At 33.8% G+C, this 235,663-nt stretch overlaps 3 protein-coding genes and 1 pseudogene across 5 annotated transcripts; 2 read left to right on the top strand and 2 right to left on the bottom strand.

Annotated features, from left to right (window-relative positions):
* Positions 1 to 24,385: 24,385 nt before the first annotated feature.
* LOC149772895 (tyrosyl-DNA phosphodiesterase 2-like) lies at positions 24,386 to 94,380 on the top strand. The gene is made up of 8 exons (XM_089947137.1): positions 24,386 to 24,412; positions 27,539 to 27,664; positions 28,565 to 28,618; positions 29,919 to 30,044; positions 82,947 to 83,066; positions 86,413 to 86,638; positions 89,420 to 89,590; positions 93,113 to 94,380. Exons 2-8 carry the CDS (start codon positions 27,567 to 27,569, stop codon positions 93,446 to 93,448), a joined length of 1,131 nt encoding a protein of 376 aa, XP_089803263.1. The 5' UTR covers positions 24,386 to 24,412; positions 27,539 to 27,566; the 3' UTR covers positions 93,449 to 94,380.
* LOC149772896 (tyrosyl-DNA phosphodiesterase 2-like) lies at positions 31,823 to 41,438 on the top strand (annotated as a pseudogene). The gene is made up of 4 exons (XR_016417544.1): positions 31,823 to 31,899; positions 34,946 to 35,099; positions 38,269 to 38,438; positions 40,971 to 41,438. The product of XR_016417544.1 is annotated as a tyrosyl-DNA phosphodiesterase 2-like (transcript).
* A 5,402-nt stretch (positions 94,381 to 99,782) lies between the features above and the next one.
* LOC149772894 (KICSTOR subunit 2-like) lies at positions 99,783 to 203,792 on the bottom strand. Of its 2 annotated transcripts, XM_089947135.1 has the most exons (12): positions 203,646 to 203,792; positions 187,364 to 187,487; positions 186,299 to 186,442; positions 181,133 to 181,314; positions 169,597 to 169,734; positions 164,953 to 165,091; positions 161,734 to 161,754; positions 150,168 to 150,260; positions 116,002 to 116,096; positions 112,944 to 113,109; positions 101,389 to 101,487; positions 99,783 to 100,036 (listed from the first exon to the last, which is right to left on the bottom strand). In XM_089947135.1, the coding sequence occupies exons 2-12, from the start codon at positions 187,478 to 187,480 to the stop codon at positions 99,845 to 99,847; spliced, it is 1,386 nt and encodes a 461-aa protein (XP_089803261.1). In that variant the 5' UTR covers positions 187,481 to 187,487; positions 203,646 to 203,792; the 3' UTR covers positions 99,783 to 99,844. The 2 variants fall into 2 exon arrangements, with proteins under 2 accessions (XP_089803261.1, XP_089803262.1); XM_089947136.1 differs by lacking the exon at positions 161,734 to 161,754.
* Positions 203,793 to 218,905: 15,113 nt separating this feature from the next.
* Positions 218,906 to 222,330, bottom strand: LOC149772893 (uncharacterized). The gene is made up of 2 exons (XM_089947141.1): positions 221,486 to 222,330; positions 218,906 to 220,700 (listed from the first exon to the last, which is right to left on the bottom strand). The coding sequence occupies exons 1-2, from the start codon at positions 222,165 to 222,167 to the stop codon at positions 220,375 to 220,377; spliced, it is 1,008 nt and encodes a 335-aa protein (XP_089803267.1). The 5' UTR covers positions 222,168 to 222,330; the 3' UTR covers positions 218,906 to 220,374.
* Positions 222,331 to 235,663: the final 13,333 nt, after the last annotated feature.

Here is a 235,663-nt window from a genome sequence, read left to right as displayed (position 1 = left end):
ATATCAATCTCTCAACCAAATATTGAGGGCCCAGCGTGGCCGAGTGGTCTAAAGCGCTCACCGTTACGGGTCACGGCCATCTCACCTCTGTCTGCGTGGGTTCGAGTATAGGACTCGGCCAATGTGGGTATGTGAGAAGGCTTGCCAGTAGCTTCACGTGGGTCGGTGGTTCTTCCCAGGGTTTTTCCGGGTTCTTTCTCCACCATTAATACTGGTCGCCATTCATAGCCTATCGTGTGCTGAAAAATTGCGTTAAACCCCACAACAACAACAACAACCAAATATTGTATCAATAATATGATGTCGTTATCGAGAGTCATGTAAATTTATTGTTATAAATCCGTGTGGAGCTGATTGTGGTTTTGAAAAGACGTTTTTGAAAGTAATAATGATCATATCCCCACCGCACCACGTCTGATGAATATTTTACAGAGTATGTGAATCAACTCCATTAAACACAACTAAAATATTGCAGTTATCTCTAATCACTTTAGGTATTTGTGTATATAGCTGAGTAACATAAATCGCGTCTGTGTTTTTGTGTCTGACTCGAGAAAATATTCATGCTGGATTTTATTGTTTTTCCAGTATTACGTCGTCGTATATTACTAAATTATTAATAAATCCATCAAGGTAATCTACAGATGGTGCTTCATCAATATCGGTAATAAAATTAACAATATCATCACCCTCTTCCGTCAACAATTTTGCGTTTTCATTAAAATCTTTAAGTACATCGTGACATCTCTGATCATCCACTAATGGAGATACTAAATACAACTTATCCCATTTGAGCCATCTCATTATCAAATTAAATCGTATTTGTGTTCTACCTGATCCGAATGGACCTATTATTATCATTCTGATGGAATTCGGTATGTTTTTCTGGTTCTTCTTTTCGTGTCGCTGATAAATCGATGACATAGATGTTAAACAAATATTATAAATAATACGGATTTATATTTTATTCGGTGTATAGCATCCAACCCCACAAAGAGATTAACATCAATAATTACAAAAAATAAATGCTCTTCACTTACAGGAAATGTGTACAATGTCGTACAGGTAAATGTAAATTTGTTTCTAATAATAAAATTAGTGGTGATATCACTACGTCATTAAAAAAAATTACGAGGAACTTCATGGGTTAAATATCCAAGAGAAAAACATCTTCCAGGATAGTACTAGTGTGGTCTTGACGAGCGAGATCTACCAAAACCTGGAGAATATTCAATAAATGCTATTGATCAAGCATGCAACGCTCATGTTGTAGCTTATAAAGTTAAAGATCTTCAACAACGACATATAGCAGATGTGAAGTTGATTCACTAGTTAAATTCAATATAAAAAATTAATCTTTTAGAGAATCATTAGCTAAAGGACTGGTAAGATCTGCGACGGAAGGTAAATTATTATTCGCAGCCAGTAATTAATCAACCGAATGTTATAAAATAATGGAATCGATTTAATATAGCCCAAGAGTATATTGGAAAGGTAGTGCAGCGATTAGTAAGCTCGCTGATGCAGCAAATACTACACGTTCTGTTGTTGCAAAATGGTTAGCACGACAGACAATATGGCAAATTTAACTTCAATATGCGAAGGAAATAATTCAGAAAGATACGAGATCGGCAAGTGTGATAGCTGCATTAAATAACGAAATTGCTCGAACAATTGCCATGCATCCCGTTAATGCGATTACAAAAACAAATACCAATACAACGACATGAATATTTAAACCAGTATTAGGTAATGTGACTGTCGGTATTTATATGAACCCGGTGAACTTGAAGGCGGTAAAAAAGAGCGACTGATCCTATTTGGAGTATTACGACACATAAAGTTTCTAGCGTGGTAAGATCTACTGGTAGACTTGCAATCTACATATTAAAGTCGCGTTTATTTTTTGGGTCACATTGTTTATAACTAACCAAATGTTTTCTTAATATATCATTGTGAATAACATCGCTATTACCATCAGTTTCTGTAAAGTCTATGACAATTCTCCGCAGCTGAGATATTTTTCTGACTCGAGACACTGCGAGCTAAACTATATTTGACCATTCGACATGATCTTCGACGATCCACACATTTGTATCAGAGATGATTAATCCTTGTGATGAATGAATTGTCATTGCGTATCCTAGCATCCATGGAGTTTTGTATATAGTTAACGCGCCCTCAACAACATCGACAGGAACTAAAACAATATCATTTAATACAAGATTTCGTTTTTCTCACGATCCTGGTTTATCAACAACGATATTCTGTAGTCGCGTATCTGCTGGTCGATAGAATAATGGTACGGGTAGATTTGAATATTTTTCTATATGCAACATAAATAATTGTTGTTGAAGTGTAATACGAACTATCTTTCTACTTGCAACTATCAAATCATTTGATCTCCATAAATTCCAAAATGTATCAATACGAGTTTCTGAAATTATTGCACGCATTATTTCACACTGAATTTTTTTTTGTTGTTGTAGTCTGATGAATTTCTTAGACTCTCTTAATTCTCGATCAAGCGCTGTATGATAATCAGTTATTTCTTCATAATAAACTACAAAATATTGCTCAGCCATTTATGTGGAGACAATCCAACAAAGGGCGGTGGTTGACCATGATCGTCACACCTTATTACGGCAGTATTTTTGTCAATAACCAATCAAAAAATATTTTTAACCTTTCTAATGAAACAGTAAATATTTCAACCAAAACAATAATCCTTGGAATAGATTTCTCTCCCATTCCTTCAGGAGCACATTTATTTTCCTTCCATCGAAAGAATTTATGATAAGCGCAGGATTTTATATTTCTTTCTCTCATTTCTCTTGCAAGTCTGTGTGTAGGTGTTAATATAACTATTTCTGAACAACTGTTCTAAATAATTCAATCACATGAGTTGTTTTACCACCACTTACAGGCCCACTGAGATAAATGGTTTTATGTCTAGCCACAGGATCAAATACAGATGGTGCTGATGACAATTTTGATATTTGATTTTTGTGGTAAAAAATATCCTTAATTTCAGCTTTGGCGGATTCAGAATAATTAAGAATATTTTCTTGTTTTCTTCTCCATTCACCCCATGATGCATATGTTCCGATATGGAGTTGTTCTAGCAATCCTGTATTTTTTATTGACATTAAAAGAATCCGTAGCTATTCTGACAGCAAAGATCAGAAACTCTAATTATCATCGATAATAGATTTATGGAAACGTATGCGAGCATTGAAGATCTTAAATGAGTAAACTGCGGTAACTCACCATCAATATAACTCACAATTGTACCTAATTTAGTTCCGCTTGATCAGTTAGCATAACTTCGACTTATAAACATATTTCTATTCATTGTATCAGAAATTATAAAATCGAGTTCTTTATAGTTTATAGTTCTGCATCATCTATAATCAGTCATGTACAATGACGTTTATGATCATATGATCCTCTTTGAGTGAATTTACCGATTATATCTCTGCCAAGATCTTTTGCGATTTTAAAATCAAAATCAATTATGTCAGGATTTTTGTCATCAGAATATTTATTTTGTTCTGGTAACCAAACTTCTTTCTGCGGACGATATGGTATAATTGCTTAACTTACTATTAACAATACTATTATTTTTACATGTAGCATATCACTGATAATCAAAGTTTTATTGTTTGTTCCTGCTAATACAATAAACTTTACTCTGAAAATATATCTTCGATTGTCGAGATAATTAATAATCGTTGCCGCTCGTTTGTCGTTCATTGTATCACTGATAACATCGTCGACACCGTCGGTGTTGCATATGATTTTAAACGTCAACCACACATTAAATATACCATCTTTGCTGAATTCTTTCTTGGCGTCATGAATATTATCAATCAAACCTTTATTCATTGGGCCAACAAGAGCTCGCATCGGCAAGTCGGGGGATATTCTGTCAAGATTAAAATTATCTTTAGAAGGCTTAATCTTAATCTCTGTTAATTTGTTCATATTATAATTAAGATAAATATATATTTAAATTGATAATATATATATTATCCCTAGTCATGAAACTTGTATGGTGTTTATTATCCAACATAAAATGTCATAATACAACAGTTATTTTATCACTCCGCGATTTCTATTCTTTAAGGGAGATAACTCTGTCAATCTAAAGCTCTCTCCGGTAGAGTAATTCAGTTGTTACCTTGATTGTTGCTACGTTATTGATCACAATAAGAGAATAACTCTGCAGCATATCTTTCTCCGGCAGATCTTAGTATTTTTTTTTTTTATAAAAATCTTGATTAATTATTAATTATCTAAGTGATAATTAATATCATTGGAGTAACTTAATTTTATAATAGTTCAAATTAGTCGAAGGGTATTTGTAACTTCTAAGTTATCGTCAAAATCAAGGCAGAAAACAGGTCATACGCGCCGTTAAATGTACAATACAGTTCAGTTTACATCTTTCTTTTATGCACAAATATATGTATTTAAATCTGACCTTGTAAAAGGCTAAAATATATACACTATTCGATTATTTTAATACGATGTGTTCTTGAAAAATGGAGAATAAATCCAAGCCACGATTATTTGTATGAAAATACGACGTAGGTAACTTAATAATAATTTCTGAAACACATCAGTTAGATTGGAACGTAGAGCGATGCTAGAGCGTTAAATTATCATACTCGAGGGTCGGCGATCAAATCTCGTGTCGAAGTGGCGATATTTCGCAATGTTCACATTAAAAAATGGAATTGGATCAAGTTCACATGACCTTGGTGCACTCTTTAGAACTGTACGTACTAAATAAATGCATAGAGACATGTTCAAACACTGCTAATGGTTGCCGCTGAAATACTGTGTCACAATTATATGGTGACAAGTAGTCAATTGAAATTGTGTCAAGCTTATCTCTAACGGTTTGATGAAGAGATTCCATATTTACTGTAAAGTATTTGTGACCGGATATTGGAACAGGAGACAGTGGGAATTGCATAACATATTGGATATTGGATCCTTGGAGCTATTTTCCCACGTACAAATACTGCGGTTTGATAGGCCTAACGTTCTGTCACTTGAGATGGTGGGTTACGTCACGGGCTTATTTGGACCAATTAGAATCACATAAAGTGACATGTTAACGTGTGGTAGTATCAAAATTATGAAACTGCACACGCTGTATGTAAAGTGACTATGTGATAAATATGTATTAAGAATGCAGATATAGTTGGAAGAGCAAAGACAGATATATGCGTGTATAAAAATAAATAAATGGGTTTATAGAGATGTTTGGGAAATAGCGACATATTTAAGAGAAATACATGTAATATTATACATGTGTAACTGACCGATCAGAATCCTCGGTGCATAAGTTATAGTTCCACTGGTAATATCTACAGGTGTCTGCCTCTTTGGTACAACTCTGTGTTAAGATCTCACAGTAGTCGTTTGTATATATTAAAGTTATTGATAGTACACGGCGTCTCATCTTATATTTTACCGCAATAACACAACAATAGATTTTTGGGAAATTCCTTAAACATAAAATTAAAACAGCAAATAACAGAACTTTGTTAACTTAATCATGTTGTAAAATGTCAACTGTTTTCCTTTTCTCTCGTCAATTAATATACAAGGCAACGTGAGGTACAAGACGAGGCTAGGGCTATTATTAAAAATTTTCCAGACGAAAATATTCACCTAAACGGTTCATGTCTGGTCAGTGTATAAAGTCAAGAGCAGTGAATGAAGCCCCTTTAGAAGGAGGGTTATAACGTAGACGAAAATAAATTCGTGTAACTTTTTGGAAGGATTAATATTTGACGATAACCATTTCTCGATATATACTAAATAGTGTTCATACTTGCTTTTACATATGTTCCAAGTTTGACATTTCTTAGCACAAAGCTCCCTCACTTACAACCCTACTGTCGACATAAGCGGTGCATGTGTGTTTAGGGTTATCTAGGCTATCTCGCTTATAACATTATTATTGGGAGAAAGCGGTGCACTTATCGTTGTGATAGCCTAGACTTTCTGACTGGTGACATTGATATTGAGAGATAGCGGTGTATGTATATATGACTATGGTCACTTAGCAACCCTGGTTTTTAACGGTGTTATTTAGACACAATGTTGTATATACGAGTGTGGTAACAGTGTTATTGAGAGTATATATCATTGTGGTAACATAGTCTCCTGAAACACTGTTGTCAAGAGAAATAGGTAGTTGTATGATTGTTGTAGCCTAGTATCTAACATAAGGTGTGCTTGTGGCAACATTCCCTTGTATCATGCACTAAAAGTAGCATATAGTAATCGTTTTCGTAAGGGAAATACGTATACAATGTGTGGTAAACGTTCTAGACATAAAATCAAATGCATAAATTATGATACCAATTATAAAACTGAGGAGATCTTACTGTGTCTTTTCTTTCAAGGGGTGAATTGTAGTGATATGACCTTTATGGAGAGCTGTGCTTTGTGCAGTTCATATTTATATAACGGCAACATGAATACTTGCACGTGCTGCGGCAAATACGTTATTTCTTTTCATTAATTAATATATTGAATTATCATTTCATCCTTCTGAAAATAATTTTGCACTTAGTGCAGCCTCGTTATCTTGTGGCATAACAGCCCGCAATCGTTTGAATTCTTAAAGAAAATGTCCAAATTATTTTTGCCCAGTTGTGCTTGATCCGCAACTATAGTATTCTTCTTATATTGGTTTATATCTCGCAATAAATGAAATAGATATTTTTTTTTCTTTCACATTGTGTTTTAGATGTGACAGACTTTGTAATTTTTTTGAAATGCGAGAATTCTTAAGCAGACAATTGTTGATGCATAATAATGGCATTGGGTCCCATTTCTGTAACCTGCTCTGTACTTGTTCTTTTAATGGTCCAATAATCGCCACGAATGCATCCTGCTGTACACATTTTCACAGACAAATGCACTTATTTCATAACGTAAATATGTTTGTCATATCCAGTTGGTTACATACCAATAGCATCATCAATGGATATAGTCAGACGTATTGTGGCTTCTGTTTGGAGAGACTTTTGTTTTGATATGTTAGGTCCATAATGTCATTGTGCATCTTAAAACAGTTAAAAAAAGCAACACAAGTTTACAATAGTATTACTGTAATATGAGTATAAAAAAAACTACAATTCACATTGTATCACTATAATACATAAGCTTTTAATAATAGAAGTTAATAGGAGTAATTAATTAAGTAAATATTCTCCATCCATTACATTGGTTTGTAACAAAGATTAACGTCATGTCCAGAAGTAGCATGTCAGCAAAATAAATTAATTATTGATAACAGTTACAAAACGACTATGTTACATTGTGATTTATATGATGAAAGAAACTGACTTCAAAATGACAAATCTTAGACAGGAAAACTGACTAATGAATGACAACTAAATCAAGTGGTAGCTTAGGTCTCTACAGCTTATAACATTTTGTCCAGATGTACTGAAGGAAGGTAGTTCACAGTAATATTTGTAGCAAATTGTAATATGGCTGTTCAAATGTATAAAGGTGTACACACAAAACAAGCAATAAGTAATATGTTCCACATGTGTTGTGTCAGGTATCCATCCAGGTGTTAGTAGAAATAGCAGTGCGCTTAAATTCCCCATTCTGATGGGACCAGTACATATTTTATAGCCATAATTCATTACACTTCAATATCAATAACCATAAAAGGTGACACTGTAAAGGAAAACTGAAGCTTTACCTTAATGTATAGTGTTGCTGATCTCTTGCGTGAAGTCTTGGGTCATGTCAGTTTCTTACTATGAACTAATCCTGGTGACTAAGGTGATCCATTGGAAATGTTTTATTGAGACCCTGGTATTACAGCCTCACTACTGAAGAGCTTCCAATTAATACAACTCTGTTTTAGTTCATCCTATTGATCTTTAAGATGTAGGTAAATATAAATAAAATGTGCTAGGTATAGAGATTTCAAAATAATATTCAGGGTTTAAGCACAGGAAAGCAAACCATTAAAGTTGACGTAGTGACACTCAGACACGTGAAGCAATGGGCATGCATTAAGTGACTATTCATCCAAACACTATATGAAGCATGCAATAAGTGGCTATTCATCCAAACACTATATGAAGCATGCATTAAGTGGCTATTCATCCAAACACTCTATGAAGCAGGCATTACGTGGCTATTCAACCAAACACTATATGAAGCATGCAATAAGTGGCTATTCATCCAAACACTATATGAAGCAGGCATTACGTGGCTATTCATCCAAATACTATATGAAGCATGCAATAAGAGGCTATTCATCCAAACACTATATGAAGCATGCATTACGTGGCTATTCATCGAAACACTATATGAGGTTTCTAGAAGAATCTGTTCAGCCATTTACAGGCTAAATAACTAGTACGGATGATGACGTGTGATCATTAATGCACACATTGTACATACATACAAAAGTTACAAGATGGCCGCTATCGCTTAACCGGCTTGATGCACCTGTTCCGTTTTTTTTTTGTGCCATTTTTATGATATTTGTACTTGTTGCCTGTCTTCGTCTACGATTTTGTATTCATTATGTATTGGCTGTTCAGTTCGTATGTGTTTCTTCATCTCCTTGTTTTCGAAAGGAGAAAAATTAGACTTTTTCTCAGCTCTCTTGCTCAACTGCTACAACTTCCATTTGAACAAACCGCCATCACGTGATACTCGCAAGTTAACCCGTTTATGCTATTATTGATACTCATTAATTGCTTTAAACGATCACTCCTTGGCTCTCCACACTACATTGTGCTCTAGACTAAACGAACTGGGACTACATTCATCATTACCTAATGTAAACAGCAGCGAAAGAAAGAAACGTTGTTTCAAAGCTGGCCGGCGTAGAAAAAGAAGAAGAATTCCAGTTATCTCCCTTATGCCCTTTCCGGCTCGACAATTTAAAAATTCGACCGTTAATTTAGATAACCTAATTCAAATCCCTATTAATTCGTCAACCTTCGTATCAACTATCCATGAGATACCTCTGCGTATTGCATATTCATTGCCCAATCAGTAGGACCACCGGAAAAATGCACATAAATAGTTAATTTTATCAACGACCAGAATATTGACGTCTTTTCCTGACCGAAACATGGCTAAAAACATCAGGCTATGATCCCAAGTGTGCGGATCTAACACCCACTGGTAACTCCATCATGTCGTTCCCATGTAACTCTTGCGGAGGTGGAATTGCTGTCATCACAAAGAATTCCATGATCAAACGTCTTAACCACACCACAACATTCAGTTTCGTCCACACATCGTTTGAACTAGTCCAAACCAAACTCACACTGGAGCAAAGGTCAGTCCATTTTTTCTGCCTATACCGCCCTCCTCCTAGTAGAAAAAACAAGCTGACTGAATCTCTCTTTTTGGAGAAGTTGCCGAATTTCCTGGAATATGGAAATTCTATAGGTGGCAACCTGATTATTCTTGGAGATTTCAACTTTCACTTTGACTGTCCCTGAAACCCAAACACATCCAAACTCATAGATTGCATTAATGTTTTCAACCTCAAACAGTCAGTTAACCAACCCACCCATAAACATGGTCACATTTTAGACTGGATTTTTAATAGACCTGATGATAGGCCTGATGATAACGTTCTATGGTCCTCCCTGGTATCCCATGAACTTGCATCTGATCACCTCTGCATTATATGCCATCTTGACGTATCAGTTCCTAACACTCCACCTTTATCTTCTACTAAGAGAAACATCTGTATGATAAATAGAACCAAACTAATGCATGACATCCAAGAAAACCTACCAACTTCCTTACCTCCCACAGCAGAACAACTCGATAACTGCCTGCGTTCATTGCTCGACAAGCATGCCCCAGCTACCAAGTGCAGAGTATTAATTCAAAAGTGTTCTCCATGGTATAGCAGTGTTAGGGACCAGCTTCGCACTGCTAAAGGAGACCATCGTAAAGCTGAAAGTCTTTGACTTTCGACCAGACTCACTATTCAAAAGATCTAGCTGCAAAAAGCTCTTCGAGATTACTAACAAGCTAATGTCAAGGAACAAATATACACAACTTCCAACTACCTTCTCTCCAGTCGACCTTCCGGACATGTTTGCAAATTTCTTCTGTGACAAAGTACAAACCATTAGAGATAAGTTTGACACCAAAATTTTAATTGACTCGTCGTTACCATACATTTGGGATACAGAATTTGAGCGGCAACCATTAGTAGCATTTGAACCTGTCTCCATGGATTTCGTACTTACAATCCTGATGAAGAGTGCATCAAAGTCATGTGAACTTGATCCAATTCCAACATCACTGCTGCTTGAGTGCTTAGATCCTGTATTGCCTTCACTAACTGATGTTATTAATACCTATCTCTCTCTCTCTCATCCGGGAAACTGTCACTATAAAGCCTCTGCTGAAGAAACCAACACTAGACCATAACGATTTAAAGAACTACCGCTAACTACTATCTAAATTCAAACAGTCTTTTTAGCAATGTACAATCTGTATATCGCCCTTGCCACAGTACTGAAACTAATCTTCTAAAAGTAGTTACTGACATTCTCTTTGCTTTGGATAGCGGAAAGATTACAGTCCTCACCCTCCTTGATTTGTCTGCAACATTTGACACAATAGACCATGATATATTACTTCACTGTCTACAGCATGTATTTGGCATTCATGATACAGCCTTACTGTGGTTCGAGTTCCGCCTGGTCAACATGACACAAATTGTATCTGCAAATGAAATACACTCCAACCCAGTTGATCTATGTTGTGGTGTTCCACAGGGGTCTGTTCTTGGTCTTGTTCTCTTCATTATATACACTCATCCGCTCTCAAGTGTCATAGATCATCATCCAGTGTCTCACCAACTGTACGTTGATGTCACCCAAATATACAAATCTACCCAACCAACTCAAGTTTATGCTACCGTCCAAGGTGTAGAGATGTGCATTTCTGATGTGAAATCATGGATGACATGTAAAAAGCTGCAGATGAATGATGATAAAACTGATGCCATTCTGATTACAACACAACGACTTTCTCATTCACATCCTTTACCTCAAACAATAAATATCAGCAACACCAACATTAAATTCACACAATCAGTACAAAATCTAATTGTTACTCTGGACACTACTTGCACATTGCACCAACATGTCATGAACATATGCAAAGGCTGCATATCTTGAGCTGAGACACATCAGGTACATTCACAAATATCTTTCAGTTGATGCCACTAAAACACTTGTGTGTTCTTTAGTACTTTCAAGACTGGACTATTGTAACTCAGTTTTATCTGGTTCATCTCAATACCTACTCCAAAAACTTCAAAAAGTTCAAAACACAACTCCTCTGATCATACTTAGAGTACCACGATCAGAACAAATCTCCCGTTGCTCTGTACCCTACACTGGCTATCCATTTGATCCAGAATCAAAAACAAAATTTGTTCTCTGTGCTACGTTTCACTGTCAGACTCTAGTCCAACATACCTATCCGACCTCACCCATGTGTACACACCAGCAAGATACTTACGCTCCACTTCTGACAATCGTATACTCATTATTCCCACTATGAAAACAAAGTCATATGGACAGCGTTCTTTTGCATACCAGGGCCCAGCAACGTGGAATGAGTTGCCCACTGAACTTAGACACAAAGACACAGTGATCACATTCAAGAGTGCTCTCAAAACTCACTTATTTCGACTGCAGGAACACACTTAAAGACCTAATAATGTTTCCTACCTTAAATATTCTCAGCATTTGTTTTTCTTCTTCGATGTTTTCTAATTTCATGGTGTTTGTGTTTGTAATCATATCATTATATATTTTTTTATTATCTTATAGGTGTTGTCTAATGTTGTAAAGCGCTTAGAGCTTCTAAGAATTAGGCACTATACAAAGTCCTCTTTATTATTATTATTATTATTATTATACCAGGAGACATGAAAGTTAAGTGACAATGTACTAAATTAAAAAACGGGAAGTAATCTAATTCAAGATGGAAATAACATTTTGAATATCTCAGCCAATAATGCGCCTGAGCGATAAACAATGGATACAAATTAATAGAGACTACTAAATGATAAATTCTGAAAGTTGTAAACAAGAGTGGACCTTCGCGTATGTTTGGCATATCCTAGTTACTTACTGATATCAACTGTGCACATATGATTCATATGATCTGTTTGAATATTTCTAGTGCACTTTGGTTAACAATTATTAAATCAAATGATTCATTGGAATGCGACATCAGCTGATGGTACAGTACCACACTCTATCAAGGTACGCAATTAAGTATGTTACTATACATAAGCAAATTCATGAGAGAGATAATATTTTGAAATGCATACAGCTAGATACATGCCTAACAGATCGGCTATAAGTACAATGGATGATATATGATCTACTGAATGTAAACTTGTGATTGTAAAATTTATAAAATATGTGGCCTTTGTTGATATGGGTATTTAAGCATGTAAAAATTTATTCTGTTTGAACATTTCTGATGTAATGTTTGGAGTGCCCGTCAAAAATTCATGTTAGCAATTGTTATGTGTATATTTTTTATTTGTTTTATTTTTATGATTCTATTATGATTTTATTGTGTATTATATTTTATAATTCTAAGCCATGGGCTTATTTTGTATGACCTTAATCTATGTCGTATGATACCTGTAGAGTATGCTGCCCGGTGGGGAAACAGATTCCTGACGCAATAATAGAATTGGGGCTTGGTGCTTTATAGTCAATTTTGTGTGCTCATTTACAACAACAACCAATGTTAACCAATTTAGTCCAATACCTAGGTTCTCAGTAATACAGCTGCATTATCACACTGAAGTTCTGTACCGTATGCCTTCGCTGATGTTTGATGATTAGAGCAGAAAGAGACCCATTGATGACAAAGGTCAAACGACAAAGTCGTCATGTGCGACAAATTGAATAAAAACAGTATCTGCAAGATAAGTAGAGTCAGTGTGCAACAAAAACATGACGACAGCTTGTAAATGGTCTGCATTTTAGGCATGTAGGCAGCTATACATGCTGGAGTCTACAAGTGGAAGAAATGAACTGGAGTCTACAAACTCGCTAGAGGTTGAAATTAGACTATGTACTGGAGATGAAACCAACCGTAACAGCACAATCTTTACTCTCATAGGTGGTTATAGAACTGCGTTATGTATTGTCTTCGTTTGATTGATAGATCCTTCACTGATTCTTGAACATCAATGTCGAAAACATTGGCTTTTGCAACGGAGAATCAAATAAATTACAGAGCCATGCTATATGAAGATTTAGCACAATGTAATTGATGCACTCATTTTAAGTTAGTATTGGTTTACCATTAACAATGATGTAGCTATCAAGCTAATCTTTATAAGTTCATTCAGTTAAGAATTACCCACTCTATATAAACCTGAGTTTTACTGACAATATTATTACTCTATAATTATTAAAAACAAGCGGCTTTACATCCTCTCATTCAACAAACAGGAGTGAAGGTATGTCAGTGATCAGAGATACCGTTTATTGTGAACATTATGAAGTATTTATTGTAATCACTGGAATTGGTTGTTAAAGTTATTGTATAATATTACATTATTATTAAACCGTTGTATAGTTGTTAATACATATTGCAAAAGAGCAATGCATGCAGTCTCGATGAGGCATTAAAGTATTGCTGGATGTCTGGAGATTCCTTTTGAAATACCAACAATATAGACAAGCACAATGGTAAACGTTGCAGAAAATCATCTTTTTGTCTGTGTGGTTCCTGAAAAAATAGATGAAATGACTACAAGTTTAAGTGATACAGTCTGCGATCTAATGTAGAAGTATTAATACTCCGCTCTAGCAGCACAGCAATTCAGGCTTGTCAAACAAGGTGGAAGCGTTATAGTTTGACAGTGTTGTTCCTCTCGTCCTTCTGTCCACAGCGGTTGCAATTGAATCAGATATAACTCGAGGTATATACTTTGCATTGGCATTGTTCACAAGTTCTCAAGCCGGCAATTTTCAGGCATTGAGTAAAACTAGATTGGAAACTAAGTTGAGCACTGAAGCAATTTTTGTCGAATTGAAGTATCGCTGGATACAGAGTCACGAGGGCCGTGCGTGTTCCAAGGATACATAAGTAAGGCTGAGAAATGTAAAGTAATGGCCTATTATGGGGATAGTAAACGTTTCTGAGAATAGGGACCACTATGTATACGCCAGAGTTCAGGGCATTGTCAAGACCTGCGGTACTGCAGACTTAGATTCTGATTCTTTTTATCCAGTTCGATCCCAGTGCCTCTTCGCTAGTACTTGTGATATAACATCTGCATCGCAAGAGTGACACCGTCGTTTATAGGAGGCCAGAATGATGTCTTTATGTCTCTCGTTGGATCTGAGATTCGTTCCTTCAATACATTGGGAAATGATGAAAGAAATTTATGTTCAATAAACTAACCAACAATATTGGGAAAAAATCTCTATTATGTCCTTTTCTTGAAACAATAATGTAATAATAATGTAACAATAATGTAAAGAATCCCGCCAATCTCTCTATCGTAATGTCATGCTGTATTTTTAAAATTATCTCCATGCTTGAATTAAAAATTAAATTTATGCGTAACAAATGTATTTCTGCTTTTTATCTGCTTTATTCTTCTGCTACTTTGGTTGTTAATTACCCTTCCTCTGCTTTAGTCTATGCATCTTATGAACTCTGGTGTGGTTATGCAAGACCATTATTCACACTTGCAAAAGAAGAAACCATACTTTAGTTTTCAAGTCATGTGTCGCCTTTTGCTTTAGAGTGGTCTTAAAATCTATTCACGCTCATACATCATCATTGATATATGCACTAATAAGCGATATAAGTCATTCCGGATATTCTTTGAAGAAACTGAATACATCCAAGCATACAAGAAGATGAATTACATTGAAACGTGTGTGAAAGAGTTTGGATAAATAGTTGTATATATAGCACAGTTTTAAACATTCACTTGAAAATATCTTAAAAGAAGCATATCCTTTCATATCATTTCACAGAATAATGATTGTATAACAACATGCCGAATATTATATAGATATTTATATGGGTTATCTCTTCTTCTTTCTCTCTAGCAGCTTGCTAACTTACTTACGTAAATGTGTTATTATCTCGCTCTCTCTAGTCAAGAAAATATATACAACAGTATTTGGTCTGAATGTGCATCAGTCATGAAGAACATAATACAGTGTGAAACATTGGGAACACTAAATCAAATTGACTTGATTGAGTTTTATTCTGTCCACTTGAAAGTGTAATCAGAGAAAAGTTATGTCATCTTTGAGATTACATTCTGCCTTGTAAGCCCATTGACATCACACTCTCAAAACTGGGAAAAGCAGGAAACCAGTGATCAACTTCGGCTCAAAGCTAAATGAAACGCACTAACAAACGTTAGTCACGTGATATTTGCTATATAGAACCACATATTGGATAATGGAGTGTCAGATGAGCTACAAGAAGGATACTAACTGGCAAGATAAGTTCAAATATATTGCTGTGCGATACATTTCAGAAGCGATGGAACATTAAGCTCAAACTGTCCGAAAAGATCCGATTCATAACTGATGCAGCATTTTATCCTCCTTAAATGGACTGGCAGACATCGAGCCAAAGACAGTCTAAGAATCCATCTATGTTCCTCACAAATTTCTAACACTTACTCGCACATACACACAAGCGCGCTATTCCCCTCACCAATTACGATTACTAATAGGTTTTATACAATTTCGTTTAACGAACCTCTATCACCTTTTCCATGACACTGTCACAAACTAAATAATCGATCTATGGCAAAGAAGCTAGAAGGACAAGTGGAAGGATCTCTTCTCTTAAAGTTGGACTGCCTATAATTGTTACCAGCCCTACTTCTTAGCACTGAACGCAGTTTGAATTCCACAACATGTGCCAATTCCTTATATACGCACCAGAGCACCAGATTCAGTTAAAATACGAGCTTACACTAGACTACTTGCATCCACTAGAATTTGAGCATGAAACAAGCCACGTAGAAGAAATACATGAAAACACGATGGAAATGATATTTCGGTCAGTGCCAAATTGTGGAAAGAGGTGGTAGTAATTGCCATTTTAAATTTATCACGTATTCAGAAACACAAGCAGAGACTCTTTCACCGGTGCTAATATAGAGTGCCTACGAGATCCGTCAAATCACTTTACGGAAGAGCCGTTGGCCTGCTCACACTTAACACTGAGAAACATTTGGTCACGCCCTTCAATGCCATAGGTCTACGTTTAGTCAATTTACACATATTATCAAACTGTTATGTCTGTAACTTCTTTTATAAATATGGGGTACCAATGTATACTTTTATGAGTATGGTACTGACTAGACTCCAGCCACAATTAATTTTTGTATAGAGTTTGTACATTTGTTTCTTAGTACTGAACTTTTCACTGTGTCCAAATTCTAATCATCAAATGTTAATCTAAATTACCTCCAAAGCTTGACACGTGGTGAAGTTGTTGTCATTGGTTTTCTGGGATTTGTTGAAAGGCTGGACTCTAAATAAAGCAATTCACAGATTTCACGTGCACATCAGGACCAAAGCCTCATTACTCGCTATGCACTGTTGCCGAAATACACACAGGCAACCACACCATAATGTTGATATTTTAAAGAATAACCACCTTCAAATGTTTACTTTGATAACGCTGTAGTTGCTTGTGAAACTCAGAAACTCGCTTGAGGGTCAACAGTACAAACAAGTTCTGCAATTAAAGACTTAGATATTGCGTCTACTCTCATTGGTTAATCGATGGAGACTCTACCATCGACCTTAGAGGACCAAACAAACATAAATTCATCGCTGTCCTATGATGCATCCGTTTCACATTTGTATTGGAGATTGTTACCGTCAAGGATCCACGTGCACTACAACAAATCTCAGACAGTAGTATCCAGTTAGTAGTAATTGCTGACAAAAACTGCAATGCAAAGTTTCCCGATGGTCTGCTGTCCAGTTAAACAACAACTAATACAGTGCTAGAAATGACACAAATCACGCCCAATCCAGCAAGTGCCATATATTACTCCAAATCCAACACACAGCATACCCGATACAGTATGCCAGAAAGTCTTATGAAAAGGCCGTGGAATGATTTTTTCTTTCTTAGAGCTGTGCGACCATTGCAAACAAAAAAGGAACATAGTTTGGAGCAGTGAAATATCATAAGTGATAAGTGAAGATGTAATAGTTGAGAAATGAAGGGTACCTGAACAAAGAGAGAGAGAAAAAAAAATAGCGCGGAAAGATGCAAAAGAAACCGAAGAAATCACTTCGCCCAAAAATATGACGACTACTTAATAAAGAATATTGATTCAAAGATTTTGCGATTGTTACATTTATTCTTTGCGACAGTCTATATAACAGTTCAATGTCATATGAAGTTTCATAGCTTTCTTATTTTACGTGCTTAGGCTTGATTAAACAGTAACACAAGAAAGAGTGAAAAACAACAAGCTTTGAAAAATATAGTAATTTATTTCACTGGAAAATTACTCTAAAAATGGAAACAAATGAAAATTTACGGTTTTAAGAATCTAATCCAAAAATAATCAAAGAATACTCTACGAATAAAATTTTAGAAGTCCTAATATTCAAATGTTATAATGTATGCAAGTTCGAGTCCCGACGAAGAATCCAAGATGGAAGACGGTGACATAGGCTGTATACTGTTCAACATTGCTGTCTACGGTTCCTTGCAGATGCACAATAAATAATTCTCCGGTTTCGGAAATCAAATTTTTTTTAAAAAAGAAATGTCTTAGTTAAAGAGTTTTATATGAGAACACATATTTCCAGGAAAAAAAAAATGAATCTATCGAAATAATTCCAAATTGACACAACAAAAGAACACATTGACGTCAAGTGTTAATAGCCCAGACTGAGATCTCTCTCTTAACATCAATATTAATACTAAGTAATGCGCAATTTTAGAAATGCCTAATTGCGAAATAGAGCATCACGTGATAATGTTTACAGATAACAAAAACACGTAGCCTCTGTATGTCCTTGATAAGAACCAATCATTTTACTCCGAGAATAAAAGTTGAATCCTTGACCCTCAAACAACGAAAGGAACTAAGTCAAACATAGAAACTGTACTTATATTATTAGGTATTCATGGAAAGATTCAGGTCAAACTGAATTTCTGGAAAATATCAAATTCCTTGTAAACAAAATTACATTACATTGACATGTAAAGAAAAAAAAAGATTCAAAATCCCACAAATAATCAAACCAAATCAAACACAAATTAAATAAAAAATATATTCAGCTGGCTCTTGACTCTTTAATCCGCAATTTCATTTTAATTAGGGAAATAAAGAATAAGCTCTGTGACTTTTTGAGTGTAGTAGTTACAAGAGAACATAACCACGCATAATTGTTTACTTTTGTTTGAATTTCACACAAAAGGAGCACATTACAATCAACTCAAAAACACGTTATACCAACATGATATGAAGTATTTGGTAAGATAATAGTAATCGCCTTTCTTTATCTATCTCAGTCGGAAGAGTGTCAGGCTCTTAATCCAGGCTAGGCCAGGTAAATTACCTTGGTGTATCTATGCTTTAATCTCTTTGCCTCTCCACGATTTGACCTTCATATTCTATTGTAAACTACCATGGTGTAGCTATGCTTTACTCTCATTGCCTCTCCACGATTTGACCATCGTATTATATTGTACCATAAACATCAAACTCTCTCTCTCTCATTAAATATAAAATAAAAGAGAGAGACTTTAGTAAGGATTCATATATCCCATAAATGTGTTTCTGCTTTTTTCACGATCGTTATCGCCTTCATTGTTGTCACCATTCTTACAATCATCATCATCATCATCATCATCATCAAGACTATGATTGTTCCTGTTATAATTAGTTGCAGTAATGATACGAAAATTGTTGCACATCATCAATACTGCCCCTTACTTGTCCGAAGTTACCCTAGATCGGTTTTCCTACCACTGTCCGAATTTACAGATTTTGTATATAGTATTGAAATTTACACTGAAACAATTGCTCATTAGAATGACGTAAATCCAATTGAAAATTGCAAAATTCACCGTCACTTAGACGCTTAGTATGCATCACATCAACATTGAGCGCCTGTAAATGGAATTACATCACAATTAATACTTCCAGTTCAGTACCCACGAATGTAGTTCTAGTCTATTTTTAGAACATTTTTTCCTCTCTCATTTTGGTGGTGATAGAAGAGTTTTATTTATGCATTTTTGGTAGGGATTTAAAGGTAACTGTTTATTCTTGATAATATGAGCTCAGGGTGTTGTTGTCTGTATGTATTTTGGCGACAGTGCACAGTGAGTAATAAGGCCTTGGTGATGATCCGGAAGTGAAATTCGTGTTCTGGTTACATGCTGTTATGTTGACAGTCATTAATCTAAAAAAAGAGCAGGTCAACCTTTGACAAGAACTTCACCGTGAAGTCATCTTTGAAGGTATTTTAGATTAACATATGATTTGCATTGATTGTCACACAGTGGAAAGGTCAGTACTGAGAAACAAATGTAGAGAACATATAGTAAAATTAATTGTGTACTATGTCCAAATGCTTGTGTGTTGTGTTTTGAACACATACGAGAGCGTCTGAAATAACCCGGATTTCCCGTATAATCAATACCGAAATCCTTCCATTATGCTTAACTTGCCACGTATTCAGATCTTGATGGTAAGCCAGGCTAATGGTGAAGAGACTTGAATATGTCTCTCGAGTACATGGACACGCCAAGTGTGTCTGAATGTAAAGCAAAGTGCCTCAAGTTTGCTGAAATCACTGACACCGACTCAACCCTAGCTATGTTCTATCTACAAGATGCAGACTGGGACTTATATGTACATCTATCTTTGTGCCACGTAATCTTCGCCTGATAAGTTGTGATCGAAAAAGTCACTATATTATCTTTTGATATTAATAAGTAATCGAATATCATAAATGTAAACGTTTGTTATCAATTTTTATTATAGATAAATATAATTACATATATTAGATTTAATTTGTATTTGATTTAAGTTGTATTTGATTCGATTTGATTGTTTGTGGGTTTGGGAATCTTTTTATTTTCTTTACATGTCATTATAATGTAATTATGTAATTTTGTTTTAGAAGGAATTTTATATTTTCCAGAAAATTCAGTTTGACCTGAATGTTTCTATAAATACTAAATAATAGAAACAATTGTTTCTATATTTGGCTTAGTTTCTCGCCTTGATTGAGGGTCACGTAAACAATTTGTTCTAGGAGTAAAATGATTGGTTCTTTCTAAGCAGTAGCTAAATCCATATGGTAAGGTTAGAACAATAAACAAAGCATGCATCACTCAACTGGATTAACTTTATTATTTGTGCATTAAAAGCAGCGTTTAACGTTCTCTATTAAGTTTACAGTGATTCTCGGCCGCTACTGTTGTTGTGTCTTAGGCTGGTACTTTCAACTAACTTCTATTCAATATACAATAAAATCAAAATATGACGGATAACGTGCTTGACACCGAATACATTGTTAAAGCTAGTAGAGACTATCAAAACATTTAGTACCACTTAACATGGCATCTGAAAGGTTTGTACTTCCTTCGTCAGTAGTAAATGACTGCCGGTTTAAAAGATGAACGTCTTGATTTCTACCCAAACATTAGCATCTGAACGAAATTGTCACGAGGGCGGGAAAGTTATAGTCCGTCTTTTGCGTTACGTAGAGGTTTCACCTACTCAGCGGTTTGTAACATGAAAGATTGTTTTATTAAATCATAACTGATCTTACAAATTACGCAAATCTTTATTATTTCTCATTCATGAATTTATAATTTATAACCGAGCGTCTCCAACACTCATATTTTTCGCAATTAAAAATGAAAACTTAACTGTCAAAGCCGCTATATTTGCGTTTCTTCAGAAAACATGAATGATGCAGTTTATCATCGGTACATTCCAATCAATTCCTTTGATTTCTTTGACTTTTTATGTTAAAGCCAGTAGCATAGAAGTTACACTGCTAATGTGTTCAGTTCCAAGAGCCAATCGAACGATGGGGATGATATATCGAAGCAATGTTTGACTGAAAAATTTAGTGATATCATGATCATGGCTGACAAAACCTTATTGTTAATAAAATGTATTACGTTTCCTGATGGAACAAACTGGATTATACAGCGAGATGGAGGAGCTATATAATATATACTCTCTGGAATATTTGACGTATAGCATGTTATTATTCACGGGTTAAATCCCACTAGTGTCTTTAGACGTATTGCTAATAGATCCGGATATAACGTCATTATCAAGTACGCACGCGTCCAATAACAAAAGGGTTGCTGATTATAATTGTTATACAGTTGTCTACTTAGTAAAGCGGATACAATTATAGGAAAATCCTGAAACTGACCTATTACGATTTAGTTGATTCTTTATAAGGTCGTATCTTAATGATAAATCATCGAGAACTGTTTCGGTTGTACGCTCATTTAATACCAATAAGTGTAAAAGAATATATATACTTGGGAGAAATATTTTCGAATAACGCGTTATTAACCATCTTCGGCTCTAGTATTTAAGATTTGTTATTATGCATAAATGATGTATTGAGGAGGCTGCCGACTTTGATGACGTTGTTTGGGACAACAGGTCTTAACCTTAATAGTTGTTGTTGTTGTGGGGTTTAACGCCATTTTTCAGCACACGATAGGCTATACATTGCGGCCAATATTAATGGTGGAGGAAGAACCCGGGAAAACCACGGAAAGAACCACCGACCCTCGAGAAGCTACTGGCAAGCTTTCTCACATACCCACATTGGCCGAATCCGAGACTCGAACCTATGCAGACAGAGGTGAGATGGCAGTGATCCGTAACGGAGAGCGCTTTAGACTACTCGGCCACTCGCGGCCCCAACCTTAATAGTAATTTCGTTCCACGTGTTGACGAATATCTGCTTCACAAATATGGTATTAAAATACACTCATATGCACTGAAAGCTAATCATGTTGTGGGTCAGATAGAAATCAACAACTGGGACAACCCTGATGAACCCCTACCAACACTAAGCCAGCTTGGAATCATTGCATTAGCTCAATCATTGACTGCATAGCCTGGCATGAAAACACTCAGCCAGCTTGGAATCATTGCATTAGCTCAATCAATGACTGCATAGCCCAGCATGAAACACTAAGCCAGCTTGGAGTCATTGCATTAGCTCAATCATTGACTGCATAGCCCAGCATGAAAACACTAAGCCAGCTTGGAATCATTCCATTAGCTCAATCATTGACTCCATAGCCCAGCATGAAAACACTAAGCCAGCTTGGAATCATTGCATTAGCTCAATCATTGACTCCATAGCCCAGCATGAAAACACTAAGCCAGCTTGGAATCATTCCATTAGCTCAATCATTGACTCCATAGCCCAGCATGAAAACACTCAGCCAGCTTGGAAATATTGCATTAGCTCACTCATTGACTCCATAACCCAGCATGAAAACACTAAGCCAGCTTGGAATCATTGCATTAGCTCGATCGTTGACTGCATAGCCTGGCATGAAAACACTAAGCCAGCATGGAGTCATTGCATTAGCTCAATCATTGACTGCACAGCGTGGAATGATAACACTAAGCCAGCTTGGAATTATTGCATTAGCTCAATCATTGACTCCATAGCCCAGCATGAAAACACTAAGCCAGCTTGGAATCATTGCATTAGCTCAGTCATTGACTGCATAGCGTGGAATGAAAACACTAAGCCAGCTTGGAATTATTGCATTAGCTCAATCATTGACTCCATAGCCCAGCATGAAAACACTAAGCCAGCTTGGAATTATTGCATTAGCTCAATCATTAACTCGATAGCCCAACATGAAAACACTAAGACAGCTTGGAATCACTGCATTAGCTCAATCATTGACTGCATAGCCTGGCATGAAAACACTAAGCCAGCTTGGAGTCATTGCATTAGCTCAATAATTGACTGCATAGCCTGGAATGAAAACATACAGCCAGCTTGGAGTCATTGCATTAGCTCAATCATTGACTCCATAGCCCAGTATGAAAAGACTAAGCCAGCTTGGAATTATTGCATTAGCTCAATCATTGACTGCATAGCGTGGAATGAAAACATTAAGCCAGCTTGGAATTATTGCATTAGCTCAATCATTGACTCCATAGCCCAGCATGAAAACACTAAGCCAGCTTGGAGTCATTGCATTAGCTCAATCATTGACTGCATAGCCTGGAATGAAAACATACAGCCAGCTTGGAGTCATTGCATTAGCTCAATCATTGACTCCATAGCCTGGCATAAAAACACTAAGCCAGCTTGGAATTATTGCATTAGCTCAATCATTGACTCCATAGCCCAGCATGAAAAGACTAAGCCAGCTTGGAATTATTGCATTAGCTCAATCATTGACTGCATAGCGTGGAATGAAAACATTAAGCCAGCCTGGAATTATTGCATTAGCTCAATCATTGACTCCATAGCCCAGCATGAAAACACTAAGACAGCTTGGAGTCATTGCATTAGCTCAATCATTGACTCCATAGCCCAACATGAAAACACTAAGACAGCTTGGAATCATTGCATTAGCTCAATCATTGACTGCATAGCCTTGCATGAAAACACTAAGCCAGCTTGGAGTCATTGCATTAGCTCAATCATTGACTGCATAGCCTGGAATGAAAACACTCAGCCAGCTTGGAATTATCAAATTAGCTCAATCATTGACTGCATAGTCTGGCATGAAAACACTAAGCCAGCTTGGAATTATTGCATTAGCTCAATCATTGACTCCATAGCCCAGCATGAAAACACTAAGCCAGCTTGGAGTCATTGCATTAGCGGTTTTGTTGGTTTCTGACAAGGTCAAATATTTGTTTTACCCCCACATGACTATCCTTATGCACGAGCACGTGTTGGTACTTTCAATTATGGGATTGGCGGGTGATGTCAGGAGAAACTCATGATTGGGTTCGAAGACTTTGATCTAGAGTAGAACCAAATACAAATCTGCTTCTGTCATACAAATGGTGGTTGCCAGGGTCTTTCTGGGTAATCTTTCAACCAGATATACCGGCTGCCACGCATAGAATATACTGTGATGAAAGATGGCTTTCCAACTAATAAAATCTAAACTATTAAATACAAAGACATAAACATTTTATGGCTCTTAAAATAGCCAACCCACGTGGTGATGAAACAGTCGTAAAAGGGACATCTGATAGAATACCAAGCAGTGTTTGATTTTGTACATGAATGCAAATAACGTTTGCGAATGTAAATATAGAAACAGACAAGACTGCACAAAGGTGACACATGTTGAAAGTATTACTTTCATTTTAGTATTTGTTTGGTTTTGGTACTTCATTTTACAACATAGTAGACAACATTGCAACATAGTAGCCAACACAGCAACACTAGTAGATGATAAAGGATAATCCTATGGTAGAGTTTCAACTGACACTCTTTTGGACAATATTCTGGCATGCTAACCACAAAGTCACCAGGTCTTGTGCCTCCATTAGTCACTTCATGTTATATTCATGAGTCCCATATTGTATGTACATCTCCTAAACGTTGTGAACCTGGGTGATATGCAGGAGGTCTGGTGAATCAGTCCTATTCTACACTCAACTCCAACACTTTGCTCCACTTGTTACACCAGGCCTATTCTATGCACATTTCCAAAATGTTGATACCCTGAGTGATATGCAGGAAGCCTGGTACGTCAGGCTTATTCTACACTCATCTTCAAATTCTGCTATTTTTGGGTGGTGACATGAGACTCGGTGCATCAGACCTATTCTACATTCATTCCAAAAATCAGTCATCTTGGGGTATTAATTTGTTGCTGGTTATTTCAAATTCAGCATGGCTACATAAAATATCATATTCAATCTTTGAATATAATATTTTCAACTTGCCAAATATCGAGACAAATCATGTTTTATTTCAAAAGAAGCTTTTCAGTGGGACATTTAGATACATATGTAACCAATACTGGTGTTACCGAAATTTCCAGCATACGTGGATGAGTCGAGTATTAACCCATATCTGTCTTAATTTGCAAACATTTAAAACATCTTTTCAGACTGGTTCATGACATTTTATGTAAAATGAGATTACAAAAAAATGATATTTCTATATCATGGCCATCTTGCTATAATACATACTTTCACGTATAATAATGCCACTTACTTATAAGTATCTATGTTGTTCCGTAGGCAATAAGACCCAGATCTGACGTTAACTGGTATACAATATTAGATCCGAGTATAGAATAAGATTTTAAGTCCATTTTGTGATTATAGCTTTACTGGTTGATTTTTGTTGCGACCATGCGATATATGTATCAAACTATTGGGCACCTTGGAGAGAGAAAATAATTAGCATGAAACATAAAGTTACACAGGGGTCAATGTCTGCCAGAAGCAACATATTATGATTCATTGGATATATATGTTTAGAAAGGGTTTTTAACATTTTCAAAGTACCGGGTGACCCCACTATAACACGGTCCATTATAACGCAAATTCACATCTAACACGATCGTAGCCTGGCTCCCAAAATTTCATATACATGTATTTTTCTCGTACACAAACAAAATTCTTTCTTAAAAGTACGAACAATAACATGTGATTTGGGGGAAGGGCACACGCATATGAATTCTAATACAAGATGATGGCGGCGTGGCTCCTAAACATTCATATATATGTATTTTTCACATCCACGAAAAAAATTCAGAGGCACTGTAAAAAGAAGCTGAACACTTGTCGTAAGTGCAAGGAAATCGATTTTTGCTAAATAAACAAACTATTTGTTCACATTGACAAACCATCGTAACACTGAATTGTTATATCATAATCCGCGTATGCTGACATCTGCTTCTGCTAACATCTGGCCTGAGTAATGTGTGCTAAGATGTCGCTGTATTTTTGGTTGACATTTCTGGTAGCTGAGGTCAACCAGACGGATCACTATGCCATATTGAGTTTTTCTGACGACAAAGTGTTGCACTATCAGTCGCTCTGTTGTAATTAATATATTAACTTAGACTGACTTTTGCATGTGGATTGTAAGAGATATTATCTTCTTTTTACATATAGAATTAAATCCTTCAGAACACTCACATTTTGTTAGCAATCCCTGTCAGAACAGAACTCGTGTTCATCCATCTTCCGTTGACATTTATTAAATTTCTTACGCATGCTTGGAAGACAGAATAACAACACTGCCAGAAATGTTTTTAAAAAAGTTGCAGAGGTCTATTTGTTGGTCTAATAGTCATTCAACAAGGACTATCTGCACTTGATCATCCTTAGAAGGCATGAACATTAAATCAAAAAATCAACCTAACGATGTTTTACACCTCTTTTCTTAAAATGTTCCCAGAAAAAAATAGTTTGGCTAAAACTTTAAAAAAAAGACTATCTGTGTGTTATGTAAAGAAAACCGACTATCTTTGAAGTACCTATCGTTCTGTATATATACGAAGCTAATAAAACTAAAAGTCAGTTTCAATTAATGCTATTCAATTATTTGATGCCTCCGCTTAAAGACAGCAGCATTTGCTTGTTCCTTCAAAGCTTCGTTTAACGGTGAATTCAATAACATGTGCGTCCTTCATCAAAGAAAGCTGACTACAATGTTCAATAGAAAGCAAAACACTTTTATCAAATTGAGTCAGCACCAAACGTAAATAAAATCAGTGGAATCTAATGGATTGTTGCATTTTCTAAAGTAACTGGAACATGTTTATTGAACCGTGAAAGTTTCCCTTTTGCAGGAAAAGATTTTTTGCATACAATCGCTGACAATGGCGGAATAAAAACCAAAATCAAATTTCCAATCCTTTGAAAGCATACAAATATGTGCATGTAAATAACTATAGCCTTGATTCGTAGTGAACTGGTAGTGACAAACGGATATAGATTAAATGAAGACTACGAATTTTTACTTATGTGCTGTCGAACGGGATGTGACTGATAAATACATTTCATGTATATTCGAATTTATGGATTTTGATGTACTGGTACAGTACGTAATGTATTATGGACTGTACTACAAAATGTTAGTTGTCCATTTGAAAGTGTCGTTCAGTTTGTCTTCATTTAATCAAAAATATGTATTTTGTGTCCACACTTTTACCCAACCCACCCTTCCTGCGCCATTATTTAGGTATACGCATCATGCATCATTGAATTTAGCATATTTAGCTTGGGTGGTTCGGTCTATTACACATTCTATGGAGCCCAACTACCGTGTTATAGCTTGGGTGGTTTGGTCTATAACACGGTCACGTTCTATGGAGCTCAACCACCGTGTTATAGCTGGGTTACACTGTATTTTCATATTAGAAGCTGTTTCATTTTCTTTAAGCTATGCCAATGTCATGTTCTAATTGTCTTACTGGAAGCTGCTTCATTTTCTTTAAGCTTTTCCAATGTTGAAGAACCAGAGTTCATGGCTGACACACAACCAGTAAAATCCAGGAATGCTGAAAGCCATGATGTAAATGATAAATCAGAAAGAATTAAAGTGATCTATGAGAGAACTAACAAGTAAGTTAAAAGTGGCAAATAGGTGCAAGCAATGAGTTTTTAACACAGCTGATAACTTGGATGTAGTCATTTGGTGCAAATGAAGAAAAAAAAGTGTGACACAACTGATGTATTGATTGTATTATTTGGGTGCAAATAATAATTAGTATGTAACACAACAAGTTGAAATTGGCAAATGTGTGCAAATAGTGAGTGTGTGACACACCTGAGATGTAGGTGGTTGTAAATGACGGCGACCAAAAAGAGCCTGTGAAACAACTTATAAGTTCATTGTGATAGATGGGTGCAAATAATATGTAGTGTGTGACACAGCTATCAAGATTTGTTTGGTATATGGGTCGACATAATGAATATGTGACGATACTGACAAATATGTTGAATATGATAAATGTGTGCAAATAATGAGTGTATGACACAGTAGTTGATAATAAACGTGATTGAGGTCAATGGGTGCAAACAATTAGGTGTGTGTGATGCAGTTGACAAGTCAGTTGAATGTGGTAAATGCGATGAAAACATAATAAGCATTCTGTCACACCACTGACAAGGATTTTGATTTTGGTCAAGCTGAGTGCCAGCACTGCTGCAAAGGATGTTGATTGTGGTAAAAAAGTGCAAATGATAAGGATGAATAAAATAAGACGATGAGAATGAATTTTTTATGATGACTTAGAAAGAGGAGAACAGTTTTTTTATTATTTAAAGAAGTAAGGTAACTAATATAATTTCGTACGTATATCGGCATTGAAGTAGGGAAATCACATAAAAAAATAATGTTTTCTGGATAAAAGAACAAGTTGTACAGGGCTGTAGTTTCGGCAACTAATTTGTGATGATATATACTTAACCAATGCAAACGGTCTGGTATTATAGTTACCTGCTGTTTATCTGTATTTGCAGGCAGGCACAGATGGGTGGGTATCGGTCACTGGATTTGCAGAAAGACAAAGATCGGTGGGTTTCATTCTGTTTGTCTGGATTTGCAGGCAGGTAAAGATGGGTGGGTATTGGTCTCCGGATTTGCAGACAGGCACAGATGGGTGGGTATCGGGTTGTTTGTCTGGATTTACAGACATGAACAGATGGGTTGGTATCAGTCTTTTTATCTCAATTTGCAACCAGGCACATATCGGGTGTATCGGTCTGTTCTTGTTTCATTTACACCAACTTGAAATAAGGTAAATAAAGTTTAATTAAATATATTATGTCCTTCCTAAGCAGAAAATGAAGACCTTAAATTTTTTGGCTTTGTATATTTAGCCCTTGCTTTTAATTTGCGTATCATAATTTAATTCAAGCAAAAATATTTCCGTTATTCCTATGGTATGTCTGTAACTTTTGCAAATGAAAGATCCCGATAAAATCCTTATGAAAACTTCCATTTGGTTGACATTTCAGAAAGAAATTTACTAATGCATTCAGCACATGTCAAGCAATACTGACTCTCCATTAAAGGGTCAGTAGCTCAAAGGTTAAGGTCACTGTTACTTTCTTTGTGGTCAGATTTCATTGATGTATATACACATCATTGGTGTTTGTTGCATGGTTTCTCAATGCCTTAGGAAATTATTTTCGCAGCATAAATGTTGATGTCACTATTACAAAGAGTTAATTTTGCCTTTATATTTTATATCAGCGAAATAAACCAATTCTGAGGAAATGTACTTTCATGAAATTTAAAATATAAAAAAATTCCAGACACATATAAAATTATGTTTAGTCATTTGGTTGAAGGTCAAAGTCACTTTAATAAACATTGAGTTTCCTCTAGCATTTATTACAATCTAAAATTTGAGTTCTGGTGAACAGACGTTGATGAAATGTTGTAAACATATTCCATATAACGTCATAATCCTAAGAAGATAAACTGAATTTAAAGAGCGAAGGTATTAAATGTAGATCATACTTAAGTTTTTATATGCATTATGGGTTGTACTATAAAATGCATGCTGTCCATATAAAAATGTATTTCAGTCTAGTTTGTCTTCATTTAATCAAACGCATGTATTTTATGTCCGCTTTTATTTCCCAACCCACCCCAACCCCCATCATTATTTAGGTATATGCATCATTTACTTCAGCTAACTGGCTTGGTTGGCTCGGTCTATAACACGGTAATGTTCTATGGAGCCCAACCAACGTGTTCTAGTTGGGTTACACTGTATTTTCATATTAGAAGCTGTTTCATTTTCTTTAAGCTATGCCAATGTCATGTTCAAATTGTCTTACTGGAAGCTGCTTCATTTTCTTTAAGCTGTTCCAGTGCTGAAGAACCAGGGTTCATGGATAACACACAACCAGTAAAATCCAGGAATGCTGAAAGCCATGATGTAAATGATAAATCAGAAAGAATAAAAGAGGTCTGTGAGACAGCTAACAAGTAAGTTAAAACGTGGCAAATATGTGCAATTAATGATTCTTTAACACAGCTGAAAAGTTGGTTCTAGTTAATAGGTGCAAATTAAAGACTCTGTGACATAACTGACAGGTTGGCTGTGTTAAATGCGTGCAAATTATAATTATTATGTAATACAACAAGTTGAAAGAGGTAAATATGTGCAAATAATGAGTTTGTGATACAACTGAGACGTACGTGGTTGCACATGAGGGCGAACAATAAAGATTCTGGGATACAACTGATAAGACCATTATGATAAATGGGTGCTAATAATATGGAGTGTGTGATATGGAAAACAATGAATTTGGTAAATGGGCCGATGTAATGAATGCGTGACATTACTGACAAAGATGTTGAATATGATAAATGTGTGCAAATAATGTTCATGACACTGCAGCTGATAATGAAGTTGATTGAGGTCGATGGGTGTAAACAAAAAGGTGTTTGTGATGCATTTGAAAAGTAAGTTGAATGTGGTAAATGTGTACCAAAAAATAATAAGCACTCTGTCACACAATTGACAAGGGTTTTGATTTTGGTCAAACTGGGTGCAAGCACTGCTGCAAAGGAAGTTAACTGTGGTCAACAAGTACAAATAATAAGGACGAATACAATAAGATGATGAGAATGAATTTTGTATGGTGACTTAGGAAGAGAACAGTTTTTTTAGTGTTTAAAGAAGCAAGGTAACTAATATAATTTCGTATGTATAGTGGCATTGAAATAGGGAAAGTCCATAAAAGATCATGTTTTCTAGATAAAACACAAGTTCTACAGGGTTGTATGTTTGACAACTAATTTGTGATGGCATATACCTAACCAGTGAAAATGGTCTGGTATTATAGTTACCTGCAGTTTATCTGGATTTGCAGACAAGCGAGGATGGGTGGTTGTCGGTCTCTGGATTTGCATACAGGCACAGATGGGTGGGTATTGGTCTATTTGTCTAAGTTTGCAGGCAGGGACAGATGGGTAAGCATCAGTCTATTTGTCTGGATTTGAAGGTAGCCACAGATGGGTGGGTATTGGTTTCCAGATTTGCAGGCAGGCACAGATGTGTGGGTATCGGTCTGTTTGTCTGAATTTGCAGACAGGAACAGATGGGGTGGTATCAGTCTGTTTCTCTCGAGTTGCAAGCAGGCACATATGAGTGTGTAATGGTCTGTTTGTCTGGATTTGCAGACAGGCACAGATGGGGAGGACATCGGTCTGTTCTGACCTGAAATAGATTTTAATTAAACTCGTTATGTTCTTCTTAAGCAAAAAATGAAGTCTTTAAAATTTTGGCTTTGTATCTTGCATATCATTGGTGTTTGTTGCATGGTTTCCCAATGCCATAGGAAATTATTTTTGCAGCATAAATGTTGATATCTCTATTAAAAAAGTTAATTTTGCCTGTACATTTTATATCAGCAGATTAATCTTATTCTGAGGAAACATACGTCAGTGAAATTTAACATTTGTTTTTCTCAGCCACAGATAAAATTGTTTATGTCATTTGGTTGAAGATCAAGGTCACTTTAATAAACATAGATTTTCTTCTTACATTTCATTACTAAACCAAACTGGTGAACACAGACGTTGATGAAATGTTGTAAACATATTCCTTATAACTTCAGAATCCTAAGAAGATAGAGTTTGGAATTAGTCTCTTAAGTTTTTTACATGCCAATTGTAAACATGATTTCATCCTTGAATCATCTTACATTTGTTGCAGCTTTCATATCTCTGTAGATCTAGAACCCTACAGAATTCGCATAATGTCATGGAATATCGATGGCCTGGACATTGATGATATAGAAGTAAGAGTTCATGGTGTCTGTGACACGATTGAAAGGTAAGTAGAATAACTAGGTTAAAATTAAAATTATTGAGTTAGAAATAAATGCATGGAATGGATATGATCGATACTATGTATCACCACTGATACTGCAGTACAACATGACAAATAACACAATAAAGAGTTCTGTGTGATAAATTCTACAATATATATGTCTATATTATACATAGCAAAACTCAGAGGTAAATACATACCACAATACAGGCTCTAAGATAAACATAAAAAATAGAGCTCAGTATGATACGTCTCAGGATACCTTTTATTTGCTAACTTGTGTGTGAAAATTGAATTAGCTTGTTCCTTATTCAACAGTTTAATTTTGCTACATGCTTTGCTTGTTCTTAGAACTTGAATATGGAAAATGAATTATTTTATTAGAACTGTCTGCAGTTGCAATTTTACAATTAAACCAGTCTGCATATGTTTTCAGTTTATCATTCTACAAGTCGACTGAATATTTCATGTATATTTACAAATTCGGGATCAATTTCTTCTTCAAATATGTTACCCGATCATAATGCCTTACGAGAACTACTATCACCTCGCTAATCTGTCCGTCCCAGGCTAAAATAGTGTACCTAAGAAACTAAACGTTATCTGTCCGCATGTAATCTTTTATAAGAATTGATAGGATAGCGTCCACATCATTAGTACTAATAGCAATGTTTCAGTACCTTTCTGTATAGATTGCCACATGCATGGAGCCATTCTTGAAGCTACTTTTCATGCAGTCTAGCATAGATAGTCCTCTGTCTGAGGTCATAAAGCATCATATGAGCATGCTTTCGACTGTATCTATTATCCGTTTGTTTTTCTTACAGATTTAGATTATGGAAAAGTAAAGTGTATTGTACGTCAACAGCGGAAGCAGGGAATAACATTGTATATGTCGAGCTTGCCCTGGTTGATAATTAGGAATATATGTTCCATATACACTGCTTGGACCAAATATCAATAGGCTGAAGTATTGCGGGCACTTAAACATAGTATTAAGATGCATAAATTGAGGGATAAATGCAGTGAAAAATGCTATGACATACTGATGTCACTGCAGTGAATAATTTAACCTTCAGAAGCGTGTCACATTCCAAAAGATCTATCAGTCAGGAAGCGATGTATATATCCATGTTGTCCCAGTCAACGTCGGTGACAGAGTAGGATCCTTTTCTCACCATCTCAGCATGGCCAACAAAATTTGGGTGGCTCAATAGGCCTGATGGGTTCAATAGCCAATCGTCTTTATTGGCTAAGTTCGAGTGATGGTGCAATTAAAGCAAGCCTACTCAGTTCTTTTCTGCCACAGATGCAGTACAACTCAGTTTTGAGGTTCAAATATCACATAACCCATTCCAGCACAAAGAAATGAACAACATTACACAAAATAAAATACAATGCACTGTCATGACTGGACCCTGCCAGATATTTAAGATTGCAATAGGTCTTCGCCACAGTGAATCATGCCATTTATACTAAACGACGGGTTTGTCGACTTTTACCTATCCACACCATAATGCGCTCTTATGGATCAATATTCCTAGCGTAGTGCCTCATATCGCTCAATGTACCCAGTACCCAATTTAGTGACGCATTGCACATGGGATATGGATTAGCTGCATTCTCATCTTTGCCACTCAAAGGAAACAGCTACTTAGGTATCCATTGTAACTATTTCAGTCACGATGTGCTGATAATATTGTGACCCATCCCTATAGACAAGTTTTCTCCAGCTTCATCTCAGAATTCACATCTGACATTGACATCACGCTATTCATCTAGAGATGACTATGCATGCTCAAAAGCCCTATATTCCATACAAGAACTCACTATGGCAACATAAGACTGCATTTCAAGCAACAATCAAGGAAGTATTTCGTTTATTTCCACTGGAGGTGCGTCCACTACTCCTTCTTCAACAATCTGGCCTAACATTCTGGCATCAGTTTATTTAATGATAATGAAGAATGAAATAGTTTGGGCGAGTTGCCAATCTTTTGTGGTAACTTAAACGGATAATTACAGGACCCTGGTATCAACAGATTCTTCTAGTCCCCGCAACATCTTAAATACTTTGTAGTTAAGCGTCAATAAGACGCATGCTCCAGTTGTTAATTTTGCATGTATTCCATACTAATAGACATATTATACAACCTTGCCTATGGAAAAACTCTACTCAGTAAGCATGGACTAGACGTTGTTAATTGATAAATAATAAATGGCGCAGATTATTGTGGCAATAAGTTCTGTGTTGAAATGGATGTTGATGTTAGTCTTCCAACAGCCAGACATTTTATCATCTCCCCCCCCCCCCAAGAGTTCCACATGACATAAGCGGGAGACTGCTTCTTGAATAGCGCGAGTCCTAAACAGAGCTGCTCACAACACCCTCCATGCTTTTCAACACAATGCATCAACATGAAAGAGAGGATATTTAACAAAACAATAATCTATGATCTATCTGGCAAACTTTTATCTAAATACGTGCACAGGCTTTGTCTCTTTAAATTGAATCTATCATGGAGATTAACCTGGTTAAAATACACCATTTGAATTGCCCTCGAGGGCTTCGTTGGTTGTATGTATGCTTTTGCCTTACATGTATCAGAAGGCATTAAATGAATTGCAGGAAATAAGATATCGCCACAATTCTTTCAGAAATCATATATATATGGGTCGGTGGTTCTCCCTGGGAATTTCCCGGTTTTTCCTCCATCATTAATACTGGCCGCCATGTAGAACATATCGTGTGCTGAAAAATGTCGTTAAACCCAAGAACAACAGTAACAGACATCACTATAATTTTTCTGGAATTTGAGCAATTACCAATAGATATCAATAGATCAGCACAACTCTTCAGGCAATCTTACATTGATAATGATAAATCAATATATAGATAATACTTTTCCTGACATCTTGCATGCATTAGCAGGTATTTAGATAAATATTGATACTTATTTGGACAGTTCAAAATACAAAGGCTTCCAAGAAATTTTAACATGACCAGAATTACATTTATCGTAAGAAATTCTTTAATCAATTGTTTCAGAGAGAAACCACATGTGGTTTTGCTGCAGGAGGTTGTTATAAAGGCCCAAGAAATACTAGAAGAGAAATGTTCTTCATATGACCTTATCCCAGCGGGATATAAGGGATACTATACTGCAATCCTTCTACGATGGGACGTTACAACTCTTGAAGGTGTGAAATTATGCCATTCTACACCAGCAGAATGGGCAGAAACTTGATTTATGTGAAGGTTTGTTCCTGATTTAATCATTTGCAATTATAAACGTCCACACATTTGCCAAAAACAGTTTGCGTCTGTTACGTCATCTTAGTACTGTCTTTATTCCGCATTAGAGGGGCCTGCTTCTTGATAACGTCATTCAACACTATACTGATACTCAAGGAGCCATGCCTGTGTAAGCTGAGTAGTGAGACCAACAAATACTGAGTATATGAATGAAGAACAATATGCAACTAGAACAACAGGATTCATGTATATGCTTGTCATATTCGAATGACCATGGTATTTGGCTCTGCTTTGTAGAGGCGGTTGTTGAATTACATAGAATGTACTGTAAGGCCCTTTTTGGTCCTTAAGGGTACTACATATTTTTGTACATAGGAACTGATAGTGTTATGTAAGAAAAGATCAAAAGCTTGGGGTTGGGACGATGGAAGAGGGGTTATATCATCAACATAAAATCGAGAACAATTTGACAATGTTTAATGAATTGTGAAAATAAATAAATAATAAATAAGAGCTATAGTTACTGTGTACAACCAGATTAGGTAATTCTAATATGACAAACTGGAAGGGGGGGGGGCGGTCAGGTGTGGTGGGAGACAACTGTTACAATCTATTTTTGTTGGAATAAATATATTATTCTTGTTTGTTCGATATTGTAAAACGTGCTATTTATAAAGTTCCAAAATGTACTAACTTGACACTTTGCTGTTTCTTTTTGCCACTTTGGATTTTGGCGCCGACTGTACTCGTCAGTTGTCTGACCAACAATGACAGCGTTCCCCTATTTATAACCTTCCCCCAGACACCACATGACACAATCCAACCAATCGATGCATGCACGGCAACCCATGCAACCAATCAGTGTCTTGTATGGTGTGCTGTTTATTGCATTGTAAACAATACAGTTTTGCATGGTATACCATGTCAACATTACAAGTACATAATTACATAACAAGAAGTATTTCAATACTGTATGACTTCTCTATGAAATGAATAAGAACATTTTATGAGATCAAGTTTATGTGAAATTACACTTTATGATGATAACTTAAGTCTTGAATAATTGAATCGATTCATGTAGACGCGGGTTCTGCACTTGATGCAGACGACTGGTACTGTCACATCAAAACATGAAATGCATACATCAGTACAACTGTATTGCAATGAGGTTATCACTAAAACATGCAAATTACCTTCTTACATTACCCTACTATCATTAGAGAGAATAATTGCGAATGCGAAAGTATAGAATCTCTAAATACGAAACACTCATGCTAATCCAAAATGGCGGACATCGTGATACAAGGATATACATGGACTTTTCTAGTCATGATTTTGCAGGTATTTTACATAGATTACAACTAGCAATAGCATAAGAGCATACTATTTGTATCAGATAAGCTAAACAGTACACTCTGAAAACTTTATGACTGACTTTCAAAGACGTTTTACCGAAAGAACCTCTACCTCGAAAATAGGTTACACATGTTAAGATCGGTTGCCAGGATTGGCTGCTAGTTTGACAGTCGATAGACATTAGAGATAAATATAATTGCTATGCTTTGTAAGTGAACATTCTAATTCATATTCACCATATTTATAGAAACAAACTTAATAGAAGCAAGACTGAAAATATTATCCAAGTCATTGTGACTCTAGCCATGGTCATTACAGTACCACCAAACCCACGTTATATATGGGACCATGTTATATTGATCTGCTTTGTAGTGAGGGATTGATGAATTACTTAGAATATATCACAAAGTCCATGTTATAAAAGGGACCATGTTATTCTCATCTGCTTTGCTGGGAAAGGTCGATGATTTTCTGAGAACATATCACAAAACCCATGTTATGTAAGGGACCATGTTATATTGATCTGCTTTGCAGCGACGGATCGCTGATTTACTTACAATTTATCACAAAACCCATGCTATGTCTGGGACCTTGTCTTATACTGAGGTTGCCCAATGACATCCAACTAGTGGAACATTTACATATTATTCTGTGCAATGCCTCTTGATTGAAGGGAATCTGGGGATATGTTATTAATGCCATGCTTTGAATTCATATGGTACAAGGACAGACACATGCAGCCAATCATCAAGGGTCCATTACAATGAATTCGTCTAGACCACAAAGACATATACTTCAATCTCAATTTTAATAATGCTCTTTCAAAGTCAAAGGTCATTCCTCTATTTAATAATGTCATATTTAGTTAACAAACTTATGCACTCAAGACAATGATGTACAATGCTTATGTTTCAAATTGATACATTTTGACGTTTCTCAAGAATTTAATGTAAGACATTTCTCTAATCTTTGGCAGTAATTGTATTTTTTAAGAAAGTGAGATTTATCTCATTCTTTGAATTTTTTAAAAACAATTTTTTTTTACATATAATTAAGCCATTGTTCCCAAGATGCAAAAAGGTTGGCTAAACACAATGTTGTTCTATATTTGTTTTCCACTGTCTTTATATCATTTTTTATTATATTTTCGTTGCAAATTTAAAGCTGTAGGACTCACGGTACTAATTCAGTTGTCATGGTAGACTTATGCGATTACCATGATATTAACAATTCAATAACTTTAAATTTCTGAGTGCTCATAATCAAATGTATATTTATCATTATCGATGATACCTGGATAAAAGCTTCTGTGTAGAGAAAAGGATAAGAGACTTGGTATGTTCTGTACCTACATGTGTTTGAAACATGCCTTCAATTCAGCACCAAAGAGTCAGGTGCTAATGTCAGTAATGAGCGTTCTAAAGTCAAGGCCGTCAAACGACTGACATTTCATCCTTAAAACAATGTCTCCATTTCTTTAGTTACCACTAAGATAATTTCTCAAAAGAATCTTTTTCCTTGAAAATAATTTATATTATTAACCAATCCTGGCCAGCCAAACCCATATATACTCTATTTTATGTTCATCTAATTTCAGACTGGTTGCCATTTTTTCATACACATAGTACCGTGTGGCTTGTAATTCCAGTACAGCGAATTAAAAAATAAAAAGATAAAATTTGAAGAACTTTGAACATATGCTTAAAGTTTTGAAAAGAAACCATGACACTCTTTTCTGAGATAATATTTCTTTTTCACAGTGCACAGTTAAAGGTATCAAGTTGACATTCTGACCTCCCATTTGGAGAGCATGAGAGAAAGTACAGAGGAGAGAAAGAAGCAGCTGAAGTTTGCATTTGACCATGTCAAGCTGGCAGATATAGATAGAACTGTGATATTTGGCGGGGATTTGAACCTTAGAGACTATGAGGTAAACAAGCTACATACAAACAAGTCATATAGCAGACTAAAAACTCCCCATGCCAGATGTCTAGAACTTTTATTCCTCTATATTAATACTTTAATAGCTTTGACCTTAATTCGTTATCATTTTGCAGAAACAGGTATCTGACAAAGTCAAGGTCAGCCCCAGTAGTATGCAAACCCACCCAATTCTCTCTGGAAGACCAATAGCCATATAATTACCCATCATGTCACGGTAATATTAATTCATACTATGGGGGATAATTATAAAATGAATTGAACTACAGAGGTCAAAAACGTTATATTGCCCGGCAAGAAATAAAAAAAGAGTTATATACATAAAACCACTGAAATGGAAACTACACTTACTTATATAGTGATGTCAGATTGTCACCGTATGTTTATGTTGTTCAGCTAGATTGACAATAAACGGGCTATTGAGCATTAATTCTACCTAATAAAAAGAAATAAAGCGAACGACAGAAAGATACGGACAGATCATGTAACTCTCCCGTAGTAGATTGTCAGCGAATACACACACTGGCCTTAGCAAATCATGTGTTTTTCGGTCTCTGGAAGAATGCCTTACCGGTTGGACTAACCTCACGGTCTGACGCTCTGGGTCTCCCTCTAATACAGTCGGGTTTTAAACTGACCTTTTGGTAGACACCTTTAGGTAAGCCAGCTGAGCGCTCTCAAGCAAGGCATGTCAGGGAAAAATGAAAGTTAATGGTTCATTTAAACTACTTTCATTTTGTCTAGACCCACTTCTTTGAAAGGTTACGGTTTCAAGAGGTTGGCTAATATGGGGGTCAATAATAGATGAAGATCTACTCTCAGGGCAGTCTTCGTGGAGTCTTTCATATGGTCGAACAATGTCCTTCCCGACCCAGTTGGGTCGTCTCTGTGGTATAACATGCCTGTCAGTATCAGAATCAGAAATTAGAGATTTAGAGCTCGACTCTGAAGGGATAACTTTTTTGTACACTCAATGCTTTGTGAACCGATTTCGCTCGCAAGATAGTCAAAGATAAAAAGCATATTAAAATGTAATGTGTGTACATATTTGTGACCTGCGACCCTTCTTATCGTGTTCACTTTAATATCTAAATTGGGGATTGATAACACCTGGTATACATCCTTAGTCCACTTGTTGGCTTATTTGTTTCCCCGTTGTCCAACATTGCGCACTAGGACTCGGTCTGCTACTTCAGGCTTAGACTCTTGGACCTTCTTCTCGTACTGGACCTTGGTTTTAGCATGGTTGTTGCTCAGCTCCCTCACCGCGGCTGTGTAAGCGACTCAGAGGAGGTCCTTCAGATTTTACTCCTACGTGTGCCTCTCTGCAACAGCCTTGCAACACTCTGATGTAGTACCCAGACAGGCGTCAACCGAAAACTGGAGGTGCCACCCAAACATAAGAAAATGGAGTGGACCTCCAGTAAAATCATTCTTAGTAGCATTATATACATGAACAATTGGAGCAACGTACGACTTCCAATCTTGTTTTTGCTCTTCCGCCAATGTCCCTAGCATTTTTAAGTGCTTTCCTTTGACGTATTCTCAAGCACCATTTCCCTGTGGGTGAAATGGAGTTCCCTAATTTGTATAGCTCCATTAAAACATTATCCTCAAAATTACGTCCTGGATCACTGTGAAGCCTTTCCGGGAAACTGATATCGACGATAGTGCTCACAAAGGGCTTTAGTCGTAGTCTGAGTCGTTTGGTTGAGACATGGAACGGCCTGAGTATACTTGTTGACATTATCAGGCATATACATTGATTACCCAATTAGACTGCAAACCACTGCATAAATGTTAAAATATTTTGTTCACATTTAAACTTTTGCGACTTTGCCTTTTTGATAAAAAAAACAAGTGTCTTTAAGTAAAACCCTCTTCAGGTCGAGAAATGAAATTGGAAAGGTTATAAGTTGGGAAATGTTGAACTTCAATAACGCAATACAATTGGCACAGAGCTATTCTTATTCACTCTGCATGTTTCCCTATAAATGAATAAATAGCCAAGTTTTACCTAGTCAAGAAAAGACGATGAGAGGCTTTTTTGAACTATTAAGTTAATCAATCTCAGGGTTACTTCGGGTTTTTCTTCACCTTAAAGTATCCCTGACATTTTGTAGGATGTTCCTGAATGCAATACATGTTATAAATCTGTAGGATGTACCTACATGAAGGAAGTTTATAGGATTTACCTGAAGGCAAGACACGTTTTAATTTTGTATGAGGTACTTGAAGACAATACAAATTATAATTCTGAAGGATGTATTGACTTGCATTAATTTTATAAGATGTACCTGAGGGCTATACCTGTAATAATTTTATAGGATGTACCTGAAGGCAATACCTGTAATAATTTTATAAGATGTACCTGAAGGCAATACCTGTAATAATTTTATAGGATGTACCTGAAGGCAATACATGTAATAACTGTGTACGATATACCTGAAGACAATATCTGCTATTTAAAAAATAAAAGAAGGCAACACAGATTTGTTAACTAAATTGTTAAATTTTATAGCTCAGTCAAATTGGCGGTCTCCCAGAAGATGTTGATGATATATGGGAAGTAACAGGAGAGCGACCAGAGACCATGCATACATGGGATGTACAGCGCAATGACAATCTCGAGTGGAGTATTAGATATAAACCTAGATGTCGATTTGACAGGCTGTATATCCGCCACAGCAAACCTAAGGCGATTGTGAAACCAGAGCGATTCGAGCTGGTTGGTCTAGAGAGACTGCGATCTTGTCACAAATTTCCAAGTGATCACTGGGGATTGCTAAGTCATTTTAATGTGCCATCTAGAATGGTGCAGACCAATGCGAAAGTCAATTTAGTTCAGGATATTTAGAAATGGGTATTAAAGGTCAGTATGGAGCATAATATTCACACTTGTTGAAATACGATGCTAATATTCATTTTTAAGTTGGGTAGATTGGTTTTACATGTCACCAGTGTAATATAGTGAACAGTGTATGTACATTTCTGATTAAAGAGCAATTAAGGTGTGATTATTTGCCAAGTACACTCCTTCCATCCATATTCCCATGCATTAAAATGTCTTAAGAAACTATTATAAGTATATATGTATGTGGCCCAATGCTAAACAGAGCTTCATTAGGTCAAATGTTTCAGTTGTTCATTGATTTTCCTTACCTCAGTTTTGAATACATCAGACACTTTATTTCGAATGCATATGTTTTAGTACAAATAATTTCTCATTTGTGTAAAAAATAATTTGAAGACTAAGAAAATTACATTTTCAGCAAGCAACACTATGTATTAAAATGCCGAGATAGTTATAGAATTTGTAAGCCAGTAGCTGACATGGGCAATAGAAAATCAGTACAAATAAGTTACTTCTCTCTCTCTCTCTCTCTCTCTCTCTCTCTCTCTCTCTCTCTCTCTCTATCTATCTATCTATCTATATATATATATATATATATATATATATATATATATATATATATATATATATATATATATATATATATATATATATTCGGTTTGGGAATATTATAATATTTAATGCAAGTTCAGTGGAAACTCTAAAATATATCGCTTCTATGAAAACATTAAAGCCTCGTATTTTGTTTAGTTAGTTATTGAATCTGGAAACAATCCATGCCTCTTAGAAGCTTGAATTTGATGAACTGTGATACGTATTAACATAATCACTGTAACTCTTAACTTTACAATATTACACTATCTACGTTATATAAAAATGAGCTTTCTTTTAGCAGCATTGACTAGTATTGCAAGTTGTTAAGTGTGTAATAACTGTAAAATCATAGCATTAGTGCACTGTTTCAAGTCTTTTATTTTAATCTCAAATATTTTTTCTTTTTGTATTTGGCAGCATGTCCCCAATATATGTGTGTAATAAAAATGGCTACATTGAAGTTATCATACTTGCTTGCGTTTGAAATAACCAATATGCTAAACATTTCAAATTTTAACCAATCCATTGTACAAGTCACTTTATGTCACCATTCAACACCTGTCACTCATGCAAATCACTTTATATCACCATTTCAACATCTGTCATTTGTACAAATCGCTTTATATCACCATTTCAACACCTGTCACTTATACAAGTCACTTTAAATCACAATTTGAACACATGTCACTTGCGCAAGTTTCATTTATATCCCCATTTCAATACCTGTCAATTGTACAAGTCACTTTACATGACCATTTCAACATTTGTAACTTGTACAAGTCACTGTATGTCAACATTTCAACGCCTTTTAGTGTAAAAAGTAATATGAAACAGAGAAAAACGACAGCAATATGTCGTTATTGTTACATACACATATAAGTTACATGATTCGGCTGTTAGGGTGACAAATGAAATTTTTGAATCATACCTAGATACGTATCTGACAAGCATCATTGCTCCAATAATGAAATAGATCTAGGCCAGCATGTTTCCTGTCAAATTTTATGACATGATCTTTCTGGTCAAAATTTGATGACTAGCATGCCAAGATGATGCTACATGAAATGTGGTCTGATTTTGTTGACCACAATGCCAAGATAATCAGTTTTAAATATGGACCAAATTCGTTGACCACCATACCATGATGCTTTGTGACAAATTTTGTATACTGATGACCGCCGTGCCAAATGCTTTATGTCAAATAATTTCAAAATTTTTTCACCACCATGCCAAGATGAATTGTGTCAAGTATGGTCTAATTTTGGTGAGCACCATGCTATGATGCTTTGTATCACATTTTTTATCTACATTTGTTGGCCACCATGCCACAATGCTTTGTGTCAAATTTGGTCCATTTTTGGGGACGAGCATACCAAGATGCTTTGTATCAAAGTCGGTCAATTATTCTTGACCGACATGCCAAAATCATTGGGTCAAACATGGTCTAATTTTGTTGACCACCATCCCATGATGCTTTGTGTCTAATCTTGTCTATATGTGTTGACCACCATGCAAAAGTGCTTTGTGTCTCATTTGTTCTAATGTTGTTGACCACTAGGCAAAGAAGCGTTGGGTCAACGTGGTCTAATTTTGTTGACCATGCCAAGATGATGTCTGTGCAAAGATGGTTTGAGTCAAATTTATTTCAATTTTGTTCACTAGCATGCCAAGAAGCACTGTGTTAAATATGGTATAATTTGTTGACAACCATGCCAAGATGGTTTATGACAAATTTGGTTTAATTTTGGTGACTAGCATGCCAATAGGCTTTGTTTTAAATTTGGTAAACTTTCTTGACCACCATAACAAGAAGCTATGTGTGAAATTTCGTCTAATTTTTTAACACCATGCGAAGATGCTTTGTGTCAAATTTGGTCTAATTTTCTTGACCACCTTGCCATTGGGTCAAATATGGTCTAATATAGTTGACCGACATGCCATTAGGGTTTGTTACATATTTTGTCTAAATGTTTTGAACACCATGCCAGAATACTTTGTGTCAAATTTGGTTTAAATTTGTTGACTAGAATGTCAAGATGAATTGTGACAAATCTGGTCTAATTTTGTTGACTGGCATTACGAACAGTATTGTATCAAATTTGGTCTAAGCTTGTTTTACCACCATGCGAATATAATTTATGTCAAATTTGATCTAGTTTGGTCGAGTTGCATTCCAAGTTCCTTTGTGTCAGAGCATGATCTAATTTAGTTGACGATCTTGTTCAGAAACTTTGCGACAAACATGGTCAAGTTTGTTGACCACCATGCCAAGAAGCTTTGTGTCGAATTTGGTCTAATTATGTTGACCACCATGCCAAGATGATTTGTGTTAAGTATGGTTTAATTTTGTTTACCACAAAGCCGAGATGCTTTGTTTCAAATTTGGTCTAGTTTTGTTGAAGAATATTCCACAGATGATTTGGTCTAACATGGTCTATTTTTGTTAAACACCATGCCGATATGCTTTGGGTCAAACTTGGTCTAATTTGATTGATATTTATGCCATGGTGAATTGTATCAAATTTGGTAAAACTTTGTTGACCATGTCGTTAAACATCCTTGGGTTAAACATGGTCCAATGACAAGATTCTCTGTGTGAAATTTTGTCTTATTATGTTGATCACCATTCCAAGATGCTTTATGTCAAATAATGTCTAATTTTGTTGGTCACGATGCGATGATGCTATGTGTCAAATTTACATATTGCTGACCACCGTGCCAAAATGATTTATGTCAAATTTGGTCTAATTTTGTTGACACGAATCCAAAATGTGTTCTGTCAAACCTGGTCCTATTTTGTTAACCACGAATAAAAGATGATTTCTGTCAAATTTGGTCCAATTGTGTTGACCACCATGCCAAGATGCTTTGTGTCACATTATGGTCTAATTTTGCTGACCACATTGATAAGTTGATTTGTGTCAAACATGGTATAATTTAGTAGACCACCATGCCAAGAAGCTTTGTGTGCAATTTGTTCTAATTTTGTGACCACCATGCCAAAATGCTTTTGGTCAAATATGGTCAAATTTTGTTGACCATCATGCCAATATGCTTCGCGTCAAATATGGCCTAATTTTGTTGATGACAATGCCAAGATGGTTTTTGACAAACATGGTCTGATTTTGTTCACCACAATGACATGATGCTTCGTGTCAAATTTGAAATTCTTTTTTGACCAGCATGCCAAAATGTTTTTGGTTAATATAGTCTATTTTGTTGACCACCATGCCAAGATGATATGTGTCAAATATGGTTCACATTTATCGACTACCAGCCCCCGATGCTTTGTGTTAAATTTGGACTAATTTTGTTCACATGCCAAAATGCTTTGTGTTAATATGGTCTATTTTATTCCCACCTTGCTAAGATGATATGTGTCCGATATGGTCTAATTTTATTTCCACCTTGCTAAGATGCTTTGTGTCATATTTGGTCTAAATACATTGACAACCATGCCAACATCCTCTGTGTGGAATTTGGTCCAACCTTGTTGACCAACATGCGAACATGCTTTGTTTCGAATTAGGAGTAATTAGTTTGGCTACCATGCAGAGATTCTTTGGGTCAAATATGGTCTAACCTTGTTGACCATAATGCCAAGATGGTTTGAGTTAAACATGGTCGAATTTGCAGACAACCATGCCAAGTGGATTTCGGTCAAACATTGTCTACTGTTGTTGGCCACAATGTCATGATGCTTTGTGTCAAATCTTGTCTAAAGTAGTTTGGTCTAGTTTTGCTGACTCTCGTGCCAAGATGCTTTTTTATTTAATTTAATCTCATCTAATTTTGTTGATCACCATGCTAATATGATTTATATCAATCATGGTCTAATGTTGTTGTCCACTTTGCCATGATGCTTTGGGTCAAATATGGTCTAACTTTGTTGAACACTATGCTAAGATAGTTTGGTTTAAATATGGTCTAATTTTGTAAACCATCATGCCAAGACGCTTTTGTCAAACATGGTCTAACTTTGTTGGCCACCATACCATGATGCTTTGTGACAAATGGATGACTTCCATCCCAAGATGAGTTGTGTCAGATATGGTCCAATTTCGTTGACTACCATGCCAAGTTGTTTTGTGTCACATGTGGTCTAATTTGTTGACCACCATGCCAAGATACTTTTGGTCAAGCTTGGTCCAGTTTTGTTTTGTGTCAAATTGTATCCAATGTTTTGGACCACTATGGCAAGAGGCTTTGATTGAAACTAGTTCTAATTATGTTGAGCGCCATGCAGAGATGTTGTGAGTCAAGCATGGTCTATATTTGATGACCACCATGACTAGAAGTTTTGGGTCAAACATGATATAATGTTGTGACCACCATGGCAAGATCCTTTTTGTCAAATATGGTCTACTTTTAATGATCATCATACCGAGATGCTCTGGGTCAAACAGGTTCTGATTTAGGTGACCACCATGCCATAGTTCATTGTGTCAAATATGGTCTAGTTTTGTTTACCACCATGCCATTACTCTTTGAGTGAAATATAGTCTAATTTTATTGACCACCAAGCCAATAAGGTTTGGGTTTAACATGGTCTAATTTTGTTAACGACCATGTGAAAATGATTTGCGTAAAATATGGACTTATTTTGTTGACCACCATTCAAAGATGCCTTGGGTCACAATATGGTATAATTTTGTTGTCTATTATGCCAGGATGTTTTGGGGCAATTTATGGTATAATGTTGTTGACACCTTCTTAAGATGTTTTCTGCTAAATATTGTCTAGGATTGTTGACCACCATGCCACGAGGCTTTGTGTTAAATTATGCCCGGAAAAAGTTTAGGTTCAAAATTGGTCCAATTTTGGCATGTTGGCAATAAGATTAGACCATACCTTGAAGCATAGCATTCTGTCATGGTGGTCAACAAAATTAGAACAAATTTGACACATAGCATCAGGGCGTGGCAGCCAACAAAAGTAGACCCTTTTTGACCGAAAACCACTTGGCATGGTGGTCTGCAAAATTAGACCATGTTTAGCTCAAAGCATCTTCGCATGGTGGTCAAACTAACTAGTCCTAATTGGACACAAAGTATGTTTGCATGTTGGTAAAAAAACTTGGACCAAATTTGTCACATATGACCTTGACATGGTGGTCAACAAAATGAGACCATATTTGACACAAAGCATCTGAAGATGTTCAACAAAATGAGAATATACTTTGACACAAAGCATCTTGGCATGCTAGACGATAAAATTAGACCATATTTTGAAGCAGAGCATTCTGTCAAGGCGGTCAACAAAATCAGACCATATTTGAGCCAAACCTTCCAGACATATTGACCAATAACATAATATCAAGTTGGACACCAAGAATCTTGGCGTGCTAGTCAACAAAGTTGGAACCATTTTGGAATGGTGATCAACATTTACGGACAAAATTTGACTCAATGCATTATGGAAAAAATAGATGTTTGACCTAAAGCAATATGGCATGGTGGTCTGCAAAATTAGATCACATGAACCCGAGGCATTTTGGCATGGTGGTCAACACATTTGGACGCATTTTGAACGAAAGAATCTTGGCATGGTGATCATGAAAATTATACCATATTTGCTACAAAGCCTCATGGCATGGTAGTCAACAAAATTAGACGATATTGGGGAGAAAACATCTTAAGAAGGTGGTCAACAAAATTGTACTATACATTGCCACAATCATCGTGGCATGCTAGACAACAAAACTATAACATATTTTGACCCAAGTCTTGTTTGCATGGTAGTCAACAAAATTTATCCATGTTAGACCCAAAGCATCTTCGCACGCTGGTGTACAAAATTAAATCAAATTTGACAGAAAGCGTTTAGACATAGTCGTCAACACAATTCCACCATGTCAAATCGAAAACCTGTTGGCATAGTGGACAGCAAAATTCGACCATGTGTGACTCAAAACATCTTGGTATGGTGGTCAAAAAAGTAGACCAAATTTATCACATAGAATCTTGGCATGGTGGTCACCAAATTTAGACCATGTTTGACCTAAATCATCTTGGCATCGTGGTCAACAATGCTGGACAACATTTGAACAACATCACCTCCGAATGGTGCTCAATGAAATTAGAACTAAATTGACACAAAGCATCTTGCCCTGGTGGCCAACAAAACTGGATAAAATTTGAAACAAAGCATCTTAGCATGGTGGTCGACAAAACTAGACTAACTTTAACACAAACCATCTTGGCATTGTGTTTAACGAAACGAGATGAAAATTTGACACACCGCAACTAAACAATGTGGTCAACAAAATTAAACGATACTTTGACACAAAATATCTTGGGATGCTAGTTGACAAAATTGGACCATACTGGCAATGTGGTCAACAAAATGAGTCCAAAGTTGACACCAATCGTCTTGACATTGTTGTCATTAACGTTTGCAAAAATTAGACAGAAAGTATCATGGGATGGTGGCTAGCAAAATGAAATCATGTTTGACAAAGGCATCTTGGCATGGTGGTCAAGAAAGTTAAACTATATTTGACCCAAAGCATCTTGGCATGGTGGTCAATAAAATTAGACCATATTTGACACACTTCATCTGGACAAGATGGTCAGTAAAATTAGACTATACTTTGACACAAAGTATCTTCGCATTCTAGGCAATACAATTATACCATAGTTTGAACCAGACCTTTCTGGCATGGTAGTCAACAAAATTAGACCATGTTTGACCCAAAGCATTCTGGTATGGCGGTCAACAAAATTGGACACAATGCATCTTGGCATGGTAGTCTACACAAATGTGACACAAGGCATAATGGAATGGTGGTCACTATGTTTAGACAAAATTTGACACAAAGTATCATGGTATGGTGGCCAATAAATGTAAACCATGTTTGACCTAAAGCCACTTGGCATGGTGGTTGGCAAACTTAGACAATGTTTGACCCAACGCATATTTACACGGTGGTCATATTACGTAGTCTTAATGTGAGACAAAGCATGTTGGCGAATTGGTCAATTTGGACCAAATATGACACTAAGGTTCTTAGCATGGTAGTCAAACAATCTAGACCATATCTGACACACATGATCTTAAAAGGTGGACGAAAAATAGACCATACCTGACAAATAGTAACACGGCATCAAAGTCATCAAAATTAGACCATATGTTGACCCAGATCATTATGACTTGGTGGTCAATAAAATTAGAGGAAATTTGTCGCAAAGCATCTTTGCATGGTGGTCAAGAAAATGGACCATATTCACCCAAATCATTTTGGCATGCTGATCAAGAAAGTAAAAAAAATTTAACACAAATATTCCTTGCATTCTGGTCAACAAATTTGGACCAAATTTGACACAAAGCATATTGGCATGGTGGTCAACAAAATTAGACAATGTTTGACCCAAAGGATCCCGGCATGGTCGTCAACAACATTAATCTAATTTTGGACACAAAGCATCTTGGCATGCAATTCAACAAAATTGGACCACATTTGACACAAAGCATATTGCACTGGTCGTCAACAATTTTAGACAAAATTTGAGACTAAGCATCATGGCGTGGTGGCTAGAAAAAGAAAGCCCTGTTTGACCCAATGCAACTTGCATGGTGTCTATAAAAATTAGACCATGTTTGACCCAAAGCATCATGGCATGGTGGTCAATAAAGTTAGACCATATTCGAATCAAATCATCTTTGCCTGGTGGTAAAAAAATTAGTCCTCATTTAACACAAAGCATTTAGACAATGTTTGACACATATCATCTTGACTAGGAAAAAAACTAAATTCGACAATATTTGACACATATCATCTTGGCATGCAATCAAACAAATACGACCATATTTTGACACAAAGCATATTGGCTTGGTGGTCAACAAAATTAGACGTAATTTGAGGCAAAGCATCTTAGAATCGTGGTCAACGGAAAAGACCATAGTTACCCAACGTATCCTTGCACGCGTGTACAAAATTGGAGTAAAGTTGACAGAAAGCATATTGTCATGGTGGTCAACAAAATTAGACAATGATTGACCCAAAGCCTCTTTGCATGGTCGTCAGCAAAGGTAGATATAATTTGATACGAAGCGTCTTGGCATGGTGGTCAACAACATTAGACCAATTTTGAACCAAAGACTCTTGGCATGGTGGTCAAGAAAATTAGACATAATTTGACACAAAGCCTCATTGCATGGTGGTCAACATAATTAGACCATGTTTGGAGGAGAGCATCTTAAGAAGCTGGTCAACAAAATTATACCATAAATTGCCACAAAGCATCTTGGCATGCTAGATAACAAAGGTAGACCATATTTTGATCCAAGGCATCTTAGCATGGTGGTCAACAAAATTAGACCATCTTTGACCCAAATTATCTTCGAATGGTCAACAAAATTTTACCACGTTAAAGCCAGTGTTACTTGGCATGGTAGTCAATAAAATTAGACAATATTTTACACAAAAAATTATAGCATTGTGGTGAACAAATTTAAAAAATATTTGACCCAAAGCATTTTGGCATAGGCGTCAACAAAGATAGACCAAATTTGAAACAAAGGACCTTGGCATGGTGGACAACAAAATTTTACCATATTTGACCCTAAGCAATGAGGCATGGTGGTCATCACATTTTGACCATTTCTGACCAAATCTTCTCGGCATGGTCCAACAAAAATAGACCATATTTGACCCAAAGCATCTGGACATGGCGTTTAACACAATTAGAAGTAATTTGACACCAAGCATTATGCCATGGTGGTTAACAAAGTTAAACAATATTTGACTCAAAGCTTCTTAGCAAGGTGGCCAAAATAATTAGTCTTTATTTGACACAAAGTAGGTTTACATGTTGGTCAGCAAAATTGGACCAAATCTGACACAAAGGATCCTGACCTGCTGGTCAACAAATTTAGTCACAAAGCATCATGGTATGGTGGAAAACAAAATTACACATTGTTTGACCAAAAACATCTTGGCATGGTGCTCAACAAAATTAGACCATGTTGGACCAAAACCATCTTGGCAATATGATTAACAAAATTAACCAAATTTGCCGCAAAAACTCTGGGCATCCTGGTCAACAAAATAAGGCCATATTTGACCCAAAGCATCTTGGCATGATGGCCAACAAAATAAGACTATATTTAACCCAAAGCACCTTGGCATAATGGTCAACAAAATGAGACCATATTTGACCAAAAGCATCTTGGCATGGTAGTCAACAAAAATTACAAAAAAATTCACACAAAGATTCTTTGTATATTGGTCTACTAAATTATAACATGTTTGACACAAAACATCTTAACACGTTGGTCAAGGCCCTACTTTGACACAAAGCGCCATGGCATCGTGGTCAATAAAACTGAACCAAACTTGACTTAAAGCCTCTGACAGAAGGCAGCCTGGATTCGCTGTCAACATAAAAAGACCAAATTTGACACAAATCATCATTCCATGTTGCCAACAAAATTAGACCTTATTTGATATAAAACATCCTGGCATGGTGGTCAACAACATTAGAACATGTTTGACCCAAAGCTGTTTAAGGCGATGGTCAACAAAGATTTACCAAATTTGATTCAAAGCATCATGACATGGCGGTCAACAATATTAGTGATGTTTGATCCAATGCATCCTGGCATCGCATTCAAGAAACATAGACCACGTTTGACTCAAAGTATCATGGCATAATAGTTTTGAAAATTGGACCACGTTTGACATAAAGCATCTTGGCATGATCTTCAGCAAATTTAGACCATGTTTGACCAAAAACATTGTGGCATTGTGGTCATCAAAATTAGACAACATTTAACACAAAGCCTCTTGGCATGCTAGTCAACAAAATTGGAAAAAAATGGACACAAATGATGTGGGCATGGTGGTCAACAATTTTAAAAACAATTGTGACAGAAAGCATCATGGTATGGTTGCCAACAAAATTAGACCATGTTTGACAATAGCATCATGGCATAATGGTCTGAACAATTAGATCATATTTGACCCAATGTATCTTGGCATGGTGGTCAAAATAATTAGTCCTAATTTGACGCGTATCATTTGTGTCAACATTGGTCCAATTTTGTTGAACACCATTCCAATATGCTTAGTGTCAAATTTGGGCAAACTTTATTGACAGCATGCCAAGATGCTTTGTGTCCAATTTGGTCTAATTTTGTTGACCCTCGTGCCAGAATGCTCTGCTTCAAAATATGGTCTAATTGTATTGCCTAGCATGCCAAGAAGCTTTGTTTCTAAGTATGGTCTAATGTTGTTGACCATCTTGTTCAGATGCTTTGTGCCAAATATGGTCTTATTTTGTTGACCACCATGCCAAGATGCTTTGGGTCAAATTTGGTCTAACTTTGTTGACCACCATTCCAAGACGCTTTGTCAAACATAGCCATTATACTTTCTGTCAAATGTTTCAAATATTGTTGACCACCATGCCAAGATGATTTACGTCAAATTTGTTCCAATTTTGTTGAACACCATTCCAGGATGCATTGGGTCAAACATGGTCCAATTTTATTGACCACCATACCAAGATGATATGTGTCAAATATGTTCTGGTTCAAAATATGGTATGATGTTGTTGAGTAGCTTGTCAAAATGATTTGTGTCAAAGTATGGTGTACTTTTGTTGACCATACTGTTCAGATGCTTTGTGTCAAGTATGGTCTCTTTTGTTGACCACAACGCCAAGAAGGCTTGTTTCAAATTTAGTCTAATTGTGTCAACCACCAATCCAATATAATCCAATTGTGTTGACCACCATGGCAAGATGCTTTGTGTCAGATAAGTTCTACTTTTGTTGGACACCATGCCGAGGTGCTTTGGGTCCATTAAGGACAATGTAACAAGATAACCGGGTGGCATTTCGGTTTAACAACAGAACACTTTTCATGGTGATACAAATACTATGTTTAATAACGAAATACTTGAATGAGCAATTAATTATGACTTATTTGTGCGTGTATATAATGCAAATATCGGATCAATTAACATCAAACGCACGAAGGTAGTAATGAAAATACGAATAAATGGCTGTACACAGTACAAGCACAAGAGGTGAATAATTCACAATTTGGCAACGAAAGAATGATTTATTTTTACTCAAATAATAAAGAAGTGAAGTATTTTACTCATATAGTAAAATGTATTCACTCAAATAATGAAATTATGTAAACAAAACGGGACGTATATACCAATTATATTTACAATCCCTTAAACACATTGGCTTTTACAAACACCAAGAGGTAGCCCACGGCTAAAAGATTATATGTATGGAATTACACTCCACCACCAGCACACTCGGCTACCAGTCACACTGGCCAATCAAGCCGTCGGCATTCCAGGTTGGTCAATCAAGCAGTCAGTACCCACCAGTCTAAGTCAGCACCTCCCGATCACCTGCTACTCGACCAGCAACACTGTTTAATCAGCTCTACGGCTGCAATGGTTCAGCTTCATAGCTGCTATTGTCGACTTCTAGGATGGACTCCGATCATTCCGATAACTGTTCACTCTGGTCAGCTCTACCGCTGATCACTCTGGTCACTCGGTTCAGCTAAAAATACATCTAACACCTCGCACTATGCATGACACGGGCATGAACGGTAAAACGTAATGACGTTTTATACGATAAATTATAGAGATTAAAATTATCGGCACAATAATTATGAAAAAACAAACATGTTCAGAAGTAAATCTAACCGTGCCATACAAGGATCCTACGGTACTAAAGGTTTCTTAAAAATGCAGCTTTATATTGCTAATATAAACCCCTTGCTAAGTCAGAAACTAGAATAGAAAATATTTGCATTGTACTATGTAAACCGAAGCTACATAGCAAACGTACAAAAATGAACATGGTAGTACTATAGTTACAAAGTATACACAATAAATTAATAAGTCACATAACTCAACAGCTGAAGATGTGCAAGTCCTTAAAGTATACCACTCACTGGCAAGACGTTCCGTAATGTGAAGATTTAATGTTCCGGTAAGGCATTTATACACAGACGAAGTCGTCATACATTGTCTGTGCGCTGGAAGCATTCAGTGTTTCCCACTGACAGCACTTCGCACGTGTGGCATAGGAAATATTGTACAATATACATAAATCATCCTCGACTATCTTTGTATACACAAAATACGAAACCCGAGTACATGCAAGTAATAAAAAAATGGATTTATACAATTCCGTAACAGTCTATTTTTGTTGACCACCATGCCAAGTGGGTTTGGGTCAAACATGGTCTGATTTTGTTGACCACCATGTCATAATGCTTGGTGTCAAATATGGTCTAATTTTGTTGACCACCATCCCAAGAAGCGTTGAGGTTAATATGTTTTAATCTTTTGACAACCATGCAGGAAGCTTTGGGTTTGACATGGTCTGATCGTGTTGACGACCATGCCAATATGCTTGCTTTCAAATTTGGCTTAAGTTTGTTGACAACCATGAAAAGATACTTTGGGACAAACATGGTCATATTTTGTTGACCACAATGCAAATATGACTTGGGTCAAAATATGGTATAATTTTGTTGTCTAGCATGCCTATGTGATCTGTGGCAATGTATGGTATAATTTAATTTTGTTGACCATCTTCTTAAGTGCGTTCTGCCAAATATGGTCAAATTTTGTTTATCACCATGCCATGAGGCTTTGTTTCAAATATGGTATAATTTTCATGACCACCATGCCAAGATTCTTTGGGTACAAATTGGTCCAATTGTGTTGACCACCATGCCAAGCTTCCATGTTGTCTTTTTATGGTGTAACTACGATTCCAGTTTCCGCTCAGAAACGCTTTCTTCACTCTCATAACTTATGGAATTTTGTTCCGAGGATCTTTTGCTTTTTTGCATATTTTAAGTTCTGTGTTTTGATGCAGTATGAGAACAATTACAAATTAGACATTATTCACGCGACCTACAGTCATGGGCATTGGGTGTTGAATGTTGGTTTACGGGCTCAATATATGTGCCTTTTCGTAAACGTTTACATGTGTAGAGAATCTTGTGAATTATGCGTGATTGCAAAGCTCTTAGTTTGATTCTATATCTGATTTATTGATAGGAAAACCAGGTCGATGTGTGTTGCAGGCTTATTGAAAAAATAACACTGATATCAAGACCAGGTTGAGGTTGTTGCAGGCTTATTGAGAGAAAAACACGGATAGGAAGACTAGGTCGAGGTGTTGTAGGATTATTGAGAAAAGAACACTGATATCAAGACCAGGTAGAGGTGGTTGCAGGCTTATTGTTAAAATAACACTGATAGGAATACCAGGTCGAGATGTTGCAGGCTTATTGAGAAAATAACGCCGACAGAAAGAACAGGTAGAGGTGTTGCAAGCTTATCGAGAAAATAACATTGACAGGAACACCAGGTCGAGATGTTGCAGGCTTATTAAGAAAATAACACTGACATGAAGACCAGGTCGAGGTGTTACAGGCGTATTGAGAAACTAGCACTGTTAGAAAGACCAGGTCGAGGTGTTGCAGGATTATTGAGAAAAGAACACTGATATCAAGAACAGGTAGAGGTGTTGCAGGTTTATTGTTAAAATAACACTGATAGGAACACCAGGTTGAGGTGTTGCAGTGTTATTGAGAAAATAATACTGACAAAAAGAACAGGTAGAGGTGTTGCAAGCTTATCGAGAAAATAACACTGACAGGAACACCAGGTCGAGATGTTGCAGGCGTATTGAGGAAATAACACTGACATGAAGACCAGGTCGAGGCGTTACAGGCGTATTGAGAAACTGACACTGATAGAAAGACCAGGTCTAGGTTTTGCAGGCTTACTGAGAAAATAGCAATGAAGGGCGAGAAATGTGCTTCTTAAGTTGATTGTAAATTAATTGGTTTCGAAGATTGTATCCTGGGTCTTCGACCTTATTCTAGTCTATATGCTTCTTGACAATACCGATAAATTTGAAACGTTTTAAAATACATTGACAAGTTTTTGCTATAGTTGATGAGATAATGTATAGCTTAGGCAGCAATAATGCTGATTCGAATTCAAGATCTGTATTTGCCAATGAGTAATTTATGACAACTGTAAATTTGTAATATATTAGTAAGACTAGTTTAGTGGAGACTATAATACTTGTACTTCTTCTATTAGCGATGCACGCTGTAGTAAATCTATGACACATAACTAGTGACATCGATGTGTGGATAAGAGTGCCAGCCTTGGTTTTACTGCTTCTGGTTACATGCATCTTTTGTTACAATTTAGGACTGAGAATCTTCAGCAAACTGAAGATATCAATACCGAGGGAAAAGGTCATAAAACTATTAGTTGGCCGTCTGCGTATGTGCAAACATGTAATAGGAACATCAGCACCTGTTGTTGTTATGTAGACGTTTAATTTTAAAATGGCCAAAGCAAACCTGTATTCATCCTCGCTCTGGTGTAAATGCATGCGGTAGTGTTGTTACAATTATATGGTTTTAAACTATGCGACATAACAGAGAGACATAGAGCAAGTTTTGTAAAATTCAAAAAATAATTTATTTCCCTTAAACTAATAGTAAATATTAAAGGAAATAACTTTACTGAATCGTGAATTAAAACCAGAATAGGTTTAAATATTCTATTACAACTTGTCAAAGAAAGAGTACTCCAAATGAATTCCTGTAGTCTTGAAGGAATTCCAGTCTTGAATTGTTGATGGGCCAAAATGCTGGAAATGTGTTGACGTGCTAACAGTTTTGATGTATCATAGCGATATGATCAGAAACTGTTTGTGAATGAATTGACCATAATCCTAAAGTAATAATTTAGTTAGAAATCAATAATGAGCTTTTTGCAAATCCAAACAATATTATAAATAAAATAAATTATCTAAATGATTATTTAAGATAGCACGTAGATTGTTTTCCTAATGCTAAGATAAAGACTGAGTAACTGAGGTACAACATGTTATACACAAAGCTAAGACAAAATTGTAGAATCAGGATTAAGGTCATTTTCCCCTCTTTGATAAAGAATTTGCTTTTAGAAAATACTAATTTAAAAAACAAAGTAGACCTTGAACTCAACATCTCAACATATGTTTAACCCACGTGACTTTTTAAAGTGTATACGCGTCCATAAAGAAATGCATTACTGATTTTTGTAGTGTATACGCTTCCATAAATAAATGCATATACTCTCCACTAAATAATATTTGTCATCATGAGAACTCAGAGCCACTTTCTTCATCTGATGTCTTGCATATCGTGACTGTTGAATGAGATGAAAAAATGTATCTATTTTGTCAATATTTGAATAGACAATTTCGATACATTTCCAATTTCATATTTTATTTGATCACATTTTTGTTTATTGCTTTGCAAAAGTTTCTTTTCAATGTTATGAGTCAGGAACGCATACAAGCACGTCACTGACGATCAAAACTGACAAGTAATTGTTCAAGAACTGTAAAGGCAAATAGAAAAGGGATGTGTTTATATACAGTACAGTGGATTTTGAAAAAAAAGTGGGGGTGGGTATCGGGGAGTGGTGAGCTATTTAGTTCATTCTCGAATAAACCATCAATTATTTGTTTGATTGAATGATGCCATACTTGTTGTCCTTTTGGTGATGACAATTGGTGTAGCCTTTGACGTATAGCATCATAGTTATTGAACATGATTCAATCCATGGCCTTTAGAATTTAATGATGACTTTTTGCTGCTCCACTTCATGGCTTTATTGTTAAAAAACGAAAAGAAGACTAAACTATATACATATATTTATATGTCATGCATGGATAAATTACGCAATTCTGGACTTCATAACCCCAAGACGATACTTCAACAAGGAAAGGATGTACTAAAGTGTAGGAATGTATGTTTTGTGATTTGATTCAGATTTTTAACGTAGCTTAAATAATTTTCCAGTCATCTCTACGATGTCTGCAGTGTGGCGGTTCAAAGTGATGTCTAGCACTGGGACATAATGCCACAGACATGTAACATGATGTCACGCCCAGTCATATTATCCTGACACCAGGCCGACCAGTCCTAACACTAACCTCTTAATGCTGAGCGCCTAGCAAGGCAGCTGTAAGTACCTTTTTTAGAAGTCTTTGGTAGGACTCGGCCAGGGTTCGAACCTAAAACCTTCGTTGGAATGGATGTACTAAAGTGTATATATGTTTAAAAAATTACACTAAATTCTTATCGTGGTGTAATGTAGCTGCCTCTACTTTTTTTGGACAATATTACTTACGCCTTAGGCTGGGACCAGAAGCAATGAATTAAATTTAATCGGTTAATATTATCAAGTTAAAGCTAACATGTCAGTATTGCACTGATAATAAAAAATAATTACAGTTCATTGACTGGAATTACTGTTATAATTATTAATTTGATTGTCATTCTCATTTAAAGTATTTCTAATAATAACTACCTTACGATAAAATAATATATTTCCTAGGGATATGTAACTATGTACGCTATAACTACTTCCATCCACCAGTCGTCGTTGACATTTTACTCCAATTTATACCGTTCGGAACATGTAATTCTGGCAAAGCGTCACTTCTCAGGCACACGAGGAGGTCAAGTTGTGCCGACGAGTTATTCAGCCGCCAGTGATACAGAGATGGGGGTTATAATGCAATATAATTATCATATTTTGCTGGTTACCACTCACACATGATCAGAAAAATAAACATTTTCGCAGCATCTCTTGTCCGTCAAACATCAAAGCCTTTTAAATCTAAAGCACTATCGCTAGGCATACGTTAAAAAGTAAATTAGTACCCATGAACTTTTACAACACTAAAAATATTATGAATGCAATCAAAATGAAGAATACAATATTTCATATTCAAACATGCATACCTGTATAAAAGAAAGCCAGAATTTACAATGAACAAGAAATGAAGTGGTCATGTGATATAGCGTCGATCATCATGGATGCTGACAAAACTGTGTCAGGTGATAGAGAAATCAATCTTACTATTGAAGTGGTAACGTGAATGGGAGATTAATTGTGATAAAATATTACTGAACAAAAAACATTCATATGAAGTAAGATTCTATGACTTTCACCAATAAACACCAAACAGAACGGAAAGTGCTATCCCTGGATTATACTGGAGAATGCTTCATAATAGCAGGCAGAATTAATATTTAATGCCAATAATAGTAACTGTATTTTTTGTGATATATATATATATATATATATATATATATATATATATATATATATATATATATATATATATATATATATATATTGTTATTAGTAATATATCGGTTGTAGTTGCCACTAATAGTAGTATCAGTTGTGTTGGCGTTAGTAGTAGTATTATTTGGAGTAGTAAAACGACGGCAAATAATGTGACTTGTCGATAAAATAGCAAGAACACGCGAAAATAGGCAGATTTGTTTTTCCCGTTGTTGGATGAGGAGTACACTCTGGTGTATGATGTTGTTTGCATCGTTCATCTGTACCTCACGTGACTCGTGTAGAGCGAACGATCTTGAAATGCTGATCAATCAAACCTCTGCCTGGGTAAAATCTCCATCTATTTGTAAGCTGCTTGTAAGGATTTTGGCACAGAGTTTCATTAATAATAATATCAATATCCACGGAAAAGCAAAAGTAAAAATAAAAGGAAACAAAACTTTAAGAAGAAAAAGTGCTCTCAAACCCTAGACGTTTATTCCTTGCATCCCCACCAAGTCTCTTCACAGCCTGATTTATTTTCCAGCCCGAGATTGCATTGTAAATGCTATCATGTCTCAGTCGTGCTAGAGAGTAACCAGCCGTTGTGAGGGCCTGGAAACGATAAGGGTGCAAGAGATAGTTTTTATGCACACATTTAATGCCGCTTATACCTGCCTAATATAAAAGGTCATAACAAGGTCAAATACACGAGTGTGGTCAAAAAGGTCCATAATTTTGGATAAATATAAACAAGCGAAACATATGAATATCATTCACTTGACCTGATAAATAAATGGAAGTTTATATAATAAAATGTTATGCACCACAGCTCAAACATTATAAATGCTTTGTTCACGTCCGATGATCACTTTTGACAGCATATGATACTTACTGACAGTGGAAACGTAAGAACTTTCCATTGGTGATAATTTTGAAAAACAGCGTGTACTTAGTAGCATGCTGCGATTTAAAAATAGTTGTCAGCCACGCAGGTTTGAGTTATTATACTTGCCTTACAATCACATATCTACGTCTGTGGGTGGCTAGCTCTGCTTCGTAGCCGACTATTGGTACTTCACTGGCTACACGCTGTAAAGAGACAGAAGTTCCAATAATAAATCAAGATCGAAACACCTGATTTACAAACATATCAATATATTTTATTATTAAACAGTATCAGTTCAAATGCCACATCATATCCTTCAGTTAAGAAATTGGCCACTACCGATTTACGAAACTGTCCCCTGACACCTAAATAAAGGTAACATTTTAGCACTGTGTGAAACCCCAAAATGGCACGAGATATACATCTGCGCCTTGCTACGTATATACGTAAAGAATACGTAACAAACTGTTGTATAGTTTTATATTATACTTCATTCATCCCCGAAACCCTATGGTTCGAAAATGAACATACTTACCCACGTTATATTAGACAGCATATATAGAAAATAAAATGATCTAATTTTAGAAATCCTATTTGTATTAAAGCAAGAATGATCTCTTTTATTTCTCGGTAATGAACACGTTTTGCAGTGCCAGTGTTCATAGCTGTGCTGAAAACTCACATGTGTTAAAGAAGTTTGTCTAAGTTCCATCTTTAACGGAAGAAAGTCATTGTCCTGAAATAAACTAAAAAAAATTCAAAACTGCCTTTCGTGTCTTGTTTCATTTCTATGTCTTACGCACACTACAATGTAAAAATATGAGATTCAAAGAATAATCTGACAAAGCCACCTAGAATCTACATTCCTAGTTAATAAATATATACAGTTTCATCCCTTTTTCTCCTCCTATAACCCCGCCTGTCTTTGTCTTAATCATTTTAATTTTCTTCTTTTTTTATCAACTTGACCACTGTTTGTTTATTCCTCAGCGTTTTTCTTCTCTTTTTCTTCTGTCTCTGTTCTTGTTTTTGTCGCTACGATACCAAGTCCTCCGATTTATAAATATTTTCATCATCTTTGTCGTTGAAGCATTTTTTTCTCATTATTATTATTATTATTATTATTATTATATATGGATTTTTTCTTATCGCCGTCATTCATGACGAAAACATAATGAGAAATGTTTAAATGTATCAGCAACTGGCTCTTTGAACTGAAGCGACAGGGCGATTTATATTGTATTGTTCAATTTATTTCTTTAATGTGCATCATGTATCTGCTATGAACGAAATATCTGCATATCATTTAACAAAGTGTCACAGAATAAAGTATCCGATAAGTATTTAAAAAAAAATAGGTCAATGTGCTGTAAACAAGCAAAACATTTTTTTTTCACACTTACATTAACGTTTCTTGAGAAATCATCAACCTTATATTGCATGAATCAAATCCAACTATTTACTATTTTTTTCCAGTTCGGGTTTAGACATATGCATTGGTACCAATGAGCAAATATATTTTGCGGTTAACCCACGGAAATCATAAAATCGTGTGCGTTTATCCGGTTGCTACATTTTTTACGAAACACAGCTACTGGACAGGCTATCAAGACAAATCTGCTAAATGAAAAATTGAGTGCACTCTAAGGCAATATCTAACGTCATTCTCTGCATCACATATGGAGTTCCTGACCTACCGTGCGTCGAAGCCTGTCTCTTGTACCGTGCATCGGAGTCTGTCTCTTTTCTTTACTGTGTATCGGAGTCTGTCTCTTTTACTAGATGCTGCCCATGCCTTATCTCTTTTGCTTCAGGCAGTGTACTAATATAATCAGTTTTAATGACCTATTTTGTCCGTCACCTATATGGAAAGTTTAGTAACGAAACACATCTATCCAGATGAACAGAAAAACCCCACTGCCCGAGCAATTTAGCGCTCGGATACCACGTCGCTGAACTGTTGGTAGTTGAAGGCAATTCAAGGGAGGCCTTCCGATGGCATAATAGTAAGACTGATTCATTCACTTTGTGCATGTACATTTTCTAATATGTGTTTGTGCCTTCAACATTGTAACGGTAATTTCGCAATTATGATGCATGTATAAAACCATCATGTAATGAGTCATGCTGCAAGCTAACAATCACCGCGTATCCCCAGATGATAAGTTTCGCCTCGATTTTTTCCGACCTAGAACATTATTAATATAAGAAATTCCAACAAAATGAAGAATAAATGTCAACCTTTCCACCCAAGTACTCTCTCCACACCTCTCGCTTTCTTTCCCTATCTCAGAACTATGCCATCTGCACTCCAGCCATCCACATACCCACTCCCTCCCGCGCCCTCTCTCTGTCTGTCTTCGTGTCTGTCTGTTTTCTCTCTCTCACCCTCAAATCCACGATGTCAACAATATAAATCTTCAGTAAATAAATTTACGCTATCATTTAAAGCGGCAATTTCTTACGTTGCGATAAATGCATCACAATGAAAAATCCTTTAAGTATTTTATAAATGTATAACAAAGTCATTAAAAGTGGGGTATCAACTGAAATGCCAGAAGAGATAACATGTAAATCAGCTATGATTTTCATTGCACTGTTCGTTACACACGAATAAACAAGCAAATATCTATCGATCTGTACATACGTTGACGCAGTCACACTTGACTATTAAGCAACGTGTTGTGCGTGGTCAAAGAAAAAGTAAAGATGGAAGTGATAGGACAGTCAGAAGAATAATGATAGGAAAGGCAGAAATAAGTAAAAGATTGTCAGTGTACGTTTACGTCCCTTCATGCTCAGACCAATCCGGCTACCCTAGCAGTGATGAGCTATGGAACCTCAACCGGCATAGCCCTGAAAATCACTAAGACTTACTTTCAGCAGACTAGTTCATTAGAATGTGATTTTGGAAAGTTCCTGCTTGTGAGATACCAAATCAGGAGCTGCTGCAATTATTGATGGTAATTTGTTCCAAGTGTCCATTGTACATGTGAAGAAGCTGAACTTGAAACAATTTGTCGATGCTGACTTTAATTGGAACTTTTTACTGTGTTTTGCCCTAGTTTGGCTATATGCCAGGGTCAGGTATTTGTCCACTGGTATGTCCACTAGGTTGTTCGCAATCTTGTACAGCATGGTCAGCTGGGCCTTGGCTCGCCTGGATTCAAGCGATTCCAACTGGAGATGGTTCAACATTGCACTGACACTGCTAGTGTTACGATATTTATTTTGTGGTGAATCTAGCAGCTCTCCTCTGAACCATCTCTATTTTATTTATTAGATCTGTTTTGTTTGGGTTCCACACAGTCGACCAATACTGAAGACCCGGTCGAACCAGAGTGAAAAATGCTGCATGTTTTACTTCTTCATTGTTGATTTTGAGGTAGCGGCGCAGGAAGCTAAGGTTACTGTTCCGTTTTTTCACTGTCTTGTCAGTGTACCTTTCCAAGAGAAGACTCTAGACAATTAAACCCCGAGATATTTTATTGCCTGCTCATTGGCTAAGTTGTGCCCCTTAAAAATATGTGATAGCTGAGAAATGAGGGGTACTTAAATAAAGGGAGAAAAGATAGCGTGAAAAGATGCAAAAGAAATCGAAGAAATCACTTCGTCCAAAAATACGACGATTGCATTATAAAGAAAATTGATTCAAAGATTTTGCGATTGTTGCATTTATTCTTTGCGAAGTCTATATACAACATTTAAATAAGTCATATGTAGTTTTGTAACTTCAGCTGGCTTTGGACTCTTTAATCCGTAATTTCAACTGTATTAAGGAAATTTAATTTTAAAAAATCCTGTTGATTTTAGTTTATCTGTGACTTTTTGAGTTTTGTAGTTACAAGAAAAGATAACCACTCATAATTACTTACTTTTTCTTTAATTTGACACAAAACTAATACCTAACAATCAGTTCATACACACATAATACCAACAAGATATGAACTATTAGGTAAGATAATGGTAACCGCCTCTCTTTCTTTCTCTCTCAGTCGGAAGAGTGTCAGACTCTTAATCCAAGGGTTGTATTTTCGATAACCACCTAGGTAAACTACTTTGGTTTATCTATGTGCAATGGGCTTTACTCTCATTGCCTCTCCACGATTTGACCTTCAGATTATATTGTACCATAAACACCAAACTCTCTCTCTCTCTCTCTCTCTCATTAAATATTGTTTAAATGAGAGAGATTTTAGTGAGGATTTATGTATCCCATAACTGTTCTTCTGCTTTTTCACAGTTAGTCGCTATCAACTTCACTATTGTCATCACTGGTACAATCGTAATCATCATCATCATCATCATCATCAAGACTATGATTGTTCCTGTTATGTTACTTGCAGTAATGGTAAGAAAATTGTTGCACATCATCGATACTGCCCCTCACATGTCCGAAGTTACCCTGTATCAGTTTTCCAACGGCTGTCCGAATTTACAGGTTGTGTATATAGTATTGAAGTTTACACTGAAACAATTGATCATTAGGATGACGGAAATCCAACTGAAAAATTGCAAAAAATCACCCTCACTTAGACGCTTATTATACATCACTTCATCATTGAGCGCCTGTAATTCTATTTATGAGCGTTCTTTTTTTTTGAACACATACGAGAGTGTCCGAAATAACAGATGTTGATGGTAAGCCAGACTAATGGTGAGGAAACTTGACTATGTTTCCCGAGTACATGGACCCGCCAAGTGTTTCTGAATGTATAGCAAGGTGCCTGAAGTTTGCTGAAATCACTGACACCGACTCAGCCCTAGCTATGTTCTATCTACAAGATGCAGACTGGGACCTACATGTACATCTAACTTTGTACCACGTAATCTTCGTCTGATAAGTTGTATTCGATAGAGTCGATATATTATCTTGTGATATTAATAAGTAATCGTATACATGTAAACGTTTGATATCACATTTTACTATTATACATTGTCGTCGTGCGGTGCGGGTGATACGTGCGCCATTTCACAGAGCTTGCAGTATTTTCTAGAGAGCTTGGGGGTGGGGCGCGAAAGTCGTTCTGTCTGTCTGTCTGTCTATCTCTCTTTCTTTCTGTCTGACACATAACCAAGAACATACATACACATTTGCACAATTCTGAAAAATGGAATTTATGGTGTTGTAACAGGCCGTATTTATTTCTACTCCTCTTTATGTAGAATTTTACCATACAGTCGCTTAGTATGCAATACTGTCGCGGTATTTGATGTTATGAGCACATGTTAAAACCGTTTTGTTATTGTTCCATGGTTACAAAGTCGTGGTTATGACCTTAAGCACATCTATTCAGGTACAAAATCTCCGATAACCAACTCGAAGCGCGTAAATGTAAACAAAACTACAAGTAGTGACTTAAATAGATTACAGTACCACGTGGAACAACTTTATCATCGTAGTATTTACCTATCATAGGTACACGATAGTAGCATGTGTTTAGCATAATACACATTAATTGAACTTTGAGTATTTTAAAGGATGTCAGCGCTTTTACTTAGTAAAGATTTCCAGTCAAAGTATTTCGTTAAAACAAAAACCCCAATGTCATGATGTAATAAAACACACTTATGTGAATTAATCTGAAATACCTGAATATCAAACAGTATAGCATTCGAGATTAAATAAATCCAGCGTTTCCCAGCAATAGCTAATTTCATTTGGTAAGGTTCGAGCAATAAACAAAGCATGCATCAATCAGTTGGATTAACTTTATTATTTGTTCATTAAAAGCAGCGTTTAAAGTTCTCTACTAAGTTTACAGTGATTATCGGCCGCCTTTGTTGTTGTGTCATAGGCTGGTACTTTCAACTAACTTCTATTCAACATACAAAAAAATACAAAAATAATCAAAATATGACGGATAACGTGATTGACACCGATTACATTGTTAAAACTAGTACAGACTATGAAAACATATTTAGTATCACTTAACATGGCGTCTATAGGTTTGGTCTTCGTCAGTAGTAAATGAATCCGGTTTGAAAGATATGTCTTGATTTCTACTCAAACATTAACATCTGAACGAAATTGTCAAAAGCAAAGGCATGTCATAGTACGCACTTAGTGTTACGTAGAGGTTTCACCTGCTCTGCATTTTGTAACATAAAGGATTTTTAAAATTAAAAATCATCATGCATGTTACAAATTGCACAAATGTTTATTATTTTTCATTCATTAATTTATCGTTTAAAACCTGAGCATCTCGAACACTGTCATCATTTTTGCATCAAAATCAAAAATTAACTATCACAGCCGCTATATTTGCATGCGCGAGTTTATGTCTTCAGAAAACAGGAATGATGCAGTTTATAATCTTCGGTAAATACCAATCAATTAATTTAATTTCTGTAACGTTCTGTGCTACATCCAGTAGCATACAAGTTACACTGCTAATTTGTTATATATATATATATATATATATATATATATATATATATATATATATATATATATATATGTGTGTGTGTGTGTGTGTGTGTGTGTGTGTGTGTGTTTTGATCAACTGTCAGTTAAAAAAGGCAGTTTCAACCCAAGCCAACGACTTTATTGGGTATTGGCACAGACTTATCACTAGACAGCATAATACATTCATCTGAAGTATTTGCAGCAAACTTCAAGTCTTAACGCAAATATTGCCCGGATGGTTCACATGGAGACACTATATTTTTCATTGTTTTGGACAATTCTGCCTGCTGCAAGCCAGAAGAATTTAAGGCAGAACATAGTTTTATGATGGACTGGACCAAGATCAAGGTATAAAGAGCAACACGTCTATTTGATGGTACCTTAAACAAACCTCTATCTATAAACTGATCAAAACTACCTAAAACAGCTTTAATCATGCCATACCAGAATCAAGCGTTGTACGCATCTATGGTTTAGAGAAGACTTCAACCCGGCAGATAATGACTGGAAAAATAAGCGTCCACTGACAAAATCAGCACAACAACGACCAATTCATATGCCTTGTCACTATAATAAAGAACGAATTCCTGTAACAGATGTTGATGTACCGACACGGATCGCATGAGCATTCATCAAACCAACTTGCTCTGTTCGTCACAAATTGCAAGACATTAATCAACAAATGCGATTTCATGCCAGGAATTTGTGGTCATGAATCAGTTTTCGTAGGGTTCAACCTACGAAAATTGAATGTCAAGTAATCTTTCATTCATTTTTCCAATACAGGACGGCAGACAAGAACCAGACACACGATGAAATGAAAACTTCACAAGAGTCAATCTTACGTGAGACGACGATCCTTTCCTTCAAAGATTAATGCAGTTTCTTTTAGAAAAAAGATACAATTGAAGTGGACAAATTCATACTCTCAATTACCAACTCTGGAAACCTGACCATCAAGCCTTGGATAGCCAGGTCCGTTAAAACCCTAGACAGAAGACGGAACAAATTGTTCGCACGACAGGAAACAACAGGGAAGGTCAATATAGGCACTTTTACCGAGAAGCAAAGTCAAGAGCACAACGCTTAGAATTGTGGCCTACTACTGATATATCGAAATCCGAATAGTAATTGGAAACACTGATCAAGAGCCCAAACGTATCAAGCAGAAAAAAGATCTTGAAGTTAAAGATCATACGGAGAGACCAATTTGGTGTTCCCCTACCCCTACCTCCACAGTTCCGCCTTCACCTCAAAGCATTGTGGAAACTACATTCTGAATCATTATACAATGACAAAGAAAACATGCCGATCGGCATTAAATATATTTCGCACGTAATGACAACAGTGCATCTGATGCATGGCCCACAGGGATAACCCATATACTTCTAGGCCATATATTCAGGCTACTATATAAACAGTGCATACAGCTTATTACGAAAGCTTGACCCACAGAAGGTTACTGGAACAAACATGACTCCAGCAATTATCTTGGAAAATCTGCCAGACAACATTGTTTGTTCCATATTATCAGAATCAGATCTGCCTACTCATATGATCTTACTCTAAGTCTTACATTAAAGGTTCTTAAAATAAGGACATACGAATTAAAGACACACTTAAGGAGATACGATTGTTTGCAGTAACATCCGGATACTATCTTGCACGCGTTTGATTCAGATCCCGTTTTCATAGATTTTGTGGGTCAGGGACATATTATTTTAGAGGGACAAAGGACAATAGATGTAAAACAAATACACTGATAATGTGGAAATAAAAACGAGATAATATGTTTTGCTTCGACACCATTATCACATTAAGCCTGTTGTCGGTGCACTTTACTACTATTACGTTATCGCAATACAAGCTTTATTGTGTGCTGAAGTAACTTTTATTAGCAAGATTTGCACCATGGAATATTCCGTACCGGATGATGCTCTCATTTAACTTTCATGTATGCTCATTATATACCAATATTTAGTATAAGAAAATCCGATGTTTTTTAAATTACTTTGCAAAGAAATATATAATTAACTCAATACTAAATTGTGTATTTAGGCAAAATTAATCTCTTTCGCTCTTTCTCCTTTTAGAAAGTCAGTGGACACTGGCACGATCATTTACTGCGCTTGAGAAGATATTGAAGAAGGACCTGGATGACATAACGGACGTCTTTAATAAATGGCTTTATAGCCAAGCACAACAAAGACAGTCTCCAGCGTCTTACACCGTAACAATGCAAATGTGAACCGCGAGCTTTGCATCCTCCTCAGTGGGCAGCAAGTAAAACACAACCCGACACCAACATACCTTGGTGTGATTCTGGACAGATCACTGACATTATACAACCAGCTGAAGAAAACTTAAGCAAAAGATAGTACTCGAAACAACCTACTCCACAAACTGTCTGCTTCAACCTGAGGCTTTAGTGCTCAAGCACTCAAGACATCAGCACTGGTCCTCTGCTAGTCGACATTCAAGTATTGCGCTCCTGTCTAGGCTCGATCATGCCAGACCAAGTTAATTTATGTCAAGCTCAACATAACAATACGCATAATCCCTGGAACACTACGTCCTAGCCGTTTACCATGGCTGTCAGTACTCAGCAACATTCCTCCTCCACATCTGCGTCGCCAGGAAGCTGCCACAAAAAGTGTTGGCTAAGGTCTGTGCCAGTGAGAAACTTCCACTTAGCATGGCATCACCTCACATCCAGCAGTCTTCTTGTGTTCCGTGTTTAGGCTAGAATAAGCAGTAACACGGAAACAGTGAAAACAGCAAGCTTTTTAAAATTTAGTAAATAATTTATTTTCCTGGAACATTCTGTAAAAATGAAAAAAGAAGAAGAACTTACGGTTTCCAAAATCAAATCCAAAAATAATCTAAGAATAATCCACGAATTAAATTGCAAAAGTCCTAGTAATAAATGTTGTAATAATTTCAAGTTCGAATCCTGATGGAAAATCCAAGATGGATGACGGTGACGTATGCTGTAGTCAGTACTGTGCTTATCTACAGAGATACAAATAATGGCACTCCGGTGTTGGAAATACAAAATAATAGTGTAAGTAATGTCGTTCCAAAATCTGTGTAAGCACTCTTCAAAATATTTTCAGAGAATAAAGAATTAATCCTTTTAAATTCCAAATGATCTAAAGATAATTAACTCAAAATCTGGCAACAACAAAGAAAACAACTTGATACCAAGTGTAAAAGCCCAAAACTGAGAACTCTCTCTCAAAAACAAAGGTTATATTGTATCATAAGGCGCCGTTTCGAAATTTCCCCAAGTTACGAAATCAGAAGGGGGTCACGTGATCATGTTTATATCACGTACACAGACTATGACCTTGATTAAACCAATAATTTTCTCTAAGAAAGAGAAAAAGTTCTCTACATCTTAAATGTAATCCCATCATGACATTGGAATTAACCAATTATTTTCAAATAAAATATAATTTTGTTTACTAATTTTGAATCAAGGTCAGAATTAATTCAACACCTGGTGTTTATGAAACGAATGATTCAGGTCAACAAATTTTTTGAAAAAATATCATCTCCAATGAATAAATTTACATTACAGTAGCATGTAAGATTTTTTTAAAAACTGACAAACAAATAAATTTAATTAAAATAGGTATATATTAAATCAGATATACGTAACACTTGACTTAGAGACATCCAATCTGGTTACGTTCGTTGTCAGAGGATGTGAGAGCTATTTCTGCATATAGTGTCGAGTGGTCTTCAACATATGTTGTAAACGACTCCCTTGTAGCTGAACCATCTGTCTGCCCTCCTGGCTTCAACCTTCCACGTCGTCTGTGGATCACGTTGAACCACTTCCCGACCTGACAGGGTCGTTGTGCAGTCCGATGGGGCCAGGTCACTGACTCCTCTTGTTACTGTGGAGCTCTACAGACCATGTCACACATTCAGAACAACTTTCCGCTGCATGTTTCATTTCTATATACATTATTTCAAGATAGATATGCACTGCCATCTTCGAGTTTTGATCACCTTTCGTGATTTTGATCATTGCATGCGCCAGCATAGCACGGATGAATATCCACTAATAATGTGTTGCAGGCGTACTTTTCATTTCTCTTTTTCTGACTAAAACGTGCAGTCATAATCAAGATTTGGAGGACAAGTAACCCGAAGGCCCTCTCTCAATAAGCACCAATGCAGGTTGAAAGTGACTCTCAGGAGTTGGAGGAGAAAGTCGCAAGAGGGACATTGTGTTGTTTTTATTTCAATGTGCAAAATCTATAGCTTAGGACTTATAATGATTTGCTTTCATTTCATTGTCTGAAAACCACTTTCTCATATTTGTGCTTTCTGTTCAAATATTTCTTTCATAATATTAAAGTCATAAGTCCAAGAATTACTTTATAAATTTAAAACAACAATTATTACTCTACTTAAAATCATTGAAAGCATTCATATTACTACTGTATGTTTGCATTAATATACACAATACAAACGTACAAACTAAACCAAAGAAGCCCGCCCCATTTTTGCGTCAAGGTCAAAATTAGGGAAAGGAAGAGTACCCTAGGAACAGGGCTGTTCCAATAAAGCAGGACATACCAACAGGTCCTGTTGCCAAGTTTTACATATTTTGCACAGTGCAAAATATATACATAATTAATATCCTCCATATGCTACACACTGGTATTGGTATGTGAGAAGGCTTGCAAGTTGCTTCTTGTGTGTAGGTGGAGTAGTATACTAATAGCGGTTTTGTATTTTTCTTACCCTTCTTAAAATGTCTTGTATCCTCCCCATTGACTTTGTTATCACTTCACACGCGCTTGCCTACGCGTCATAGTTGCCATGTGCCTATGCCACAGGATAGTCATGTTGGGTAGAAGGCTATAACCTAGCTCATTAGCCAACAAAATCGCTATTCGCGTGCCAGTCGGTCATCTGACCACTGGCAGCACCCACGATTATTTCTCATTATTATAGTCCACTTATTATTGTCCACGTCTCTGGGATTGTACATCAGTGTGACAAATACATACGTGAGTACGGTGCGGGCCCAACGCACATACGGCACAGGTATGGCACGAGTGCATACACATACAGCATAAACGCTCGCATGGTAAACAAATCTACCGCTATTATTGGAATTGTTTTACAGGCACAACCATTGCACATAGTGTAACCTCAAATACAAATACGGACACCAGTTCAAAAGAGAGACAAAATGCTCGAATACGTAAGAAAATATATACGTGAAGATGTACGCGAATATTCACAATTTGCCTCAATGCCCTCATGGTCAACAAATCGGCCACAATTATTTGAATTGTATTATAGACGCAACCTTTGCACAGGAGTCTAGCCATCAATTATCAGTGGCCATCTTGTTAAATAACATCAGCAGTCTGCATGGCAGACCGAGCGATATTTAAATACATAATAGAGGTTTTCTGTTGTGTTATGTGTTCTTGGAGCGGGACCAATCGCGAATAATTAAGTATTAAATCCTATGCCCCGCAAGCTGTTGAATTGTCAAAGGTAAAATAGTGATTTCTTGATATAACCAAGCCATTTATTATTCAGCTGTTTCTGTTATTATTTCAAATATATATATATATATATATATATATATATATATATATATATATATATATATATATATATATATATATATGAGCCAGTCTAATTAATAACTGTTAATGCGAATATTACTTAAATTATTGCTGGCAGAAGGGCAATCTATATAATTATTCCAAGATTATATATGCGTTATATTACACAAGACCTTCTATGGGTATAGATTCAATTAGCCATGGAATAGGTCTTCATAATGGTGTCGTTATACGGGTAAAAGAAACTCTAGTCAGACCACCTATTGCGAAGGAAATATCTGCACCTCCACAAAAATATACTTTCACAAGCAAAATTGTCCAGAACCACACCACCTACACCCACATTGGAAAAACAATTTCCCGCACCCAGTAGAAATGGAAATATGTATCAGTTACACATGAAAAACGTCTATATGTACGGCAGCAACAATAACTGACTAAACACTTAAGAGTACATAAAAAGACAGCTAGCGGAACAAAGACATCAGTATACCTAATGCCTATTGATTTTTATGATGTTCAACTGCCGACGACGCCATTTTGATGTGGACCTAACCATGTTTGCTAACAATACGGATTTGACTGCTTTTTCCAGCCGGGTTGTTGTTGACTTCAACATGGATGAGCTTGTGATTTTTGTAGACCGAACTGGAAAAATTAAAGATATAGAGTGGACATTCAGGACATTTATTTTAATCTGCGAGGCGTATTTGCGAACAACCTGACAAAATCAACGAAATCTGGGGAATCAGAGGCTCCGTTATGTCGATTGCGATTATCAAAGATAACCTCGACACATACATTGTATCGAAAGCTTAAACGTGCCGCGATGAAATGCGTGGAGACACTATTATGAATGGAAACCGAATTCAACTGATGCAAGAACCAATCATGATGGTGATGCTGCATCGAAGCAATATGTGACTATGAAAATTAGTGATATTAAGGTCATGGCTGACAAAACCAGATTGTTAATAAAATGTATTACGTTTTCTTACGGAACAAATTAGAGCATACAGCGAGGAGGAGTTATATAACCTATAACCTCTGGAATATTTGACGTATCACATTCACAGGTTTCATCCCAGTTTAGACTTTTTGCTGATACATCCGGATATTATGTCATTATCAAGTACGCACGCGTCCAGTAATAAAATGGCTACTACTTAAAATTGTTATATAATTGTCTAGTTAGTAAAACAGACACAATTATAGGAAAATCCTAAAGCTGAAACTGGCATATTAGAATATAGTTGATTCTTTATATAAAGTCAGCTCCTAATGATAAATCATCGAAAATTGTTTCGGTTGTACGCTCTTTTAATACCAATACGTTTAAAAGAATATATGTACTTGTGAGAAATACTTTCGAATAAAGCGTTATTAACAATCTTTGGCTCTTGTGTTAAAGATTTGTTATTACGTATACCACAATACATTGATAAGGTTGCCGTCTTTGATGACGTTATGTTGGACCGGCTGACAGCAGGTGTTCCCATTAATAACAATTTCGTTACACTTGTTGGCAAATATCTGCTTTAAAAATATGGTATTAAAATACACTGATATGCACTGAAAATTAATTATGTTGTGGGTCAAATAGAAATCAACAACTGGGACATCCCTGATGAACCACTACCAACACTAAGCCAGCTTGTAATCACTGCATTAGCTCAATCATTGACTGCATTGCCTGGCTTGGAATCATCAAATTATCTCAATCATTGACTGCATAGCCTGGCATGAAAACACTCAGCCAGCTTGGAATCATTGCATTAGCTCAATCATTGACTGCATAACCTGGCATGAAAACACTCAGGATTTGTTTCTCCAACGATGGCTTATTATTCACCGACAAATCCCACACGGTGGCATTTGAAGTTGTAAATGTAAACCCAACACTGATCCACCTTTGCAAAGGAAGATCTTGACTATCATTCAACAATGACTCACCTGTTCAGCAGTTCTTGGGTTAAGACGAACCCAGTCATATTAGACGCAAATAAATGATATCGCACAATGCACAACTACCAGATTTAACATGTTTTCTATGTTTGCGTGGCAGTTGTACAACTAACAATTGTTAACTGGTTAGCAGTGCGTGTGTTATTAAGTCTTATCAAGACCAGCCTGTCCAGCAAATATACTTCGTGATTACATTGTTAATAGAAAAACTATGATAGACCCATGCTATTACCGATATGAGAAAATAATCGAATCGGAACAACAACTGCGAGATAAATTCACCGAGAGAACCGGGTTACTAAATATAAATGTATGTGTGTGGTTTACAGAATCGCCGTTGTAACCACCATTGGTCTGGGTGTGTTGGGGATAATAATAATAAATAGGACTTTGTATAGCGCCTAATCTTTAGAAGCTCTAAGCCTTTTACAACATTAGGCAACACCTATAAAAAACATATTATGATATGATTACACAAACAACCACAATGAAATTAGAAAATATTTATAACCATGCTGAGAATATTTAAGGTAGGAAACATTATTAGGTCTTTAAGTTTGTTCTTGCAGTCGAAATAAGTGAGTTTTGAGAGCACTCTTGAGTGGGATCACTGTGTCTTTGTGTCTAAGTTCAGTGGGCAATTCATTCCACGTTGCTGGGCCCTGGTGTGCAAAAGAACGCTGTCCATGTGACTTTCTTTTCATAATGGGAACAATGAGTGTACGATTGTCAAAAGAGGAGCGTAAGTATCTTGCTGGTGTGTACACATGGGTGAGGTCGGATAGGTATGTTGGACTACAGTCCGACAGTGAAATGTAGCACAGAGAACAAATTTTGTGTTTGATTCTGGATCGAATGGATAACCAGTGTAGGGTACAGAGGAGCGGGCAGGTGTGCTCTGATCGTTGTACTCTAAGTATGATCCGAACAGCTGTGTTTTGAACTTTTTGAAGTTTCTGGAGCAGATATTGAGATGAACCAGACACAATTGAGTTACAATAGTCCAGTCTTGAATGTACTAATGAACATAAGTGTTTTAGTGGTATCAACTGAAAGATATTTGCGAATGGAGCTGATGCGTCTCAGCTCAAGATACGCAGCCTTGCATACGTCCATGACATGTTATTGCAATGTGAGATTACTGTCCAGAGTAACACCTAGGTTTCGTACTGATTATGTGATTTAATGTTGGTGTTGTTGATATTTATTGTTTGAGGTAAAGGATGTGAATGAGAAAGTCTTTGTGTTGTGATCAGAATGGCCACAATTTTATCATCATTCATCTGCAGCTTGTTACATGTCATCCATGAGTTCACATCAGAAATGCACATCTCTACACCTTGGATGGTAGCATCAACTTCAGTTGGGTGGCTAGATTTGTATATTTGGGTGTCATCAGCGTACAATTAGTGAGACACTGGATGATGATCTATGACACTTCAAAGAACAGACCCCTGTGGAACACCACAACATAGATCAACTGGGCTGGATTGTATTCCATTCGCAGATACAATTTGTGTCCTGTTGACCAAGTAGGACTTGAACCACAGTAAGGCTGTATCATGAATGCCAAATACATGCTGGAGACGGTGAAGAAATATATCATGGTTTGTTGTGTCAGATGTTGCAGACAAATCAAGAAGGGTGAGGAATGTAATCTTTCCGCTATCCAAAGCAGAGAGAATGTCATTAACTACTTTTAGAAGAGTAGTTTCAGTACTGTGGCAAGGGCGATATGCAGATTGTACATTGCTAAAAAGACTGTTTGAATTTAGATGCGATACAAGCTGGGATAGAACAACTTTTTCTAAGATTTTTTTATATGAATGGGAGATTAGAAACTGGGCGGTAGTTCTTTAAATCGTTATGTTCTAGAGTTGGTTTCTTCAGCAGAGACTTTACAATGGCAGTTTTGAAAAATGATGGGAATTCCCCGGATGAGAGAGAGGTATTAATAGCATCAGTTAGTGAAGACAATACTGGATCTAAGCACTCAGACAGTAGTGATGTTGGAATTGGATCAGGTTCGCATGACTTTGGTACACTATTCATCAATATTTTACGTACGAAATCCATAGAGACAGGCTCAAATGCTGTTAATGGTTGCCGCTCAAATTATGTATCGCAACTGTATGGTGACTAGTCCATTGAAATTGTGGTGTCAGGTTTATCTCTAATGGTTTGTACTTTGTCACGGAAGAAATCTGCAAACATGTCCGGAAGGTCGACCGGAGAAAAGGTAGTTGAAAGTGTTGTAGATTTGATCCTTGACATTAGCTTGTTAGTAATCTCGAAGAGCTCTTTGCAGCTGCAACTTTCCATGATCTTATTAGTATAGTGGGCTGATTTCGCTGCATGGACTGTATTTGTGACATTCTTCTTAGTGGCTTCATATATTTGCTTATGAATAGTAAGTCTGGTGGAAAGCCAAAGCCTCTTAGCTTTACGGCGGATCACGACTACATTAATTATTACAGGCACACTAAATGGAGTTGTTGTTAGAGCCATATTAATATAGTAACTCGTGCGAGTAACAACTTTTGTAGACAAATCCGATCACAATTGCTTTCTTGAATACGTTTCTCATGGTGGTACAATGCAGTCTCAATTCACTTACCAAGCTGTACTCGATGGATATTGAGGATAAAAAAATTATCATGGATGAGTTGGCAGAAATTGAACTGCTAGCTACTCCAAGCACAGGTGCAGAACAGGAGCATGAACGACTCGATTTACAGGTGGTGAAAACTGAGTAATATTTTTCATGTTTGCCAGTGCACTTATGGTTTCCAATTTCGAACCATAATCTTCACTCATATGCTTTTAAAATCGAGCGATTGATAGTAGAATCATAATGACGTTTTTTTTTTTTTTCTGACAAGGTTAAATAATTTGTTTTTACCCCACAGTACCTTCCTCTTGCATCAGCACATGTTGGTACCTTCTATTATGGGCGTGGCATGTGATGTCAGGAGAAACTCATGATTGGGTTTAAAGACTTTGATCTTGAGCTGAACCAAACACAAAACTGCTTATGTCATACAAATGGTGGTTTCCAGGGTCCTTCTGCTTCATTATCCCACCAGATATTCTAGCTGCCATGAATAGAATATATTGTGATAAAAGATGGCTTTCAAAAACGAACAAAATCAAAACTATTAAATTCAAAGACATACACATTTTATGGCTCCTCAAATAGCCATTCCATGTGGTGATAAAACTATCGTTAGAGGGACGTCTGATAAAATACCAAGCAGTTTTTGATTTTGTACATGACTGCAAATAACTTGCGTGATTGTAAATACATTTTAAGTTCTTTCCTAATTGAAATTAATCTGGCTGACACTATTACATGAATATTAGTTGACAAAATATAGACTTCGCAAGACTAGTATTATTTAATATTCATCCTAACCAAAACCTTTGCTGCCTTTAAAAACTGCAATTGATGCCCTGTGTGCTGTTATGGAAATAGAAAGGCTAAATTTATTTCATACGGTAGTTTCATTGAGCTAAGCGAAAATATATACATATTTGCCAGACTTTCTTTCTGATTTATTTTACTAATGTGAATTGTTATCAAACTTAATTTCGACCTACATATTAATATATGTACTTTATTTTAGAGATCACTGTATGCATTTAGCCTAGAAAGACGGAACAAGCCTTTCTTTCCATTGGTTCCAAAGTCAAAGGTAGCTGGAAACTGCAGCTCAGATGGAATTATAGAAACTGACAAGACTGCACAAAGGTAACACGTGTTGCAACTATTACTGTCATTTTAGTATTTGCTTGGTTTTGGTACTTCATTTTACAGCAACATAGCAACCAACATTGCAGCACAGTAGCCAACACAGCAACAATAGTATCTGATAAAGTCTAATCCGGTGGTATAATTTCAACTCGGACCCTTTTGGTCGAGATTTTTGCATGCTAACCACAAAGTCACCAGGTCTTGTGCCTCCATTAGTCACTTTATGTTACATGCAGAAACCATGGTACACTAGGCCTATTATATGCATATCTCCAAAACGTTGAGACCCTGGGAGATATACAGGAGGCCTGATACATCAGGCTTATTCTACACTCATCTTCAAATTTTGCTATCATTGGGTGATGGCATGAGACCATGTGCATCATGCCAACTCTGCATTCATAACAAAACTCAGCAGCCTTGGGGTATTAATTTTTTTTAATGGTTATTTCAAATTCAGCACGGCTATAGCAAATATGATTGGCAATCTTTGAAACTAATACTTTCAACTTACCCAATATCTAGACGATTATTTTCTTTTGTTTCTATAGAAGCTTTATAGTGGGGCAATTTTATACATATATGCCCAATATAGGTATCACCAAAGACTCCAGAATACGTGGATGAGAAAAGTATTGATCCAAATCTGCTATTATGGGCAAACACTTAAAACATCTTTTCAGACTGGTTCATGTCATTTTATATAAAATGAGGTTACAAAAAAAATGAAATTTCTATATCATTTTCATCTTGTTATGATACAAACATTCATGTATTTTGATACCATTTACTTATAAGGATCTATGTTGTTCCTTAGGCAATAAGGCCCAGATCTGATAGTACACTGATATACAATATTAGATCCGGGTATAGAATTACATTTTGTGATTATAACTTTCCTGGTTGATTTTTGTTGCGACCATTATCAAACTATTGGGTACCTTGGAGAGAGAAAATAATTAGCATGAAACATAAAGTTACACATAGGTCGTTTTTCATCTTAAAAGTACGAAAAATAATGCGTAAAACGTTTATTCAGGGATCGCGCTGTGCTTCGCCAGTATTGCAAATTATTGCGATTGTTTTTCTTTACTGGCAAGAAAATATATAATCTAGCCATTATTATTTTGCAACATTGTTGGCTGTTTGAACTTGTATATCCAATCTTGGATTTTGGAGTGAAAAAGTTCAGAGACACTGTGAATGGATGCTGCAAGCTTGTAAAATGCAATGAAAGCAATCCATTGTTGTTACATAAACAAATTCTTTGTTCATATTAACAAACCATCTTAACAGTGCATTGTTACACCATAATCCGCTTATGCTGATATCTGGCCCGAGTAATGTATGCCAAAAGATATCTGCATTTTGTGTTGACATTTCTGGTGTTAGAGGTCAACCAGATGGAGCACATAATGGATTTTTCGAACGAAACAGTGTTGCACTATCAGCTGCTCTGTTGTAGTCAATATTAACTTAGATTGACTGTTGCATGTGGAAGGTAAGTAAAATTCCTCTTCTTTTCACACAGAATTAAGTCCTTCAGAACACTCACATTTTCTTTAGTAATCCCTATCAAAACATAACTCCATTCATCGTTTGTTGACCTTTATTAAATTTATGATGATGCGTGGAAGGCAAATAACTCCACTAGCAGAAATTTTCATCCTTCGAAGGCATGAACATTAAATGGTACAATGGACCTAATGATGGCTTATACCACTTTGTTCTTAAAATGTTCCCAGACAAAATAGATTTGCTGAAACTTGAAAAGAAAACCAACTATCTTTGTGTTATATATAGAAAACCGACTATCTTTGAAGTACCGATCGTTCTGTATATGTACTAAGCAAATGAAACTAAAATTCATTATCAATCAATGCCACACAGTTATTTGATGCCGCCATGTAAAGAAACCGGCATTTATTTGTTCCTCCAAAGGTGTCCTTTTATGGTGACTTCAATAATACATGCTTCCTTCTTCATTAGAAAGCCAAAAACTTTCATCAAAGGGAGTTAGCACTAAACATAAATAAAAGAGCCGTGAAAGTTTCCCTTTTGCAGGAAAAAAGTTTACGCTTACAATCGCTATCAACAACAGAATAAAAACCGAAAACAAATTTCCAATCTTTTGAAACCATAGCAATCTGCACATGTAAACTAACTATAGACTTGTGCAACTGACAACAATATCAAAGTGAATTGGTAGTAACAACTGGATATAGATCAGATGAGGACTATGATATTTTTACGTTTGTTGTCGAACGTGATGTGACTGATCCATACATTTTATAATATGTGATTTATACTCGAATTCAAGGATTTTTTATGTACGTGTACCGTACTTAATGTAGTATGGGTTGTACTATAAAAATGTAAGTTGTCCATATAAAAGAGTATTTCAGACTAGTTTGTCTTCATTTAATCAAACGCATGTATTTTGTGTCTGCTTTTATTCCCACCCCACCCCAACCCCCACCATTATTTAGGTACCGGTATATGCATCATTTACTTCAGCTAACTGGCTTGGTTGTTTCAGTCTATAACACGGTCACGTTCTATGGAGCCCAACCACCGTGTTATAGCTTGGTTGGTTAGGTCTATAGCACAGTCACATTCTATGGAGCACAACCACCATGTAATAGCTTGGTTGGTACGGTCTTTAACATAGTCACATTCTGTGGAGCCCAACCACTGTATTATAACTTGGTTGGTTTGCTCTATAACAAGGTCACGTTCTATGGAGTCCAACCACTGGGTTATAGCTGGGTTACACTGTACTTTCATATTAGAAGCTGTTTCATTTTCTTTAAGCTATGCCAATGTCATGTTCTAATTGTCATACTGGAAGCTGCTTCATTTTCTTAAAGCTGTTCCAATGCTGAAGAACCAGGATTCATGGATGACACACAGCCAGTAAAATCCAGGAATGCTGAAAGCCATAATGTAAATGATAAAACAGAAAGCATTAGAGAGGTCTGTGAGACAACTAACAAGTAAGTTAAATGTGGGGAAAAAGGTGCATTTAATGAGTCTTTAACACAGCTGATAAGTTGGTTCTAGTCAATAGGTGCAAATAAAAGAGTCTGCGACATAACTGACAGGTTGATTGTGCTAAATGGGTGCAAATAATACTTAGTCTGTAATACAACAAGTTGAAAGTGGTAAATATGTGCAAATAATGAGTGTGTGACACAACTGAGACATATGTGAGACACATTTTACTTGTTAGTTGTCTCATATGTGGTTGCAAATGATGGCAAACAATAAAGATTCTGTGACACAATTAATAAGTTCATTGTGATAGATGGGTGCAAATAATATGTAGTGTGTAACACAGCTAACAAGATGATTTTGGTAAATGGGCCGATATAATGAATGCGTGACACTACTGGCAAATATGTTGAATATGATAAACGTGTGCAATTAATGAGTGTATGACACAGCAGCTGATAATGAACTTGATTGAGGTCAATGGGTGCAAACAATAAGGTGTGTGCGATGCATTTGAAAAGTAAGTTGAATGTGGTAAATGCATGCCAAAAATAATAAGCGTTCTATCACACGATTGACAAGGATTTCGATTTTGGTCAAACTAGGTGCAAGCACTGCTGCAAAGGATGTTGACTGTGGTCAACAAGTGCAAATAATAAGGATGAATTAAACAAGATGATGAGAATGAATGTTGTATGATGACTTAGGAAGAGGAGAACAGTTTGTTTCAGTGTTTAAAGGTGGAATGAAAATAACTAATATAATTTTGTATGTATAGCGGCACTGAAATAGGGAAATCCGATAAAAAAAGTAATGTTTTCTAGAAAAAACACAAGTTCTACAGGGCTGTTGTTGTTGTTGGGTTTAACACCATTTTTCAGCACACAATAGGCTATACATGGCGGCCAGTATTAATGGTGGAGGAAGAACCTGGGAAAACCCCGGAAAGAACCACCTACCCACGAGAAGCTACTGGCAAGCTTTCTCACATACCCACATTGGCTGAATCTGAGACTCTAACCCGTGCAGACAGAGGTGAGATGGCAGTGATCCATAACGGAGAGCACTTTAGACCAATCGGCCACTCTACAGGTCTGTATGTTTGACAACTAATGTGTGATGGTATATACCTAACCAGTGAAAATGGTCTGGTATTATAGTTACCTGCTGTTTATCTGGATTTGCAGACAAGCAAGGATGGGTGGTTATTGGTCTCTGGATTTGCAGACAGGCACAGATGGGTGGGTATTGGTCTGTTTGTCTAAATTTGAGATGGGTTCAGTCTGTTTATCTTGATTTGCAAGCAGGCACAGACAGGTGGGTATCAGTCTGTTTGTCTGGATTTGAAGGTAGGCACAGATGGGTGGGCATCAGTCTGTTTGTCTGAATTTGCAGGCAGGCACAGATGGGTGGGTATAGGTTTGTTTTTCTGGATTTACAGGCAGGAACAGATGGGTTGGTATTAGTCTGTTTGTCTCGATTTGCAAGTAGGCACAGATGGGGGGGGGGGCATCAGTCTGTTCTGACCTTAAATAGATTTTAATTAAAGTTAGTATGTTCTTATTAAGCAGAAAATCAAGTCTTTAAAATTTTAGCTTTATATCATGCTTTTAATTTGCATATCATAATTTAATTCAGGCAGAAAGATTTCAGTTATTCCTATGGTATGTCTGTAACTTTTGCCAAAGAAAGAACTCTATAAAATCCTTATGAAAAATTCAGTTTGGTTGACGTTTCAGAATGAGATTTACTAATGCATTCAGCACATGTCAAGCAATACTGACTCTCCATTAAAGGGTCAGTAACTCAAAGGTTAAGGTCACTGTAACTTTCTTTGTGGTCAGATTTCATTGATGTATATACATATCATTGATGTTTGTTGCATGGTTTCTCAATGCCCTAAGAAGTTATTTTTGAAACATAAATGTTGATGTCACTATTACAAAGAGTTAAATTTGCCTTTATATTTTATATCAGTTAAATAAACCGATTCTGAGGAAACGTACTTTAATGAAATTTAAAGATTTTTGTTTTTCTCAGCCACAGAGAAAATTATATTTGTCATTTGGTTGAAAGTCAAAGTCGCTTTAATAAACATTGATTTTCCTCTTGCATTTAATTACCAAACTATAACTTGAGCTCTGGTGAACAGACATTGATGAAATATTGTAAACATACTCCTTATAACTTCAGAATCCTAAGAAGATAGAGTTTGGAATTAGTCGATTAAGTTTTTTACATGCCAATTGTAAACATGATTTCATCCTATGAATCATCTTACATTTGTTGCAGCTTTCATATCCCTATAGATCTAGAACCCTACAGAATTCGCATAATGTCATGGAATATCGATGGCCTGGACATTGATGATATAGAAGTAAGAGTTCATGGTGTCTGTGACATAATCAAAAAGTAAGTTGAATAACTAGGTTTAAATTAGAATCAATAAGTTAGAATCAAATGCATTCAATGGATATGATGGATACTACATATCACACATGACACATAGCACAATAAAGAGTTCAGTATGTATGATACATTCCACAATACGAAGGTCAATACCTCATTGGTAAATATGATACATACCACAATACAGAGGTTAGTATGCTATATACCAGGCTATTCAGGCTACTTTGTATAAGCTGACTTGTGTGTGAAAATTGTAATTAGCTTGTTCCTCACTCAACAGTTTAATTTTATTACATGCTTTCCTTGTTCTTAGCACTTGAATATGGAAAATGAATTCTGTTGTCAGAACTGTCTGCAGTTACAACTTTTACAGTTAAACCAGTCTGTATATTTTTTCAGTTCATCATTCTTCAAGTAGATTGAATATTTCAAATTTGGGATCAGTTTCTTCTTCAAATAAAGTTACCCTATCATAATACCTTATGAGAACTACTACCACCTCGTTAATCTGTCCCTCCTAGGCTAAAATAGTTTAGCTAAGAAACTAAATGTTATCTATCCACATGTAACCTTTTATTAGGATTGATAGGATAGCATCCACTTCATAAGTACCAATAGCAATATTTCAGTACCTTTCTGTATAGATTGCCACATGGAGCCATTCTTGAAGGTACTTTTCATGCAGTCTAGCATAGCAAGTCCTCTATGTAAGTTCATAAAGCAGGATATGTGCCTGCCTTCAACTGTATGTATTGTCCATTATTTTTTCTTACAGATTTAGACCATGGGAAGGATAAAGTGTAAGGTACGTAAACAGTGGAAGCAGGGAATAATACTGTACATGTCCAGCTTGCCCTGGTTGTATTGTGGGCACTTAAAATTAGTACTGAGAAGCACACCTTGAGGGACAAAATGCAGTTATTATACATACTGATGTCACTGCGGTGGATGATTTACTCTTCAAAAGGATATCAGATTCCAAAAGACTCATCAATTATGAAGCGATCCAAGTATCCAATTTATCCCGGTCAGTGAGGGTGACAGCACTGGATCCCCCCTCAGCACCTCAACATGACCAACAAAATTTATGGTGATTCAATAGGCCTCATCCACGTGGACTCAATAGCTAATCATCTTTATTGGCTATGTTTGACTGAGAGTGATTAAAGCAATCCTACTCAGTTCTTTTCTGCCACAGAAACAGTACAGACCAGTTTTGTGGCTCAAATATCCCCTAACCCATTCCAGCACAAAGAAATGAAAAACATTGCACAAAATAAAATGCAATGTACTGTGAGTCATGACTGGATTCTGCCAGTCATTTAAGATTGCAATACTTGTCGCCACAGTGAATCATACCATTTACACTAAAAAAAGGGTTTGTCCAATTTTTCCTATCCATATCTTGAGGCACTCTTATGGATCAATAGCCCTAGTGTAGAGCTACAAATCACTCAATGCACCCAGTTTAGTGCCGCAGTGCACATGGGATATGGATTTGCTACATTTTCATCTCTTTGCCACTTAAAGGAAACAGCTGCCTAGGGATCCATTGTAACTATTTCAGTCAGGATGTATGCTAACATTGTGGCCCATCCCTATAGACATGTCTTCTCCAGCTTCATCTCAGAATTCACATCTGACATTGACATCATGCTATTCATCTAGAGATGCTCAAAAGCTCTATATAGCATACAAGAGCTCACTATGGCAACATAAGGCTCTGCATTCCAAGCAACAATCAAGGAAGTCTTTAGTTTGCTTCCACTGTAGGTTTGTCCCACTCCTCCTTCGTCAGCAGTCTGGTATAACATTCTGGCATCAGATAATTTACTGAGAACAAAGAATGAACCAGTCTGGGTGAGTTGCCAATCTTTTGGGGTTACTTAAAATTGACAATTACGTGACCGTGGTGTTGACAGATTCTTCTAGTCCCAGCAACATCTTCCATAATTTTTTGCAGGACAACAATATGACTCATGATCCAGTTGTTTTATTTACTCCTGGACCAGTTGTTTTATTTACATGTATGCCCTACTAATAGACATACATTGCAGCCTTGCAGATGGCAAAACCCTACTCAGTATGCATAGACTGGAAATTGTTTAATGGTACACAACAGCTGGTGCAGAATGTTGTGGCAATAGGTTCTGTGTTGGACTTGGTGTTGACAGTAGTCTTCCAACAGGCATACATTTTATCATCTCCCACCAGGAGTTTCACAGGAACTAAGTGGGAGACTGTTTCTTGAATTGCACTATTCCTAAACAGAGCTGCTCACAACATGATCTCCTTCACACTGCATCACCAGCTCTATATTCCATGCAAGAGCTCACTATGGCAACAGAAGACCCTGCATTCCAAGCAACAATCAAGGAAGTCTTTCACTTGTTTCCACTGGAGGTTTGTCCCACTCCTCCTTCTTCAACAGTCTGGTCTAACATTCTGGCATCAGTTTATTTACTGATAAGGAAGAATTAACCAGTTTTGGTGAGTTGCCAATCTTTTGGGGTAACATAAACAGTCAATTACAGGACAATGATGTTGACGGATTCTTCTAGTCCCAGCAACATCTTCCTTACTTTGTAGTTAAACGTCAGTAAGACCCATGATCCAGTTGTTGTTTTTACATGTATTCAATACTAATAGACATATTATACAACCCTGCCTATGGCAAAACTCTACTCACTATGCATGGACTAGACGTTGTTAATTGATAAACAATAAATGCTGCAGAATATTGTTGAAATGGATGTTGATGGTAGTCTTCGAACAGCCATCTCCCCCCAAGAGTTCCACACAACATAAGTAGGAGACTGTTTCTTGAATAGCGCAAATCCTAAACAGAGCTGCTCACAACGCCCTCCATGATTTTCAACACATTGCATTATGATGAAAAAGATGATATATGACAAATAAATAATTTAAGATCTATCTGGCAAAATTGTATCTAAACACATGCAAAGGCGTTGTCTCTCTAAATGGAATCTATCATGGAGACTAACCTGGTTAAAATACACCATTTGAATTGCCCTTGAGGGCATCATTGGTTGTATGCTTTTGCCTTATATGCACCAGAAGACATTAAGACATTAGTATAATTCTTCTGGAATTTGCGCAAGCACCAGTAGATATCAAGAGATCAGCACAACTCTTCTGGCAATCTTACATTAGTCAGCAGAAATCAAGGCATAGGTAATACTTTTCTGGACATCTTGCATGCATTAGCAGATATTTAGATAAATATTAATGCTGTTTTGGACAGTTCAAAATACACAGGTTTCCAAGCAATATTTACATGACCAGAATTGCTTTTATATTAAGACATTCTTTTAATCAATTGTTTCAGAGAGAAACCACATGTGGTTTTGCTGCAGGAGGTTGTTATGGAGGCCCAGGAGATAATAGAAGAGAAATGCCCTTCATATGTCCTTATCCCAGCTGGAGATGTCCCACCTGGAGATGAGGACTACTATACTGCAATCCTTCTACGATGGGATGTTACAAGTCTTGAAAGTGTGAAAGTTATACCATTCAGCAACAGTGGAATGGACAGAAACTTGCTTTATGTGAAGGTTTGTTCCTGATTTAGTCATTTGCAATCAGAAATGTCCACACATTCCCAAAATAGTTTTGTTGAATTACCTAGAATGTATCACCAAACCCACGTTATGTATGGGACCGTGTTAGATTGATCTGTGCTTTGTAGTGAAGGATCGATGAATTACTTGGAATGAATCACAGAATCCATGCTATAAAAGGGACCATGTTATTCTGATCCACTTTGATGGAAGGGATCGATGATTTACTGAGAATGTATCACAAAAGGACTATGTTATATCAGAGACCATGTTATATTGGTCCGCTTTGCAGTGAAGGATCACTGATTTACTTATAATGTATCACAAAACCCATACTATGTCTGGTACCTTGTCTTATAATGAGGTTGCCCAATTACATCTAATTAGTGGAACATTTACATATTATTCCGTACAATGACTCTTGGTTGAAGGAAATCTGGGGGTATGTAATTAATACCATCTTTTAATTCATACGACACAAGGTGTAACAGGATAGACCTGAATGGATGCTCAGATCAAATGGCAACACAACACATTGTGATGAAAGATGGAAGTTTATGATATGAATTAATAAAAATATATACACTACAAATACAGTGATTCTTACATGCTCTAAACATTCTCATTCAGTTACTTTATCCAAACATTCACAAATAGGAAAAAAAAATATAAATGATTCATATAGTCAAATGTATGATGGTAAGATTCGTATAATCTCAGGTAATGATTATAAGATTAAAAAAACCTATGCAATCTCATGGAATGAAAGTGAGATTCAAATAATCTCATCGAATGAAAATAAGATTCAAATGATCTCACGGAATGTGAAAATAAGATTCAAATGATCTCATGGAATGTGAAAATAAGATTCAAATAACCTCATGGAATGAAAATATGATTCAAATGATCTCATGGAATGTGAAAATAAGATTCAAATGATCTCACGGAATGTGAAAATAAGACAAATGATCTCATGGAATGTGAAAATAAGATTCAAATGATCTCACGGAATGTGAAAATAAGATTCAAATAACCTCATGGAATGAAAATAAGATTCAAATGATCTCACGGAATGTGAAAATAAGATTCAAATAACCTCATGGAATGAAAATAAGATTCAAATAATCTCAAAATGACCCAATTATACTCAACTGAAACAACAATTAATTGAAACAAACATATGACTTGATCATTTGTACAGCCGTATGATTCAAAAATATTTGTAAAAACTTGCAAATGTGTCCACTGACAAACCACAATGTTCTTCCGATATCTTGGGTTGACCCACACTTGTATCGGCTGCACACACCCTTCATGGATCCACTGTGCACACAAGTTTACAAATTAGCGGTTTCATCTTCGTATGGCCTTGGTGGTTACATAATTTTAATATCCATATAGATACAAAGACGGCCAGACAGACAGCCTGATATACCTACACACACAAATGCACTGATATCAGACAGTTCTCCTAAACTGGGTTGGCCCACTTGCATTGGCCATGCCCACCCTTCATGGATCCACCATGCACACAGACATACATATAGACATAGGTACAGACAGCTACCAGCAGGTACACACCGCTACAATAAAACTAAACTGGTCATAATAAAAGGTACAGAATTAAATCTATAGATACATGCTACTAAATTAAACCCCTAATAGCAATTTGTAACAATTCAAAACTTCACATTTCGAATCTGCAAAGTAGTAGTAAAGGCATCATTTCATGATACGACATTAAAAATGAATATGCTTCACAGATCAAATAAACTACAAATGTAACACTTACCCCTATGGCTGGAGAACAAAAATGGAGAACGTTCACTCCTTGTCAAGATCCAAAGACCAGTGTGTCAGTTAGAAAACAAACTTGCCTTAGATCTACAGGAGAGTGAGTATTGGTAAGGGTAGAACACCCTTGCATACCATGCTTTTAGTGTCTCTCGCTGCAAGCAATCTACACCAAGATACAGGCTAGCTCAGTTGCTTACCTAGAAAAACAATTATCCACCCTTCTTAACGTTGTATGCAGGTTCGACGAAAATGATCAAATCGTTCTAAGGCGAACCCAAGTTATTTCAAGTGTTATTCTGTGATGCAAGGACAGACAGATGCAGCCATTCATCAAGAGTCCATAACAAAGAGTTTAGACCATAAAGGCAGATACAGCAATCTCAATTTTAATAATGCACTGTCCAAGTCCAAGCTCAAAGGTCATTTCTATATTTAATGCTGTCATATTAAGTTAATCAAATTATGCACTCAAGACAATGATGTACAATGCTTATGTTTCAAATTAGTTTTGTGAACTATACAGATTTCACTTAGGCTAATAAATTTGACATTTCTCAAGAATTTAATGTAAGCCATTTCTCTAAGCTATGACAGTAACTGCATTTTTTTAAGGGGAGATTCATCTCATTCTTTGAATTTTTTGAAAACATTTGCTTGCTATTTTGGTTCTGGTTTTCTAAAATTCCATCTATAAAACAATGTCTCTATTTTTTTAAGCTACAACCAGGATAAGCTCTCAAAATGATTCTTTTTCCTAAAAAAAAAAACATATTATTAACCAATCCTGGGCAGCCAAACCTATATATACTCTATTTTATGTTCACTCAATTCCAGACTGGTTGCCATTTTTCCATACATTTCCTGTAATACCTGTACAACTAATTTAAAAAATGATGTAATTTGAAGAACTCTGATCATATGTTTGAAGATTTGAAAAGAAGCCATGACACTGTATTCTGAAATATTTCTTTTTCCCAGTGCACAGTCAAAGGTATCAAGTTTGACATTCTGACCTCCCATTTGGAGAGCACAAAACACACTACAGAGAAGAGAAAGAAGCAGCTGAAGCTTGCATTTGAACATGTCAAGCTGGCAGATATAGACAGAACTGTGATATTTGGCGGGGATTTGAACCTTAGAGATTATGAGGTAAACAAACATCACAGAAACAAGTCATATTGCAGACTGTAAAATCCTCCCCTTGCTAGATGTCTAGAACTTTTATTCCTCTATATTAATACTTTAATAGTTTTGAACTTAATGCATTATCGTTCTGCAGAAACCGGTATGCAGATTAAGTCAAGGTCCTTCATTTGTGTGAACAGTTCTTGTTCTCTTACTGTTTTGTTCATTACCCCTCTGCAAAAAAAAGTATGGTGAGTTTATTTGTTCTAAGAAGCTCCATATCAAAGTTGTGCAAACACCACTTGACACAGATGAATACATTTTGCTGGTATATTTATATTCATATGTATGTGAGTCCGGTGTTGCATAAAAGGAAGCAAATACAACACTTACAGTTTGTGGGGTTTATTATCCATCAGGAAAACGTATGAGATGAAAGAAAACCTATAACGATTACTTAAATATACAATACTAAAACAGAATAGAACAGAACAAATGCAGAAATATACAATTCTACAAATGATGCAAATACAATACACAACAATACACAACCTGCATGCCGTTATCTCAGTATATCAACATAACACATAAATAATACCTACCAGATAAGCAGACCCTAAATATTAAAATGTTACAATTCTCTCAAATTGTAATCGGCACCACATGCCTATATAAAATAACGAGGATGTTTGTCCCACACGTATAATGAAAGAGAATGATTACTTAAATATACAATACTAAAACAGAACAGAACAGAACAAATGCTTAAATATACAGGGCTACAAATGAGGCAAATGCTATACAAAATGATATACAATCTGCACGGCAGTATTTCAATTTACCAACATGATAACACATAAATGATCACCTACCAGACAAGCAGACCCTAAATATTCAAATGTTACAATTCTCTCAAATTGTAATCACCACCATAGACCTATACAAAATGAGAAAGATGATTGTCCCACACCGATAAAGCAAGTGCCTTGGGCTTTTATTAGGTGCTTGACATTATTGTCCCCTTCATGCACTGATCTAACGCTCACTCACTTGTGTACTCACTCAGAACAAACACGCACCTGGATCACATACTCTCTCCCTCAGAAATAAATAAAAACATTAATCAATACATGATAGGTATTCATAAATGAAATCTAGATTTAAAAACAACCAATTAAAAAAACTGTCCTCTGAAACTTCATCCTTTCATTTAAAAATGAACACCTTAGAAGAATGGTTTTCTATTGCTACGTATTCCCCTTTTCTACCGTAGTGGTACTAACCTGACTGTCCTTGTAGGTCAGTGGGATTCAAACCCAACCAATTCTCCCCGGAAGACCACTACCCCCATATTTATCCATCATTCCATAGTAATATTATTTCCTACCATGGATCATAATTAAAAAAATAAATGGAGCTTAGAAAGTTAAATTGCCCAGCAAAAATAAAAAATTATATAGTCACATAAAATCACTGATATTGAAACTCATGTTACTACAGTTACTTATATAATGATGTCAAGTTGTCAGCTTATATTTATATTTTGGGTTAGATTGACAATAAATGGGCTATTCAGCATCACTCCTGCCTACGAAAAAGAAATAAAGAGAATACCTGAAAGATACAGATAGATCACAGTAACTCATGCATAGTAAATCATCTGTAAATACACCCACTGGCCTAGCTGGTCAGGTGTTTTCCGGTCGCTGGAAGAACTCCTTACCAGTTGGACTAACCTCATGGATTGACGCTCTGGATCTCCCTTTAATACGGTCGGGTTTCAAACTGACCTTTCAGTAGACACCTTTAGGTAACCAAGCTGAGTGCTCTCATGCAGGGCATGTCAGGGAAAAATGAAAAATGAGTTCATGGTTCATTTAAACTACTTTAGACCAACTATTTTGAAAGCTTATGCTTTCAAGAGGTTGGCTTGTATGGCGGTCAATAATAGATGAAGATCTATTCTCAGGGGCAGTCTGTGAGGAGTGTTCATGGGGTCAAACAATCTCCTTCCTGGCACAATGGGGTTATCTGAGTGGTATAACATACCTGTCAGTATCTGAATCAGAACTTGGAGATTCAAAGCTTGACTGTGAAGGGATAACTTTTTTGTACACGCAAGCAAGACAGTCAAGGGTCTAAAGCACATTAAAATGTAATGTGTCTACAGATTTGTGACCTGTGACCCTTCTTATCATGTACACTTGCATATATAAATTAGGGATTGATATCACCTGATATATGTCCTTGGTCCACTTGTCAGCTGATTTTTGTTTTCTTTTGAGTCCAACATTGCGCACTAAGACTTGGTCTCCTACTTCAAGTTTGGACTCTCAGCCGTCTTATCGTTCTGGACCTTGCTCTTAGCACGGCTATTGCTCAACTCTCTCACCGTGGCTGTGTAAACGACTCAGAGGCAGTCCTTCAGTTTTTCCACATATGTGAGAGGCTCTGCAGCAGCTTTGCCACAATGTGGTGTAGTACCCAGATAGGCATCAACTGAAAACCAGGAGTGCCACCCAAACATAAGAAAATGGGGCGAGAATCCGGTGGAATCAATCTTAGTAGCATTATATGCATGGATAATTGGAGCAATGTACGACTTCCAATCTTTTTTTACTCTTCCTCCAATGTCCCTAGCATTTTTAAAAGCGTTCCATTGAAGTATTCACAAGCACCATTTCCCTGTGGGTGAAATGGGGAGGAGCAAGACTTCTATATGTTCACTAATTTTCAAAACTCCTTTATAACCGTCCGTCATCACCATGAAGCTCTCTGGGAAACTGATATCTAAGAAAGTGCTTATATAGGGGTTTAGTTTGAGCTGTTTGGTTGCGGCATGGAACGGCCTGAGCATACCTGGTGAAATGATCAGTTATATACACATAGATTACCCACTTAGATTGTAGACCACTGCAGAAATGTTTAAATATTTTGTACACATTTAAACTTTTGGGATTTTACCTTTGTGATAAAAAATCAAATGTGTCATTAAGTAAAACCCTCTTGTGGTAGACAAATGAAATTGGTAATGTTATAAGTTAAGGAATGTTGAACTTCACTGATTGGTAATGCAATACAATTGGCACAGAGCTATTCTTAGTCAATCTGTATATGTTTGCCCCAGAAATGAGTAAATAGCCAAGTTTTACCTAGTCAAGAAAAGATGACGAGAGGCTTTCTTGAGCTCTGAAGTTAATCAATCTCAGGCTTATTTAGGGCTGTTCTTCAGTGTAAATTATCCCTGAAATTTTGTAGGATGTATCTGAAAGCAATACATGTTATAATTCTGTAGGATGTACCTACATGTAGTAATTTTATAGGACGTAGTTGAAGGCTATATATCTTATAATTATACAGGATGTACCTGAGGGAAATACCTGTAATAATTTTGTAGTACCTGAGGGAAATACCTGTAATAATTTTGTAGTACCTGAAGGAAATACATGTAATAATTTTGTAGGATATACCTGAAGGCAATACATGCTATTTAAAAAATAAAAGTCTGCAAGAAATATTTGTTTACTAAATTGTTAATTTTTATAGCTCAGTCAAATTGGCGGTCTCCCAGAAGATGTTGATGACATATGGGAAGTAACAGGAATGAGATCAGAGACTAAGTTTACCTGGGATGTACAGCGCAATGACAATCTCGAGTGGAGTTCTAGATATAAACCTAGATGTCGATTTGACAGGCTGTATATCCGCCACAGCAAACCTAAGGCGATTGTGAAACCAGAGCGATTCGAGCTGGTTGGTCTAGAGAGACTGCAATCTTGTCACAAATTTCTAAGTGATCACTGGGGATTGCTAAGTCATTTTAATGTGCCATCGAGAATGGTGCAGGCCAATGCGAAAGTGAATTTAGTTCAGGACATTTAGAAATGGGTATTAAAGGTCAGTATGGAGCATAATATTCACACTTGTTGAAATACGATGCTAATATTCACTTTTAAGTTGGGTAGATTTGCTTTACATGTCACCAGTGTAATATAGTGCACAGTGTATGCACATGGCTGATTAAAGAGCAATTAAGGTGTTTTTATTTGCCAAGTACATGCCTGCCATCCATATTCCCATACATTAAAATGTCTTAAGAAACTATTGTAATTACATCTGTATGTGGCCCAGTGCTAAACAGATCTTCATTAGGTCAAAATGAGAATGTTGTTAGAGTTGTTCTTTGATTTTACTCACTCAAATTTTGTACATTTCATAAATCAGACACTTCACTTCGAATGCATATGTTTTAGTACAAATAATTTATCATTGGGGTAACAAATAATTACAAGACAAAGAAAAGAAAATTTTCAGTGAGCAACAATATGTACTAAAATGCCAAGATAGTTCTTGGATTTGTAAGATAGTAGTTGGCATGAGCAACATGTAAAGCAGTACAAAAAGTTACTTCTCTCTCTCTCTATGTATGTATGTATGTATGTATGTATGTATGTGCGGTTGTGTAAATGTTTTAATTTTTAATGCAAGTTCAGTGGTAATTCTAAAACTAAGAAAATATGAAAGCATTATAATTTTTTTCAATTAGTTTTTGAATCTGCAATCAATCCATGTGTCTTAGAAGTTTGAATTTGATGAACTGTGATACGTATTAGCATAATCACTGTCACTGGTTACTTTATAATATTACACTAAGTTATATAAAAATGAGCTTTCTTTTAGCAGCATGGACTAGTATTGCAAGTTGTTAAGTGTTTCAAGTCTTATATTTTAATCTCAAATATGTTTTCTTCTTGTATTTGGCAGCATGTCCCCAATATATGTGTGTAATAAAAATGGCTACATTGAAGTTATCATACGTGTTTGCGTTTGAAATAAGATAGAACCAATATGCTAAGCATTTCAAATTTTAACCAATCCATTGTACAAGTCACTTTATGTCACCTTTTCAACATCTGTCACTCATACAAATCACTTTATATCACCATTTCAACATCTGTTATTTGTACAAATCACTTTATATCACCATTTCAACACCTGTCACTCATACAAATCACTTTATATCACCATTTCAACACCTGTCATTTGTACAAATCACTTTATATCACCATTTCAACACCTGTCAATTGTACAAGTCACTTTATATCATAATTTCAACAGTTGTCACTTGTACAAGTCACTTTATATCACCATTTAAACATGTCACTTGTACAACTCGCTTTATATCACCATTTCAACACCAGTCACTTGTACAAGTCACTTTATATTACCATTTCAACACCAGTCACTTTTACAAGTCACTGTATATCACCATTTTTTCAACACCAATCACTTGTACAAGTCACTTTATATCACCATTTCAACAATTGTTACTTGTACAAGTCACTTTACATCACCATTTCAACACCTGTTGTACAAGTCACTTTATGTCAGTTTCAACACCTGTCACTTGTACAAGTCAGTTTATGTCACCATGTCAACATCTTTAGTGTGTTAAAGTTTACTATCAAAAGAGAGAAAAGGTATTTTACCACATTTGACAGAAATAATCAAGGCTTTACAAATGATGGCAATCTATCTTCAAAATATTGTCACTGTTACAAAAGCATACAAGTCACATGACTTGGCTGTTAGGCAAACACCAACCAAATGAACTTTCTTTTTATACCTAGATACATATTTGATGACAGACAAGCAAAATTTCTCCAATGCTGAAAGGCATTTAGGCCATCAAGTTTGTTGTCAAATGTTATACCATGATCTTTTTGGTCAAATTTGGTACAATTTTATTGACACCATGCCAAGATGTTTTGTGTCAAATTTTGTCTATTGTTGACCACCATGCCAAGATGCTTTGGGTCAAATTTTGTCTATTGTTGACCATGCCAAAATGGTTTGGGTCAAATTTGGTCTAATTTTGTTGACCACCATGCCAAGATGCTTTGTGTCAAATTTGGTCCATTTGTGTTGGCCACCATGCCAAGATGATTTGGGTCAAATTTGGTCCAGTTTTTTTTACCACCATGCCATGAAGCTTTGGGTCAAATTTGGTCTAATTTTGTTGACCACCATGCCAAGATGCTTTGGGTCAAATATGGTCCAGTTATGTTGGCCACCATGCCAAGATGCTTTGGGTCAAATTTGGTCCAATTTATTTTTACCACCATGCCATGATGCTTTGGGTCAAATTTGGTCTAATTTTGTTGAACACCATGCCAAGATGCTTTGGGTCAAATTTGGTGTAATTTTGTTGAGCACCATGTCATGATGCTTTGGGTCAAACATGGTCTAATTTTGTCGACCACCGTGCCAAAATGCTTTGTGTCAAATTTGATCTAATTTTTTTGACCACCATGCCAAGATGCTTTGTGTCAAATTTGGTACAGTTGTGTTGGCCACCATGCCAAGATGCTTTGGGTCAAATTTGGTCCAATTTTACTGACCACCATGCCATGATGCTTTGGGTCAAATTTTGGTCTAATTTTGTTGGCCACCATGCCATGATGCTTTGGGTCAAATTTGATCCAATGTTGTTGACCACCATGCCAAGATGCTTTGGGTCAAATGTGGTCTAATTTTGTTGACCACCATGCCAAGATGCTTTGGGTCAAATTTGGTGCAATTTTTTTGAGCACCATGCCATGATGCTTATGGTCAAACATGTCTAATTTTGTTGACCACCATGCCAAGATGCTTTGGGTCAAACGTGGTCTAATTTTGTTGACCACTATGCCAAAATGCTTTGTGTCAAATCTGGTCCAATTTTGTTGAGCACCATGCCATGATGCTTTGGGTCAAACATGGTCTCATTTTGTTGACCATGTTGCCAAGATGCTTTGGGTCAAACATGGTCTAATTTTGTTGACCACTATGCCAAGATGCTTTGTGTCAAATTTGGTTTTATTTTTTGACCATATTCTTTGATATCTTTTGAATGATTTTCTATTTTAAGCAATGACACTCTTATTTAATGGTGAATTGGAAATTACTTTAAATACCCATATAGCTTTCTGTTAAATTTGGTAACATTTTCTTGAGGTTTATGAGAAAACCTCATTAACAGTTTATTTCTAAATGATCAGCATCATTTATAAAAACCTGATAGTTCTTCATGGTACTATGATGCAACCAGTCTACATGATGTAACCATTCTGTATGATGCAACCAGTCTACATGATGTAACCGTTCTACATGATGCAACCAGCCTACATGATGTAACCGTTCTACATGATGCAACCAGTCTACATGATGTAACTGTTCTAAATGATGCAACCATTCTACATGATCAGTCTGATCTCCTGAGTGCTTGCATTAACAATACAAATTCATAAAGGGTAAGCACTCAAATATTCAAACAGCTGTTGTAAACTGTAAAATTCCAGTAACAATACATTTAACTCGTGATCAGTTCAATCATGACATGTTTTCTATGATCAAGTGAGTTTTTTCCCCTGACTTTGATCTTAATATATGCAAACTTAAAGGGGTTGTCCTGGTCAGAAACAAAATTAAGTTTTTCTATCAACTTTGTCTTGATTTCCAAGTAGTGTGGGAATCTTGCAATATACACAAATGCTTAAGTTCATTAAAATATCTCTTTTGAAATGTAAAAGTTATATCCTTACATGGCTAGGGACCACACAATTAAATTTTCCCTTGTTATAACCTAGACCTTGATGTGGTAAATATGGCTGTGGCATTCAACACACTGTGTATACATGATATGTAACTGAATCAAGTTCAATTAAAATTCCTCAAGTGGTTGATGAATACTCTAGACAAAGAAACTAGTCACATAATTAAACTCTTCAGTGATTTTAAAGCAGGGCATGGTATAGTATGTGACATAATGCTATACATATATAACGGTCCAAAGTTTCAATCCAATATCTTAAGCAGTTCCAAAGTTATATCTGGATAAAGAGTTTAGTCACATAATTACATTTTCCCTTATCATGACTGTGACCTTGAGGGATAGTGCCTGGTTGTGGCCTATTCATAAAATATGCTTGGGCAATGTTTCATGGAAATCACTCCAGATATTACGAAGTTATATCCTGGGAAAGCAAATCGTTATGGACAGATAAATGGATGAACAAATTCACAGACGGGCAATGCCATAGGCAATAACTGGCCAGAAATTTTCTACAAAGATGCTAGCACACTTGTTAAAGTCATCATTACTCTCCAATGGTTGCAGTTTTTCAACATAGTTGTATGTATTGCCTTCCAACACCACGCCAACATGCACAGAGAACATAGTCCTAACATTTAATGGCATGCATAAACTGTTCAGACCTAAATGCTTGGGTTTCCATTCTTCAGTTAATTTTCTCAAAAGACAAACTTTCAATCTTTGCCCAAAAGAATTTTTGTTTTAGATTGCTAATTTTAATCTTGACCGTTGGGTTTTAATCATGTTATCTATTAATGCCATGAAATTGTTAGCTCATGATTCTGCTAAGAACTTATGAGTATTTGGTTACAGTACATCTCCTCTAACATATCCTCTGATCTTTTCTTGACATTGCTTTGAGAAACATAAACACTGTTTTAGCAAATTTCTGAAGAACAAAACACAATTTTTCTGTTAGGATATTTTTTAACCACTAAAATTTGTAATGGGTATTTTGAATTAATGTCTGCTTCTATACGAGATGCATCATCAGGAAGGTCAAAAAACAGCACTTACTAAAAACAGACATCTTTAAAGTACAATACAAGTTATCCTTTAGTGCATACAGATAAAATCAGCTATACAGAATGAATCATATCCATGCAATGTATATGGATAAAATAAGGCCTACAGAAAGGTTCATATCCATGCATCCAAATACAATCAGGACTACGGAATGATTCATATCCATGCAGTGTATACAGATACAATCAGGACTACATAATGAATCGTATCCAGGCAGTGTATACAGAAAAAATCTATGCAATGAATCTGAAACAGTATTTCACTATATAATATAAAAACTCAGTTTACTCAGCTAGTTACTCACGTTTTATTTGGTACTGTAGCTGTATTTACACGTTTTACTTGGTATTGTAGCTGTATATACACGTTTTACCTGGTACTGTAGTTGTATATACACGTTTTACCTGGTACTGTAGCTGTATATACACATTTTACCTGATACTGTAGCTGTATATACATGTTTTACCTGTTACTGTAGCTGTATATACAAGTTTTACCTGATACTGAAGCTGTATATACAACATTTTACCTGGTACTGTAGCTGTATATACAGGTTTTACCTGGTACTGTAGCTGTATATACACATTTGACTTGGTAGTGAAGCTGTATATACCATGTTTTACCTGGTACTGTAGCTGTATATACATGGTTTACCTGGTACTGTAGCTGTATATACAGGTTTTACCTGGTACTGTAGATGTATATACACATTTGACTTGGTAGTGAAGCTGTATATACCACGTTTTACCTGGTAATGTAGCTGTATATAAACGTTTTACCTGGTACTATAGCTGTATGTTTGTGTATACCTGGTACTATAGCTGTATATACATGTTTTACCTGGTACTGTAGCTGTATATACCCATTTTACCTGGTACTGTAGCTGTACATACACATTTTACCTGGTAATGTAGCTGTACATACACATTTTACCTGGTACTGTAGCTGTATATGCACATTTTACTTGGTACTGTAGCTGTATGTTCGTGTATACCTGGTACTATAGCTGTATATACATGTTTTACCTGGTACTGTAGCTGTATATACATGTTTTACCTGGTAATGTAGCTGTACATACACATTTCATCTGGTACTGTAGCTGTATATATACATTTTACCTGGTACTGTAGCTGCATATACATGTTTTACCTGGTACTGTAGCTGTATGTTTGTGTATACCTGGTACTGTAGCTGTATATGCACATTTTACTGGGTACTGTAACTGTATATAAACATTTAACCTCATACTGTAGATGTATATACACGTCTTACCTGGTACAGTAGCTGTATATACATGTATACCTGGTACAGTAGATGTATATTCATGTATACCTGTTACTGTAGCTGTATATACATGTATACCTGGTACAGTAGCTGTATGTACATGTTTAGACAAATTGTAGACTATGCCAGTTAGGGATAAATTTGTCCCATCTCTTTGCTTTTATACGAATTCAACAAAACTCCTTATTTTTAATTATGTATACATTTTGGAGTTACTACTAAGTAATTAATGGTTGATAGTCATACTGAGGAAAATAATGGATTATCGGAAGAGAGAGTTTTTAAAATTTATTTTTATTTCTTATACAAGCAAACACTCTCTGGAAAACTCATGGCTACCGTCTTGACATAGCCCCTCGTGCCCCAGGTTTGAATGAAGAGAACAATTTAACTCCACGAATCTGACTGCTAAGTTCCAACATGAAATTATTCACATACGACTCCTTTTCTGCCTTTTTAGTCTCAAATATCACAATCAAGGTGATTCTGCTATCCACTTTTGTTAAGTAATAGGTGCTTCCTTTACCCTGCAAAAGACAAGACCAGTATTAACAGCACATTATATGCTGGACCCATGTATAATAATCCTCTGTATAGGTACTACTTGAAGGTATGATTGACCCTGGTGATTACTGGCCAATGAATCTCAATGACCTCAGCCTTTGGTCAAGGTTGGCAGTCAAAAAATGTGCTATGACAATGTGGTGGCAAATAATGTTATTGTGTAGAAACAGTACTAGTGACCTTGAAATCAACTGGGATTGTCCTTACTCCATAGACAAAGTTTGGTATCTGTAGCAGAAGAAAAACTCAAACTATTGTTCAGAAAACAATTTTCTTCTTTCGGTTACAGTACCCTTGAACTCTGACCTTTTAAAGCCTGAATTTGTCAGGGTTATCTTTTACCACAAGTGGAAGCCATCATCACAGTATGGTAACTGAACATGGTGAAGAACTCAAGTTATTTTGCAGAAACAAATTAATATACAGGGACAGACAACCTCAGGACATAATACATGGCATTAATAAACTCTACAATTCAGAATGAACTTGCCTCTGGGGGTTTTGATCTTGCACAAAAAGAAGACAAACAATATCAAATCTAAAGTAAAAACAGATAATATGGTAAAATTAAATAATATATGATGTTTTAAGGAAATCACAGTATAATTATTTTACAAATTTAGAACTTTTATTTTTGTACCTAAATGAAAATGCCAATAATTAAAGTTATTTAAAAGGATTTATGCAAACAGTACATCTACACAGATATATATATATATATATATATATATATATATATATATATGAAGAAAAAATGTACAGTTACAATGCAGATATAGTCAGAAGAGCATAGACAGATATATACATGTATAAAAATTAATTCATGGAGAGAAGAATGACCTGATTCACAAGAGACAGGTGTTTAGGTAGAAACATCACACACTGAAAAATTAGATCTGTGTTAACTTAAATTTAATCATGTTGCAAATTATCATAACTGTTTCTTGATCTGTTTTCACCTGGTCTCTTTAACTGATATGTAAGTATTAGTGAAGTACATGACAAAGCTGTGACTTTTATCAATAGTGTCTAGATGGGGAATATTTACAGCTATACTTAGACTGCAAAAATCTATTAAAAAAGATCAGAATGATTGTATAAAATACATCAATAACATGTAAAATTATAAAGTATAATAAATAACATTTCTAATTTGCAATGAAGAGAATTTGTAGTTCTATACGGACTGAAAATGTTACACTATCCTTGGAAATAACAGACAGTTGACTACTCAAATGAATCGTTTTTGCAGTGCACGGTCCTAAGTTTGAAAAATGATACATGATTACTGTTTTTAAATAAACTGAATTCTAACCTTATCATATATGTAATGCACTTTTTCTTGGACAAGAAATTCTGTATTCCTGTCATTGATCATCATGACAACAGTAGGCCAGTGGCTGACAGGATGTTCCTGTAAAGAAGAGGATTCTCATGGTAATGAGGATGCAAGAAGCTACTGTGTCCATATATGAATGTCTCCCTTATATGTGACTTGAATTTGTCCCATGTATCAGACTCACATATATGAACATGTCCAATGTATCTGACTCACATAAATGAATGTGCCAAATGTATCTGACTCAGATACATATGTCTGATGTATCTGACTCACATAAATGAATGTGCCCAATGTATCATATACATTAACGTGTTCCATGTATCTGACCCACCTACAATGAACATATTCCATGCATCCAACTCACATACATGAACATGTCCCATGTATCTTTCAGATGAATGTGTCCAATTTATTTGACTAACATGAATGTGTCCCATGTATCAGACTCAGATGAATGTGTCCCATGTATTTGACTAACATGAATGTGTCCCATGTATCAGACTCAGATGAATGTGTCCCATGTATTTGACAAACATGAATGTGTCCAATGTATCAGACTCAGATGAATGTGTCCCATGTATTTGACTAACATAAATGTGTCCCATGTATCTTACTCAGATGAATGTATCCCATGTATTTGACTAACATAAATGTGTCCCATGTATCTTACTCAGATGAATGTGTCCCATGTATTTGACTAACATAAATGTGTCCCATGTATCAGACTCAGATGAATGTGTCCCATGTATTTGACAAACATGAATGTGTCCAATGTATCAGACTCAGATGAATGTGTCCCATGTATTTGACTAACATAAATGTGTCCCATGTATCTTACTCAGATGAATGTGTCCCATGTATTTGACTAACATAAATGTGTCCCATATATCTTACTTAAATACATGTGTGCTGTGAATCTGAGATGCACATTAATGTCTGCCATGAATCTAACTTGCATACATGTGTCCCATGTATATGATCTGCATACAGTTAAACACCAAATTTTAACAGTGATAAAATTATCACCACCAGAAATCTGATACTCATGCAGGTAGAAACAATTCTTGTGTGAATACTGAAATATATTTGTGAAAATGTTCTGCTGTTCTCTGCAAATAAATCATTTAATAAAGAAATGACATATAAGTAAACTGATCTTAGCTTGCTTCAATGAATAAATATTATTAAACAATTTCTTATTTAAATCAATATAGTGAGAGAAAAAATCTAAATTATTCATGATTTCATCTTATTAATACAAACATTAACTTTTCAGAATGGTACGTACAGGATAACAACATTTTGGAGTAGATATTTAGGAAATATTTCAACAATGAAGTGAAAACATTATATTACATGGTTCCCATGCTTTTCTAAAGATAAACTTCCAGGTCATTTCCTGGGGTTTTCCAGGAGGAAATTACTTTTTTCAAGGTTCACATATAACCATTACTGAATGGAATTAAAGAACATTTTAGATTATAAAACATGCATTTTCTAAACCTAAAAATGTTTCTCTTTCAAGGCTTTCCAAAAACATCAAAGTCAGAAAAGATGATCATGTACAAAACCACAAAATGTATCACATGAAACAAGTTTGATTATATTCCTATAAATTGGCATGTAAAGTCATTTCAGTGTACAGAATAAAAATTCTAACATTATTTTGCTGCATTATGTTGCTAAGAGTGGACAACATAATGAACATAAATTATGCTTTGTTTCCTTTCAAGCCTTTAATTCTAAAGAATAGCAATATATATGTATCTCATAGAAAGTAGCATTTTCTATTACAGTATATAAAAAAATATATAAAAAATGCAAATAATTAGAATCTTGACTTGTAATGAAAGGAGTTAAATGCTGAATTTATCTGTGCCAATAAAATTTCAAACAAGACTTTTCAAACAACCTAAACTCCTAAAGACAATCTGGTCAAATATCCATCATTTAAAAAAATTTCAAAAGGGTTGATTTAAATTTTGACAAAAGACTTTCAAAATTATATACTGTTGTATAAACAAGGACTGAATTGTCTATAAAATCAACTTTTCTTGTAATTCGTTAAACCAGTCCCCAAAACTGTATTGATACAGGGGCTCATTTCTTAACATATACCAACAAGTCGGCCAATTCTGCACATCGCGTAATTCTGCGCAATGATACGTCATTTCTGTAAACATTGGATCACGTGTTATTTTGGGTCAAAAATCCATTTTGTATCAAGAAAGAACAATTGCAATTTAATTAAGAAAAGTGATATTCATAAAGTGTACAAAAATATCTGGCATTTCAACTCGAAAAGCATATAAAATGTGATTTCTAAATGTCAACATGAAGACCCCACTCCATGACCCTCTTGAACCGGCAAGCCAGAAAATCCAATTTACTATGCATCTTTTAGAATCATGCAAATAAATACATTATATAAAAGATCCAAATGTATACCTTAAAACAATACTGCATTTTAATCCAAGATTCCATTTTTGCAAGAAGTTGTCCCACACATACAAAATCGTCTGCTACCCAAAATGTCAACATTCTGCTAGAATATAAATTCTCAAGAAATTCACCAGCGTATAGTCTGTTTCTGAATTCTTAAGTAATTTTTCCCCATCAGCAAGATGTTGTAAACACAATACATCCTATTCAATGTTGTTTCTCTTCCACATAAAAGAATATGTTTTAAAAATAAAATGTTGAACTTTACTAACATTTTTACAAGATCGGTTTTGTTTGCTTAAAATATCTTGCCATTTATTGGCAATATTACATTCCATTTTGTAAAACTAGCTATACATCAGACCAAATTACTCAACTGAAATGCTGACAGAAACAGTCCAAAGTAATGCATTTCATTTCTATTGCCTGATTAATAAATATTACATCTTTCCAACGCTGTGCGCAGAATAGGCCAACATATCGCAGGTCAGGAAAATATGGAGGTGGTATCCAATGTGTCCAAAATTAATATTATTTTGAACAGAATATTCTGGTGACAAATGCCTCTTTCAAATGGCAAGCATTGCTGTATTTTATTTTCGTCAGTCAGTCAAATTCGGTATGCGTTTTGCTTCAATATTGGAGACAGAAACTTTAAGTGCACAGAAATGACAGACAGCATTGTAATACAAGGAATGACCATTTCTCATTTCAGCTTTAAGATGCAACAATTTTGACTAAAAACTTGGCTTAAAACGAAAAGCAGTATTTTCTAATCTGAGTTTCCTTCGAATATTCCCACTCCATTTTTCATAGTTGAACATTTAGGTTGGTGTGTGGGGTCATTGCAACTGCATATAACAAATTTGGAATTTGCCATCACTGTGCAGTAGCAACATATGGTAGTCGATTACCCACAGGCCTAGAAAATTTAAACTTATGTTATATCGACTCATACCTGCATGAAATCAATAGGAAAATGATTTATTTTTTCAGAAATGGCAAGTATTATAAACATTATGTCTTTAATCTGCTGACAGACTAGGCAAAAATATGGCAGAGATGAAACCTAACCCTGTACTCACCATTTGCATTACTAGTCACATGACTTCACAAATCTCAAACAACGACATCGGAAGTCCATTAGTCACGTGATATCAACAACAAACTCCTTTTTAATGCTGTTGTACAGAAATTCAATTATATTAAATGAAAGTCAGATACTTTTTGTAAAAACAGCAATCTGGCCCATCTGATTCATCAAGCTGAGAGCACAGGTCAACGTGGTGGTCACGGGATACTAAACTCCGTAACTTGTTCTTGGAATATATAAATATGGAGAATTTTGTGTTCTTTAATTTTGTATTTTTTTACTACAACCAGCATATGACTTTCATTTAATATTTTTTAATTTTTTTCTCTACAACATTTGAAAATGTGGGATCTTAGATTTGTGTACTCATGCGACTGACAATGCAGATCACAAGTGCCAGGTAAAATTTCATCAAAGCCATAGTTTTGTCTCGTCTTTCAGCAGATTAAAGATGTAATGATTTTAATACTCATAATTTCTGAGAAAACAGGTAATTTTCATATTGATTCATGCATGTATCACTCAATCTAACAATGTTTAAGTTTGCTTTGCCATAAGGTGAGCGGCTATGCTTTGCCACGATCATGGGGACCTCTTGTGATGCTAGACTGGTTTTCATACCTTCTATGTAACGAGGGATACAGATATCGAGCTATCCACTGATCAGCTGGATTGACTTAGCATATATGTTTACTGCATGCACACAAATGATCCATAATTCACTCTCCAAATATTCTGGTTAGAACTCAATAAATTTAACTCATAATCAGTTTAGTTACAACTCAATTGCATGATTGTTTTTGGTGTCAAGTGGAGACAGAAAATTCTTGGGTTTTTCGTGACTTTCATCAATAGTTGCAAAATTCAAGGATTTTTCATGGACGGGAAAAAAATTATCAGTTCTCGTAACTTTTTCCCGATTTCCCGGTAGCGTGAGAACCCTGATATTAACAACAATAGCAAAACCATGAATGATAATACAAACTGTTTCCAACTGACCAATGAAACATTTCCTTATAACCACCCAAAAAATTTAAATTGTCTTTTCATTATATATCTTTCATGGCAAACTCTTTCAAACTGCATGGATTTGGTTCTCCATTCTGTTTTAATGCACTTAACAGCTGCATTACTACAATTACACGGAAGACTGAAGTTCCAACAATTTACAGCAATTTGAAAATGACATCATTTTTATTTAAGTTCAGATTGTACATATAATGCTTCAAATTTTGTATTTTATAAAATTCATTATATTTTTTAAGCTATAATGGATGTAATTTTATTTATGTTATCACATGTCTAGCTGGATGATACCGAACATATTGTCAGGGTACATATGATATATATACCAACATGAGAGAATGATACAGCAAATGTTGTCAGGGTAGGTATGCTGTATATACCAACATGAGAGAATGATACAGTAAATGTTTTCAGGGTACATATGCTATATATACCAACATGAGAGAATGATACAGTAAATGTTGTCAGGGTACATATGCTATATATACCAACATGAAAGAATGATACAGTAAATGTTGTCAGGGTAGGTATGCTATATATACCAACGTAAGAGAATGATACAGTAAATGTTGTCAGGGTACATATGCTATATATACCAACATGAGAGAATGATACAGTAAATGTTGTCAGGGTAGGTATGCTGTATATACCAACATGAGAGAATGATACAGTAAATGTTGTCAGGGTACATATGCTATATATACCAACATGAGAGAATGATACAGTAAATGTTGTCAGGGTAGGTATGCTATATATACCAGAATGTTGTTGTTGTTGTTCTTATAGGGTTTAACGCCATTTTTCAGCACACGATAGGCTATACATGGCGGCCAGTATTAATGGTGGAGGAAAAACCCGGGAAAACCCTGGAAAGAACCACCGACCCACGAGAAGCTACTGGCAAGCTTTCTCACATACCCACATTGGCTGAATCCGAAACTCGAACCCACGCAGACAGAGGTGAGATGGCAGTGATCCGTAATGGAGAGCGCTTTAGACCACTCGACCACTCGGGGCTCCTATACCAGAATGAGAGAATTATACAGTAAATGTTGTCAGGGTAGGTATGCTATATATACCAACATGAGAGAATGATACATTAACCCGTACAGAAATTTATCATGGATTCTTTATGGAATACTCATGGAATCCGTATGGAAGGGATATGGACTGAAAAACTTACGGAATCAGACAATTTATTCCATATCAATTCCATAAGTACTTCACTGCAAGTTAAGATTCCATATGGAATAAAGTTGCAACTTTAATCCATAAGCACTTTTTTCCCTATGGACAGCAGGCTCATGTATTATAGCATCATGGAAAACACTCTCTGAAGAATTAACAACCTAAACTATCATGTATATGTAGATGATGTGAAAGGATGAATATATACTCATATAAATTTGTCAGTTCTCTTTAATTTATTTCCACAGATGCTTAAAAACAAAGACATGACCAAAAATGTAGAGAAAATGTAAACATGATCAGAAAATTAATATCAGTAGTACAAGAATAGATGAATCTTTGGACTTAGAAAATTTGGTGCAAGGTGGATTTTGGGCTTGATCTGATGTTTATTCTAAAAAGTAATTTTGTTGGCTTCCTATTAAAATATGCTCTACAAAAACCATACCCTAATGAAAATGTGACTTAAATTTCAGCAAAATCAATGAATATTTCTTGACATTCACTCAAATGTCCTTTTTCCCTAAAATTATGGTATTTTAGGGGATTTTACCATAATTTCTGAAAATATCAGTGAAATTTTGTGATTGAAATTCATGACTCTGCCAACATTTCTGAAAATATCATTGGGAATTGATGATTGAAATTTCCCTGAGAGTTTGTCAAAAAGTCTAAAAATATAGTGATATTTTGTGATTGTAATATCACTGATATTTTAGTAAAATAATATCGATATAATAAAATTTAATTTTGTTTCTTGTACAATCTGAATGATTTTCAGCAGCATTTATATTCCCCGTTTCTGATAGCTGTAAAAGTATTGTTTATTTTGAGCACAATAACTTCTTTCCACATCTTTCTGTATTATATTTCTTTATCAAATTTTGTTATCATTGTTGTTGTATTTTTTTAAACTTAAACTGGATTTAACTGCCCTCAAACTAGTTTTCGTGTTTTCTGTTTTGAATCAGAATTTCACTTTTCTCCTGACCTGAATGTGATTTTCCTCGATACGGACCCTTTTTTTAATATCATCTCCGAAATGTTTTTTACAAAATAATGCTCTATCCGGTCATATTCCGCAACAGACTTTCTAATAAGTACTTGTTCCGTTTATTATTTAAAGGATGATCATTGTAAGAGCTTTCTGATTGGTCAAAATTTGTAACTGACCAATGAATCGTTGCCATTGCATAACGGAAACTGATGGGAATGCTAAACATGGCGATTCGAGCAGGATACGAGTGTGAATAACCATCTGAAAAATGTGCGGCAATGAGAATAGCTTGAATGCAAAGTCATTGGGAGAGTAATTGGTTAGTCTGTATGAAAACTGAATGCTAGGACTAGAATTTTGCTTTTTGTGCCATAAACAGCTCTACAGTAGCGGCTAACGTGCTAAACAGTACAAGGAATTGAACCAGGATGAGGAGGACAACATATAGATCACTGATGGGAATTCTTGAGAAATACCCATGTCTATCAAAGATCGTCATATCTTTACAGAATTTTCTTGGCCCACATGTAGAATCATCATTCAATATCGTGAGGCATTATTGTGACCACAACAGCATCATAGTTTCTACATTAATCAAAAATCAAGTTGCAGTACAAGTGACATGGCAGGCTTTTAGCATTTCTTCTTTTCATGTCTCAAATGGATGCTTTTCTGTAATTCTGCATTATTTTCACAGTTGAATTTTTCAATGCAGATTAATATTTTATATATGTTTGTGTGTTCATAGATGACTGTGCATATATTCCAGGCTTGATACTTTGATTTTTAAAATCACTTAATTATTTATTGTCAAGCCAGATTATTCATATCATGTTGTATATATTGTATATATGTTGTACATCACATATAGAAGGCCTCAAGGTAGATTAGTTCTTTAACGAATTGAATTACCTTCTCTAAGTAAAGTCCTTATTTTTATTATTATTATTATTATTTTTTTTATTATTATTATTTTTATTTTTATTATAATTAACTCCCATATCTCTTGCCTTGGATGTCATTTAAATACAAAATCAGTATAATTGTTTTCATGCACACTTAAATATCACCTTAGTTCATAAAGTCCTGTTTAAATTATATCCATTATTTCTTTGAAACCTTCTGAAATGTCTGAAACACTACTGAAACTTCAGTAAAATACTAAATAATGATAAAAATTTTGGTGAAATCTTACAAGTTTTATTCAAATTTTGTTTGAAACCTGACAAATATTTTAAAGACATTTTAGTGAGACCTCACCATAATTTCAATGAAAATTTTTGGTCAAAATATTTGTGAAATCTCACCAAACTTTAAAGTGAAATGAAAAATACTTAAGTGATGCCATCATGGATTAGATTTTGTATGCAAGAAAGAAAATGAAGACAAGAAAAACCTAAATCTTATTTGATGTCTGTCAAAATAAAATTTATGATCCATTTTAAAAATTACTGTGAATATTTATCATTGATTCCTAATAATGTCTAAAAATCATTAGGCAGTTTAATAGAAATCTGAAGTATATTTTTTATGGTTTAGGCAGAAAGCACTTAAAAAACCCGTCTGAAATCCGCCTTGACATTTGCATTATTGGATGGGGTTTCTGCAGGTATTTCCATCTAATTAGGCAGAAGTAAAGATTCTGCCTAGTAACAGACAGAGTAATTTGCATATTTCGAGCTATATTCCACCCTGAATCTGCCTAAAAGTGACAATAGGGGGAATCTAGGCTAAATAAGCGGAAGAAGCAGATTCTGCCTAGTAGATGGAATAAGCAAATTCCACCTAGTAGGCGGAATAAACATTACTCCTAATAACAGATGGAGTAGTTTGCATATTTCAGGCCATATTCCACCCTGAATCCACCTAAAATTTATAATAAGAGGAATCTAGGCTTTAGGTGAAATCTGCTTTAAAATTCCACCTGGAATCTGGTTAAAGTCAGGGCACAAGTTTTCATACAGGAAAGCACTTTAAAAAAACCATCTGAAATCCGCCGCGACATTTTCATTATTGGATGGGGTTTCTGCAGGTATTTCCATCTAATCAGGCAGAAGTAAAGATTCCGCCTAGTAACAGACAGAGTAATTTGCATATTTCGAGCTATATTCAACCCTGAATCCGAACTGAATCAGCCTAAAAGTGATAATAAGGGGAATCTAGGCTAAATAAGCGGAATAAACAGATTCTGCCTAGTAGACGGAATAAATACCACCTAGTAGGCAGAATAAACATTCCTCATAATAACAGACAGAGTAATTTGCATATTTCGGGTCATATTCCACCCTGAATCTGCCCTGAATCCACCTAAAACTAATAATAAGTGGAATCTAAGCTTTAGGTGAAATCTGCTTTAAAATTCCACCTGGAATTTGGTTAAAGTCAGGGCGGAAGTTTTCATACAGGTGGTCAATCCTGGATTCTGCCAGATCATTTATAAATAACCAGGTTCAAGAGAACAGACTCATAACCATGGTCAATCCCTAGTATTAAAGATCATTTATAAATAACCTGGTTCAAGAGAACAGAATCATAACCATGGTCAATCCTAGAGTATGAAAGATCATTTATAAATAACCTGGTTCAAGAGAACAGACTCATAACCATGGTCAATCCTAGAGTATGACAGATCATTTATAAATAACCTGGTTCAAGAGAACAGACTCATAACCATGGTCAATCCTAGAGTATGACAGATCATTTATAAATAACCTGGTTCAAGAGAACAGACTCATAACCATGGTCAATCCTAGAGCATGAAAGATCATTTATAAATAGCCTGGTTCTACAGAACAGATTTGTGTTCATGGTCTATCCTAGAGTCTGACAGATCATTTATAAATAACCTGGTTCTATAGAATATATTCACAACCATGGTCAATCCTAGTCTTACAGGTCATTTACAAAAAGCCTGGTTATATAGAATAGATTCACAACCATGGTCAATCCCAGAGTATGACTGGTCATTTACAAATAACCTGGTTATATAGAATAGATATGCAAGACAGATCATTTATAAATAACCTGGTTCTATAGAATAGATTCACAATCATGGTCAATCCCTGAGTCTGACTGGTCATTTACAATTAAACTGGTTTTATAGAATACACTCGTAACCATGGTTATGTTTATGTCCTATTAATACTACATCTATGATGATAATACCACGATGAGACAGTCTGGTAATTAAACCGTTTATTTTCTTATGAACCAGTGAAATGTATATTTCATTAAAAGTGATATCGTATGATTTTCATTACCCCTTGAACATACGTATGTTTGGTTTTGTATTTATTGTCTATGAAAATATGTTTTAAATCTGTCATTTAAGTCTCTTGGAATTTACAATAATCACCATTTTGGAACCTCTTGATGTAGATAGCATTTATAACCTAACATCACTGAAAACATAAAGTTCACTTGTTTCAAGGCAAGAGTAGATGTGAGGGTGGTTCCATATCAGGAAATGTTTATGCTTTATCACTGCCTGTCCATGCTTTTAAACCAATGTGCATGATTTTGTGAATGGCCCAGTTTAACTGCTACATTAGTACATGTAATGCAGTTGGGGGAATTAATTTCTGACTAATACAGCTAATGCAGCTAGGGTGATTCATTTCAGACAGCTTAAACCTTGTACATGTAATTCTAACATTGTTGCCTGTAATTACTGAGGGCAAATCAATTGCATATACTGGCAGAATCAGTCAATCATCTCATATGACTCAGTGTTGTCAGCCCATACACAGGCCAAATCAGTAAAGCTTACAGTGACATGCAAGCACAGGAAATAAATAAATAAAAGTGAAAACTTCAAATGTGACCTAATTCCTGACAATAAATGATAGTTTTATTGAAATAAGATGCAATTAAGTCATTACTGTGATGGATAATATTTGCTATTAACCATTCAAATTGAGAATTATGATGGTGCCTGTCAGTTTATCATTCAACAAGAGAAACGACTGAGATGCAAGATAAGAAAAGTCAATGAGTTATTCAATGGAGCACAAACTAACATCTAATAAGTACTTGGGAAGGTAAGTATCTGCAAGGACTTTCTTAGACAATGATAACATATTTCTTCATTTGGTGCAGGTCCGATTTATTGTCATGGAAGGACTCCTAACACATTATGATCAGATAAATGTATCTAGCAGAGAAACTATATTGGAATTTAATATAATATTAACATCTCTGATGAAAAGAAGAGTCCCTTATGGGACTGTTGCTGAAATGAAGATTTGCTTTTATTTTCTTTTTTTTTTTGTTATAGGGTTTAACGCCATTTTTCAGCACAAGATAGGCTATACATGGTGGCCAGTATTAATGATGGAGGAAGAACCCGGGCAAACCCCGTAAAGAACCACCGACCCATGAGTAGCTACCAGCAAGCTTTCTCACATATCCACAATGGCCAAGCACAAGACTCAAACCTACGCAGACAGAGGTGAGATGGCAGTGATCCATGACGGAGAGCGCTTTAGACCACTTGCCACTCGGGGCCCCTCAAATGAAGATTTGCAATGGAAATACAAATATTATCATCTCAAGACATAAATGGGCATTATTATAGAATATTATATCATATTATATCATAGTATAGCATATTATATCATATTATAGCATATCTTGCATCACTTAATACATAATGTTGGACAGACTTCATCAGATATTATTTACAACAACAAAAAAACATTGATATAAGACAGAGACATGGACATAAAGGGTCAACTAAGGTATTAAACCAAAGCAATAAGGAACAAAGAAAAAGACTTATACCCCAGGATATGAGAAAATGGCTGGGTAACTGTCAAGCCCTGTGGGACTGTTTGGTTGTCGGCCTGGGTGAAGATAGCCTGGCTTGGTATAACCCTCCTCTATCCCATGTGTACACAAAACCAGGGAAATATTTGAAGCATCTGTCTTCTTCTGGAATGAGATGATCCTGAAATGGACATATAAGCCTACATTAATATCATTTAAAGATTTTATATATATATATATATATGCAGGCGGTAAGATACATGCTTCATCGGCACAGTTACCATCTTAAATTAATGCATATTAAATGAGAAATACACCTGTAGTGGAACAAATTACTCTTTAAATGTGCCATTTAATTTCATTCTTAACAATGCATGACACAATTAATTGTCGTAGATATATCTGTATACTTGTATGCATGATATATGTTCTTTTGGTTTAGAATGTTTTTATTGTATAATTATATGTTAAATTAGAGGTATGGACTTTGTAGACTGAAATAAAGGATTCTTATCTTATCTTATATAGAGTGTGACCCCGCTATAACATGGTATTTGGGAACCCGACCGTGTTATAGACCGAACCGTGTTATAAGCAACCAGGTCAGTTAGCTGAAGAAAATGATGCATGTACCCCTAAAAAATGTTGGGGGATTAGGGAATAAATGCGGGCGGTAAAATACATGCTTCATCGGCACAGTTACCATCTTAACTCGATGCATATTAAATGAGAGATACACCTGTAGTAGAAACAGAAGGCATACATTTTATTTTATTTAGAGAACCATGCATTGGGACACATACATGTATACTGTTTATATGTACATGTCTAATGTATATCATGAATCGAGTACATGAAGGGTGCATGCATTATTGAAGTCACCACTAAAGGACAGCTTTGAAGAACCAAAGAAATGCCTATTTCTCATTGTGGTGGCAACATCAAATAATTATACTGCATGATTGAGACTGATTTTTGTTTCCATTTGCTAAGTACATTTTCATAACAATCTGTGCTTCAAAATTTCGGCAAACTATTTTATCTGGGTACATTTTTAAGAAGGAATAGGCTGTCATCTGGTCTATTCTAGTTACTGTTCCTCTCTGCCTAGTGAATAGACCAACAAGTAAGATGGTTTGCTATTTTGTTTTTTGTGTGTCTTTTTTTACATTAATTTTGTGGTAGCAGAGTGATGCTGTCTTCCATACATGCATGCATCAGAAATTTAACAAAGGGTAAACAGAAGATAGAAATGCGGGTGTTTTGGTCTGATGACAAGGATTATTAAAGAAAATGTGAGTGTTCTGAATGACTTAATCCTGAGTGAAAAGAAGAGGAATTTTACTTACCATCCACATACAAATGTCAGTCTATGTAAATATATTAATTACTAGCAAGCGGCCGAATATGTGACAAAAGATAGATTATGTGATAATGCCTCGTCCGTTGACCTCCATTATGAGAAACGTCAACAACAAAAAAGCAGATATCTCACAACATACAGTAGTCATGCTAGATGTCAAGATACACGGATTATGACATAACAATGCACTGTTTAGATAGTTTGTCAATATGGACAAAGAATTTGTTTATGTAACAACAGATAAATTTCAGTGCATTTTATATTAAGTTTGCGGCTTCCTTTCATGGGGTCTGCAAATTTCTCCGCTCCAAACCAATGGTTGTATATACAAATTTAAACAGCCACCAAAGTTTACAACATTGGCGAAGCCCTACGCGATCCAAGAATAAACTTTTTACACGTTATTTTTCGTAGTTTTAAGAAGAAAAACTATTTTTTCCTGTACATGACAAATACATACAAAATTTCAGACGCCATGCCATGGTCGTCTTGTATTATTCATAAGCAATCTCTTCCTCAAAATGATAATAAACTTTTTACATTTTTTTCGGTACTTATAAGAAAGATTTTGTTGTTTCGTGTACAAGAAAAATGAGAATACATGTATATGAAATTTCGGGAGCCACACCACAATCGTGTTATATTTAAATTCATGTTATAACAGAGCTTGCTATAGCAGGGTCACATTGCATATATATATATATATATATATATATATATATATATATATATATATATATATATATCTGTGTGTGTGTGTGTGTGTGTGGTTTTTTTCTTCCACCCAATCACTCCATCACAAAGTTGTGACTCCTTGGTCATAAACTCAAAAATTCAAAACTGTTTAGATACCCACCATACATATGTATACACTTAATGGGTGTGGCAAACACTCAATTCAGACATTCAACTGTCTTTAGTTCCAGAACTTATTCCTGTACACAGGGTCTCAGCCCCTAGCTCATTACCTACAAAATTTACTTTTAAGATTACCACTCTAAAACCAAACATTTTAGGGGATGGCAATAAGTATTTAAACTGACTCTGGTCCCAGGACGTATCCCTATGCCACACCTCCCCAGGACATAATCCCCATGGTCAAAATTTTAAAATTATTAACAGAACCAATATATAACCACATCTATACAAACTGGGCCTGAAAAGACAAATATATGCATCAAATGACATTGAACAAATCTGGGGCCCATCCTTGAAAAGTAGCCTCAGCATCTTAACTTGGCAACTTTTAATACTCCCACCCAATTACTAGAGATATGCTTACTTGACATGAAAAGACAAATTTACATATTTTGCGGTTAAACTGACCCCTAAATATGTCCTTACTCCACACGATTTGGGGTAGTATATGAGAACAAATGAAGAAGCACATAGATATGTGTTTTAAATTCGCAGGTTATGTCTCATGTTACCTACAGAGAATATATTCAGAGAATGCAACATCATATTAAGCTAGTTACTTGTTACAGTAATAAAATTGGGCAGAGGTTTAGACACATACTTGTTGTAAATTTTGGTTGAATAACGAAAAAGACATTAAGAAAAAGATCTCTAATCATCTTGTTCAAATTCATAATTAATGCTACATGTCTTTTGAGAAAAAAGGTAGAGAAATGTAGCTTTTCTGAAGATATTTTCAATGACGTAATAATAATCAGTTGTACATAAAACACTGTAAATTGCATAAAGCACCTGGTCACAAAGTCCTCTGTTGATTTGGCTGTTAAAGCCTTCATTTCATTTGGTACAGTCTGCTTGGCAAGGACATCATAAAAATACAAGGTGAACTGAAAGGGAAAATGAAAATTATGGACATTTTGAATAGAAACTGTTGCATAAAATGATCAATTTCTGTACTAACTGAGTCCTTTACAGTCAAGTACTCATGACTACTATGACCCACCAAGTCAGACTGAGTTGACAATGCCACCTCTGACTTTTATCCCATAGCTGGGATGATGTTAGTTAGGAAGCAGTTTTGTTCCTATGCTACGCTGGAGGTGACTGCCTTTCTTGAGGGCAAAATGTAAATGAGATCATGGAACATTTCACCTTTATCGGAATTGGGGCTACCTCCTCCTCAAAGAGTATAGGATGGGGTTAGCTATTTGTAGTGCTGAGGTTTTAAGGAGGAATACTGACTGCCTGCACCAGTGGTGAGATGTTTTGCTAGTCATCCAACTCTTATATTTCCGTATAGTTTGTTTGATATGAGACCAATGTGCAGATTTAATACCACAGAGTTAGATGGAAATTCACATTTACAATTTATGCATCAGGAAAGCAGAATAGTCTCCAATGTTAGATACTGGAGGTAGGTGATCCAATTTTAGATACTGGAGGTAGGTGATCCAATGTTAGATACAGGAGGTAGGTGATCCAATGTTAGATAAAGGAGGTAAGTGATCCAATGTTAGATACAGGAGGTAGGTGATCCAATGTTAGATACTGGAGGTAGGTGATCCAATGTTAGATACAGGAGGTAGGTGATCCAATGTTAGATAAAGGAGGTAGGTGATCCAATGTTAGATACAGGAGGTAGGTGATCCAATGTTAGATACAGGAGGTAGGTGATCCAATGTTAGATACAGGAGGTAGGTGATCCAATGTTAGATACTGGAGGTACTGTGATCCAATGTTAGATACTGGAGGTAGGTGATCCAATGTTAGATACAGGAGGTAGGTGATCCAATGTTAGATACAGGAGGTAGGTGATCCATGCTGTTTCTCCCTCGATGTTAGCTATCAGGATTAGCCGACATTTAAGATTTCCTCACTTCTGCAAAGTTTTGTGAACTGAAGGAGTGTGGGGAAAGGATTGTTTAGGAAATAAAGCAACAATCTAATTCAGGAAAATGGTATCATCTACCACCATGTTGGCCAATTCTGATCGTCAGGTAATTCTGCGCAATGATACGTCATTTCTGTAAACATTGGCTCACGTTATTTTGGGTCAAAAATCCATTTTGTATCAAGAAAGAATGATCACAATTTAATGAAGAAAATTGATATTCATAGAGTGTACAAAAATATCCAGCATATGAAAATGTGATTTCTAAATATCAACATGAAGTCCCACTCCATGACCTTCTTGAACTGGTAACCCAGAAAATCCTATTTACAATGCATCTTTTAAAATCATACAAATAAATACATTATATAAAAGATGGAAATGTATACCATAAAACAATACTGCATTTTAATCCAAGATTCCATTTTTGCAAGAAGTTGTCCCACACGTACAAAATCGTCTGCTACCCAAAATGTCAACATACTGCTAGAATATAAATTCTCAAGAAATTCACCAGCGTATAGTCTGTTTCTGAATTCTTAAGTAATTTTTCCCCATCAAACACATTACATCCTAATCATTGTTGTTTCTCTTCGACATAATAGATTATTTTATTATTATTTTTTTATAAAAGGATGAGCTTTACTACATTTTTTACAAGATCGGTTTTGTTTGCTTAATATATCTTGCCATTTGTTGGGATTGTTACATTGAATTTTGTAAAACTAGCTACAAACCTGACCTGATCACTCGACTGAAATGTTGACAGAAACAGTCCAAAGTAATGTCTTTCATTTCTATTGCCTGATTAATAAACATTGCATCTTTTCAATGCTGTGTGCAGAATAGGTCAAGATATTGTGAGTCAGGAAAACATAGGAGTTATATCCCCTGTGTAAAAAATTAATTTTATTTTGAACAGAATATTCTGGTAGCAATTGCATCTTTTCAAATGGTAAGCATTGCTGTATTTTGTTTTCATCAATCGGTCAAATTCGGTATGCGTTTTGCTTCAATATTGCAGATGGAAACCTTAAGTGCTCAGAAATGCCCAAAAGCATTGTATACACAAGTTTGGATCTTTGATCACTGGTAGGCAACATTCTGACCATCAAAGGTGGTGGGGGACAAGATTTATGGATAGGTCTGGTGAATTGATGGCATATAGTGAAAGGGTATTGTAGAGTAGGTCAAGGAGGTGAAAATGTTCCGATGCTAAGAAATGACTCTAAAAATGGAGGAGGGACATCACCAAAATGATTTCCACATAAATATTAAGGGAAGACAAACCATAAAACCAAAGTGGGTTTTCAATCTCATGCCCAGATGAATAAAGAGCTGGGATTTAATGTAATGACAAGGAATCTAAGATGAAATAAGAGTGAAATAATGTTTTCTGCAAAGTTGCTGTTGTTATTGTTGTGGGCTTAATGCCATTTTTCTGCACATGACAGGCTATAGCTGGCGGCCAGTATAACTGGTGGAGGAAGAACCTGGAAAAAAACAGGAAAGAACCACCAACTCATGGGAAGCTTGCCAGTGCAAGCTTTCTCACATACCCATATAGGCTGAGCCCAAGACTCATGCCAACATGGACATAGGTGAGGTGGCAGTCATCAGTAACGGCAAGCACTTTAGATTGCTTGGTAATTCTGAGAAACTTCTGCTGCAAAGAAGTGCTTACGCTGTGCATTAGGCCTTTAAAGTCTCCCTCCAAAGAGTTATGGGGAAGGACCTTGAGATACCAGTATGTTGATCTCTTGCTTGCTTTAAATGGCACTTCAAACACTGGATTATGCATCGTACACTCTATCAGCAATGATATGGCAAATCAATATACATGCTGAAAATGGAAGCTCAAAATTGTTGGCTGAGGGAGCTACAAGCTTGAAAAGCATCAAGTATGAACTTGTGTGTGTGTGTGCCTATGAAGGAACGCGACTGTTCCTTCCATGTGGATAGTATATATTCTAGTGAGTCATAGGCAGGGTTTTTCCAACTTCATTGTGAAGGGTGAAAGACTTCTTCCAAGGGTAGTAAAATAATTGGTAACATAGACATAGCATTTTTACTGAAAGAAGGGTGCTGGGAAGATAAGTTGCATCAAAACTAAAATGTTACTTCCCTATATTATGTGTTGAGTCACTGCTGGCATGACTTTTGTCATTTTGGTATCCTGTTATCAGATCATAAAGTAGGTATCTGGAGACAGCGACTGTGATCTGAGGATGGCTGTGTCATTTAGCAGTGCAGATGTGTACACATGTGCATCTCCTATGTAAGCTACAGAATAACTATCATGGACATAACATTTGAAAATGTTGAGCCATACATCAAAACTTCAAAACTGATATGTCTTTTTAGGAACTGAATTTGGACCTCAAAATAGGTCAAATTTTTGGGTAAACTTCAGTTTCAGTTTTGAGAAATTGTTTAAAACTTTTATAATTTTTGTATTTGTGACCTTATTCGATAGCTGGTTATCATGCATTCTCTATGTCAGGATGCTTTCTTTAAAAAAAATTAAAATTCAGTTCACTGGTTTTCAAAAAATTGTTTCAAGTTTCTCTAACTTTTTGTAAAATTTCATCAAATTAAGTCATTAAAAGGTGTTTATTCTTTAGCAACAACTGCCATATTTGAAGGCTGATTAGTATTATATAATTTTTATAAATATGAAAGGCGGTCATGCCATGATACTTTCAAGTTTAGTCAAATTTTATTTAATGGGTTTTGGAAATGTATTCAGTTAAAAGTTTCTCAATTTTTAGAGACAGTGGCTCACTTATTTGTTGCAATGGTGGTTACATTTGAAGGCAGATGAACATTATTTGCACAAATTTGAAAGGTTTTCAATCCAGGATGCTTTATGTCCAATCTGATAGAGGCTGTGTAAAGGATTTTAACTACTTTTAGTGACAAAATGTGACACATCTGGCAGATCAGCATCATTTTTATAAAAATTCTTGCCAGGATATTCCGTGCCAAGTTTTCTGACATTGGACCAGTAAGAAGAAGATAATAAAGGGACTGCTGAAAGATGCATGACAGATGACTCATGATGCACAAAGTATGACTGATAACCAACCAAATACCAGCAAGAATCAAGATGGAAATGTGAAATTGCCATCCATTTAGTGACCAAATACCAGCAAGAATCAGGATGGAAATGTGAAATTGCCATCCATTTAGAGTATTAAATACCAGCAAGAATCAAGATGGAAAATGGTGAAAAATAATCCATTTCATGGCCAAAACATCAGCAAAAATTAAGATGGAAACTGGTGAAAACATCATCTATTTAGTAACCAAAACACCAGTAATAATCAAGACTGAACATGTAATAAGTTAATATTACAAAGTGTGAGAAACATAAGTATATTAACAAACAACAAAAGATAGAACCTTGTTTATCACATACTCAGCGCACTTTAGATAACATGTACAGTTTAATATTTCTGATATGACAACATGTTCACATATCACTTTAGGTGATACAGTTGTGCCGCATATTAAAGGAGACCAGAAACCAATGCAATTATAGAATAATAATAAAAGTACTATAGCAGAAAACCTTATTCTGAAGTATCATCTGCAACCGTAATGTCAATATTTAAATATTGGCCTATCTTCTAAGAGCTGAATTTCCGTGACCTCGTATGCAAAATTTCCGCACCTATTCAGTTACTTTCGGGATGTGACGTCATAGTAGCGACTCCAGCAGCCCAAGTGGGAGTTGCCAGAGTAAAAGACAATACCGTTTTGCGTTGCTTACAGTGTAATAGAACATTAAGAAAAGCCTGTGGACATATTTTTTTTTCTTTTCCGAAAGATAAAGGCATCATGAAAGAATGGGTACATTATTACAAACGAGTCGATTTCAAAGCAACACCATACAGCACTATGTGCTCGTTACATTTCTCAAAGGAATGTTACAAGAGGGATCATGAAAAAATAGCAGCTCAAAGATAAGCAAATGCTAGGCCTAGACTAAAAGTTGGCGCTGTTCCAGACATACCTTTGGACATTTTAAATCCTGGGAAAAGAGTTAAATGTGTGAGTTACGAAAACAGGCAGAAGGATGAGTAAGTGACCACAAAATGCAACAATCAATCCACATATCTTTTATCTAAAACAGCAGTGCTAAAAACAAATCTCATAGCCCGACACCCTGGGCCCCTTGTGGTTTTAGTTCCGGCCCATCCTGTATTCAAAGTGAGGTACCCGTCAGGCTTGTCGAAACAAAAATTGTTTGCCTGAGGAAACTTTGATCGCGCTGGTGAAATGAGTAAATGTATTTTCAAGATGTTGACATACATGCCTTAACACGGCACAATCTAAATCAAATCACCACTGTCCTAGGTGAAATTTAGATTTGATTTTAATCAAATGGAAGCTTTGCTAAAAATAAGATTCTAAACCTGTTGTGTTTCTAGAAAACACAATTTTCAGTAATCTTATAAAAATTAATTTAAAAAAAAAAATGCATTGTATACGTGTAGTATGCATAAACGGTAATCTGTATTAATTGGAACTGATATAAAACTATTCCTTGGGCAGTTTAAAAAGCAGCGATTAAAAAAAAAAGAGGTCAGAGTTTCACATTAACTGTCTGACAATAGAACGGGGTGGCTATTGCCCCCCCCGCCCCATTGCCCCAATGTGCGACGCCCATTTGACGTGCCTTTTCTCGCTGTGATACGCCTTATTGTTCCCCCATGACAAGCCCCTTTTGCACATTCTGGTCAGTTCTGGCTAAATTGCAAAATAGCTAAAGTTTTGATTTAAGTACGCAAACAATAAAGACGGTGTGACTAATGAACATAATCCTTATCCTTGCATTGATCTTGTAAAAAGGACTGCCCTTCGGACATACTTCAAAGAAACCATGTTCGACAGTGTGTGTATGTGTAAGCACCAGCAATTGATTGCCAAACAAACGATGCCGATTTTATTGTTACTTACGATGCTATGGACTTCATTTTAACAGTTCAAATCTGCAGTGACAAGATACCGTACATGTGGCAACTGTTTATCTCAAGTTTTATGCCCTGCCTTATTTCCTTAGGTTTAAGTCTTAATCCATGTAACACTGTTTGCTGAATAAAATATTTATTCAGAATAAGTTCTTTAGGGCCACATATACTACATGGTATATTTTGTTTTATTCCTTGTAATTTAATCATGATAATTAAACTTTTCATATACGGTAGAGGAATGTCCGGTGTTAACTGGCCGAGTTTCTTTGGCGGAAATGGAGATACGATTTTGTTTGCAGAGAAAATTTCAACGTGATCATTCATTCAAGCTAATTGATAACAATTTTATTCTTTTAATTATTTTTTTTTTACTACAGTACTGTTGTAGTTGTTTAAAAAATCTGAAACTTACTTGAATAATGTTTAATCTTCATGTTCTATTTACTGAAGAAGAAAAAAAGAAGAAAAAAAACTGTTGTATGATATTAATTATTTCGTCCAGTGCCGGGTTTAGACGTGTGTGCGTGTGATTTGAATTTTTAACGTAGCTTTAACAATTTTTCAGTCATATCGCTACGATGTCAGCAGTGTGACAGTTTAGACTGTGGGTTGCATACGTTATATTTAAAAATGGTTTGGGGTTTTTTTCTTCTGACAATGAAAATTGACAGATATAATGTAATAATCGGGACTTCGCTGCGCAAAATTGAGAGATATTACGAGATCGGGATGTAGATGAGGAAATACCCCCAAAATCGGGAGGTTTTTCTCCTGGCTTGAGAGTTGACAGGTATGAACTGTCCGGGCTTGTGGAATTTCATTCAGGACTTTAATTTATTTAAGTCACCAGCCCGGGGCCTGTGCCTAACAAATTTCTTTTAGCACTTACCAGTATAATACATAAACTATTACATCAGACTACAGATTCAACTTTTGAATGTGCAACCCAAATGTGGTCTCCTGTCTGCCTCGCTCGCCAATCTTTATGTTTGTATTCGAGGACTGGCTAGTATAGCGTCATGGTACCACATGATCTGTTGTCTCATCAAAACTCGGAAAAACTCGGTAATTTACGGAATCGTGGTATCTTCCACGCAATATAATCACTACCCGCTTACGATGTTTAATATATAAACGTTGCAGTCAAATTAAAATCTGTAGAGAATTACATACGTGAAAGGAAAATTTTGATTTCTAGTCTCCTTTAAGCCTGTGAAATTCTTGTGCAGTATTCTCTTTACTGATTGGCTGTGTGAATGGCTGTGTGATCGTGGAATTTTCCTAACCCCACCTTCTGGAACTATTACTATCAACATTCTGGTGGCCATTTTTTAATCGACTGCCCAATGGGAATTGGGGAAACAAATTGTCACACGAGTCTGAATATGGCCAATTTCCATCACAGGGTCTCATTTACACCTTATATATCAAACATATCATGCACTGAATAATTAAGTATAGACATAAAACAGGAACAATTACAACAAATAAAACAATGGGTATTTTGAATTGACAGTAGACATGGGAAGGAGGGGAGCACTATACCTGTAACATAAAATCCACCCTATATACAAACATTGTTTAAATGCTAACTTATAACAGTAAATAAATTCACCTCTGTTCACAGAAGAATGTGGACATAAACCAGTCTCCCAAATGGCAGAAATTTATCCAAAAACAGCATTTTTATTTGGTAAAATCGCTCAAATGTGCTAAAGTTTCTTATTATGTGGTGCAATTCCAGCTCTCAATAAAATTTGTCTATGTCTACTGTAGTCTACTGTTCCAAATCAAATCATGCAAATATCCAGTCAGAAATATATTACAGTAAATCTGGAATAATTTCTGCATCCAGTAATCATCCCTTGACATGAATAACCCACAACTGGACTATTTAGTAGTGAAACTGCCACACTTTATTTGTGAAAATGAATCATCTACCCTAACCCGAATCTAACTATGGGACATCTATGTGACTATGTTGAAAAAGAATGTTGTCTGTTACAAATGTCCTATTTATTCATAAGGACAGTTGCTCATTTATTTACAATGTGTACAAAAATCTACTTTTAAATGTTAATAGCTATAGAACTGAATCTGGGACTATTTTTTATTCATAACAAACGAAAGGTGCAGCATCTGAGATGGAATGAATGAAACTATTTATTCTTTTCTCTAAACTATTTCTATTAATATCAAAACTATATGAGAAACAGAATCTCAAATGGGTAGTGATTTCATATCAAATTGATTAAAACTCTTTAAATAATGTCCAGATCTGGCTTGCCAAGGTTTGTAAAAGCTGGACATTATTCAAATGGAATCAAACACTAAATATTAAATCATTAATATTCAAATGGTATCTTACATTGAAAAACAAATCATTATTATTCAACTGGTATCATACATTGAATATTAAATCATCATTATTCAACTGGTATCACACATTGAATATTAAATCATTATTATTCAACTGGCATCATACATTGAATATTAAATCATCATTATTCAACTGGTATCATACATTGAATATTAAATCATTATTACACAACTGGTATTATACATTGAATATTAAATCATTATTATTCAACTTGTATCATACATTGAATATTAAATTATTATTACTCAACTGGTATCACACATTGAATATTAAATCATTATTATTCAACTGGTGTCATACATTGAATATTAAATCATTATTATTCAACTGGTATCACACATTGAATATTAAATCATTATTATTCAACTGCTATCACACACTGAATATTAAATCATTATTATTCAACTGGCATTATACATTGAATATTAAATCATTATTATTCAACTGGTATCATACATTGAATATTAAATCATTATTATTCAACTGGTATCACACATTGAATATTAAATCATTATTATTCAACTGGTATCATACATTGAATATTAAATCATTATTATTCAACTGGTATCATACATTGAATATTAAATCATTATTATTCAACTGGTATCACACATTGAATATTAAATCATTATTATTCAACTGGCATTATACATTGAATATTAAATCATTATTACTCAACTGGTATCATACATTGAATATTAAATCATTATTATTCAACTAGTATCACACATTGAATATTAAATCATTATTATTCAACTGGTATCACACATTGAATATTAAATCATTATTATTCAACTGGTATCATACATTGAATATTAAATCATTATTATTCAACTGGTATAACACATTGAATATTAAATCATTATTATTCAAATGGTATCACACATTGAATATTAAATCATTATTATTCAACTGGCATTATACATTGAATATTAAATCATTATTACTCAACTGGTATTATACATTGAATATTAAATCATTATTACTCAACTGGTATCATACATTGAATATTAAATCATTATTATTCAACTGGTATCATACATTGAATATTAAATCATTATTACTCAACTGGTATCATACATTGAATATTAAATCATTATTACTCAACTGGTATCATACATTGAATATTAAATCATTATTATTCAACTGGTATCACACATTGAATATTAAATCATTATTATTCAACTGGTATCATACATTGAATATTAAATCATTATTATTCAACTGGTATCACACATTGAATATTAAATCATTATTATTCAAATGGTATCACACATTGAATATTAAATCATTATTACTCAACTGGTATCATACATTGAATATTAAATCATTATTATTCAAATGGTATCATACATTGAATATTAAATCATTATTATTCAACTGGTATTATACATTGAATATTAAATCATTATTACTCAACTGGTATCATACATTGAATATTAAATCATTATTATTCAAATGGTATCACACATTGAATATAAAATCATTATTATTCAACTGGTATCACACATTGAATATTAAATCATTATTATTCAACTGGTATCATACATTGAATATTAAATCATTATTATTCAAATGGTATCATACATTGAATATTAAATCATCATTATTCAACTGGTATCACACATTGAATATTAAATCATTATTACTCAACTGGTATCATACATTGAATATTAAAACATTATTATTCAACTGGTATCATACATTGAATATTAAATCATTATTATTGAAGTGGTATCATACATTGAATATTAAATCATTATTATTCAACTGGTATCATACATTGAATATAAAATCATTATTATTGAAGTGGTATCATACATTGAATATTAAATCATTATTATTCAACTGGTATCATACATTGAATATTAAATCATTATTACTCAACTGGTATCACACATTGAATATTAAATCATTATTATTCAACTGGTATCACACATTGAATATTAAATCATTATTACTCAACTGGTATCATACATTGAATATTAAATCATCATTATTCAACTGGTATCATACATTGAATATTAAATCATTATTACTCAACTGGTATTATACATTGAATATTAAATCATTATTATTCAACTTGTATCATACATTGAATATTAAATCATTATTACTCAACTGGTATCACACATTGAATATTAAATCATTATTATTCAACTGGTATCATACATTGAATATTAAATCATTATTATTCAACTGGTATCACACATTGAATATTAAATCATTATTATTCAACTGCTATCACACATTGAATATTAAATCATTATTATTCAACTGGTATCACACATTGAATATTAAATCATTATTATTCAACTGCCATTATACATTGAATATTAAATAATTATTACTCAACTGGTATCATACATTGAATATTAAATCATTATTATTCAACTGGTATCACACATTGAATATTAAATCATTATTATTCAACTGGTATCACACATTGAATATTAAATCATTATTATTCAACTGGTATCATACATTGAATATTAAATCATTATTATTCAACTGGTATCACACATTGAATATTAAATCATTATTATTCAAATGGTATCACACATTGAATATTAAATCATTATTATTCAACTGGCATTATACATTGAATATTAAATCATTATTACTCAACTGGTATTATACATTGAATATTAAATCATTATTACTCAACTGGTATCATACATTGAATATTAAATCATTATTATTCAACTGGTATCATACATTGAATATTAAATCATTATTACTCAACTGGTATCATACACTGAATATTAAATCATTATTACTCAACTGGTATCATACATTGAATATTAAATCATTATTATTCAACTGGTATCATACATTGAATATTAAATCATTATTATTCAACTGGTATCACACATTGAATATTAAATCATTATTATTCAAATGGTATCACACATTGAATATTAAATCATTATTACTCAACTGGTATCATACATTGAATATTAAATCATTATTATTCAAATGGTATCATACATTGAATATTAAATCATTATTATTCAACTGGTATTATACATTGAATATTAAATCATTATTACTCAACTGGTATCATACATTGAATATTAAATCATTATTATTCAAATGGTATCACACATTGAATATAAAATCATTATTATTCAACTGGTATCATACATTGAATATTAAATCATTATTATTCAAATGGTATCATACATTGAATATTAAATCATCATTATTCAACTGGTATCACACATTGAATATTAAATCATTATTACTCAACTGGTATCATACATTGAATATTAAATCATTATTATTCAACTGGTATCATACATTGAATATTAAATCATTATTATTGAAGTGGTATCATACATTGAATATTAAATCATTATTATTCAACTGGTATCATACATTAAATATAAAATCATTATTATTGAAGTGGTATCATACATTGAATATTAAATCATTATTATTCAACTGGTATCATACATTGAATATTAAATCATTATTACTCAACTGGTATCACACATTGAATATTAAATCATTATTATTCAACTGGTATCACACATTGAATATTAAATCATTATTACTCAACTGGTATCATACATTGAATATTAAATCATCATTATTCAACTGGTATCACACATTGAATATTAAATCATTATTATTCAACTGGTATCATACATTGAATATTAAATCATCATTATTCAACTGGTATCATACATTGAATATTAAATCATTATTACTCAACTGGTATTATACATTGAATATTAAATCATTATTATTCAACTTGTATCATACATTGAATATTAAATCATTATTACTCAACTGGTATCACACATTGAATATTAAATCATTATTATTCAACTGGTATCATACATTGAATATTAAATCATTATTATTCAACTGCTATCACACATTGAATATTAAATCATTATTATTCAACTGGTATCACACATTGAATATTAAATCATTATTATTCAACTGGCATTACACATTGAATATTAAATCATTATTACTCAACTGGTATCATACATTGAATATTAAATCATTATTATTCAACTGGTATCACACATTGAATATTAAATCATTATTATTCAACTGGTATCACACATTGAATATTAAATCATTATTATTCAACTGGTATCATACATTGAATATTAAATCATTATTATTCAACTGGTATCACACATTGAATATTAAATCATTATTATTCAAATGGTATCACACATTGAATATTAAATCATTATTATTCAACTGGCATTATACATTGAATATTAAATCAATATTACTCAACTGGTATTATACATTGAATATTAAATCATTATTACTCAACTGGTATCATACATTGAATATTAAATCATTATTATTCAACTGGTATCATACATTGAATATTAAATCATTATTACTCAACTGGTATCATACATTGAATATTAAATCATTATTACTCAACTGGTATCATACATTGAATATTAAATCATTATTATTCAACTGGTATCACACATTGAATATTAAATCATTATTATTCAACTGGTATCATACATTGAATATTAAATCATTATTATTCAACTGGTATCACACATTGAATATTAAATCATTATTATTCAAATGGTATCACACATTGAATATTAAATCATTATTACTCAACTGGTATCATACATTGAATATTAAATCATTATTATTCAAATGGTATCATACATTGAATATTAAATCATTATTATTCAACTGGTATTATACATTGAATATTAAATCATTATTACTCAACTGGTATCATACATTGAATATTAAATCATTATTATTCAAATGGTATCACACATTGAATATAAAATCATTATTATTCAACTGGTATCACACATTGAATATTAAATCATTATTATTCAACTGGTATCATACATTGAATATTAAATCATTATTATTCAAATGGTATCATACATTGAATATTAAATCATCATTATTCAACTGGTATAACACATTGAATATTAAATCATTATTACTCAACTGGTATCATACATTGAATATTAAATCATTATTATTCAACTGGTATCATACATTGAATATTAAATCATTATTATTGAAGTGGTATCATACATTGAATATTAAATCATTATTATTCAACTGGTATCATACATTGAATATAAAATCATTATTATTGAAGTGGTATCATACATTGAATATTAAATCATTATTATTCAACTGGTATCATACATTGAATATTAAATCATTATTACTCAACTGGTATCACACATTGAATATTAAATCATTATTATTCAACTGGTATCACACATTGAATATTAAATCATTATTACTCAACTGGTATCATACATTGAATATTAAATCATCATTATTCAACTGGTATCATACATTGAATATTAAATCATTATTACTCAACTGGTATTATACATTGAATATTAAATCATTATTATTCAACTTGTATCATACATTGAATATTAAATCATTATTACTCAACTGGTATCACACATTGAATATTAAATCATTATTATTCAACTGGTATCATACATTGAATATTAAATCATTATTATTCAACTGCTATCACACATTGAATATTAAATCATTATTATTCAACTGCTATCACACATTGAATATTAAATCATTATTATTCAACTGGTATCACACATTGAATATTAAATCATTATTATTCAACTGGCATTATACATTGAATATTAAATCATTATTACTCAACTGGTATCATACATTGAATATTAAATCATTATTATTCAACTGGTATCACACATTGAATATTAAATCATTATTATTCAACTGGTATCACACATTGAACATTAAATCATTATTATTCAACTGGTATCATACATTGAATATTAAATCATTATTATTCAACTGGTATCACACATTGAATATTAAATCATTATTATTCAAATGGTATCACACATTGAATATTAAATCATTATTATTCAACTGGCATTATACATTGAATATTAAATCATTATTACTCAACTGGTATTATACATTGAATATTAAATCATTATTACTCAACTGGTATCATACATTGAATATTAAATCATTATTATTCAACTGGTATCATACATTGAATATTAAATCATTATTACTCAACTGGTATCATACACTGAATATTAAGTCATTATTACTCAACTGGTATCATACATTGAATATTAAATCATTATTATTCAACTGGTATCACACATTGAATATTAAATCATTATTATTCAACTGGTATCATACCTTGAATATTAAATCATTATTATTCAACTGGTATCACACATTGAATATTAAATCATTATTATTCAAATGGTATCACACATTGAATATTAAATCATTATTACTCAACTGGTATCATACATTGAATATTAAATCATTATTATTCAAATGGTATCATACATTGAATATTAAATCATTATTATTCAACTGGTATTATACATTGAATATTAAATCATTATTACTCAACTGGTATCATACATTGAATATTAAATCATTATTATTCAAATGGTATCACACATTGAATATAAAATCATTATTATTCAACTGGTATCATACATTGAATATTAAATCATTATTATTCAAATGGTATCATACATTGAATATTTAATCATCATTATTCAACTGGTATCACACATTGAATATTAAATCATTATTACTCAACTGGTATCATACATTGAATATTAAATCATTATTATTCAACTGGTATCATACATTGAATATTAAATCATTATTATTGAAGTGGTATCATACATTGAATATTAAATCATTATTATTCAACTGGTATCATACATTGAATATAAAATCATTATTATTGAAGTGGTATCATACATTGAATATTAAATCATTATTATTCAACTGGTATCATACATTGAATATTAAATCATTATTACTCAACTGGTATCACACATTGAATATTAAATCATTATTATTCAACTGGTATCACACATTGAATATTAAATCATTATTACTCAACTGGTATCATACATTGAATATTAAATCATCATTATTCAACTGGCATCACACATTGAATATTAAATCATTATTATTCAACTGGTATCATACATTGAATATTAAATCATCATTATTCAACTGGTATCATACATTGAATATTAAATCATTATTACTCAACTGGTATTATACATTGAATATTAAATCATTATTATTCAACTTGTATCATACATTGAATATTAAATCATTATTACTCAACTGGTATCACACATTGAATATTAAATCATTATTATTCAACTGGTATCATACATTGAATATTAAATCATTATTATTCAACTGGTATCACACATTGAATATTAAATCATTATTATTCAACTGCTATCACACATTGAATATTAAATCATTATTATTCAACTGGTATCACACATTGAATATTAAATCATTATTATTCAACTGGCATTATACATTGAATATTAAATCATTATTACTCAACTGGTATCATACATTGAATATTAAATCATTATTATTCAACTGGTATCACACATTGAATATTAAATCATTATTATTCAACTGGTATCACACATTGAATATTAAATCATTATTATTCAACTGGTATCATACATTGAATATTAAATCATTATTATTCAACTGGTATCACACACTGAATATTAAATCATTATTATTCAAATGGTATCACACATTGAATATTAAATCATTATTATTCAACTGGCATTATACATTGAATATTAAATCATTATTACTCAACTGGTATTATACATTGAATATTAAATCATTATTACTCAACTGGTATCATACATTGAATATTAAATCATTATTATTCAACTGGTATCATACATTGAATATTAAATCATTATTACTCAACTGGTATCATACATTGAATATTAAATCATTATTACTCAACTGGTATCATACATTGAATATTAAATCATTATTATTCAACTGGTATCACACATTGAATATTAAATCATTATTATTGAAGTGGTATCATACATTGAATATTAAATCATTATTATTCAACTGGTATCACACATTGAATATTAAATCATTATTATTCAAATGGTATCACACATTGAATATTAAATCATTATTACTCAACTGGTATCATACATTGAATATTAAATCATTATTATTCAACTGGTATTATACATTGAACATTAAATCATTATTACTCAACTGGTATCATACATTGAATATTAAATCATTATTATTCAAATGGTATCACACATTGAATATAAAATCATTATTATTCAACTGGTATCATACATTGAATATTAAATCATTATTATTCAAATGGTATCATACATTGAATATGAAATCATCATTATTCAACTGGTATCACACATTGAATATTAAATCATTATTACTCAACTGGTATCATACATTGAATATTAAATCATTATTATTCAACTGGTATCATACATTGAATATTAAATCATTATTATTGAAGTGGTATCATACATTGAATATTAAATCATTATTATTCAACTGGTATCATACATTGAATATAAAATCATTATTATTGAAGTGGTATCATACATTGAATATTAAATCATTATTATTCAACTGGTATCATACATTGAATATTAAATCATTATTACTCAACTGGTATCACACATTGAATATTAAATCATTATTATTCAACTGGTATCACACATTGAATATTAAATCATTATTACTCAACTGGTATCACACATTGAATATTAAATCATTATTATTCAACTGGTATCACACATTGAATATTAAATCATTATTATTCAAATGGTATCACACATTGAATATTAAATCATTATTATTCAACTGGTATCATACATTGAATATTAAATCATTATTATTCAACTGGTATCACACATTCAATATTAAATCATTATTATTCAACTGGTATCACACATTGAATATTAAATCATTATTATTCAACTGCTATCATACATTGAATATTAAATCATTATTATTCAAATGGTATCACACATTGAATATTAAATCATTATTATTCAACTGGTATCATACATTGAATATTAAATCATTATTATTCAACTGGTATCACACATTCAATATTAAATCATTATTACTCAACTGGTATCACACATTGAATATTAAATCATTATTATTGAAGTGGTATCATACATTGAATATTAAATCATTATTATTCAACTGGTATCATACATTGAATATAAAATCATTATTATTCAACTGCTATCACACATTGAATATTAAATCATTATTATTCAACTGGCATTATACATTGAATATTAAATCATTATTATTCAAATGGTATCATACATTGAATATTAAATCATTATTATTGCAGTGGTATCATACATTGAATATAAAATCATTATTATTCAACTGGTATCATACATTGAATATTAAATCATTATTATTCAACTGGTATCATACATTGAATATTAAATCATTATTATTCAACTGGTATCATACATTGAATATTAAATCATTATTATTCAAATGGTATCATACATTGAATATTAAATCATTATTATTGCAGTGGTATCATACATTGAATATAAAATCATTATTATTCAACTGGTATCATACATTGAATATTAAATCATTATTATTCAACTGGTATCATACATTGAATATTAAATCATCATTATTCAACTGGTATCACACATTGAATATTAAATCATTATTATTCAACTGGTATCATACACTGAATATAAAATCATTATTATTGAAGTGGCATCATACATTGAATATTAAATCATTTTTATTCAACTGGTATCATACATTGAATATAAAATCATTATTATTCAACTGGTATCATACATTGAACATTAAATCATTATTATTCAAATGGTATCATACATTGAATATAAAATCATTATTATTCAACTGGTATCATACACTGAATATTAAATCATTATTATTCAACTGGTATCATACACTGAATATTAAATCATTATTATTCAACTGGTATCATACATTGAATATTAAATCATTATTATTCAAATGGTATCATACATTGAATATAAAATAATTATTATTCAACTGGTATCATACATTGAATATTAAATCATTATTACTCAACTGGTATCATACATTGAATATTAAATCATTATTACTCAACTGGTATCATACATTGAATATTAAATCATTATTATTCAACTGGTATCACACATTGAATATTAAATCATTATTATTCAACTGGTATCATACATTGAATATTAAATCATTATTATTCAAATGGTATCACACATTGAATATTAAATCATTATTATTCAAATGGTATCACACATTGAATATTAAATCATTATTACTCAACTGGTATCATACATTGAATATTAAATCATTATTATTCAAATGGTATCATACATTGAATATTAAATCATTATTATTCAACTGGTATTATACATTGAATATTAAATCATTATTACTCAACTGGTATCATACATTGAATATTAAATCATTATTATTCAAATGGTATCACACATTGAATAAAAAATCATTATTATTCAACTGGTATCATACATTGAATATTAAATCATTATTATTCAAATGGTATCATACATTGAATATTAAATCATCATTATTCAACTGGTATCACACATTGAATATTAAATCATTATTACTCAACTGGTATCATACATTGAATATTAAATCATTATTATTCAACTGGTATCATACATTGAATATTAAATCATTATTATTGAAGTGGTATCATACATTGAATATTAAATCATTATTATTCAACTGGTATCATACATTGAATATAAAATCATTATTATTGAAGTGGTATCATACATTGAATATTAAATCATTATTATTCAACTGGTATCATACATTGAATATTAAATCATTATTACTCAACTGGTATCACACATTGAATATTAAATCATTATTATTCAACTGGTATCACACATTGAATATTAAATCATTATTACTCAACTGGTATCACACATTGAATATTAAATCATTATTATTCAACTGGTATCACACATTGAATATTAAATCATTATTATTCAAATGGTATCACACATTGAATATTAAATCATTATTATTCAACTGGTATCATACATTGAATATTAAATCATTATTATTCAACTGGTATCATACATTGAATATTAAATCATTATTATTCAACTGGTATCACACATTCAATATTAAATCATTATTATTCAACTGGTATCACACATTGAAAAATAAATCATTATTATTCAACTGGTATCATACATTGAATATTAAATCATTATTATTCAACTGGTATCACACATTGAATATTAAATCATTATTATTCAAATGGTATCACACATTGAATATTAAATCATTATTATTCAACTGGTATCATACATTGAATATTAAATCATTATTATTCAACTGGTATCATACATTGAATATTAAATCATCATTATTCAACTGATATCACACATTCAATATTAAATCATTATTACTCAACTGGTATCACACATTGAATATTAAATCATTATTATTGAAGTGGTATCATACATTGAATATTAAATCATTATTATTCAACTGGTATCATACATTGAATATTAAATCATTATTACTCAACTGGTATCACACATTGAATATCAAATCATTATTATTCAACTGGTATCATACATTGAATATTAAATCATTATTATTCAACTGGTATCATACATTGAATATTAAATCATTATTACTCAACTGGTATCATACATTGAATATTAAATCATTATTATTCAACTGGTATCACACATTGAATATTAAATCATTATTATTCAACTGCTATCACACATTGAATATTAAATCATTATTATTCAACTGGCATTATACATTGAATATTAAATCATTATTATTCAAATGGTATCATACATTGAATATTAAATCATTATTATTGCAGTGGTATCATACATTGAATATAAAATCATTATTACTCAACTGGTATCATACATTGAATATTAAATCATTATTATTCAACTGCTATCACACATTGAATATTAAATCATTATTATTCAACTGGCATTATACATTGAATATTAAATCATTATTATTCAAATGGTATCATACATTGAATATTAAATCATTATTATTGCAGTGGTATCATACATTGAATATAAAATCATTATTACTCAACTGGTATCATACATTGAATATTAAATCATTATTATTCAACTGGTATCATACATTGAATATTAAATCATTATTATTGAAGTGGTATCATACATTGAATATTAAATCATTATTATTCAACTCGTATCATACATTGAATATAAAATCATTATTATTGAAGCGGTATCATACATTGAATATTAAATCATTATTATTCAACTGGTATCATACATTGAATATTAAATCATTATTACTCAACTGGTATCACACATTGAATATTAAATCATTATTATTCAACTGGTATCACACATTGAATATTAAATCATTATTACTCAACTGGTATCATACATTGAATATTAAATCATCATTATTCAACTGGTATCACACATTGAATATTAAATCATTATTATTCAACTGGTATCATACATTGAATATTAAATCATCATTATTCAACTGGTATCATACATTGAATATTAAATCATTATTACTCAACTGGTATTATACATTGAATATTAAATCATTATTATTCAACTTGTATCATACATTGAATATTAAATCATTATTACTCAACTGGTATCACACATTGAATATTAAATCATTATTATTCAACTTGTATCATACATTGAATATTAAATCATTATTACTCAACTGGTATCATACATTGAATATTAAATCATTATTATTCAACTGGTATCACACATTGAATATTAAATCATTATTATTCAACTGGTATCATACATTGAATATTAAATCATTATTATTCAACTGGTATCACACATTGAATATTAAATCATTATTATTCAAATGGTATCACACATTGAATATTAAATCATTATTACTCAACTGGTATCATACATTGAATATTAAATCATTATTATTCAAATGGTATCATACATTGAATATTAAATCATTATTATTCAACTGGTATTATACATTGAATATTAAATCATTATTACTCAACTGGTATCATACATTGAATATTAAATCATTATTATTCAAATGGTATCACACATTGAATATAAAATCATTATTATTCAACTGGTATCATACATTGAATATTAAATCATTATTATTCAAATGGTATCATACATTGAATATTAAATCATCATTATTCAACTGGTATCACACATTGAATATTAAATCATTATTACTCAACTGGTATCATACATTGAATATTAAATCATTATTATTCAACTGGTATCATACATTGAATATTAAATCATTATTATTGAAGTGGTATCATACATTGAATATTAAATCATTATTATTCAACTGGTATCATACATTGAATATAAAATCATTATTATTGAAGTGGTATCACACATTGAATATTAAATCATTATTATTCAACTGGTATCACACATTGAATATTAAATCATTATTACTCAACTGGTATCATACATTGAATATTAAATCATCATTATTCAACTGGTATCATACATTGAATATTAAATCATTATTACTCAACTGGTATTATACATTGAATATTAAATCATTATTATTCAACTTGTATCATACATTGAATATTAAATCATTATTACTCAACTGGTATCACACATTGAATATTAAATCATTATTATTCAACTGGTATCATACATTGAATATTAAATCATTATTATTCAACTGCTATCACACATTGAATATTAAATCATTATTATTCAACTGCTATCACACATTGAATATTAAATCATTATTATTCAACTGGTATCACACATTGAATATTAAATCATTATTATTCAACTGGCATTATACATTGAATATTAAATCATTATTACTCAACTGGTATCATACATTGAATATTAAATCATTATTATTCAACTGGTATCACACATTGAATATTAAATCATTATTATTCAACTGGTATCACACATTGAACATTAAATCATTATTATTCAACTGGTATCATACATTGAATATTAAATCATTATTATTCAACTGGTATCACACATTGAATATTAAATCATTATTATTCAAATGGTATCACACATTGAATATTAAATCATTATTATTCAACTGGCATTATACATTGAATATTAAATCATTATTACTCAACTGGTATTATACATTGAATATTAAATCATTATTACTCAACTGGTATCATACATTGAATATTAAATCATTATTATTCAACTGGTATCATACATTGAATATTAAATCATTATTACTCAACTGGTATCATACACTGAATATTAAGTCATTATTACTCAACTGGTATCATACATTGAATATTAAATCATTATTATTCAACTGGTATCACACATTGAATATTAAATCATTATTATTCAACTGGTATCATACCTTGAATATTAAATCATTATTATTCAACTGGTATCACACATTGAATATTAAATCATTATTATTCAAATGGTATCACACATTGAATATTAAATCATTATTACTCAACTGGTATCATACATTGAATATTAAATCATTATTATTCAAATGGTATCATACATTGAATATTAAATCATTATTATTCAACTGGTATTATACATTGAATATTAAATCATTATTACTCAACTGGTATCATACATTGAATATTAAATCATTATTATTCAAATGGTATCACACATTGAATATAAAATCATTATTATTCAACTGGTATCATACATTGAATATTAAATCATTATTATTCAAATGGTATCATACATTGAATATTTAATCATCATTATTCAACTGGTATCACACATTGAATATTAAATCATTATTACTCAACTGGTATCATACATTGAATATTAAATCATTATTATTCAACTGGTATCATACATTGAATATTAAATCATTATTATTGAAGTGGTATCATACATTGAATATTAAATCATTATTATTCAACTGGTATCATACATTGAATATAAAATCATTATTATTGAAGTGGTATCATACATTGAATATTAAATCATTATTATTCAACTGGTATCATACATTGAATATTAAATCATTATTACTCAACTGGTATCACACATTGAATATTAAATCATTATTATTCAACTGGTATCACACATTGAATATTAAATCATTATTACTCAACTGGTATCATACATTGAATATTAAATCATCATTATTCAACTGGTATCACACATTGAATATTAAATCATTATTATTCAACTGGTATCATACATTGAATATTAAATCATCATTATTCAACTGGTATCATACATTGAATATTAAATCATTATTACTCAACTGGTATTATACATTGAATATTAAATCATTATTATTCAACTTGTATCATACATTGAATATTAAATCATTATTACTCAACTGGTATCACACATTGAATATTAAATCATTATTATTCAACTGGTATCATACATTGAATATTAAATCATTATTATTCAACTGGTATCACACATTGAATATTAAATCATTATTATTCAACTGCTATAACACATTGAATATTAAATCATTATTATTCAACTGGTATCACACATTGAATATTAAATCATTATTATTCAACTGGCATTATACATTGAATATTAAATCATTATTACTCAACTGGTATCATACATTGAATATGAAATCATTATTATTCAACTGGTATCACACATTGAATATTAAATCATTATTATTCAACTGGTATCACACATTGAATATTAAATCATTATTATTCAACTGGTATCATACATTGAATATTAAATCATTATTATTCAACTGGTATCACACACTGAATATTAAATCATTATTATTCAAATGGTATCACACATTGAATATTAAATCATTATTATTCAACTGGCATTATACATTGAATATTAAATCATTATTACTCAACTGGTATTATACATTGAATATTAAATCATTATTACTCAACTGGTATCATACATTGAATATTAAATCATTATTATTCAACTGGTATCATACATTGAATATTAAATCATTATTACTCAACTGGTATCATACATTGAATATTAAATCATTATTACTCAACTGGTATCATACATTGAATATTAAATCATTATTATTCAACTGGTATCACACATTGAATATTAAATCATTATTATTGAAGTGGTATCATACATTGAATATTAAATCATTATTATTCAACTGGTATCACACATTGAATATTAAATCATTATTATTCAAATGGTATCACACATTGAATATTAAATCATTTTTACTCAACTGGTATCATACATTGAATATTAAATCATTATTATTCAACTGGTATTATACATTGAACATTAAATCATTATTACTCAACTGGTATCATACATTGAATATTAAATCATTATTATTCAAATGGTATCACACATTGAATATAAAATCATTATTATTCAACTGGTATCATACATTGAATATTAAATCATTATTATTCAAATGGTATCATACATTGAATATGAAATCATCATTATTCAACTGGTATCACACATTGAATATTAAATCATTATTACTCAACTGGTATCATACATTGAATATTAAATCATTATTATTCAACTGGTATCATACATTGAATATTAAATCATTATTATTGAAGTGGTATCATACATTGAATATTAAATCATTATTATTCAACTGGTATCATACATTGAATATAAAATCATTATGATTGAAGTGGTATCATACATTGAATATTAAATCATTATTATTCAACTGGTATCATACATTGAATATTAAATCATTATTACTCAACTGGTATCACACATTGAATATTAAATCATTATTATTCAACTGGTATCACACATTGAATATTAAATCATTATTACTCAACTGGTATCACACATTGAATATTAAATCATTATTATTCAACTGGTATCACACATTGAATATTAAATCATTATTATTCAAATGGTATCACACATTGAATATTAAATCATTATTATTCAACTGGTATCATACATTGAATATTAAATCATTATTATTCAACTGGTATCACACATTCAATATTAAATCATTATTATTCAACTGGTATCACACATTGAATATTAAATCATTATTATTCAACTGCTATCATACATTGAATATTAAATCATTATTATTCAAATGGTATCACACATTGAATATTAAATCATTATTATTCAACTGGTATCATACATTGAATATTAAATCATTATTATTCAACTGGTATCACACATTCAATATTAAATCATTATTACTCAACTGGTATCACACATTGAATATTAAATCATTATTATTGAAGTGGTATCATACATTGAATATTAAATCATTATTATTCAACTGGTATCATACATTGAATATAAAATCATTATTATTCAACTGCTATCACACATTGAATATTAAATCATTATTATTCAACTGGCATTATACATTGAATATTAAATCATTATTATTCAAATGGTATCATACATTGAATATTAAATCATTATTATTGCAGTGGTATCATACATTGAATATAAAATCATTATTATTCAACTGGTATCATACATTGAATATTAAATCATTATTATTCAACTTGTATCATACATTGAATATTAAATCATTATTATTCAACTGGTATCATACATTGAATATTAAATCATTATTATTCAAATGGTATCATACATTGAATATTAAATCATTATTATTGCAGTGGTATCATACATTGAATATAAAATCATTATTATTCAACTGGTATCATACATTGAATATTAAATCATTATTATTCAACTGGTATCATACATTGAATATTAAATCATCATTATTCAACTGGTATCACACATTGAATATTAAATCATTATTATTCAACTGGTATCATACACTGAATATAAAATCATTATTATTGAAGTGGCATCATACATTGAATATTAAATCATTTTTATTCAACTGGTATCATACATTGAATATAAAATCATTATTATTCAACTGGTATCATACATTGAACATTAAATCATTATTATTCAAATGGTATCATACATTGAATATAAAATCATTATTATTCAACTGGTATCATACACTGAATATTAAATCATTATTATTCAACTGGTATCATACACTGAATATTAAATCATTATTATTCAACTGGTATCATACATTGAATATTAAATCATTATTATTCAAATGGTATCATACATTGAATATAAAATAATTATTATTCAACTGGTATCATACATTGAATATTAAATCATTATTACTCAACTGGTATCATACATTGAATATTAAATCATTATTACTCAACTGGTATCATACATTGAATATTAAATCATTATTATTCAACTGGTATCACACATTGAATATTAAATCATTATTATTCAAATGGTATCATACATTGAATATTAAATCATTATTATTCAAATGGTATCACACATTGAATATTAAATCATTATTATTCAAATGGTATCACACATTGAATATTAAATCATTATTACTCAACTGGTATCATACATTGAATATTAAATCATTATTATTCAAATGGTATCATACATTGAATATTAAATCATTATTATTCAACTGGTATTATACATTGAATATTAAATCATTATTACTCAACTGGTATCATACATTGAATATTAAATCATTATTATTCAAATGGTATCACACATTGAATATAAAATCATTATTATTCAACTGGTATCATACATTGAATATTAAATCATTATTATTCAAATGGTATCATACATTGAATATTAAATCATCATTATTCAACTGGTATCACACATTGAATATTAAATCATTATTACTCAACTGGTATCATACATTGAATATTAAATCATTATTATTCAACTGGTATCATACATTGAATATTAAATCATTATTATTGAAGTGGTATCATACATTGAATATTAAATCATTATTATTCAACTGGTATCATACATTGAATATAAAATCATTATTATTGAAGTGGTATCATACATTGAATATTAAATCATTATTATTCAACTGGTATCATACATTGAATATTAAATCATTATTACTCAACTGGTATCACACATTGAATATTAAATCATTATTATTCAACTGGTATCACACATTGAATATTAAATCATTATTACTCAACTGGTATCACACATTGAATATTAAATCATTATTATTCAACTGGTATCACACATTGAATATTAAATCATTATTATTCAAATGGTATCACACATTGAATATTAAATCATTATTATTCAACTGGTATCATACATTGAATATTAAATCATTATTATTCAACTGGTATCATACATTGAATATTAAATCATTATTATTCAACTGGTATCACACATTCAATATTAAATCATTATTATTCAACTGGTATCACACATTGAAAAATAAATCATTATTATTCAACTGGTATCATACATTGAATATTAAATCATTATTATTCAACTGGTATCACACATTGAATATTAAATCATTATTATTCAAATGGTATCACACATTGAATATTAAATCATTATTATTCAACTGGTATCATACATTGAATATTAAATCATTATTATTCAACTGGTATCATACATTGAATATTAAATCATCATTATTCAACTGATATCACACATTCAATATTAAATCATTATTACTCAACTGGTATCACACATTGAATATTAAATCATTATTATTGAAGTGGTATCATACATTGAATATTAAATCATTATTATTCAACTGGTATCATACATTGAATATTAAATCATTATTATTCAACTGGTATCACACATTGAATATTAAATCATTATTATTCAACTGCTATCACACATTGAATATTAAATCATTATTATTCAACTGGCATTATACATTGAATATTAAATCATTATTATTCAAATGGTATCATACATTGAATATTAAATCATTATTATTGCAGTGGTATCATACATTGAATATAAAATCATTATTACTCAACTGGTATCATACATTGAATATTAAATCATTATTATTCAACTGGTATCATACATTGAATATTAAATCATTATTATTGAAGTGGTATCATACATTGAATATTAAATCATTATTATTCAACTGGTATCATACATTGAATATAAAATCATTATTATTGAAGCGGTATCATACATTGAATATTAAATCATTATTATTCAACTGGTATCATACATTGAATATTAAATCATTATTACTCAACTGGCATCACACATTGAATATTAAATCATTATTATTCAACTGGTATCACACATTGAATATTAAATCATTATTACTCAACTGGTATCATACATTGAATATTAAATCATCATTATTCAACTGGTATCACACATTGAATATTAAATCATTATTATTCAACTGGTATCATACATTGAATATTAAATCATCATTATTCAACTGGTATCATACATTGAATATTAAATCATTATTACTCAACTGGTATTATACATTGAATATTAAATCATTATTATTCAACTTGTATCATACATTGAATATTAAATCATTATTACTCAACTGGTATCACACATTGAATATTAAATCATTATTATTCAACTGGTATCATACACTGAATATTAAATCATTATTATTCAACTGGTATCACACATTGAATATTAAATCATTATTATTCAACTGCTATCACACATTGAATATTAAATCATTATTATTCAACTGGTATCACACATTGAATATTAAATCATTATTATTCAACTGGTATCATACATTGAATATTAAATCATTATTATTCAACTGGTATCACACATTGAATATTAAATCATTATTATTCAAATGGTATCACACATTGAATATTAAATCATTATTATTCAACTGGCATTATACATTGAATATTAAATCATTATTACTCAACTGGTATTATACATTGAATATTAAATCATTATTACTCAACTGGTATCATACATTGAATATTAAATCATTATTATTCAACTGGTATCATACATTGAATATTAAATCATTATTACTCAACTGGTATCATACATTGAATATTAAATCATTATTACTCAACTGGTATCATACATTGAATATTAAATCATTATTATTCAACTGGTATCACACATTGAATATTAAATCATTATTATTCAACTGGTATCATACATTGAATATTAAATCATTATTATTCAACTGGTATCACACATTGAATATTAAATCATTATTATTCAAATGGTATCACACATTGAATATTAAATCATTATTACTCAACTGGTATCATACATTGAATATTAAATCATTATTATTCAAATGGTATCATACATTGAATATTAAATCATTATTATTCAACTGGTATTATACATTGAATATTAAATCATTATTACTCAACTGGTATCATACATTGAATATTAAATCATTATTATTCAAATGGTATCACACATTGAATATAAAATCATTATTATTCAACTGGTATCATACATTGAATATTAAATCATTATTATTCAAATGGTATCATACATTGAATATTAAATCATCATTATTCAACTGGTATCACACATTGAATATTAAATCATTATTACTCAACTGGTATCATACATTGAATATTAAATCATTATTATTCAACTGGTATCATACATTGAATATTAAATCATTATTATTGAAGTGGTATCATCCATTGAATATTAAATCATTATTATTCAACTGGTATCATACATTGAATATAAAATCATTATTATTGAAGTGGTATCATACATTGAATATTAAATCATTATTATTCAACTGGTATCATACATTGAATATTAAATCATTATTACTCAACTGGTATCACACATTGAATATTAAATCATTATTATTCAACTGGTATCACACGTTGAATATTAAATCATTATTACTCAACTGGTATCACACATTGAATATTAAATCATTATTATTCAACTGGTATCACACATTGAATATTAAATCATTATTATTCAAATGGTATCACACATTGAATATTAAATCATTATTATTCAACTGGCATCATACATTGAATATTAAATCATTATTATTCAACTGGTATCACACATTCAATATTAAATCATTATTATTCAACTGGTATCACACATTGAATATTAAATCATTATTATTCAACTGGTATCATACATTGAATATTAAATCATTATTATTCAACTGGTATCACACATTGAATATTAAATCATTATTATTCAAATGGTATCACACATTGAATATTAAATCATTATTATTCAACTGGTATCATACATTGAATATTAAATCATTATTATTCAACTGGTATCATACATTGAATATTAAATCATTATTATTCAACTGGTATCACACATTCAATATTAAATCATTATTACTCAACTGGTATCACACATTGAATATTAAATCATTATTATTGAAGTGGTATCATACATTGAATATTAAATCATTATTATTCAACTGGTATCATACATTGAATATAAAATCATTATTATTCAACTGCTATCACACATTGAATATTAAATCATTATTATTCAACTGGCATTATACATTGAATATTAAATCATTATTATTCAAATGGTATCATACATTGAATATTAAATCATTATTATTGCAGTGGTATCATACATTGAATATAAAATCATTATTATTCAACTGGTATCATACATTGAATATTAAATCATTATTATTCAACTGGTATCATACATTGAATATTAAATCATTATTATTCAACTGGTATCATACATTGAATATTAAATCATTATTATTCAAATGGTATCATACATTGAATATTAAATCATTATTATTGCAGTGGTATCATACATTGAATATAAAATCATTATTATTCAACTGGTATCATACATTGAATATTAAATCATCATTATTCAACTGGTATCATACATTGAATATTAAATCATCATTATTCAACTGGTATCACACATTGAATATTAAATCATTATTATTCAACTGGTATCATACACTGAATATAAAATCATTATTATTGAAGTGGCATCATACATTGAATATTAAATCATTTTTATTCAACTGGTATCATACATTGAATATAAAATCATTATTATTCAACTGGTATCATACATTGAACATTAAATCATTATTATTCAAATGGTATCATACATTGAATATAAAATCATTATTATTCAACTGGTATCATACACTGAATATTAAATCATTATTATTCAACTGGTATCATACACTGAATATTAAATCATTATTATTCAACTGGTATCATACACTGAATATTAAATCATTATTATTCAACTGGTATCATACATTGAATATTAAATCATTATTATTCAAATGGTATCATACATTGAATATAAAATAATTATTATTCAACTGGTATCATACATTGAATATTAAATCATTATTACTCAACTGGTATCATACATTGAATATTAAATCATTATTACTCAACTGGTATCATACATTGAATATTAAATCATTATTATTCAACTGGTATCACACATTGAATATTAAATCATTATTATTCAACTGGTATCATACATTGAATATTAAATCATTATTATTCAACTGGTATCACACATTGAATATTAAATCATTATTATTCAAATGGTATCACACATTGAATATTAAATCATTATTACTCAACTGGTATCATACATTGAATATTAAATCATTATTATTCAAATGGTATCATACATTGAATATTAAATCATTATTATTCAACTGGTATTATACATTGAATATTAAATCATTATTACTCAACTGGTATCATACATTGAATATTAAATCATTATTATTCAAATGGTATCACACATTGAATATAAAATCATTATTATTCAACTGGTATCATACATTGAATATTAAATCATTATTATTGAAATGGTATCATACATTGAATATTAAATCATCATTATTCAACTGGTATCACACATTGAATATTAAATCATTATTACTCAACTGGTATCATACATTGAATATTAAATCATTATTATTCAACTGGTATCATACATTGAATATTAAATCATTATTATTGAAGTGGTATCATACATTGAATATTAAATCATTATTATTCAACTGGTATCATACATTGAATATAAAATCATTATTATTGAAGTGGTATCATACATTGAATATTAAATCATTATTATTCAACTGGTATCATACATTGAATATTAAATCATTATTACTCAACTGGTATCACACATTGAATATTAAATCATTATTATTCAACTGGTATCACACATTGAATATTAAATCATTATTACTCAACTGGTATCACACATTGAATATTAAATCATTATTATTCAACTGGTATCATACATTGAATATTAAATCATTATTATTCAACTGGTATCATACATTGAATATTAAATCATTATTATTCAACTGGTATCATACATTCAATATTAAATCATTATTATTCAACTGGTATCACACATTGAATATTAAATCATTATTATTCAACTGGTATCATACATTGAATATTAAATCATTATTATTCAACTGGTATCACACATTGAATATTAAATCATTATTATTCAAATGGTATCACACATTGAATATTAAATCATTATTATTCAACTGGTATCATACATTGAATATTAAATCATTATTATTCAACTGGTATCACACATTCAATATTAAATCATTATTATTCAACTGGTATCACACATTCAATATTAAATCATTATTACTCAACTGGTATCACACATTGAATATTAAATCATTATTATTGAAGTGGTATCATACATTGAATATTAAATCATTATTATTCAACTGGTATCATACATTGAATATTAAATCATTATTATTCAACTGGTATCACACATTGAATATTAAATCATTATTATTCAACTGCTATCACACATTGAATATTAAATCATTATTATTCAACTGGCATTATACATTGAATATTAAATCATTATTATTCAAATGGTATCATACATTGAATATTAAATCATTATTATTGCAGTGGTATCATACATTGAATATAAAATCATTATTATTCAACTGGTATCATACATTGAATATTAAATCATTATTATTCAACTGGTATCATACATTGAATATTAAATCATTATTATTCAACTGGTATCATACATTGAATATTAAATCATTATTATTCAAATGGTATCATACATTGAATATTAAATCATTATTATTGCAGTGGTATCATACATTGAATATAAAATCATTATTATTCAACTGGTATCATACATTGAATATTAAATCATTATTATTCAACTGGTATCATACATTGAATATTAAATCATCATTATTCAACTGGTATCACACATTGAATATTAAATCATTATTATTCAACTGGTATCATACACTGAATATAAAATCATTATTATTGAAGTGGCATCATACATTGAATATTAAATCATTTTTATTCAACTGGTATCATACATTGAATATAAAATCATTATTATTCAACTGGTATCATACATTGAACATTAAATCATTATTATTCAAATGGTATCATACATTGAATATAAAATCATTATTATTCAACTGGTATCATACACTGAATATTAAATCATTATTATTCAACTGGTATCATACACTGAATATTAAGTCATTATTATTCAACTGGTATCATACATTGAATATTAAATCATTATTATTCAAATGGTATCATACATTGAATATAAAATAATTATTATTCAACTGGTATCACACATTGAATATTAAATCATTATTATTTAACTGGTATCATACATTGAATATTAAATCATTATTATTCAACTGGTATCATAGACTGAATATTAAATCATTATTATTCAACTGGTATCATACATTGAATATTAAATCATTATTATTTAACTGGTATCATACACTGAATATTAAATCATTACCCATTAGAAATCCTCTATTAAAGCAAATCTGTTTATCGACATCTGAGCAGATTTGATACAATCCATTCTATTCATCCAGACAGATTCTGTTTGTCTCTTGATCATGCTGATAAATCAGGTTTTGCACTGCCTGGTGAAATGCCAAATATAAATTTAAGGAATATAAAATTTTTGTGGTCTTAAAAACAACTTACCTTTGATACTAAAAGACATTTAAATTTCAGTAACCACTGGTAAAGTGCTGGCCATATCACTGTCTTAGAGCCCCCAAATGCCGACTTCTTAGACTGGAAAGAAATTACAATTTCATAATTGTACACACTAAGCAATGGACTGTTTTAACCTCAAGACCATAAATATATCATGTACAGAATGTCAAAAATGGGAAAAAATATATTACAAAATAATGGGGATCTGCATCTACCTATGTGAAAAGGATTTTCTTTAAACCCTGTATTAGCACTTAGTCAAGAATTATGTTGAGAAATTGGACATTTTATATTATCATACATAGTACTTTAGGTTCAATAAAACTGCAAACAACACAGACTTTGATCTACTATTGTATAATGCACCAGTACATCAGGATCTGTTGTTTTTTCCTACTGATTGCAACTAACAAATTGCATACAAACAGATCTGTCTGTGCAATATTTGATGGCAGATCTGGGTCTGTAAAGTTTGCAGTCAGACTTATATATGGTAAATATAAATAGAAAAACAACACAACTAGCCCTAATTATCATCCTAAAAACATTTTTTAAAGGATCCATTTAGACTCTAGTCATGACCAAAAATTTCAGCTAACAGTATGGTATCATGTATTTTCAATGTTGGCAAAAAACAATGCAGTTTACAGAAATACTTTTATAACAGCATACAATACCGTTTGGAATAAATCTATATCATAGTTATCTGAAAGATATAATATATAGCATAGTTGTCTGAAGATATAATATGTATTATAGCTATCTGGAAGAAGATGTCATATCTAACATAGCTGTCTTGAAAAAAATGTGATATGAAGCAAAGCTGTCTCGAAGATGTGATATGTAACATAGTTGTCTGGAAGAAGATGGGATATGTAACATAGTTGTCTGGAAGAAGATGAGATATATAACATAGTTGTCTGGAAGAAGATTTGATGTTTAACATAGTTGTATGTAAAAAGATGTGATACGTAACACAGTCTAGAAGATGTGATCTGTAATATAGGTGCCTGGAAGAAGATGTGATATGTAGGATAGCAGTCTGGAAAAAGATATAATATGTAACACAGAAGTCTGGAAGAAGATGTGACATGTAGCATAGTTGTCTAAAGATGTGATATGTAGCATAGTTGTCTGGAAGAAGATGTGATAAGTAACATAGTTGTCTGGAATATGTGATGTGTTGCATAGCTGTCAAAAAGAAGATGTGGTTGTTGTTGTTTTAGGGTTTAACGCCATTTTTCAGCACAAGATAGGCTATACATGGCGGCCAGTATAACTGGTGGAGGAAGAACCCTGGAAAACCCCAGGAAGAACCACCGACCCACGAGAAGCTACTGGCAGGCTTTCTCACGTACCAACGTTAGCCGAGGCTGAGACTCGAACTCACGCAGACAGAGGTGAGATGGCAGTGATCCATAACGGAGAGCGCTTTAGACCACTCGGCCACTCGGGGCCCCTAAAAAGAAGATGTGATATGTTGCATAGTTGTCTAAAGATGTGATATGTAACATAGCTGTCTGGTAGAAGATGTTATATGTAGCATAGTTGTCTGAAGATGTGATATGTAACATAGTTGTCTGGAAAAAGATGTAATATGTAGCATAGTTATCTGGAAGAAGATGTGATGTGTAGCATAGGTGTCTGGAAGAAGATGTGATATGTAACACCTGTCTGGAAGAAGATGTGACATGTAGCATATTTGTCTAAAGATGTGATATGTAGTATAGGTGTCTGGAAGAAGATGTGATAAGTAACATAGTTGTCTGGAAAAAGATGTGATATGTAGCATATTTATCTGGAAGATGTGATGTGTAGCATATGTGTCTGGAAGATGTGATATATAACACAGCAGTCTGGAAGATATGTAACATAGTTGCCTGGAAGATGTGATATGTAGCATTGTTTTCTGAAAACATGTAACATAACTGTCTGGAAGATAATGTGATATGTAACATAGTTGTGTGGAAGAAGATTTGATGTGTTGCATAGCTGTCTGGAAAAAGATGTGATGTTTAGCATAGGTGTCTAGAAGATGTGATATGTAGCATAGCTGTCTGGAAGAAGATGTGATATGTAACATAGTTGTCTGGAAGAAGATGTGATATGTAGCATAGTTGTCTGAAGATGTGATATGTAACATAGCTGTCTTGAAGAAGATGTGATATGTAACATATCTGTCTGGAAAAAGGTGTAATATGTAACATAGCTGTCTGGAAGAAGATGCAATATAAAGCATGGTTGTCTGGAAGATGTAATCTAAAGCATGTTTGTCTGGAAGAAGATGTGACATGTAACACAGTTGTTTGGAACAAGATTTAATCTATATCATGGTTGTCTGGAAGAAGATGTGATATGCAGCATAGGTGTCTGGAAGATGCGATAAGTAATATAGTTGTCTGGAAGAAATGATTTGTAACATAGTTGTCTGGAAAAGGTGATATGTAACATAGCTGTCTGGAATAAGATTTGATGTATAGCATGGGTGTCTGAAAGAAGATGTGGTATGTTACATAGTTGTTCAGAAGAAGATTTGTATGTATTGCATAGGTGTCTGGAAAGATGATGTGATATTTAGCATAGCTGTCTGGAAGAAGATTTGATATGTAACATAGCAGTCTGGAAGAGGATGTGATATGCAACATAGCTGTCTGGATGAAGATGTGATATGTAACACAGTTGTCTGGAAGATGTGATATGTATCATAGCTGTCTGGAAGAGAATGTGATATGTAACATAGCTGTCTGGAAGAAGATGCAATATGTAACAGTTTTCTGGAAGTAGCTGTGATGTGCAACATAGCGGTCTAGAAGAAGATGCAAACTAAAGCATGGTTGTCTGGAAGATGTAATTTATAGCATGGTTGTCTGGAAGAAGATGTGATAATGTAACATGGTTGTCTGGAAGAAGATGCAATATATAGCATGGTTGTCTGGAAGAAGGTGCAATCAATAGTTTACCATAATCTGATATTCTATATGATACTGCTACTAATTTACCATAATCTGCAATTCTATATGATACTGCTACTGATTTACCATAATCTGATATTCTATATGATAATGCTAATGATTCACCATAATCTGCTATTCTATATGATAATGCTACTGATTTACCATAATCTGCAATTCTATATGATAATGCCACTGATTCACCATAATCTGATATTCTATATGATAATGCCACTGATTTACCACAATCTGCAATTCTATATGATAATGTTACTAATTTACCATAATCTGCAATTCTATATGATAATGCTACTGGTTTACCATAATCTGCTATTCTATATGATAATGCTACTAATTTGCCATAATCTGCTATTCTATATGATAATGCTACTAATTTACCATGATCTGCTGCATTTGTGTCATTCTGATGATTCGCATGACTGGTATTGATTACCGGATGAAACAGCATGGAATACAACAACTAAAAAAGTTGGATTGTCTTTGTAGATCTCATGCAAAGCAATAGTAAAATAGGTGCAACACATGAGATGCCCATGATTCTAGAAACTGGGAAACATTAATAATGTTACAATCATTATTAAATTTTGACAGAACAATTCATATTGAAAATGATTTATTGGAAATCATAACTAATATACAAGTTTCTATCCTAATTAACCCAAGTTTCTATCCATTTATGAGGCTTGGTCACTCATATACAGCATAGGTGAATGAACAGGTTATTCACAGGATCTGTATGTGTGTGTGTGTATATAATAATAATATGAACTTAAGAAATGATATTATGTACAAATGGTAATGATGAAAGACAAAGACCATGGGTATAGAATATATGAAATTCATTCCAACATTTGAAATTGTCCAATATAGCTGAAGGTCATATCCCTTGTCCAATATAGCTGAAGGCTATATTACCAGTCCAATATAGCTGAAGGCTGTATCCCAAGTCCAATATAGCTGAAGGCTGTATTACCAGTCCAATATAGATGAAGGCTGTATCACCAGTCCAATATAGCTGAAGGCTCTATCCCCAGTCGAATATAGCTGAAGGCTATATCCGCAGTAAAAAATATAGTTGAATGCCATATCCCCAGTCCACTATGCCTGAAGGCTGTATTACCAGTCCAATATAGCTGAAGACCATATCACCAGTCCAATATAGCTGAAGGCTACATCCCCAGTCCAATATATATGAAGGCTGTATTACCAGTTCAATATAGCTGAAGGCTGTATCACCCATCCAATATAGTTGAAGGCCATAACACCAGTCCAATATAGCTGAAGGCCATAACACCAGTCCAATATAGCAGAAGGCCATAACACCAGTCCAATATAGCTGAAGGCCATAACACCAGTCCAATATAGCAGAAGGCCATAACACCAGTCCAATATAGCTGAAGGCCATAACACCAGTCCAATATAGCTGAAGGCCATAACACCAGTCCAATATAGCAGAAGGCCATAACACCAGTCCAATATAGCTGAAGGCCATAACACCAGTCCAATATAGCTGAAGGCCATAACACCAGTCCAATATAGCAGAAGGCCATAACACCAGTCCAATATAGCAGAAGGCCATAACACCAGTCCAATATAGCTGAAGGCCATAACACCAGTCCAATATAGCTGAAGGCCATAACACCAGTCCAATATAGCTGAAGGCCATAACACCAGTCCAATATAGCTGAAGGCCATAACACCAGTCCAATATAGCTGAAGGCCATATCACAATTAATGTAATGGTTGCTCATATATAAATTATAATGTTTACTGAGTTCAATACACACATTGATGCAAAATAAATGGATCACATGTCAAAACTGTGCCACCACAGTAAAATATACTTTTAGGAAACTGATTTAGATTAAAATCCACAATGGCATGTTGAAATAATGCTTAAATTGCAATGCATATAGGTCATCTTCATGATTAAAGCAATATAAAAAAATAGAAAATGGTAAAAAGAATGATTGGGAAAATTAACAGAAATTAAAATGGCAGATAGATGTAACAACCCAAGCCTTGAGTATTCAGAACAATTAAGAAAAATCAAGTTGTAAATAATACCAGCAACTCATTTCCTGGAAAAAAGTATTGCACTTTCAGTCAGTGAAGAAAAGTGTCAACCTTTGCATAAGTTGGTTGATATCAATCTGCGTATGAACACAGGCGAAATTCATGCACCTTTCACATATACATAACTTGGAAGTATATTAGGGGTGGAGCCTAACACCCAAATGCTTACTTCTGTTGTTAATGGAAATGTATTCTGATAATTAAATATTCTGTGAATACATAAAAACAATTCCTGCCAGTTTGCACAATGTACAGTGGGTGTTTCTGACTCTACTTAATAACACTGATTGATGTAATATGGTAACTGGCTATGGAATTGACTTTTTCATGCTGACTTTGTATACAATGTGAAAAATACAGTAACTATGTTCACAATATTTACTAAAAATAACAAGTGTACACAATGCATAAAATACAGTACCCATGCACACAATGTAAAATATCCTAAATATGTAACTGTGTACAGAGTGTACTGTGTACAATACTGTAACTTTGTCCAGCATACTGTATAAAATATGGTAACTTTGTACTGAGTGTATTGCAAAAAAACATGTAAAGAGTGTACAGTTGTTATTGTTGTTGTTGTAGGGTTTAATGCCATTTTTCAGCACACGATTGGCTATACATGGTGGCCATTATTAATGGTGGAGGAAGAACCCGGGAAGACCCCGGAAAGAACCACCAACCCACAAGAAGCTACTGGCATGCTTTCTCACATGCCCATATTGGCTGAATCTGAGACTCGAACCCACGCAGATAGAGGTGAGATGGCAGTGATCCATAACGGAGAGTGCGTTTCACCATTCAGGGCCCCAAACTGTGTACAGAGTGTATTGTGTAAAATATTGCAACTTTGTCTAGCGTACTGTATAAAATATGGTAACTTAGTACTGAGTATATTGCATAAAACATGGAAACTTTGTACAGAGTGCATTGTGTAAAATATTACAACTTTGTCTAGCATACTGTATAAAAAATGGTAACTGTGTACTGAGTGTATTGCATAAAACGTAAACTGTGCACAGAGTGTATTGTGTAAAATATTACAACTCTGTCTAGCATACTGTATAAAACATGGAAACTTTGTACTGAGTGTATTGCATAAAACATGGAAACTTTGTACTGAGTGTATTGTGTAAAATATTACAACTCTGTCCTGCACACTGTATAAAACATGGAAACTTTGTACTGAGTGTATTGCATAAAACATGGTCACTCTGTACTGAGTATATTGCATAAAACATGGAAACTTTGTACAAAGTGTATTGTGTAAAATATTACAACTCTGTCTAGCGTACTGTATAAAATATGGTAACTTTGTACTGAATGTATTGCATAAAACATGGAAACTTTGTACTGAGTGTATTGTGTAAAATATTACAATTCTGTCCTGCACACTGTATAAAACATGGAAACTTTGTACTGAGTGTATTGCATAAAACATGGAAACTTTGTACTGAGTATATTGCATAAAACATGGAAACATTGTACAAAGCGTATTGTGTAAAATATTACAACTCTGTCTAGCGTACTGTATAAAATATGGTAACTTTGTACTGAATGTATTGCATAAAACATGGTAACTTTGTACTGAATGTATTGCATAAAACATGGTAACTTTGTACTGAGTGTATTGTGTACAATATTACAACTTTGTCTAGTGTACTGTATAAAATATGGAAACTTTGTACTGAATGTATTGCATAAAACATGGTAACTTTGTACAAAGTGTATTGTGTAAAATATTACAACTCTGTCTAGCATACTGTATAAAATATGGTAACTTTGTACGGAGTGTATTGTGTAAAATATTACAACTTTGTCTAGTATACTGTATAAAATATGGTAACTTTGTACTGAATGTATTGCATAAAACATGGAAACTTTGTACAGTGTATTGTGTAAAATATTACAACTCTGTCTAGCATACTGTATAAAATATAGTAACTTTGTACTGAGTGTATTGTGTAAAATATTACAACTCTGTCTAGTGTACTGTATAAAATATGGAAACTTTGTACTGAATGTATTGCATAAAACATGGAAACTTTGTACTGAGTGTATTGTGTAAAATATTACAACTCTGTCTAGTGTACTGTATAAAATATGGTAACTTTGTACTGAATGTATTGCATAAAACATGGAAACTTTGTACTGAGTGTATTGTGTAAAATATTACAACTTTGTCTAGCATACTGTATAAAACATGGAAACTTTCTTCAGAGTGCACTGTGTAAAATATTACAACTCTGTCTAGCATAGAATAAAACATGGAAACTGAACAGAATGTATTGTGTAAAATATTACAACTCTGTCTAGCGTACTGTATAAAATATGGTAACTTTGTACTGAATGTATTGCATAAAACATGGAAACCTTGTACAGAGTGTATTGTGTAAAATATTACAACTCTGTCTAGTGTACTGTATAAAATATGGTAACTTTGTACTGAATGTATTGCATAAAACATGGAAACCTTGTACAGAATGTATTGTGTAAAATATTGCAACTTTGTCCAGCATACTGTATAAAATATGGTAACTTTGTACTGAGTGTATTGTGTAAAATATTACAACTTTGTCTAGCATACTGTATAAAATATGGTAACTTTGTACCGAATGTATTGCATAAAACATGGAAACTTTGTACAGAGTGTATTGTGTAAAAAATTACAACTCTGTCTAGCATACTGTATAAAATATGGTAACTTTGTACTGAATGTATTGTTTAAAATATGGTAACTTTGTTCATAAAGTATTGCATAAAATATTGAACTTTGTATGGAGTGTACAATGCTAAATATGGAAACTGTACTGAGTGTATTTGTGTACAAATTTGGTAATTCTGCACACAATTTACATGTCAAAAGGTGCATGAATGAAGAAACATGAAAAATACTTATCACGTTACACAACAAGCAGAATTAACATGAAAAGAATAAATTCAACAAATATTGTGGATTAGTCTGTTCATTTTTTTCACTTGTGTTTCATGCAGTGAATGAAATAGCTTCAAAGGAAAAATAACCAAACACAAAAAATGAATAGATAATACATGCATTTAATCAATGTGAGTACTAATGCAAACAAAATAAACACAAGTTGTTTTTTTCTTGCAAGGAAGATCTAGTATTGGCACATACATTGAATAAAATGAGAAAAAAAATCAAGCTTCAGTCAATAGGAATACCAGACAAAATGGGGCCCCGAGTGGCCAAGTGGTCTAAAGCACTCACCGTTCTGGATCACTGCCATCTCACCTCTGTCAGTGTGGGTTCAAGTCCAAGGCCGTGCTAGCATGGGTACGTGGGAAAGTCTGCCAGTAGCTTCTTGTGGGTCGATGGTTCTTCCCTGGGTTTTCCAGGGTTCTTCCTCTGCCAGTTATACTGTCCACCATGTATAGCCTATCTTGTGCTGAAAAATGATGTTAAACCCTAGAACAACAACAACCAGACAGAATACCAAAGAATAAACATCAATACTGGACAGTCAAAATGAATGCCAGACAGTCAACAGGATTACCAGACAGTTAATAGGAATACCAGATAGTGAATAAGAATAACAGTCAATAGGAATACCAGACAGTCAATAGGAATAATGGACAATCAATAACAATACTGGACAGTCAATATAAATACTGGACAGTCAATAGGATTACTGGACAATCAACAGAAATACCAGACAGCCAATAGGAATACCAGACAGTCAACAGGAATACCAGACAGCCAATAGGAATACCAGACAGTCAACACAAATACCAGACAGTCAACAGTCAACAGGAATACCAGACAGTCAATGGTAATACCAGACAGTCAACATGAATACTGGACAGTGAATAAGAATATCAGACAGTCAACAGGAATACCAGATAGCCAATAGGAATACCAGACAGTCAACAGGAATACCAGACAGCCAATAGGAATACCAGACAGTCAACATGAATACCAGACAGTCAACAGGAATACCAAACAGTCAACATGAATATCAGACAGCCAATAGGAATACCAGGCAGTCAACAGGAATACCAGATAGTCAACAGGAATATCAGACAGCCAATAGGAATACCAGACAGTCAATGGTAATACCAGTCAACATGAATACTAGACAGTGAATAAGAATATCAGAAAGTCAAAGGAATACCAGACACTTAATAGGAATACTGGACAGTCAATAAAAATACCAGACAGTCAGTAGGAATACTAGACAGTCAATAGGAATACCAGACAATAGGAATACTGGTGAGTGAATAGGAATACTGGACCAGTCAGTAGGAATACTGGGCAGTCAATAGGAAGTCCAGACAATAGGAATACTGGAGAGTGAATAGGAATACTGGACAGTCAATAAGAATACTGGACAGTCAATAGGCATTTTAAAAATCAACTGCATCTGGTACAAATGACAATGGCATTGTGGTATGGGACCAACTAATAACTGACTGTAATTGTCAATTAAGTGCAATACTGTACCTTTTTTTTAAAAAATCATCACAACACGGTGTAATATCTGCATGATACATTAATTATCTGACTTTTTTCCTGCTTGTTGTTGTTGTTCTAGCGTTTAACGCCATTTTTTAGCACAAGATAGGCTATACATGGCGGCCAGTATAACTGGTGGAGGAGGAACCCTGGAAAACCCAGGGAAGAACCACCGACCCACGAGAAGCTACTGGCAGGCTTTCCCATGTACCCACACTAGCCGAGCATTGGACTCGAAACCCACGCAGACAGAGGTAAGATGGCAGTGATCTGTAACTGTGAGCGATTTAGACCACTCGGACACTCGGGGCACCTCCTTCCTGCTACTAATACCTATCTGGTGTAAATTATATAGTTGTTATATGATTTCTTTCCTGACACTAACATGATTCTGGTGTAAATGATATCTAAATTATCTGACTTCTTTCCTGCCACTAATATGTTAACTGATAAATTAATCACCTGTCTGCTGTCTTGTCAGAAATACTTAAATGATGGAACTGGTATAAATCATTTGTTCTACTCATTGCTCCTAGCAAATTTCATAGGCCCATATCTTCCAGTGAATTATGCAGATCTGTGCAAACTTCATAGGCCCATATCTTCCAGTGAATTATGCAGATCTGTGCAAATTTCATAGGCCCATATCTTCCATTGAATTATGCAGCTCTCTGCAAATTTCATAGGCCCATATCTTCCACTGAATTATGCAGATCTGTGCAAACTTCATAGGCCCATATCTTCCAGTGAATTATGCAGATCTGTGCAAATTTCATAGGCCCATATCTTCCACTGAATTATGCAGATCTGTGCAAATTTCATAGGCCCATATCTTCCACTGAATTATGCAGCTCTGTGCAAATTTCATAGGCTCATATCTTCTACTGATATATGCAGATCTGTACAAACTTCACAGGCCCATATCTTTCACTGAATTATGCAGATCTGTGCAAACTTCATAGGCCCATATCTTCCAGTGAATTATGCAGATGTGTGAAGTTTGGTAGAAATGATCAGTGGAATAAACAATACAGACCCTGATCTGCTGGCTCATCATATCATGGCATATCATGTTCTGTGTTGTTTTGTTTCTTTGATGATATACTGATTTTAATCTAGGTACATTATAATTATATTTTATACATGAACCATGGGATGTATTCATTCAAATTATGCAGGCTCATGTATCAAGTACCTAAGTATGATTGTGTATGAAGACAACAATATACAAATTAACATTTCAAGAACACAACATTTTATTTTATTAGAATATGTTTATACATAAGTAAAATATAGTCTGGTCTCATTAATCCAACTTTGTTTATGATGCTGTTTCTCAAACAATGCCAGAAACCTGAACAAATACTGTAAACTGGTTTATGAAGTCATTTCTCAGACATGATGCCAGATATGTAAACAAATGATGTAAACTTTGTTTATGAATTTATTTTTCAAATATGAAGCCAGAAATGTGAATAAATGCTGAAATTCATGTTATACCCACCCCCCATTGAACCTAATGGTTATGATAATTATGTTACACTAACTATGGGTTTTAACAAGGGAATCTGAGATGAATAACTTATACAGACAGAACTATCCTTTAATTTGCTGCAAATTAAAAATTATATGTTGAAACCTGATGTATAGCTATCCCATTCATGTTATTAAATCCCCATGCCACTGAATGGACTTTGTCACTTAAAAATTGTTCAAGGTGTCCATCTAATGGCAATCATTCAAGCCATATTAATGAGACTAAACATTGCATAGACAACATCAATACAGTACATGCATCATGATACTGTTGAAAGCCGTGTCTTTTACAGATTTTTGGATGCATTCATTTTCCATGATAAGCCATTACTTGATAAAAACATCTCACATTGTTACACAATTTCACCAGATCTTTTATGGAACAAATTTTTTTCTCCAATGAATGCCAAATCCTAGATAAAAAGGAAAATAAATGCTGCCCCTCCCCTGGCTTATCAGTGAAGAAAATAAACATTGTTGCACTTACCAAATCATCAGCTTCTGACAGCTAAGCCCAATCATTAGCAAATTTAATAATATTATTAATATACAAAGATTATATCTAAGTTCTTACTACAAGAAATAAACATTGTGTGAATCAGGAAAATGGCAAGATTCCTGTACAGATAACGAAGTTATACATTTAGTAAGCAGTGCTGAATGAATCAAAAAAGATCTGAATTTACACTGTTGCATATTTCATCTCCATCAGTTGTGTTATTAGATACCATTCCAATAAAGGGGTACACTAATGTATATTTCACCTCAAAGATTAGTGTTATTAGATACCATTCCAATAAAGGGGTACACTAATGTATATTTAGCATCAAGCATTTCTGTTATTAGATATCATTCCAAAAAAGTGGTACACTAATATATATTTAGCCTCAAGCATTTGTGTTATTAGATACCATTCCAATAAAGGGGTACAATAATGTATATTTAGCCTCAAGCATTTGTGTTATTAGATACCATTCCAATAAAGGGGTACACTAATGTATATTTAGCTTCAAATGTTTGTGTTATTAGATATCATTCCAGTAAAGGGGTACAATAATGTATATTAAGTCTCAAGCATTTGTCTAATTAGATATTCAAAAAAAAGGGGTACACTAATGTATATTTAGCTTAAAGCATTTGTGTTATTAGATATCATTCCAAAAAAGTGGTACACTAATATATATTTAGCCTCAAGCATTTGTGTTATTAGATACCATTCCAATAAAAGGGTACAATAATGTATATTTAGCCTCAAGGATTAGTGTTATTAGATATCATTCCAATAAAGGGGTACAATAATGTATATTTAGTTTCTAGCATTTGTGTTACTTGATATCATTCCAAAAAAGTGGTACACTAATGTATATTTAGCCTCAAGCATTTGTGCTACTTGATATCATTCCAAAAAAGGGGTATACTAATGTATATTTAGCCTCAAGCATTTGTGTTATTAGATATCATTCCAATAAAAGGGTACAATAATGTATATTTAGCCTCAAGGATTAGTGTTATTAGATATCATTCCAATAAAGGGGTACAATAATGTATATTTAGTTTCTAGCATTTGTGTTACTTGATATCATTCCAAAAAAGTGGTACACTAATGTATATTTAGCCTCAAGCATTTGTGTTACTTGATATCATTCCAAAAAAGGGGTATACTAATGTATATTTAGCCTCAAGCATTTGTGTTATTAGATATCATTCCAATAAAGGGGTACATTAATGTATATTTAGCCTCAAGCATTTGTGTTACTAGATATCATTCCAATAAAAGGGTACAATAATGTATATTTAGCATCAAGGATTAGTGTTATTAGATATCATTCCAATAAAAGGGTACAATAACATATATTTAGCCTCAAGCATTTGTGTTATTAGATATCATTCCAATAAAGGGGTACACTAATGTATATTTGGCATCAAGCATTTGTGTTATTAGATATCATTCCAATAAAGGGGTACACTAATGTATATTTAGCCTCAAGCATTTGTGTTACTAGATATCATTCCAATAAAAGGGTACAATAATGTATATTTAGCATCAAGGATTAGTGTTATTAGATATCATTCCAATAAAAGGGTACAATAACATATATTTAGCCTCAAGCATTTGTGTTATTAGATATCATTCCAATAAAGGGGTACACTAATGTATATTTAGTTTCTAGCATTTGTGTTACTTGATATCATTCTAAAAAAGTGGTACACTAATGTATATTTTGCCTCAAGGATTAGTGTTATTAGATATCATTCCAATAAAGGGGTACAATAATGTATATTTAGTTTCTAGCATTTGTGTTACTTGATATCATTCAAAAAAAGTGGTACACTAATGTATATTTAGCCTCAAGCATTTGTGTTACTTGATATCATTCCAAAAAAGTGGTACACTAATGTATATTTAGCCTCAAGCATTTGTGTTATTAGATATCATTCCAATAAAGGGGTTCACTAATGTATATTTAGCCTCAAGCATTTGTGTTACTTGATATCATTTCAATACAGAAGCACCATATTTATTAAATGGCAGACCCTATGATTTTGTGATAAGCCCAATGTCCATTTCACATTTGGAAAACTTTAACAAAGATATCTTTATATGATAATAACACTACCCTTACTTTTAAAAATTATCAGGCTGGCCACTTTGTCATTTAAACAAGCATTAACTTACAAACAGCATTAATTATTATAAAATGAAGAAAGAAAAAAACAGGTCACTATAGCATGTGTGTAACCTATATTTTCCTGGGTTGTTTAGAATAATGCAAGAAACACTATGACCAAGTTCCATGAACACAGCATATTTACAACTGAAATCTGCAGAAGACAAATTATTTGAACAAGAGTTAACCTTGAAACAACATTAATTACTGTAAGATGAGAAGTGCAGGTCATTGCAACCTATATTCCCTTTGAGTGTGTGACCTATATTCCCTTATAGTGGCTTAGAATAATGCAAGAAATACAATCACAAGTCCCATAAACATACAATTCCTACAATCGGAAATTTGCCTGGAAAACAACACATTTACATTTAGGTTAAGCTTTAATAACATATTCATCTGTAAACAAAAGGTAGGTCACACTGACCAGTTTTTGACTGAGGTGATTCTGTATAGTGCAAGGAGTCCATATTAAGTTCTATTAATAACTAATGCATAAATCTGGCAGCAGTGGTATATACAAGTTTTGCAATATTATTCTGCATACAAAACTGTCACTACCAGGTAATATAGCATAAATACTCTTTTGAGGAAAACAGGTAAGCTAAAAATATATGACTATAATTCATAAGCATAATTTACATGTACATACTTACACTAACACCATGTAAGTATTTATAAGTTAAGTTTTTAAGAGGCCTGATTCAAACATGCTTGTAAATGTTTTGATAGTGGAATGCTAAAAACTTTCACTATAAATAAATGCAGCAAAAAACAATTTAAAGAGGCAAATTCTATTAAATAATTTTGATAATTATATCAGTCTTAAAAATGATGTCAGCAAATAGTAGTATGATGTATGTATGAGATACCTGTTTGAGGCATACAATTATTGTTATTCTGTACAGAATATTATTAGGTAAGACAATGGGAATAGGTTGCATATTACCTTATAACACATTCTACATGCTTGAGTTAATGAAATATAATTTCTTTTAATTTACAAAGAAGCAAATAGGTAAGACAAATGCACTTACCTCCCTTGCTTGAGCACTAGCACCCCAGCTAATTAGCTTTGTATGGGCTTGGTGAAGTTGTATTAATGAAGGAAAAAACTGCCATACTGACATCTGGATCTGGGCTGACAGAAGGTGACTTATAACTTCACACTCCAAACTGAAAATAACATCATGAATATTTATGGTCTGGACAACCTTTAACCAGGACTGGACAATTACCACATCTAGTAAATTGGCATGCTGGAACCTGGCATCAAGCCCCAGACTGCAACAGTGCTAAACTTAAACAATACAACTGTGTTATCCTGGATTCCCTAAATGAAATTTACCAAATTTTTTAAAACAGTTACAAAGTAAATATATAATGATTATGGTTTGATGACACAATGACAATGAAACTTACACACCTGACATCTAGGACTCAACTGGAAGCAGATCTTTGATCACATAACATTTAAAAATTAATTGTTTACAAATTGACAATATTAACATTTTCACTGTACTAACATGTCCTAAAACAAATTAAAAAGAAAAAAAAAAACAAATATACAAAAATGGCAAGAAAAAAAAACTTTTAAACAGATTACTTGTTGGATGTCAGAGTTTTATTCAGTGCTTTGGGCTATTTAATTGTGGCTCTATTTAACTCAATTTAGCTGCCAGGTCCTTTGTTTTGCACTCCATGAATACACTGAAAACAACTTATTACCAATTTCATTTCTAACTTAAACTTGGAAGACATTATGATGTTATCTTCAAAACCGAAAAAGATAAGCAATTTCCTCGTGCAAAGAAAATCTCATCTAGAACAAATCTGGGAATGAGGATGAATGCCAATGAAATCTATCACACTGTACTTCCTGCATGTGCAAAAGTCTGCTGTGGCCACAGGTACTTGTATTTATTTGTGAACACGAAAAACTATTCACAACACCCAGTCCTATTCTATATTTTTTAAAAAATTTACAAAAGGTGATAAACCTCAGCTGTTTCAAATCTGTTCACTTTGCTGATTCTGTGATAATTTTATTTATCTATTCCATCAGCACCTTCATTCACTGGTTAAATATCTCTGCACAGAAAGAGAAATTCCAAAATTACCATGATTATATATTAAGGAGGACTTACCCCTTGTCAACAAAAGAAGGGGAGAGAAGAAAAGAATGAGGGGGATGAGGAAACATCATAGTTCAATAGTTACCTAACAATTCAATACTCCACCTTTTAGAGTTCTACTGAAATCAAACCAAAATCTTTAAAAGATGTCACCTCTAGTTGTATAAGTGTTAAATCTGTTAATTATTTCAGAGCATACTCTGTTCCTTATCTGTGTATGAATATTTTTCTGTGCTTCCTTCTGAAAAGGCATATGCACAGCTAGCTCTGTCAGCTTGGAGATGTTGGCAAACTGATCTTTGTGGGTTTTATATAGAATTTTCCAGAGCTCACATATATTATCTTTTGGATAAATCTGCTCTAAAATAGAATTTTTCATTAATACAAACTTACTTACTGACTACCATGCCAGATTTCTTATCTGTTCCATAATGCTGTATTAGGGTTTTCAATCCATCAATGCCACAGCCTGCTTGTGCAGATAGAGGTATTCAAAATAAATATCTTTACTTCTTAATTTCATTTTATTCATCCTTATTTATTCAATTTATCTTAACACTGATATGGATATATGGTTATGTAGCATATGATTCATAGAGCTAAACTGATTGATACAAAAATTAAAATTGCACTCTACTTTAAAATTGTCTGTATTTTACTTTGGCTCAGTATTCTGCCCTTTCTACATTTAATTTCGAAATACCACTGGAAAGGAGACTAACAATCATTCCCTCTATTTTAGTCCATCTATCATGTACATCTGACTCATATTTAACACCATTTTAGGCTCAAAATCAATCAAAGGTATCTGTATTAACAATTTCGCAGATCCAATATTCCAATTTCCATCATAACGTTAAAAACTATTGTCCTCATCACTATCACCATTTGGCGAAAGGAAACATAATGAACCAAGCTGGGAATCAGACATTTTGGGTTTTCTAGGTGGCCCATATTTTATACACGCATTTGTAAAACTTCCTTCATGGAGGGCTCACACTATGCCTAATGCTTAGTCTAGGGCAATATGTGCCTATCAAATTTAGTTTAACAACCATTTTTGTCATGCTTGAAGACCTTAGATGTGTAAACATAATAAAAAGGATATACTGTGTCAAGTGCATTTTCACACGCAGAACTTTCAACAAATTTGTGGGAGTTCTCACGCAACACTGTTCTCCAATTTTGCATGATTCATGCAAAAACACACCCTGACAACATCTCTGTTTAAGTACTCTATATATCAATGACTTTAGAGTGAAGTTTCTTTGGTGCTTTGCTAGTACTTCCTGTCTGTCACACAGGGTATAAGCTTCACTGACTGCTGATTGGTAGTTATTATTTAACCTCGACCGGAACAAGCAACGACCAATAAGATTTGATTGTAACATATTTCACTGTGTAACACACCGGTAGTGTAGCTTTCAAATCAACCAAAGTAGACAAGATGAAATTCAACGTAGAAACTTTTAGTACAATTGGTTATTAAATGATGAATAAAGTACTTCATTATATTCATGATACATGTAGAACATGTTTGGAATGTATCCTTTATGCTGTACATACTGCTGGCATAAGAAAATTAGCATGGAATGGGGGTGGGGAAGACTGTGAACCTTGTGACTTTGTTCAGATTACCGAGTATTCTATTAGCCTGTTTTCTTTCTACTAATAAAAATGAGTACCTAGGACCATAACTGCTGTTTCTGATGAATTATATATTTAAATAATAAGGCGGTGAACTAATAATAATTGATCATAACTGATGAAAACTAGAAAAAATTATATATGCTAAGTATCGTTTTGCATCAATTCTCCTCCTGTATTGATGTGTGTATCGTTCCAGCAAAAGTACCGATGCATCATCATATCAATGAATCGTTTCACCCCTACAGAATACACCACCATACTCAACTAGATCTTTCAGTAAGGAGTACTTACAGAATATCCCACCCCACTCTAAATAGATCTGTCAGTAAAGAATACTTACAGAATATCCCACCCCACTCTAACTAGATCTGTCCATAGTGAGCACTTACAGAATATTGCACACAACTCTAACTAGATCTGTCCATAGTGAACACTTACAGAATATCCCACAAAATTCCTAACTAGACCTGTTCATAGTGAGCACTTACAGAATATCCCACCCCACTATAACTAGATCTGTTCATAGTGAGCACTTACAGAATATCCCACACAACTCTAACTAGATCTGTCCATAGTGAGCACTTACAGAATATCCCACACAGCTCTAACTAGATCTGTCCATAGAGAGCACTTACAGAATATCATGCACAACTCTACTTAACTACTCAGTAAAAATCATTTAGACCGTTATTCACTACTCAGTAAAAATCATTTGGACCCTCATGAACTACACACTAAAAATCATTTGGACCTTCATGAACTACTCAGTAAAAATCATTTGGATCCTCATTAACTACTCAGTAAAATTCATTTAGACCCTTATTCATTACGCAGTAAAAATCATTTGGACCATCATTACTCAGTAAAAGTCATTTGGACCCTTATTAACTACTCAGTAAAAATCATTTGGACCCTTATTCATTACTCAGTAAAGAATCATTTGGACCATCATTACTCAGTAAAAGTCATTGGACCCTTATTAACTACTCAGTAAAAATCATTTGGACCCTCATGAACTACACAGTAAAAATCATTTGGACCATCATTAACTACTCAGTAAAAATCATTTGGACCCTCATGAACTACTCAGTAAAAATCATTTGGACCCTTATTCATTACTCAGGAAAAATCTTTTGGACCCTCATTAACTACTCAGTAAAAATCATTTGGACCCTTATTAACTACTCAGTAAAAATCATTTGGACCCTCATTAACTACTCAGTAAAAATCATTTGGACCCTCATGAACTCTTTGTTTATGATCCAGGATGGATTAGACACTGTAATATTATGTGAAGAGATTCAATATAAAAATAATGTGCTCCCTGAAATATTTGTTGTTACTGGAATGCACTGATGAGAGAAAGGAATAAAACCATTGTAATCATATGAATTAGAAGATCATTACTGGATATACTGAGATGTGTGAATTTTACCTAAGCACTCAAAGAGTTAATAAAAATTCTTTCAATTAGTGATCATGTAAAATGTAGACAATAATAAATAGCAAATCTTGATGATTGTATTCTGTAATTCAAATTTATATTATATCATTGATTCATAAAATAATTTATAAGCAAAAAGACTTAGAAAAGTAATCAGTGTAGAGTTTGGCAGTGAGACCATAAATTACAGTTTTACAGTTACATAATTTCAGTTTTGGTTCACATATTTTTAGACAAAACATGTACTGCAACCCTTGTACGGTATTTCCTTCTGTCAATGCCAATCCCAAACATGACATTAACATCTAAATGTGAACAGGCAGATAAACAGACAGATAGATAATGTGATCATGTTTATATCACCTTTAGAAATATTCATCACATTAAAGCAAAACATTAACAATACAAATACGTATAATTAAAAATATAATAATTAAAAAACAGAATCATACCTGAAGCAGTTTTTCAGACTACCCAGCAATGGATGATGGAAATTCTTGCTATGTGTCTGTGTAATGTCTGTTATCACTGCCACCAGATCATCATAATTCAGGTTCTTATTTGTTCCCATGGTGCTCATTTGTTCATAGCTAGAGAAAGGTCAAGGTCGTCTATGATAATAACCACTAATTTTACTGTATCATCAATATTATACAGTACTTACTTTTACAATGTTTACATGCAGCTAAAATCAATATTATACAGTACTCACTTTTACTAGGTTTACATGTAGCTAAATCATTATTATAAAGTACAAACTTTTACAAGGTTTACATGTAGCTAAAATCAATGTAATACAGTAATCACTTTTACAAGGTTTACATGTAGCTAAAATCAATGTAATACAGTAATCACTTTTACAAGGTTTACATGTAGCTAAAATCAATGTAATACAGTAATCACTTTTACAAGGTTTACATGTAGCTAAAATCAATATTATACAGTACTCACTTTTACTAGGTTTACATGTAGCTAAATCATTATTATAAAGTACAAACTTTTACAAGGTTTACATGTAGCTAAAATCAATGTAATACAGTAATCACTTTTACAAGGTTTACATGTAGCTAGAATCATTATACAGTAGTCACTTTTATTATATGCTCATTTTTTTCTGTTAATTTTAAATTATCAGAATCATTCAATATTTTACTATTTTGCACACCTTCATATTGCACCCACGCGCTGGACACATGTGCCCAATAGTGTATTAGGAACTACTTTGTAAACAAATCATGTACATCCGCATAGTAGGCACAGTATGTTTTGGTTGATTAAATTTGTTTCTGAATGAACTAAAGCAGACGTTTTGTGGACTGCAACATACAAACTGCTTTGCTACATTCCACATTAACTTTCTGATACAAATGTTTCTGATTTTGTGATAGACACCAGATTTCATAAAATTGCTTGGTACCTACCAAAAACATGCAAGCTATAAAGGAATAAACTGTCTCCTTTAGTTGGTAATAAGAATAGCAAAAAAATATATTTACAGTTTTGCATCAATAATTTCCTCAAAATGTACTTTCTTAGTTCTGCAAATCCTAATTACATGAGCCATGTCAAGAGTTCTCAAGTTTGATTACACATTTAGAAATTGTACTGTAATTATAGGTTACTGCATTTGTATGGGAAAATATGAACAAGATTTTTGGATGGAATACTGCACGACCTCAAAATGAAATAAACATTAAATTCACCAGCGTCTTTTTGATAATTGCAATTGAAACGCTTCATATTTTTCCCACATTATGATTTAAAATAGTCAAAGACAGAACAAATACACCTGCAGATGTAAACACGCTTCTCCCACGTTGCTTCAATCCGATGTATTTCATGTACAATTTGCACAGATGAATCCAGTCTAAATCACGAACTTTCATAGAATCGAAACAAAATACCAAAATCTATTCATTCCAGAACAAATCGAAAAGTTGTTGCAATGCACATTCATTCACAATATGACTGCAAATTTCAATTTTAACTAGACATGCCATTTTCTTTCGAAAGTTATACTGAGCACGCGACTAAGTTCAAATTTATCTGGGTGGAGTAATGTGTGCATTAATAATGTTGTTGTTGTGTAGTGATGAATATGTGCTTATGTATTTAGTTTGGAATACGGCATATATTCATTTACGTTGTTTCTTGTAGTGTATTTTGTTTATATAATTAAGCCTTAGGTACAATAAGAAAATGAGCATATAATAAAAAGGTTACTGCATTTGTATGGGAAAATATGAATTCGTTTTGTCGGATTGATATACTGCACTCCCAAGGTCGTGCAGTATTCCATCCAAAAACCTCATTCATATTTTCCCATACAAATGCAGTAACCTATAATTACAAGGTTTACATGCAGCTAAAATCAATATTATACAGTATTCACTTTTACTAGGTTTATATGTAGCTAAAATCATTATTATACAGTACTCACTTCTACAAGGTTTACATGTAGCCAAAATTAATATTATACAGAAATCACTTTTACTTGGTTTACAAGTATCTATAATCAATAATATACAGTACTCGCTTTTACATGGCTTGCATGTAGCTATAACCAATATTATACTGCAATCACTTTTACAAGGTTTACATGTAGCTAAAATTAATATTATACAGTACTCATTTTACTAGGTTAACATGTAGCTATTATAATCAATATTACACAGTACTCACTTTCACAAGTAAGTATACTCAATATTTGATTGGATTTACTTTTCATTATGTTTATCTTTAGCTATGATCAATGTTTGATTGCCTTCACTTGTATTAGGTTACAGGTCGAAATGGCCGATTTTGGTCTGTACAGACTGCAGTTAGTATGGACTTTTATTTATGGTAAGCATCTTTCATCAAAAAATAAGGTTACACTTTTTGATCTCCTCTGAAAATTTAATCAATTCTTGAATAACTTCAATCTTTACAATCTTTCCAGCAATCTATTTTTAGAAAAACATTGATACGGTATGGCTAGTTTTGGCAAAATAAGAACTAATAAAGTGGAAAAAATCAGAGATATTTAATAAATAAAAAATATAAAATCTATTTAAATTACTGTGTGTGCATGTTTGACTTGGATTTTTAACATAGCTTTAACTATTTTTCAGTAATATCATTATGATGTCTGCAGTATGGCATTTAACAGAGATGTCTAGCACTGGGGCATCATGCTGCAGACATGTAGCATGATGTCCCACCCAGTCACATTATCATGACATCAGGCTGACTAGCCTGAACACTAACACTTTAATACTGAGCAACAGCGAGGCAGATGTTGTAGCATTTTGTATAAGTCTTCAGTACGTAAATTACTGCAAAAATAAACCCTTAACTTAACTTTCCTTCATAAAAATAAAAAAAGCATGTTCTTACCACTCATTATATCTGTCTCTTTAGATTTCCTCTATTTTCTTAAACACCCTTATTTCCCTGTGCCCAAGACACTGATACAAAATGACTGAGGGGCAAAAAAAAACCTCCAAACATACAGTTAGCAAAACAACAATTTTATCAAGGTTGAAATAAACTGAAGAAAAAAAAAGTGGGATAGAACAAACAATCTGGAATAATTTGGAAAATAGGTACAAAATGGAGAAAAAACTAAGGTCAAGGGAAATACTGCATTTAAATTCTAAAGGTTGTAAATATCAAACCATTCATGAGTGAGAGGACTTGAAATGTTTAGGTAATACTATATTAAACATAATAAACGGTAGGAGATATAGGCAATCAACAAGAAAAAGCAATATATTTATATAGCATACATGTCAATTAATTGAAATATGTTTACAACTAAAGCTTTGCCCCCATGATCTATTTGTGCAAATCATCCTGAATAGCTAAAGGTTTACTTTCATCATCACTATGGATCAATCAAATTGCAGCAGATTCATCTGAGGACTGTCCTGAGGTATCATATCACCCAATTCTACAATGTGTTTCCTAACAGTCCCTGGTCATCTGAGGACTGTCCTCAGGTATCATAGCACTCAATTCTGCAATGTGTTTCCTAACAGTCCCCGGTCATCTGAGGACTGTCCTGAGGTATCATATCACCCAATTTTACAATGTGTTTCCTAACAGTCCCTGGTCATTTGAGGACTGTCCTCAGGTATCATAGCACTCAATTCTGCAATGTGTTTCCTAACAGTCCCCGGTCATCTGAGGACTGTCCTGAGGTATCATATCACCCAATTCTACAATGTGTTTCCTAACAGTCCCTGGTCATCTGAGGACTGTCCTCAGGTATCATAGCACTCAATTCTGCAATGTGTTTCCTAACAGTCCCCGGTCATCTGAGGACTGTCCTGAGGTATCATATCACCCAATTCTACAATGTGTTTCCTAACAGTCCCCGGTCATCTGAGGACTGTCCTCAGGTATCATAGCACTCAATTCTGCAATGTGTTTCCTAACAGTGCCCGGTCATCTGAGGACTGTCATCAGGTATCATATCACCCAATTCTACAATGTGTTTCCTAACAGTCCCCAAGAACATTCTGTTATTACCCAATTTTAAAATGTGTTTTGTAAAAGCTCCTGAGAACATTATGTTATCAACTAACTTTACAGTGTGGTTCCCAACAGAATTTGAGAACATTCTGTTATAAATGTTGCACTGGGATTACCTATTATTTGACACAACTTCAACTGCTCCTTTTCTTAGCCTTACATGAATAAAACACTCTCTATTATCAATTTGTTATATTTCTGTGCAGCTTTGTTAGCAATGAGTGACTGAGTGAGCAATCAATAACAGTGCATGAAGTGCATGATGGAGTGCTAATACTGTTTCCCTGCTAAACTAACCAAAGCTTCTTGCATTCCTCCTCTTGGCTTTGGACAGACAACACATCAGGTCATTCCACTCTTACATATGAAGAACGTTTGTCTTTCATGTGAGTGAAAGCAGGCAATAGTCATGATTCAAAAGAATTATAACAATTCTACACTTTGGTTTATTCTGTACCATTCCTGTCCATAAAAAAACACATCCAGCAGCAAGTGTTGTAGTTAATCATTTATCCCTAAACATAAGAACCAGCTCACAGGCATTTAAATATATGGTACATCTCTTTACTCCATAACTCACCTGGATTTATAAAAAAAAATATTTAGCAAGAAGGAAAGCACGTTTTACAATTTATAAAATTCAAGCTGCAGCTCCCTCTGTTTTGATACTATGGTCTCTCCTATTTTATGCTACAGGACAGAACTGTTCAGATATCAACATTCAAACCAGATTGAAAATGTCCCTAATAGATTTTGTACAAATTGTTTAGCTTTAATGCAGAATATGTTTTAGGCCTTTTGACAAGGCAAATTTGAATGATATCATCTCTGTATTCAACAGCTTACAAAATGTATTAAGTACTGGATACAAATTTATTAAGAACTGGAAAAAACTTACACTGTATAGTATTATGTTACAAAATATATTAAGTACTGGATAAAACTGATACTGTATAATATTATGTTACAAAATGTATTAAGTACTGGATAAAAGTGACACTGTATAATATTATGTAACAAAATATAGTAAGTACTGGACAAAACTGACCCTTAAGTACTGGATAAAACTGACATTGTATAATATTATGTTACAAAATGAATTAAGTACTGGATAAAACTGACCCTGTTTAATATTACAAAACAAAATGTAGTAAGTACTGGATAAAACTGACCCTGTATAATATTATGTTACAAAATGTATTAAGTACTGGATAAAAGTGGCACTGTATAATATTATGTAATAAAATGTAGTAAGTACTTGAAAAAACTGACCCTTAAGTACTGGATAAAACTGACACTGTATAATATTATGAAACAAAATGTAGTAAGTCCTGGAAAAACTGACCCTGTATAATATTATGTAACAAAATGTAGTAAGTCCTGGATATAACTGACCCTGTATAATATTATACAGTCAAACCCACTTATCTCGACCTCGGTTATCTCGACAACCCGCTTATGTCGAGCGTTTTGGTCCGGTCCCGAAAAAATTCTTCTTTGTTATGCTATTTTTTACCCGCTTATCTCGACCTCTGTTAAGTCGATAACCCGGTTATGTCGGGCATAAGTTTCGGTCCGAAGTAACATGTGGACCCGCTTAATTCGACGAAATGCAACTTTTTAACGTCAATCTCACAGAAATTGTACAAGAAATAGTCAGCAAAAGCGATCGATTTGTAGAAAATATGAAGTAATATCAGTCTGCTTTTGTTTACTCCGGTGCTGATCTGTAACGAACGATTCAAAAGCACTTACGTTTTCATACATATGCTCGGCACCGTCGACACTTGCCACAAACAATTTCATTTTTTTAATGCATTCAGCCATTTCACTGTAGCTTGGGATAGTGATAGGCTGATCATCATCATCATCATCTTGCTTGCATGATTGTATCTACTTCGTTGTCACCGATTGGATTATTTCCTCATCAGTAAGTTCACCATAGGCATTGGCATCATCATCCACGTGAACATAATTAGAAAATTCATCCCGAGCAATGCCTATGGAGTCCGCAATCTCATCAGCCATCGCTTCAAGACCTATTTCTGATTGAGGCTCTTTAATTTCTTGTGCAATTAAACACTGCTGGTGAAATTCTTCATCAGAAATTTCCGGAAAAATACAATGGAACCAGCAGTTTTGAATGGTTTTCGGCGATACACTGTTCCAAGCTGCACGGGCATACATGATGGCGTCTAGCAGAGTTGGTTTATAGGATCGCTTTTCCTCATTTGCACTCACAGTCAATGTACATGTACATGTACATGTATTTTCAAAAACATTTATTGATCTTTATCTGCGAGATACTGTCATATATTAACCTGGATATAATACAATCTTGGTTATTTTGCACCTAACACCGCGTTATGCGTGAATGGCGGGTGCCTGAAAGCAATCGGTGGATGTTTCTCTCTCACTCTCTCGTTTGTGATTTTCTTTGATCCATTTTTCAATCTGATAACATATTCAAACCTCTGAGTACAACCAAACATGATTTGTTTTTCAATATTCACATCAATTATAAAAATGCGTCGTGTGTTATCTGACATAAGTGATGCACACTACAGTAATGGATGCATACGCTACATGTGATATAAGGAGTTCATAGATATATTTTTTTTTTAATAAATTACTTATGATGATAAAAAAGGAATAAATGATAACAACACCAGGTTAGTTCATTTCATTTTATTATCAATTAAGCGTTTTGTTTATTTTATTGTAACATGCAGTGGGAGGGGATTCCAGTAAACACCAGCAAGAGACAGGAGTAATGCTCAAGGACATTTTTAAAATTACCGGTTTTTATGAACCCGGATATCTCGGGACCCGGTTATGTCGACGATTTTTTTACACCCCCGACGTAATCGAGATAACCGGGTTTGACTGTATAACAAAATGTATTAAGTACTGGATAAAAGTGACGGTGTATAATATTATGCAACAAAATGTAGTAAGTCCTGGATAAAACTGACCCTGTATAATATTATGTTGCTATAATATGAATGAAATAAATAAAGCTAACTGAGTTGATTCAATTTCAGAACTCAGAGATTTATTATATGGATATGGCTTTGACCCCACAAGATACAGGTTAAAAAAAAACTTTTTTCGACCATTAACCCTTAACTGCGCATCAGTCAGGAGCTTTAACTTCTTGATTTGCGCAGGATTTCCATTAATTCAGTAATGTAGCATCCTTTTGAGTTTACTTCTTGTGCAATATTAATTTTCTTAATAGTGATACATTTTTGTGGACACTGGGTGGGAATTAAGTATACTTTATTTCAGCATGCATGGGAAGATATGACTGGTTGGCACGGCAACCAAATCCAGCCTATTTTTAGTATTCTTTTATACTAAGCTTTCAACTTTCTTGCTGAATCAGTCAGGGTTTGAATATTTTCAATTTATATTTTTCTAGGATGTACTAACACTGGTCTTAAACATTTCAAATATACAGGAGTATTTGGTGTAGCATTTAATTTGCTGATTTTATAATAAATAGCTTGGTTATTATAGCAACATTAAACAAGTGTACTGACAATATATCAATCTTAAGAGACAATTTTATACCAAATCTCCCTAATAGCAATGCATGTATTCAACTGCAGGAAGCTAGAAATAAAACAGATGAATGAAAAACAATTCATAAAATGTTGAAGGTAAAAGTTCTAATATCATTCATATGCATATTTATTAATATTCACACATACATATTATACTGCATTCTTTTGATCCAGACACAATGACCACCTTTGATCAAGACACAAGGAATATACCACAATGACCACCTTTAATCCAGACACAAGGAATATACCACAATGACCACTTTTCATCCAGACACAAGGAATATACCACAATGACCACATTTGATCCAGACACAAGGAATATACCACAATGACCAGTTTTGATCGAGACACAAGGAATATACCACAATGACCACTTTTGATCCAGCCAAAATATATCACAATGACCACTTTTCATACAAAGAATATGCCATGATGACCACTTTTGATCCAGACACAAGGAATATACCATAATGACCACTTTTGACCCAGACACATTGAATATACCACAATGACCACTTTTGATCCAGACACAAGCAATATACCACAATGAACACTTTTGATCCAGGCACAAGGAATATACCACATTGACCACTTTAGATGAACTAAGCTCTTGTATACTAAGACAAGAATTTATCAAGAAAAACTGAGATCAGGAGTTACAAGATTTTCCTGCTGAAGCAAACTTTGAGCAAGTGGGAATTACTGTATATAATCATGGATTCATGTTGCATCATGGAAGCAAATAGAATTTTTGATGAATGCCTTAAGATTAGGTACAAATAAACAAACTTACATTTATTAAACAGTCCTCAAAATTCAAATGTGTTCCTCTTAAAGCAGTACAAGCCAAGTTTTAAACTCAGACCAACAATACTATTGATTAACAGAGCATCATCATGTATTAATTGGCAGATATCAAAGTATTATGAATTCAAAGACTGAAATAAAAAGTAAGTTTTGGGTATAAACAAACTTGGCAAAAGTACATTACTTTTTGGCAATGAGAATTAACATCGAATTAAGTATTATTAATATTCTACCAGATGCAAAGAATATATTAGAAAACCGAATCCGTAGTTTGGCAGCACATAGTCTTTATATTTGTGTTTTGGAGAACATAATGGAAAATAAGTGTGCACTCTTTTAACTTTGGGGTAATAATAAGCCCCAAAAACACACAGTTGTCTAAATAAAGAAAAATGAACTTGAGCTTGACATGCATCAGTTTCTAAAATAAATATTTGCATTTCAAGCGTGGATATGAAATTCAATATACCTGGTGTGTGTGTGTGTGCATGTATATATATATATATATATATATATATATATATATATATATATATATATATATATATATTGTAGTGGAACTATATGTCTCTGAGATCTTGACAGCCAAAAAGGTGTGGAATATATTTTACTAATATAATACTAATATTAAATGTATTCATTTTGTAATTATACCACTAACCAAACTGGAAGTCTTTAAACAAGTATTTAATTAAATCTGTAATATTGTCCCTAAAAATTATATTTCACAGAAAAACAGGCTTGGTAAAAAGTAAGGTAAATTCACTGAAGTAAAGCTTGAATAAATAGGACATAATAAGGATACCTGTATTTTAAAATAACCATCAACATTAATTTTTTAAAATGAAGCCAAATAAAGAGTGGATAAATTACTGTATTTGACTAAACTATTTAAATGGTTATCATGTATGATGTGCCTTTTGGCATCTGTAACAGAGAGAAAATCATTTAATACTTTCATCTCTTACCTTTCACTAAAATTTAGATTTACTGAACAAATTAAGTTATGCCTGCTGCAAAACTGATATCTCTTGATTGCACGAACAAGTCCAGTGTCTATTTCAATTCTCAGGCTTGCCTAATTGGATTGTTTACAATTACTTGTATGTATTATATTCTGTATTATGTATTTTATTATATTGTATGTACTGTATTTGTAAATTTAAAACCAGACACATCTGTTAAAGACACGAAACTGAAACTTAAGTGATGTCTCGTATATACCTCACTATCTTTTTTATATCCTTGTAATTTGATCATTGTTGTTCTTGAGTATGTTATTTAAAAACCAATATGAAATTAATTTATCCCTTCTCTGTATATCGTTTCAATCAATAATTTTATGATGTTACCTTAGTTGTATAATTTTATGAATTTTCTATGCAAATCTTAAGTTTTAATGCAATAAACAATCACTGGTAACTAGTAGACTCCATCAGAATTTGCCATCCCATGTGACTAATGGTTTTCCTTGTTTCTAAAAACAGATGAATAGTCAAGGACTTAATTTGTATATTTTTTGTGCCAATTAGCATTTCAATTGGTGAGTAAATGCTATTTAAATATAGAAATACCATATGTCTGATACACTAGTGACTCTTGGTCGTATCATTTTGCTGAAATGACGGATATGAGCGTAAGACGTGAACGCCAAGCAGTAAGTTATTTTTAGCGTTTAGCCTTGTTCCAATGTTTGAAGATTGCTCTAATATTCCTCTTTTTGGTTATCCTAAATAACACTTATCTGGACTAGCTAAAAGAATGGCATATTCTTGTGTAAATTATCAACATTTTTTGAAGTGTTCAATTCAAAATTTCAAATGTGATACATTGCAGCCACAGGATGTAGATCACGATTACAAATGGTGGTCATGCTGTTATGTACAACTGTTGAGTGTAGCTTTAACTGAACAGCTGCTTTAATCATGCAAATAAACTAGTGATTTGGTTTATAATTATTTTCTAGATTCATTCTTTCAGCCATATTAGTGATATTTATGCATACACAAACTTAGTTTTGGTAGTCTTGGATATCTTAATAGACTCGGTCATGAAAGGCGTCAAAAGGCCTCATTATACAATAAGGGGGTTGGCATCAAAAGGCATCATCATGCAATAAAGGGTTAAGCAATCCTGACAATGAAACTTCTTATAAGAATGGAATTCAGACTCAGCGTACAGTACAAATGTTTATCATTACAGTCATTTTAAATCTCAGCTAAATGTTGAATATTAACTAATTTCAGGTCTCCTAATAAAGTTCAAGCAAGCTTGTCTTAGATGTACTGGCCATAATTTAATAGCTGAAAGTGGAAGACATTTTTAACATACTAGTGTATGCACATATCGGAACATGATGCCTTGTAAACAGAAGATGAATAACACATGGTCTGTTGGGATTAAAGATTAGAACATATGCCATCATTCTGACAATCCTGTTATTTAAAAGTTTCCAATACTCTGGAACTTTCCTCTGGAATAGTATTCCAGTTGAGATTCTAAATGCCCACTCTATTTCTTTCTTACAAACCTAATATATCCAGTGGCTTCAGAGATGCAGCTAAAATAAATAAATTCCTTTGTATGAGGGCCTTAAGGTAGATTAGTTCTTAGCGAATTGTGTTACCCTCTTTAATAAAGGTCATTATTATTATTATTATTATTATTATAATCCTACTTTACAGAAGAAAACTAGTACTGACTTCTGCAGATTAAAATGGTCAATAGTACAGAAAATTTATATTATGACATGAATAAGATCATGGAAAGCAGAGTGAATTTTTCTGAAACTGTGTAATATCTTTTACTTATCTAGAAAATGTACGTTATGTCATAAAAATATGGATTTTTTTTCTCAGTTTCCAATTTTGTTATTGACAAATTATTGTAAATTAATCACTTGGTCTATATATAGTATTGAGGCAATTCAAAACGCTGCATAAATTCTTCAGAACAAGTACAAGGAAAAGTGATCCTACCAACTCTACTTACCTTCAGCCTGTGTGTGGAAAATAATTGGTGCAAGATTCAGCAATGGAAGCAAGAGTTTTTCATTTACAATATAATACATTTAAATTATGTCAATGGATACAAGTCCATAGTTTTCTGTCTTGCTGTGAGAAATTGGCACACTTGTCCACATAGGTGAGACAGAAGTTTCTCAAACTCAACAGTTGGTCCTGGGAGTCGTATTCCCACCAGTTCCTGTTGTCTCACACCCTCCTCCACTTTGTGAAACTCCTGGACTAGAACCTGATAAGCCTGTCGTAAGCTCTGAAAGGAGATATAATAACTTGTTTTGATTCATGGAGTTTTCAAGGCAACCCTTGATATACTTATTAAAAGCAAATGGTGAACATCTTTGACCAATGATTCTTTATTTTAGCTGTCATGTCTTGTTTCAAAATGTCCTGATTCTCAAAACGTCTTTGCACAAAATGACCAAATGTACAAATTGCATGACAATTTTAAATTAAATCATTTATCCATGCTGATGAGTTCAATTTCTGATTTGAGTTTAATGTAACAGTAACCAAAATTTAACACATAAAAGAAATGACTTGCCACTGTGACAGCAAATAACCTAACTTTTTACGGGATATTCCAACACTCCAACCCACCTCAATACTCCACACCCAAAATCCAGACACTGACCCAGGAGAAAAATGTAAAATCCATTATATCATTACATGATGCATTCCCTACTGTGACTACATAACTGAAGTTTGCTTGGAAAAATATCTGAGTGGCATCCCCTTATGTAATTCACACATAAACAAGGCATATGAAAGATCAAGTGCCTATCACTTTTCCTGGTACTGGCAATCCCTATTAGGGGCCCTGAGTGGCCAAGTGGTCTAAAGCGCTCTCCGTCACGGATCACTGCCATCTCACCTCTGTCTGCATGGTTTCGAAAATGTGGATATGTGAGAAAGCTTGCCAGTAGCTTCTCGTGGGTCAGTGGTTCTTTCCGGGGTTTGCCCAGGTTCTTACTCCACCATTAATACTGGCCGCCATGTACAGCCTATCTTGTGCTGAAAAATGGCGTTAAACCCAACATAACAACAACAACAACAAAGCAATCCCTGTTTGATCAATTTCATGGTAGTATGAATGGAAAGCATGTAAATGTGTGTGCTTCTGACTCTGATAGTAAGAACTGTATCTTGAAATCTCTTTGGAACTATGACATTCATTTAAATTCTTGTATTATTAGTAGATGGAAGAAATTACTCTTTAAATGTGCCACTTAATTTTATTCTTAACAATGCTGGCCACAGTCCATTGTTGTAGATGTGTCTTTATACTTGTATATATGATATATATGATCTTTCATGTTTATAATATTTTTACTTCCTATCTATATTTTAATTTAGATGTATGGACTATGTAGTCTGAAATAAAGAATTTTTATCTTATCTTATCTATCTAAACATGCAAGAGAGAGAGAGATTGCTGATTAGACTATTCATACTGATTAGTACTGGGGGCCCTGAGTGGTTTTGTTAATTGTTCGTAGACATATTAAAAGTTAAGCACTTTGTTACTAATATGAAACGAGGGGACTCTGAGTGGCAGATTGGTCTAAAGCGCTCTCCGTTATGGATCACTGCCATCTCACCTCTGTCTGCACTGGTTTGAGTCTCGGATTCAGCCAGTGTGGGTATGTGAGAAAGCTGGCCAGTAGCTTCTCGTGGGTTGGTGGTTCTTTCCAGGGTTTTCCCGGGTTCTAACACTAATACCTTTAACACTAACACTAATACCTTTAACACTAATCTATACCTTTAACACTAACACTAATACCTTTAACACTGATACCTTTAATACTAATCTATGCATTTAACACTAACACTAATACCTTTAACACTGATACCTTTAATACTAATCTATGCATTTAACACTAACACTAATACCTTTAACACTAATCTATACCTTTAACACTAATCTATACCTTTAACACTAATCTATACCTTTAACACTAACACTAATACCTTTAAAACTAATCTATACCTTTAACACTAATCTATACCTTTAACACTAATCTAGATCTTTAACAATAACACTAATACCTTTAACACTAATCTATACCTTTAACACTAATCTATGCCTTTAACACTAACACTAATACCTTTAACACTGATACCTTTAATACTAATCTATGCATTTAACACTAACACTAATACCTTTAACACTAATCTATACCTTTAACACTAATCTATACCTTTAACACTAATCTAGATCTTTAACACTAACACTAATACCTTTAACACTAACACTAATACCTTTAAAACTAATCTATACCTTTAACACTAATCTAGATCTTTAACACTAACAATAATACCTTTAACACTAATCTATACCTTTAAAACTAATCTATGCCTTTAACACTAACACTAATACCTTTAACACTAATCTATACCTTTAACACTAATCTATACATTTAACACTAATCTATACCTTTAACACTAATCTATACCTTTAACACTAACACCTTTAACACTGATATATACCTTTAACACTAATCTATACCTTTAACACTAACACTAATACCTTTAACACTGATATATACCTTTAACACTAATCTATGCCTTTAACACTAACACTAATACCTTTAACACTGATATATATCTTTAACACTAATCTATACCTTTAACACTAACACCTTTAACACTGATATATACCTTTAACACTAATCTATACCTTTAACACTAACACTAATACCTTTAACAATGATATATACCTTTAACACTAATCTATGCCTTTAACACTAACACTAATACCTTTAACACTGATATATATCTTTAACACTAATCTATACCTTTAACACTAACACTAATAACTTTAACACTAATCTATACCTTTAACACTAATCTATGCCTTTAACACTAACACTAATACCTTTAACAATGATATATACCTTTAACACTAATCTATACCTTTAACACTAATCTATACCTTTAACACTAATCTATACCTTTAACACTAATCTATACCTTTAACACTAATCTATACCTTTAACACTAATCTATACCTTTAACACTAACACTAATACCTTTAACACTAATACTAATACCTTTAATACTAAGCTATGCCTTTAAAACTATCAATCGAATGATCCTGACTTGTGGTTTAACCCTTTACCTCATGCAAGCATCATTGGACACCTCTACTCCATTTGCATTGAGAAGCCTTTTGATGCCTCAACTCCATTCGCATGGAAGCGCGTTTTGATACCTGCTGTAATGTTTAGCTGGTTTTCATAGCGCCACCTTCAGGGAAAACCCCCCATTAGATACTACATTCATTTCTGCGAACGACAATTACGTCAGATCACATGGTCGCTGTTTATGCACTGGTCGATATCTGCTATATAAAGTAACTGGGTCACAATCTCCACTCTCCAAAATGGCGGTTGTGAATTTCATTAAGTACTTACAAAGTTTTCACGATTAGAATCACAACTATGAAAGATTCAATAACTTAGGTAAAGGCTCTGATATTGATGTAGGCAGCAATTAGTTTTTTTTTAATTATGAAATTCAGATGACTTAGTGTTGTAGGCACAGATGAAAAACATGTAAATTTTGAGTATGAGAAATGGCATCTACGGTTAGTCATGCAGCCTTACTGACATGATGGGGAATGAGTTTTAAAGCATATAAAAAAATTTCCGTGAAAAATAATTACACAACTATAACAATTGGACTTTACTCTTAAATTTTTCCACATATAATAGCTGTGTACCAAAAATGTAAAATGGTTAAAATTGCTGTTAAACATAACATACACTACATTGCTTAACAGTTCACAGGCAGGCCTATGCGTATGGGCTCGACTAGATAACAGGTGTTCTATTTATAGCACTCTGCACTTTGTAACTATGCTCTGTGAGGTAAAGGGTTAATATAAAAAGACCTTATTTAACTTCCATCCCCCCCCCATAAGGATTAAATCTAAAGACAAAACAGATTATGCAACCAATACCTTAATTTTGGCACTACAATGGAAATTCACGACAAGTACATTAGCCTGCTTTATGGACTGTACCATCTGTCATTATATACAAACCAGTAGCCAGACTCTTTCTTTTTCTTTTGTTCTTTTTTTTTTTTTTTAGAACAATCTTTACTATTCAAGTGGTCATTATTACAATGATTACATAAAGGTCAGTGGTGTCTGTCTCTGTTCTCACAATATGGTCATTCATAGAGCTGGATACTGGAACCTATTCGCACACATGGGTGGTAGCTAAAATAAGGCAGAGGTGAAGCAGGCCAAATTAACCCCTGCCCAGATTAAACTTGGTTATAGTTTGGCCACTAACTGGGCACTACAGTCAGAAGATAAAAATGTTTTGCCACTAACTGAAGATATAAATATTTTGCAGCTGATGCTGTACTTCTGCAAATAAATACACACTTCTATTTATGTGAAATGTCTAATTCATTCTTTTAGCTATGCAGGATAATAAAAGCTTGATCTTTTTCAAATTGATTTGTAATAGTATACAACTGGCTTATGTAAATTCACCGATGACACTTTGCATGCATTGTGGGTATGTTAATTAAGTGAAGACATTAAGTTTAAAACTTTTGGGTAGCCAAATTAAATGAGTGAAAACATTATGTAAGCGACATGTGAATGTAAATTAATTGAGGACATTAAGTATAAGTGTGGACATGCAGATTGAAAAAGATATTATGTAGGCGATGACAAAGCTGAATCCTCAATAAAATGTTGAAAAATTAATTAATTCTTGTGTATATCATTCAACACTATTGATATCATGGGGGTATAATTTGGCCTGAGGGGTATGAATTGGCCTAGGCCATAATATACCCCAGCATATAAATTGGCCCATGCCATAATATACCCGGGTATAATCTAGCCTAGGCCGCTTTAACCCCAGGTATACTCCGGACTGGGGGTATACTATTGCCTGTTACACCGGGAACCATGCAAAGTGCTGAAATAATCTACATATACTTTAGTCTAGTTTACAATAGAAAACAGAAAATGCATAAGCATAACTACAAGATTTCATATCATGGTCATTCATAGCATTGTCACATTGCACATTTTGCCAAAACATCATGGCTACTGGTCACAATCAGCAGGTCGTCATTCATGAAACAGAATTTATGTAATAAAATCGATCTGTGCATAAGAATTGTGGTGAGAAATGACAGACTGTCACTCCTAACAGGTTTCACTGTATGGTAATTAGCTCAATAACTTACCATCATACATTACTTACATCTTTGGACCTAGCAAACCATTTCTGTTCCAGAAATGTGAGAGACATATATGACTTCTCTGCTGCAGCAAACTGTATCAGACAGTGTACCATTAATGCCCAGTATGAACCAAACATCGCCTTGTGGGCATCTCTCTCTTTCTCCTGCAACAGAATACAATATGTTTTACAAACAATGAATTCTTCTGATAATGAATATATAAAAACAAGCAAACATTTTCTGTTCAACACAATGGTAACCCTCATATGATATCACACCTTTTGAACTAACAAGCTGGCCTTAGAAAAGGGATGGCTACTCTTGTAGGAGACAATGGTAAATGTATATTTGTTGGTACTTGACAAGGTGACCTCTGCTGGGGGTGGAGGGAGGCAGCTAACAGGTCAGTTATGGTGCTTTTCAATATCCTGAGGTTTAGATAATAATAAACTCTAATTTATGTTAAGAAGAACATAACTGAAACAATCAGCATGAAAGCCCTTCATACAAACTGAAACTCTTAAGACAATTCTGAAATTCATTTTAAGCGATAACTATTGGAACAGGTGTATCTTTGCAATTACTGACATATGACAATATATAATGTGACACTTATAAAATTCTAATTGTTATGTGTAAGCAAGCTAAAAAATACCGTTATTTGTAATTTTATTTACAGAAATATAAAATAATAGCAAGTGTATAGCTGTTTTTTTTAAATCTCATTTTAAATGCTAGTGTATTACCTGTCATTTTTAAGTTTATTTAATACCCATTATTTTTAAGTTTATTTAATACTTGTTATTTTTAACCCTGTTTAATATCTGAAAAAGGGAGTTATGGTAGCTCAGTTGTAAGGGTATTAGCACTCACTAACCAAGGGTCACATGTTAAATACACACCCAGGTTAGCTGCCTCTGTGTCATTGGGACAGACACTTGTTACCATTTAATGTGGCCAACAATGACTAGTTTGAACATGCCTCAATGAATCTGTGTGTAGCATTTCTAGCTATATGATAAGGAAGACATATAATTATTTAGTATAACAGAAGAACACATGACCAATATTCACTTAACACTTACAACTAACTCCTTGGCTTTGTCAAAGGCAAACTGACTCAGAAGGCTGAAGAAATGTTCCAGTATCTCCTCCTGCTTCACCCCAAGGGGAGATGCTGGTGAACTTGGGGCTGTTGCCATGGAAATTCTGACAAATAAAAAGCAGCTGACATCAACTAAAATAGACTGTGATTGTTGCAAGCATTCCTGCATATTTTTTAAGAGGTAAATACGTGCTGATATCAATTTAATGACTTGTGATATAACTTATGTTGAACTTTATTTAATAAATACTAGAAAATTTATAATCTCACCTGAAATGATGCTGCAGCAGCCACAGTAACTAAGACATTACTAAACAACCCCCAAGAGCTTACCTTTGAACTTTCAACCACACCATACCTTTACATATAATGTAATAATAATAATAATAACTTAGTACAACACTTAATCTTTAAAAGTTCCAACTCTGTATATCAGCTAAGACATAACTATATATATATATATATATATATATATATATATATATATATATATATATATATATTTATATATAAAATTACAAACAAACACTTTGATATTACATATTATAGCAGGCTAAAAACAATTATCAGTAAGGAAATATTGTTAAGTCTTAAGTCTTTTTTGCTGTTGAAATAAGTATGTATTTTTAATTAAATACCCATTCATAATTACCTCAGTAGTAATTAATAAGTAGTAAAATAAGTAGGTATTTTTAATTAAAACTGTCTGTGGGTACCCGGATACTTGGGTATGTACCCATTCATAATTACCTCAGTAATAAAATTAGCCATAGGGTACCCATTTAGTTCATGTAAAAAAAAACATGTTTCCAAGTGTACAGCAATCATTATATGACAGCAAGTTACATATTAATAAGTACAGTTTAAGGCTCATGCCATGTGACTACAGCATATTTATTCATCATATACATCTGCCTACTATTTATCTTTTCAAAGTCTATGATACTATGACCATTTGGCCATGTACTTTCAACAGTTTCCATATTTTCTACTTTAATTGACTGTACATGACGCATTTCCAAGAAAACTGACTGGTTTCTTGTATTTGAAACCAAGTGTCACATATTCATTATAGTTTGATATACATTTAGGCAGCAGACCAGTCTATGTTGAAAGGTATCAGACCAGACCATGCTGAAAAAACATTAAGCAAAACATGGTTTATCAATGTGACTCATGAATGTTATATGACTGAAAAATGTTAGAGGAGAGGGATTTTGTTAAGCTAAAGAAAATGTTGGATCATGAAAAGGAAAATTCAATTGTGCTTTACAAATTTTGAAGGAGGAATTCAGCAGTGATGTGACTGTGCATGCCATTCAAAATTTGTAAACTTGACTTCATGACCATTCTGTGAAAGTTAGATATGAAGACAAGACTACATGACCATTCTGCAAAAGTTAGACATGTAGACTAGATAAAGTGAAATTATATTGTGTATAAATAATTTATCATTTTGTTTTGTGTCTGCCTTCTCATACTAACCCATGTGGATTTGCAACAAGAATTTTAAATAACTTCCAGTCCAGGTAAGTAGCAAAAACAAATGTATGTTTTTCATATGGTTTTCTGTAATTATGGATTATAATATGTACTCTTTTATGCTCCGATTCCACTTTTTACCCACTTATGTTAGTAATAATTACACTTATGCCTCTCGGGTTTTTAATGGATTAACCTAAAGCAAAGCAGCTCTGGTTCAAATTTAATATAATTTTCCTTTGATCAGTTACCCAGGTACCTGGTAGATGTTTTCTACAGAAATGAACATCGTCTATAGGACTTGGTTTTGACTGTGAATAATAAGAGTATGAATGCCTGAAGAGGAGTGCAACTATGTACAGAAGAGTGTAAAGAAGGGTGGGGTCAGATAGGTATTTTGGATTGAAGGCAGTCCACAAGATAGGTATTTTGGATTGAAGGCAGTCCACAAGATAGGTATTTTGGACTGAAGGCAGTCCACAAGATAGGTATTTTGGATTGAAGGCAGTCCACAAGATAGGTATTTTGGATTGAAGGCAGTCCACAAGATAGGTATTTTGGACTGAAGGCAGTCCACAAGATAGGTATTTTGGACTGAAGGCAGTCCACAAGATAGGTATTTTGGACTGAAGGCAGTCCACAAGATAGGTATTTTGGATTGAAGGCAGTCCACAAGATAGGTATTTTGGACTGAAGGCAGTCCACAAATGGAGTTTTTGTTTGATTCTGGAGCTAACATGTAGCAAGTAGACTTGGGGGGGGGGGCAGACAGAAGTGCTCAGTTCATGGTATTATATGGACTATTCGAGCATCTGTGTTTTGAAGTTTCTGTAGCAGATACTGAGAAAAACCTGACAGAAGTGAATTAATTACTATAGTCCAGTCAAGAAAAAAATTAAGGAACATACAAGTGTTTTAATGACAAAAAACAGAAAGAAAACTGTGAATGGAGCTGATGCATCTCAGCTCCAGATAAGCAGCCTTGCATATGTTCATGATATAATGGTGTAATAAGAGTACTTTCAAGACAGATACAAGCAGCCTTGTATATGTCCATGACATATTGGTGTAAAAAAAGAGTATTGATGCGACAAAAGAGTACTGTCAAGACAGCTACATGCAGCCTTGCAGATGTTTATGATATAATGGTGTAAAAAAAGTACTTTCAAGACAGATACAAGTAGCCTTGTATATGTCCATGACATATTGGTGTCAAAAAAGAGTACTGTCATGATAGCTACAAGCAGCCTTGCGTATGTCCATGACATACTGGTGTAATAAAAGCATACTGTCATGATAGCTACAAGCAGCCTTGTGTATGTCCATGACATATTGGTGTAATAAAAGCATACTGTCATGATAGCTACAAGCAGCCTTGTGTATGTCCATGACATATTGGTGTAATAAAAGCATACTGTCATGATAGCTACAAGTAGCCTTGCATATGTCCATGACATATTGGTGTAATAAAAGCATACTGTCATGATAGCTACAAGCAGCCTTGCATATGTCCATGACATATTGCTGTAATAAAAGCATACTGTCATGATAGCTACAAGCAGCCTTGCGTATGTCCATGACATATTGTTTTAATAAATGAGTACTGTCAAGACAGCTACAAGCAGCCTTGCGTATGTCCATGACATATTGCTGTAATAAAAGCATACTGTCATGATAGCTACAAGCAGCCTTGCGTATTTCCATGACATAATGGTGTAATAAAAGCATACTGTCATGATAGCTACAAGCAGCCTTCCGTATGTCCATGACATAATGGTGTAATAAAAGCATACTGCCATGATAACTACAAGCAGCCTTGCATATGTCCATGACATATTGGTGTAATAAAAGCATACTGTCATGATAGCTACAAGCAGCCTTGCGTATGTCCATGACATATTGCTGTAATAATAGCATACTGTCATGATAGCTACAAGCAGCCTTGCGTATGTCCATGACATACTGGTGTAATAAAAGCATACTGTCATGCTAGCTACAAGCAGCCTTGCATATGTCCAAGACATATTGGTGTAATAAAAGCATACTGTCATGATAGCTACAAGCAGCCTTGTGTATGTCCATGACATATTGGTGTATTAAAAGCATACTGTCATGATAGCTACAAGCAGCCTTGTGTATGTCCATGACATATTGGTGTAATAAAAGCATACTGTCATGATAGCTACAAGTAGCCTTGCATATGTCCATGACATATTGGTGTAATAAAAGCATACTGTCATGATAGCTACAAGCAGCCTTGCATATGTCCATGACATATTGCTGTAATAAAAGCATACTGTCATGATAGCTACAAGCAGCCTTGCGTATGTCCATGACATATTGTTTTAATAAATGAGTACTGTCAAGACAGCTACAAGCAGCCTTGCGTATGTCCATGACATATTGCTGTAATAAAAGCATACTGTCATGATAGCTACAAGCAGCCTTGCGTATTTCCATGACATAATGGTGTAATAAAAGCATACTGTCATGATAGCTACAAGCAGCCTTGCATATGTCCATGACATATTGGTGTAATAAAAGCATACTGTCATGATAGCTACAAGCAGCCTTGCGTATGTCCATGACATATTGCTGTAATAATAGCATACTGTCATGATAGCTACAAGCAGCCTTGCATATGTCCATGACATACTGGTGTAATAAAAGCATACTGTCATGCTAGCTACAAGCAGCCTTGCATATGTCCAAGACATATTGGTGTAATAAAAGCATACTGTCATGATAACTACAAGCAGCCTTGCATATGTCCATGACATATTGGTGTAATAAAAGCATACTGTCATGATAGCTACAAGCAGCCTTGCATATGTCCATGACATATTGGTGGGGGCCCCGAGTGGCCGAGTGATCTAAAGCGCTCTTCGTTACGGATCACTGCCATCTCACCTCTGTCTGCGGCGGTTCAAGTCTAAGATTCAGCCAATGTGGGCATGTGAGAAAGCTTGCCAGTAGCTTCTTGTGGGTCGGTGGTTCTTTCCGGGGTTTTCCGGGTTCTTCCTCCACCATTAATACTGGCCGCCATGTATAGCCTATCGTGCTGAAAAATGGCGTCAAACCCCACTACAACAACAACAACAACGACATATTGGTGTAATAAAAGCATACTGTCATGATAGCTACAAGCAGCCTTGCGTATGTCCATGACATATTGGTGTAATAAAAGCATACTGTCATGCTAGCTACAAGCAGCCTTCCGTATGTCCATGACATAATGGTGTAATAAAAGCATACTGTCATGCTAGCTACAAGCAGCCTTCCGTATGTCCATGACATAATGGTGTAATAAAAGCATACTGCCATGATAGCTACAAGCAGCCTTCCGTATGTCCATGACATATTGGTGTAATAAAAGCATACTGTCATGCTAGCTACAAGCAGCCTTCCGTATGTCCATGACATATTGGTGTAATAAAAGCATACTGTCATGCTAGCTACAAGCAGCCTTGCGTATGTCCATGACATAATGGTGTAATAAAAGCATACTGCCATGATAACTACAAGCAGCCTTGCATATGTCCATGACATATTGGTGTAATAAAAGCATACTGTCATGCTAGCTACAAGCAGCCTTGCGTATGTCCATGACATAATGGTGTAATAAAAGCATACTGCCATGATAGCTACAAGCAGCCTTGCGTATGTCCATGACATAATGGTGTAATAAAAGCATCCTGTCATGATAGCTACAAGCAGCCTTGCATATGTCCATGACATATTGGTGTAAATAAAAGCATACTGTCATGATAGCTACAAGCAGCCTTGCGTATGTCCATGACATAATGGTGTAATAAAAGCATCCTGTCATGATAGCTACAAGCAGCCCTGCATATGTCCATGACATATTGGTGTAATAAAAGCATACCGTCATGATAGCTACAAGCAGCCTTGCATATGTCCATGACATATTGTTTTAATAAATGAGTACCGTCAAGACAGCTACAAGCAGCCTTGCATATGTCCACGACATGTTGGTGTAATAAAAGCATACTGTCATGATAGCTACAAGCAGCCTTGCATATGCCCATGACACCTTGTTTTAATAAATGAGTACCATCAAGAAAGCTACAAGCAGCCTTGCATATGTCCATGACCTATTGGTGTAATAAAAGCATACTGTCATGATAGCTACAAGCAGCCTTGCATATGTCCATGACATAATGGTGTAATAAAAGCATACTGTCATGATAGCTACAAGCAGCCTTGCATATGTCCATGACATATTGGTTTAATAAATGAGTACCGTCAAGACAGCTACAAGCAGCCTTGCATATGTCCATGACATATTGGTGTAATAAAAGCATACTGTCATGATAGCTACAAGCAGCCTTGCATATGTCCATGACATATTGGTTTAATAAATGAGTACCATCAAGAAAGCTACAAGCAGCCTTGCATATGTCCATGATATATTGGTGCAATAAAAGAGTACTGTTTAGATAAACAGTACTGTCAAGACAGCGACTAGCAACCTTGCATATGTCTATAATATATTGGTGTAATAAGAGTACTGTCGAGACAGCTACATGCAACCTTAAGACTCATTAATCAGCTATTCTTCTAACAAGGAACTCATTCATTGGCTGGTCTTATAACATGGAAATCATTCATTAGCTGGTCTTATAACATGGAACTCATTCATTAGCTGGTCTTATAACTTGGAACTCATTCATTGGCTGGTCTTATAACATGGAAGTCATTCATTGGCTTGTCTTATAACATGGAACTCATTCACTGGCTTGTCTTATAACATGGAACTCATTCATTGGCTGGTCTTATAACATGGAACTCATTCATTGGCTGGTCTTATAACATGGAAGTCATTCATTGGCTTGTCTTATAACATGGAACTCATTCACTGGCTTGTCTTATAACATGGAACTCATTCATTGGCTGGTCTTATAACATGGAAGTCATTCATTAGCTGGTCTTATAACATGGAACTCATTCATTGTCTGGTTGGGGCCCTGAGTGGCCGAGTGGTCTAAAGCACACTCCATTACGGACAACTGTCATCTCACCTCTGTCTGCGTGGGTTCGAGTCTCGGATCGGCTAATGTGGGTATGTGAGAAAGCTTGCCAGTAGCTTCTCATGGGTCGGTGGTTCTTTCCGTGGTTTTCCCTGGGTTCTTCTCTCACCATTAATACTGGCCGCCATGTATAGCCTAATGTGTGATGAAAAATGGCATTAAACCCTACAACAACATTGTCTGGTCTAAACCTGAGCCTTGACCAGAACATTTCCCTAACCAGACTAAAGCAATGGTGGTCGCAATAAATAAGAGAAATGATCCGCTTGACAACAAAGCTATCATCCCATCTAAATTCCCCAATTATATAAAGAACATGTGAATACGTTATGTGTGACCAGAATCACTAATTACTTAAACAATATCCTATATCCATACCTCTGCTTTCAAAAAGGGTTTCAGCTGTCAGACTATAACAGTTCAACTACTGGAAGATTTGCACTTAGCCTTATACCAAAACAATGACATAACAGCTATTCAGATGGATTTAACAAAGGTATGTGACTGTTTACCACACAAGCTCATCCTTCAGTTCATATCAGCATAGGAACTTTCAGATTTTTGCAGCAAATGTTGTGAAAGATTACATCTCAGACAGAGGACAATGTGTCAAACAATACATGTCAACAAAGGAGTATCACAGGGATCAATTTTGGGACCCAGCCTTTTAAAAATCTCTATTAATTACAACTTTTTTGCTAATGATTCTGATCTATGCGACTATGCCAATGACAAAGCTTCTCAAGACTTTCATAGTATGATCTCTACGTAGAAAGCAGAGTACATGTACACAATTTTGATTTGGTGGTTTATAGATTATAAAATGAAAGTAAACCTTTATAGGTTCATGCCATTGCACATGGAAACAAAAACAATGAACTGCTTGGGATTTTCTCCTCTAGTGAGACTCATATCTCATGAAGTTTCCCCTAATTTGGCATTTCAGCAGTCTCAATCTTATGAACAAATCTGAAAAACTCTATTAAAGAGCTGAGAGATTTGTCTTTAACAATTTCAAAAACCTTGCTCTGAATCCTGGATTTGGTAAATGCATCAACTCTCAAAAACATCTAAAAAATGAAGACTATTGTACTTTAGGTTTTACATTCTTGTAACAACAACAAACTGAAATGATCTGTTAGTTTTTTTTAAAAATCTTAGTCTTTTAGGTATGTAAATACCACAAAGATTCCAATGTAAACACCAAAGAGATTCCAAGGTAAATACCATAGTGATGCCAATGTAAACACCATAGAGATTCCAATGAAAATACCATAGAAACTCCGTGGCCGAGTGGTCTAAAGCGCTCTCCGTTACGGATTACTGCCATCTCACTTCTGTCTGCGTGGGTTCGAGTCTCGAATTCAGCCAATGTGGGTATGTGAGAAAGCTTGCCAGTAGCTTCTCGTGGGTCGATGGTTCTTTCCGGGGTTTTCCCGGGTTCTTCCTCCACCATTAATACTGGCCGCCATGTATAGCCTATCGTGTGCTGAAAAATGGTGTTAAACCCTACAACAACAACAACCATAGAGACTCCAATGTAAATACCATAGAGATTCCAATGTAAACACCATAGAGATTACAATGTAAATACCATAGAGATGCCAATGTAAACACCATAGAGATTCCAATGAAAATACCATGGAGACTCCAATGTAAATACCATGGAGATTCCAATGTAAATACCATAGAGATTCCAATGTAAATACCACAGAGATTCCAATGTAAATACCATAGAGATTCCAATGAAAATACCAGAGATGCCAATGTAAACACCATAGAGATTCCAATGAAAATACCATAGACATTCCGATGTAAATACCATGGAGATTCCAATGTAAATACCATGGAGATTCCAATGTAAATAAAGTCAAGGTGATTCCAATGTAAATACCATCGAGATTCCAATGTAAATATAGTCATGGAGATTCCAATGTAAATACAGTCATGGAGATTCCAATGTAAATACAGTCATGGAGATTCCAATGTAAATACAATGGAGATTCCAATGTAAATACCATGGCGATTCCAATGTAAACACTGTGGTTTGTTCCAATGTAAGTACTGTGGAGATTGCCGATGTAAGTACTGTGGAGATTGCCAATGTAAGCACATAGAAGTATGTGCTACAATCTTTAAAGTATGCAGCAGTAGAACTATGGGATTCTCTAGCAAATCAGTTTTGAATCAATTTAAATCTGTCTTAAAGACCTGACCTGGGAGAGTAAGCGATCAATGTATAGACAACACAAATAAAGAAGCTGCTGCTGCTATCATAAACTGGCTGCATGTTTAGCGTTTTTGTTTCCAGTCTTGTACATTTGCAAACTTAAATGTCATGTTATTTACACAGAGATGGATTTGCCTCCATTGAGATGACACCTTTATTAGTTATATGCTTCCAATGCATTAACATTTACAATACATGTTTGCTTTTTTAAACTTTGCATAGTTTTGTCCAACACCTTGTCCTTGTACATTTAAATATAGTATACATGTAAAACAATATCTTAAAGGTGTACTGGCCAGCATGATTGTGTATTTTAAAACTGCATGTAATTCTCTGGAGCATACACTTGTCTAGTCTGATGAATCACCCCCCACCCCCAATCTGTGTTGATACTGATGGACAATTTGTGGGTGGGATGTCACCAATTCATTAAAAAATGTATAGAATTCTGTCCAGAACATGCCTGCATAATTTATACACTTACCAGTAGTTGAAAAAATTACTGGTATTTGCTGGCAATGCTGTCACAAAATTCAAAATGGCCACTGGACACAGGACAGTGTTTTACACATGGATTTACAAATCGTCAAACATAGAATTTAATCAGAAATTGTTCTCTACATATAGCCACAAAGACCCTTCAAAACCAATGGTGGCTCATGAGACATACAACATACCTGTGTCTATAATGTACACTGATACACTGTTATGTTGCAGACATATCTGTGTGCAAAAACAATTCTTTGATTTTGTAAATAGGTTAGATCAGACCAATACAAAGTTATTGAATCCATCAGCATCAACAGGGATTAGGGGTGAGCTGATTTATCAGACTAAATCTATTTATATAAACTGAGTTTTCCACACTGAGCTCTTAAATCAAAATTATAAACTGTAGGTGGTGGGCATGGGGTAAATTTGTATTTGCCAGCCATTGCTCTTGTAAATTTGAGCACAGCAGGTAGTGTAGAGTTGACTCTATTCATGTAAACTGATTTTACTGCATTGATTTTTATATTAGATTAGAAATTTTAAATTAGGGTATATTTTAATGTTTGTCCAATTCTTTGAGTTAATTGTTACATCACTGTTTATTATTGATAAAATAACTCCAACCTGTTAATTTTTGTTATTTTAGTGCATATCAATATGGTCATGAAGATACGTTTCCTCACCTTAAATTAAATATTATTTGTTGTTCTAAAATGTAATACTAATATAAAAAAGTCTAGTTAATTCTGATTATGCTATTGTTGTTGTAGGGTTTAACACCGTTTTTCAGCACATGATAGGCTATACATGGTAGTCAGTATTAATGGTGGAGGAAGAACCCAGAAAAACCCCGGAAGGAACCACTGTTTTGTCCTTCACATGTGTAAGTTGTTGTCTTAAAGAGTTGTATGGTCTGTGATATACACTGATCCCATGTGGTCTGAATACTCTCGTGAGGATTTCTGATGTACCACAGATGTATGGCATGCCACTGTTGGTTCCATTTAGGTTACCATTATAGGTCACATGATCAACCTTAGCTACTGATGAAGAAAGTGTGATATGGCCAATAATTTGAACTCTTAAGATATTTATGCTGTGAGTATGGGTTATCCTGAGTAAGGAAGCTTTTCAGTTGACAGAAAAACACTAAGACTCACAGAAAGAGAGATAAAATTTTATTATGACAATGATATTGTCCTACTCACAACATTCATGACAAAATTTATTATTTATGGTTCACTGATTAAGTGCTTAATAACTCTAGGTTGAGAGAGAAGCTTAGAGACATAAGTAATTGACTAGTGCTCATCCCCAAATGTTAAACACAACCTGGATCATGCTGGTGAAAAGATTTCACTTAGACTCAAGTGAATGAGTTTTCAAATAATGCTTTTTATTTTCAATATACCGTCATAAGTAGACCTAGATATAATTCAATCTTGGTTATTTTGCACCTCAGACCATGTCATGCATGAATGACAGTTGTCTTCAATATACTGGTTGATTATTTCCCTCTTTTTTGCAAAATCATCTGCTTCTCTTCTGGCCTGCACAAATTCATCATGATTTTTTCTCTCCAAATATTCTGGCAGACACTAGGTCATGTATGTCCATGCACAAAGCACTATATTGTGTCACCTTAAAATTTGTTCCATTGTCTCAATTTATTTTCAAAATTCCTGTGAATACCGGTGAAAAGGAATGAAAGTTTGTTTCCATATCTCTGCTGTCTTTGTATATTTTTTTAAAAAATTGATACACTTAAAAGAATCCACAGTCTGCTTCTGACATCAGCTTGTTTTGCAATAAAATAACCTTTGTATTGATAGCCTTAAAAAAAAAAAGTAACCAAAGTCGGTTTCTAAGGTCAGCTTGCTTTGCAGTTGTCTTCAAGATATCTGTTGATTATTTCCCTCTTGTATGTGATTTTGTTGGATCCAGTTTTCAGTTGGATAACATATTCAAACATCTGAGCACAACCAAACACAATCTAATTCTCAATGTTCGCATCAATGTCCAATATTAAAAGCGACACACACTACAGGATGGAAGCCTAAGCTACATATACGGATTTTGTAGATATATAGAGGATATTTGCTTGAAACGAGTGGATAATGGATATATTTCATCGAGTGGATGAAAAACTCAGTATTTTCATGAGTGGCAAAGCCATGAGAGAAAATACTAGAATACTTCACTCACTCGTTTCAAGCAAATATTCTTTTTATTTTACGCTCACATACATTGGCTACCTAAAGTTTGTGACACAGTGAATTAGCAGATTTCTTACGTTAATGTCAGCTGTTTACCATACATGTTCTGCTGTGCTATGTGTACCTGTGCACAAAATTAGTTCCACATCAGACTGATAAAAATTAACTGATATTTCCAGAATAACTACACATTTCAAGGATAACAAACATGGATTATTAATAAGAAAACAGCCACAAGAAATTCATAAATGTATAATTGATAAGGAAAGAGTAGTTCACTGACAGAAAATCAAAGGGAGGTAAGTATGTTCTGACCCAAAAAAAGTAGTTCCTGTAGTGAAAAAATATTACTTTTTCACTAGTGAAATATCAATATTATTTTAATTAGAAAATCAAGTAATTCACTGCTTAGCATAAAAAAAATTTACTCTTTAATGGTCATGTTGTAAAAATAAATAAATTTGGAAGCTTGGGAATATAATTGTGACTAACATAACTATATTTCAATTGACTTTTCAGTAATATAATAAACATTATATTGTATAATAAAGACAGATTCATTGTGACAAAGTAAGATGTACCAATGCTCTGCTATTACAAAATCAGCACTATCAAAACCGGCTGATTATAGACAATAATAAATTTAATTTAATTTAATTCTGCATGTGAATCCTTTTGTGTCAATGAAATATTTATTAACATTCATAATCATATATTTGCAATGTACCTTCATCAAAAAAAATAAACCATGGCATGATGTATATATACTACAATTACTTAACGTACTTTCACATGTAAATATACTAATTTATTTCATCTTAATCATTACAGAGTCTTAAGCAATAATACAATTTTCTTTCTATGATATTTGTGGTATATGATGAAAAGAAGTAATGTCGCAATGTAATTGGGATATGAACTTTTTCCGAAGTAGAAAACCATTGATAACACTTTGAACAATAAACAAAAACAACCTATAAAAGCTCATTTACAATTTCTTTGTCAATAACAATGGCAGCTGTGCCACAATCGGGTCTCATGGAAGGCAGTGCATCTATTCCATGGAATATTAAGAAATCAGGGAGGCAAAAGAATTAGGACTACTGTATTGCTGTACTTATAATTGACTCCTGGTCTCAAATGCCCAAAGACCGAATTATCTTTCTGTTATTTAACTCATACCAAGAGGTCTTTATCTTAAAATTGCCAGTACAAGAAAACATTAAAGGAGACCAGAAATAAAACTTTTCCTTTATGTATATAATTCTCTACAAATTTTAATTAGAATGTAATGTTTATAAATTAAATATCTTAGGCAGGAAGTGATTATATTGCATGGAAGATACATTGATTCTATAAATTGCCAAGTTTTTCCTAGTTTTGATGAGACGACAGATCACGTGGTCCCGTGATGCAATACTAGCCAGTCCTCGAATACAAACAGAAACAGAGTTAGACAGACAGGAGACCAGATTTGGGTTGTTGCACATTCAAAAGTTGAATCTGCTTCCACGATATGCTCATCTTTATCTGTCGAATTGTGTGTTAACAATGTGTTTAAGACCTGACAGCAGAAAAGTACAACTGTAAGAAGCTGCTCATATTTCATAATTTGGAATATAAAAAAGCAATGTAATTTTAAAATAAATACTTATACGATTAAGTGATGGTGCCCAATGTAAAAATTAAAAAATTTACCACAACGCAATAAATTCATTTAAGAAGGATGAGGTTCAATCGTATTATATGTAAATGACATAGTCATTACCTAGCCCCAACACACACACACACACACCACCTAAGGACTAATATCTTGAAAATATACATCCAACACTGAAATGCTGAGAGATAATACTGAATTCTGGACGAAGAGACTAAAATGGGGACTGACTTGTGAAACAATATCCATTACCAGGGAGGTGTAAAAGGCATTGAGAACGGTTTTCATCGCAAAGCAGAAATCATAATTCATTAATTTAAACATTAAGACGCTTCCTTCTTATGATTCAATCACACTGTATTTACATACAGGCTACAGTTAGTGTATTGACAAATCTGATAGTATATACATGTCTGGTATAAATAGTTTATGAACTGTACTGGTCAGTGGTGAAAAAATATTTGTTTAGGCACAGGCCCTGGGCTGATGACTTAAATAAATTCACTAGCCCTGATTGAAATTCAACAAGCCTGGACAGTTCATACCTGTCAACTCTCAAGCCAGGAGAAAAACCTCCCAATTTTTGGGGTATTTCCACATCTACCTCCCGATCTCGTACTATCTCCCAAGTTTACATAGAGAACTACCTATTATTACATTATGTCTGACAATTTTCATTTCTCAGGAAGAATAGAACCCAAACCATACATAAATAGATATAACGTATGCAATCCACAGATGCCATATTCTATCACTTGTGAATAGTGTAGTGACAAAATAATTAATATCACATGAGGTTTTTTCTTCAGTAAATAGAATGGTAAGATTAAACATTATTCACGTAAGTTTCAGACTTTTTTTAAAACCCACTACAACAGTACTGTTACAGTAGTAAAAAAAGAAAAAAACCTGTCACCAATTAGCTTAAATCCGATGAATGATGACTGTGAATGCTGCATAATTTTCTCTGCAAACAAAACTGCATCTCCATTTCCACCAAAGAAACTCATCTAGTTACCACCTGACATTCTTCTACCGTATATGTAAAGTTTAATTACCATGATTAAATTAAAAGAAGGAATAAAACAAAATATACCACGCAGTATATGTCCCCAAAGAACTAATTCAGAATAAATATTTGATTCAGTAAACAGTGTTACATGCCTTATGACATAAACCTAAGGAAACAAGGTGAAATATAAAATGTGGGACAAACAGTTGCCACATGTAATGTAACCTGTGACTGCAGATTTTAACTGCTAAAATTAAGTCCTAGGCATCATAAGTTACAACAAAATAGGGCATCGTTTGTTTGCCAATCATTTGCTAGTGCTTAAATACACACACTGCCAACCATGATTTCTTTGAAGTATGTCTGAAGGGCAGTCCTTTTCACATGATAAATGCATTGGTAAGGCTTAACTGTTAATTAGTCGCACTGGCTTTATGCTTGTGTACTTAAGTCTAACCTTTAGCTAATATACAGTTTAGCCACAGCTGACCAGAACATGAAAAAAGGGTCTGCTCCTGGGGCATAATAAGGTGTATCACTGGGTGAAATGGCGTGTCCCATGGGCGATCGCATATTGGGGCAAGGGGGTGAGGTGAATAATTGCCTCCCCCCAATTTCTATGGTCAGCCAGTTAATGTGAAACTTTGATTTTATACTTGACCTCTTTTCTTTTAGTCGCTGCTATTTAAACATAGTTTTATATCAGTTCCAATCTTTACAGATTACTGTTTATACATACTAGACTGAAAGGTTTTGTTCGGGTCTTTTTAATTTGTATAAAAAATTTTTTTTTTAGTCTAATGAAAATTGTCTTTTACTCTGGCAACTGCCAGTTGGGATGCTGGAGTTGCTACTATGTGGTCATATCAGGAAAGTAACCGAATAGGCACGGAAATTTTACTTATGAGGTCATGGAAATTCAGCTCCGAGAAGATATGCCAATATTTAAACATTGTTATCATGGTCGCAGATGATACTACAGATTAAGGTTTTCTTCTATAGTGCTTTTATTATTATTCTATATTTCCATTGATTTCTGGTCTTCTTTAAGAACGTAACTTAGTTCACAATGTGTTCTAATTTGTACATATATACAAGTTGTTTTGTTAACTTTTTACATTTTACTTCATTAGGTAAACTGTCTAAACTGATCCTCATCACATAAAATGTATTAAGTCAGAATAAAAATTCAGTTGAACATGTGGAAAGAGACATTAATAAGAGAGTACATTCTAAGAATCAGTTTGAAATGATCAGACACCAAGTTACCAAAAGATTTGTTAGTTATTTCAACAATTGTGCTGGATTTAATTTTTCCTTATCCTTTTTCTACAATATAGATATCTACAAATTAGTTATGCAAGTTAGGGATGTATATGTCGTCCTGGACTCTGTCGATAATTTCGGAACAAATGGTAATTGGAGATGGTATGTTCATTAACTTTCTTACAATGAATTTTTAATTACTTTTGTAATTTAACACATTTTATTTTAACCCAGAACCTGAGACAGTAGAAACAATGCGGTTTGGCATGGATTTGAGACGGTAGACACAATGCGATTTGGCACGGATTTGAGTGGATTTGTTCGTTTCATAGCATCCTATTTGGGGTGGATTAAGTTGGATCTGGGATAGGCCTGTGTGCATTTGGGTGAAGATTTGGGAAATTTTGTGTAACTCAAAATGTGTGCAAAAAAGAGCACGTTGGGTGTAATCGTTAGTACTCATTTTTTTGTTTTCCACATGTGTAGCTTTCATTATGATATCACGGTGCATGAGTCTGAATCCTTTAGGCTGACCAAAAATGTCCATGTATATTAACAATGATTTTGTCGTATTTATTTCTCTGAGCGTGCAGTCACAAACCTTCGGAGGAATATGCGAACTAAATTAAAAAAATAAATGCCATTAAAATATATTTAATCAAATTCTACAAGAAAATTACGCATTAATTAAATAGTCGGTACGAATCGCCTACATGACTTGTATAGACTATACTATTCACAGAATTATAAAGATGATGTATCTTTGGTGGAATTTAGACTCGAAATGAAACTCGACTAATTTTTAGTTTCTTTAGTCAATGTTTCTTTGGTATCAAAGACTACCATCACTTACGATCGTAACGAGCCTAGGCAAAATTAATACATTGCATTAATATTTAAATTATGTCATCCATCAGTCAGGCGTCCAAGAGTAGAAATCATGTTATTTTTTAGGCTTCGTACATTTGGACAGTGATGATGTTGGAGTTATACCCCTTTAATCTCCAACTCTGGTACCGCACCCGAACCGTAAGCTGTTTTTGTCAAGTTGCAACCGGTAATAAAAAAATAGGTAGCAGTCTTAAATTCACGTTTTCATCTGAAGTGAAATTCGTTTTAAAATATTCATTAAAGCAAAGTCTTATATCTTTTTGACTTTACCTTTATATTGTTGTATAAGCAACAAAAAATTATTTTACTTTGTATTTTGTGGGTTAGACAATGGTTGAGTCTACAAAACTATTTTCATCTTGTATTTTCGAGGTTAGACAATAGTTGAGCCCTTTATAACAGCTTTAATTTGCTTCATTCCTATTATGTTGCACAATCTGCATATTTTCCATATGGTTAACAAGCCAGAAAAGGGCGTATTCATGGAATTAAGTAATACACCCTAGACAATATTTAATAGCGCTATCGTCAACATACCGTTAAAACAAAAAATGTAACAAAATTAATTTATCTCTTTATGTCTGAGTCGATATTGTGTGCCGGAAATTATTACCAGGGACTGATATATCTCGAGAAATAGAGCAGTGTGTTAAATTTACTAAAAAGCTCTATTTATTTTGTAAAAGATACGTATTTCATTGACAAGTGAGAAAATATTACAAAGACTACAGTTCTTTAGTTTACAGGGGTAGCTACATTATTGAATAACATTTTCTAATTTATCTTATACAAAGTTAAGAAAGACAATATAGGAAAAAAGCTATTCTAAACAAAACTATTGATAAGTATAGATTAATACTTACAAATTTATGTGGACCTAATATAGATAGTCCAGAGTTCGATCCTCAGAGAAAAATACGCAGATATTTCAGATTTTAAAAATGATTGTATTTTAATCGGAGTGTGGATCCACGACTACACATACATACACACACATTTTATAATAGAAGGATTTATAATGTGCGTTTGATTTGGCAATCACTAAGTAGCATATCCTTTCTAACACATAAAGGTGGCCATGAAAAAAAGACCATTGTGTTTTGAACTTAAAAAAAAATACCATGGGCTTGATCATCATCAGCTTTAACTGTCTTTAGCCTTTTTTTCCAAGACCCATTCCTTCTAGTGATGCTTTGATAGTAGTAGTAGTAGTAGTAGTACTAGTAGTAGTAGTTAGTGGTCCTACTGCAGGCGTCTTGGTGGTGGTGAAAGTTGATGTAGTTAGTGAAGGATTAGAAGTCTTGTATTGTAAATATCTCTTTTCACTTGGGTGTATCCAAAGGCGTTTCCTAGATTTCACTGAAATAGTGTAATTCTTTCCAAATGTCCTTTAACATGTCTTTTTCACTCTATTGCTTCTGCTGTTTGCGGTTTATAATTTCCTCCTCTCAAATTATTCCGTTCTTTTCTCCGCTTGTTGATGTTATTCTTGAACAAATGTTGTTATTTTCGTTCTTCTGAGATTTCACAAAACCTCTCCTACTCTTTATTCTATTTTGGTCTGACATCAGCAATCACTGGTAATGATGGAGGATGATGAAAAGGTGGTATTACTGGCACTCATTCTTGCGAAAAACAATGCGAAATAAGCCAAAGCTAAAATGAAGTCATGCTCCACTGGCATAATATTGACTACTACTACTACTACTACTACTACTACTACTACTAGTAGCAGACTTTGCTAAATCTCTCAGATTATACGATGTATCCAATGTTGTCTTTCAGCCAATTTAAATTCGGTAATGGAAAATCGTACAAACGCTAGTGAGTGTGTAACAGTGGCGTCACTCGGGTTGGTGTCACCCAGTGCGGTAGCTCATGGTGTCACCCCCATGGTCCTCCTTCCGTAACAGACCATACAGAATCCTTAGTAATGTCATTTTGGTGTCACCCCCTCTGATGGTGTCACCCGGTACAGTCCGCACCCCCCGCATCCCCCTAGCGACGCCACTGCTGTGCCTGCTAGTCATGTATTTAACTATGATCGGTTATCCGCTTATGAAATCCGACTAGACCGAGCAGTGTGTGCTCTGTAAAATTTTCAATTTTTCATTTTGGTGTTACCCCTCTGAGATGGTGTCACCCGGTGCGGTCCTCACCCCCCGCACCCCCCTAGCGACGCCACTGGTGTCTAACACCTATTCGGATTGCTGGAACTATCCGGTCAGTTTTGATTCACCTTTAAACTATTTCAAGAGACGCGTTGTTTCATTTTGTGACCTGTCCTCAAGATAATTCATCCAACATTTATGTCAGTGAGAAAGTTAGCAGTACGATACTTAAACCCAGGCTACATCGTCTTGTGAAGACATCGTGGATCATCACAAAGGTTATGGAGACAGCCATTGAGAAAAGAAGGATTTATGTGGTGAGACAAGTATGCCCTAAGTGAATCTTAGTCTACGGACCAGTTACGAGAAGATTGCGGAGAAGTGGTGCAGTATGTGTTAGCACTATTCTTTGGGAAACTCTGATATGTGTATGTCTATGATTAAGTTAACAATGAAAACTTAAATCCCCTTATCTTAGTGTAATAGCGCTTTTGTTTGGGTATAGTGTCCTTGCCTGCTTGTGAGTGAGAGGTTATAGAATGTTTGTGTTCGAGAGTTTTGTGTATATTTTATCACCCTTCACTTGCTTCCTACCCAACTCGTGTGTGATATTAAGTTGTTTGTAAGTATACTGTGTGTTAGGTACTACTTTTCTTTTCGTCAGACACTAGGGGATGCCGCATTGTAATCAAAACGTGTCTTCGGGATAGTGTATGCGCTGTATTGGATTGTATATAAAACTTCTAAAATTACTATTCCGGTTTGTCCTTATAAACACTTGTCCTCAAATACCATCCAGATGTTAATTCCCGTTTGTTCCCATAAAAGTTTAACCTATTGTCCCTATAACCTTTCGACTCGACTTTTCCCTAATACCATACAAATGTTCCAGTTTGGCTCCAAAAAACGTTCCACCCTTTATCGTTCACAGTTATAGAGAAAATATTTTCCATGTTAAATTCCAGTTAGTCTCTATATATTTTCGGCCATTTTCAAAAGGAGGATCCGTACGTCCCCAAATACCCACATATTACTCTTTATGTTCACATTCATCTATTTGTTTCATCTTAATTTCAGGTCCAGCTTAAAAATGAAAAGATTATTACTGTTGGCGCATGCTCTTTAACTTACACAGTAACCTTTCCATTGTGTCCTTCATTTCTTACGATTATGATACGATCACAAGGATTCTTGTTTCTTCCTAATAAAATCAAGGTTACATCATACAATTTTTGGTCCTGGAATATGGAGTGGAAGGAATACTGAGAATACAAAATTCTACCTAATTTTCTCTGTTCTCGTTATGTCACGGTTTGTCCCTCTCTCACTGCATTCTCATCCTCGATGCTCTTTTTGTCCAAAAATTGCATTCACATCATGCTGTGCGCTGTACGATCAAAACATCGTGTTTGGTAACCTCTGCAATAACTCCTCTAAGAGCACCGCACTGTATAACTGGTCTTAACATTTTAAATCACTGCACTCATTTGTTGGTGATATATAATTTTACTGAATGTTTTTTTGTTTGTTTTTTTGAAATTTCTCCTTTAATGAAGATTTGACATAAACTTGCTTCTGAGACGTAGGTCACTGTTTACTACTTACATGAGAGATAGGCTTAGTAAAACTCTATAACTCTGTGAATCTTTGAAGCTTTATATGTTCATAAAGAAAAACAGGAGTCGAGAAATTCCGAAAATATATGGAGATTGTCATATTTTCCTCGAGAAATGAAAAAGATTTCTTTTAGGTAACTACGTGAGACATAATGTATTTTTCAGTATTAATACCTGCCGACTGTCCAGTAAAAATTTCGATCTTCCTAATAAATTAATAAGACAGATTTTTAAAAACCCTCAATTATGTTTGATGAATACGGTATAATTGCATTACGTGATTAGTCTTCGCTTTCAAAATGCTTTGTTGTATTCCAAGAACCTACCTCAGGAATCTGTTTCGGAAACAATATAGACTGAAGTAAGTCTTACGAGTATTACACACTGAATCCATCTTCGCTAGCCAAGATTCCGATATGTTAACCCTAGCTACACCTTGGCGGATCGACCAGATATTTAAGTGCTTTGTCCTAGCGACATCTATTGGATTTCATGAGTTGCCTTCCTTATTATATAATGCCACCAAACCAAAAGCGCGTAACAGCGGTGCATTGTATATGGCCCGAAAATGGTGGAGTCAACTGATTTAATAACGATACTTTGTAAGTTTAGCATTGAAAAAATGACTGCTTACCAGATGTACCAGAGAAGCCATTATATGAGCATTTGAGTGAAATGTATTTGTACAAACGCTGAGGTCACAGGTTCGAACCCCGGCCGAGTCATACCAGAGACTTATAAAAATGGTACTAGCAGCTGCCTTGCTTGGCGCTCAGCATTAAGAGGTGAGTGCTAGGAATGGTCGGCCTGGTGTCAGGGTAATGTGACTGGGTGGGACACGATGCTGCCTGTCTGTGGAATGATTCCCCAGTGCTAGAAACCACTGTAAACTGTCACACTGCAGATATCTTAGCAATATGACTGAATTATTTTTAAAGCTACGTTAAAAATCCAAGTCACACACACACATATACACACACACCAGCACACACACACACACACACACACACACACACACAGAAACACACACACACACACACACACACACACGGACCGGCATTGGAAAATTGCTTATCATGGGTCCATTCAGGTTGTGTGCTCCTCTCGTTTCGATCTTGTTGGAACAACGTAATCTTGATTGGATGCGGTGGTTTGCAGCCACATCCATTGAAATTCACAGTCCTGATTACATTGAGATTAATTTTATTTATTTCTGTGCTGCAACTGTATACTATTTTAATAAAGATTGCGCTTTTACAGCAAGTGCAAAAACCCTTTTTACTATAAAATATATATCTCTTGTATCCAAAAGTCAGCAAATTTTAAACACGGTTGTAAGTTGCTGAACAAGCGAATTCTTAAAATTCCATTTGGTTGAGTAAGCTAGAAGATTCATGTGTTTCTTGAAGCGAATAAGCTGATGCAGCAGAACTGACTGTCTGATGACGCACTCAGACGCAAAACAGCGCCCGTAGGAAAAAACGAGAGCCTCATTCTGATTCGAAATGAACGAACTCAAGTACCTAGACGAATGCCCATATTTGGTCGTGAAATACGTTCAAAAGTGTGTATAAATTGAGAACAAGCTTGCGCAAAATCAGTTCGTACATTGAGAATCAGATCCGATTCTGTCTTTCCTTAAGGTAAGCGTCGTCTGTGTTCGTAAAACTTCTTTAAAAAATAGGGACTTCTTAATGTTTGAGGTTTTGAAGGTAACGTTCATATTTTTACAAACATTTTCTGAGTTCTTTCTATTTTATATTATAGTGTAATGGAATGTTTAATTGTTTAAAAGAATTTATATTCATTCGTATATATGGTACTAATTATTGGAAAAGACGAATTCGCTACCAACTTAATGTTTAGATTTAATTTGGAATCAAAATATTCTTTAATACAGAATAATGTTTTAGTAACCTTTTCCAAATTAGTATTCTATTCTAAACTTAGTAACATACATTTTCTTGTTGCATTAAATTGCAACTATTGAATTTTGTACTCTTTGGCTATCATTAATTTTGGTCAAGATTTAATTATTGTATTATATTCGAAAATGCAGAAATTATACAAATGTATGATGTTGGTAAGCTCGAAGGAAAGCTCTAATTTTATTTGTATTTCTTGGATTTTAAACATAAAGTTTTTTGTAGATGTATCTCGAGACTGTAGCATCATATGTATATATCAATTATTTAAATAAAGAGTTCGTACATCGAGAATCAGAAGACTCTGTCTTTCCTTACAGCGATTCCCGTACCTATCTCATTCCACAGGATGTAGCCGTATCTACACCGTTAGGAGTGACACCTTTTTTGTTAAGAGAGCCTGAACTCTCTCTCTCTCTCTCTCTCTCTCTCTCTCTCTTTCTCTCTCTCTCTCTCTCCATGGGCAAAGACATTTCTTAATTTATGAGTATTTCCTTCTCATAGCAAAAAACGAGAAGAAGGTTATGATTAAAATCCTTGTCATAACAGTAGTCAAGCATGCTACCTACCGTTAGAGTCAATATGCTGCTGAAGCTGCTTTTGAAAAACGGTTTGAAATATGTGATCTGCTTCCTTCATTTGAAACCTGAATGCTTTTTTACCGGTTGAGTTAGCTGGTCACATATTCTTGTTTACTGATCCGGTCTTGTGATAGGTAGGCTTTTACCTAAGGTGTAGTTAGTGTCGATGATACAGAATTAAGAGTTATTGGTAATGCGAACATGCTTCATATGTTGGATGATGTTGTACGACCAAATAGCTTGAACATAATCTAATAATTTGGAAAATACTGCATTATCAACTGCTAAACCAGTCAGTGGAATGTGCATGTATTGCCGTTGTTTTAGAACTATAATAGGCGATTAGATATTGCATATTTGCGCAATATATAACGGCAGAAAGATATATTTTATTGATAACATTGCAATTATCGTGCTGCATAAAAACTAAATAAGATAACAACCAACGTTACATTTATCATTTACATGGGGCCTTAGCAGACGGCATGAAGCAAACATCCCGAGCCACGACTGAAAGTCATATTACACGCATTTCTGAAACCCAATTGTTATCTAAGTTTCCAATTAGAAATATAATTGTGGTTGGTACTGTCACTAGCGAAGAGAATTTCGAAACATGCGTGAATTATATCAAATCAACTGAATTATTCCTTTCATTACATTTCGCTTGTTTGTTGTCTGTCGATTCTCCGCATATGCTTCTGTAGATATTAATCTGCCAAACTTGATATTTTCTTTCCGTTCTTACTATAAAACTATAATGAAAACTACTTGACATTAGCTATATATAGTAAATATTTGAAATAATTATTCGTATAGAAGATACATATATTGATTTTGCTTGCAACTCTGAGAACTTTTGAAGATATAGGATGTATTTTCGCAAGTGTATGAGAAGTCGATTCCCGGAAGGCAGAAAGTATGACTCAGGGAAGAAATTCATTAATTACACGAAAAATAAGAAATGGTACACAAAGATATATATATATATATATATATATATATATATATATATATATATATATATATATATATATATATATATATTGATGGTGATTACTTTGTGCTAAATACTGACCGGTTCTGTTTTTGAATGAGAAATATTAAGGTTTTTACGACTCTATGCTGAATTTATGTTTGCGTTTAAAAAAAAAGACGAATATAGAGAATTGTTTATTTATGTCATGGCACTGGAATATTTGTTAAGTTTTTGATGATATATTTCGCATAAAAGTTAAAATTGAAGTTGTGTTCGGTCGTTCTACTATGTATGATGCATAACAATCGACAAGGACTGACTGACAGATATTAATGTATAGTCGTGTGCGGCTGTTAGGTTATGTACGAGTGTTGATATGGACTTATTCACGATCGTATTAATAGCTCCAACGTGTTAACCAAATTTGCTTAACACGCCCTTACCTCTTTAGCAGGAGCCCCGAGTGGCCGAGTGGTCTACAAGTCTCACCGTTACGGCTCATTGCCATCTCACCTCTATCTGCGTGGGTTCGAGTCTCAGGTTCGGCCAATGTGGGTATGTGAGAAAGCTTGCCAGTAGCTTCTCGTGGGTTGGTGGTTCTTTCCGTGGTTTTCCAGGGTTCTTCCTCCACCATTTATACTGGCCTCCATGTATAGCCCATCTTGTGTTGCAGAATGGCGTTAATCCCTACAACAACAACAACAACAACAACCTCTTTAGCATGAACCAAAAGCCGAGTTACCAGCTATTGACTGTTGATTGATTGCACAATGTTACTTTATCTATGTAAGCATAACCTGAAAAGGCCTTTCGTGTAATAGTCCTGGGTGACCGCAACGACGTACCAGGTAGATAGGAACAAGACTTACACGGTATTTCTGTTATACGTGTCTCTAACAGAAGGCTGAAATATGGAGATAATACGGTATCTTTAATAATTCAAAATTTTTTGATGGAATTAACTAACATCTAGAATTTAGTTTATTTGTTCTTAAATCAATACATGTTGATATATTGTAAATTTTGCACTCTTATAGACATACTCAATTCTGACATCACAATACTTAATCACTGGATTAGTCTAAGTGTTTTATATCAAGGGATACGATATATATATATATATATATATATATATATATATATATATATATATATATATATATATATATATATATATATATATATATATAATATGAACAACACGAGCCAGTGGTCGATCTGATTAAAATCACTCTCGCACGTGAAGATCAGATTTTAATAAGTTTGAGTCAGTGATGAACCTTGTCGTGGTTTACGTGAAGATCAGGTTTTAATCAATTTGAGTCACTATAGACAGACACCATTTTTCACGACAATCTATTGTGCATTCACAGGGTGCTACTGAAGACAGGTTAGCTTTTCATCATATATTTGTTACTTCACGGGACCTCGGGGTAAATATACTTCTTGGATCTGCCGGGGTCAGATGTTTCTTTTAAAAAAAAAAAACAATTCAGATCTAGCAGACATTTAAGTGGAGACATCCATTACAATGATTGAATGTTATTTAATTTGATCATGAACCAAGTCCATTGACACTTTCCAGTCCCTATTAATCTGGGACACTGTTCGGTGTTGAGGGATTCGACCATTGTCCAAGCCCATTGAAAATTTACCTTTCCTATTAATATGGGACAATGTTTGAGTGTTGTGGGGTTAACCATGGTCCAAGACATTGAAAGTTTCTCGTCACTGATAATATGGGAACATGTTTGGTGTTATGGGATTTGACCATAATCCAGCCCATTGAAAATTTTCCGTCCCCATTGATCTGGGACAATATTTGAGTGTTGTGAGATTTAACCATGGTCCAAGACATTGAAAGTTTCCCGTCACTATTAATATAGTACAATGTTTTGGTGTTGTGGGATTTGACTATTGTCCAAGTCCATTGAAAATTTTCGGTCACTTTTAATATGGGACAACGTGTGAGTGTTTTTGGATTTAACCATGGTCCAAGACATTGAACATTTCCCGGTCTTATTAATATGGGACAATGTTCGGTGTTGTGGGATTTGACTACTGTCCAAGCCCGTTGAAAATTTCCCGTCCCTACTAATCTGGGACAATGTTTGAGTGTTTTTGGATTTAACCATGGTCCAAGACAATGAACATTTCCCGGTCTTATTAATATGGGACAATGTTCGGTGTTGTATGATTTGACTATTGTCCAGCCCATTGAAAATGTCCCGTCCCTATTAATCTGGGACAATGTTTGAGTGTTGTGGGATTTAACCATAATCATAGACATTGAAAATTTCTCGTCACTATTAATATGGGACAATGTTCGGTGTTGTGGGATTTGACTATTGTCCAAGCCCGTTGAAAATTTCCCGTCCCTACTAATCTGGGACAATGTTTGAGTGTTGTTGGATTTAACCATGATCCAAGACATGGAAAGTTTCTCGTCACTATTAATATGGGACAATGTTTGGTGTTATGGGATTTGACCATTGTCCAGCCCATTGAAAATGTCCCGTCCCTATTAATCTGGGACAACGTTTGAGTGTTATGGGATTTAACCATAATCCTAGACATTGAAAATTTCTCGTCACTATTAATATGGGACAATCTTTGAGTGTAGTCGGATTTGATCAGGGTCCAAACTCATTGAATATTTCATGTCATTTCATGTCACTTTTAAGATGAGACTATTTTTTTAAGTGGTGGTATTCGTTCTGAAAAATATATATCATAGGTATTTTCCTCTAGGATTATGAATTAAAGGGTTACAAACGGTAAACAGAATTTGGAACTCTTAATTGGCCTGCACCCGAGTTATCAATCAATATATTTGTTTATTTTGTATGTTGTATGTGTTTCCACTACAAGTATGAACATGTATATATCAACCGATCTTTATATTTTTGTTGTTGTTGTTGTAGAGTTTAATGCCATTTTTTCAGCACAAGATAGGCTATACATGGCGGCAAGTATTACTGGTGGAGGAAGAACCCAAAAAACCATGGAAAGAACTATTATATCTTTTTGCATGTATCTCCGTCTATCAATCAATAATTACATCAGACGATCGTTTTCGATTCATCTTTAATGTACATTGTAATAAATTTGGAGTATGCGCATTTGTTTATAGGTGTCTGTTTTAAGGATTTCGTAGATGTTTGTCATTACTTGCTTAATAATGAGAAGTTAGTCCTGGGGAAATATTCCTCAGACCGAAATAATTTGCCAGTTACTAGGGGCAAACGTCTCTGAAGTGTTAGTGAGTTTCCATGATGCCATGATTTACTTTTGGTGAATTCAGGTCAGAGCCGCATGAGCGTCTCTTTCGTTCAGTAGTCCCTATTAAAATCTAGTTGTCTACATTGATTGTGTGACTACAGGTGCAGTGTTTATGATTGGAGACCGGTAAATAACACAGTGGAATAAACGTGAAGGGACTGTTCCGTTGTCGGCAGGCGCCGTTTATTGTTGTTATATTGGTAAATGTGATGCAGAGTTACAGGCGAAATGTAGCTTATCAACATGACTAGACTGGCCTAAGGTGGCATAGTAAAAATAGTTACCTGTTGGTCGAATAGCATAGTGCTAAGACGTGAAATGCTGACGGCACGTTACGGAAATTAATGAAGAGAAACCATGCAATTGTGCGGTTGATAGACAATTTGGAAGCTGTGAGATATGTGGTCTTGTATCAATTAGAGTAAAACTATTTATAGAATGGACACGTTGGAATTAGAGGAAACTTAGGACTTTTTAGCGGAATCGGGTCAGGGTTTAACATCGCTCGGTCAAGTAACCCCTTGGCTTGTTACAATATCGTTCCCAGCAAATACGTCCGGATTAACGAGTTTTCTGGATAATTGAATTATGTACATTTTTATTTCACAATGTCATCATATAATACACATTTACCGCTCCGGTGGCCTAGTAGTTAGAGCGTAAGCCTCGGATGCGGGAGGTCGCGGGTTGGAATACCTACCGAGTCATACCAAAGACTTATACAAATGGTGCCAACAGCTGCATCGCTTGGCTCTGTACATTAAGAGGTTAGGACTTGTTGGCCTCGTGTCTGGATATTGTGACTGGACATTGTGCTATGTATACAAATATATATAAAAAAAGTTCTAAACATATGAAAAAGTTCTGAATATTTTGTTAAAACCTTTTCGGTTCTTTTAACCTGTCAAGAATATACAACTTGTTAGTTGTTCTTAATATACTAAAGAATTATTTTTAGTTCAGAAAGGTTTGTACGAGATGTTGACGGATGATCAAAATCAGGCTCGTGGTGAAGTATACAAACAGCTACCTGACAAATATAAAAATAGCGACCAGAGACATTTGAATGAGATAATTATATGGAGTGAAACATGGAATAATTCTTTTAGGCCCGACTTAAGAGAAAATAATACAGTCTGGATCGAAGAAAACGAACAGAGACCAGTCACTCGAGTTAATCTGTGTAAAGCGTTTTATACGCATATTTGTTCTCGATACAAAACGTCAGGTTTTCGAGGCGTCTGTACTCGAGTAAGCTAGTATCACTGTAGATTTATATGCTTCCAAAGTGTTGCCAAAAGTTGTGGAATATTACCAAATCACCCGTCCGCCCACCGCAACTTGAGGTGTCCAACTACCCCATGACAACACACACCTGCTAATGATAACGCATTGACAGACATGCTAGAGGAGCACACAATTCAAACTTTGCCACAATCTCCATACAGCCCTGACTTAAGATCAACTGACCTTTGGCTGAATCCCGGCGTCAAAGATATGTTGAGGTGCAAACGATTTGAATGTAGTCGTGCGGTTGGAAGTACTGTTTTCCAGCATGCCTCAACGCGAATGTATACTTGTTTTTAAGAACAAAATAATCAGACAGAGAAAATTGTGCCGAGTTGCCAGGCAGTTCTTTGAATGAATATATCAACATACTGCTCACTAATAAAGATTTTTGCTGAATGATGTAATTGTATCCACAATGTAATTATATCCACAATGTAATTATATTCACAATGTAATTATATCCACAATGTAATTGTATTCACAATGTAATTATATCCACTTCGTAATTGTATTCACGATGTAATTGTATTCACAATGTAATTATATTCATAATGTAATTGTATTCACAATGTAATTGTATCCACAATGTAATTATATCCACAATGTAATTGTATTCACGATGTAATTGTATTCACAATGTAATTGTATTCATTACTTTCTAAAGTTTCCCCTAGTTTTTTTCTTTTCTTCTAAACTACTATTTTCTTGTCTGGCAATACATTGCAGGAAAGGTGGTGACGTACTGTAAATGTCATCAAGGCTTTAGCACTATATCAGTAAGAACAGATATGTTATTTTTAAACTCCCTTGTCCAATTAAAAGAGACCGCTTCGTTTTTAAATAGTTGGGATCTCTGAAAGCAATTTCTATTTCTATAAAATGTATTTGGGTCTGTAATTTATGTATTTACTTGAGCACATGATTTTATAATCGAATACAATTATCAGGGTCAAATTCATTTAAACTACGTCAACGTTATACCCGGTGCCCATTTTCTGAAAAATAACCGTCAAGTTTTACATAAGCTGATTTTCAGAATACGGGTACCGGCTACAACGCTACACGTATATGTCAATATTTCAGAGGCGATATATACTGATGTCAGTTGAGCATGTCAATTGATGCAACTAGATATCTTTTAAAAAAATATTAAAACATGCAATTAGAGACACGGATACTAAAATTGTAATACCATTTTGTATAGAAGAAGGGAACGGTTGTGACAAATTTTATCCACCAAACGAAACAAAGATTAGATGTTAGGGCATATTTTAAGGACCATGAGATTATTTTCGGATACCAAGGAAACGAGACCGATGTTTTCGAGACATAAGGGACGAACCTACTCCAACATTGTTACATATGACAATGAAAGCAGATATGTTCTATCATTTTCAGAAAAGTACTATTGCTGTATCGTTATTTAAAATAAGGGTATGGAAAATAAAACAATTTTTTTCCGAATATATGGTGGATTTTCCGAAGATAATGGATTTTTCCGAAAATGCTGTACACATTCGTTGATATAAAAATTAACATCATTTCATTGTTACTATTACTAGTTTCTAAAGAAATACAATACTTATTATAAATACCTTCTAGTAATTTGGATTTAAGTATATATTTTATGATATTGAGACTGGATAGCCGTGCGAATTTATCTGCAACGCACCAATTCCTAAACCCACGACCAGGTTTCATCCTTTTGCAGGTGATGTGTTTTTATTTGGGATTGGTGCGTGCAGACAAAATGAATGATGCCGAAAATTATCGTACCTTACTTTACCTTATGTTACCTTAATTCAGTAACACATGCTATACATTCGAGGAGAGTGAAAAGTTATGTTCCTCTAATCATTTCTGCCAACTATTATTTTCCCACGATCTGAAAAAATTGCAGTTGAAGTTCCAACCTTTCTAGCCCGATCTCAGTTTGCTGCTATTTTATCTCTCACGCGTTTCTATTTATCTTCTTTCCGGTGCAAAATCGGCTATTTGCAGATCCACTCGTGAGGAACCAGCCAATTTCATACCATACCACACGTGAATCAATACCGCGGCAGTAGGAGACAAAATCACAATCGGAATGTCGTCTGCCTTTCCAGTCGTAACATGGAGCGCAATCCATTAGAGACGATTCACCAAGCATAACTACTTCTGAGGCTTGTTCTGCATCGGACGGAAAGGACCAATCAATGTTCCGATCGCGAATGAGACTATTCCCCCCCCCCCCAAGCTATGGATATATTCAATGATAGACCCATAATGCCATGGTAAAACGTTTTCGCTTAATCTTTGTAAGATTTTCGTGCTCTAGAGAAATTATATCTATTTATGAAGGTACTAACAGACCTGTTTTTCGTTCAGCCTGTATATCTTAAACAGGCCTTTCATAAAAGTTTTCTACATAAAATTGTTGTAAAATATAAACAAGCACCTTCCTTCAGGGTCATTTTTATTTATTAACAGGTTGGTACGGAAGACAGTTGAACTTTATATTAAAGTCAGTTTCTTGTTACGTATATTTGATTTAATTTATATTTGATTTAATTTGTGTTTGATTTGATTTGATTGTTTGTGGGTTTTTAAATCTTTTTATTTTCTTTACATGTCAATGTAATGTAATTTTTTTTGCTAGGAATTTGGTATTTTCCACAAAATTCAGTTTGAACTAAATCTTTCCATAAATGCCTAATAATAAAAACATTGTTTCTATTTTTGACTTAGTTCATGGCGTTGTTTGAGGGTCAACTTTTATTCTCGGAGTAAAATGATTGGTTCTTATCAAGGACATACAGGGGCTACGTGATTTTTATATGAAAACATGATCACGTGATCCTCTATTTCGCAATTTGGCATTTCCAAAATTGCGAAAAACTTAGTATTAATGGTGATGTTGAGAGAGAGATATCATAGTTTTGGGGCTTATAAACACTTGATATCAAGTTCTGTTCTGCTGTGACCAGCATTGAATTTTTGATTTTTTTTAAAGTTTTATTTTAATTTTTCGAATTCTTGAACAAAGATGTTTTCTTAAAAATGTTATTAGGATTTCTAAAACCGGAGGATTATTTATTGTGTTTCTTCAAGGAACTGTAGGCAACAACATTGATCAAGATACATCGTACGTCATCGCCTTCCATCTTGGATCCTTCCTCGTGACTCGAACTTGAATTCATTGGAACATTTTCTTATCAGGACTTCTAAAATATTATTCGTGGATTATTCTTGGATTATTTTTGGATTTGGTTCTTGAAACCGTAAGTTATGTTTTTTTCTTTTTTACAGTAATGTTCCAGGGAAATAAATTATTTTATTCCTCAAAGCTTGTTGTTTTCATTCTTTCTTGTGTTACTGTTTATTCGAGCCTAAACACGTAGCATCAGATTCTACACTGACTTTGCGGTATACGGGGGGTGGTGGTGAACATAAAAAATATAAGTACAATATCTTTTATTTTCTATGACCAAAACACAAATATTTATTTCAAAAAAAATATCCATAGACACTCCTTAAAAAAAGAACGAGAAAACGGACTAAAGCCTTTCAATATATATAATTGTTTACAAAAATAATCAGGGTACGGTTTTCAACAAACTGTTATAAGATTAAATTACCGACAAATAGGAAAGTCTAGAATCAAGCACTGCAAAGTCTAGAATTAAACACAGCCAAGTCTAGAAGAAAAGTAAATTTCTACTGTACATACATAACTGACATGCAAATTACATTTATGAATGATTGATATATATAACTCCTATTAAAGGCATTTTTTACGAAAGCGCTAAATCACAGCACACACGAAAACGACAGAAGATCGATACGAGAAAGTTAAGAATCCAGATGGTCCCATTCAGTAGTGTTTCCCCCAGAATCTAAAAAGTCCATGAAAATTAGACTCAATAACATTAACTTTAAACTAAAAGGGGCAATAATTTAAACGAGTATATCATTCTCAAAAAATGTACATTATTTGAATCTGAATATTCGTTGTTGATTCTTTATGTCATTAATAATAATCATAACAACAACAACTCGCGATGCAATGAGATGCCCTGTTTGCTATATGGCGATCGCATTTTCGACGCTTTTTTAAGACATTGCAATATTGTTTTATTATTATCATTATTATTATTATTATAGTAAAATTAAGAAAGTATTAGAGCAGTTGAATTGTAAAGAAAACAAAATTCCGATATTTCATATGTGTTCCACCCATGCCAAGCAAAGTATGGTCCTTTCTCTTTTCTTTCATCTTTCTTTCGTAGAAGATATATTTGGCAGTATTGCTTTGAAAGGAAATTGAATGCTTGGTTAGGTACATACATATATGAATAATCTTACCAATACTAATAATAATAATCGCAGATTAAATAATAAATAATAATAATTATCGCTAATCACGTTGACTATAGGTGACAAGAAAAAACGACTGATTTTTGAACAAAAAGTATCCTTTAAATTCCTTGAATGAACTTCGATTTAATTTATTGAATTGCACACACATATTGCTGCTTCCGATCAGAGGAAATAAGTCAAGCATGCAGGCGACCCTTTTTTCCTAGAGAGACACGAACAGAGATATTTTTGCAACTGAAAAAGGGTTAGGTTGATGGCGGGGGGGGGGGGGGGAGGGAAACTACCAAGTGGGGAAAAGAAACGGTAGGACGTTGGGATAAAACAGTATGGCGCAATATCATCCTAATATGGCATATAAAAACAACCTTCGGTTACTGTAATGGAATGAAGCATATTAATGTCGTACAATCTTTGTATTGCAATGTCATTTTTCTTATCTTTTTTTTCTTTCTTTCAATTCGGTTGATATTATTGAACAACCAACTCAGCTCTGAAAAAAATGTAACACTAGGTTTACACTATGGAGACATTATTTTTGTTATAAATCCTTATTTTATATCCCCTTCTGTACACATATTTTTGGCATGGGGATAGTCGGATTCCTCTTCGACACCCACGTGTGATCTCTTGAGACTGTTTGCACCTTTTCTGACCCCGTTATCCATAATCTCCCTTTCATTTTGAATCTGGAGATCACGTGCTTGACTCACCTCGAGTTGTTGATTTAAGATTTGATCCTGTATTGACTTCTGGGTATGACGTACAAAATCCTGGTCATTTTGACATCGGTCTTGATCCCCTTTCTGGCATTGATCAAGTTGATGAACTTGATCCGACCTCTGATCATCAGACTGCAGTTTGCCTTCCAATGAATCTATGTGAATATAAATACAAAACGTCTTGCAACTAAGATCGAGATAAAAGTCCATTAGTCATTGTTACTCAGCACATTATGTTTAACATCATTATGTGTTCAACCTTCTTGTTATTTTTGATCATCTTGTGAGAAAAAAATGAACATATACTTTCCAGGGGGAATAAAGTAGAGGAAGTCAAACGAGAAAATATATATTATTAACATTATCATCATCGTGATTATTTCAACATCATTGTTGTCATCATTCGTCATCAGAGGCCCCGTTAGGAGTACGCGAGGCCTAGGCCGACCATGACCGCGCGGGGCCAGAGTATCGGTATCTCGATTGGTATGCTACTGCAAACACTGATTATGTCCAGACTAGATCAACTTTCGCGATTTGGCGCACGAATTTAGTTTTTTTGTTATTCATAAAAAAATCCTGTTTGTGGATAATGGATCTTTTAATCGAAATAATAACATTTCGCGCATTACGCGCGGCCTTATCAGTGTTTCCAATTTACCGGAGAATACAGCTTGACAAACTCATAAGGACGACCTTAGGCCTGAAGCGCGGGGCCCCCTCAAGAGCGGGGCCTGGGGCGGTCGCTCCACTTGCCACCCCCAAACGCCGTTCATGTTCGTCATTGGTGTAGTTATCGTTGTGGTCATCATCAATTTCATAGCAACAGTTGATAAGTATGGTTTAGAAGGATTTGGAACAGTAATGATGGAGTACTAATGCAATTTAGGTCTTATTAAATATTCTGCGATTGTAACATGAAGGTTTATAGTTTTCTTACCTTTGGGGTCGGCGTTGTCGTTGCATTCATCTAATGGATCAAGACTGGATTCATCCTCATTATCAGGAGAGCCAATTGTGATAGTTGGATTCTCTTGGGTCTTTTGGATACACTGACCATTGCTATTGCTGTTGGAGGATTCCAGATCTGAGTTGATTTCTACACCGCAGTCTTGGGTACTGGAAATGCTGGAATCGGATTTGGAACTCGTTTCCGTTTTTAATTCACATACGGGAGAAACCGCATCTTTTCCGGATTTTGAAGCTGACTGGCGTATACGCTCATTGATAGAAGAGAGGAGTTTTTCTGCCTCTATGTACCAATGCCCACTCGGAACTGGAGCATATCGGTCAAAGAACCCGACAGATATTCCCTCATTGGATGTTGTAAATTTCTTATTAGGTACATTCGATCGTTCTGTTATATTTACACTTATTGTAGTACACTTGCCTAAAGCTTCAAGGTGCTTGAAAACCCAGAGTCTTCTGTTGTCTTTCGTGTACCACTGATCGTTGTGCCGGCATACTGTTATTGAAGGAATGCTGGATATCGTCTGCCTGCCTTCACATATTTCTTCCAGTGTATGCTCTATTGGCTTTCTAGAGTGTCGGCATCGTCTATCAAAAACAGTACTTATTGTGGATTGGGAGTAACGTATTTCGGATGGTGGCAGTGCAGTCATTGTGTAAAGGGTAAGCTTATAATCTCTAAAGATGACGTGAATTATACAACTCGTAAACTAAGACCTTTACTGAAATAAATCCTTTGCTACCTCTATTCCCAAGACCTTAAAGTTCTTAACTTTACCCGAGGTATATACTATTGACACGTCCGTTTCCGATACGAAGAAATAGCTCGTTTCGGTTTCATTTTTGTCTACCCAGAAACATAGATAAGTTTTGCTTTCATGTAAAGTACATAAAAATATTCCCTTATGCAGAATATATACTCATTTGATTAATTTGATTTTAGATTTATTTTCAGAACAATTGTCAGACACCAGTTTTTGAAAAGATGTCGGTCCATTCATATTTAATAATTGATAAGTGAATAAGTGAAATTATGCTAGGGAAAATACAACACTGAACATTTGATCGCCCTGTTATTGCAATCCTTTGCAAATTATTATTTGACGGAATCTGACGTTATATTCTAATTATTTTTTTTTTCTTGCAGATATGCTTAAATAAGAAGTAATACTTTGAAAAAGATTGCTATTTTTAACTTCCACTGCTAAATGTCTCCCTTGTGTTTTTTCCATACAAAACGCTGGGAAAATCTATGGCAAAGGTGTACAATAGAAGCGATGACTGTTCAGTATTTCGAGTATGATTTGTTTTATTTTTTTCTGGAGAATAGCCATTGATAGATATAGTTAACATCTGTTTGCTTTTGGAAGAATGTAAAATTTGTCTTCCGTTGACATGTCTGCAATCAGGCATTTCTTTAAATTTCAGATCCAAAAGATTGCATTTTTGCCATGGTATTTATGACAATGATTGAGTGTTATGGGATTTGGTCATGGTCTAAGTCGATTGACAATGTCCAGTCACTATTAAACGAAATAATTTGTGAGTGCTATGGGATTTGATCGTGGTCCAAGTCATTGAAAATTTTCTGTCATTATTAAGGGGAGACAATGTTTGAATGCTATAGGTTTTAATCGGTCAAAGATGGCAGTGATCCGTAACGGAGAGCGCTTTAGACCACTCGGCCACTCGGGACTCCGTGTTTTAGCTTGGATAGCTCATAATGTCAACTATGCATGCAAATAGATAATATATGAAATATATATATATATATATATATATATATATATATATATATATATATATATATATATATATATATATATATATATATACTTTAACAACAAGTTCAGACATTTATATATCAACCAATTCTTACCATTTTGTCTTTATCTCCTCTCTCTGTCAAAAATTTACACCAAACTGCCACTGTCGGTTCATATGTACATCTGTCGTATCAGTCTAACTTTACACCTGTTCATCCGTTCATTCTTCTGTCTTAGATTTTTGTTGCATTGGTACACGAATATAAATCCATTCATAAATATATTGTTTCTGATTCTAATAATTTTGCTTTATCGCATTTTCAGTTAAAATACACATCTTCATTTTTAAATGTCTGAGATCATTTTTTAAAAGCAAATTTTTTTTGTGTGTTGAAAATGTGTTCCGTTTTAAGTTGTATGTTTTTATTTGCACACGGCATTCTATAATCGATTTCGATTATCAGAATCGATATATACGTTTACCTACGTCAACGTTATACCGTGTGCCAGTTTCTAAAAATGAACAATCTAGTTTTCATTTGGTGATTTTTAAACCACGTATGCCGGTTACAACGCAAGATGTGTGCACCGATATTTTAGCTTGGTTGTTGTTGTTGTTGTAGGGTTTAACGCAATTTTTCAGCACACGATAGGCTATACATGGCGGCCAGTATTAATGGTAGAGGAAGAACCCGGAAAACCCCAGAAAGAACCACCGACCCAGGAGAAGCTACTGGCAAGCTTTCTCACATACCCACATTGGCCGAATCCGAGACGAGAACCCACGCAGACAGAGGTGAGATGGCAGTGATCCATAACCGAGAGCGCTTTAGACCACTCGGCCACTCTCGACCCCATATTTTAGCTTGGATACCTCATAATGTCAACTATGAATGCTACCCACCCATACAGCCTGATTGGGCTCAGGGTGATTTTGTTTCTGAATAATATTATCAAAGAATGGCTAGGGCAGACAATTTAAAAACCGACATGCGGCTGAAGGTGCATTTTCCAGGATATGAATAAAAGGTCATACATATTGGATATTGATAATTGGATGGTCATACTAAGAAAGTTTGTGCAGATGAAAGTGGAGTTCTTTGAGGGGTGAAGTGACACACTGTTCACTTCAAATAACTTTCTTGTAAAGCGCAATAATAATGAGAACCTCTAGTATTAGGAGTTTTCTAAATTCTTATGAAATAAATTCTGCTGGAAAGATGGCGACATACATTATATGTTTTGAATGGATTTACCATTTTTCTCTTTTAAGATATGATCTATTTATTTTAGCACATGATTAGATAAATCACGCCAATTTACTTTTAAGCAGTTAAGATATTTGAAATCGTAACAACGTACTGAAAATACAAAGGGTCTCTATTATCAATTGGTTCCTTGCGCACGTGATTTTATAATCGATTACGATCGGCATATACGTTTACTGAGAATGTTTGTAGAGATACCAGAAGTACTTTGAGTGAATGAACTGACGCACTGTTCACCACAAAGAACTTTGTTGTATAGCACAAATATTTCGATCGACATATACTTATAGATATGCCGTCTTTATACCCGATGACCTGTTATGAACAATGACCTCCTAGCATTTCATTGAATTACAGAAGACGTGTACTGGGGACACCGCTGGCCTGGGTACATAAATTAGTACTTTTGTTGTGATCGATAACGCAAAATAAGCTGTTCTTGTAAATAATTGCAGCTAAACAACCTGTAATATAGGTAATGTAGTAACTAGACAACTAGTGATATAGGAAACCTACAAGCTATACAACACGTGATACAGGAAACCTCCTAATTAGAGATTCCATTACTATAATTAGTATGCTGGTTTGGGGGCCGTGGTTTGGATTGTTCAGAATCAGAACCGGGAACACTGGTCTTTATTGCTATGTACCAGAGGAACAGAGAAAACGTTTAGGACAAATTTTAAAGTATATGAGATTATTTTATGGTACAAAGAAAATAATACATATTTTCATGAATGAAGGAAGAGCGTTGAAACTTAAATAATACCTGAATACATTACATCTGAAAAAAATAGGGATTTCCATAAGGCTATACACATCCATTATTAAAAAAATTAACGTCATATCATTGCTGCTATTGCACGAATCTGAAAAAATATATTACTTATTGCTAATATCATTTAGTGATGTTGATTTTAGAATATACTTTTTATATTGATGCCATAGATGGAAATATGCACACAATCTCTTTTATCTTTAACCATCTCGCAGCCTAGTCATGGATAAACGTACAGGCAGAAACATAATATTATTGAAATCATAAATAGATTATAACATTTACATATCGTCAATGTTACAGTTAGACTCAAATACTCTGCAGAAAGAAAAATGGAAAAGTTGCCAAAATCTGTCATACTGATAGTACTACAGAATTTAAAACAAACTGGGCGATGACAAAATATTGCATTGACTGAATCTATAGTGTGCACTGTCAACGCAAACCGATCCCATGAGCCGTGAGACAATTTACATGAGATGCGTTAAATGTAATACATATTTTCAAAGCCCGTGATGTTGTGAGTACGACTAATCAATACGACTTTTTCACACACACACACACACACACACACAGATAAATAAGTAATATATATATATATATATATATATATATATATATATATATATATACATACATGCGTCTGTGTCATGATGTAGTGCAAAATGCAATCAACAAACAAGAACAGTTTAGTGGCAGGGATTAAAGAAGTGTGGAGATAATATCAAAACGATTATGGTAGTATATACTAGCCTAATATATCCCTTTCTATATTTAGCAGTACCAATGAAAGAGAGATACGCACATTATTTCCACAGCGAAAGAAGAAATTATGTCAGAAGAAATAGGAAACTAATGCAAAAAGTTTAAATATTTCCGCTTTGTTGAAATATTGTCCTGTTTAGTATCTTGTAGTATTGTTGTCATCGCATACTAACTAAACATGGTGTAAGTTTTAGTGGTTCAAAGATACGCCATTTAGACTACAAAACAACAGCAATATTTTTAATATTTCATTTGTAAACTTTTGATATAAAATACAATATAGAAGTAGCATAATCCGTTAGAAGATCTTGTATAGTTCAAATCAGTTCAAAATGCCTTTTATAATATCCAAAATTAATAAGTTATATTGATACAATTTTACGCTACGGCGTCATTTTCTTATCAGACTTTTGTTTGCTAGTCTAATGTTGCTGACACGAACCTCGGACTTAAATTTCTGAATACCTGTCGTACGTAATTAAAACTACACTAAATGTCTACGTATTATTGTGGTGCATGAATAAGAACATTGAACTGAATTTTCTTTAGTGGCAGATGGGACAATTGTACGAAGTAGTCTACCTTAGCCTACTTTTGAATGGGCTTTGAATCTGGTCCAAGTATCCATGGATCGAAACTATTGACACAGCATTTTACCCTTTATGGACTATCTATAGTAAGTACTTTCGCTTTCGTTTTGGAATTGGGAGTATTCCGCAGCGAATTCTACTTTTACATTCAGTTTGCTTTATATAATGCAATGTTGGGTCTTCTTTTCTTTAGATATAATAATTAAACGTTAATGTTATTGTTTAAAAAGTGGTAATGCATGATTCAGACGTACGATAATACAGGTAAATGACTGGGTGTGTGTGATTTGGATTTTTAACGTAGCTTTAACAATTTTTCAGTCATATCGCAACGATGTCTGCAGTGTGGCAGGTTATAGTGATGTCTAGCACTGGGGCATTATACCGCAGACGTGTAGCATGCTATCCCACCCAGTCACATTGTCCTGGCACAAGTCCGACATGACCTAACAATAACCTCTTGATGCTGAGCGCCAAGATATTTGAACAGTTGTAAATTGTGACACCTGATGCATACATTATCACACTTGTTCTGAGGCTCTCACATAGGTTTACTGAACATGAGTAAATGGAACAATTAAGTCATTGGTGATTATTGTAATCGATACAAAGAACAGAGTAGAACCTCTGCCGCACCTTTTAGCGACAAGCTTCGTTTTTAATTTTACGAAAGAAAAGAAAGATCTACATTTTTTGACACTCTCCCCATTTTCCTTGTCTTGGGGGGCCTTGTTTTTATTCTTACATCGCATAAACGTAGCAGTAATATATTCACCTGATAGACAATCCGCTATGTAACTGTTGGGTAGAAGTGGAAAGTACATGTCATTATATTTTTATATGCAATCAATACACGGTTCAAAGGCAAAATATAATAAGTAGTCTTTCACGAAATACGAGTTCCAGTCTCAACAAACTCATTTATTTGACGTCGGAATTTGAACAGAACAAAGTTTGAATGCATTTATACTGATTCAAAAGTACATTAATGATACGAGACGTTTTAACTAATTTATCTTCCTTAGATTATACATATAAAGGAATTCCTGTTATTACTAGTATTAATATTCCTTCGAATATATAATCGTGAATTCATAGTGATGTAAGTACATTGCATACTAAATATTATTCCTTTCCAGGTTTTGGTAACATTATATTTTATTTGTCTTGGACATCTCTCTTTTGTTTACTTGTCTAGAATCTTTATCCTTTGATCACGTGATCCTTTAATTAATAACATTGCACATTTCATGAAAGTAATTATTAATACTAAAAAGACAACGAGAGTTAATGAGCGATAAGATAGAAGACCCATCCGTCTTAGTCTTCTATGAAGTCTTATGTAACATGTTTGGCTCGAATAAACAATAACAAAAGAAAGAATGAAAACAACAAGCTTTGAAAAGTACAATAATTTATATCCCTGGAAAAATACTGTAACAATGAAAAATATGAACGTACGGTTTGAAGAATCAAATCCAAATATAATCCAAGAATAATAATCCAAGAATAAAATTTTAGAAGTCCTATTAATAAAATGTTCTAATGACTTCAAGTTCGAGTCCCGACGAAGAATCAAAGATGGAAGGCGATGACGTATGCTGTAATCTGTACTGGGTTGAAATCTACAGTTCATTGTAGAAATAAGAAATATCACTCCGGTTTCGGAAGTCTGAATAAATGTTTGTAAGAGACGTGTTTGTTATATAGTTTCGTATGAGCAAACGCATATTTCTAGGAAAAAAAGAATCGATCCTTTTGAATCCAAATAATTTTAAATAACTCCAACTGACGCAAGAGACACTTTCCAGTGTAAAAGCCCAACTTTGATTATTTCTCGAAAAAGATGGTTTAAAAACTTAAATTGTATGCCCCGGATAAGGGTCACGTGGTCACGTTTACATATGAAAAAATCACGTAGCACCTACATGTCCTTGTTAAGAACCTATCATTTAACTCCGAGAATAAAAGTTGTTTACTTCAATAAAAACTATTTTTAAGCATAAGGTGCGTATTCAATACAGCCTCGACCTCACTCTTTTTAGTCACACAATAAAAAAATAATAGCTTGTTCACGTGGCTGTTACTAATTTTGAATTAAGGTCGAGAACCAGGTCAGTCATATGTGTTTATTAAAATGAACAGTCAAGGTCAAACTATTTTCTGTAGAAAGTATGAGTTCCTAATAAACAGAACTACATTATTCTGACTTATGAAATACAAATATAGAAAAATGTTAAAACTTACAAACAATTACATAAGATGCAAAATTAAATTAAATATACATAACATTCCCCCCACCCCGAAAAAGAAATATTTATATTGTAACGCTTTATTTTTACCACGGACTAATTATACATGAGCGTAAAAAGAACTAATATAAATTACCCACAGTGTACATGAAATAATACATTGTTATATACGGGAAAGTGCGTCAGCTATCAAATTATCTTTTCCCTTGATGTGCCTGATATCAAGATTATATTCCTGTAACAACAAACTCCACGTTAGTAGTCTTTGATTTTTCTTTTTCATCTTGCCGATGAAAATAAGGGAATTGTGGTCACTAAATACAATAATCGAAGAAGGAACTGAACTAAGGTAAACTTCAAAATGCTGCAATACCAGTATCAAAGCCGAACACTCCTCGATACCAAAACCATTTTCATCTTCTTGAATCAAAACTGCTCCAACCCCAAGATCCTTTGCATTAACAGACAGTTTAAATGATTGGTTAACATTTGGAGCTGTAGGAACTGTTGCGCTTTTAAGTATGGCTTTAAACTTGTCAAAAGCCTTCTGACATTTTTCAGTCCTAAGGAACTTGTTTTTCTTACTCAATAAATTCGTCAAGGGTTCAGCAATTATAGAAAAATTGGAACAAAATTTGCATCAGTTGCTTTTTATTAACAGGCACGGAAAATTCAGAGATAGCCTTGACCTTAACATCTATTGATTTAGCTTGTTGTCAATGTCCCACGATATATCCTAGAAAAAAATACACTAGCACTGCAGAACTCACATTTAGATAAATTAATTGTCAGACACGCATCTGTGAGTCTGTTAAAGATTTTCCGATTTCTTGCTAAATGTTCTTTCCAGTTGTCCTTGTAGAAGAGGACGCCATCGATGTAAGCATAGCAACTGTCTAGACCAGAGATAATCATATTCTTGAGACGTTGAAATGTACTTTGCGAACCTTTAATCCCAAACGGCATTACCTTATATTGGTAAAGTTCATCTAGAGTCACGAATGCCGAAATTTCCTTTGCTCGTTCCGTTGTTGGAATTTGCAAAAATTCTTTCAGAAGGTCAAATTTGGTGACATACTTGTCATTCCCGATCCTATCAATACAGTCATCGATTATTAGTAATGACAATGAATCTGTTTTTGTCACATTATTCACCTTCCTATAATCAGTACACATACAGAAAGTTTTATCTAGTTTTGGAACAAGTATGCATGGTGAACTCATCACTTTTATTGGGCTCTATATAATCATTCTCCAGCAAATATTGAATTTCTTTTTTCAAGTATTCCTGTTTGAGAAGATTCATCATGTACGGGTATTGTTTCACAGGTTTGGAATTTACAATTTCAACGTCATGGACAATTTTGTTCGTTCTTGTAGGAATATCTGGAAATAAGTGCTCATATTCAAATAATAACTGTTTAAGTTCATTTATTTCTTGCTCTTGCCAATGTGAAAGCTTCTGGTCCAGATCATTCATAATTTCTGAATTCCGAAGTTTTGTCACTCCAATATGTGTAGAATCCGATGATATTCCTTCACTTAAATCTTCAATGAGTGGAACAGGTACAACTAAATTAATTGCATGTTTAACCTGGATATCTCTGTCAATATACTGGTACTGCTATAATTATTTAGATCCCATGATCACTAATATTATAATTTAGCTCATTAATTTTCTTCTTAACCTGGTAAGGGCCGCGATATCTAATCTGAAGACAATTTTGAAGAATGAGCAAGAGAGCAGAACTCCGCTATTACCAAATTTAAAATTTCTCTCCATTAAAATTCACTTTTTACTTCAATTGCTGAATGCCAAATTCAAGCATAATAGGCTGGAAAGTTCCAGACCTACACTTTGACCCTTGACCCGATTGTACAGAGTTGGGAAGGCCAATATGACTTTAAAAAACTTTATAAAAGTTTTAATATTCCTCAAAGGAATTGCCTCTGAACACCTTGTTAATCCACTCATAATGGTCAACATATATTGGTTACCTGACTTGGAACTACAATTTGATAGTTCACCGACCATTTATCATCAGCAGGTACCTCTGGAGGTCTCCATTTTCTCATAAGAATTCCACTTTTAATAAAATAACAGACAGGAACTTCAGTAGCTTCAGTTTCACTAACGGCCCTTTGAAACAAACAGGAGATCTCAGGATATTTTTCCTGTTCGACGACAAGTGATTGTCGTTTATCACCCTGATTAGAATAAAGAGAATGAGTCGTTTAAAGAGGATCACTATGATCAATACCTTCTGATTGTTCCAAACAAGGAGTGAAAGTGACCTCATCAAAAGCCTGACCAATACATGTGTCAGCTAAAGGAATAATTTTCTTATCAACATCATTCTCAAGAGCTTTCTTTGTCATAGCTCTGGTAACTGTACAAGCTGTGAATAAATCAGGGAATTGCTTTTCTCTTGGATCGAAGTTTGATCCAAGCAAGGCTTGTCAGTTACAAGTGGATTAACCACAACATTGTCTCCAGCTAGGTCGTTGCCTAGTGATAAATAAATGCCCTCAACCGGTAAAGGAGAGACTGTTCCGATTATCACAGGTCCTGAGACTAAGTCTAATGACGAATTTATACAATGGAGAGGAACATTAACAAAGCCACACTCTACTCCCTGAATAGGAACACTTTCATTAGAAGAACGAAAACGAAAACCATTATTGTATTGTTAGATTTACCCAGAAAATGGTCTCTGTCCTTGAGATGGTACATCATATAGGTCTTTGTGTTGATGTAATCACAAGCCATCCACTGCGTTTGCATATGGAACTATCTCAAGAGCAAAACTAGTCTGGAAAAACCCTGTTTTTCTTTAGCCATAATTATCCTGACTTTCGATATTTTGACCTCAAAATTAACGAGCTGCTTCCATACCCGAGTGTAAATCTTCAGCAAACAATGGTTAAGGTACACGGTCCAGAACTAAAGTTCTGATGCCAAAGCATTTACTTGTTAAATAGTGACTTTGACCTTTAACTCCAAATCAGTAGTTATTTCTAAAACAATTAGTACATTATCCACGTTTTCGTGGACCGAAGGTTGTGAACTAGACGTTATGCACAGAAACCAATTTTTCATTTACAATGATCTTGACTTATGACTGTCTGACTCCCAGCTCACGACGCTTTATCTTTCCTGAAGCTGAAGTCATTCATAAAGTTATAACTCTTGAGAGTAGATGACTCGATTTGTTGTCTACAATACATTGTATAACTCTTGACGATAGATGACTCGATTTATAGTGTAAAATCCAGATTTTTTCGATCAGTCTCTGTGATCTTTATATTTGATATTCTGGCGCGAAATCAACATGATTCTTTCTTACCCGGGATGCAATCCCTTCGCAAAGTGTAGTAACTGTAAATGGCGGTGAACAAGAGTCATTGTGTGGATTGATCTTCTTTTCCGGTTAATGCCATTTGAAAGGTTTTCTTTGCTTGAATCTGAAGCAATGCAATTGTTTTTAAATTCCTTGCAAATATGTCATAATAAGAATTGTTACTTTTAAAACGATTGCTGTTTTTAATTTCCACTTACAAATGTCTCAAATTTGTTTGTTTCTATGCAAACAAATGGAGACATCTGTTGCAAAAATGTTCATTGGAATGAATGACCGTTCCGTGTTCTGGATATAATGTGTATTGCCTTCTGCGGAAAGTATCCATTGGCCGATATAATGGATATTGATTTGATTTTTAGAAGGAGGTAAACTTGACCGTTCCTTTGGTTTTCAGCGATCAGTTTAATTTTCAAATATAACAAGAGCATTATGGTGAAGGCATTTATGACATTGCTTGCTTGTTATGGGATTGTGTCATGATCCAAGTCTATTGAAAATGTCTGGTCACTATTAAGATTTTATGTGATTTGATTGTGGCCAACACATAAAGAATATATGTCGGGGACCGAGACAAGGAAATCCCAATCAAGGGGATCACTATTCTTAAACCCGCTACTGCAATTTCCTTTTCCTTGGGACAAACTCCGATATAGATTATTGTACTCAAACAAGTGTTGTAAAGTAACACTGCAATTTTGCAAGATTATTATCAGAATCAACATATATAAGCTACTATTCTTTACCTTAACTTTAGACAAAGATCACCAGTTTTTTTTAATGAAAATCTGAATACTCATTTAATTAGAAACCAGCTATAAATGTTACTCTTAGCAAAGAACAAAATAAGAAAAAGTTGTTATGTGTTGGTATTATTGCGCAGCCAGCGGGTTAAAGCAACATGAAATTGTTTGTATGAATACTGCTCATTAATGCGGACATGTTAATGAGGCTAATGGGGTGACTGTCGACTCCAAGTTGAATATTTTTAAGCACGAGCAGATATAAACATAAAAATACCAATTAAGTACGCAGAATAAATAATGAAATTAATACATTATCAAGCCAAATGTGTACTAATTAATAATAATGAACAGTGTATAACAAACGATCTGGGAGGAGGTATGCAAGGTGGAAGATTCGGCTAGGGCACCTAATACCCTTGTTTCGTGTACTTGGTACAGATCTAAGGAAGTTTGTGGTGACTGTGGACATTTTTAGGTCATGGGTTTCTTGGGAAGTGTCTTGGGAAGTTGTATTTGTTTGTCTTGGAAATATGGTAAGTGTTGCTATCACTAACTAATACAATGGAAATCTTGTGGAATAGCGTGTTGACTGATGAACGAACTACTCTAGTTGGTACCTGCACGAGTTTTCATTTACAGTCGCATTAGTATGTTTGATTCAACTTGGGCGAATTGTGGGTGCTTATCAAAGAAGAAACCAGTTTTACATAACACATTAATATGCTTGATTCAGCTGGGATTGATTGTGGCACAAATTAGAAACCAGTTTGGCATAACACATTTCTGGTGATTGCCGGCTTTGCAGCACCTCATTGTTAAGTTTGGACAATGTCTGACAATGTTTGATTATCGTACATTTCATTGTGGTCCATGACATTGAAAACTTCCTGTTACTGTGAAGATGAGACTATTTTTAAAAAACAAACATCTTGTGGGATTAGTTTCGAATAATTTATGTCATATGCATTTTCCTTTAGGATTAGAAATAAAAGCGTTAAAATGTTTACAACAGAATTTGAAAATATATCATTTGTTCTCTGTTAATTGTTCGATTACTCAATTTTTCTATCTTCTAATTTATATGTACCTTAACTACAAGTAGAAACATGCAAACTAATGCTTATCATTTTGTCTTTCTCTCCTCTGTCAATCCGTAATTACATAAAACTGCCATCGTCGATTCATCTGTACATCGTTACAACATCATATCAATTTGACCTTCCAGCTGTCCATCAATATATCAATCTATCTTTGTATTAATCTGCAGTGACACATATATAAAAATGTGTCTATCTATATGTTGTTTCTCTGATGCTCGGATGCGGGGGATCGTGGTTTCGATCCCCGATTGAGTCATACCAAAGAGTTACAAAAATGGTACTAACAGCTGCCTCATTTGGCGCTCAGCATTAAGAGGTTAGTGTTAGGACTGGTCAGCTTGGTTTCGGGATAATATGACTGAGTGGGAGATCATGATACATGTCTGCGGCATGATGCCCCAGTACAAGACATCACTATAAACTGCCACACTGCAGACATCGTAGCGATATGATTGACAAATTGTTAAAGCTACGTTAAAAATCCAAATCACACACACACACACACACACACACACACACATTCTCTGATGATCCTTATTACGATATTTTATCGCATGATCACTCAAAGCACATCACTTTGTTTTTAAATGGTGAGGTCTCTTTGAAAGAATTTATCTTCAAATTGTCTACGTCTCAAGTTGTATGTATTCACTTGCTCACGTCATTCTAAAATCGATTTCGATTATCAGGATCAATATATACCTTTACCTACGTCGATGCTATACCCGGTGCCCTTTTCCAAAAATTAACAACCTAGTTTTACATTGGGTGATTTAAAAAAAAACCGCTAGATCTATGCACCAATATTTTGGCCTAGATAGATTGTAAAGTCAACAGTGCTTGTCCATGCAGGCAAACATATTACTTGTAATATTGATAAGCGCTTACAGTCTGAGACGCGAATTCTAACATTAGTATACCAGTTTTGCAAACCTCGCATAAGTATTGATTTGCTAGCGTAAATGCGCGCTTAACTTCATACAATTAAACTATAGGTGAATAGGACAGAATATAACAATAAATGGATTCAAATACTCGGTCCGCTTTACAAACGAATATAAGGGCATGCAATTAAAAATTATCTTTAAATTAGCTGTATATAGAAAACATGTACTCTAAATACATGGGAGCTGAATAGCCACGTAAAGGAATCTAATTTAAACATCCTGAACTAAACATTTAAAGTTTATGTAGATGCTTTATATCAACTTCTAATTTCACATATTTATCAATACATTGAATTATGAAACAAATTTAACTGAATGCTACAAGTTAGAATTAAATTAATACATTTGATTGTGGCTAATTTCGAAGATAATCCCCAGGTACATTAAGTTAATAAAATAGGACTTCAACGTGGAAAACCACTGTATTAATGCTAAACGAGAATTATATAGAAAATGTGGGTTCTGGACCACTTTTATCACATCGTGATAAAAAAGAGGTCGAGTTTCCCCGTGGATTTATGCTATTATGGTGGGGGTCTCGACCTTCCCTGGCTCATTTGCTTCATGGCTTTTTTGTG

This window comes from Sinohyriopsis cumingii, unplaced genomic scaffold (genome assembly GCF_028554795.1).
Source record: "Sinohyriopsis cumingii isolate HCF-2022 unplaced genomic scaffold, ASM2855479v2 utg000974l, whole genome shotgun sequence".
NCBI classification, from domain to species: Eukaryota; Metazoa; Mollusca; class Bivalvia; order Unionida; family Unionidae; genus Sinohyriopsis; species Sinohyriopsis cumingii.
Note: the sequence above shows the minus strand (reverse complement) of the source record. Positions and strands in the feature narration are given on the sequence as shown.

Bases quoted from the DNA above. Each gene is read 5' to 3' on its own strand.
- LOC149772895 (XM_089947137.1), top strand. From the start codon at position 27,567: ATGGCTGACACACAACCAGTAAAATCCAGGAATGCTGAAAGCCATGAT. The intron at 83,067-86,412 runs GTAAGTTGAATA...CAATTGTTTCAG, and splicing joins GTCTGTGACATAATCAAAAA to AGAGAAACCACATGTGGTTT. The intron at 86,639-89,419 runs GTTTGTTCCTGA...TCTTTTTCCCAG, and splicing joins GAAACTTGCTTTATGTGAAG to TGCACAGTCAAAGGTATCAA.
- LOC149772894 (XM_089947135.1), bottom strand. From the start codon at position 187,480: ATGGCAACAGCCCCAAGTTCACCAGCATCTCCCCTTGGGGTGAAGCAG. The intron at 186,443-187,363 runs GTAAGTGTTAAG...ATTCTGTTGCAG, and splicing joins ACAAAGCCAAGGAGTTAGTT to GAGAAAGAGAGAGATGCCCA. The intron at 150,261-161,733 runs GTAAGTGCAACA...ATTTCTTTCCAG, and splicing joins TGTCAGAAGCTGATGATTTG to TCTAAGAAGTCGGCATTTGG.
- LOC149772893 (XM_089947141.1), bottom strand. From the start codon at position 222,167: ATGACTGCACTGCCACCATCCGAAATACGTTACTCCCAATCCACAATA. The intron at 220,701-221,485 runs GTAAGAAAACTA...ATATTCACATAG, and splicing joins CGACAACGCCGACCCCAAAG to ATTCATTGGAAGGCAAACTG.